Here is a 261,187-nt window from a genome sequence, read left to right as displayed (position 1 = left end):
TTTTCCAAAGCATTTGAAATGTTTTTGACTTTGTAATTACATTTCCATTTAATTTTGAAATATTTTAACTTTCCTCTATATATGACTAATCCAGTCTCAAATAAATCAAAGTAATAATTCATTATTTCAAAGAGTAGAAAATATTAATAATTGCTCCACATCGTCCGTGACCGGATGGCCACGTTATCAGTAAACAGTTATCAAAAAGGTGAACCATCAAAATTTAATCGTGTTGAACACCCTACTGATGTCTGATATTGTACTAATTTAATTAGCAATTCTTCCAGTGAAGTTTTCAAATCTTTATAACGTGGCTTCAGAATTTCTGGCTGTATCAACTCGTATTGTTATTTATATAATTAACTCTGCAGGATGTATTAGTCAAAGTCGCTTTTATTATGCATGTACAATGTCCTTCTCGTTGCTTTTGCAAAGTATGGTGTATTTTCCCAAGCAAGAATGTTCTGTGAGCTCATAAGCACGTTATGGAATCCCACTTCAAGGCGTATTAGGATAACACGTTATAAAGACAGATATTAGAAGAATCATATGGTAGAGCTTCAGGCCTGGACGTTCAGCTTACTTTTGTAAACATGTTTCTGTACTTTGTGGTATACCATTGTGCAATTCGCTTAAATATTTGATGATTTAAAATCAAAACAAGATAAGCAATGCAAATATATTCTTTATTTTGGCTACAACGAACAGTGCAAAATTTCTAAGTGTCCGTTCTTTAAAAAAATGTAGCCTGCTGGCTATCATCAATATTCCTTGAGGTTTAGGAGCTATTTGCTCTAATCATCGTGGTTGAATTCCTCGTATGTTCGGATTTGTACCAGCAGAGGGTGCAGAAACCGCGGGCTGACAGAAAGGCTGGCTCTGATCCGAGCTCTTCCAGTAAACGGGAACTTAGAGAAAAACCTGGCTCCGGAGCTGCTGGAGCCTCGCAGGTTAGCTGACGCATTCGATGCAAAGTATTTTACTGTCTTCTGTGTACTTAAAAGAGTAAAGTCTGTAAGAATAGAACTTGGTTCTTAAATTTGAAGTGCGTGGTTAAACTTGTTAGAAAGTAATGGGGCACTTTGCAATATGACGCTGAGCTGAATCCCAGCACCCGGAGAAGCTGGCGTAAACAATCTTCAATGTTCGTTTTATTGATTTTTAAATGATAGAAATATAGCGTACACCCCTATATTTCAAAAGTCGGCAATCCTGTGTGTTAAATGAAATTTTAGACATGCAGTTTCTGTTTTTATTTCATTTCTGTTTTCTAGCATTCGGTTTTAATGTTAACCCAAACAGTTTGTCTCTTACGGGTTACCAGACTCATACAGCAGAGAAATAGGCCCATCGGCCCACCCTGCCCGTACCGACCATGAAGTGCTGATCTGTACTATCCCGTTTACCAGCACTTGGTCCAAATGTTTGCCTCCACCATCCTCAGGCTCAGCGTTCCAGATTCCAACCGCCCTCCGGGTGAAAAAAAATCCTTCATTATATCCCCTCTACACCTCTTATTCCACACGTTAAACCAATGCCCTCTGGTTGTAGATGCCCCAGTTGAGGGGAAAACGTTTACTTCTGCCTGCTCTATCGATGCCCCCTCATCACTTTTAAACACTTTATCAGCTCCTCCCTCAGTCTTCTCCTCCAAGAGAGATATACCCAACTTGAGGCACTCCATCCCTTGGTGAATCCCCTCTGCACCCTCTCCAGAACAATCATGTTCTTTCTAAAGCAGGGTGACCAAAATTGCACAAATGTATTCCAGACGTGGTCCCACCAAGTGTTTTATAAAACTGTACCATAACTACCTTGCTCTTATATTCTATGCCCTTGCTAATGAAAGCGAGCATTCTGTTTGCCTTCTTTACTACCCTATCTGCCTGTGCTGCCACTTTCAGGGATCTTTAGACATACACCAAAGTTCCATTGTTCCTCTATAATCTCCAGGATCCTACCTTCAATTGTGTATGCCCTACCCTTGTTTGACCTCTCAAAATGCCTCACTTTGCACTTATCAAGATTAAGTCCCATCTGCCATTGCTCTGTGCAATTTACCAGCTGATCAATATCTTTCTGTAGCCTGAGACTATACCTCTCACTACTCACTGCCAATTTTCGTGTCATCTGCAAACTTGTTAAGCATACCTCCTACATTAATATCTAAGTCCCAGTACCAATCACTGTGGTGCACCACTTACAATCAGGGCATCCAATCACAATATCAACACTCCACTATCTCAGCCTCCTGTTACCTAGCTTCAAACTTTTTATCTGGTAGTTACTTTGGACTTTTTCTTAGGTTCTGTTTTTGGTCTGAGTCTCTAGTTTAAACATTAAAATGTGCAAAGCTTTTTATAAAAATATTTTAAAAAACAGCTTGCTTGAGCAAATCAAAATAAGTACTTTGAGTTGTCATTAAAATACTTAGGGAAAATAGTAAGAGATATAAATACAGTAAATGTTGTTATCCAGTCCCTCAAAATATTTATCTTTTCTTAGCTTTGCAAGCTCCAAAAATGAAAGCATCCTGAGCATTCCCAAATAGTTTCTACTATTTATACTTTGATATAGTACAGCATATCCTATTTGTCATATTGGATTTAGAAACTCACTAAAAGCAGAGGTAAATAATGAAAATATGGAATCATATATCACAAACTTACTCCATAGGCAGGTATCACTCAGTCCATTGTGATTGTCCTGACTCTTTATGAAGAGCAGCCAGGCATTATACTACTTTGCTTTGATTGTAATTCATCTGGGAAGGGAGACGGATGGATAATTGAGGGGAGGGTTACAGAGTCAGTGCCCACTATCTTTTCTAGGAGAATCTAGTAATCCTCAGAGTGAAAGAAATTCTTGTTACCTCCCCTCAACGATCTTTGCTAACTGGCTCATACACCAGAGGGAATTGCTTTTCACTATCAAGACTGCATGTATGAATTCTTATTTTCATTGCAAACAGTGCCAGGAATATAATGAATCACCAAGAGTCACAGAGAACTGTTAACATTCATGCTTCTTGTTTAATCCATTCACTCCAACTACCCTGTGCATATGTCAAGTGTATGTCACACTACACTGCTTTTCCCTTTTTGAAAAAGAATGATTCATACAGTCACATTGTTAATAGATTTAACCTGTTTGTAGGTTTCCCGAGTCTCTGAGAAATTCTCACCTGAGATACTGGTTTTGTCATCACTCCTCGATTCTATGCAGTAGAATCTTGCATCGTTGCATTCACAGTCTCCACTAGATCAACTTATGGAATGCACTCTTAATCATTCTTCAATATTCTGTTGTATATCTCTTGCAAGATTTAGTGATTTGCATGCACACATTTAATTTTATCTCATATTTTCACAACATATCTCTTTATACTGCTTTACCTTTCACTCCATTTCCAAAGGTTAGGTTTGTTAGGTGACGTTAACACACAAACTCTATCATGTTATTTAACATGTCTCTTTCCTTGGCTTGAATCATAATTTAATTTCTGCCTCATCTGCTTCTCTTCCACACATCCCACAAGATTTGGCTGAACTAAGCTCAGTCGTGTTCTGAATCTTCTACGTGTTAGTAACTTACCTGCTGTGGAATGTGCTGCTGTTCTACAGTTCAGCAAGAAGTCTGCTAATTAATGTCTCATTATTAAACCTGAGTACCCTCCGAAACCTGTTCCTTCCGTGTACCTTTGATAATTCTCACTAATCACTGCACTATTTGACATTAGATGAGATTATGAAATAAGCATGTGCTTAATTTTATCTCATTATTGTTTTCTAAGTGCAGTGTTACCACTTAATAACAGATTCCAGCATCACTTTCATCAGGCTAACTGATCTGAATTTACTCATTGTTTTTTCCCTCTCTTTCTCTTAAAGATTAGTGGTCGAGTCATTTTGAGAGATTATCCATGATTGTGAAGAGTTATTGACCCCTTTCTCACCATAATCAGTGTGTTCTCTTTGGAAGAGACTTTGTAACCAGTTCCAACTCTGTAAAAGGTCTTGCTGGCTGCGCTCGACAATCCTGATGGCTGAGTTCACTTATCTACAATTTTTCAGGATCATTATCCAGCCCAGGCCAATAAATAAAATGTCATGGCAATTGCCTTCATGCTCACAAGACCAGAATCTCTTCTAAAATCTGATTTCTCAACACACTTGGTGTGATTACTTTGTGTCCCCATTTAATGTAACCTTGTTTGATCAACAACCCATATTGTCAGCTATATTACTGTCTCAAGTCTTGATCCAGACATTCACCTGAATCTGTCCATTCCTTTGGGGTTTTCTCATATGCCCACCCTTGAGTGATGTATTTTTGTGTCATTCCAGCTATCTTCATTGTTCTAACTGGAACATTATCTCCCAATCTTTTCAGTGTGAAGATCATACCCTTTCTCTGTATTCTCAAATACTAAGCTTGACAACACATTTACATGTTGTTCCAATATTTGACCGTGCAATCACACAGAGATAAGAGAACATTCTCAGTGTCGCCATTATTGTTTGGTATTGATGACATAAGACCAAGAATTGCTAACAAAGGCATGTGGTCTATGACCAAAGTGAAAGGTCAGTCCAATACAAAATGATGAATCTTTTTCAATTCAAAGACAATTCCTATTGCCTCTTTCTCAACTTCAGCGTACTTTTTCTCACTCTTTATCAATGTGCTTTTTGTGACTACTGTTACGGACTAGGTTACTATTGGTGAATGTCCCTTTAAGATAGGGCATAGTGTGTGTGGGGCGTGCTTACATCAACAGAAGATAAAGGACGTAATGACGTTGTTGAAGAAGTCAGTCGGAGTCAGTCAGAGAAGAGAGAGAGAGAAAAGAGAGAGAGAGAGACACCAGCCTGCTAGGTTCTCTATCGATTGATGAGAAACAATAACTGTGTCTTTCACTACAATCCACGTATGGATTATTTGGAGTAATCCAGTGGAGTTCACTTTGTCGTTAACCTGAGGAGGGAAACAGGTATTTGTGTGTGGACGGCCACGGTTCGGATGCTTTTCGGGGTGAGGAAGTCACTACCGAGTAAACACTGAGGTGTTGTTTGGGTTCCATCGTGGAACATTTGGATTTCGTAATTACTCTCTATTTTCTCTCTACATCTACATCTTATCTTCAGACAACGGTGGTTGTTGAAGAAGCCTTTGCTCATGTTTCACCTTATGGCTTGTTGAACTGAACTTTAAGAACCATTCCTGGACTTGGAGTTTGGGACTCTGCCACACACACACACGAAGAGTTTAGTTTTGGGGTTAATGTTCAAGGTTTAACATTTTTACTTATAACATTCTAACATTCTAACATTTTTACTTTTATTTTTCTTATTATCATAAGTAGTTATTAATAAAGTAGTTTTTAACACTGAATCATGACTAAGTGTGTTTCTTTTGTTGCTGGTTTGTAACACTACCATTCATTCTATGACTAATGACAGCTCCTATTTTGTAATTCGAAGCATCACGTACAAATTTCAATGTATGTGTTTTGTCATATTGAACTTCGAAAGGTTCAGTTCAAAGACTTCTTGCATAAACCGTATGTGCTTTGCTGTTCTTTGCTCCAGTGCTGTTGTAATCTGACAAAAATCTGCACCCTGCCTAGGAAAGCTGAGTTTTGCAATACTTTCAGGGCTTCTTCCGTTCTTATTTATTTCCCCATTTTCTTTAATTGGTCGAAATCCATTCACTTCTGCCTTCGACTTTCTGTATGAATGCATAATTGCTTCTGTTGAGCTTTTGTGTCGCTATAGCCGTCTGAAAACATCTAAGACTAGAATATTTTCTCCTTTGGTGCTTATGGCTATTAATAAAGCATCTCAGTGGATAGACAATTACCTATACCCTCTAGTATCTTGTCTGTGGTAGCTTGAAAATCTTTGATTTCTAATCATTAGGTTGCTTCGTGTACAAATAAAGATCCAATATCCAATTGTATATATCCAATATTAAATATTGCTGAATCTTTTTGCATATACAACTAAACAGATGTATATGACAGGTCTGATGAAAATTTTGGCTGCTGCCATCTCTGCATATAGATCCTGTGATATACTGTCAAGTGCAATCTCACATTGTAATCACCACATAGTCAAACCATTTTGCTTTGCTTTGAGGCATTGCTTCATTGTGTTGTCCTGTCACATTGTAATCACCACATAGGATCCCATTTAGTTGTAATTTAACTAAGTCTATCTAATTTATCTAAGTTCGTCCTCCATCTGGTTCTTCAATGGAAAAGTGATAGGTGGAACCTCGCAGTTGTCTGGTATTACATTTGGCTTGATATGGATATTGGCTTTATAATCCTCTAATATTCTTGTAAGTATCCTGGAATATGACTGAATGCTTTCCCAATAGTATGTGCAAGTCTGATTTTGAACAATCCATCCTGTCAACCTTTCTCCAGGCCAACTTCAATCCCCTGAGCCAATCCTTGCCCGTCAATGTTGGTCAATAATTATAATCAGCTGTAACTATTGCTTGTTCTATTTGCTGACATTTGTGGCACACAAAACATTTCAGCTGAGTCTAAAGTCTTCACTGTTTCATCTGAGTATGTTTTTGGGTTCGTCTGTGGTACTTGGCTGAACTTTTTAAGATATTTGGCCTTGCTCATGATTGAGAAATCTGCTGTCACGTTGATTCACGTCAATAGGCAGATCATTTAACTACTTCATCAGCCCAGTCCTGATGAACCAGCAATTATTGTTTTTATTAATTATACTTTTGTCTTGGAAGTCTTCCTACCTTCTATCATTGCAACTGGTGGCACAAATACTATACAAGCCTGATTTCCATGGTTCTCACTAGCTTCAATATCCTCTCTCTGGCCTTTTTATAATGAAAACTTCTGCAAAGCAACACGTTACTAGAGTTGCTTTGGCTAATGATCTTGGCTTTAGACTTGCACTGAGGATATGTGCCCATTTCCCGTTGTGAAGTGACATACATGTGGTAGATAGCTTCCATTAATCTTTAACAGCAAATCACGCCAGTCCGACCCAAGTACTTATGTTCTGCTTTGGAACTCCAGCCTTCCCCTACTGCTCTGTGATGGTAAGCGGTCATTGTATTGCACCTTAAATTGCGTGAAATTCTTCAGTACTTTTTATGTTATTTTCATGGATGCTCTGATTTTGTATGCAAGATCAAATGTGAGATTATGTGTTTAATAATATCAGTTAAATTAATTCATTGATCAATCTGCAAAAAAACATGTCCTGCAGTGCATGGTTTACGAAAGTGCCAAAGTTGGATTTGCTTTCAGGAAGACAAAATATGAACCTTCTGATTTCTCGCACCAAATTTGTAGATCTCTATAGCTTCTGAGGATTTCTGATTAAAGTGATTGTTTGCTTTCTATGGCTTTACAATATTTTCTAACATGATATATATTTCTGAAGTCATTTCAGTAACAGAACAGCTTTCTTGTACTGGTAGACAGCAATTTTTTGTGCTTGTGCATTCTCATCAATATCATCAAGTTCCAAAGTGTAAGTTGCTCTGAAACAAATTTTCAGATATTCTGTGTATGAGCTAAAAGGTTCTTGCAGGCAATGATATACATTAAGACAGCCAGTGTAACCAGATTCACTCTCAGTAGCCTTTCTGTCCTCTTTTTCTTATGCTGCTTTTCCCACCAGCACTGATGACGTCCTGCCATTTCAGTGACCACTTAGTTGAATGGATGTACCCTTTGGCTCATTAAGTTACCGCAATGCCTTTCTCAGTTGAACCCATGATAACCCAGGTTGTGCTCTCTCTCTCTCTCTCTCTCTCTCTCGCTCTCTCTCGCTCTCTCGCTCTCTCTCTCTCGCTCTCTCTCTCTCTGTCTCTCCCCCCCCCCCCCTCCCCCTCTCTCCCTGCCCTGGTTGCAACAATTCTGTATAATATTACTTTTCTCCATTATAATTGTCCCCACCTAAAATTCTTGTACAGAAGCTTATCAAGCTGCCCCATTCCCAGTTATTGTGCAGGCGCTTGGGCTGACAACCTCTCCAATGCACACACTTTCAACAGTGTCTACAGCAATGCTGACAGTGCCTCAAAGTACCAATGCTGTTGGCTCGAGGGAAAGTCTTCCTTCTTAGCTTAAAATCTGCTTTTTTTATCTGTTTATGAAAGGTCCATTTTATTTTCTGTACTCAATTCATTCTTTAGTTCTTCATTGTCACCTTGTGTTACCTGTGGGGAGGGGGGGGGGTGGTTCTTATTCCAGCTACATGTATGACCAGGAATATATTAAGTCACCAAGAGACCTGGAGAACTGCTAACTGGTCACACCTTAAACTTTCTCTGCTCAAAGGAGAACAGTCCCAACTATTCCCAGTCTCTGCTCTCCCTCCTGTCCACCTGCAACATGGATAGGATTCCTCTTGTCCTCATTTTGGCCCCTCTTTTCAATCCCACTCTGACTCACCACCATTGGCCTCTTGCAAGCTCAACGTAAGCTCAAGAAACAGCACCTCACCTTCTAACTTGCTACATGAGAAGCTCAGGAATCAATGTTCAATTCAACTCTTCCAGATAATCAACCACTCCGGTCTAGTGACTCACATTTCCAGTAGTCAGTATTTTTATCTCTAGGTAGATACTAGGAGAAGGTAGACGAAAGAAGAGGGATTGGCCAGGGTGGCAGGTATCCTTGATGATACTGTTAGCCTTCCTGATGCAATGCATCGTGAAGCTGCACTGGACGGAATAGAACATAGAACATTACAGCACAGTACAAGCCCTTCAGCCCACAATGTTGTGCCGACATTTTATCCTGCTCTAAGATCTACCTAACCCTTCCCTCCAACTTAGCCCTCCATTTCTCTATCATTCATGTGGCTATCTAAGAGTCTCTTAAATGTCCTTGATGTATGTGCCTCCACAATGTCTGCCGGCAGTGTGTTCCATGCACAGAGAGAGAGATGAGCAAGAGAGTGATTACCAAAAAAAAACACCTTTTATACCTGAGATAAGAGGTACTCCTTAGCTAACAATAGTCTAATCAGAAAACCTATTAGATACCTGTGGCAAAACCAACCAGTGAGAAAACACATATTCACCTGATGGACGAACCAATAAACTAGGAAGCGGCCATTCCCTGTGCAGCCACTTGAGGTGTATTAAACACTATACATGTTTTAAACTTTCTTGTACAGCGTGGGGTCATCCCTCCTGAAAGCCTCGGATGTGCTAAGTATTTTCAGCACTTTCTGTTATTATTTTCAGATTTCCAGCATCTGCAGTTTTCTTTTGTTTGTGAGGGGTAGAATCTGTGGGGAGTCGATGGGAATGTCGGGAGGATAAAATAGGATTAGGAGAATAAAGTGGGATTAGGGCAGGTGCTTGATGGCTGGCATGGAATTAGTGGGCTGAAGGGCCTGTTTCCATGCTGTGTGATTATATTCCATCTTTGCATTATATAACTGATGTCCTTCATCCTTGGTAATATTCGTATAAATTTGTTTCCTTATATATTTTCTGTGGTGCCTAATATAATCGTGTAGAAACACACTCGGTGATTGCAAAGTTTAAACATAGTCCTGTTGCTATTTTATTCTATTCCCTTATTCATAATCCCAAGAAACTTGTATATATTTTTATCAGCCTGCTGTGACACCATTAATGATTTCTGTATGTGAACACCACCCACCAGTACTTGACAACGTTTTGCTGCTTGTTCAGTAGGTGTGTTTTGGAAAGATCAGGGAACTGAAGGTCATGGAGAACTGGCACAGAAGAGGAGATGAGGCCTGGAACATGTTGTATGGCAGGGCTTGTGGGGCCATAACCTACTCCTATTCCTATGTTCTTCTGCTCTCCATATGTTCTTTCCATATTAATTCTTCCAAAATGCACCACTTCATAATTTTCTGCTTGAAACGCCATCTCATTGTTCTGACAATGTCACCGTCCCATGTTATCATGTTCTTACCCACAGAGCCTCTGTGTTGGCTGCACCAAGCTTCAGTACATCCCTCAACATATCTCTTGCACCTTGGAATGTGCCAGCATTTGTTTGCGGACATCTTACGCTTACCCCAGCAAGTTTCAGGCAAATTTGAAAGTGGCCGCACAGGTTGATAGGGTGGTAAGGAAGGCGTACGGCAAGCTTGCCTTTATTAGTTGAGGTATTGAGTTCAAGAGTCAGGAAGTTATATTGCAGTATTATAAAACTCTAGTTAGGCCATCTGAAGTATTGCATTCAATTCTGGTTGCACCATTATAGGAAGGATGTCGAGGCTTTGAAGAGGGTGTAGAAGAGGTTCACCAGGATGCTGCCTGGATTAGAGAGCATGGCTATAAGGAGAGGTTGGACAAACTTGGCTTGTTTTCTCTGGAGCTGTGGAGGCTGAGGGGAGACCTGATAGAAGTTAATAAGATTATGAGAGGCATAGGTAGAGTAGACAACCAGTATCTTTTTTCCCAGAGCCGAAATGTCTAATACTAGACAGCATGCATTTAAGGTGAAAGGGGGTAGGTTCAAAGGAGATGTGCGGGGCAAGTTTTCTGCACAGAGAAAAAACTGTGCTGCCTGGAATGTGCTGCCAGGGGTGGTAGTGGAGGCAAATATGATAGAGGCATTTAAGAGGCTCTTGGATAGGCACATGAATGTGCGGAGAATAGAGGGATATGGACATTGTGTAGGCAAAAGGGACTAGTTTAGTTAGGCATTTAATTAGTTCAGCACAACATCGTGGGCCGAAGGGCTTGATTCTGTACTGCTCTATGTTCTGGACCAGAGTGCGTCTTTCACCAAGTCGATGATATGCCAGCAGCGCTTCATGTTTGTCGCAGTGTGTGTCCCCCTGGATGGGCTGCTGGTTTCAACGTGATGGCTGGCATGGTGCCAGTCCTCACAACTTTCATTCTGTCATATCCAATCACATTGCTGATCATGCTTGTTGTCATCCATTGGTCCCAGCACCTGTGCCTAGGTGATATAAAAATTGGAAATTAGTCTACAACTAATCCTTTCAACAGATTGCTGATCCCCAAGAGGGCTACACACCCCAAGAGTGCAGTTAAAGCAAGAACAGTTTGCAAAATAATGCTCTTCAAGGAGATTGCAATGAAATTAAATGTCAAACACCAGAGAACATGCTTTTAGCATTACATGGGGGAAGTTTAAAGATGATGTGAGGGTCAAATTTCTTATGCAGAGAGTGGTAGGTGCCTGGAATGGGTTACCAGGGGTAGTAACATTGATAGAATGCAGACCTGGCAGATGGAGTTCAACCCAGAGGAGTGTGAAGTGATACACTTCGGGAGATCGAATTTGAAGGCAGAATACAAGGTTAATGGCAGGACTCTTAGCAGTGTAGAGGAACAGAGGGATCTTAGGGTCCACATCCATAGATCCCTCAAGGTTGCCACGCAGGTCAATAGGGTTGTTAAGAAGGCATATGGTGTGTTGGCCTTCATTAGTCAGAGTATTGAGCTCAAGAGCCGTGAGGTGATGTTGCAGCTCTATAGAACTCTGGTCAGACCACACTTGGAGTATTGTATTCAGTTCTGGTCACCTCATTATAGAAAGGATGTGGAAGCTTTAGAGAGGGTGCAGAGGAGATTTACCAGGATGCTGCCTGGATTGGAGAGCATGTCTTATGAGGATAGGTTGAGCGAGCTAGGGCTTTTCTCTTTAGAGCGAAGGAGGATGAGAGGGGACTTGATAGAGGTGAACAAGATGATAAGAGGCATAGATCGAGTGGATAGTCAGAGACTTTTTCTCAGGGTGACAATGGGGATATGGAGGGGACATAATTTTAAGGTGACTGGAGGAAGGCATAAGGGGGATGTCGGGGGCAAGTTTTTTACACAGAGTGGTGGGTGCATGGAACACACTGCCTGCAGAAGTTGTGGGAGCAGATACATTAGGGACATTTAAGAAACTCATGAATGATGGAAAAATAGAGGGCTATGTGGGAGGGAAGGGTTAGATAGATCTTAGAGCCAGATAAAATGTTGGCACAACATTGTGGGCCGAAGGGCCTGTACAGTGCTGTAGTGTTCTATGTAGTGGAAGCAGGCAGTTTGGTGGAGATTAAGAGGCTTTCAGATGGACACATGAATATGAAGGGACTGGAGGGATATGGATGATACACAGGAGGAGGACATTTAGTATAAAATGGCATCAAGATCGGCACAACATCGTGGGCCGAATGGCCTGTCCAGTGCTGTGCTGTTCCATGAAATTATTGGGTGAGAGAGAAACTGTCTATAAATTACTTAGAACTGTAATATTCTTACAGCCTTGGTCACTATCTATGATTGTGCATTGACTCCATGGGCTTGGTACCAGATTACAACCGAAACCTGACCTGGGCTGGGATTTTTTTTGTTTTAGATGGTTCACGGTAGTGTAGCGGTTAGCATAACGCTATTACAGCACCAGCAACCCGAGTTCAGTTCCGGCTGCTGTCTGTAAGGAGTTTGTACGTTCTCCCTGTGTCTGCGTGGGTTTCCTTCGGGTACTCTGGTTTCCTCCCACATTCCAAAGACGTACGGGTTAGGAAGTTGTGGGCATGCTATGTCGGCGCTGGAATTGTGGCGACACTTGCGGGCTGCCCCCGGAACACTCTACGCAAAAGATGCATTTCACTGTTTGTTTCGATGTACATGTGACTAATAAAGATATCTTAATAATTTAAATACCTAGAATGGGAGTAATTCAAAAGTTACTCAAAATCATAGAATTCACTCCAGTTATTTGGGCATTTAGACAAGGATACCAGTGAACTATGTATGGATACAATGAATTTGATTTATGTTGTGTGGAATTTTCAGAATCTTGTAATGTTCTGGGAGCATCATTTCCATTTCCATCCATTTTTCCAGGAAAAAATGTTAACATGTGTCCTTGAATCATTTTGCAGAAGAAACCAGCAAACAACAGCTAGTAGCACTGATGTAACATCATTGGAAATATAGCTGGGACACTTGTTCTTTCATTTCAGGACCTTGTAAGTAAGTGTTCTGCTCACTAAGATTATTGAGTTTGGAAAAACTTCCTTGCCAAACCAAACTTTGGTAGTTCTGTTACACAGTAACTTCAGGTTTTGATCTGAAGGGTTTACGTTAACCTCTCCACTGAACTGTTGATGATAATGACGAAGCATTTGAAGGTTGGGACGTGGCCGGCATGTCACCTGTTGGAGATGATCATTGACTTTATGAGTATGATTGTTACCCCATCACTTATTGTCCTCCTATGGGCTGCCATGGCAAGAGTGCAAATGGAGCTGAGAGTTGGAATGATTTGAAGGCACCATTTTGATGAGAGGAAGGTCATCAATGCAGCAGCTTAAAAGTGTTACCCTGAGAATGTAGCTATGTTCTGTGGAAGTGATTATAGGCTTCCACCAGTCAGAGCCACATACCTATGTGTTTCCATATGTTACTGATGTCAGGGCAGCTTCTTTCATCTTATCTCTGGGATTCAACTATTGCTTTTGTGTCTTGATCGTAGACCTAACTGACCAGTGGTAAATTGGTGACTGTTCTGTAAGCCACTGATTGATGGATTGTGAAGCACTTGATGAAGTAGTAATTGGCCATGTTAGATTTGTCCTTTTTTGTGGATTGGAACTATTTCGCCAGTGCTGTTTAGGGCTCTGATTTCAGGTCAATTGCTCCTCTTGTGTTTGCTTTGCGTCTCCTGAGTCTCCTTGCTTCACTGGGAGCTGCTACTTTTATTTGGCTTGCAATTTTCATTGCTCTTTGTCCAGTTTTACTTGCCATTATCCCTTCCTGACAGGGCTTCAAGGCAAGTGTCCAGCTTCCAAAAGGAAGGAGGTTTGGTTGTGGGAGCAATAACGCTTAGGAACTTGATGATAATGCCAAGGGTTGGCTCAAGGATCAGGCTAGGGGTTGCTCAGGGATACTTAGGATTGAGGCTTTAGACGGTGCTAGAGCAGTTGGCCAAGATGGACAGCTATTTGTTTTAATTTTGTAAATAAGCTTTACTAACGCAATTGGTACATGTCTTTCTCTACATTTATTATACCATCTAATCAACATGTTCTTTTGCAATGTGTCAACTTCTTTAATGCGCCCATTCAGTATTTGAGAGGCTGTTACAATGGGCCCAGTCCCACAGTGTCCAGACCTTACACTGTGGTGCTTCCCCTTCTGGTGGCTGCACCAACCTTCAGTGGGTCCCTAACATTTGGATGATCATAGAACAGTACAGCACAGGAACGGGCCCTTGACTTGGGCAGTAGCTCCCAAGTGAGAAGGGTTAGAGAGATATGGGCCAGACGTGGGCAAATGGGCCATGGGCATCTTGGTCAGCATGGATGAGTTGGGCCGAAGGGCCTGTTTCTGTGCTGTATTACTCTGACCCTGCAGAGCTGGGAATGGCAGGATCTTGCCTTGCCTTGGTACTTGGGCTGGCTGCCTGATCTGTCCCTTATTTCCGAGATGCTTTGTTCAGCTAGTTTTACAGATTGCTAGGCCATTTCAGGTTGCATTAAGAACCAATCATTTGTCATTACAGTGTGCAAAAGGACCCTGTCTTCCTATTAAGTAATATAAGGGCATGTAATGGCTCTGTTAAGAAAAGAAATAAGTAACTTGAGACTCTTTGATAAATCTACCCACCATACCCATTAATCTTTTCCTATCTTTAGGTTTGTATCAAACTCACATGGACAGCTAACATGTTGAAAGTTAGCAGAAAGATTGATTTCCAAATTCAGTTCGCCAAGGAACTCTCACTGTTATATTAAGTCCAAAGTGATTTCCCTGGGTGTTCACAAACTGCAAACATGACACATAGTAATGGGAGAAGCCTAGACCCATGTCCACAGTTGTGACTTCTTATTAGGCATCATATCAGGCATCGTAATGTGTACGTTTGTTTAATTTACGAACCTCTCAGTTGCTGTAAGAGTGCTTGCAGTTTATGAAACCACTTGAATTCTTAAAAATCATTATAATCCTATGTAAGTCTTCAACTTGTTTATTATTCTAAGTGGCACGTACAGACAGGCATCTTTACTTCCAGAGGCCCTCATAAAGAGTAAATGATCCACATAAGGGTATCGCCACAGATACCAGGATTGTATAAATAAGCACTGCTGGCATGCTGACACTTCTGGGTCGTATTTTTGTCCAGGAAATGCTCACAATCTATATTCACATTGCATCACTTCCCAGGAATATGTTGTTTAATCTTAACTCAGCAGCTTCCAATAATATCAGGAGTTGACGTTAACCCTTAGCTGCTCAACTGAGTGACAAACACTCCAGTACAATAACAGTTGAAATTAGATCTTTACTAAAATGCTGCTTGTCAGTTGATAATTAATTACCTGCATCGCAAAGTTATAAGCCACTCGAGGGGTCAAATGATGTCATGAATCATGAGAGCAAACTTGGACTCGTGTATACAGTCACTTGAAAGCTAAGGGATGAAATTACACGGTTTGGATATGTTGCATGTACTACAGACAAATTTTGAAAGCTTTAAATAAGCTTGCGTTGAAGAACTCATTTCAACGCACTACATACTAGGCACATGATTTGGGATCATGTGGTCCTTCGTTCTGAGAAGGTGACTCTTGGCATCATTAATGCAGCTCCACAGAGTGAATCTGGGCAGTGGCAAGTTACTGTGTAGGAGGAGATTAAAAATTTCACGTCCAGTGAGTGTTAGAAGGATGGGTACAGGGTCCACGACTGAGACAGTGTAAAGATCGTGGGGAAAAGATGCAGTTCTGGGTATGGCAAACAGGCTTTTTGTTTACTCTAAGCAGTCCTAGGTTAATTCCAGGAAAGGCCAAGCTAAAATATTCAGCTACCAAATCACTGTCCCAGCCAAGGACAAGAATAGCCACATGTTGGGCTGACATTCTTCCTCTGCCTGGACTGACATAAGCTCCGGTCATGCTGACGAGAAGGATTTGAATCTGCCATGGACATTAACAAATGTACTTGCAACCTTGTCTTCCATTCCCGGTGCTCCCCCCCCCCCCCGCCCCCTCCCAACCCATCCCCACTCCATCAGTACCCTACTGCCACAACCTGGGAGAAGCCAGGCGTGATCTACACCCAAGTGACAGGGCTTGGACAGCCCACTTTGTGACACTTCTTCTCAGTTGTAAAAGCTTGCATTTTTATAGCACCTTTAATGTGGCAAAATATCCCAAGGCATTTCCACAGGACTGTTATTGAAAACAAAGATGCAGAGTCAGAGGGAGATATGAGGGCAGATGACCAAAACCTTGGTCAAGGAGTAGTTAAGAAAGGAGGAGAAGTAGAATGGTGGGAAGGATTTTGGGAGGGAATTCTCAACCTGAAACCTTGGCAGCCAAAGGCTCAGCTGCCATTAGTGAAGGAGGTTAAATCTGTAGATGATCAAGTGAAGGGAACTGGAAGGGTGTCAATATCTTGGAAGAAACTCAAGTGGAAAGTTGCTCTAATCTACATCAGTATTTTGGTTTAAGTTATTTCTTTGAATTAGAACTCACCAAAGAGAGATGGGAATGGTGAATAGATTGACATGGGTATAATGTTGATGCAAAAAATGTGTAAAGGACCATATGGGACAATGGATGAGTGCACCGCTCTTTCACATCAGTTCAGCCTCAGCTGAACTCAATGGGCTTTATGCAGCCAGAATGAGAAGAGACACGTGAGGCATCTTCCTCACAATTATGCATGAAGGCAGTCTCATTCAATGAAATGGAAAGTATATCTCTAGGAACCTGGAATCAGAATCAGATTTAGTATCACTGACTTATATGACATGAAATTTGTTGTTTTGTGGCAGTAGTACAGTGCAAAAGTGCTATAACTTACAAAAATAAATAAATAGCGCAAAATCAAAGTAATAACTAGGTAGAATTCATGGCTTCATGGACCGTTCAGAAATCTGATGACAGAGGGGAAGAAACTGTTCCTGAAGCATTGAGTGTGGCTCTTCAGACTCACACGTGGGGAGTAACTAGTGAACTGAACGAACAAAGTACTTTATTAAACCAAGAAACTTACAAGAGATCAAAATGAAAATGAAAAACACAGTGATGCTGGAGGAACTCAGCAGGCCAGGCAGCATCCGTGGAGAAAAGCAGGCGGTCAATATTTCGGGTCAGGACCCGAAACGTTGACCGCCTGCTTTTCTCCACGGATGCTGCCTGGCCTGCTGAGTTCCTCCAGCATCATCATGTTTTTCATCTAGATTCCAGCATCTGCGGTCCTTTGTTTCTCAAGAGAATGAGATCAGTTTATTTAAAAGCAAAAAAAAACTGCAGATGCAAGAAATCTAAACTAAAATACTCAACAATTTGGGCAGCATCTATGAAGGGAGAAACAGATGTAATGTTTCAGGTTCAGGACCTTTCATCAGAACTGCGAAGAGTGAGAAACATACAAATGTATGTGTTTTAAGTGGCAGAGAATGTAGGGGGAGTGCAAGTGAAGGGACTGTCTGTGATATAGGGTAGAGACCGAGAGAATTGGATGAAACAGGTGCCGTCTGAGGGAGGGTGGTGAAGGTTTTATAGTTTTAACTGCTGTGTCTAGAGGAGGTGTGAATAATGGGAGATGAATGAGAAGAGGGGAGTAACAGAAAACAATGCTGGAAGTGCGAGATGCAGAACACCGTGAAATAGAAGAGAACGCTGGACATAGCTTTATCAGTTTCATCTGCCAGATTACATTACTTCCATAGTGGCTGTGACAACTTTCCGGTTTACTGCAACCCTGATTTTTATTTTGGCGTTCACCAGCTTCAGAAGTCATCTCTCAGCCTGCTTCGGTGTAGTCCTGCTGTACATTGACTCATTGGTTTTGATTGCATGACCTAAGATTGCTTCGGGAGAACCTTACCTATCGCTCCCGAGCCAAGGTGAAATATCACGAGTTACCTAGCACCAACATGTTAGTATAGATACAACTAGTGGGTGTTCCTCCCACAGAATTGACCACTTCGGCATATTATGTTCAAACAGAGCCTGAATCTGAGCCTGTCTCTGTTCAGGCACAGCTCATGTCTTTTAGTCCATGGACGTTCAACGTCTTCCTCACTCTGCAGTCTTTGCAGAAGTGATTTCCCATTGCACTACACAAAGAGTTTTTTCAAATGTAGGGCGTTTCCTTTTCAGCTCCCTCCTTGCTCTGCATGATGCTTGCAACATTTAGGCCACCTTGACTGTACTTTCCCTGTTCTGCCAGTTGTGTTGTATCTCACCGCATGTACTTGCTTCTGTTGAGCAAGCAATTTCTGGCCTGACTCTGGTTAATTTCCATGGCTTTTTGTGTCTGTAAGCACTTCTCTGGAGTTGATTCTGTCTCACGTGGTAGCCATTGCTCTTACATACCGTAGACAATTCAGTGTCTGATGAATGAGACCTTCAAAGAAGGAGCCAAGGGATCCTCTCTTCTAACATGCACGAGAAGAATCAATATTGGTCCACTGTTTCATTTCTAGGCAGGTCTCATATTAATACATCAAATGCATTCTCCAAGGTCTCATCTGAGGCCTTTATGGTATGAGACAATTCTTTGCCCTTGAGGCCAGTAGCATATTAGCAGCTTTACTTTCTTCTATTCTGCTTTAACCTACCTAGCCCAGGTGGTATATAGTGTGGAGTTTTCTCTCCACTGTCTCCATTCTTGACACCTTTCTTTGTTCAACGATGTGGTATCTCACTTCAATCATGTCGCTTGCTGTCTCTCAGCACATGGCCACATATTAACTTCATTGAGATGGCGGTGGGGAGGGGGGAGTGAGTGTGTGTGTGTGTGTGTGTGTGTGTGTGTGTGTGTGTGTGTGTGAGGAGTCCCATCAGGTGTTTGAGATTCAGCATCCTAATTTTGTAGTTTTACCAAACAGCACTTCTGATACCATGTTTCAGTATCACTAACTAAGAGCGTAGCTAATAAGTTAAACTAAGACAGGTAAATGGATAGAAAAGGGATATGGGCCAAACACAGGAAAATGGGACTAGCTCGGACAGACATCTTGGTTGCCATGGGTGAGCTGGGCTGAAGGGCCTGTCTCCATGCTGTATGACTCTATGACTGTAACTTGCGGAGGGAGAGGCCTTTTTTTCCTGTGTGCCTACTACCAGCTCATTCAGTATAACAGTATGTATGGAGAAAGCAGTTATCACGTGGTACAATCCTTGAAGGGGCATATACCCATCATTACATAAACTACGTATATAGAGGAGAGTGATACTTGCCTCACCTGTGATAATCTTGTGGAGAGGCACAGCATGAAAGGTGGAACATAGAACAGTGCAGCACAGAACAGGCCCTTCAGCCCACAATGTTGTGCTGAAATAGCTATTCCCTCCTGCCTACAGAATGCCCATATCCCTCTATTTTCCTCTCATTCATGTGCCCATTCCAAGCCCTTCTTGAAAGCCCCCAGTGAGTTTGCCTCCACCACCCTATCAGGCAACGTATTCCAGGCATCCACCACTCTCTCAGTAAAAAACATACCCCTCACTTCGGTTCTGAACCTACACCCTCTCACCTTAAATGCATGTCCTCTGGTATTGGATCAATAATGGGAAAAAGATATTGCTTGTCCACCCTATCTATGCCCCCGGAGTTGGTATGTTCATACTTCAGTAGGTACACCAGCCCTTGCACCATGACAAACTCTGATGCATTCGTAACAACAGTTCAGACCTTGATCTTTGTGGTAGTACAGCTCAAGTGATCGTGATGTGGTAACCTGTTTTATAATCTCTCTGGATTTATTTCTCCACTGAGGTCAGTTTTCTTTCACTCTATCCTGGCACACAAATACTGTCCAGGTGAAGAAAAATAAAGCTTCTGAAATTTGCATTTTTTTTCCCCAAATGTACTGAGGTAAAGCAGAAAGTGCTGCAGCAAAGTGGTTCCATGAGTAGAATTAACTGGTGAGAATGGACTGTGGAAAGTCAGGAACACTGTTCATGTTCAGAGTCAAACCAAACACATGGAAACACAGCTCCGTGAGGTGGAGTCCCTCTTGTTCAATATGCCTGTGATTATATTGTGCATTTGCTTCTGGGAATACTTGTCTTCAAAATCCCCATATCAGCACTATGTTATACCCTCAGGATGCCAAAATAAACCAACACATTCCTCATTTAGCATTATTCTTTCTAAAGAATCCAATAGATAATGAGAGAAGGACATGCCTTCCTCTGAAACTGTCAAAGTATGTGTTGAGGGGGCCACATGACTGACAGAACTGTCTCATTCCTAGAAAAGGCAGTACTCATTTCCTGAAGATGGAAATAAAATATAATATCCTTGAGCATCAGTGCTACATTTTGCTTGAAAAATGCACCATCTGTGGGGAAAAAAGACATTTTTGTTAAAATACATAGTTGTCAAAAGCTTTCGTTTCTGAACCATAGATTTATTTTAAATAGATCTAATTTTATTTTCTGCATGTAACGGTTGGGTGAAGTATGCGAGTGTCCGTAACTGTGAGTGTTCGTATGGGCTGGTGTGAAAAGCAAATTGTATCTGAGGTCCACTTCAATGTGGCAAAACCTCATAAGGCAATTGGTATAAGATTGTCACTGAGACAGTGAAGGAGTTATGAGGACCTGTGAAATGGGAGAAATCCACCTTCCTTTCTGATGGGCGTCAGTTTGCAAATTGGACATTAACCAGTTATGCTTGTTAGAGAAATCTTCTTATTTGATTATATGTTTTATTTTGGAAGTGGAATGCAGGGGAAGGATTATCACTTAGGATTACATTGGTCATTTGGCACACAAAAAAATAGGGCACTTGGCTCAACCAGTCAATGTTGGCATTGTGCTCCACTTAAGTCTTCTCCATTGCCTTCTCGCCATCTCACTCTTGTCCAACCTGGTTTCAATGGATCTTTACTCTTTGTTCATGCATCCACTGTGGCAGTGAGCTCCACATTCCCACCACTCAAGTTTCCTCTGAATTCCCCGTTGGATTTATTATATTGATGGTCTCTGGTTATGTCCCTTCCAATGTGTGGAAGCATTCTTTCTGCATCCATTCTGTCAACACCATTTATCATTTTAATGATTACTAGGTCACCCCTCAGCCTTCTTTTCTCAAGAGGAAAGAGACCCTGTCAGTTCAATCCTTCCTGATATGTGCAACCTCCTGATATTGTCCTCGTAAATCTTCTCTGCATTCTCTCTAATGTTTCTGCATCCTTTTTTATAATGCAACAAACAAGACAGTACACAATGCTCTAAGTGGGTTCTAACCAAGGTTTAATTTAGGTTCAGTATAACTTCCCTCTATTTCAAACCTATCCCTCTAGATATAAACCCTTGGTATGTTTCAAAAGAAAACAGACTGCTCGTGGAACTCAGCAGGTCAGGCAGCGTCTGTGGAGGGAAATGGACAGTCGACATTTCAGGTCGAGACCTTTCATCTTGACCGGGCATACTTGGTATGTTTGTTTTTATGAGCTTCCTAACCTGGGTCACAATTCCTAATGGCTTTCAAAGTCAAAGTCGAGTTTACTGTCATGTGAACAGGTACATGCGTGCACAGGTGCAATGAAAATCTTACTTGCAGCAGCATCACAGGCACAGAGCATCAGATAAGCAGCATTCACAAGAAAAACATAAACACAATTTTTACAAGAAAGAAAAGAATTAGAACAAAAAAAGCAAAGTCTGTTTTAGTGCAAAGTGATCAAAGTGGTCATAGTGTTGCTATATTGTTGTGATTAGGGTTGTGCCAGGTGGTTCAAGAACTGAATGGTTGAAGGGAAGCAGCTCGAACCTGGTGGTGTGGGATTTCAGGCTTCTGTACCTCCTGCCTGATGGTAGCTGCAAGAAGATGGCATGGCCCACATGGTGGGGATCTTTGATGATGGAATTTGCCTCCTTGAGGCAGCGCCTCCTGTAGATACTACCGGTGGTGGGGTGGGATGTGTCCGTGATGTATTGAGCTGAGTCTACTACTCTCTGCAGCTTCTTATATTCCTGCGCATTTGAATTTCCATACCAGACCACGATATAACCAGTCAGGACACTTTCAACGGTACAGCTGTAGTAGTTTGTTAGAATGTTTGGAGACAAGCCAAACCTCCTTAACCTCCCAAGAAAGTAAAGACGCTGGCGCACTTTCCTTATGATTGCCTCTATGTGCTGGGCCCAGGAAAGGTCATCCGATATGTTAATGCCCAGGAATTTAAAACTGCTGACTCTCTCCACCATCGATCCCCCAATGTAGACGGGCGCATGTTCACCCTCCTTCACCTTCCTGAAGTTAACAATCAGCTCTTTAGTTTTACTAACATTGAGAAAAAGGTTGTTTTTGCGGCACCACTCAACCAGTTGTCCTACTTTTGTATTTGTTCTTCATGTTCTCCTTAGTTTCTCCAGCACAGCCAGATTCACACCTTCCAAATGATACATTCATATTCTTCCTACCAGAAGGTATTACCTCACATTTATCTGCATTGAACATATATTGCCAATTATTTTCCCATTCTGCAGGTTTATTGACATCCTCCTGTAATATTTTGACGCCCTCAATATTGACAGTCCCTCTGTCCTCCCTAGTTTAGAAATGATGCCTTTGATTCCAAAGTCTAAATGTAAATTGGGAATGACAGTGATTCCAGCAGGTGCCTTGTAGAACAATGACCCAGCGTCTTCACTGACAACATTTACACTTTATTCCCACTCTCTGCACTCAATTTGATTGAAGTTTTTTGATCCTCATTTGCTGCTGAACTCATTTCCACTTCCCTTCCAGGAATGCCAAACCTGAAGAACTTCTCCTCCACTGTCCGGAGGGAATCCCTCTCTCTTTTCCCTCGTTTACCCTCAGTGTTTTCTGCTTCCCTCCTTTTCTTCAATACGGTGTTGACCAAGTCTTTCTTCCATAGCCTCATCTCTTATCAACTGTCCACCCCCAGCGCATCCCATGTGGATACCGACTGTAATTCCATCCTACAGAATTCAGATCCACCCAGGATCACAAGTATCTTCATGTTATTCATTGTCTCTCAAGGAACTGTTCTCATTGTATGCTGAGATACACGCTTAAAGCTGTGGTAAACAGAACTGTACAGCACAGGACAGGCCATTCGGCCCACGCCGAACTTGATCCCAATTTACACTAAATATCCCCTTCCTGTGTATCATCCATATCCCTCCATTCCCTTCATATTCATGTGTCCATCTGAAAGCCTCTTAAACTCCACCAAACTGCCTGCTTCCACTACTACCGCTGGTAACGCATTCCAGGCACCTACCACTCTCTGTGTAAAAATGCTTGCCCCTCACATCACCTTTAAACTTCCCCCAGCTCTAACCTTAAAAGCATCTCCTCTGGTGTTTGACATTTCTACCCTGGGGAAAAGATTCTGACTGTCTACCCTATCTATGCCTCTCATAATTTTAAAAACCTCTATCAGGTCTCTCCTCAGCCTCTGAAGCTCCAGGGAGAACAACCCCAGTTTGTCCATCCTTATAGGTCATGCCCTCTAAACCAGGCAGCATCCTGGTAAACCTCTTCTGTACCCTCTCCACAGTCTCCTTAAGATGAATCACCTTCTCTCCAACTTAAAACTGTTTTCTCTCTTTACCAGTTCTGACATTCATTAGTCTATCAAAGACTATTTGATGATCTGGATAACTTACATCTATTACATTACCATTGTTGACTCTCTCCGTTACTTCCTGGAAAAAATTCAAGACGTGGGAATGAATATTCTGTGCAACATTCCATGATAGACACAATACAGCATAAGTCAAAGAAGATAAAGCTGACTTCCTCTTGCCCTAGTGACTGACTACACCCAGAATTAAGGCAGAACACTTCACTCCATCAGAATGAAGTGTGACTACCCTTGTCCATCCGTCATTGGTATTCCAAGTGAGATGGCCAAGAACTGGTAATTAACAGGGAATGCCAGATATTTTTGTAATGTACATCCACAACCACAGACAGCTGCTTAGGCTCCCTTCTCTCTCATTTCTCAGTGGAAACCTTTTCTGACTTTTCCCCTTTCTGATGAAGGATCTTGGCTTGAAGCTTTAACATGTCCACCCTCCATAGTTGTTGCTTGACTTGCTGTTCAATGAACCATAGAGTTACACAGCACAGAAATGGGACCTTCGCCCCAACTCATCCCAGTTATTGCTTTAATATTACAGAGGAGCACTGTATGAGTCCACAATACAAAACAACACCAACAGCAATAAAAACAGGGAATGTTGGAAACACCGTGGAGGGAGAGATGGAGTTAACACCTTAGGTTGAGAATCTTTAGAATTGAGAAAAGTTAAAAATCGAACAATTGTGACATTGCAGAGAGATCATGGGGAGAGGTGAAGAGAACAAAAGGGATGTCTGTGCCAGGACAGAGCCTAAGAGAGACTCAATGACACAAATGGGACTCACTTAGATGGGAACCTTGGTCGGCATGGACCAGCTGGGCCAAAGGGCCTGTTTCTGTGCTCTGTGACTCTATGACTATTAAGTGGTGATGATGTTGACAGAGGGAGCATGGTGGAGGCTTGCTCATGGCTGTGGAAGTGAATTTTTGTCAGCAACACATCAAAAACAAGAAAGGAAACAGAAACCAAAGAGGGTGGTTGAGGAATGAGTGTCAAATGGAAATTCCTTCGGAGACCACATAAAAAATAGAAGCAGGAGTAGGCCATTCAACTCCTATGCCTGCTCTGTCACTCATAAGATCATGGCTGACCTTTTATCTCAGGAAGAACATGCAAACTCTGCAAAGATCACCAGAGGACAGGATTGAACCTGTGCTCCTGGAGTTGTGAGCTGTGCCATTGTGTTGCCCATCCCAGTCCTGAGTGACTAACCCCTTATTCTGAGGCAGTGGCCCCTGGCTCTAGACAGCCCAGCCAGGGAAACATCATCCCTGCATCTATCCTGTTAAGCCCCATAAGAAGTTTGCATACTTCAATGAAATCACCTCTTATTCTCCTAATCTCCAAAGAGTATAGGCCCAGTCTGCTGAATCTTTACTCCTGGACTGAAATTTACTTGCAATAAAACCAGCTTACAATTTGCCTTCCTAATTGCTTGCTGTATCTGCATGTTTACTTTCATTGATTCACAGTAGTGTAGTGGTTAGTGTAGCGGTTAGCGTAATGCTTTACAGTGCCAGCGACCCAGGTTCAATTCCGGCTGCTGTCTATAAGGAGTTTGTACGATCTCCCCGTGACTGCGTGGGTTTCCTCCGGGTGCTCCGGTTTCCTCCCACATTCCAAAGACGTATGGGTTAGGAAGTCGTGGGCATGCTATGTTGGAGCCGGAAGCATAGCGACACTTGGAGGCTGCCCCCAGAACACTATGCAAAAAGATGCATTTCACTGTGTGTTTTGATATACATGTGACTAATAAAGAAATCTTATCTTACAATGAAGCAGAGATTCCTCTGAATGTCAATATCTTCCAATCCCTCACCACATTAAATAATACTCTGCAGTTCTATTTTTCATATCCAGCTGGATGACCACACATTTTACCACATCATATTCCATCTGCAGTGCCCCTGCCGACAAGGTAGAAGGAGCAGAACACAGGGGGCATTCCTGGAAGTGAAGTGATCGTGAATCAGAGGCTAATTCAAGAGAAAAACAAAACACTGTGGAAAACGTGGTGGTCATTTGGCTCAGTGTGTCCAGGCCAGCCAAGGATGGTCTTTAGGCTCAATCTCCTATCCATCTCTTGGTCGGTAGCCCTAAGGATCACAGCTCTTCGATAAAAGAAGGTGGTCTTCAGTGTATCCTTGCGTGATGTCATGGCGACATGAGTGGCCTGAGGATGTTATGCCTACAGGGCTTCCAGCAGTTTTCACAGCGAACCTTCAGCACTGCTACCCGCAGAGGGATGGAGAGTAGGGTTCCTGAGGAGCAGAAGATTTTCCAGGCAGACAATTGGATCCCAGTTCACTTGAAAGGAGGGGTTGGAGATGCCGTGCTCTACAGGCTAACCGTGGTACTCACTGCTGGGGGTAGAGTTCATGTTCTCTACCAACTGTTGGATGCTGCCCTGCCTCATGAGAAGTAACATTTGTTCACAACCATGTCTGTAACTCTGTTTTATTGCACAATCCTGTCTAACTAAATTGTAACTCTTCAGGGATCTGATCTTGTGAATGGCTGTTCATGGTTTGTGGGAACAGTAGCGTATTTGACAAGGCTAATGTAACTAAGAAATAAAGTGATTAATCACAAAAAAAAGGGCTCATCCAAGCACTTTTTGAATACAGTGAGAGTTTCCACACTCCTTAAGTGAAGTTGAATTTTTTTTGCTGCAGCTGCCCTCTAATCCTTCTACAAGTGGACTTTGATCTGTGCCTCTTTCACATTCCAGAGAGAGGACTGAACCTATCTTCTCATGGAGTCTTACAGCACAGAAACTTGCCCACTGGCACACCACGTCCATGCCAACCATCAAGCACCCGTCAACACTAATCTCATTCTTGCCTATAATCTGGAAACACTTGTTACGCAAGGTGTTGTCTTCCAGGAAGGACATCAAAGTATGATCTCTTCCAACAGCTGGATTGTAAAAGTACACAATTCCCTGGTAGTTTTTATATAACCAATCCCTGACAAAAATGTATTGTTGGTAATTTTGTTAAATGTTGTATGTGAGCGGATAATAGTTCCTGCATTCATTCTCCACCTAATAATATTGACCATACACTAAAGATACTTCCTGAGATCATAAAATGTGAAATGTAAATGCTAGTCGTCGAAGTTTGAATTTTGAAAACTCAGTTGTGGCCCTGACTTATTGCCATCAAAGAAAATCAGTTCTGATGAAGGGTCTTTCGTGTGAAACATTAAAACTGTTTCTCTTCCCAATGCAGCCGGAATTGCTGAGTATTTCCAGCACTTCCAGTTTTTAATTTGAAAAAGATAGCCCACTGTTTCGGATATTATTATTTTACACCTTAAACGTGAACCAGTTTTTTAAAATTTTCTCTTGTTCTGCAAATTCCTTCCATGCAGTCCATCTTCACGGTGCATTGCATCTGGAAGGCAAACAGTATCGTCGAGGATACCTGCCACCCCGGCCATTCCCTTTCCTCTCTTCTACCTTCTGGAAGGAGATACAGGAGCTTGAAAGCCCAGATGACCAGACTTAAGGACAGCTTCTTCCCCACTGCTATCAGACTTCTGAACCAATCACCTCTTTCGCATCTCCTTCTCGGACTCTTAATTCTACCTCTCTTGGTTATTCCGTTATTGTCACTTTAGGGAGACACAAGAGAGACTGCAGATGCTGGAAATCTGGAGCAACACACAGAGGAACTCAGTGGGTCAGGCAGCATCCATGGAGGGAAATGGACAGTTGACGTTTTTGGTCGGGACCCTTCATCAGGACTTGTCACTTTAGAATTTCTTTTTGCACTACTTAGGATTTGCACAGCAATCCCTGCACCATTCTGCTGTTTTGTGCTCATTGCTGTATTTATTATTACCATGTATACTGTTTACTCTGTGAGCTTCAGGTGAGCAAGGAATTTCATTGCACCCTGGTGTATGTGACAATAAACTGATCTGAATCTGACAGTTTATATGTGTTTATAATATTCATTTTCTTTCAGACTTCTAAATCTGCCTTATTATTTTAGCAATCTGCGAATGGGTGATGGATGCAGAATCAGTATCAGCTTTAGATTTATTTAGGCAGTAGTACAGTGCAAAGATATAAAATTACTATAAATTACAGAAACAAATAGTGCACCAAAAAGGAATAATGTTCATGGGTTCATGGACTGTTCAGAACTCTGATGGTGGAGGGGAAGAAGCTGTTCCTGAATCATTGAGTGTAAGTCTTTATGCCCCTGTACCTCCTCCCTGATGGTAGTAACAAGAAGAGGGCATGCCCTGAAATGGGGGGGGGGTCCTTAGTGATGGATGCCGCCTTCTTGAGTCACCGGTTCTTGATGATGGCGGGGAGGGTTGTGTCTGTGATGGAGCTGGCTGAGTCTACAACCCTCTGCAGCCTCTTGCGATCCGGTGCATTGGAGCCTCCATACCAGGTGGTGATGCAACTAGTCAGAATGCCCTCCACCGTACATCTGTAGAAATTTGCAAGAGACTTTGGTGATATACCAAATCTCCTCAAACTCCTAACGAAGTAGAGCCACTGGTGTGCCTTCTTCAAGATTGCATCAATGTGTTGGGCCCAGGATAGATCCTCTGAGATGTTGACACCCAGGAACTTGAAGCTGCTCACCCTTTCCACCGCTGACCCCTCAATGAGGACTGGTGTGTGTTCTCCCGACTTCCCCTTCCTGAAGTCCACAATCAGTTCCTTGGTCTTGCTGACATTGAGTGCGGGATGGTTGTTGCGACACCACTCAACCAGCCGATCTATCTCACTCCTGCAAGCCTCCTCGTCGCCGTCTGAGATTCTGCCAACAACAGTGGTGTCATCGGCGAATTTAGACATAATATTAGATACAATTTAAATTTCATTTAGTTTCTGACTTCGAAGTCTGCCTTTTCTTTTTAGCAATCTGTGAATTTGCTGATGGATACACTAATTATCTGGAGTTAATTGTTTTTTCTTAGAAGAAAGGGAGTTTAGCTGCACAATTGATGATTTGGGCTGTGTGTGTGTGTGTCTGGGAGGGAGCCTGTTGTGGAACTGAGGACCCGACTGACCTGCAGAGGGCCTCCGCAGTTGGAAAGTGTGCGGCCAGCTTCTGCCACTGTCTGACGTCTCCTAATTTCTAGGAATGCCCCTTCCGCGTTACTATATTTGGAGGTGATTTCTAGAAAAAAAAACACCATTCTAATACGACCCGGACTTTAAGGCACCTCCGTGTACTTTGCAAAATGACCATTTTTGCGACAATAATGACTAAGCCTTAACGCATGTGAGCCTCGGGAGAGGAAATGAGCAGGAGGAGTAGAGGATTGCAAAGCAGGAGCTGTTCAGATCTTGGGGAATGTAATTCCAGCAGGGCTTGAAGTTTTTGTGTTTTAATCTCCACACCCCCCCTCCCTTCCTCCTCCTCCTCCTCCTCCTCCCTCCCCCCCCCCCCCCCCCCCCAGTGTTTGGCCTCGGTCATTAAAAAGAGCTGGCGCGACCACGAAGAAATAACCAGAGTCCTTTAAGCAGCGTGGTCCTATGACTCAGGATCCGTCAAGCGGGAGAGTCACATTCGTGTGTGCCTGCGGTGCCATAGAGTCTGACGGCGCAGGCTCGCAAACTTCTCAAGTGAGTATCCAGCTTTATTTTTTTAAAAAAATTATTTTGCTAATTCTGCCTTTCGTGATCACAAAACAAACCCCAAGGGCGCAAGGAGGTACATTTCAGACATCTGCACCTTCAGCGACTCGGGCAGGTGTGGTGTTGTCGAGAGACAGGAGCGTGTGTTCAACTAGACAGGCGAAAGTGGTTTCATCACGGTGAGGAGGAGGCTGGGGGAGCACAGACGTGACCGTAATGCAAATCCTGTGACAATTCGGGCCGCCACGGACCATCTTTCTCGAGGTCCTTTTGTCTGTGGGTCAAGGCTTCTACAGGTAGCGTTTCATCGTCTCGGTATAGTCATGGTGTGTGTGCGTGTCTGCTTTAAATCGGCGCATTGAACAGGCAGACACACTATTCCGGCGCGTTGCTCAATGCCTACCTTCTGGAAGTTACGAAAACAGATCTGTGGTAGAGCACCATTCTCAACAGTCGCCACAAGCATGCCGATAAATATGATCCCATTGCCAACGTTGCTAATTATTAAATAATATTAATACAGCCCTTAATCGCTGGTCCAAGAATCAACAGGAATAAAATTCCGCCTGCCAAATTAACATAGGAATTAACACGTGAAGTTAACATGTGCGAATCAACATGTGACATTTACATGTGAAATTACTTCGCAGCCGCGCTTCCCTGTTAACCGATCTGAATCCCGTGATAATTCCAGAATGGAGACTCGACCAGATCCGCTGGATTTTTATTTTTTTTATTGTTGGGAAGGAAGGGGTTGAAATTAGCGGTCGGCCGATTTAAATATTTCAGAGAGATCAACGATACTTCAACAGATTCAGTAGTAACCATTAGCAAATAATCGGGGCGAGTTGGCGATATTTGCAATCCAAATCCAATCGAAGCCTCTGGTCGGTTGGTTATTATTTCTGCTGCCTACGTGGGATTATGCAGTTGGATAGCCAGGAAAAAGAAATCCAAATTAATCATTAATTGTGTTGATAATTGCCGTAGGCCGATACTTTGGAGAAATAAACTGGGGCTTAGAGGTTTGGGGTGTACACTTGGCGGGCGTGCGTGCGTGCGAGATTGTTTTAAAATGATGCCGGGCTCGAAGTTGTGAAGGTTATGCCACAAACTAGAATCGCTGGAGAGGAAGATACCAGGAGACTAAAGGAAAAGATTGGTAGTGGGTCCAGGAACGGGGTTTTGTGGGCGAGATGAGATTGTTGAACGTTGCCAACTGGCCCGCAAAGTCCCGCTCTGAGACCCCACGCACTCGACCACCAGTTTAAACAGCAGTTAAAGTTCTCAGTCCTGTACCGAGCGTGCGAGCAAACTGGTGTGATCTCCAGATGACACAGAGTTAAAAAAGGGGGATTCGGGGTCGTAAACCCTGAGTGTAGGGTTCCAAAACACCGAGAGGAACAAATTGCAATGTTAAGCCTTTTAAAATGGGGCTTTCTGACGGTTGTGTGGCGTTGTCCCATTTTAGAGATGGCCATGCTGTTAAACGTCAATCAGATAGAATTTGCGTCGCTCCGTTGTGCTGTAGACCCCGTTCTCCAATTATGTTGATTAATTAGGCTGGAAAATGGAAAATTCACCTAGTTAGCTTACTTGAGCTATCTGCCAAATTTGTATCAGTTTTTTTTAATGTGTTGCTGGAACCTTTTAAACCCCAAAGGAAGTGGACTGTGCCTGTCCCCAATCTGTGACCAACACAGTGTCATCGCGAACCAGTGAAACTACAGAAATGCAGCGTTAACGCACAGTGTCAGCGGCCGTCCCTCTGTATCCTTAGTAACAGTTGCCAGATCAATAAATCAGATTCGGGTGGTTATTAAGAAGCCCAATTCCGCAGGGAAAGTCAGGGACTTTTGGGGGCAGTTGTGTTTTCAGCTGCACAATCATAATGCCCCTAAAAATCCTTATTGTTCCTGCAGTAATCAGCTGTGTGTGGAAAGTGGGCACTGACGACGCGAACTTCTCGCTTGCTCTGCAGTTTGATCAGCACCTATGTTCTACGCTTCGGCAGCTGAGAGATTATTGTATATATACTTTAAATGACACGTTTAAACCAGATTCACAGTGGTCGGAAATAGCCGGGATATATATTTCATTTGGTTATTTCTACTAAAGAATTTTAAGATGATAATTAACACTGGTGAAATGTAGAAATGTGGTCGGTTCAATAATTTAGGGTAAAATGGGGGAAAAAACTAGTACAGTACTCCTCATCAATGCTAAGAGACTGTGATCAAATAGATAAGTAATTTCTGGAACTAGTTCAGTATATGAGGAATAAAAAAAAGGATCTGTAAAACAGATAAATGTATTTAAAAATCCCGATTAATAAAAGTATTGTTGAGTGTTAATAAAAGTATTGTTGAGTGTTATAGAAAATAAATAGAATATTTTTGTTTTGAAAAGGCTCCTGATTGTTAAAAAGATTTATTTTAGTCACTGGATTTAGTTCTTTATTTGATGACCTCTGTGTAATGCAGATTTGAAGGGGAAATAGGGATGGAGTTGGGTGGTTGTGCTATGTAGGATTGTTTGTGTGTGGCTGCTGAAAGGGTTGGGTCACAGTGTACCGCCACCACCCAGATAGTTTATCAGTGGCTGTCAGAGAAGGGCTATCACTAACCAGAAACAAAATTAAACGTTGCCAGTAAATTCCATGGAAAATATGTTAGTACTGATAGCAATTACTGATGACTTGTTCATATTTATGAAATATAATGACCCAAACATAATAATTTACAACACTTAAGATTGCATCCCATTTAAAATTTAAGCAGCATCCATTAGGGATCAGGCATTTTACTATTTCTTAATTTGACGGCTTGTTCTTAACTTTCAGCTGACATCCCTGCCACTTTGCACAAAACTTTGTAAATAGTACTCTCAGTTTGAGATACGTATCATACTGTGGTTATTTTTTTGCATTTGAGACTGCATATATTACTTGAAACATAAGTTACCAGAGAACGTGAATAAACTTGAATCAAGAAGCCAATGTTTAATTCAGTTTTTTTTGATGCTCTGCCTATTAAATTAGTTAGAATATTTTTTCAAATGACCCTTTGTACAAAATATGCTGCTACTCTGTTGCCCTTGATATCACAATGTAATTAAAATGGGTTATGTACTGGGGAGAGACTGCAGTTTGAAAATATATTACATGCAGAGCCTCATTGTGATCAGTCAGACACAAGCTAAAAATGTTCAGCTCTGGAGTGAATGCTTAGTTGTAGAAAAGCAAACAGAACTATCAGCAAATCCATTGTGGGGTCAATTTATAAAAAAAAGTGCAACAAAATAGTTCACAAAATGATACTTTTTGGTAACTCTGGCAGGGATGAAACATTGTTGTATTTACCAAAATAATAATTGGACTTTTGTCTCTTTTTTAACATCCATAAGCAGAAATGAAAGCATAATTTCCAGGCAAAGGTTCACAGACACTCTGCAAATGATGCTAGTTTAGTTTGCAGTGAGTGACCTTTGCACTTGGGAATCGATTAAATTGTCAGTGAAGAGGATTGATAGATGCTGCAAACTGATACTGGTTTCAGCTGCCATTCTGTACTCTGACTGGCTCTGAGCACATTATAGTTGGCCTCTATCTCTTTTTTAAACTGAACAATTGATTTTAAAATTCCTTCTCAGTTCAGTTGCATTAAATATGTGATAGGCAGCTGTATGGCAGACGTAAATTTGTATTGATACAATGGGAGGGAGAATGAACTACCACAAACTGCAAATGGTTAATGTATTTAAATCATGCCCAAGCGAAGACATCCGAATGGCCACGTGCTGCTGTCATTTCATTTACTTAATTGCATCTGTCTTTGGATTATTGAGAGTAACTGTTTCTTAACTCACTTCTATCAGAAGCCGGTAACCAGTTTTGTAGTCAACCTAATTAGACTCCTGCTTGAAAATGTCAAAAATTAAAACTGATCCAGGCAATGTTCCTTAAATCTTCTTCCCCCTAGTCCAGTCTCAGTGTAATTAAGTACTTGTTTTAACAGTCTCTTAAATAAAGACAACAGTTGATCAGAGGACTCTGCAAACAAGGTCTCTGGGTTCTGCCCTGTAGATTGTGTTCAGCTTCCATCATTTTAATTAGAAGGGATCAATTTAGTCTTTACTTGGGTTTCCCTTTGAGGGCATGTGGATGCTGTTTGCTTGGGTGTCCTGGTCATACCTTCACCGCTGTTCATTCATGCTGTATTTGCTATTGAGTGATGATATTTGCAGCTACATCATTGTAAATACTCTGACTTTTCAAATAAAAAAAACGGATTCCCAAGCTATGAACTTACCCTTAGTCTTAATGGGAGGATTTCTGTTCTGTTTCTCTGACCCTTCAAAGTTTGAATGACTGAGGATTTCTGAGAACATTGGAGAATCCAGAGGAATGGAGGACATGAGAAATTGAGTAGACGACGTGACCTAGAATCTCTTCCCGGATTGACACTCTGGCTAATGGTGTGCCTCAGGAATACTTTCCCACCTGGTCCCTGTATGCTTCGAGAGGGAGAGGAAAATGCATCTCAGTGAAATGAGAAAGGCAATGCAAATGCTGCAGTGTGGTACAGGAGCAGATAGAAAGCAGATAGAATACAGTAGAGGCATAATCATATAAAGGAATATCCTGTTAATGAGAGGTGCAGTATATGCAAACAAAATAATCAGGAGTGGGAAATTCATGCAGAAAGTGCTGATAACACGACAACTCATTATTTATAAGTTGCATAGCAGAGGCACAGTGCAAATATGGGAGTTAAAAATTTCCAAATTAGAAGTATTAAGGTGCTTTCATGGAACTAAATGTTTGAAGCATTACCACATAGTAATTAAATTCAAAATCACCATAACAATTCCCAATGCTAAAGAACGAGACTAACAGAGTGTCTCTCTGAATCAAGGTAACCAAAGCGCTCTCACATTTCTGGAAGTGTATGTAACCACAGGAAAAATATTATTCTGCATGTAGCAATAAACTCCTTGTGGAAGTTGGTGAGATAATGCTGCATGGTAGAAGGTCCATGTATATTTTTGCTGGTACTCCATATTCATATGTGTTGCTTGTGGCAGCTTGGATTCTTTTATGCTCTGTAACCCACAGCATTAATCTGCTGTTGAAACAAGTGTATAAACAAATTGATCCTATTAGTGCTGTAAGTTTCAATTGATAAAAGTAGATTCATACTGAGGATTGTTAGGTTGTTCTTGACGTCAAAAGCTAGGCCACACTGGAGTGTTGTGTGTGTTTCTGGTCACCACATTACAGGAAGGATGTAATTGTGCAGGGGAGATTAACCAGAAGGACGCCTGGATTGGAGGATGTTAGTTAAGACCAAATGCAATGCTCAGGTGAGACCTTTAGGATGACTTAACCATGCTGGGCAAACTTGGTTTATGCTGTATGCTCGCTTGTTGGACTGCTTGTAGTGATGATGATTGACCAGGTAATTACCCAATCAAGCCTGGAGACTGTTGTAAATGGCTGAAATTTTCTATACATAATTTTGTGTGGACTATGCTCCACTTACTGTATTTCCCCGGGAAAAATATGCTCTGCTTTTATCAGAAGAAGTTGCTCTACTTTCTGTCATTACTCCTATTCCCCCTGCTGTTAAAATAGATTTCCCTAGAAATTGATCTTGGGTCAGTAGTTTCAAAAACACAACACTATGTAGTTGTTGCACCATTTTGTACTCTGACCCTGAAATTCATTCCATTGACTTCAAGGCAATGAATGGTAACACGTGAACCAACAGCAGAAAATGCTGGAAACACTCAGCACACCAGGCAGCATCTGCGGACAGAGAAACGGGTTTAATGTTCCAGGTTGGGCCCACTTCAGATTTCCAGCATCTGCAGTGTTTTTTGATTTTTTTTATATACATATAGTGGGTTTAGTGCTTTGACCAGGCTAGCGTTTTCTGATTAAATTGACCTTGGTGTACAATAGACTACTGTTAGCCTGGACTTGTCTCCAACTACTTGGCTGATTCACTGTTGTCAATAGACACTGATCACAGTTTAGGAGGCTGAGGTACAGCTGCATGAAGAAAGAGTCGCAGAGCAAGGAGCTGGGAATCGCAACTCTGGGGTGTTGCGGTACCACCACTGCGGAAAGGTAGGATTGCAGTGTGGGAAGTTTACATAGGCAGATGCCATTGGAATTTCTAATGGGAGTGATGCATAAAGTTTTCAAAGTAAGGCAGATTATTTTTGTACACAGGAAATGCAGAGCAGCTGACTAGTTTAAAGAAAAATATGCTTGCGCTTCTGTACAATGCACCTCAGTGCTACAAAAATATAAAATATACTGTCCCTCGTGTTTCCCTCAAGTTTATTGATGGTACTGTTTCCATTATTGTTAATGTCGATCTTTAATTCCCTGTGGTGCCTTTGTTATGTACACATGTTCTGATTAATTAAGGTAGTTTTATTTGTTTTTTCTTTGTGGATTTTTTTTCCATTATCCATTTGCATTGACGTTGGTTGGTACGTTTTTGCGGTGTGGGTGAATGTGAGGCTGTCTTAGGTGTGAAGATTTTCCTGAATGAATAGTCATCTGATACTCATTTTTCTGAAACTTCCATAGACCATGGGACTTACTACCTGCAGGGAAAGAAGCATCACTATTTTACAACAACAATATTAGAAGGTGCAATGCAAATGCAGTTTTTTGACCTGTGAAGTGCAGCCGGCAGAACTGCTGCCTCACAGCCCCAGAGACCCAGGTTCAATCTCGGGTGCTGTCTGTGTGGAGTTTGCACATTTCTTCCAGGTGCCCCAGTTAACGTCCACATCTCAAAGACATGTGGGTTGGTAGGTAAATTGCCTCTGCTGTGTTGGTGAGAGGTAGAATTTGGGAGGTGTTGGGGAGAATGTGAGGAAAATTTAAAAATGAGTTTAATGTAGGACTAGTGTAAATGGATGGTTGAGGTCAGTGCGAACCAGTGGGCCTGTTTCTGTGCTGTATCTCTCTCTATATGAGAATGTCCCAAAATATTTCACTGCCAATGAAAAATATTTGAAGTGTAATCTCTTGTAACGTAGGTAAATGCTGCAGTCTGTTTGTGCCGTGCCAGCTTCCACAAAAAGCAGTGAGATAAAGATAACATGTTTCATTGGTAATGGTTGAAGGACAAATGCCCACAGGATACCAGGGGAACTTCCCTCTAATGTTCTGAGATAGCAGTGTGACCTTTTGTAGCACCTGAGAGGAAAGGCAGGATCTAAACTTAACATCTCATCCATGTACCTCAGACAAGGCAGCGTTCCCTCTAGTTCTGCGCTTAGATTGTGTGCTTAGGAGTTCGGAGTGAAGGTTGAAGTCACTGCTGTCTCAACCCATGAAGTAACCACCATCAGGTCTGTGTTAGTGGATCCAGTTGGTGGATTTCTTGGGGTACTGTTCCAATCCATGCAAACTAGTTGCACTGCCAAGTACTCTCTTCTCAGTTATATGTGGCTCGCACCTCGAGTGACCTGGGTTCAATCCCAATTGTGTGGAATTTGCACGTTCTCCCTGTGACCATGGTGCTCTGGTTTCCTCCCACATCTCAAAGATGTGCGGATTGGGAGGTTAATTGGCCGCTCTAAATTGCCTCAAGTGTAAGTGAGGGGTAGAATCTGAGGGTGAGAGGGAAGTTGATGATAATACAAGGTTAATGATAAGTAAGTGTGTGCTTGATCAATGGCACGGACTCGCTGGCCCGAAGAAATAGTTCTGGTGAAGATATTGCCTCAACCTGTGGTGAATGGTTCTGTGATAATTCAGGTGATCATCAAATCCTGTCTCGTACAACTAGTTCCACATCATAACCATGGTTTGTCCTTCATTTATGTGGAACTATTTTTAAACTTCAGACACTTTCCATAAAGCCCCAACTTGGGGAAGGCATCACTCTGATAGCACAGAGGGTTTTAACAAGACACACTGTGTCTGGGAATCAGAATCAGGTTTATTATCATTGACGTATGTCATGAAAGTTGTTGTTTTACAGCAGCAGTACAGTGCAAGATGTAAAAATTACTGTAAGTTACAAAATAAATAAATAGTGCAAAAGAGGAATAACGAGGTAGGGTTCATGGACCGTTCAGAAATCTGATGGCGGAGGGGGAGAAGCTGTTCCTAAAATGTTGTGTGTGGGTCTTCAGGCTCCTGTACCTTCTCCCCGATGGTAGTAATGCGAATAGGGCATGTCCCGGATGGTGAGGGTCCTTAATGATGGATGCTGCTTTCTTCAGGCACCGCCTCTTTAAGATGTCCTTGATGGCGGGGAGGATTGTGTCCGTGATGGAGCTGGCTGAGTCTACAACCCTCTGTAGCCTTGGAGGCCCCATATCTGTGTCATATACACCTTGGGCATCTAATTGTGCTGCAGTTCTGTGAGTTGTAACTAAAAAAATTAAAAATGTAACAAATTTAAACTTAAATCCCCAAATTTGAAAGGTTCACTTTGTACCATTTGGAATTATACCGGAGCAGGTTCCAAAAGTGAAGGAATGTTTTTCCTTTATATTGAGCATTAATGGGATGTTGGAGACTCTGGCAAGGCCTGTACTTATTGCCCTTCTCCAATTGAGGAGGTAGTGGTGAGCTGCCATCTTAAATCATTGCAGTTGTTATGGTTCTGTTGGTTATTGTTCTGCACGGATGCAATGGGGAAGAAAAGTGATATTGGACTGATACTGGATCTGTAGCATAAGTAGCTCTCTGGGCATAGAGCAGTCACATAATAAAAATCCATTTGAGCATTGTTTCCCATCATCACTAATTGGACAGAGGTACCTCATTCTCTTTAAATGTGTTGGATGGACAATGGGATGGGGCAGAATAATCTATAATTTTAAAAAAACACATATTTATATGACAAAGTACTTTTCAGCATAATCCTCTAATTTGTTTGGATTATATCCTTGTCAAGCAGTAAAATATATAAATGTAAATATTTCCACAGCAAATGATTGTACAAGTTAGCTAATGATTGTTAGTAGATCAAAGCCCAACAGTATTGATTGCATGTAGCTTTCACTGTTCTACTCCTTGCCCTCGTGTGTGTGTGTGTGTGTGTGTGTATGTAAACATCATTTATTAAATAAACAGTTAGCTTTTGTAGAAAGAACTTGCATTTCTATAGCACCTTCTGTAAAAGTTATGTGCTCTACAGTACGTGCACAGTTGAGCACTTTCTGAAGAGTAACACTTGTATTTGTGGGAAACAAATGTGCTGCTGTCACTTTCAGCTCCTAGAGTGAAACAAACTTTATAGAAGTACTAGAAAGTAAGAGTCAAACATACTCTGCATTGATTAGAATAATACACACCTGAATGTGACGTAACGATTGCATTGTTATTTTAGGTGAAGAATATAAAAGAATTAACTTGTCCATTCAGTGACAGATTGATTACAATCAGCAGTGGAATTGCTGAACTGAAATCCTGATTAGAGGCAAAATTAAAATAATTTTCAACAGGGTCAATAATTGTGATGTGAACAGACTTGAAAGTCTGTTCCACCCAGTGTTGTTATGGAGTGAGGACATGATTTCTAGACATGTTTCTGTAAGGAGTTTGTACGTTCTCCCCATGTCTGCGTGGGTTTCCTCCGGGTGCTCCGGTTTCCTCCCACATTCCAAAGACGTACGGGTTAGGAAGTTGCGGGCATGCTATGTTGGCGCTGGAGCGTGGCGACACTTGCGGGCTGCCCCCAGAACATTCTACGCAAAAGATGCATTTCTCTGTGTCTTTCGATGTAAGTGTGACTAATAAAGATATCTTATCCTTTGAATTTTGTTCTTGCTTGCTAGCCTTAAACCTGTGAGGGAATATTGGCTGCTAGAAGTACTGGCCTCAGTATATTACTCTGCTATTCTTGCTCAGCTTTTTAATTCGTGAGCAAAAGGCAAATTTCTTGCTCAGATGTCAATAGGGATAGGATTCACCAGGCTTTTTCCATAGGGAGTGAATACCGGAATATCATTCAGTGGAGAGGGAGGCAAAATATTGAGAAGGTTCTGGCCAACAAATCCTGGTGGTTTAGTTCATTGCTGGAGCTTGCATATTGGCTGTTGAATTTCTTAAAGTGGGGATCCCTCTTTAAAAGAGCATCTGATCTTGTATAATTGTTGTTGGGTGATTAATGGAAGAAGTAAGGAATATTAAACCAGACACAATGTAAAAAGATCGATGGGATCGCTTCACAATGTAACACAACAGGTTAAATTATTTTGTTTTGTTGGACATTTCTAATTTTAAATAATGATTTCTGAACATGAAGAAATTGTCATTTCTGTTACAAAACAAAATTGGCATCTACGATAAATCAAGGGTGAAGTGAATTGGACTGAAATCCAGAGAGAACTTGTAGTCTTTCTTGCCATCACACTGGGAGGCTCATCCAGGTATCTGTGGTGAAAATCTCAGTACGTTGTCAGCTATTGCACATTGTGTGATTAAAATTTGATCGATATGTCTTGTTTGCATGAAAGATTGATTTGGTGATGGGTTCCACATTGGTTGTTGCCGGTTCCAATTAGAATCTTGTTACTTTATCAATGTGTGGAATTGTAGCCACATTATGGTTCAACACATTGTTTCCTGGTTTTATTGTAACTTTCCCTCACTGGGGTTGTAAACTGCTTTGACTCTTCCCCCCAGGGGAAGGATGCATCTGAATCATCTGCAGCTGACTCAGTTGCTTTGATTGTTGACTGTTCTCCTGTGTTAGTTTGAGGTATAAGGTTATGGGTTCAGGGCCCATTCCATCGACATGAGTGTTATCCAGGCTGATGTTCCAGGGTGTAATAGTTGGCGATCAACCAGCTACATTTAACAAAAATCATCTGCACCTCGTGGGCCAAATTTGGGGAAATGGGATTAACGCAAGCAAACAAACAATCTGCTGGAAGAACTCAGCGGGTCAAGCAGCATCTGTGGGAGGAAAGGAATTGACATTTTGGGTCGAAACCCTGCATCAGTCGCCACTTTCTTTTCCTCCCACAGATACTGCTGAGTCCTTCCAGCTGATTGTTTGTGGCTTCAGATTCCAGCATCTGTAGTCTCTTGTCTCCATAACTCAAGTTGACAGTTTTGGTCGGCACTGACAAGTTGGGCTGAAGGGCCTGTTTCCATGCTGTATGAATTCTAGTACACTTTACCACCAGCCCTGCACACTCTTCAGTGGTGGCCGGCCACACTCAACGGGTGGCGCGGTTGTTCAGTAGGTGGAGCTGCTGCTTTGTAGCTCCAATGACCAGGGTTCAATCCTGACCTCCAGTGCTGTCTGTGTGGAGTTTGCACATTCTCCCTGTGACTGTGTGGGTTTCCTCCCACATCTCAAAGATGCGTGTGTTGGTGGGTTAATTGGCTCCATTAACTTACCGCTGGAGAAGGAGAATTGGAGGAAATACATGGAGAATAGAACCGATGAGATTGCTCTGAGAGCTGGCATTGACCTAATGGGCTGAAAGTCCTCCTGCATTGTAAGAGAATATGAGAAGGTTCACTTAAGACTGAGGCTCCAGCTGTGAATCACACATTACCAGCCGTTGTACATCTTTGCATTTGAAGATTAGCTGCCCCATCCTCTCTTGAGACCAGACCCAGGAGATTGATTACTGGCTCAGTTAGAGCAGGAGTGGTCAGGAGCAGAGCCTTGGATGCACTTACCAGCAGCGCGGCCTCCTGTTGGCCCCAGGAGGGATCATGCTGGTGGAGATTTGGTGTACAGGGAGGGCTGCCGGGTCATGGGGAAGGGGCAGTGACGTCAAGAGAGCAGGGAATCAGGGTGGGCAGTTGTCTAGGGAATTATATCATCATTCCGATATGGAAATTACTTTGAGACTGCAAGGGTTACTTGCAATAGGAAGTGCCTAATTGAGGTTCTTCTGTGTGATTCACCCCAGAATTGGTTGCCAAAGCAACATACTGTGAGCTGTCACTTTTTGATCAAGCAGTCAACATAATTAAAGACCCCTCCCACCCTGGACATTCTCTCTTCTCCCCTCTCCCATGCGACGGAAGATACAAATGCCTGAAAGCACGTACCCCCAGGCTCAAGGACAGCTTCCATCCCCCGTTATAAGTCTATTGAACGGTCCCCTAGTACGATAAGATGGACTCTTGACCTCGCAATCTACCTTGTCATGACATTGAACCTTATTGTCTGCCTGCACTGCACTTTCTCTGTAACTGTAACACTTTATTCTGCATGCTGTTATTGCTTTTCCCTTGTACTACCTCAATGTACTGATGTGATGAAATGATCTGTATGGATGGCACGCAAAACAAAGTTTTTTTTTTCACTGTACCTTGGTACATGTGACAATAATAAAGCAATTTACCAAGCTGTGCTGATCACCCCCACACACCCCACACTCCCGTTTCTAGGCACTAGTTATTTATCTCATTGCTGTGTGTGTGTGTGGACTCTTTCTGTGCAAAAGTTGCCTGTTTCCCACATTGCTATCGGGACTCTGTTTTAATTGACCGTAAAAGGACGTGGGATGTTCTGGGTGCAGTGGAAATGCTGTGGTCAGGTTATTGCTTTTATTTCCCAACCTCCATGAGGAGTTTGTGATTTCAGAAGTTGATGAAACTCCCTCACAAACCAGAGCAGTGGGACTGATAACACAGGATATCACCCAGCACTGTCCGAATTGCCCAGCACTGATTTCCTAGCTTAACCCAAGTTACGACTGGGATTGGTCTATAAACGCCATGAATGAGCATGTGTATATAGTCCATCCAGTTCCGCATACAACACAAAACCCCTCAGACCAGCCACTCCATGTTGCTTTCCAACCAACAAATACCTTTCATCTAACTATTAGCATGGCCTTCCATCTCCATCTCCCTCAATGCCAGTCCAACCTCTCTTTAATATTATTCACCCAAATCACTCCCAGCACATGTGACTTCCACAGAACATAGCACTTCTTATTAACCCCCTCTTGGATGTTTTGGTGACTGTCTTGTATTGATAACCTCTTGTTACAGTTTTTACAGCCTGTTTCCTCCATTCAAACCCTTTATAATTTTAAAGACTCGGCCTGTTCATTCTTTCCTGATGTGCACCCTCACATTCTTGGTATCATCCTTGTGAACCTTCTCTGCACCGTCTTTGGTGCCTTTTTATAATTGTCAGCATGGATGAGTTGGGCCGAAGGGCCTGTTTCTGTGTTGTGTGACTCTAATTCTTGATTAGTAAGGACGTCAAAGGTTACGGGGAGAAGGCAGGAGAATGGGGTTGAGAGGGAAAAATAAATCGGCCATGATCGGATGGCGGAGCAGACTCGATGGGCAGAATGGCCTAATTCTGCTCCTATGTCTTAGGCCTTAATCCAACAAACAGGTGTGCCCAGTGCTTTTAAGTGTGGTGTAACCAAGGTCTGATACAGGTTCAGCATAATTTCCCTCCTCTTCAATTCTATCCCTCAAGATAGAAACCTAATTCTTGGTGTATTTGTTTTTACAGGTTTACTAACCTGTGGCACAACTTCTAGTGACTGGCGTGTTTGTACTCTGAGATCTTTGTTCCTCTACTGTACCTAGGCTTGTGCCTTCCAAGTGACCTCCCTGTTCTTCAGGTCGAACAAGTCACCCTGCATTTACTGTATGTGTGTTGAATTTGATTTGCCAATATATTCCAAGCCATCCAATTTTTTTTTTGCCCTCTCCTCAATATTAACTGTTTTTCGTCCTTGCCTTCACCCCCCCCCCCCAAAAAAAAAATTGGTATCAGTTTCAATTTAGGAGTTGTCTCTTTTAATTCCAAAGTCTACATTGTTGATGTAAATTGTGAACGGGAGTGTTCCAGCAGGCATCCTTGTGGAACACCAGTATCCACCACCTTCACTGTCAACAGCTGCCCTTTAGTCTACTTTGTCTTGAAGTAAATGGCAATGAACTTTGCTACCTGCTTGTGACTGTGCATTCTTTGACCTTGTGCATTGGTCTATCATGGGGCCTTATCAAAGGTATTTGGAAAAACTAGATAGACTACAGCTTCACACTAACATTGTCTACTCTCTGTTGGCTCTTCAACATATTCAATGAGGTTGATCAAGCAAGGTTTTCCCATTTGAAATCCAAATGTACTTTTTGTTTCTATGTATTATTCCCTGATTTAGTAAAGTTCACTATTTCTCCTACCATTAATATTCAGCTGAAAAACACGATGTTGGAGGAACTCGGCAGGCCAGGCAGCATCCGTGGAGAAAAGCAGGCGGTCAACGTTTTGGTCAGGAGTTTGGGATACACTTCGGGAGATGGAGTTCGAAGGCAGAGTACAAGGTTAATGGCAGGACTCTTAGCAGTGTGGAGGAACAGAGGGATTTTGGGGTCCACGTCCATTGATCCCTCAAGGTTGCCACGCAGGTCGATAGGGTTGTTAAAAAGGCATATGATATGTTGGCCTTCATTAGTCGGGGTATTGATTTCAAGAGCCGCGAGGTGATGTTGCAGCTCTATAGAATTCTGGTTAGACCACACTTGGAGTATTGTGTTCAGTTCTGGTTGCCTCATTGTAGGAAGGATGTGGAAGCTTTAGAGAGGGTGCAGAGGAGATTTTACCAGGATGTTGCCTGGATTGGGGAGCATGTCTTATGAGGATAGGTTGAGTGCGCTGGGCTTTTCTCTTTGGAGAGAAGGAGGATGAGAGGTGACTTGATAGAGGGTACAAGATGATAAGAGGCACAGATCGAGTGGGCAGTCAGACTTTTTCCCAGGTGACAATGGCTAACATGAGGGGACATAATTTTAAGGTGATTGGAGGAAGATATAAGGGGGATGTTAGATAGGCTTTTTACATAGAGAGTGGTGGGTGTGTGGAACGTACTGCTGACAGAGGTTGTGGGGGCAGATACATTAGGGACATTTAGAAACTCTTAGATAGCCCTCTATTTCTCTATCATTCATGTGTCTATGTGGGAGGGAAGGGTTAGATAGATCTTAGAGCAGGATAAAATGTCGGCACAACATTGTGGGCCGAAGGGCCTGTACTGTACTGTAATGTTCTATGTTCAGGACTGAAGATAGGAAAAGGGGAAGCCCAATATATAGGAGGGAAAAGCAGAGCAGTGATAGGTGGACAAAAGAGGAGAGGTGGGGTGGGCACAGGGTGGTGATAGATGCAAGTAAGAGATAGCGATAGGCAGGTGCGGGGGAGGAGGGGAGAGCAGATCCACCGGGGGATGGGTCAAAGGTAAGAAGGGGGGGGGTGAAATCTATAGTCCAGCATCTGCAGTCCTTTGTATCTCTATTAATATTTAGCTGACTGGTCCATAATTCCCTGTACATGTGTTATTTCTCTTAAATACATCCTATGTGTTAGCAGTCTGCCATTGAAATTATAAAAGTGTGCATGGGCTGCAGGAGATAAAATTGTAGCAGAACGTGCAGTCACTCCTGGTCTGATGCTGGTGCAGGAAGTGTAGAAGATACCCCATATGATAGGGTACTGCTCTGTGTCCTCCAGGCTTTGGTTGTCATGGATTGGTGATCCAGACAGTTGAAGATTAGACAGCAGCACCCTCCCTGTTGCCATCCTGCATGGTAACAGTAGGAATCGGCCAGGGAAAGAGATTGGGAGTTGCAAGTGTTCCACACAGTATAACTCACTGAATTTGGCATGTATGTCCATTGCCACGTATAGTGACTCCCACTACTGATTGAATAGCATCTGTGACTCATTGCATGTCTTCTGTGGTAAAACAGTAGTTGGCTTACTGGACTAGCAGCCAGGGGTTTGGACCACTGATCCAAAGGAGTTCAAATCCCGTCATGGATACTGGGGAATTTAAAATCAATAATCAAGTCAAGCCAGAATTTAAAAAAAAGTTGCCAAAACAGTAACCTTGAAACCACTGGATTTTCGTAAAAGCCCATTTGGTTCATTGATGTTGCCATGAAAGGAAGTCTGTGGTCTTTGCCCTGTTTAAACTGAATACAAGTCCAGGGTGTCACAGTGGCATAGCTGCCGCTGCATATCACTGGCGATCCAGCTTCACTCCTGACCTCCAGTGCTGTCTCTAAAGAGTTTGCAAGTTCTCCTTGCAAGTGCATAGGTTTCCTCCCTGTACTCCAGCTTCCTTCCAAAGCCGTGCATGTTGGTAGGATAATTGCCCACTGTAAAATGCACCTAGTGTGTGGGTGGGTGGTCTGAGGGGAGTTGATGGGAACGTGGGGAAAATGGGATTAGTATAAATGGATACTTTGTGGTTGGCATGGGCTGAAGGGCCTGTCAGACTATTGCAGATCCAGCAGTTGATCCTTAATTGCCCAGTTTGGGGGCAAACTAGGGATGGACAGTCAGGTTCCAGTGCTTGTCTCTGGCCAGATCTGTTAATGGTTTGGAGGGGCTGGGTTGGGAGCCCTCTGCTTTGATCCTCTGTTTCGCTGGCTCAGAGTGACCCAGCACCTCATTCTGAGCAGTGTCCCTGTTGACTTTTATTTTCCTCAACTTGGTTTGGTGCCTCCCTGTTTTCACCCCTCAAACAAAAAACCCACCTACTCCTCTGGACCCTTTGTGGAATTTGGGGAGCGGGGCCAAGTTTGTGGAGGGAGTGGGTGTGAGTGTCTGTGCAAAGCCACGTGAGTACAGACGTGAATATCTAAGAAACGTCAATATTTTAAATGGTTACCTTTCAGCAAAGTGTTTGTGGAGAGGGGACGTGACTTGAGCCAACTCCTCGCAGATGCCTCCCTGTTAATTAGTTCAGCACAACATCGTGGCCAAAGGGCCTGTGCTGTTCCACGAATGTTATCTCTAGAGTTCTGCCTCTGTTACAACCCACTGGTTTCATAGAATCATAGAAACGGGCCCTTCGGCACACCTTGTCCATGCTGACTCTGATGCCTATCTACACTACTCCCATTTGCCTGCCTTAGGCCTATTTTCCCTCTACAACTTTCCTACACAAGTAGCTATCCAAATGCCCTTTGAACGTTGTAATTGTACCTGCCTCTATTCAGCACTCTGTGGGGGTGGGGGGGGGGGTGGAATCCACCCCTCAGATCTCCTTTAAATTTCTCCCCTTTCACCTTAACCCTGTGCCTTCTGTTTCTAGACTCCCCTGCCTTTAGGCTGCCCTCTGAGATGGTTATATATTTCTCCCCCCCTTTCCACCGTGGTGGCAGCCATGGGGTAATCGTCACGCAACATGCAGTGTGGTACACCCGTGGCTTGGCAGGCCGAGGTTCATTGGAAGGTTAAAATTGAGCCCGGTTACAGCTGCCTTTGGCTGTTCCACTGGTAGATTTTCCTTCTCGCCATCCTTGGGGAATTGTCCAACGTTCTAATCCAGTTCCAAGGATGGATGAAAAGCCACTCCTTTTGCAAAGGGACCTCTGCAGTCCCCAAAACTGTTCTTTGAGTCTCGTTACAGACCTCTCATATGTCTATAAATGAACTTTCGATCTCCCAATCTACCTCGTCGTGGCCCTTGCACTTTGTTGTCTACCTGCACTGCACGTTCTCTGTAACTGTAACACTATATTCTGCATTCTGTTTTCTGGGAAAAAAAATTCCACTTAACCTGAGATGAGGGTTGATACTTTGGAAATCTGCTCTCATTCACATCTCCACCATCAGGCTAGCAACTTTATAGTAAGCTGTACTGGGATGTGCAAGTTATTTGGGTGTGTATTTTAGAATATATAAGGTAATTTGATAGTGGTTAAACTACTCTTAAATAGGCCAAGAATAATGAGTTGTCTGTCTATGTCCTCTGATTATCTATAATTAATTAAGCATACAAAATGTTGGTCAGTCATTTCCTGTGTTGGTTGTTTGATCATTTTTAAACATCATAAGAATTAAATGTTCCAGAGTTATGGCCAGTTCCATGCACACACACTGCCTCCATCATCCCCAGTAACTCAGACTACTTTTTGTTCCTCCAGCATTTATAGTTTTCCCCTATACCAGTTTTTCTATTGATCCAAGGAAATAATGCACTCTCAGTTGCTACTCTGCCCCACTCACGAATCTTGGATGGGTCACCTTCTTCTGTTTCACGGTAGTTTAAAGACCGTGAGAACAAGTGCACTCAAACTGGAGTGTTGGAGGAGGGTTTGGGTGGGGTGGGGGGTTGGTGGGATGTCATTGTTGTGGGGAGCTCAGTGTGCAGTGACGATGTATAACAAGAGGCTGTGGGATTTGGGTGGGAACAAAATCTCCTGGAGACGCAAGAGACTGCAGATGCTGGAATCTGGAGGAACTCAGTGGGTCAGGCAGCATCTGTGGAGGGAAATGGATGGTCGACATTTTGGGTCGAGACCCTTCATCTGGACTGGAAGAGTAGGGGGAGAGCAAGTGATGGGTGGATCCAGGCGAGGGTGATTGACGGATGAAGTCAGGTGGTGGGGGAAAGGTAGAAATGGCAACGGAGGTGGGAGGTGAGAGGCGGAGGCAACAAAGGGTCGCAGATGGTGGATCTGATAGGAGAGGAAGGTGGAGCATGGAACCAAATAAAGGAGGTGGGGAGGGCAGATGGGAACAGTGGAGAGGGGACCCAGTGAGAGGAGTGTGTGGGTGATTCCAGCAATTATGTTGTTGAAGGGAAGGTTTGCATTTCTATAGTGCCTTGTACAACATTTAGGGTATGGCAAAGCACCTAACAGCTTGTGGCAACCCATTTGCTCACAGCAAGCTCTCATAAACAGCAATGCAATAATGTTCAGGTTGTTCTTTTTCTTAAACGTGGTGATGAGTGTGGGTTAAATACTGTCCATAAGGGCAGAGAGCCGTGTTTGAAGTAGATTCTTGTTTTACGTAGAGGCCCTTTCACATTCACCCTGAGGGAGGATTTCGCACCTCATCAAATCAGGACATCGAGAGGTCCAGAGAACGATGGTCACCAGGAGTAGTTGGTCTTTGGCAGTGGTGTGAAATTATTTCCTAATAAATTGACAATGGATACTAATCAAATGGGGAAGACAGATTCACGCCAAGTCTGTTTCACAAGGCTTCTAAATTTCACCTCCTCTGTCTCTGAGCCAAGCTGTTTCATCAGTCCGGGCAAGCAATCTCTGAATCTTGTTCACCTGAGGCAGTAATGGGCTGTCACAGATACCTGTGAGTGCTTAGGATTGGCAATGACCTCGTCCACCCTGGCCCTTGTAAGATCAGCAGGTCCTTGCGGTCGTTAGCCTTCCCAACCACCGCCTTGTCACTCATTTAAAACAAAATATGGATTATCAGGATTCCTCATACACTCAGATTTCCAAGAAACAACAAGTAAATTGGAAGGGAAGAAGTCATTTGGAAACAGATTTGTTAAACAGAAGCTTGGGCCTTGCTGTAAGTTCAGGCTGTCCTTTGGGATCAAGGATGACTTGCTACTGGGCAGGCACAGTAGTGTAGCGGCTAGTGTAACGCTGTTACAGCGCCAGCAACCCGGGTTCAATTCCGGCCGCTGTCTGTAAGGAGTTTGTACGTACTCCCCGTGTCTGCGTGGGTTTCCTCTGGGTGCTCAGGTTTCCTCCCACGTTCCAAAGACATACGGGTTAGGAAGTTGTGGGTGCTGGAAGCATGGCGACAATTGTGGGCTACTCCCAGAACACTCTGCACTAAGGATGCATTTCACTGTGTGTTTTGATGTACATGTGACTAATTAAGAAATCTTATGGGATCTGAGGTGGCTGTTGAGGAACTGCAGAGCCTTCCTCAGACAGGACAGTCGGTGGCCCTCCTTCCACCATTTACCCAGGGTCTGTGTGTGCTCCTGGTGCATTGCCTCAAGGTTCTCAATAGCATTGCATCTACAAATCCGATCATAGCAAACATTTCAGTCCATCTCTTTTGTTTCAAATTGGCCCTTAATATGTTTTTATTAGTTAACTTTAACAATTGTACCAACACTTATTCGGCACTATAGGAGCAAGTTTTTGATCAACACTAAACCAGTGGCAATGCTTTATGCAAAATCTCCACTCACTAGAGAAATTGCCCACCTTTTAGTGGGAATTGTAGTTTGTTTTCTCCACCCCTGTAGGTTCTTTGTACAGCAAACACAGTCAATCTACTGAGAAATCAGACAGTTTACGGTGAGCGGTGAGCCCTGCACCCTGTTCTACCTTCCGCCCATTGGTTAATGCAATATTGGCAGTAAGTGCACTATTTATCTTACTTTTTTTTTCTCTCTCTTCTCCTCCACCCACTCCACACCCAATGCATCTCCAGTGCTGGCAATGACTGGGATACATTGCTGCTAGCAACAACCGCACTCTGGTATCCTGCCCCAGTGGCTCTACAATCCATCGTCCTGGCAAGCAAACTGCAGACCAGCTCATTCCTGCCCTGTGCACTGACCCAGGAATTTCTGTGTTTATCAGCCTCTGAGACCTTCAGTAGAGCACAGGATGGCAACAACAGCCTCTTTTTTTATGCAGCACCTTTTTTAATGAGTCCCGTCGACTGTTCTTGGATGTGGTGATGCACATTTTCCATGCAGCAACTGCTGTTTCCCTCCCAAGCCTTGGGCTGGTAGAATCAGTAGCTGATCTCACCCAACCCTGCAGGTCTCCGAGCCCTCTGCCAAAACTGAAATTTACCCTGGCCTAGTGCAAAAGCACCCAGATAGATCCGTTCGTGTGGACAACCACCTCCGTATGCGCTGCGGAGCGGGCTGCTACCACTCGCTGGGTGTGCCTCCATTTAGCTCTGACTTCCTGAGGTGGTGTCTCATTGGGTTACAGTCATAGAGCAGTGCATCTGTGCCAACCATCAATCGCCCACTTACATTAAGCAAAAAACAAACTGCTGGAGGAACTCAGCAGATCAGGCAGCATCTGTGGAGGGAAGTGGACAAGTTGATGTTTTGGATTGAGACCCTTCATATGTCTCCATTTATATTAACCCTGTACAAATTCCATTTTATTCTTTCCACTTTTCCATCAACTGCCCCCAAGTTACCGCTCTTCTACCACTCACCTACACCTTAGGGACGATTTACAGTGGCTGATTAACCTACCAGAGCACCCGGAGGAAACACACACAGTCACAGGGAGAACATACAAACTCCACACAGACAGCACCCAAAGGGAGGATTGAACCTGGGTAATTGGTGTTCAGAGGCAGCAGCTCTACTAGCTGTGCCACTGCGCTGCCCTGTTTTACAGACGCCTCCTTGGGTGCTCTGGTTTCTGCCTATGGGCCATTTACACAAGTGACAACACTTCAGAAGTTCCACATCACCCCATTGTTCCACTTTGCAATATTCAGACAAAATTGCAAGTGCTACGTAAAAGCAAGTCCTTTTCAGTTGTATGTCGTCCTGCCAGGTGACGTGTGTTGCCTGGAAAGCAGCAGATTTTCACCTGGCCTCTGTGCACGGGTAGTCAATGCTGCCATTAAGTTAAGGAACAGACGTATCTTGTGCAATGCATTTTTCTGGATAGATAACAAAATCGGATAATTGAAGATTAGATAACGCGAGTAGAGAGAAGCTGTTCCCAGTAACAGATGGTTCAAGAACCACAAGGCCCAGCTTTAATGTGAAGGGCAGAAAAATACAAAGGGGAATGTGAAGATTTTTTGTTTGAAGTGCAGGGAGTGGCCGTGATCTGGAGTGCCCCGGCTGCAAGGCTAGTGGGAGCAGAGTCGATATGGACTTTCAGAAGGGAATTGGATGGGCACGGGGAAAATAATTTGCAGGACCGTGGGGGAGTTAAGAAGTGGAATGGGACGGACTGGATTGCTCTATAGAGCACTGGCATGGACTCGGAAGGGACCACTTGAGCAATAGCGATATGCAGGTGGCGGCTAGCGGAGCGGCTCCCTCGCGGCGCCGGAGATCCAGAGTTCAATCCTGACATTAGAACACTACAGCACAGTACAGGCCCTTCAGCCCACAGTGTTGTGCCTGACCTCGGGTGCCGTCTGCGTGGAGCTTCCACTTTCTTCCTGTGACTGTGTGGGTTTCCTCTGGATGCTCCGGTTCCCTCCCACGTCCCAAAGATTTTCAGGTTGGTAGGTTGCCTCTGGTGTGTAGGTGAGTGGTGGAACCTGGGAGGCACTGGTGAGAATAGTTAATGGGGGAGGGGGGAATTGATGTAGGATTAATGTTCCAAAAAAAAAAGTGGTATTGGTTTAATATTGTCACATGTACTGAGGTACAGTGAAAAGCTTGTCTTGCTTTCTGTTCATACAGATCAATTCATTACTACAGTGCATTGAGGTAGTACAGGGTAAAACAGTAACAGTATGTAGAATATAGTGTCACAGCTACAGAGAAAGTGCAGGTAGACAATAAGGTGCAAGGTCATAACGAGGTAGATTGTGAGGTCAAGAGTCCAATTTATCATACTAGGGAACTGTTCAATAGTCTTATTACAACAGGGTAGAAGCTGTCCTCGAGCCTGGTGGTACGTGCTTTCAGGCTTTTCTATCTTCTGTCCAATGGGAGAAGAGAGAATGTCCAGGGTGGGTGGGGTCTTTGATTATGTTGGCTGCTTTACTGAGGCAGCAAGTAGAAAAGAGAGTCCATAGAGGGGAGGCTGGTTTCCATGATGTGCTGGGCTGTGTCCATAACTCTCTGCAGTTTCTTGTGGTCACAGGCAGAGCAGTTGCCATACCAAGCTGTGATGCATCCCGATCAGATGCTTTCTGTTGTGCATTGATTAAAAATTGGTAAGGGTCAAAGGGGACATGCCAAATTTCTTTAGCCTCCTGAGGAAGTAGAGGCGCTGGTGAGCTTTCTTGGCCGTGGCATCTACGTGGTTGGACCAGGACAGGCTATTGGTGATGTTCACTCCTAGGAATTTGAAGCTGTTAACCCTCTTGACCTCAGCACCATTGATATAGACAGGAGCATGTGCACCGCCTCCCTTCCTGAATTCAATAACCAGCTAATTTGTTTTGCTGACCTTGAGGGAAAGGTCATGACACCATGTCACCAGGCTATCTCCTTCCTGTACTCCGAATCATCGTTATTTGAGATACGGCCCACTACGGTGGTATCATCTGCAAACTTGCAGATGGAGTTAGAGCAGAATCTGGCCACGCGGTCATGAGTGTATAGGGAGTAGAGTAGGGAGCTGAGGACGCAGCCTTGTGGGGCACCAGTGTTGGGAATAGTCACGTCGGAGGTATTGCTGCCAATCCTCACTGATTGCAGTCTGTTGGTCAGGGACATTTAAGAGACTCTTAGACACATGAATGATAGAAAAAATAGGGGGCTATGTGGGAGGGAAGGGTGAGATAGATCTGAGAGCAGGATAAAATGTCAGCACATTGTGGGCCGAAGGGCCTGTACTGTGCTGTAGTGCTCTGTTCTAAGTCAAGGATCCAGTTGCAGAGGGAGGTGTTGAGTCCCGTGATGGGTCGAGGAGCCTGTTTTTCTGCTGTACCCCCTGTGAGTCTATGATTTTTAGGTGGTAGAGTCGAGCGAAAAGTGGTACTCATGGAAACTAGAGCTATTAATTAGAATTGGATTTATTATCACTGACATATGATCATCCAGTGCAGTTAAAGCTGAATGACTCCTCGCCCTGCAGCTGTGAGTAGGAAGCTGTCAGCCTAGCACCAGTGGCAGTCTATGTTTCTGTTAAAGTGTATGGTCTAGCAGTTGGCGTTTAGAAATGGGGAAGTTTTGTTACAATTGCACAGTGTCCTGGAGAGGCTGCACCTGGGGTGTTGTGCACACTTTTGGTCCCCCTTCCTGAGGAAGGATTGGAGGCAGTCCAAGGGAGAATTCACCAGGCTAATCCCTGGGGTGAGAGGGTTGTCCTGTCAGGAGAGGCTGGGCAGATTATGTCTGTTTGTTTTGTTGGAGGTTAGAAAAATGAGGGGTGATCTTATTGAAACAGAAAGTGACATTATGGGGTAGATGTTGTTGGATTCAACTGTTTTAATTAGTTTAACATGAGTAGTGTTTAATACACCTCAAGTGGCTGCACAGGGAATGGCTGCTTCCTAGCTTATTGGTTTGTCCATCAGGTGAATGTGTTTTTTCATTTGGTTGGTTTGGCCACAAGTATCTAACAGGTTTCCTGATTGGACTGTTGTTGGCTAAGGAGTACCTCTTATCTCAGGTATAAAATATATCATTTTTTTGTTAACCTCTCTTGCTCACTCCTCCCCCCCGCCCCCCCCCCCCCCCCACCCCACCTCACCTTTAGTTCCTTTTGTCTTGGCTCATCTCCTAGTAGTAAATCTGGTGCCTTGCGCTCTGTGACTGTTTCTTTGTTTTAAACTTTTCCAATAAAACTTTGTGAAGCACGAAGTTGTTTTCAACTCATTCCTGGACTCCTGAAAGAACCTGCGGATTCGAAAATAGCCGGATCTGACAATGTTGAGATGTTTTTACTAGTGGGGGAGTCTCAAATGAGGGAGATGCAGTCTCAAGATAAGGGGCTGGTTACTTACAGCCGAGGTGTATAGAAATTTCTTCTCACAGAGGGTAGAAAATCTCTGGAATTCTCTGCCTCCGAGTTGTGGATACTGGATCATTAGAAGTATTTAAAGTGGAGTTAATATCTTTTTGAAATATTGGGGGATTGAGGGCTATGGGGATCTGGTACAGATGAAAAGATGAGCCATGATATTGAATGGTTGGGCAGGTTCAAGGGGCCGAGTGGTCTACTCCTGCTGTTATTTTCTTGTGTTCCTAAGCCCAGGCACTGTTAAATTCACTCATGCACAGCTTGTACATATGCAAATCAGTTGCAGTTGTCAGCAGGCTTTCCTCGAGACCAATGTGATAAGACAGCTTGCATGCAAGTAGTTTTAGCGATTCTTTGTAGAATTCTTCTTTAGATTTGCAATCCCCTTCTGAGCTGATGCCCATGTGAGGGAGACAAATATTTAAGGTGAATTGTTCACCTATCACAAAACTGATAGCTTGAACCAATAAAGAAGTATCTCTATTTTTGTATTGCAGCCTTGATTTTAATCTTCAATAGGCTACAGCCCGGTTACTACACATGCAATGCAACTTGGACTCTCGAGTTAGATATCGTCATAGCAGAATCAACAATCCGCATTCATGTGACTGATACCCATTTAGTTCCTATCTGGTATAGTTTGAACCCAGTTACCACACAAGGATATCTTGTCTCTTGGTCAATACTACAACTCAGTGAGATGAATAGCAGAGTTTTTCTTTAAAACAGTGCAATCTTCCCTAATGAGATGCACAACCAAGGTTAAACAGAATAAAATCACATAAGAACTAGCTGGAGGATTTATGGTAGCAGGAGTAAAGCATGTAAGTCCTCCAGCTAGTTCTGCTGTTCAGTAAGATAACTGGGTTCAGCTCTCTTGCATGTCCCAATAGCCCTAAATTTCGTCTAAAATCTAAGACTCTGCATCCACTGAGAGAAATTCTTCCTCCTCACAAGTGAGCCATTCCTTTTACCGAATCTGGGGCCCTCTAGTTTGACACTTCCCACAAAGGATCCATCTTCTCAGCAATCAGCCTGTCATGCCTACACAGAAAATAAGGCATAGAAACAAGCCATCCGGCATGTCCAGACAGCTACGTGGATAGGAAAAGTTTAGAGGGATATGAACTAAATGCAGGCTATGGGGACTAGCTCAGGTAGGCATCTTGGTCAGCATGGACAAGCTGGGCTGAAGGACCTGTTTCTGTGCTGTAGAAATCTATGACTCTGACCCTGCAACTACTCCCCCTGCCCCCTTCCCCCCCAAATCCCACCCTATCAACTTAATCCTCTGTTCCTTCCTTTCTCAAGTTTAAATGCTTCAGTGCATTACCCAGGGTAGCGCACACAAAATGCTGCAGGAACTCAACAGGTCAGGCAGCATCTATGGAGGGAAATAAACAGTTGACGTTTCAGGTCGAGACCCTCTATCAGGACTGGCCTATTATTCCTTTTTTTTGCACTATTTTTGTAATTTATAGATTTTTTTTATGTCTTTACACTGTACTGCTGCCACAAAAACAACAAATTTCACGCCATATGTCAGTGATAATAAACCTGATTCTGGTAATGGGTCTGCACATCTGATAGAATCCTACTGTATACCTGAAAATGGTTACAGACTTCATTGCATTCAAAACTATTATCAAAACTAACTTCCTCACATTAGCTGTTACAAGGAGAGAACTAATATAATTCGAAACTAAACTCTGCAATTTGCAAGCAAGGTGACCATTATCACCTTGTACAAATGTAATCGGGTTGTTTGTACATTAGTGCCTTTTGGCAAGTTAAAGTTGGATACAGGCAGGTTTGACTTTACTACGTTTAAAAGCCAAAATGTATTCAGTGTTGTAATCCTTCTTAATTTTTGCAAATGTATGTGTTGGCATTTAAGTAATTTCTAAAAGCGATATAATCCTGGGAAAAGTTGCAGAATGTACCAACTGTGTTTTGATTTGAATCTCAATATGTTGATGCTCACATTACCTCCTGAAGTAACAAATAATTACTGAAGCTATTACTTAGAACTCTGAAGACAGCCTTAATACTTTCAGTTTTCTCTGCAGCAAAAGCTGCAATCAGACATTTAAATTTGCAACACAGCATTGTTCACTGCACTTGGATATGAATCTGCTAATTAAAAGTATTGGAAGGCAGGCTTGGCTTGTGGTTGGAGAAAGCTGTTGTCCTTGACTCCAATGTAAATAGATACCTTTTTCTTTTTTTATATATATATTTAAAAAAGACTCCATCTTCTTCAGTGGAACAGTGATCCATGACAGGTACTGCACCCCTGGTACTGGTGTCTCTCTGCTATCTTGTAAATTGAGTAGAAATAAACCTCAGGAGATTAATTGATCTTGTGACTCTCCTATCAGCTGGTATGACCCAAATCAAATTCAACCTTAACTGTGCTGGAATTGTTCGGTGGGTTCTAAAAACCTTTCACTAACGCCAGCAAGCGTCCCCTCCACACACTGGGAAATGATGAAAACTGTTGTAAATTGTTTCCCCCTTCCTCTTTTGTAGGGGGAGAGGGGTAGGTGTTAAGACAATAAAATAAAAGCAGAATTAGGCCATTCGGCCCATCAAGTCCGCTCTGCCATTCAATCGGCTGATTTTTTTTTAACCCCCATTCTCCCACCTTGTCCCCATAACCCTTAACCCCCATACCAGTCAAGAACCTACCAATCTCTGCTTTAAATACACCTAATGACTTGACCTCCACAGCCCTCTGTGGCAATGAATTCCACAGATTCAATGCCCTCTGAAGAAATTCCTCCTCATCTCAGTTCTAAAAGGATGTCCCTTTTATTCTGAGGCTGTGCCCTCTGATCCTAGACTCTCCTACTGATGGAAATGTACTCTCCGCATCCACGGCCTCTCGGTATCCGGTGGGTTTCAATGAGATTTTCCTCCCCCCACCCCCCACCCTCCTGAACTCCATCGAGTACAGGCCCAGAGACATCAAATGCTCCTCATATGTTAAGCCTTTCATTCCTGGGATCATCCTTGTGAACCTCCTCTGGATCCTCTCCAGGGCCAGCACATCCTTCCATAGATACAGGGGCCCAAAATTGCTCTCAATATTCCAAATACAGTCTGATCAACGCCTTATAAAGCTGTTGATCAATAACTAGTTGCTCACAAATGAAGGGTATGGAATTTCAGCAAGGGAGCAGAAGGCCTTAATCCATCAGGGTGCAACATGGAGAGAGAAGCAGACCATAATTTAAAACATGTTGTGGGAAACAAGGCACATTATTGTACTGCTGAAGCAAAGCTCACTGACTGTTAGTAATCTTAGAAAAATCATTTTGCAAAAGCTTGTGCCATTTTCTTTTTTTAAAAAAAAGATTGAAACATTTGGCAAGAATGCATGAACCACAGCAACAGTTTTTTGGATGGGGTTTCTGTCACACTTTGCAACTTCATGTCTAATGGTTGCCTAAGTTACCAATCCACACGCACACACTTGAGCACTGTGTAGTATGTAGCAGCCGAGGTTTTCAGGCATCTGCCAAGAATATAAAACCAGAGAACTTTTTTTGACTGCTCTTCTGATGTGTAATGATAGACACTATTAGCCACTGACTCACTCTGTCCGACTCTCAGCCAACATGCCCATGTTCCCTTTCGAGTGGGTGAATTCAGGTCACAACAAAGTAAATAAAATAGTTGCAGAATGTCTCGGGGAGCAGTGGAATGGATCTGCTTTCACTAAGTAAGAATGCTCGACTTGTGGCTCCTGCCTCTCTGAAATGATCTAACGCTAAGTTTTTATAGAATGTTGCAATTCACTGCCACCTCCTTTCATACTTTTTCCTGCATGTGCCATTTTTGGAACAGATGATTTTCAAATAGTTTAATATTTTAAGCTGGTGCCAGGGAGGAGAGGCAGGGGAAGAATTTGTCCTGGTCCTACACTGAGTTTAAATTTGGTGGAGGCACTTTCGATGAGGAGGTGGATAGGGTGCGAGTGAACTGGATCAGCATCCTGAACCAGTCACATTGAGGAAATTGCTAAATTAACAACTTGCAAGTGAGAGTGAGTGAATTCAGTGCCAGCCCCTGTACAGAAAAAGCAAGTGTCGGCAGAGCCTATCTCCCCAACTTGGAGCCCAGTGGGACCAGATGAGATGTGTTGGGTTTAGTCTATTATTTTGTAAATAATACCCTCCATACTTCCCCCGAGAGGGGTGGGTGGGGGAAGAGGACAGTCATCTACCCTCCCCAATTGTCTCCTCCTCCTAGGGCAATCCATTAGGATTGAGGATGATTTGCTTCTGTTTGGGTTCTGAAGCAAGTGTGAAAACCACATGGGGCAAGAGATACCTGATGGGGCAGGAGGCAAGTGAGTAATTGGAGAGGTGGTGCATTCCTTCTGTTTACAGGGGGCTTCTGTGTGGTCCCAAAGCATGGACTTGGGGGTTCTCAGTACCACCCAGGATGCTCCTTCTCCACATTGAGTGGTCGTGGGCCAGGGATTCCAGGAATCCAGAGGGGTGTTGCACTTTTTCAGGGAAGCTTGGAGCACATCCATGAATGTTTTCCTTTGTCTACCTGGTCATCTCTACCCTGACGGAACTTGGAATAAATTCCCTCCCCAATACTTGTATTACAAATAGGTGTTGAAAGGAAATGAAAGAACAAGCTATGTCCCTGTATATAGCCTATTTGCAATCATATTTATGGCGATGGGTCTGTCAGGTGTGAAAACATTTACAAGTCTGGGTTTGCTTGGTTGTGGTCAGATGTTAGTGTTGTACCTGAGAAGACCAATAAATGGATGGGTAGAGAAAAGGCAAAAGAAATGATTTTTGCATTTTGATGTTTTTAAACTCTTTAACAGCAATTAAAACCTGAAGAATTAAGACTCCACATTTGTATTAATAAATCATCAAAGCCAGGAAATTTGAGTGATTGAAAACTGAGCATATTGTTTAGAGATTACTAAGGCACTAATGAACAAGATGTAACTTTCTGTGATGAGCTTACTTTGTGTCTGTGTGGAAATGCACCAGAGTTAGGCTGTTTAGTACATTGCAGAGGTGAGAAAGACAATGAGATCTTTTCCATGAAGCAAATGGCACAGCAATACATCTTGACCACAATCTGCATTAATCGTGCTGCAGTCCCATACCTGACTTGGCCTTGTGGCCATAACTAATGTTGACCATCAGTAGCTTCAGCAGTATTGTAGAACATGGCACAGGAACAGGCCCTTCGGCCCATGTTGTCGTTCCAAACTAATTAAGCTAGTGATTAAATGCCCATCTAAACGAATCCCTTCTGCCTACACAATGTCCATATCCCTCCATTCTCTGCACATTCATGTGCCTATCTAAGAGCCTCTCACACACCTCTATCATATTTGCTTCCACTGCCACCCCTGGCAGTGCATTCCAGGCACCCAACACTGTTTGTGTGTGTGTGTATTTTTAAAAAAAAACCTCTCTCCTTAAATGCATGCCATCTAGTATTACACAGTTTGACCCCAGGATAAAGATACTGGCTAGAGAAACAAAGGACTGCATATGCTGGAATCCAGATGAAAAACACGATGACGCTGGAGGAACTCAGTTGCCTGGCCTGCTGAGTTCCTAAAGATACTGGCTGTCTACTCTATGCATGCCTCTCATAATCTTAAACTTCTATCAGGTCTCCCGTCAGCCTCCACTGCTCCAGAGAAAACAGCCCATGTTTGCCCAACCTCTCCTTATAGCCCATGCCCTCTAATCCAGGCAGCACCCTGGTAAACCTCTTCTGCACTCCCTCCATAGCGGGCTGCCCCCAGAACACACTATGCAAAAAGGATGCATTTCACTGTGTGTTTCAATGTACATGTGACTAAAAGATATGTTATCTTATCCTTCCTATAATAGGGTGACCAGCATTGAATGTGGCCTAACTAGAGTTTTACATAGCTGCAACATAACTTCCCAACTCTTGAGCTCAATGCCTCGACTAATAAAAGCAAGCATGCCATTTGCTGTCTTCACCACCCCATCAACCGGTGCAGCCAGTTTTTTGACAGTAAAATCAGCAACATTAAGCCAGGAACGTAAATGCTAGGTCATGACTTTGCATGAATGTATCTGCAAATAGTGATTTAATCTAGAATATTTGACTTCCAGTTGTATTTTCAAGTAAGGTTTTAAAAAAAACCTCAAACAAATAAGACACAGGAGCACAGTGCATAATACTGGTGTATGACTGGGATGAGTGTGGATTGTGAAATTCTCTGGCAAAGTGTAGATCTTCACTGGAGCTTGTATACTAATCCATGAGACAATCTAGTCTCCAAAGGTCCGGGTAATGATTGCACCGTCACTCCTCAAGCCTTTTAAATAGAAAGCATAAGATGACTTCTGCAAATTAAGAACTTCTCAGGAATCTTTAGATTTTATACTTGCAGATTTTGGGGGATTTAGAAGGTGAAAGCATGAGGAACATGGTTTCCACAATCTCTGCATCAATCTGGACTTCCCACCAGTGAAGTTACTATCTTTATCCGCAGGGAGAGAAATGTTGAATTTGGAGGTTAACTCGCTGAGAACATGGGAAGACCTGTGGGCCTGTTGTACCTAATTCCACCTAGGTGCAGATGTCCAGGGCAGGGACAAGAAATTTTGCACTACACAGTGCAGCAGTTCTGTTTGAATTTATTTGTTAAAAGAGCACAAATTAAGTATATTCAGTGTTTTGGCAGCCTTTAATTATTCTGCAGTGGCAGCCAACAGTGCTAATTTCTTGCATTGAAATCAATTATCCATATAAATTCATACAGTTTTGATGCTACGAGCAGATTGCTAAAACCATAGTGGTGAAATACACCTCCGGGAAGAATGCAACTGGACTGATTGGCCTTTATTTCCATAAAAATGGTTGCACTGTCTTCATATGGGAGCAGTTTAATAACATGTGGCTTTATTGTTGGAGGCCTATTTATATTCCTTCAGCTTCATAGTTCAGCATCAATAACCTGTTGTCAAGTGCTCTAGGATGCACCACATAGCCATCAGGCTGAAAGGTACCTGTGCTTCACACCAGAATATAAGAATCAGATTTATTATCACTGACTTAGATGACATGAAATTTGTTGTTTTGGGACAGCAATACAGTGCAAAATTACTATAAATTACAAAAATAAATAATGCAAAAAGTGTTCACGGACCATTCAGAAATCTGATGGCGGAAGGGAAGAAGCTGTTTCTAAGTTGTTAAGAGTGGGTCTTCAGGCTCCTGTACCACCTCCCCGTTGGTAGTAACGAGAAGAGGGCATGTCCTGGATGGTGAAGATCCTGAGTGATGGATGCTGCCTTCTTGAGGCACAGCCTCTTGAAGATCAGATATTTTTATTAGTCATATGTACATTGAAACACACAGCGAAATGCATCCTTTGTGTAGAAAGTTCTGGGGGGGGCAGCCCGCAAGCGTCACCACACTTCCGGTGCCAACATAGCATGCCCACAACTTCCTAACCTGTACGTCTTTGGAATGTGGGAGGAAACCGGAGCACCCGGATGAATCCCACGCAGACATGGAGAGCACATATAAGCTCCTTACAGACAGTGGCCAGAATTGAACCTGGGTCGCTGGTGCTGTAATAGCGTTGCCCTAACCTCTACACTACCATGATGTCCTCTGGTGGGGAGGGTTGTGCCTGTGATGGTGCTGAACTTTCGTTCAAATTGTTTTAATTATAAAATCTATGTTTGGACACAGCAAATAATCCACGACAAAAGGAATTCAGGAGCAAGAATACTGAAGGTTACATAAAAATAATAGATGCATTGGCATCATTTAGTAATGTGAATGTCAGGACTTGAAGAATAGCTCATGCACATTGCATCCATTCTGGCCTGAGATTAAATTGACAGGGGTACATTTAATACTCTCTCATGTAACATACACTCTCATTTAGTATGAACAATGTTTAATAAGGACAAGTGTTATAACATGTATTGTTTTACTGCTAATGTAAATCTGCATCTCTTTAAGGCTGCAAACTATAAACATAGTTAAGTAAACACTGGATGAGGTCGAAGGTTAATTGCACCCCAGGCTCCTGTTCAAAAGCCTGGCTTTTGTTTCCTTAATAATGAGAGATTGGAGAAGCCTTTCAGACGCTGGGGTGCCTGTTCTAGTTAAGGCAGTTTCAATTTGAGGAATTTTACACGCATTCTAATTGACAGCTTTTATCATTTGGCTAGTTTTGAAATGCAGTAGGTAAGAATCCTGCATTGGCTAATACAGCAAGTAATTGCCAGATACAGAAAGTCTAGGCTTCAGTTTTCACAATTAAACAATGAATTTATGTTTGCATATTTGAAAACATATTGGACATAAATCATTTTCCATTGTGTTATTGGTTTTCAATGGTCTTGATTACTTTTCTAGTATGTAGACATCGAACATTTAGTTTGTGTTGCACTTTTTCTGATGCAATGTCACAAATTTCTCTCTGAGCAGGAATGAAAATAGGATGTATTTTATTCAGGAACCATACTGCCAAATTATATCCCATCAATTATCAGTTGACTAGATAAAGTCTGAAATTCATCACTGGCTGTAGGTGCACCAGTTTAATTCTGGATGAGTTTCCACAGGGCCCAAGCTAGGTGAGGACCAGACTGTACTTTTCAAATGTTTGAGGGGACATAGTTATAAGACGAGGGGGTGGTCACTTAAAACAGAACTGCTTCTGGTATTCATTACCCCAGAGGTTGAGGCTAGATTAATGGGGGTATTTAATAAATTTTTGAAAGCTTAGGGACTTGGCAGCTATGAACTGGCACAGGAGGAGGAGTTGATGCCTGGGGCAGATCAGCCATGATTATATTGAATGGCAGGGCAGGTCTTGAGGGGCTGAGTGGCCTATTTCTCTTCTTTGACTCAATATTCCACTTGCAGACCTCCACTCACAATTATGTTGCATCTAAATCAACAGCTTCATTTGGGAAAATAAAACTGGTGTTTAGTTCCAATCTTTTCAGATTTTGAGTCACAAACACTTACATTTACATGGTGCCGTTCACATCCTCGGGACACCTCAAAGCTCTTTACAGGCAATGAAGTACTTCTGCAGTGTTGTCACAACTGCCATGCAGGAAACACTGCGGCAATTTATAGAGCGAGGCTCCATAAATGACACTTGTTAAAGTGATGTTGCTTGAAGGATAACCATTAGTCAGGATGCTGGAGAAGAACTTCAAAATTAGTGCCATGGGCTCTCTTGCTTTATCATCCCATCTGAAAAACATGCATTTTCTGAAAACTTGTTAAATAACTGTCACTTAAGGCAGTGTGTGAATGTTTCAATTCAAAATTCAGTGATCTAGTTTGTGCCATACATTCTTATCAGTGATTGGAAACAACCAGCTGTAAATTCAGTCTTAACCCTGAGCCAGTTCTGATGTTATCACAGCACCACCCACAACAAGGAATGCAATAACCAACACTAGTTCTCTAATAACTGGCTTGCACTGTGTAACATGTCATTTTTAATTGGCCTACTTAAGTCTGTCAGTCAGAAATGAGCCCCAAAATCTGTACCTTCTGAGGAAACACAGAAACATTCAGACCAAGTTAGCATCTCTTGTCTTGGGGTCATCAGCCATTCAAAACCATGCACCTGAACAAGGGTCAGTTCTCAGCTGTATTGGTTAGAAGTATGCCTCCAGCCAGGCAACCAGGGCAGTACTGATAGGGGCTGGAGACATGTTTTACTTATCAGAGCCTTGAAGTCCTAGTTCTGGGAGAAGACAAATGAGGTAGAATACAGACCACTAAAGAATAGCTGCCAAAATGACAGCTCTCTATAAACACTACAACATAGGCAATGGTACAATTCCCCTTCATCTAAGATCTCTGACCACAGTTGAGATTACAGATCTTGGGTTGTCAACTCTAAACGTTAAGGACTCATCCTACACTTCTAAGTGTTTGCCCTCATCTCCACTTGATCAGTAACCTGTTATCTCGACCCTGAACTTCCTGTCTTACAAATGCTCACTGCTTAATTGTAACAAATTGTCAACCTTCATCCCCATAGTTTCAATAACAGATGAACAGTTTTGTTTTCCATGAATATAGTTTGTTAATGCTCCTATTAGTCTCTGTGTACTTATTACAGTGACCTAGAAAGTAATTTTCACTTTCTGGAGGTTCTGGGATAATCCAAGAGTTTTAGAAATCCCAGAAAGGACTGGATTTTTGGTTATGTTCCAGACAAGCTTCCTTTTGGGATCATTGGAATACACGCAGAGATGTCTATCAGTAGATGTTTGTGTGCACTGGGGAGCAGGAAGGAAGGGATAAAAGCAAAAGTGCTTTAAGACCAACACATTTGTATTGTGTGATTGCTTAACAGGAAAGCTGAATTAGCAGCTGAGAACAAAGTTGTGAGGAATGTCAAGTGAATGGATAAAGATCTGGCTAATAGAGTATAATGTGGGAAAATGTGAAGTTGTCCATTCAGGCAGAGGGAAATATGTATCTAAATAGTGAGAAGGTGTAGAGGTTTGAGATGCAGAGGGTTCTGGGTGACCTAGTGCGTGAGTCACAGAAGGGTAATACAGCAAGTAACTGGGGAAATTAAATAGTGTTGTTGCAATGGGAATAGAGCAAATGGGGGACTTTATGCTTCAGTCACAGGCATTGGTGAGATAAAAACTGGAGAACTGCATTTAGTATCAGCTTCCTTATGCTTTGGAAGTAGTTCAAAGTGAATGGATTGTCTTATAGGGAAAAGCAGCTAGGTTTGTAGCTGCTGGTGCTTGGCAGGGTGGGAGGAGACGATTGAAGTACATGATCTTGAGGTCTCGATAGGGTGGATGCTTAAAAATAAGAGGCAGCGATTTTTTTTTCCTCTCTCTCAAGGTTGTGTGTATTTGGAATACTTCCTCAGAATGGTGGAAGCAGAGTTTTTGAATATTTTTAAAGGCAGAGGGAGATAAATACTTGATAAGCAAGAGAGTGAAAGGTTAATGCAGGTAGTTTGGAATGCAGAGGTGAGGTTAGTCAGACCAGCCATGACTCATTGAATAAGATCATTGACTCCTCCTCATTTTTATGTAAGGATTGTTATCATGCAATACGTGCACTCCAGCAGGATCATCAACTAATCCCAAATAAAACTAAAAGCCATCTGATTACCAACTTTTTAATACAATTGTTTTAGTGCACAAGAGTTGGACCAAGATAATACAAAAGTTAAAAATACATGAATAAATGGTCTAAAAGCAGAATACTGGAATTTTGAAATAAAAAACAGCAAATACTGGAAATACTCAGCAGGCCAGACAGTATCTATAGAGAGAAAAACAGCTTACCTTTTGGGACCATGGCCTTTCAAAAAGGCAAGTAAATGGTGCAGGTCTAGAAGGGGAGATTAACTAGCCAGTTAAACAGATAACTGTGACTGTTTCTTCTAAACTATGGGAGATTTAAGAGGATCAGGGTGCCAGAAAACTGTCAGAGGTAGGTGAAGAACCATAGTGCACAAAGAGTGGGAATGTGCAGAAGGAACAGAGTTAAAATGGGCAAGCCACATCACTAGATGACTTCATCTATAGCTTACCCCACAGCACCCCATGCTTTACCCAATCCGAGAAGTGCCCTTTGTCCAAACCATCCCTCCCCAACTTGTTTTCTCTCTCTCCCAATTCTGACAGTCTTTGGCTTGAAACATTAACTGTTTCCTTTACCACAGATGCTACCTGACCCAAGTGTTTACAACATTTCCTGTTTTTATTTCAGATTTCCATCACCTGCAGTTCTTTTATCCCAATGGGTTTCAAGAGCGTCAAGGATGAGGATTTTGAGTTGAATGCCTAAAGCCAATTAGCAAATGGGCCTTGTGGTAATAGAGACTCAGCGCAGATATGAGCGAGTTGTATGTTGGAGGGGAAATGAGTAGCAAGACAAAAAGTCATCCTTGTTGCTGCCACAGAACGTGTAGTGCAGCAACGGATGGGCATTGTATTCAGTTTCTAGAAGTCAATCCCATTGAAGTCAATTTCAGGAACGTTGCCACTAGCAGCCACTGGTGTTAACCCAATTTGTGAAGAGACCAAGGGCAAATCTCTAACCTACTGAATCTGGAGATGAGCACCATATTCCAGCAGTGGACGTGTATGGTCTTAAAACTCCACATTCTATCCATTTACTTCGCTCTGCAACTGGATCCTTGACTGCCTTATCAGGAAACCACAGTCAGTGTGGATCGGTCGTAATGTCTCCTCCTTGCTGACAATCAACACAGGCGCACCTCAAGGATGCATGCTTAGCCCACTGCTCTCTCACTCTGCACCCATGACTGTGTGGCTAAGCACAGCTCAAACGCCATGAATAAATTTGCTGATGGCACCACTTGTTGGCAGAATCTCAGACAGCGATGAGGCAGCATACAGGGGTGAGATAGATGTACTATTTATTTAGTTTTACAATTCATAGTAATTTATGTCTTGCACTGTACTGCTGCTGCAAAACAAATTTCATGACACGTCAGTGATAATAAACCTGATTCTGATTCAAGTTGCTCATGGGCAAGAGAGATGGTAGTTGTTGTTGTATGTGCTTTGAGTGCCTGATTTATGTTGTCAGGAAAATGGTATAAAGGGGTTGAAAAGGTTGGCTTTATAGCATTGGAATACCCAGCCTCTGATCCTGCTCTTGTAGTCATGATATTTATGTGGCTGGTCCGGTTGAGTTTTTGGTCAGTGGTGACCTCTGGGATGTTAATGTCACTGGAAGTTGAGAGTAATTGGCTAGACACAGTTGTCGGAGATGGTCACTGACATTCATGCCAAAGATACCACCCATCAGCCATGCCTGATTGTTGTCTAGGTCTTGCTGCACGCAGGCATGGGCTGCTGCTTTTGCTGAGGAGTTGCAAATGGAACAGCAGCAGACAGCCCACTTCTGGTTAGAAGTTTTCCCACCAATGGGTGGCATAAATTTAAGGAATAAAAGAAAAATTGGTGAGGGCATGAAGCTTAGCTAACTTTTGAGGTGATGGTTCAATGGAGGTAAAGGAAGCCAGTAATGGAGGTACCTTGGATCCCATTAAGTATGAATGATGACATTGTAAGGGCAGAGTGATAAGGATAGCACAGTAATTTAGATCATAAGTTGTGCCAACTCAGAGCAGTAAGGGGGATAAAGTAAAATGATGCAGCATGTGAGATTTTGACCAGGATCATTGTGCTTGTGAGAATGGTGGAAGGCAGATTAGACAGACGGTAGAAAGCTCAAGATGGATATGATGCAGGATAGGAAAAGAGGAGCAGAAGCAAATGTAGTGAAGGACTGGAGCTCTGATTAAATGAAGGTAACACACAATATTGAAATGCAGGATAAAAGGGCAGCAGGAGCAGGTCAGAGATTAAATTCTTGAAATTTATGCAGCCCGAGATCAGGTGGCATTTTTAGACAGTGGAGATGCAGATGTGAAAATGGCAAGTTGCAGCAAGTGAAAATGCTTTGTGTGGATTACAGGGAAAATAGTAACTCAGCTGCATTCTGGCAGAGGACTTAACTTTTGCAACATTCAGCAATTCTCATTCCTTTCCGTGACTTAACATCTTCATTAACCTGTTCTTCCCCAGGACTGTCATTTGTTAAGACCTAATGATAAACAGTTAAATGAGCACAGAACAAAGTACAGATTTAAAACATTAGACAATGTCAGTCTCAAAACCGTACCTTCTGCATGGCAGGTAAAACCAGAACTTTTTTTAAAGTCTACTACCAATTCTATTTGAGGCTGCATCTTTCCTAGATCACTAATTCTGCAAGCAACTTCTAGCCAATTTTGAGAGATCAGTCTGGATGTGACAACTGGACAACTATGTAGGAATTTCAGAATAATAAATCACAAAATGCAAGATTGCCAACTGAAAAACTTAAAATAAATTCCAAGTAGAAATAATAAAGTCAGAAAACAATTTAAATGAAGGCCTGATGAGCAGGAAGTGGGAAGCTGGAGTTTTATCGGTTTCGATCCAAAAAGCCTTGTGCCCAGTCATGTGGTTCATTAATGATTTCCTGCCGCATGTTACTGTTAGCCACACATCAGCTGTGAGTGGTTCCCAACAGCCAAATTCAGAGCCTTCAGTTTGACAAATGCTCACATAGCCTGTGGTACCCAGGCACACACATCTCAGGAGGCGAAAGGAATCTATTTTGAGGTGAGAAAACATCAAGTGTCAGAAAGCTGCTAATACTTACCAAACACTGCCTGAAAAGCACATTAAGAAATGATTCTGAAGCAGCTTTGGCCACAAGCAACAAAAAAAAGGTATTAATTCCCCTCCCATTCATCAAGACAAACAGTTCAGGTGTTTAAAAGTTAATTGGGAGCATTTGATGGAATGCAAAAAAAAATTACATCTCAGCAACTTTGATCACTCCAAAGTATTTTCCTCATCTAAACTTCCAATTGTTTAAAAGACATCTCTGCAAAGACATAGTTAAAAATTTAGAGAAATACAGTCTAAAATATGCCTTGGATAATTTACCCAGATGAAATCCCAATAGTGAAGATGGACTGTCCCCAGCATTTGGGGAAAACTTACAAACCCATGATAAATGACGATTAAATGGGTCTGGTAAAATATCATGAGACCATGTTTCAACAGCGTAGCTTGTGGAATATCAGCCATAAGGAGGATTAAACATTTGCTCAAAGCAAAACACTCTTAACTACCATAAATATTTCCACTTCATGGGAATACTTACTTATACTCACAGGAATACTCCCCTACTCACACTTTGAAGGTCTGTATCTTCATCAGATTCTGATTTTTGTAATTCAGTTTTGCATTTAGAATGTTTCTTTCTACAGATGTATGAGGAAAGAAAACAGATTCACACGCAATGTGTCAATGGAATTCAGTATAGATCACAACTGTTAATTGGACTGATTTCCAACATGGGCTTCTAATTAACTATTTACATTAATCATATTCTTTCTGCATTGCATCCAGTGCCTCAGGTACAGTTGCTTCCTAGTATCTGAAATAAGGAGAATGCCTCCTTAATCTCACTTAACATTTGAAGAATTATTTTGACCTTTAACATTTTCTACTGAACAGAGGGACCTCCCTGCATACAGGGGAAGCTGAATATCAAATTGTACCTCATGCTTTGTTGACTTACAGGTGCAGCTTAAAAGACTGTACAAGTGCAACTTTAAGTTTGTCTCTTTGTATTCCGACAGTACAACAGGACAGCATGTTGCTCCTTTCCTAGGCTTTCCTTTGACTAATCTCGTCAGGGATAATGCTTTCCTTCTCTGCTGCACGACTGACTGTGCTGGAGGCTGAATTAGCAAGGATTGACAACCTGTGCAACAGTGAGCTGCAAATGCTTCAACCAGGCTGAAATGCAACACAAGTCAGATGGGGCTGAGTGACCTTGAAGATTGGATGAAGAAAGCAACATCAACACATTTTCTCAAACAAGACACATCGCAACAGTAAATTTTAAGGTAATTTTCCCTATCTGTACAAATTTACAGCACAAAAACAGGTCACTCCACCTACTAGTCACTTCTATATCCAACTTCTCTTAAATGCAGCCATTTCCACGTTTCAATCATTCAATGAATAAAAAGGCTTTTCCTGAATTCCCTTTTGTATTATGTACAGTCTTATTTATGGCTCCGAATTCAGGTTGTGGCTGGAGGCAGAATCATCTGTACATAGAGATATTATACTTTGGTTTGAAAGCCAGATTGACAAGAAATAATTGCTTTTGACTATTTAAGAGAACATTACACAAATAAGGAGCATGTGATTTGTAGTAAGAAAATTGTCTTTAATCTTCCTTCATGAAATTTTAATTTTCTTCATGATACAAAAAACTTTAAATATGATACAAAACTCACAGCTGGCCCCAAGAAAGAAAACAAGTCTCTCTTGCACATACATACACACACACACACACCACACACACAAAATTCTGGTGTACAATGCAATTTCTGACATACAGTGCAGTCCACACCAGTTAACACAAACAAAAGGATCGACATAACACAGTCACCATCCTTAATGCAAGGATGACGACAATATTTTGAGCATCCTTTTTTAAAAAAAAAACAAAAACCCGAATATGGTAGTCAGGCCACATTATTGATAAGTCATTGGATTCACTGACAATACAACTGATGTACACATGTATAAAAAAAAATTACAGCACTGAACAGTGATTACATTGTTTTTGAAACAAACATCCCAAGTGGCTGGCACAAGGCAACTTCCAATGTTGGTTGCTGTTCTAATTTATCAGAAGTACATGACTGGCTTGAAATGCAGGTTAAGCAATGATACTAGTAGAATATTCAAAATGCAATCAAACCCCATCTGTTTCTCAAAAAAAAGCAAACAAAACCTAAAATATTTAATGCAATGTTGGGTCATATTCATACAGTTAAAAATTCTTTTTACATAAAGATTTTTTAAAGTTGTCTTGTACCACATGAAGATTGGAGCTCACGGTTCAATATGGCTTGCAAATCGGATGTCACTGCATTCTTGGAAGATACCACTCTGTAAATCCATGTGCTTCATGTCACCACGTGTCTGGGACTTCAAATAACTCTGTATGGGCATTTATACTGCTGCCTATTTAACAGGGAAAGAAAACAAAGTTTGCATGCAGTCCACAATTTACATTAGGAAATCTTGCCAGTTGCTAAAATGGCATACTAATCATCAGTTGACAGACACTACCACTGTATAACAGAATAAAACTGTACAAGGCCACATCACCTCTACACTGTACTTCAGAGACTTTTTTTTGATTAGTTTTTGAGGAATAAATTTTCCAGATAATAGGAATTTGACTGACTGCAAACAGATTTTTGCTCTGCATTTCAGTCTGTTGCAAGAGCTGCATTACTAGTAAAGGCTCATTTTAACAGTTCACCTTCATGTTAGTCTTGCTAAGTATCAAACTGTTTTCATGCAAGCCAGACGGAAAGAGTTTACTCTTGGTGGGGAATTAGGCATAGGTGAAAATGTAACCGAATCCCTCCTTTAATCTCCAAACCTAATGCACATGATTGATTGTATCCTTCCACAAAACAACATCAGCTCTCTAACCCCTGCCAAAATGGCTATTTTGCAAACATAGGTCTATAGGCAATGTTGGTGTGCTTTAAACCCCTTCCTAGTGAATTGTCAAACTACACAATTACAGCAGGGATCTTTGGATACTAATTAGAAGATTTTCCCTTCTGACTGAACAACAGTCATCAACCCCCTCTGCTTTGCTAGTTGAGATTTGTTGGCAGCAAAGCTACACAACTGAATCAATGCGTGACAGTGTTAGCTGTGGCCCAGGTTGTAGTACTCTCACCTATGGAGAGAGAAATCCCAGGTTCATGCCAGAGACTGGGCTAATCTCCAGGGCAGTATCAAAGGAGTGTCACACCTGGAAACATTCTTTTGGTAGGGGCATCCGTCTTCAAGAGGGTGTATAATAAAAAAAATGGGAGGTATACATCACATGGCATTATTTTGAAGAGCAAGGAAACTCTCCAAGACATCCCGATCAGTGACCATCCTTCAACCAAAACCACAAAAAGTCTGATATTAATTTGCTGCCATTGAGATGTGATAGAACTTGTTGGCACATTTTCTAATTACAACAGTGACTACACATATCAAGAGTACTTCATTACTTAAACTTATGACGGGTGGATAAATGCACATCTTTTCCAGCTAGATGACTCAGCAGCATTAAACAAAATACACTTGGTCACTGAATCATCAGGCAATGTTTTCTGAAAAGTTCTAAACTATTCAATTTGTCAACAACATTAAAAAAAACTAGGGAAAACTGAGTATTTTTAAAAAATAAAACCACAGCAGCACTGCTCATAATAGAAGAAATGTGAAAAGAGCATATTAATTTCACTGATATAATTATGGAAATGTATCCATGAAGAATAAAAAATGGCCACTGTGGAACACTGAATGAGCTATTTAAGATTAATTCAGGACTCATTTAAAAACTTAAAGCAAATGATTTTTATCACAATAGACTGATGCTTTTCTTATTTTTTCCAAAAGCATCAAGCCTATTGACACACCCAATATGAGGTCACTAGACATTCATTTGTGATGACCAACTTTAAAGCTACTACTACAATGGCAAAATAAACAATGTCAACTCAAGTTTCGTCAATTTGATTATTTCATCCCATATAGTAAAATGACATCTTCTATAGATGGATATCTTTTGCACATATCTGAAATACACAGACATGCAAAGGTGGGGCAATGCAGCTATTTAGTTTACAATAAATGTACAATTTACAAATGTGATGATCTGCATGCAGTGCACGTGTAAAGCACAGCACTGATGTGCATGTTTACATGCTGAATTTTAGGTAAGCACCTACAAAGCTTTGCAAAGCATCCAGGATAAGTTGAACCATAGAGAATTTACACCTTTATCCAAAGTACAATCTTTTTGCATTTTTGTAGTATCCCAGGGTGTATAGTGACATTAGTTACTAATGACACAGCAACTCCAATGCTGGGCTATTTAGTTTTGCTCTTTTAACAACAGAATTTGAATATTGCAAAATCAGTTTCATCAGCAAAGCCTAGACTGTTCTTTTTAATGAGATGATTACTATACCACGACTACAAAAGATAGCAGGCAGACCCTTAACAGGAGCAGAGCCCGGAGTTGTAGCCTAGCTTTGGGAAAGGAATCTGCCATGTGGTATATTCCTGCTAAGAAAGAAAATAATTCCATTTGGTCTCATTGAGGCAAACAATTTGGGATTCTGGTGGAAGGGGGGATGGGAACCAGTAATTCTCAACAGCACTGTAGCAATGGATCAGTGGTTAAGTAAACTGTTCAAAGTCTTGTCAAAAGATATTCCCTCTCCAGCAGATTATCTCATCAGCTATAATCCTACCAGGGGCTAAATGGCCTATCCTATATTTATTTATAATAGTCATAACAAAATATCATATTGAACACAATACCGTGAAGGGCCTTTTCAAAGCATATCTTTTTCCAAAATAAAATCAAGATGGACTAGAAACCAAAAATCAATTCCCGAGACAATAGGTTTGTCATATTTTGTGAATACAGGCCCAGTCTGCTTATTCTTCCTTGAGCTTACAGGAATGAGAAGTGACCTCATTGAAACATACTAAATTCTAACAGTACTTAACAGGTAGATTTAAGAATGAAGTTTTCTCTTGGCTATGGCGCCTAGAGCTGGAGTTACTCAAAATAAAGCATCAGCTATTCAGGACAGAGGTACTAAGAAGTTTCTTCACTCTGTGAGTAATTATTCTTTGGAATTTTTAACCCAGGAAGACTGTGGAGACTCATTTGAGTATTTTCACTGAGAGGTGATCTATCGAGTTTTATATAATAGGAAACAAGGTACATGGGGTTAATGAGTAAAAGATCAGTCATAATCTTATTGAATTGAAAAATAGACAAGAGTCCAAATGACCTACTCTGGCTTCTATTTCTTATGGTCTCTCCATCAGATAACCTGGCAACTGATTAACATGCAGCCTGGCATTCACTGCTTCACTAAAAAACAAATCTGTGCAGAGGATTTCTTGTCAACATTTTATTTTGTAGTTTTGCATTTCCAGTGAGTTAGACATCAAAGGCATTTATTAGAAGTGTTAAATAAATTTAATTTCTTTAAAGTGCACTCAAGAAGAACCATAGCAGTTAATTCTCAATTTCTTAGAAGCAGTAAATGCACTGTTATAAACTTAACAGTTGCAGTTACCAAACAATACAGTTTTCAAACTGTATTCTGGTGTTAAGATGGTCTATTGAAATAAAGAGGATCTTCATTTGCAAATTTCAGGCATAAAGAGTCCTTTATAAACTAACATTACACTTAACCTGATAACGAGAGTACACATTAAATAAAGTCATTAGCTCTTTTAAACTGATAACCTATGATCTACGAGTTCAAAGCATTAGACTATACCAAGGTAATTTACGGGTAAGGGTTACGATTGCATTGGCAAGTGATGTAGTTAACTTTCAACAAGTTCCCATTTGGGGGTTGGGAGGGGCGAGTTGGTAGTACATGGATTTACCACCACCTCCACTGGCATATTAGGGTCAGTCAAATAACTAACCTGCTTGAATGGTTAAAAAAATATCAGGGTGCAACAAATGAACTGAGATGTGCTTTTCCCCCCACAGCATTCACTGTAAAAAGCACGCACCAAATCAGTGCCATTAATAAGGACAGGCAGCCACTAATATTTTTAAAATAGGGATCAAAAAATTATTTCAGATCATTCTGAGATGTTGGCATCTTAATGAAACTGGAGCATAGGACTAAAGGGCACTTAGAGAAAAGGTAGAGTGTGAAATCTCAGGAGGATAAGCGAGTGTAGTGGATCCTTGTTAGAATAATCTCAAATACAGCAGAATGTATAATGCAAGTTATTTCATCTTTCCATTACTAACCAAGTCTCTTCTGTTAGTAAAGCCCAAACAAAGCAATGTAAATGGATAGGTAATATAGAAGCACTGAACTAAAAAAAGTTTCTTTCATACATAAAAATGCAAAGTTTATTAAAGAATACCATCCACTGAGAAAAAGATCCTACCAAAGGTAGGCAATATTTCACTGTCAGATTTCTTGACATACAAGTGGGGCTTTTTGATTTGCTCAGAATATCTGCATCTAGGACCAACCTGCCAAAATTCAATACCTTAGCTGAAGTATACGCCAACAGCAACACTTGTCAAAAGGAGGGACACTGCTGCAAGTGACAGTCTTAAAAAGACTGCCATGGCTCTCGTCAAATTGGCAATGTCAGGAGATCCCTTACCTACAAGATAGTAACAGTGCAAGAGAAATTTAAAAGTAGTTCAGTACGGAGTACGCTCCATATCCTGGCATGGTGGTAGTTTTCACTTATCTTGCTGAAACAAAACTACATGTGCAGTTTCCAATGTAGTGAATGCCACTGGATAAACTCAAAAGGTAATACATTCTTGAAAGTCAAACCAAGAAAGAACCTCTGGTGGTGGTGGTGGTTGGTGGGTGGGGATGGAAAGAGGAGGAAGAGGCCATGTGGGATAGGGAAGACTACTTCCTGAATGTGGGATGCCTTGCATTTCATCAGTGCAAACATAATGAGGGTGGACATGGAATCTCTCTCTTTGGAATCTCAATGCATCAGACAACAGTGGGCAATTTGGACATCCAACATCATTTCAGGCCACTTTCAGACTTTCCAGCAGCCCCCTAAAACAGGGATTTGGATCCTTAAGCGAGAGTGGTGTCTGTCACCTAGTTTAAGCCTTCCTTGGAAAACTAGGTATCATTGGCAGTCACAGGACAAGGTCAGAACTTTACTAAAATTAGGAAAAAAGTGCTCTTGTGCAGCCCAGATGCAGAACACCACCTACCCTAACTTACCCCCACCCTCACCAAAAACCCATACCCTCACCCCACAGTATGCCCACTGGGACAGTTTGATTTATATTTGCAGTCCAGAGTTCAGGGTAATCCAAAATAAGGAATTGCTATGGTCATTGACCTATTGCAGCAATTCAATGCATCCCTCAATCCTTTCTGGGGAATCATGGTCCTATCGAGTCACTAAATTAATAAAAGTAATATTTCAAAGTATTTTCAGAGTTCAATTTAGACTCGCTTGGTGAATCCCCTACGATTCCAAAGTTATTACAAGTTATGCCAAGACACCAGCAATTGAGGACATGGCTGTCCAATTATTCACACACCCACTCACATACTCCAATTATGCTCTCCCTAGCAGCTACAAAGACATGCAAGCCTGACAGAAGACTTCTCACAACTTAAAAACAAGAAAATTAAACACAATTATCACAAATAAAATTGTTACAATGGTTACATTACTGGACTCCATTTATTCTTCCCATAGTCATATCAACTTCTCTGGATTCTATCACTCAGCCACACACTGGGGGCCATTTACAGAAGCCAATTTAACAACCTGCACGTCTTTGGGATGTGGGAAGCAACTGGAACACCTGGAGGAAACACACGAGGTAACAAGGAGGAAGTGCACACTCCATGTAAACAGCACCGGAGGTCAGGATTGAACCCAGGCTGCTGGAGCTGCGAAGCAGGTCTGTCTCCTGTATGATTGGAAACAGACCTCATTTGCTTTTTTTTAAAAAAAAATGAAAAATCATCCTCCACTGTCACAATGTATAATATGTCATTATTCTTTGAATTTAAACTAGTCATGAGAGACTATTCTCACTACAAAAGTTCATTTTCAGATGGTCACTTTTACCATCAAGACAAGAGACTTCTCTTCACTAGCCCCTTATATGATTCTCAAATTTAGCAGCCCACCCAAGTTCTGGAGATGGACGGGTCCTGTAATTCAAGTCCCAAAAGGTGGCAACTATTTCCCAGTGGGAGGTCCCCCATTGTTTGAGTGCACGCAATCTGTCCATTCCTCCTTAAGCCTTTATAATACTCAAAATAAGCTGCCCCTACTCAGCAAGGTTCACTTCCGTGACAAATGGTGTGGTTTGCAGTAAAATTTTGCTCTTTGAGTTGCTGCCATCAATGATACCGGACTTAATAACAACTTTTCTAAAAATCAGACCATTAACCCTCGGAGTCACATTCAGCACAACTTGTCAGAGCCTAAGTAAAGTCTGGCGAAGGGTCTTCAGTCAGAAACATTAACTGTTTCTCTTTTCACAGGTATTACCTGACCTGCCAAACATTTCCATCACTTTCTGATTTTATTTCAGTTTGTAGCATCCGCAAGTTTTATTTTTGATAGCCATAATGTTTTTTCTGCTTTTCCAGCCAATCTCACAAGATCATATATTTATACAGTCTTCAGTATTTCTAGGGTCCTCAGCAGCACCCATCACATCCACTGTAAAAGAACTCAAATACCTAGACCAATGATTTGGAGATGGGAATTTGGATCTTACCAGAGAATTAGGGGAAAAATAAATTCAATTAATTAATTTCATATTATTTAATTAAGATTAACCTCAGCAACAATGACCAACAAGGACCACCAGATTGTCCTAAAAACCATTCAAGTTCCTTAATGTTCTACAAGAAACAAAATCTGCCATCTTACATGCAACTCCAGACTCAGAAAGCAATGTAGTCAACTCTGAAGTGTCCTCTGAAATTGCCCATTGTGCCACTCAGTGTATCAAAACTGCCACATTAAAACATAATATTGAATATCATTGCTCCTCTTCCAGTGGCAATGATATTCATGGCAATTTTGCTATATCCAAATTAACGGCCACAGGATCCGGAGACTAGTGTTTAAATTGTGAGGGCTGTGCCACTGATTAGCTGGATAGGGATATGGTCACAGAATAATACCTTGCCAACACCTGACTTCCCCATTACGTTGGGTACATTCTGACCAGCAAAGGGGGCTGGGGGGAACAATCAGAAATTAAGTGTTGAACAGTGCCTAGAGGAAGCACAGAGTCGTCAAGTGCCAACCTGTCAAAAACTGCAACACAAGACTACATGCTTGCTAAACAGTAAAAGCAGCTTGCAATAGACAGAGCTAAGGAATCCTACAAACAACAGATCAAATCAAAGCTCAGTTATCTTATCACATTCAGTTGTGAACGATGATCGAAAATTAAACTAAATGGGAGAAGGCTCCAAGGAAATTCTCATCTTCAGAGTGGTGAAACAGTACACAAGTGCTAAAGCCTGAAGTATTTGCAACCACATCCAGCCGGATGCACCAGTTGTATGGGCCATATTGGCTGGCTCAAGATCTCTGCCAATAGGGTTGTACTAAAGATGCACTCCAGAACCACAGCTGCCTCAAGCCATGCTCTTCCAGTACACTTATAACAATGGCATCTACCTGACAATGTGAAAAATTGTCCAGGTTACGTCTGTCCACAAATTGTAAGACAAATCCAGAGAAAGGACTGCAAATGCTGGAATCCAGATGAAAAACACAATGATGCTGGAGGAACTCAGCAGGTCAGGCAGCATCCGTGGAGAAAAGCAGGTGGTCAACGTTTCGGGTCAGGACCCTTCTTCAGGACTGAAGATAGGAAAAGGGGAAGCCCAATATATTAAGAGGTAAAAGCAGAACAATGATAGGTGGACAAAAGAGGGGAGGCAGGGTGGGCACAAGGTGGTGACTTGTGGAGGGAATGGAGAGCAGAGTGTTCAGAAGGGGCAAGGATGGAGTAGGTGGGGGGGGGCAGAAAAGCCAAGGTGGCTGCTGTCACACCGACAGTTGGCTATGAATGGGTCCAGGGAAGGTGACAGGCCCAATGGGAGAGTCCAGGTGGAAGGTTAACCTATCACCACCTTGTGCCCACCCTGCCTCCCCTCTTTTGTCCACCTGTCACTGCTCTGCTTTTCCCTCCTACATACTGGGCTTCCCCTTTTCCTATCTTCAGTCCTGAAGAAGGGTCCTGACACAAAACATTGACTGTTTTTCTCCAAGGATGCCGCCTGGCCTGTTCTGTAAGACAAATCTATCTGGCTAATCACCACCCCAATTTATTCTCTATCAAAGTGATGGAGTATGCTGTTAACAGTGTTATCATGCAGTACTTATCAAAACCTGCTCTCCAATGTTCAGTTTGGGTTTTGGATGACCATTCTGCGCCAAATGACATTGTAGCCCTTGGTCTAAACGTAGAGAAAACATTTCAAAGTTGAGAGTGCCTAAGATTGATGTCAAGGCAACATTAGATAGAGAGAGTGTGGCATCCAGGAGGCCTAGTAAAACCATGGTTACAAAGGGGAAAACCAACCAATGGGTGGAGTAATACCTCCCATAAAAGAGGAAGATGGTGTGATTGTTGGAGGTCAAACATTACAGCCCCAGGACATCACTGCAGGAGCTCGAGGGCAGTGTTCTAGGCCTAACCATTTTCAACGACTTCATCAATGATCTTTCTTTCATCAATTGGACAGAAAAGGGATGTTCATTTACAACTGCACAGTATTCAATATGATTCAACAGAAAATAAAGCAGCCCAACCTGATTATACAAGTCCTAGACAACACTCAGGCACGGACAGATAAATGGCAAGTAACATTTTTCCACACAAGTATCAAGGAATGACATCTCCATAGATTAGAATTCATCCAAATATCAAGAACCTGTAAACCACTGATCTTTTCATTAACATGCTAATCCTGGGAGTAGCATGTCTATAAGCCAAGTTACTGTCTTAATTAGAATGGCTTCATAATTTCTACACCCTACGTAACAATTAATTTAGTAATCCATTCAGCGGACAGCTTTTTTTCTTAAGAAAAGTGACAGGCTAAGGATGATGTCAACCTGCCCATTTATTTAAAATTTCCAGCAGAATATTTTTTTAAGTTCGTGCGAGGATTAACAGTGTGAATGTGCCATGCTACATTTCACCATTCTTTTATGATTAACAGATAATAAACCCATGAGTAGAACTTACCTTACTTTCATAACAGTAACTTGAAAACCACAAAATCTTAAATACAATAGCCAAATTAACACTTCCACTGATATATTTGCCTACAGACACTATTACTGAGAGTTTCCCCCCACCCCCCTACTATTTTTCCACACTTCCAGGATGCAAATCAATTTACCAGTCTCTCCTTGCTGCTGCTCCTTTCTCTGCCGTTGTTTCTTGATGTTTCTGGTTTCTGTTATTGAAGAATCTATCCAGGCACTACCTGAATTATCACTCTCATCATCTTTGTTTGTGATTGCATTCTCCTCTATCTCTTCGGATACCGTCTCTTCCTCAATAGGACTCATACTTCGTTTGCTCACCACAGGATTTGCTCTGAAATGGAAAGGGGGGCAAGAAAGGTTATATACAAAATAACAAGAGATCAACCATGCAAAACAACGCAATTCAGCACATCACAGAAACCAGCTTCCCCTCCATGGACTGTCTACATTTCACTGCCTCGGTAAAGCAGCCAGCATAATCAAAGATCCCACGCACTTCTCTGGACATTTCCTGGACATTCTCTCTTCCCCTCTCCCATCGGACAGAGGATACAAAAGCCTGAAAGTACGTACCACCGGGCTCAAGGACAACTTTTATCCCGTTGTTATAAGACTGTTGAACGGTTCCCTAGTACAAGATGGACCCCTGACCTCACAATCTACCTTGCTATAAACTTGAACCTTATTGTCTACCTGCACTGCACTTTCTCTGTAGCTGTAAAACTTTATTCTGCATTCTGTTATTGTTTTACCTTGTACTACCCTCAATGCACTATGCAATGAATTGATCTGTATAAACAGTACCCAAGACAAGTCTTTCACTGTACCTTGGTACATGTAACAACAATAAACCAATTTACCAATTTACCAAGTGTGTTGGTAAAAGCTAGCCCCATGTGCCTTTGTTTGATCTATATCCCTCTAAACCTTTCCTCTCCACATACTTGTCCAAATGTCTTTTACATGTTGTTATTGTACCTGCCTCAACTACCTCCTCTGGCAACCCAGTCCATATAATGTACCACCGTGTCAAAACGTTGCTCCTGAAGTTCCTATTGAATCTTTCCCCTCTCACTTTAAACCCATGCTCTCCAGTTCTGGATACCCCAACCCTGGGAAAAAGGCTGAGAGCATTCACCCCATCTATGCCCCTCATGATTTCATACACCTCCATAAGATCACCTTTCAGTTTTCTACACTGGAAGGAATATAGTTCTGGGAATATAGTTCTGGCCTGCCTACCCTCTCCCTATAACCCAGTCACTGAAATCCTGGCAACATCCTCGTAACTCTTTTCTGCACTCTTTCCAGTTCAAGTAATGGTTTCCAGCCAGTTCTTGCAAGAACAATATCTGCAATGTGATTTTCTCTGAAATCAAGTGTGGTTTATTGGAGAAAGTGTACATAACTACAGTGATCCAACAAGGCAGCCCACCTCCACCTTTTGAAGGGCAACTGAGGATGGGCAATAAACACTAAACTTGCCAGCGATGCTATCATCTCAAAGAACAATGTGGATTAATCTATCTAGCTATTAACTTTTTTTTAAATTTAAATTTTTAAAAAAATTTTAAATGTTTGCTTACAGCGTGGTGACAGGCCATTTTGGCCCAACGAGTCCATTTTAAACCCACATTAACCTACCCGTACGTTTTTGCAATGTGGGAGGAAACCAGAGCACCCGGAGGAAACCCACACAGACACCAATTCACAAGAAACACCAACTCCCCACAGGCTTAAGCAGAAACAAGGGTAACAGTGAAGGTCATCACAAATCAGACTCAAAATGGACAACTGATAAGATTTTTTTTGGCACAATATTCAAATCTTGGGTCAATGTTCTGTGCTAAATAAAGATTTGACTTTGCAAGTACCTTTCGTCCAATTAAATTTTAGACTGCTGCCACGTGAGATCTGAATGAGCTGTGCAAGTGATTGGTTCCAAGAGGAATGCAGTGGTTAAGTTAGCTAGAAAGTTACACCTGAAGAAGCTGTCATGGCTTTGCAACAAAATACAAATCTCTGTTTTACTTTATTTGGAAAAGGTAGGTGCACATCTCGGGATGATAGGGCATTGAAAGGTTTAAATCTTGTACAATTAAATAGTATTCTCATTAACCAGTTAGATGCAGATTCCACACAAAATCATAGACATAAATTGGCCTTCATCTGGAACAAACCGTTAACTCGTGATCTGAAAAAGCTGTCTAACACTCAACGATACAAAAACCAAGAATCAAGCCTTCTGTGACCAGAAAAAATGCATCAACATGGTCACTTTCTCTCCAACAATTCTTGATGGCAGAATTAAAAGGGAACATGTGCACAACTTCTTGATCTAAATATCTTAGGGAAAGTTTAAAGGCTTCTCTCAATTACCTTGCACAGCACAATTTTCCTGACATAGGGAATCTTAATTATATTCTCCAATCCTGTGAAACATGTGCTAACACTTGAAGGCAGGGAAATCAGTTTCCTGAACAGTTTGGCAGTACGCTTCGTTTCCAAACAGCTTGAAAACTGTATGCCTTTAAAATGGACAAGTGAAGTAATCTTGTGAGTATGGCATGTAGATCAGGGAATGTCTCAGGCAATGGAAAAGCATGACGAATGTGTTTCAGCACTCAATACGTTTGTCTAGGAGCTGCCATTTTAAGTTCTGTTCACCTCCTGGCTGCTCTGGATATCCTAAAATGATGATTGCTTATTGTGTAATGGTGCTGGAATGGTCTCACCAACATTCTTGTATCTGATGCCACAAAAACATGTTCTAAGATCAATCACACGATTCACAAGCTGCACCAGTTGGCAGGCAAAGCTTCTGGCTCCAGATCAGCAGAGTCAGTACAAAGCACCATATCCTGCATTATTCCTTAGCACTGCTGGACTCGCACTTAAACTGGATGGAGAATTGACATCATTACATCGGTGTTTGATTTGGGCAACAGGCGAAATGGCAAGTTTCCACAATGTAGAAATCAATAAACTGAAAATATACCGTGAAACTTTCTCCTCTTAGGATTCAAAAGATGGTATGTGTGCCCAGTTCCATGCTTAAAATACCCCGCTAGTCCCCAGTCAGTACAGAGCAGCAAATTGAAAAACTCCAATGCCTTCAATATGATTGAACTTTTATTCTTCAGTTCGAGATTCATTTAGCAACTGATCAATTCCAACTGGAATGCAAGAAAGAAAATTTAGTAAAAGCGTGCAAGCATTTGAATTCTGCACAAGAGCATATAGGTTAGCCTTGCATGCATCTGCAGTCTCTTGTATCTCAGCCTTGTGGACCTCCAACTTGGAGGAGCTGTTTTACCTATAAAGTGAATTGCTTTCATGTAAAACAATTAGACACCAGCGGCATTTTGCTCAACGGGTGTCTTAGGATGCCATTCCAATGGCCATTTATGGAATTTATTGCAGTTAGTTGTGTGTGCCATTTTAAGATCAAATTATGTCTTTTCATTAAAACTTCAATGGTTGCATTCAGTAATTAAATTATTAACTGGCTTCTTGTGACCAATTTTGTTTTATTGCCTCAGTAAATTAGAAACTAATTTGTCCAGGCACATAAAGGATTTTTTTTGAGCACTGTACATGCAATAATATCAAATACACTTGTGAAATCTGTCCATTGCCATAACTTATTCAATCATCTATATGCTGTTAAGATCAGTAAGGCTCCACAAAGCAGCAAGGAGATGAATAACAAATCATTCTGTTTTTAGATGATGTTCCTTGAAGGAGGAATGTTGGCTAGAGCACCAGGACATCTCCTTCCTCTTCTCAAATAGTGCCACGGGGTCAACAGCAGCAATCTGAACCAAACAGCAGATGAGAATATGTCTTAATATCTTACCAACAAGGGCTGCATTCTATGCAAGTGCAATACTTCCTCCCTTGCGGGTTAGTCTGCTCAAGCTGGGTTGGAGGGCTAACAGCTATATTCTTGAAGAGCTAACAGACGTATCTATCCAATGCTTAGGAGGTTAAATTTAAGGCGGAAATAAGGCTCTGAAATCCTACGATTTTCTTGCTGCTTACAGGAGACAATGTGTTAAAATATGCTGCAGTAATGTAGCAAGTCTCAACCAACAGAATGTGTTAAGCCAGACACCAGGACCACTTGTTTTTAGAAAAATACAGAACTCAACAAGTCTTGCAGAAATGCTTAACCCATTATTGTCTCATTTAATTGCATCTGTTGTTGTATATTTTTCTTCTCAGAATATCACACAAGAATTTTTTCTCTTTTGTCAGATGACAGCTGTGGCTCATACAAACATGCAAATTAGGAGGAGCAAGCCTCTTGGACCTTTGAGCCTGCTCTGCCATTCAGAAGTTCATGGCTGATCTGATTACAGCCTCATCACCACATTCCTGCAAATCCCTGATAACCTTTATCAAGAATTGCCTGTTTTAACAATATTGAAAGACACTGCTTCCAATGCCTTATGCGGAGAGTTAAATGAACAACTCTTAACCAATGACCCTGTCAAATTCACAGGAAAAAACATCCTTTCCACATCCATTTTTTCACAACCTCTCAGGATTTCGTGCTTCAATCAAGTTACCTCAGACTCTGCCAACATCCAACAGATACAAGTCTAACATGTCTGACCTTTCCACACAAGACAACTGCCCACTTCAGATATCAGCCCAGTGAACATTTTCTAAACTGCTACTGGTGTATTCACACCCTTCCTTAAATGACGGCAATTTGAATGTGCAGCAACACAAGAAGCTGCGGAGAGTAGTGGACTCTGCCTAATACATCATATGCACATCCCTCCCCACCATTAGTAGTATAAGAGGCGATGCCTCAAGGTGGTAACATCTCTTCATCAAAGATCCCCACCATGCAGGCCATGCCATCTTCTCACAGCTACCACTGAGGTACAAAAGCCTGAAGTCCCACACCATCAGGTTCAAGAACAACTACTTCCCTTCAACCATACGGTCAAAATCTCAGAGGACCTATCCTGGGCCCAACACATTGATGCAATCATGAAGGCACACCAGTGGTGCTTTGTGAAGAGATTTGGTATATCAAAGACTCTTAGTTGCATCACAGCCTGGTATAGAGCCTCCAATGCACAGGATCGCAAGAGGTTGCAGAGGATCATAGACTCAGCTAGCTCCATCACAGGCACAACCCTCCGCACCATCGAGGACACATTCAAATGGCAGTGCTTCAAGGCGGCAGCATCAACATTAAGGACCCTCACCATCTGGTACATGCCCTTTTCTTGTTACTACCATTAGGGAAGTGGTACAGGAGCCTGAAGATCCAAACTCAATGATTCAGGAACAGCTGCTTTCCCTCTGCCATTAGATTTCTGAACAATCCATGAACACTACCTCAATATTCCTTTTTTTTTGCACTTTTTTAAAAATAATTTATAGATTTATGTCTTGCACTGTACTGCTGCTGCAAAACATCAAATTTCACATCATGTCAGTGATAATAAATCTGATTCCAATTCTTGAACCAACTAGCAAAACCCTAATTATTACAGTTTAGCAACACTATGACCACTTTGTACTAAAATGGATTTCGTTTTTTGTTCTAATAGTGTCCTTTCTTGTAAAAATAGTGTAAAATTTATGTTTGTTTTACTTGTGACTGCTGCGTGTATGTTATGTACCTGTGATGCTGCTGCAAGTAAGTTTTTCACTGCATCTGTGTATACATGTACTTGTGCATATGACAATAAACTTGACCGACTTTAATAGTATATGCAGTACTCCAGATGTGGTCTCATTAGTGCTCAGTATAACTGAATCATGACATGATTCAGTTTAGTATTCACTTCCCCTCACAATAAATAATAGCATTGTTCACTTTCCTAATTACTTTTTGTACTTCTGTAGTGAGATGCGTGCAATGAGAAAGCATGGTGAACAATAAGTTGATTGCAATTCCTGAACAAAATATTGAGGGGGATTCCACCATAATTGCTGAACTCTTCAAACAGGCTGTTAGCTGGAAGGGAAATTCTTAAGTATTTGTTTATGCAAACACAAACTTTTCTTCTGGACTCCAGCTATGTGACAACGTCACCAAAGTAACAAATCATCACATAGATAAAATGGCTCTGGTGTGTCGAGCTCTGTCCTCTGTAGGAGTAAACATCAGAGGTAGTATTTGTTAATGGATTTTAGATTGCTAACAAATGCAAACTTTCCTCTTTCAAAGCATCTTTGGCATGTAAGTGGTCAGATATCAAATATTCCTACACCGAACAGGATGGAGAAGGAACAATCAAACATAGAAGATTGCGTCAATCAAAACGTCACAGCCAGATTATAAAAGAACTCAGAAAAAGGGCAACTTGCAAGAAGTCATAGACCGAACATCCTGATTAGTCACTTTAACTCTATTTTAGCCAGAACTCGCAAAAAATGAAGTAATCTGCAAAGGGGATTCAATTCAACGAGAGTGAGAGAGCAAAGTTATGGAGTAAAGCTGTCCAAAGGCTACACCACAAAACTGTACAGAATGCAGAGGTCCTACTTGAGCACAACCATTTTTAATATGTTATGCAATACCTTTTGGTTATTTCATGAAACATTATCATATTATTTATATTGTTTGAATTTATATTATTGTACTCGTGGCAGGCACGGAAGCATAGTAGTTAGCATAATGCTTTACAGCACCAGTGACCTGGGTTCAAATCCAGCCACTGTCTTAAGGAGTTTGTACGTTCTCCCCGTGTCTGTGTGGGTTTCCTCCCGGTGCTCCAGTTTCCTCCCACATTCCAAAGACGTACGGGTTAGGAAGTTATGGGCAAGCTATGTTGGCGCCGGAAGCGTGGCGACACTTGCGGGCTACCCCCCCCCCAAATCACTACGCAAAAGATGTATTTCACGGTGTGTTTCGATGTACATGTGACTAATAAAGATATCTTATCTTGTGTTATGTTGGTATTTAATAAATTTTTTAAAAAACAAAAGAATTCAGAATTGTGCTGCTCTGCAGACCTCAGACCGATTTTTCCCCAGCTGGACTGGTTAAGGCTGAACGTAGGAGAGACTCACATTCTGTGAATTAGGAGATCCAGATTCCCTTGCATCTCAGAACTCAGTTTCCCTTTTAGTTTTCCTACCAGATTATTCTGAATCCCCCTCACCCCCCCAAGTGCCCTGCATAAGAATAAATTCTAATATTTTCTCAATGTTAAGCTAGCTGGCCTGTCGTTCCCTGCTTTCTGCCTTCCTCTCTTTTTGAATGAATAAGTTACATTTGCTATTTTCCAATCTAATGGAAACTAATTCTCTAATCTAGAGAATTTTGGATAATTAAACCAAAACATCAATTATGTCTTACTAGTTGCTCTTTTTGCAACACTATAATTGGAGTCAGAAGGTTGTGGGTTAAAGTTCTAAACATAAAAATTCAGGTATCCCTACATGGGGGTGGAAAAAGCACCAACACAGGCACCAATTTTCACTTAGAACGTTAAAATGAGGCTTTGCCTACCTTCACTGGTGGTTGTACGGCAACACTGAAAAGCAGGGGAGTTATTCCTAGTATCCTGGCCAATATACATCCCTCAACAATCACGAAACCAAAACACCTGGTCAACATCACAATGCTCTGTGGGAGCTTACCAAGTAGAAGTAGGCTACGCTTCAAAAAAATACTTATTTATTGTAAAGTGCTTTGGCACAATCTGTTAGGAACATGAAAGGTGACAAAAGAAATACATGTCTCCCTTATTTGAAAATTTGCGAGTGACCACCTGTCACGTAGGAGACTTTGTTAAATCTAACAAGATTTGAAAGGGGTACAGGTGTATGCACTTTATACCTGCCTGCTCAAAACTCATTGGGATTTAAAAAAGAGATGACGATCTTTCCTTTTAGATACTTCACTGATATGGATGAAAGATAGAAGGGAGATGGCCAGTATAAAGAGGTGGGGGGGAATGGAGTGGAGCAAGAGCTGGCAAGGCCAGATGAAGGGCCTTGACCCAATATGTCGATTACCTATTTCCCTAAAGAGATGCTGCCTGACCCGAGCTCCTCCAGCAGTTTATTTTTGCTCCAGAGTCCAGTTTCTGTGGTCTCACGTCTACATTTTGCTACTCCACTATGAAGTCTCAAGGTCCACCCACTTTGAAGTTTTCCTCTGACAGGAGTTCTGAGAGACCCACTCTCACTCCTCCTCCTGTGATTTCTACTGTTCTCCTGCTCTTTGACCATACCACTCTTCCCTCCTCCATCTGCCTATTACCCCTCTTCACCTGGATCCACCTATTGCTTGCCAGCTCTTGCTCCACCCCTTCTCCTCACTTTTTATACTGGCCACATCCCCTGTCTTTCAGTCCAGATGAAGCGTCTCGACCCAAAACATCAACTCTCCATTTCCCTCCATGGATGCTGCCTCACCCCCTGAGTTCCTGTCTCGCAGTTTGCTTTTTGCTCCAGATTCCAGCATCTGCAATCTCTTATGTCACACAACTCCAATTTGCTTATCTATAATACCAAGAAGGGCAGAGGTGGCTTTGGAGTGTCCTTCCATTGCAAAGTTGGACAACTAGCCAAGCTGACAATCTGGACCAGTTGCAAGATCAAAACAAGAACAACACTACCTTTTATAAGCTGTTCTCATGTCAGCAGCTGAGAGTTCAACACTCCTAAGACACTAGAAAAGTGAGCAGATCTTTGATGCCATGTTTTTACCCAAAACTGCAAGAAAAAGAATGAACCAGCAAACAGAACTCCCAGATCCCCTATCAATACCACCCTGTATGGTGCTGTGAACCGAATGAAAGGAGGAAGAGATTGAACAAGCTAGATCACCTACATCAATGATGGGATGGGATTAAAACTGATACAAGGATGGCAAAAGACCAAAACGAATGAAGGAAGGCGATTGTAGCCAAAAAAAGTGTCCAGGGTTCTGTGCAGCCTCGGACTGATTTGACTTGTTGCAGGGTACCCGTCATGAGGTCAATACAAATCTGAGGGGACACAAGTTCAGAGGTGGGAGACATAACTGCTTGGGAAATAAGGAACAAAAGAACAGGTCATTTAGGTGAAGGGTGATCTGCATCTTTTTTTAATCTATCTGCTTTGATTTTGGAATAAAAGTATATTGTTTTGAAATTTTATATGATCCTAGCCTCAGATTGTGAGGGATCAGGGGATTGTTACAATTCTCTGCAGTGTTTTGCGTAAAGATGTGCTTCTCAGCATTACCTCAAGATAAAATGACACCGTATACTCAGAACAGGCAGCAACTGTGTAAAGTGAAACTGTTGATTTCAGGTCGATGACTTCACTTTAACTTTTCATCTCTCCACAGATGCTGTCTGACCTGCTGAGGATTTCCAGCATCTACATTGTTTTGCTCTTAGATTCTGACTAGCTCCAACTCCAAGATTGTGTCACACACACTCCTTATTTTGGTCCTTCTCAGGAGAAAATTGTTTATCTCCATTCCCTCCAAGTCCTTTAATCATATGAAACACTTCTATTAGATTACCCATTTTGTACTCAAGGGACTGCATAATCTGCCCTCATTACTTCATGAACATGGAAAAGAGTCATGATTAGTTCAGTTACTTAGGAAATCAGGGTCAGAAGCATGATGGTGGTTGGGTTACTTCAAGTTAATAACAGACAACAAATAAAATAGATTTTAGTGCTAACCAGATGAGTAGAAGAAAGGATGTTCTGGAGTTCCAATGAAGTGTCTTTGACCTGAAGTGTAAACATTAACAGAGTTACATCCGGGTTCCAAAGACAAGTCACAGACCCAAAATGCAACTTTCTACCTCCTCCACAGATGTGGCCCAACTTGCTGAGTGCTTTAGGATTTTTATTGGTTTTAAATGAGAAGGATTATTCTGTTAGTAAATTAAGAGTTTGCAGAGAGTGGGAATTTCAGAGGATAAACTTCAAATGGTAACTCTAACTTGTTTGAAAGTTAAAGAATGGTAGAAAGGGCAAAGAAACTTGCTGATGCAAGAGGTTTTTTTTAAAGCAGTGGGGGAAAAGTAACAAAGATGCAGGAGTGAAAGTGTGTACAGCATCTATGGATTGGAAGAACAAGGTTTAAGTGGGAACCAGAAAAATGACAAAACACAAAACTAGGGAGAGATTCAAGGACCAAAGTTTTAGATTCAAATTGTGGTAAAGTATATCATACAAGCCAAAGTGTACCTCTTCAGTTCACTCAATGTTGAAATAACTTGCTTTCTGTAGCAGGTTAGAATGTTGCTTTTCTTTGGTTTACATGTTTAGATATAAAGAGTGGGCAAACCCTCCAATTTTGTCATGGTTATAAAATGGTCTGTATAAGATTGGCTGCTTGAGAATCACTTCAATAATTGGATAGTATGAGAGGGGCGGGTATCCAATGGACAGCCTCTAATAGTGCACACTTCACACCAGGCAAGGTGAAATCACTGGTAAATGATAGGATCATTTGAAATAGGGAGTATGGAATATGACCCTTCAAACCTGCTCCACCATTTCAGAAGATCATCACCGATTCTATACCTCAAGTCCTCTCCTTTGATGCTACATCTCAGCAACTTTGGACAACCCACTGAATTTGCACTCAATGCTGCATTAAGCCTTTATAAAAGGAAAGAATCTTTGCTGTGCAAAACAAATGTTCATTCAATTCTGAATTCTGGTGGCTGCAATGTAGCCAACATGTCAATTCCCAGTACACAAAAAGCACAGCCCAGTGGCTTGAATGGATTGCCATAGACACAAATTTGATACCTCACCGCTGCCTGTAGTCATTGCATCACGCTGGGGTCATTCAGAAGAGAATAAAAACCAACATGCTAATTTGTTTTTTTTTTAAATTGCCAATTGAAAGAATGCTGGAGCTTAATCGATTTAAGAAACGGAGGTTCCCACATGGAGCAACAGCAAGTGGACACTGAATCCTGCAGGCAACTACGAACCGTTCAATTGTCAATTACTATCCCACACTAGGTAATGCAGATTATTACATAAATGTTGTGGCTTGAGAATCAAAGAATCATTGAAATATTGAAAACATGCATTGATAGGCTGAACCAACATTAAAAAGCATAGCTTGTACTTACAAGCAAAAGCCCCGCATTACACATTGCAAATATGCTAATTTTCTACACCCAACCTTTTAAATTCATACTGACAACTTTTAAGGATTGTCCATAAAAGAATTGATTTGATAAAATGAGACATAACATTTTGTCATCTTTGCAAACTGCTATTTCAAATTATAGCATTGTGGTTAATTTAGGGCATTATTTTCCAAAATCAGAAGCTATTTAATCATATTCAGCCCCTGGCCATTTCAGTGAAGTCCCAAGTTCTCCAAATACAATGTTAATGGCTCAAACTGCTGACAAGTTAACATTTTCCAGACTAAACGTTTAATTAAAAAGCAAGAATGTGTCAGAGGATCCATGTTAATTTACTTCAGTTTTCCCTTTGCTCTTTTCCCTTAATGGTTTTTCATTCTATAATTTAGAAATACCATGACTACAATACAACTATTAATCTATGAGAATATTCACAGAACACAATTTTGAAATGTGGTTTGAGTCAAATGGTTCAAATTGAAAAATTAAAACCTTTGAAGTTGCAATTTTATTAATTTACAAATGCAAGAGCTGCAACAGAATGCTTTCATCTCAATTTACAGAAATAGAAATCCTATTACCCACGACTCCAGATAATTCATTCACAAGATGAGGGTGTTGCGGGTGCATGACACAATTACACACAACAAAAAGGTGTATAGCTACTTTCTTAAACTGCTCCAGTTTGTGTACTGAAGGCTTGGAAGAATAAGAGGTAATCTCATTGAAATCCATGAAACTCTAAAGGGGATTGGGTAGATGCAAAGGGGACATTTCCCAAGGCTGGGGTGTCTAAAACCAAGGGTCGCTGTCTCAAAATAAGGGGCCAGTGACTCTGAACCAAGACAAGAAGGAACTTCTCCAACCAGAGGGTGGTGAATCTTTGGAATTCTCCAAATAAGCCCCCACAGTGCTCTTGGTTACTGAGTATATTCAGAGATTGCAGAGACTGAGGGATTTTGAGTTTATTAAAGGAATCAAGGGGTTATGTGGTTAGTACAGGAAAGTGGTTATGAGGTAAAAGATCAGCCATGGTCTTATTGAATGGTGGAGAAAGCTTCTATTTATGTTCTTATTTCCTCCCAAGATGCTGTTATGTATTATATTAATATTCCATTGCAAAAAAGATAGAAAGAATATATTGTTTATGATGTTGTGGATTTGCTTTCAAATATAGCCAGTGGTTCAATCCATTAACACTCACCTGTTGAAATCAAACATCTGGCTAAGGTAAGGTTGTGGAGCGTACTGGGTTTTTAGTCTCTTCCTTTCCACTTCCCGCCAGCTCTCCTCAGTCCACTTCCTCTTGGTGTGCTTCTCCTCTTGCTTCTTTTCAATGTACTCTGCATATGTCTGGATCCGGTAACTCTCTGCATACCTGCTGGTGTTTACAGCTGCAATGAAGCATAGGTGGGAGAATTTGAAGAGTCAGGCACAGAAAGACCACCAGAAAAGTGTCAAGGCAAGAGAATGTGTGCAATATATCTATTGGCTTTGACCACTCAATTCATGATGGGATGTTAGAATAATTCACAGCACCTGGTATTTCTATTTAAACGTTCTGCACACTGTTTTTGCCAGTATGAAAATGAGACCTGGTGGCAACATAACAGACCTCCTTGATTTCTTGTCATTATATTACTGCATCCAATTTTGCATGCATTTTGCATTTGTACCCAACAATACAATTTCTGTCCTATTTCTACTGTTGGGTCTTTCTCTGCTCCTCTCCCCCATACTTCACCGCCTGAAGTTTCTACACTAACTGTTCTCCAGCCACCACCCCAGTTTCTAATGCTTTGAGTGAACTCATTGGTTCCCTGTTGGCCCCTCATCTTTTTCCTCCCAGAGGGCTCAGAGACAATTCACCTCAACAACAGAAAATCAATGGTCTCATTCTCCATTCTTGTAGCTTCCCAGCTCGGCACACCTGCCAGAGATGACCTCAGCAAGCCGTTGCTGGCAATGTCACTTCTCCCACTGCTGATGGCATGGACTCTCGCAGTGGATCAATAGTCACCCCCTTTGCATCTTCTTCCAGAATGTCCACAAAATTGACCTGAAGCATCAACTCCATTTCCCTCTCCACAGACGCTGCCTGACCTTCTGAGCATCTCGATTATTTTCCACATTTACTACCTTGCTGTAAATCATTGCAGACTCACCGTAACTTTGGCTTAGTGTCTCGGGGACGATCCCATATCTTCCTGAAGACTTGCTGCCCACATTTTCCACTGCCCATCCCACTCAAACTGCTCAAGTGGACACTGCCCCATTTCAATTCTGACTCTGTCCGTCCTCCCCCACTTTTTTTTTAATCCATTCAGAACACTGGACCACCCTACCCTACTGTTTCCCTCCCCACCTTGCCTCGAATTTCAAAATCTCATTCTTTCCGAAAGACTCACATCTCACCAATTTATCCGCTCTCCCTTCCCTCCACACCATCTGCAACAGCGCATTCCCAGTGCTTAGGAAGGACTTTGCCGAGGTATTGCACCATCGTGGCGATTTCAGCAATCAGCTTGACGCAGCTTAGCCTTTCAAGTGTTTTACCCCCAATTCGTTTCCTCAGGGGCAGCCAGAAAAAGAACTCCCTCCCGAGTCGCAGGCTACAGCTCTGTACGTCCTGCCAAACTAAACAATTATAGCTGCAAAGACAACCATTGCAAGGAAGAACAAATTCCCAGATGTTTCTTTCCTCCAAGCACTTTAACAGCAAGATACAAGATCAGGAAATCAGCACCTCTGCATTAGCACATCTTCGTCATCCTAGACAAGAAAATTCCAAGCATTGGTTCTTTGAACAGATGCCATAAGAATTAGAAATAATGCTCATATTAGTGAGGAGAAAAATCAAGGATGGACATTGCTGTAGAGTCAGAGTTATACACCACAAAAACAGGCCCTGCAGCCCAACTCGTCCATGCCAACCAAATTGTCTACCTGAGCTAGAGCCAACCCTATTTGGAGATTTGATTTCTCTAATTTAAAAAAAAGCTGCAGCAGGGTGATAAAAGACCCCTCTCTTAAAGATATTATACAGCCTTCAAAGATGGGATCACATTTCGAAGTTCAGATTTCCAAAAGCACAAATTTTATCGATGTGCTTTGCCAAACTTGCAGGATTTCAAGAGGCCAACAGCTGTCAAATCACCAAGGTAGATGTTAAAGTGAGATGTTAAAGGGTGATGAATATATAAAATAAGCTCCCACTGGGTCCCGGAGACACAGAGGTGGCAAGCTGTTAATTGAAATGGCTTTAGCTATGCTCTGCCACCCTATTATAATGTCACTACATGAAACAGTTGTTCATATCAGTCATCTTGACAAAATCAGCTGTATGCTGGACAAATTTCAGGATATACATAATTTCTACTGGTTAAGACTAACTCAAATCAGTACTATACAAATGTAGACTTGTTGAAAATTCCTTTTAATGAATGTAGATCAATAGAACAATCTACCAGCATTACTTCATGCCAAAGCTAGTTTTCAGCACACTGCCTTTGATATACATGCCAAGATATGGTACAATGCCAACACTTCAGTAGATGAATCAGCACATTAAACTGGCTCATTAGTATACTATGTCCCATTGTGAGTCAAATGGTTGAGAATATTCCAGTTTGCTAAATACAATGCAAAATGCAAGAAACATTTCTCCCTTTGCATGACAAAGCTGCTGAATTTTGACAAATAAGGAATTTTATCAAGACACAAACTTATCCAACTTAGAAGTCACAAAAATGGACAATAGTGAATTGTAAACCAAAAAAAACTCAGCTATTTCTTAATTTTGGAGTTAACAATCCATTTGAAACTACTGCCCTTCTAAGGAGAGAAAAAAAGTGAAGCTGGATATAGTAGGTAGAAACGGAAGTTTGTAACAACAGGTATGTGTACCACTTGTGAATAGATTCCATATTTTATATTAGGTCTGTACAACACTGGACTATTATAAGTTTTAAATTTAAAGTAAGGAATTACTGATTGAGGCATTAATTCTAGTACAAGTTAACACTGTATCTTACAAGTTTTGGTATTAGTAGCACATCTGTTGATAACCGCAATAGGTAGTGTAGAAAATGTGACACTGCTGCCTCTGGAATAGACTGAAATCCAACAAGCAGTTAACAGCAGATCATTTGAGTCAATAGTAACTTTACCAAAGCATCACGTTTCTACCTGAACGGAGCAGCAAAGTAATTTTACACTTGATTAACACAAACTTTTACCTGACCAACTACTTTAACCAAAATAAAATACTTATTGCATTACCACAGAACTACTGAAAAAATATAGAATAGATCAATAACAACTTCAGGGTGGCATTGACAATTCTATTTGGATTTGCTCCTACAGAATCGTTACTACATGTCATCCAGTCTCCAACTATGATTTCCCCCATGCTCCCGTTACTGGTCAATGACTTGTGCACTCATGCTGTACCAATTAGAAATTAAGCAGACCAACTAAACTGTCAAACAGCTCCCAATTTATTTTTGTAACAAATATTCAAAAAGAAAACACAAGAGCACCAATTTCTTTTACATATTTCCCCATTCTTGCAGCAGTAAATCAGAGAAATTGAGAAGAATTTTGAAAACAGTGAAAGACTGTTTATATTGGAGAATCAAAGAATGATCATCAATCCAAGAGCCACACTGCGAGAAAGCGAGGAGAAAGGCTAGAGGAAGTTTTAAGGTGGCCACTGGAGATATTGCTTTTATATATTTTATAAGAAAATATAGGCAAAGCAATGGAAGATTAGAAAGCAATGCAAGAGGAAGCAGAACAGCTGGATTGCTCACACAAAATGCCAGCACACACAACGAGATGAATCGTCTCCTGCCGAGTTATAAAATGGTTTTAAACTGTATTTTCAAATAATAGACGACAGACACCACATAGAATGGGAGACCAATATTTTTTTTTAAAAAGAGACCTTGTGAGCTGCTCTGCTTTCAAGTTTATACTTAAAAATGCTGCACCTTATCTTTTCATTTATTACCGTATACATATGAAGTGCAGAACAGTGCAAAATTGTGGTGGGCTGCAGAATCTCATTCTCTTGAGACTTTTCTACAAATGTTAAAGATAGCTAAAAAATCTCAAATAGCAATGCTGGACAGGTGCATGGAGATTTTCCATTATTGTGGAATCCACCCCGCAACACAGAAGTTAGGGTCTCATCACAGAATGCCAGTAGTTACAAAGTACAAAACGATGAGGTAACTTTATGTTGTTAATCATTACCATTACAATTTTAAAAAGCTTAAACAAATCAAAGTGCGGAAACCAAGGGTGGGCATGAAAGATTAGGGTGGGGGGGGGGGTGGTGGTAGAAGGGGAAGGCAGGCACAAAAGGGTGGAGGAGCAAGAGCAACAGTAAAATCAGGTCCCACAACCCAGTAATGACTGAAAGCTGTATTTGAACTGCAGGTTACTTCCAGACACTCAAGGCCTAAATCAATGATCACTTGAGGCGTGGAATAATGGGTGCCAGTAAAACAATACCTAGCAATCATCTCTGCAGAAAGGGGGCAAGATAACTGGTAAAAATCTTATAAGTAATTACATTTAAAAGCATGACTCAGTGGCATGTACATGGCTCCACCAAGCCTCAAGAACATCTTTTCAACACACCACACACCAGAATTCCTGCGAACCAAAAAAAAAACACCCCTTTCCCCCACTGTTACAGTTTATGAGTTAGTGGAAAGGAATGTATGGAGGACTGTTCAGTATCTGACTCATAACTGCTCTTTAAAATACAAATTCAAACTCCTGAAGGAGACTTTTCCATGTTCCTGTCTGAAACATGTCATGATAATTTCCAAAGTCTAAGCTGAGTAGTGAATGGATGCATATTAACAATAAGTGTGTTTCTGATCTGCATTGCATTCTCCTGAAGCATAATTCAAACTTCTTCACTCAGTTATGACTATCCATTTAAGAAGTCTCCTGCCAAACATTTCCCAGCACATTTAGGGAAAATAATTCCATTCAACCTCACCACTTCCCAACGAAAAATTCAAAACTCAGCTCAGAACCAACATGCCAATAAATTTGTCTTAATATTATGAAACTGAGTGATGAACAAACTTGAGTTTTTAAAGATGATCTGTTTTCAACCTATAAACACATACACAACTTATACCACATGCACAATGATTAAAAAAAAGTTTTAAATAAGCCATAGTTTTCTTATTAACAGGCTATTCACTTTGTGCCCAGTACAACAGTGTATACAGATCAAAATAGAACTACAATGCAGCAAAGTTTCACAAATGCAACACGGACTTGAGCTATTTCACAACTTGCACTATTTTCCTTGAATTTATAATCCTAATATTAAACTTAAGCTTCCATTTGAATTTTGTAAATAAAGCAATATCAAAAAAAATCCTGTTTTTACAACTTACAATGTAAAGCTTTTTTAAAAATACTTTGAGCAAAATTATATTTAAAATCAAAAAAAATAATCCACTCAGTGATTCTGCTGTCAACACACTGACCGACTGCAGAGATGAAAATATGGCAATCTACCATTAGGGATACAAAAAAAATCAGTGATTATCTAATAGTCATTCTGCACTTGAATAGAACACTGTTAGGAGGAGGACAGATGCATGCTGTGTGGCAGATGATGACTCAGCTCTTATGCGGCAGTAAGTCTCAGAACAATGTCAGCAGCCCAAGGCAGACTCCCCGATAGCTACATTATCACACCTGTCCAGCCATCTGTTTAGGCCAGAGTGATTCATTAATCCCTGTGGTGTGTTCTAGTCAGTACTGCTGCCACTCCTTGCTGATTAATCCTAGCAATTGCATACACTCACTGAGCTTTGGTAGCTCTCTGGCAACTCATTTATAGGGTCCAGCTGCTTTTGAAACTGGTTCTGCATATTTGCAGTTTAACTACCAGTGAAACCACTGTTGATACTGAATTATTTCAGGATGAAGGAAAGTGGTGGACAAAAATATGGCCGCCAACCCATCTTCTCATAGCATTAAGTTCCAGAATGCTAATTCCAGAAGGCTCATTTCCCCCACGCCCCCCCCAATAGAAGTTGAAATATACAACAATGGCCCATTCACACAGGAACCCCCAACACCATTTAACTCTGCCAATTTAAAATAAACCATGATGCCACAACACAAATGTCCACTTACTGACTCCAGTACACCAGTCCAGCAGCAGGTTTTCTTGGTTGCCTTTTACTTTGAGGTGGCTTTTCTACAACTGCACACTGTAGCAGAATAAATGCAATGTTTCTTGCAGTAAAGTGCTGGGTTTCTATTTGCAAAATTGGATTTGGAAATCCCAAGAAAGGACCAAAATTGCACATGGCTTTTTTTTTGAAATACTAATTATAAATATGTTAATAGAAAAGAGTCAGCAGATTCCACAGGCATTTTAAAAAAGTAACAGGTTAAATGAGTTGGAAATTTATACTTCTCTACAATACTCTATCCCAGTAGTTTCACAAACTCAACAGGAGCCAAATTTCATCATGAATATACCCTACAGATATTGGACAATTTTTGAAGATGTGCAGCGGCTGTTGTAGGAAATGCAATAGCCGATTTGTACCCAGCAGACTCTTGCTACAGCACCATAACAACGAACAGATAATATTTTTAGTGATGATGGTCGAGGAGTAAATGTCAGCCAGCTCAAATAATGTTAAGGTATCTACACAGGAACACCAGCCATTGGAGTGGAACTTGAACCCACAACCTTCTGATTCAGGGAGCCAGAGGAGATGACAAGGGAGGGATTTGAATAAACAGTCCAACTAACTGAGCAACATCTGACATTTAATAATTCCAGAGTCTCAAGCAAGAACTCAAGTACAGACTGGAACTTAAGAGTAATTTACAAAACCCTAGGTACCACCATGGGACAATGTTTAGAATCTGATCCCGAAAGTAATATATCACAAGCTGATCTTCCAGAGACCCGGTCATCAGCAGAAAATGGGTTCCACCGGCCACCTAGCCAGACTTTGCTTTGATTTATTTAATGGATAGTCTCATTGGAGAACACTTGTCTCGACATTCTGGTGCCTTTGGTGTAGTTCATGAAACAATACAAAGCTCTAATATCCAAACAATGGAATACAAGTTCCAACTCAAAGGCATGCAAGATTAAACAGAGGAGACTCTAATGTGCTGTGACAAACTGTAATGTTTAGTAATTTCACAACCAAAGAAGAGGATGCACTATAATAAGCCTCCATTGTACCATGGCTTGGATCAGAACCTCACTGAATTGCCACGGAAATATATAGTGCACTAGTAAATCTAATGGTGCAGAGTTGCTTTAAGGTTCAAGGCAGAATTTAGTGGTCAATGCAGGAATGCTCATTATTGACAGAAGTGCAGAAATGGTTAAGAAGAAAAATATCTACTGGGGGATATGTTGTATCAGAGTCCACGAATGATAAAAATGCTATTGAAAAATGAGTGATTGGCAAATGCGGACGTGAAACAGGAGTGGGCTCAGGAACTGAATAGCCATCTCCAAGATTACATTTAAAAAAGATAGCCTTGTGTCTTCAATATAATAGCTTCCTGATAGCTATGCAGCAGCCCTACGATTTATTGCACCTGCAATTTTAGTTGTATGCTAAATATTACTGTAACCCTTCAAATGACATTCAAAGTGACATTTGTGCAAGTTAGAGTCAGCATCATACAGCACAGAAACAGGCCCCTCAGCCACCACATCACTACCAACCATCAAGTACACTTTCACACTTGGGTCGTAGCCTTCTATCCCTTGATGATTCTAGTGCTTGTCCAGATACTTTAAATATTCAGAGAGGGTTCAGAGAAGATTTACGAGGATGATTCCCAGAATGCAAGGGCTTACGTACGAGGAGCATCTGTCTGCTCTTGGACTGTAGTCATTGGAGTATAGAAGAATGAGAAAGGACCTCAGACATTTCGAACGTTGAAAGGACTGGACAGAGTAGATGCGGCTAAGTTGTTTCCCTTGGTGGGTGAGTCCAGGACAAGAGGGCACAGTCTTAGAATTAAAGGGTACCCATTTAAAACAGATGAGGAGAAATTTCTTTAGCCAGAGGGTCGTGGATTTATGGAATTTGTTGCCACATACAGCTGTGGCACCTGATCATTTGGGGTGTTTAAGGAGGAGATTGATAGGTATCTAATTAGTCAGGGTATCAAGGGATATGGGGAAAAGGCCAGGAATTGGGGCTAGATGGGAGAGCAGTTTAGCTCATGGTGAAGTGGCATAGCAGATTCAATGGGCCGAATGGCCTACTTCTGCTCCTTTGTCTTGTGATTCTGAGAATACCTGCCTCCGCCACCTTCTCAGGCAGTGTATTCTAGATCACAACCACCCTGAGTGGGGAAAAAATTCTCAGATCTCCTCACCTTAAAATTCTGGTTTGGAAATTTCTGTTATGAGAAAAATTTCTTACTATTCACCTCAATTTATAACTTTGTCAGTTCCCCCTCAACTTCTCCACTCCAAGAAAAATATACCCAGCTTATCCAGTCTCTCCTCGTATACTAAACACTTCATCCTAGGCAACATCCTTGCAAATCTCCTCTGCACTGGAGACAGTGCAAAGCACGATATTGTAGCTGTGACCTAACTAAGGTTTTATAAAGTTGTACAATAACCTTCCTGATTTGATAATCCATGCCCGGGCTAAAGATCAGCATCACCTACACAGTCTTCATCACATTATCTACCTGTGCTGCCATCTTTAGGGATCTATAGACTTGTACACCAAGACCCTCCCTCTGTTGCTCAATACTCCTTTAAGCCCTACTATTCATGGTGTACATCCTACCCTTACCAACCTTCCCAAAATGCATCACCTTGCACTTATCGGATGAAATTCTATCTGCCATTGTTCTGCCCATTTTAGCAGATAATCAATATCATTCTGTAACCTCAGACTATTCACCTAACTATCAACAATACCACCAACTTTCCTGTCATCTGCCACTTATTTTTGCATCCCAGACATTAAAGTCTAAAACATATAGTAAGGGTCACTGCACTAATCCCTGCGATACACCACTGTGCATAGGCTTCCAATCACAAAAGCGACCCTCTTCCATCACCCTTCATCTCCTATTACCAAGCAATCTTTGTTCTTTAGCTCTATCTCCAGGTGCTGTTACCACCAATAGAAATGTATATACCAGAGGTTTTCTATTTGGGCTTCTAAATGCATGATGATTCTTCCTGTGAAATTACTCATCTTTCTGGAAAAACTAGAGGGAGTATAACTTGGAGTGTGCTCATTCCAATTTGATTTTTTTTTAAAAGAAAAATTCTGAGCTTGAAGTTTTGTGTCTGGCAGCTTTGGCTCATTTGGTAACTCTGTCATCCAGGTTGCAAGGACACGGGTTTAAAATCTATTCTAGGAACTTGAACACAATAATCTCGGCTGACACTCCACTGGTAGAATGTTACTAATGGAGATTAAAGCAAGGCCCCATCAGTTTTCATGTGGAGATCAAGAGATTCCATGGGATGATTAACAGCAGGGAAAGTCCCAAACCTTCAATGAAAACTTTAAGAAAATCTACCTTACCAAAATAAGTATCATCTGACCTCTATCAGATGACAACTTTGGAGCTTTGTGTACACAAGTTCCCACTACATATTCTACAATAGCAGCTACTCTTTTTGAAGGAGCACTTCGAAAGATTCTGAAGGGGAACCTTATAAATTCAAATCCTTCCGTCTTCCTTTAATGCCCATCTCTTACGGTGCAAAAACAGTGAACATAATCTTTTGCAGCTCAACCTTAATATCGCAATTATAGATCAAATGTTCTCAGATACAAGCTAAGTGTTCATTTCAGGGCAACTCTTTTTTTTCCTCTCCCCTTTTACTCACCTGCAGATAATTCAGTTAAAACACTACCATCCCAAAACCAGTCTGGCAACCATTAAAAGACCCAAAGCAGGATGTATTCAACTGCTTGATGTCACCTGGGACACAGCTTTGTATTCTCTTGAGCCCGAGCTGGAGAGATGCATCCATGAAGAACAGGATTATATAGTATTATTAAGTGAATCTTAACAGTGCCTCTCGGCTTTCTACAGATAAGGAAGATTTATGTACTGCACTGTTCTTCTCTAGGATTTCTTGGCACATGAATCACTCCATTTGTTCCCCAACCTCAACTTCTGCAGAATAAGCAAACTCTATACAATTGCATTTCATCGCCAATACTATGCAAACATTTTTACTGCAAAACTAACTGCATTCTTTGCTTGGTCAAAGTAAAAGGAAAATGGTTAATCTCTTAAAGTTTAAAAAAAAATGCAGCACCCCCCCCTTACTCTTATGACGGTCAGTTATAATTAAGAAAAGAAGGCCACCAAAGAATGCTAGCTGGATCTGCTGTTACCACAAGCTTTCGCTGATTCAGCACAGAGCTGAATCATTGGTCTTTCAGTCTGTTGTTTTTTTTAAAAAAGTCTATAGTTTCTGGTTAGGGCAAGTGAACTGTCACGCAAAATAAGGCAGAATGCTGGCGGCAAATATATTTGAAATAAAAAGTGCTAGATTTTAGAACATGTCCATTATCATTCAGTGTGTACAAACCAAAAGGCCATTCAGCCCATCTGGTCCTTGCCAGCATTTATGCTGCACCTGAACCTATCACACCCTCCTTCCCCAAAACCTATTGCATCCTTCAATAGTTTTGAAGTCAGTGAAAATTGCTCTCACTCTAATCAACCTAATCATGCAACTGAGTCTGAAGTGACCTTGAAAATAAATCACAAAGTAAATGTGGGCACACTATTGCCTCATCCCTGCTTTTGTGCAATAATCTGGCCTAGGACACGAGTGCATCATTCCTGTTTATTATGTGCATGGCAGGGCAATAAAACATTAGAATGCAAGTGTTGCTCCAGGCAGGATATTGAAATTGCACATACTGGTCACACACAAATAAACGTTCATACTACTTCAGACAACTGAATATTACAGACGTACCCCCCCCCTCCCCCAATAGTTAGCAGGATTTAGAGGAACAAATCTGGAGAGATAGCAGACAGCTACAAGTAAAATAAGGTTGTGATAATAGGTGATTTTAACTTTCCACATATTGATGGGGACTCCCATACTGTAAAGGGATTGGATGGGATAGAGTGTCAAATGTACTCAGGACAGTTGTTTCCTTAATCAATATGTAGAAGTCCCAACTAGAGATAGCACAATACTGGATCTCCTCTTAGAGAATGAGACAGGGCAGGTGACAGAAGTGTGTGTAGAGGAACACTTTGGATCTAGTGATCATAATTCCATTAGTTTCAAGATAACTGTGGAGAAGGATAGGACTGGTCCTTGAGTTGAAATACTAATTTGGAGTAAGGCCAACTTTGATGGCATCAGAAGGGATCTGGTAGGCATGAACTGGGATAGGCTGTTTTCTGGCAAAGAGATGCTTGGTAAGTGGGAGGCTTTCAAAAGTGAAATATTGTGGGTACAGAATCTGTATGTTCCTGTTAGAATAAAAGGCAAGGCTAACAGGTTTAGGGAACCTTGATTATCGAGGCCCTGGTAAAGAAAAAGTGGTGCATATCAGCTGTAGGCAGTTAGGATCAAATAAGGTTCTGAGAAGTACAAGAAATGCAAGAGAACACAGAGTAATCAGGAGGGCAAAAAGACGACATGAGGTTGCTCTGGCAGACAGGGTGAAAGAGAATCCCAAGGGTTTCCATAGCTATATTAAGAGCAAAAGGGTAGCAAGGGACAAAACTGGTCCTCTTGAAGATCAGTATGGTCCTCTAATGCATGGAGCCGAAAGAGATGGGGGAGATCTTAAGTGAATTTTTGGCATCCATATTTACTCTGGAGACACAGAGATTATAGAACTGAGGCAAAAGAATAGTGCGGTCGTGGACCATATCCAGATTACAGAAGAGGAGGTGCTGGCTGTCTTGAGGCGAATGAAGGTGGATAAACCCCCAGGGCCTGACAAGATGTCCCCTCAGACCTTGTGGGAGGCTAGTGCAGGGGCCCCTGGCAGAGATACTTAAAACATCCTTAGCCATGGGTGAGGTGCCGGAGGGCTGGAGGATGGCTAATGTTGTTCTGTTGTTCAAGACAGACTAGGAATAAGCCAGGAAATTATAGGCCAGTGAGCCCGACAGCAGTCATGGGTAAATTATTGGAAGGTATTCTAAGGGATGAGATATACAAGTATTTGAATAGACAGGGCCTGATTAGGGATAGTCAACGTGGCTTTGTGTGTGGTAGGTCATGTCTAACCAATCTTATAGAACATTTTGAGGAGGATACCAAGAAGGTGGATGAGGGAAAGGCAGTGGACATTGTCCACATGGACTTTAGCAAGACCTTTGACAAAGTCCCGCTTGGGAGGCTGGTCCAGAAGGTTAAGTCGCTTGGCATTCAGGATGAGGTAGCCAATTGGATTCAACATTGGCTTAGCGGCAGAAGCCAGAGAGTGGTAATAGATAGTTGTCCCTCTGACTGGAGACCTGTGACTAATGGTGTGCTGCAGGGATCGGTGCTGGGTCCGTTGTTGTTTATCATCTACATTAATGATTTAGACAATAATATGGTAAACTGGATCAGCAAATTTGCGGAATACACCAAGATTGGGGCCATAGTGAACAGCGAGGAAGGCTATCAAAGCTTGCAGTGGGATCTTGACCAGCTAGGTAAATGAGCTGATAAATGGCTGATAGAATTTAAAGCAGATAAGTGTGAGGTGCTGCACTTTGGGAGGACAAACCAGGGTAAGACTTGCACAGTGAATGATAGGGCTCTGAGGTGTGTGGTAGAATGAAAGGGACCTGGGAATACAGATCCATAATTCCTTGAAAGTGGCATCACAGGTAGATAGGGTTGTAAAGAGAGCTTTTGGCACTTTGGCCTTCCTAAATCAGGGCATTGAGTTGGGATGTTTTAGTGAAGTTGTACAAGATGTTGGTGAGGCTGAATTTATTGTGTGCAGTTCTGGTCTTGAAAGAGAGCAGAGAAAATTTACAAGGATGTTGCCGGGACTTGAAGACCCAAGTTATAGGGAAAGGTTGAATAAATTAGAACTTTATTCCCTGGAGTGGAGGAGAATGAAGGGAGTTCTTATAGAGGTATAAAAGATTATTAGGGGTATAGATTGGGTGAATGCATGCAGGCTTTTTCCCCTCAGGTTGGGCAAGACTAGACCTAGACAACATAGGTTTAGGGTGAAAGGTGAAACATACAAGGGAAATCTGAGGGGGAACTTCACGGTGCGAGTGTGGAATGAGCTGCCAGCAGAAGTGATAGATGCAGGTTCAATTGTAACATTTAAGAGAAGTTTGGATAGGTACATGGATGGGAGGGGTTGGGGGGGGAATACAGTTTGGGTGCAGGTAGATGGGACTAGACAGAAGATCAGGCTAGCATGGACTGGATGGGCAGAAGGGCCTGCTTCTGTGCTGTAGTACTCTATGACAGCAACCTATATTCACTCAGAAATGCCTTACGTTTGTACCAGTGCAGTTAAAATGTTACAAAGCAACTGAAGGCAATTCACAAAATTGTCTGCTGACTCAATGTAGCACTGAGCCTCGCAAGTAACCAAAGGCTTGATCATGGTGGGGGGGTCGCGGGCAGGCACCTTAACAGAGGAGTGTTACGGGAGCAGAGTAATTCTCAGAATGATTAAGAGCTCAAGGCCTCAAGAGTGGATTCCAATACCAACAATTGGTAGAGGAAAGAAAACTTGGAAGTAGTAGTGGGGAAAAAGATTTTAAGAGGGCAGAATTGGAGATTGCAGGGTTTACATACAAGGTTTTTTTTACATACAAGGTTTTAAACACATGATTCCGCTGCTTATTCCTAATCCAAATTACTAATCACCACAATTGATCACAGGAGCAGAATGGGATTAAGGTCAACATGAAAACCATTAGAACCCCAGACTAAGCACAGAACAAGAACAAAACAAAAAAGAAAAATGGGATTATTTTTATCCTATATAGTAGGAAAATTAGATTCTGGAGGATATGGTGCATAGAACTAAAGTCAATAATAAGTAGCCTGCAAATCATTTCACTGCTGGTTTTGCCTTTCCTACCTACTTCACTTTGAATGTTAACCCTATTCAACAATATTTAATGAATCATTTTCCAATTGAAGCAACTCAAAGATATAATACTTTGCTCTCTGCCAACCATATTGATATTTCCCCCAAGGCCATTGAATTTCAGCAGCAAAAGGCATATTCCTGAATACAACAAATATTACACAGGTGTTAATTTTAGATTAAATGGCATACTATGCCTCAAATAGTTCAAATTATCCAATTTCAGAATATAATTTGATCTAGTCAACCAAAAAGGAGGTACAGGGGAAAAATAAAGCACACGCATTATACAATACCCTCATTCCTATATTGTGCATCATCTCTGGTCCATTCACCTCCCCTTCAATGACTTCTATCTGCTTACAAATTCATTAGTCCATTGCTTAAACCTCATGGTGACTCATTCACCAATAAGGAAACAGACATTTTAGACATGAGAAAATTCAAAACACATCCCCAAATATACTTCAAAAAGATGATCAAAGTGCAATGAGAAAATTATGTCAGGCTCAGAGGAAGCCAATGGTAAATATATCCATTGGCATTTGTTCCTTTCACTGTAATTTGCTGACCAAACTTGAAATTTTCCAAATAATAAAAGCGTTTTGTGTTTTTTTTAAAATGGGGAGGGGGGTGGGTGCAGGAAGAGAAAGAAAACAGAAGGATAACTTAGTGGAATACGATGCTAGTATACATTGATCTGAAATGCACGAGGAAGTGAAATATCAATGCTGAGAAGTGATGTACATTGATTCAAATTATTCACTTTATTAAGCACAAAGCTCGCAAAAGATGAAGGCTCTTCTATTTCACTTTCTTAAAAAAAGTAGCTCAAAATGAATCACGATGCTCTATTTCAACAGCAGAAATTAAATACTGGAAATGGCTAGTAATGGGAAAATGTAGATTAGAACAGTAAGGGATCCTCATTACTAATGAAAACCAGCAGTTCGAATTACAGATCTGGTTGAAAAAAATGCAGTTTCAATTCCTTCATTCTTTGTTGATTAATTTTCAGCAAGCTGTATTATCATAAAGGTTTAAAGCAGAGAATAGTCAGATAAGTAAAGGAAATCAAGTATAAGAAACAAAGTAAATGTTGGCTAAATCAGGATGAAAGAAAGCACACGATTTGGACTGAGCAATTACCCCAGTCGGAGCACACTGCATGATGGTGCATTGAGCTGCAGGTAAGCACTAACGCAAGAGGATCAGCAACAAGAAAAGAAAATAGGATCTCCAAGGTTAAGTGAGAAACTATGTTTGTCACATATTTAAAAACACCTTTTATTTGCTTAATTCATTGGTCCACTGGATCAACCTAGCTGTAACTTGCTCACAAAATTTAGATAAAAACTACAACACTTGGGAATGGAGGCAAGGAGTGGGGAAAAATGGTAAAAGTATTAAGGGAAATTCTGAAGTACCTCTAAAAGGTGGATCTCAACCATTAAGGGCGCTCAAACTTTCCATCACCTGACCCCACCCTCTAACATCCTCAATGAATTACCTCCCTTCCAACTCTCATCTAACATGGTTCAGCAGCTAGCTCTAATCCTAAAATAGAAACACAGGAAAAACTTCCATCTATATACCTTTCAGAAACTCAGCACTTCTTAACAGCACCACAGCATTTCTGAAGTATGGTAAAAGTGGTACCAGCTAAGAACAAATGCTGCTGCTGCAAAAAAAATCCCAAAATGCAAGTATTGCACTATTCAGCATAACTGAACTATATAGTCTAATGGAAATGCAGTCAATGGTTCTTCTCCCCCCCACCCCTCCCCACTACCTCTCTCCGCCCCACCCCCCCCCCCCCGCCATTCTATTTATCCTGCACAAAGTTTAACCAATAATTAATAATTGGGAATCCCAAGTTGAACTGCATTATAACCAACACTACTGTCTAAGAGCAGAAAAAAATTCACATCCTGTGACATTTCCTCTGCAGTGAGAAATCGATGTTTTGATTTTTTTGAGTTTTAATGTATTGCAAAGTTCCAAAAACACTGCTTACACGTTATAGAGGGACAGAACCTCCTTTGGAATACAGCATAGAAACAGGACTTGGTGTTGCTCATGCTTTTTCTAAAGCTTCAGTGTGTTTCAACATGTTTTTAAAATTCTGCCCAGAAGTCCATCTGCAAGGTGCTTTTATTAAAAACTATCATCAAGCCAAATAATTAATTAGGAAGTTTGCACCTCAATTGCCTCAAGGAAAGACCACACACAAAAAAATCCTGAGAAGCCCAAACTGTCTACTCTGCAAAGTATTAATGCAAAAATCCAGGAGGAAGAGCTGCAGCAACTTGAAAAGGAGCGATGGGGTCATTCACCTTTCATTTTGGCATAAATGTTTAAAGCAATTCTGGCATGATAAATGCATGGCAAATTGCTTGAGCAAAACATGAAAGTAAAGTTTCTAATGTAAAGCTGTAGATTGAAGAATGAACATACAAGAATACTAGACAAAGGACATTTTGTACATGACTGCAGTGAATAAGCCAGCACTGATGATCAATCCTTCAAGCATTTAATTCAAAATGCACTTTGATTTTTTATATATACCCATGGGACTACTGAGCAACATTTCCACTCATCATGCAAAAGGATGATTCAAAACTCAGCAGCAAGTTTCTTTCATCCAGAATCCACAACATACTACTAATTTGTGTATTTTTTTTTAAAAGTGCCTGAATTATCAGCAACTGTGCTGGCAATGTGGTTTCAGACATTTCCAGTAAGCGTCTCTGATCTCCTGCCTGGATTGAAAGCAAGCTCACAAAAGACTCCCTTGTCCATGGGACCACTTTCATTAGGAACACCTACACGGTGGAAAGTGATCTCAGTGAGAACCCCAGGACACACAACAAATGGCCACCAACAAGATGGCGGGGGAGGCGTGGGGGTGGAAAAGAGAGCAAAAAGAAAAAAGCCGACATACCTTTAGCTGATTCAGTTAACAATGATCTTCTTGCTCAGTTAAAAGATTGAGAGCTGAAGACCACTGTGGGACTGTTGTATTACCAGAAGAGGAGATTCCTCCCACTCCACTGTTAAAATAAAGGGCATAACTACTTTTGTAAGAGCTGAAGATCTCCAGGCACTAACCTAAACAACAAGCCATTCTCCTGGCTTTATGTACATCTTTACCAATGAGCATCCACATCATTACTGTTTGAGTCTGTACAGAAAACATGGTTCATGCAACTGTCACCACCTGGACTCTCAAAGAACAGCCACCAGGGTTACAAGATGACAAACTATTGCTCGTAAAATGGAACCGTAGCTGTGAAAACACTCGTGAAAAAACAGAATTTGCCAATGTGCCCCCATACCCTTCATCTTTTATTAGTGGTTTACGCAGATTTCAAAATGTTATTTTGACTTTAGATAGTTAGAGTCTTTTCGCCCCAGGGTGTAAATATTAAAAGGACATAGCTTTAAGGTGAGAGGGGTAAGTTTAAAAAGGAGATTTACAAGGCACATTTTTTTTTCTTTACATAGGGAACGGTAGGTGCCTGGAATGCACTGCCAGGGGAAGTGGCGGAAGCAGATATGATGGCAACATTTAAGAATCATTTACACAGGCACAAGAGCAGGCAGGAATGGGAGGAATATAGACCACATGCAGGCAGATGGGATTAGTTTGGATTGGCATCATTGTTGGCATCAATATTACGGGCTGAAGGGCTTATTCCTGTGCTGTACTGTTCTATGACTTGGTGTGGATCTTAAACAAACAACTATTTCCATCCATTTATAATGCATTGCCCTGCCATAGCCTGACTTTTTAAACAAGAAAGGTGACAAGAACAGAGGGCAATAAATATCATCTTGCCCACAAACCATGCCCACCCCTCAGAAAACAGCAGACAAAATGCCAACTTCTTTTGGAGGTAAGGAAGTACTATGCTCAAGGAAAATTTTTCACAGAAATTACACGAATCTAAGAGTATCAAAGGTTACGGGGAGAAGGCAGGGCAATGGGATTGAAAGGGAAAAATAAATCAGCTATGATTGAATGGCAGAGCAGACTCGATGGGCCGAATGGCCTAATTCCCCTATACCTTATGGAATCTGAAAACCACTGGCACAGCACATTAATGCACAGTAGCAGCGGGCCACAACAGATGGATATCAGCAACAGGCTGCAATTTATGGTAAGAAAAACAGTCAAAGACACTATTAAGAGAACATAAATGTTCCAAATAGTTTTTGCAAGACTGGAGACACTAACCTACCACACAGGAGGCAGCTATTTGAGTCACAATGCTCATTCTGGTTGTTTGTTTGAGCAGTCACACTCAGGTCAAGAAGATACAGGAGCTTGAAAGCCCAGACAACCAGACTTAAGAACAGCTTCTTCCCCACTGCTATCAGACTTCTGAAACAATCACTTCTTTCACATCCCTTTCTTGGTGGTGCTGCCACGTTCTTGAACCCTTCATCCTACCTCTTCTGTTATTGTCACTTTAGCATTTCTTTTTGCACTAACTCAGTTTGCACTGCTATACTTTGCACCATTCTGTTGTTCTTGTGCTCGCTGTATTTATTGTTATACTTATTACTACCACATATACAGTTTACTCTGTGGGCTTCATGCGAGCAAGGAATTTGATTGCACCCTGGTGTATATGACAATAAACTAAACTTATTGTTAGTAACCCTACAAGTTTGAGCACATATCAAAGCAGAGTATTCTACATCCAAGGAACGGAATGAAAAAAGCACCTCATTCCTCCCATCCTAACTTTTGTAATGATTTTATACATAATCTTAGAACACTGACATACTTTGATGGAGAGAAGTGCATTTCTTCTATCCAACCTCCATGAAATTTACCTTTGAAAAAAATTTATTACATCAACTCTTAACCTCTTCTGTTCTAAGGAGAATATTTCCAACTTCTCCACAGTTTCTGCACAACTAAACGCCCTCACACCTGGTAGTTTTTCTGGCAAACTACTCCAGCAATCTGTACCTATTGTGAGATTTAATTTCAAGTACAAATCAATTCAAACTTCCTAATCACACACCATTTATTAAAAGCAGACAGTTGATCGAAAAGTTTGTGAAAAGCAAGTTTATTTTTTTTTAAAAAAGGAAACCTGAGACATGTTAAAATAAAGTGACTGGATTGAAATTCTCACTTGTCACAATTATAGAACAGTACAGCACAGGAACAGGCCCTTCAGCCCACAATTTCTGTGTCTACCATGGCACCAATCCAAACCAATTCCATCTGCCTGCAAATGGTCTATTTCCCTCTATTTCCTGTCTGCTCATGTGTCCATCTAAATAGCTTTTAAACATAGCTATTTTATCTGCTTCCAGTATTTCCCCTGGCAGCACATTCCAGGAACCCATTACTCAGTAAAACAAAATACTTGTATCATAAACCTCCTTTAAACTTCTCCCCCCTCATCTTAAAGGTATGCCTTCTAGTACCTAACATTTCCACCCTGGAAAAGACAGTGACTATCTACCCTGCCTATGCCACTCAGAATTTTTATTTACTTTTATCAAGTTAACCCTTAGTCTCCAATGCTTCAGAGAAACCAGTCTAAGTTTGTCCATCCTCTCCTTATAGCTAATACTCTCTAATCCAGGCAGCATCCTGGCAAACCTGTTCTACACCCTCTCCAAAACCTCCACATCCTTCCTCTAGTGCAGCGACCAGAACTGCACACAGTACAGATCATCCCCAGGTTATGGCAGGGTTCCGTTCCCGTCAACTGTTCACAACCCCCAACAGGTTGCAAGTCGGAAGTGCGGCTGTGGACTTAATTCCTAGGTGGCAGAAGATGCCTGCAGCCACCGGCAAATTCATATCACTGGTCTCCCAACTACCTGATCGGATCTGCAGTCTGTACACAATTTGGGCATTTACAAGCTGGGGAGGACCTGATAAATGTAGCCTAACCAAGGTTTTATACAGCTGCAAATGACTTCCTGAACATTTACACAACACTCCAACTGATGAAGGCAAGTACGCCTTATGCATTCTTCACCACCCCATCTACTTGTGTTGCTATTTTCAGGGAGCTATGGACTTGCACCCCAAGATCCCTCTGTATGTCAATACTTCCAAGGGTCCTGTCAATTACTGTATACTTTCCTCTGCATTTGACCTCCCAAAGTGCAACACCTCACACTTGCCAGGATTAAACTCCATCCGCCATTTCTCTGCCTACATTTCCAATTGGTCTATGTCTTGCTGTATCCTTTGACAACCTTCCTCACCATCCACAACTCTGCCAATTTTTGTGTCGTCTGCAAACTTAATCAGCCCACCTACATTTTCATCAAAATTACCTAAATATATCCAGAGGTCCCAGCACTGGTCATAGACCTCCAGTCAGAATAACACCCCTCCACCACTGCCCATCTTCTATGACCAAGCCGATTTTGAACCCAATCTACCAAGTCTCCATGGTCCCATGTGCCTTAATCTGGATCATCCTACCATGAGGGACCTTGTCAAAAGCTTTACTGAAGTCCATGTAATACAATATTCACTGCCCTGCCCTCATCAAGTATCTACATCACCTCCTCAAAAATTCAATCAAGTTTGTAAGACATGACCTCCCCCGCACAAAGCCACGGTGACTATCCCTAATAAATGTAGGCTTTTCCATATGCGAGTAGATCCTATTCATCTTCAATAATTTCCCTACCACTGATGCGAGGCTCATTGGCCCATAATTTCCCCATTTGTCTCTATTGTCCTTCATAAAAGCAACAACATTGGCTGTTCTCCAGTCCTCTCCCGTGACAGAGGATATAAAAATCTGTCAAGGTCCCAGCAATCTCCTGACTTGCCTCTCATAATAACCTGAGAAAGATCCCATCAGGCTCTGGGAACTTATCCACCTTAATGTTCAAGAGTCCCAATACCTTGTTATCCATGTCCTTCTCCTTGGTGAATAACAATGGAGAGTACTCATGTAGTACCCTACCTACTTCCTCTGGCTCCAGACATAAATTTCCCTCCTTTATCCTTGAGTGGTCCTACCCTCTCCCTAGTTACTCTCTCGTTTTTAATGCATGTAAAAAAAATGCCTTGGGATTCTCTTTAATCCTACTTGTCTAAGACATTTCATGGCCCCTTTTAGCCCTCCTGACTCCTTGTTTAAGTTTTCTCCTGCTTCCTTTATATTACTCTCAGGCCCAGTCCAATCTCAGCTTTCTAAACCTTACATACGCTTCCTTTTCCTTAAAAGCATTTTAATACAAGGTTTGTGTAAATTGGGATACAAAATATGAACCACAGTACATGGATTAGACAAATTTTAAAATCTGATCAAAGAAGATGACCTTCTCCCAATAACATGATTAATTTTCACTGATTAAGTATGACAATTGTTCCAAAAATAAAAGTTCCATTTCAACATCCTTTATCATTCATATTCCATTTCTTCTGTTCTAAACTTTGGAGTGAATATTGTTGATGAGATCAGTTATATATAAATCATCAAATTCATGAATTAAGGATGTTCAGGAAAAGGCTTAATCAAAAAAGTGTGGGGGAAAAAGTTATTGCCAGGGACATTCTGGATACAAAGAAACAACTGATAGATCAAAATTTAGGAACTAGATCTAAAACAAAGATGCATAAGATAAATGCTTAAAGTTAGTTCATTGGAGTAACAAGTATCTGTCAAATATCGTTAAACAACTAGGTTAGGGTTCAAGATTTTTGGGCAAGTTGCTTTGCTTGAATTACAATAGTTCATGCCAGTACTATTAACGTGATGTTGTTTTCTAAAATGCAATTGACTACATACATACCATTTTCATTTACAGACTACATACAGTGTATATACCATTTTCATTTCACTAACTGTGTCCTTTAGCCATGGTTTGAAACAGTCAACTAAAGAAATTACAAGCAGCACTTGACCCTGCAAGGATTCTCTCAGGAATTAGGCAACTTCCCAGTCCATAACCTTCACTGCGTCCCATATAGTCACTTGCTTCACTTCTCAAATGTGATCAGACAACTGAAGGATGAGCAAGGACACCAATTTATTGGAGTTAAGCAAAAGGAAGTAGGACATTGGCTGTTTAACAGCTTTGAGAATTCACACAAGATGAAAGGTAACTTTAGCAAAACCACCAAGACTTTTAGGTTCTGACCCAGAAGGAAAAAAAAAGTTATAATTACACTGGGGAGTCATTTTGTCCACAAGCTTTTCATTTGTAAACAATGTTCTCAAATTGGTGAGTTTTTAGACACTACTACGTAAAAAGTGAACTTTAAAATAAAAATTAAATTCATCTCAAAGTATTAAACATCGGAACCATTTATTGGAAGGGTCTACCAGACATTGTTCAACCTCAGCAGCAACTGAAATCATACTGACAGAGAAACTACATGCAAAAGGTCAACACATTTTCTCCCCAGTTGCTTTAGAGCGAAATTCAACATTTACATCACCTGGGAGTAGAGAGAGAATAATCCAAGCATAAAAATAGAATCTAGGATCAAACGTTCCCTTTGTTCATGCCACACTCTTCCTTTGCAACTTACAACATGGTTGTTTTCTAATTTTTCCTTAGTTCTGCTGAAAGATCAACCCAAAATGTTAGTATTTTCTGTCTCTACAGATGCTGCCTGACCTGCTGAACATTTCCAACATTTTCTGGTTTTATCACCACTGACATAGAACTGCTCAATCAAATAACCAACGTGTACTGCGTAGATTGAGAGAGAGAGAGAGAGAGAGCTCAGTTCCAGAGTTTCCTAGCAATAGCACGTTAATATTGTAGGAAAGCTTGTGTGTTCTCATGACCCTGCAGGATATGCTGCTGGGAGTATAAAGTCTGGTAAAGCTATCCAAATCAAAATACAGGAGTCAGACTAAAAGCAGTTTGGTGCTATTCCTGCAAATGGCTTGCCCCAAGGATCTTTTTTTTCACAGAAGCCACAGAGCCAAGTCTTCTACTTACTTGCAAACTTAAATATATCAATTACATAAAAATCAAAATGTCAGGCACAAGGCAAGATAGCATTCTTCGAAAGCAAAAACCTGCATATTCTGGAAACAACAAAACATTGAAAATGTTGGGGATACTAGCTGAACAAGTCGCACCCAAGGAAATGAAGAATAAACAGATCAAACTTTTATTGGAAGGAAATACTTTCTTCTGTACAGAGACATACCACCAGACATTGGAGACCATATCTGTCAGTGTTAATTCTATTAGTTAAATCAGCATATTGCTGTGTGTGTATGCATGTGTACATGAAAATTTAAACTGTCCTCTTCCTTGGTTTCAACATTCATGAAGCTTTGTGCATGCACGCTCATAGATTTAATGTAATTGGGAGGATAGTAGGGGAGTTTGGGAAACAAATTTTCATCCAAAGAGTGTTGGAGGTCTGAAACTCGCTGCCTGAAGGGGGTGGAGGCAGAAATCCTCATTGCAATTAAAAAGGTACCTGGATGAGTACGTGACATGCTCTGTTCTACGAGAGATGAAAAGCTGGAACCCTCTGAAAGGGCTGAATAGCACTGACAACTGCCAGACAACCCAACAGGGAACTGTTGTCGTAATGCTGGGAATCAGCTTTTACAATTCAACAGCAGCCAGACATCGTACAAGAGTATAGACACCATTCATTCGGTGAGGATGCCCAACCTGGACTTACGGGGGGAAAATAAGTAGATTATTTATTTTTTGGGGTTAGTTTATGCAAGTACATCATAAGAAATAGCAGTATGGTAGTGTAGCAGTTAGCGTAACGCTTTACAGCGCCAGCGACCCGGGTTCAAATCCAGCCACTTTCTGTAAGGAGCTTGAACGTTCTCCCCGTGTCTACGTGGGCTTCCTCCGGTTTCCTCCCGCATTCCAAAGACGTACAGGTTAGGAAGTTGTGGGCATGCTATGTTGGCACCGGAAGCGTGGTGACACTTGCGGGCTGCTACCAGAACACTCGACGCAAAAGATGCATTTCACTGTGTGTTTTGGTGTACATGTGACTAAAAGATATCTGTATAAGATTCAGTTCCTCATGCCTGCTTTGCCACTGAATGAGATCACAGCCTAATCTTTTACCCCAGTGCCACTTTAGAACATAGAACAGTACAGCACATTATGGGCCCTTCAGCCCACGATGTCATGCCGACCTATATAAACATACTCCATGATCAATCTAACCTTTCCCTCCTACACAGCCTATAATCCTCCATTTTTCTTACATCCATGTGCCTAACTAAGAGTCTTTTAAATGTCCCTATTGTACTAGACTACCACCACCCCCGGCAGTGTGTTCCAGGTACCCACCACTGTGTAAAAAACCTACCTCTGACATCTCCCCTAAACTTTCCTCCTCTGACCTTAAACTGATGTCCTCTGGTATTGGCTATTGCCACCCTAGGGAAAAAGGTGCTGGCTGTCCACTCTATGCATGCCCCTCAATCTTATACACTTCTATCAAGTCACCTCTCATCCTCTGCCGCTCCAAAAAGAAAAGCCCTAGCTTGCTCAACCTTTCCTAATAAGTCAAGTTCGCTAATCCAGGCAGCATCCTGGTTTCTGGCACTAACTCCATAAATTTCCTTCAAATTAAAAATTGATCCACCTCCACCTTGAATATACTCAGTAACTGATCATTCCCAACCCTCACAGGTAAAGAGTTTTAAAGATTCACCACTTTTCACCAAAATTTCTTCTAATCTCTGGCCCAAATGGCTGACCCCTTATTTTGACACTGTAACCCTGGGTCTAGACACCAGCATGCGAGAAACATCAACTCTACATCTGCCATAATGCACCATAAGAATTTGCTATGTTTCAGTGAGATCACCTTTCATTCTTCTGAACTGAAGAGATTAAAAAGGTCCAGTGCTTAAACTAGTCTCACGTGCCAAACCTACCATCCCAGGATTCTGATGAACCTTCATTGCACATCTCCTATTGCAAGTATATTGTTCCTTGGGTAGGGAGACCAGACTTATATACAAAATTCCAGATGCAGTCTCACCAGGACTCTATACGTCAAGAAAGAATTCTCTCCTTGTATACAAACTCTGTAGCAGTTAAGCTTAACACATTGGTTGCCTTCTTGTTGTACTTGTATTTTTAAACTTTTAGTGAGTTGTATGCAAGGACCCCGATCCTTGTGAAAACCAACACCTTTCAGTCTTTCACCATTTACAAAATATATTCTGCCTTCCTATTTCTCCTGCCAAAGCGCACTAACTTGCATTTTTCACATTGTATTTCATCTGCCATATCATTGCCCATTCATTTAAGCTATCTATATCCCCTGCAGATATCTCCATCCTCCTCATAGCTCACAGTCATCCAGCTTTGTACCATAAGCAAAACCTGGATATATAACCACATGACTCCCTCATCCAAGTCATTAGTAAGGATTGTAAATAGCTGAGGTACCCAGCACTGATCCTTGTGGTACCCTATTAATCACAGGCTCCCAATGCAAAAATTACATCTTAATTCCTACTGTCTGATAACCAATCCTCAATCTACATCTATAGCTATACTGGATAAGAGTATAAATCAAAAAAAAAGGAAGCTTTTATGAAAGGTTTTCATATTTTAATTATTATTAAATTGGTAAGAAGTCAAGTTGGCATGGTAGCCTTGAAGAACAGTTCATGGAATATATTTTGAATGGTTCCTTGGAGGAATACATTGAGGAACCAACCATGGAGTAGACAATTTTAGATATGGTATTGTGTAATGCAATATTTACTAATGAATAATCTGAGTACAGAATCCCTTAGGAACGAGTGATTGCAGCATGATAGAATTTCTAATTCAGCTCGAGATTGAGAAACTTAGGTCTGAAATTAGAGTCCAAAAATTAACTAAAAGAGGGATTTAGAATATGGTGGTAAACTAGCAAATTAAAAAAATATTTGGCAGGAGCTTCTAAAGGAGATAAAAAGAGGGATATCAACTAAAGTAAATATTGGTCCCTTAGAGGACAAGACTGAGGAAAAATAAAGAGAGAAGTGGCAGAGATATATAGCATAATGCTTTACAGCGCCAGCGACCTGGGTTCAATTCCAGCCACTGTCTGTAAGGAGTTTGTACGTTCTCCCCATGTCTGCATGGGTTTCCTCCGGGTGCTCCAGTTTCCTCCCACCTTCCAAAGACGTCCAGGTTAGGAAGTCGTGGGCATGCTATGTTGGCGATGCTTGCGGGCTGCCCCCAGAACACTATGCAAAAGATGCATTTCACTGTGTGCTTTGATGTACATGCGATTAACGAAGATATCTTAATTATGTTAGATCAGTCTTCATGGGGGAAAGACACTAAAAACATCCCTATAATATTCAAAAACTAAGGGTCTAGAAAGAGCGAGGAACTTTAAACATTCTTCATTGCTAGAGAAAAGTTAGCAGGCAAGCTAACAGGGCAAAAGGACAGAAAGTGCCTGGGCCAGATGGCCAGCATCCAAGGGTCTTAAAGGAAGTGGCTACAGACAGTGGATGAGCTGGTTGCAATCTACCGAAATTCCCTGCATTCTGGGAAGGTCCCAGAGGATCAGAAAACCACAAATGTAATGCCAGCATACAAGGAGTAGAAAGAAGCAAGCAGGAAAGCACTGGCCAGATAACATTTGTCATTAGGAAAGTGCTGGAACCCATTATTGAGGCAGCAATGGAAGGACATTGATTATCTTACAATTTTTTCCCCCAATTAGAGTGAACGACTTCATGAAAGGGAAGTAGTGTTTGATAAGTTTTCTGGAGTTCTTTTGGATTTCCACAAGGCATTCAGAAGGTGCCATGTAAATACCACTCTTTCCACAGATGCTGTCTGACCTGCTGAGTGTTCCAGCATTCTGTTTATTTTTCCCTCAGATTTTCAGCATCTGCAGTTTTTTTTATATAAATATTTCACTTCCTGATTTTCTGAGCTGGTATTGGTTTATTATTGTCACATGTACCTAGATACAGTGAAAAGCTTTTTTCTTCATGCCATTCAGACAGATCATTCCATACACAAGTACATAGAGGTAGGAAAAAAATGGAAACAGAATATAGTGCTGCAGTTACAGAGAAAGTGTCGTGCTCTCTCTACTGCCTTTATTCTATTCTTTAATATCAGGGTTTTCCCACCTCCTTTTTCATTTTATCTACCCCTTTTACAAGTTAAATATATTTTAAAAATTCAAACAATTCCTTAAACACCAAAAAAAAAATGATCATTCAAATTATTTAATGAATAATTATCTTAGTTAATTTTAAGTGTATGCTTAAAATATCTCTAATATTCAGGGAAACAAAGTCTCCCAACTTTGACAGGAGCTAAAACTCAAGTCACTAGCCTTGTTTCCTGTCAAAGGGCACCAGGATGCACTGGGAGCTGGCAGAGGCCTTCCTGCCAATGAGGCCTTCCTAAAGCTTGCCAGCCTATTCCTAGGGGCGAAGAGTCAGTTTGGAGCTCAGCATCTAATCCAGGTAACAGAGCAACGAGCACCATGTGTAGCTCTAACGACCCAATAGTTTGGCCAGCATGGAGTCCATGACTCTGAGCAAATTGGGTGTGTTGCTTTATACTGCAGATAATGATGAGATCAGATGTTTTCCTCTGAAAATTTGCATTTCATGGAGCCATGCAAAATGCCACTGACTCACTACCCATTTAATGCAAATCAAGAGCTTAAGGAATCCATTAACTTGGAGAATGAATAACAGCTAGTTGTGTTATAACTCTCTGCCATTCAAATCAATAAGTTACACAGGAAATGGTCAATTTAACCAGCAACCACCTAGAATGAAAACAATTTAAGAAAATCTTTGGAGGCAGGGCAAAGGCAGCAATGCAGAAAAAAATGTGTAGATCACAAAACTATATATTCAAATGGATCAATTCAGGAGGGAATAAAACAGATGAAAAACTTTGTTCATTGCAATGGTTCCTTGAAACACCAAAATTAACTTAAGATATCTTTATTGGTCACATGTACATAAAACACAGCGAAATGCATCTTTTTGCATAGTGTTCTGGGGGCAGCCTGCAAGTGTCACCACACTTCCAGTACAACATAGCATGCCCACAACTTCCTTACCGGTACATCTTTGGAATGTGGGAGGAAACTGGAGCACCCGGAAGAAACCCACGCAGACACTGGGAGAATGTACAGACTCCTTACAGAGTGGCTGGAACTGAACCCAGGTCGCTGGCACTGTAATAGCATTACGCGACCATGCTACCTAGATATGACACTAAAGGAACAGTCTAAACATGAAAAAAAGATTTCCTATTTGAGAAGTTTATTAAGACATTCCAGACTGCAGGAGTATGTGCTGAGGGATGCACTGAAGCTGGGTGCAGCCAACGCAAGGGCTCAGTGAGGAAGGACTAGAGTTTAGGGTTCTTCTGCCACTGGAGAGGGAGGGGCAGGGTTGTGTATTGTAAATACGGGATTGGGGTAGCACCCCAGGGAGCCACACGAGTGGCATCAGTACTGTGTTTTATATATAGACACACACACACAGTAACACTAATGATTGATCTGAACATGAATGTAAAGGTTTGCACTGTTTTATTTTTGTATATAGTTTTTTTATGATGAATAAAGTTTATTTTGGAATAATAAAAAAATTAAGAGTTTTGACTGACAAGAGCCCTGTGGCCATATCTGACCATCCATTTCTATTAATACAAATCTTGTCTATAAAAGAATGAATTACTGCACTTCAAGATTTGGGAATTTTTCTTCCTTTCAGAATATCCCAAAGCCCTTCACAATTAACAACATACTTAAAAGGGTAGGTACTGTTGTAATATATAAAACAATAAAACAGTGCAAACCTTTACATTCATGTTCAGATCAATCATTAGTGCAGTCAATTATTTGCAAATCAAGCTCCCATCTCTGCAACAATGCTAGGTAATCTGCATGATAAAGATAGATCTCTCAATCTATCTCGCCATGGCCCTTGCACCTTTGTTGTCTACCTGCTCTGCACTTTCTGTAACCGCAACATTACATTCTGCATTGTTATTGCTTTTCCTTGTGCTAGTTCATACTTATGTTTGGAATGATCAGCCTGGATGCCATGCAAAACTAAGTTTTCCCACTATCTTGGTACATGTAACAATAATAAATCAATTACCAAAAGGTTGACTGAGGGACATGTACTGTATATGTCAAGAGACCAGGGAAAATATTTGAAAGGTGCCATGAAATTTTTGCATCCACATGAGAAGGGCCCTAGATTTAATTCATCTTAAATACAGCACCTCCCTCAGGACTTTACTGGAGGGTCAACCAAGATTTTAGTTCTCATTCCTCTGGAACTCAATGAGAGTACAAGCAACTGAACCACAGTTAATACTCACGGCATGCAAGTTGTCCACAGGACAACAGTAGCTTTAAACAAAGTCCTCAAAATGAGGAAGGTGGAAGGAAACATTCAACTGGAGCAGATATCAATAGATCTTGGAGATCAATCACTTGGGTCCTACTGTTCTACAAAGGAGACTGCAGACGCTGAAATCTGGAGCAAAAAACAAACTGGACAGATGAAGGGCCTCGAGCCAAAACCTCAAATGTCCATTTCCCTGTGGATGCTGCCTGACCAGCTGAATTCCTCCAGCAGTGTTTTTTGCTACAGTCCTACAAAGCTGGTCAAGTCTCAGAAGTGTGCTTTGGGAGATCCCATCTGACAAGAGAGGTGTACGTGGATGACCTAGCAGCTCCTTTCACCTTGCCTACAGCAAGGGGTTCTAGACAACCCTAGAATATTGGAATGGGAAAGATGGAGGCTTAAAAACTCAAATAAACTATGTTTTGTTGTTCAACACTTGCTGTAGTCTAGAAGCCAGTCTGTTCTCCAAAGAACAAGCCTTATTTTTTAAAACAACAACCTGCTTCCCTGTGAATTTGGGAGTTACATCCAAATGCCTCTAATTAAACCTTTAAAAAGGCAACCATGTCAACAGATTTAAGGAATGCATGGATGGCAATAAAGCTCAGTTTATACAAATTTAAATACATTTCAGCACTTTTTTTTGACTGTTAATGTACAGTTTTAATGGATCATAACCTTTCATTAGTTAACTTCTATGCGAAAAATGATGAAATGATTATACTTGATATCCAAAGCATTTAATCTCAGCACCATATAATCAGAGTTGAAAAGCACTTTATCCCATCATTTCCATGCCTACCCTTTTGCCTGCTCTCTTACACGCATTGTCTCATGTATAATGAAATTTCATTGCTGATGCAGTGATGCTTTAATGTGCCTTTCCCGTCCTCAAGATCCCATTTGCCCACGCTAAATCTGTATCCTTCTATGCCTTGCCTATTTAAGTAGCTATCTAAATGTCTCTTAAACTTAGTGACTGTTTGACTCCACCACCATCTCTGGTGGTGAATTCCAGATATTAATCACTTCCTGTGTAAAAAAAAAACTCAGCTCAAATCCCTTTTTAAAACACCACCTTCCTGCCAGAACTACACACACACTATCCCAAGTGCAGTCTAACCAGTTTTGTCCAAACCTATGAAGGAAAGAACGCAATATTCCTTCTTCACCCTCCTTCATTCTCCTGTTGCCTCTTTCAGGGACTGATAGACATTCCTTACTGCCTTACCATTCAGTGTATATGCCCTTGCCCTACTTGACTTCCTAATATGCATCACTTCACACTTGTTGGGATTAAATTCCATCTGCCAATGCTCAGCCCAACTTTCCATCTGATCTATATCCTGCTGTAGCCTCAGACAACTTTCCTCCTCCACCAAATGTTTGGGTTATGGACATACTTACTGATCATATCTCCTATACACACACACACACACACAAAGTTGTTAATGTACAGCACAAACAAAAAGGGCCCCAGCACCGATCTTTGTGGTACACCGCTGGTCACAGATATCCCATCAGAAAAGCATCTTTCTACCACTACCCTTTGCTACCTATCACCATGTCAATTTTGGATCCAATTAGCCATCTTACCCCTTGAATCTGAACTTCTTTCAACACTGACTGCAGCAGTGGCAAAAGTTGTGCTGCGACTTTGTGTTAGGTTATTCTTCCCACTTTCACACTGGATTTGGCCCCAGATGATTAGGATGAAAGATTGTGGATAGTGAGAAATATCTTCCCCACCTTCAGGTTCTTAGTTTATTTAGCAATAGCTCTGGTGATGCACACACATTGGGATACATCATTTTCTGATGATGAAATTGCTGAATTGCTGTCATTGATATGACAAGTGACATTAATAAAGCAATTTTAAAACATTAGTCAAGTCTTGAAACCTGCCGAGGGAGATGGAAAAACATTACCCTTGTGTTTGTACTTTGTATTTATTCTGAGTTGGGATGGCTGAATGACTGTCACAAGTGCAAGTTGCCTGTGAATCAAAAGAACTGCGTGACTATCACATGTGCTATATGGGCATCCTTCCAAATTTCTGAACAGCAAAACATTCTACTTCCAGAGATTTTGCTTTTATTTTGTCACCCCAAGTTAAACTATATAGATGATTGACCAATATAGTCTTCAGTCACTGAGTCACACATCCCAAGAAGGTGTCAAGTTCAGTTCATGGTTTTTGCTGTAATAACAGCAGAAAATGCTGGAAATATTCAACAGGTCAGGCCACATCTGTGGGAAGAGAAACAGACTTAGCGTTTTAGGTCGAAGGTCCTTCAACAGAACCTGAAACATTAACCACTTGTTCCCACATATGCAGCCTGACCCGCTGAGTACTTCCATCATTTTCTCTGTTTTTTATTTTAGATTTCCAGCATCTGCAGTTTATTCCCCCCCGCCCCCATTTTTGTTTCCTGGTTTCTGTTGTTCAGTTGACCATGACCAACATGGCAATATGGGGAGGAACAGCTAAAACAAACAAGAAAAATCGACCATGTTACCCATTCCTATCACATCCTACCACCTGGGAGGTTTTGTTGAAGTCAGTGAGGATCACACCCACTTGCGATTCTCCTGCAAACAAAGGAGCCTGCCAAAAATTAGTCAAGATAGGAATGAATAATAATTGGAGGATGAAAAGTACATATGGATCTTTATACTGGGAAAAAATTCACAACAGGGGCGGGGGAGAAAACTGGTGAAAGAAGTTACATAGGCCTTTGTGCAGAAACACTCGACACTGCAAAAATTTGCAACTTTCACTCACCGATTTGTACCTGCTCTCTTTGGCTCAATGCTACAAATGCTGAAGTATCATCTATCCAAGACACCTGGATGTTACCTAGTATAAGAATAAAATCACAGTTACATACAAATATTTGATAAACTTATACTTCAATTGCCTACAAAATATCACTTGATATGAATAGCATGATTTTAAGCCTTAGTTAAATCAAAATGAATAGTTTGTTCAAGCTTATTACTAAACAAATATATTTTTGATATCACATTACATTGCATACCATGCAGTCATACATACCTCGATCAAAAGCACATTGTTATTTTCAAACAGGAAATAGAAAATCTTTAAAACTGTTGTTTCGTGTGTTCTTAATTTGGTGCAGCAATAAGTGTGGTTTATTGTACTTAGAGAGTACAGACAGAGATCAAACAGTGTTGATGTACTGAGGGATCTTGGGGTCCCAAATCCATAGCTCCCTGAAAGTGGCTGCACAGGTTGATAGGGTGGTAAAGGCAGCGGATGGCAATGCTTGCCTTTATTAGTTGAGGCACTGAGTTCAAGAGTCAGGAAATTATGTTGCAGCTTTACAAAACTCTGGTAAGGTGAGAGGAGGTACGTTCAAAGATGTGCGGGGTACACACAGACACACACAGTGGTGGGTGCCTGGAAAAAGCTGCCAGGGGTGGTAGTGGAGGAGGATATGATAGAGATGTTTAAGAGGCTTTTAGATAGGCACAAGGATGTGTGGAGAATGGAGGGATATGGACATTGTGTAGGCAGAAGTTTAGTTAGGCATTTAATTAGTCTGGCACTACATAGTGGGCCGAAGAGCCTGTTCCTGTGCTGTACTGCTCTAATGTTTGGGAAGGTCCACTATTCATTCTTTCAATGCATGAACCCAAGTTTTAGTTCAGTCAAATTAATTAGAACTTGACCTTTTCCCAAATGTAGTCTTACAATATTGATTAGAGACTTCCTATAAGCTGGTCCCTACTATCATGTCACTTGAATTATTCCTAAATTATTATGGCACAGCATTAAACTACTGAGGCAGAGTAGCACATGTACAAATAAGTTATAACCCTCAACAGGAATGCATCTTGGCAATTAACTTCGAAGTTTGATGACCCAGGGTATTTTCAAATTATGCTGTAAAACAACTTCTGGCACCATGTCAAGTTGGCAAGAGTCAATGATATTCCTTAATTTAGCTGCAATTTTTGGACAAGAAAGTTGTGAAAGAGTAATTTATTTCATCCACAGATTAAATTAGTGATTGAAGTCAGCAGGCACCTCTCATTTATATTGAATTGACAAAGCTAACTTTGTATTGTTATCAGATATAGATGGCTTCTACTCTATTTAAGCAAACGACAGTTTCTGTACTGATATTGGAAGGATAATTAGCTCGGTGTTTTCTTCCTGCCCTGTGAACACAGAGTTAACTATATATCAATTATATTTACATTCCTTAAAACTTTACCAAAGCAAAATATTGTAGCTGCTGGTAATCTGAAATACAAACAGTAAATATTGAAAATACTCAATGGACCAAACCATCCAGTTTTCATTTCAGCTCCATTAACTTTCATCAGAAGGGTTTCAACAGTCCCACTAAATGGTCAGCTGCCCGATATGTCAACGCTGTTTTTTGCTATCTACAGATGTTGGCTGACCCATTGAACATTATCAAATAATAAAAAAATGACCTTGGAACACTCAAGTTCTTATTGTTGGTCCATCACCCTGTTCTTGACAAGGCAGTTCAAAAAAATGACAGTTTACACAGAAGTACTCAAACCCAACAAAAGAACAAGATAAGCATCTTTATTGACAATATAAAAATACAGAAATGGAAAGAGAGAGAAAACAGGGATGGCATACTGGATTTTGTTTGATTAGAAATGATCCTGATGGTGAAGCAGGGTTGAGGGGCCAAATGGCCTACTATGATCTTCTTAGCCAGAGATACATATTAGAATTCCTTGAATATATTTAAAGATTTGGCCTCAATGGCCTTTGGTGATAGAGAATTCAATAGGTTCACCACTCTGAGTGAAGAACTCTTTCCTCATCTTCTTAAATGCCTTATCCCACATCCTTAGGCCGTGACTCCCTGGTTCTGGATTTCCCCCCACCATCAGGATCACATTCTTCCTGTGTCTAGTCTGCCCAGTCCTGTCAGGATTTTAATCAGTTAGGTCCCCTCTCATTCCGCTGAACTCTAGCGAATACAAGCTCAATTGCCCCAATCTCTTTTCATACACCAGTCCTTCCATCCCAGGAATCATTCCTGTGAATTTACACTGCATTTCCTCCATATCAAGAGCTTTTAACGGCACACACTTTAAGGTATGGTCTTACCAAGGTCCTGTACAAATGCAGTAAGGCATCCCTGTTCCTGTACTCAATTACTCTTGCTGTGAAGGCCAACATACCATTTGCTGCATTTAACACCTGCTGCACGACCATGCTCACTTCTATTGACTGATATACAGGGACACCAGGTCTCATTGGATGCACCTGCACCTTTCCTAATTTCTCACTGTTCATAATAGTCTCCCTTTCCGTTTTTGACATTGAAATGGATAATCTCACATTTATCCACATTATACTGTATCAGACATGTAACTGCCCACTTCCACAACCTTATCACTGAAATAGGTAGGAAATTATCCAAGACACAGCTGTTCACATTTACTATTGGTGCAAATGCACATGGGCTCACTACTTTTTGCCAGGGGAGATAGATTGATGGCATTGATTTCATTACTTAGCACTAAATGCCAATTCCATTTTTAAAGTCCACATAGAACATAACGGCACAGAACATTACGATGTTGTGCCGACATTTTATCCTGCTCTAATACCTATCTAACCCTTCCCTCCCACATAGCCACATGAATGATAGAGAAATGGAGGGCTATCTAAGAGTCTCTTAAATGTCCCTCATGTATCTGCCCCCACCTCTGCTGGCAGTGAGTTCCACACACCCACCACTCAGTCTGCGTAAATAAATTGCATCTGACATCCCCCTTATACCTTCCTCCAATCACCTTAAAATTATGTCCCCTCGTGTTAGACATTTTCACTCTGGGAAAAAGTCTGACAGTCCACTTGATTAAGTCCCCTCTCATCCTCCTGTCCGAAGAGAAGCTCTAGCTCACTCAACCTATCCTCATAAGACAAGCTCTTCAGTCCAGGCAGCATCCTGGTAAATCTCCTCTGCACCCTCTCTAAAGCTTCCACATCCTTCCTATAATGAGGTGACCAGAACTGAACACAATACTCCAAGTGTGGTCTGACCAGAGTTCTAGAGCTGCAACATTACCTGGCGGCTCTTGAATTCAATACCCCGACTAATGAAGGCCAACACACCATACGCCTTCTTAGCAACCCTATCGACCTGCGGAGCAGCCATGAGGGACCTATGGACATGGACCCCAAGAACCCTCTGTTCCTCCATACTGCTGAGAGTCCTGTCATTAACCTTGTATTCTGCCTTCAAATCAAAGTTAAGAACAGGTTTGCCCTCAGTTAAGTTGTTTCACAATGATTAAGGAGAAAATAAGAAATCAAATTTTTTTTTTAAAAAAAAGACTGGTTTTAGAACACGTAGCCAAGTTTTAATGTAAAATAAGTCAACATTAGAAAAAAATCCTTCAGTTAGAACATAGCAACTTACCCAAGTTTGGGCGATTTTTGCAAGTAGTGTGTTCTTGCATTTCTTTGGCAAGTTATTGTATAATAAATTTTTATTCAAATTTTCCATGTCACACTCTACTGGGATCTTTATTGCAATGACAAAACAAAATAATAACTGTGGTCCTTAAATTTGAAAAGCACATATTCCTAGTACTAACTGGATGCACATCAATAATATACGTGTGACTAATGATTTTACAAAGGTGTGATAGCAATATGACAGAAACACTGGTGACGCAAATAAGACAATTTTCATCCACTGGGAAATTCTAATTATAATCATGCGTCTCATCAGGGGAAATTCTATCATGTATACTTCATTTACAAAGTTAGCTCAGAGTGGTAATGGGCACAGACATCATTAATACTAAATTGTGATCTGCAGGGGTGCAAAATAAAAAGTTCCATAAAATTATTTATTTTTTTTGAAGTAGATATATCAGTAAGCTTATTTTGAAGAATCCTTGGAAGGCTGAGGTGCAACATTAAATTCATCGTTTAAATGGAAACAGTGCTAACAATATTGCTCAATTGTTATCAAATGAAACTAGTCAGTGCTGGAAGTAATTTGCAAGACAAGTAGATGGATCCTACCAAAGGCACTGAAAAGTTGGTAGAGGTCGCTGGTCTTCCACTCCTTGGGAAAACGAACATGAAGAACATGGTCCCTCTTAGGCTGCACTGAAAGAGAAAAGTAAATGCTCTTGAGCTTGATCATAAAGCTTTAGTGCTTCAGGGATTCAAAACTTGGCGGACGGAAAAGAAATAAGTACAATTTGTTCTCTCAACACATGAATCAGTTAAAAATAGATGCATATGCAAGTAAGTGCCTGCCAATAACCAGTCATGGTTTAATCCTTGAACAACTGATGGCCTTCATTATTACAAAAAGCTTTTCATTACTTCCAGTGAGCTGTTGTATAGATTCTTCCTTTTCCCTTGAGCTTGTCTAACATTCCTTTCCAAAAAGTATCCAAAGGAAATGCTACACACTTTAGAGAAAAAGAAACACATGATCACCATGAATACAGAGTTTGATTTTTCTCTTTACCAGAATTCTCTGTAATTGTGACAGGGCCCATTTCCCATCACAGTAAATTCTTGGAGAACAGGTTTTCCTTCAAAAAGTACAGGCTATAGATACGTCTGCACTTGCTTCTGTGGGCCTTAAAAACTTCATTTCACCTTCCCGGGTAAACAATTTTGTAGCAGTTTCAGCAAAGCCTTAACCCTTTCTCCTCCATTTCTTCAGCATAATTATTCAGCATCATAAACCTTTGAACAAAATTGTTTACCCAGGAAGGAGAAATGAAATATTTTTAAGGCCCACAGAAGCAAGTGCAGACGTATCTATAGCCTGTACTTTTTGAAGGAAAACCTTTGATAACTAGATTGTTCAGTTTATGAAATAACCATACATTTCAGTCCAATCACATAGTAATGCTGTCTTAAAAGTGGAAATAAAGCACAAGTTGAAATACACTGATGATAAAGTGCAAACTTATTTGAATTAGACTCTGGATATGGCTGAATACCCTTAAGGAATTCAGCAAGAAATACAAAGTTGCTCTATGGGACATGAAAATTGATGTATATTTATGTACATTTCAGTTAAAAATAATGTACTTACAATCTGGTCCACTGAGGTTTAGGTAGGGAATGTCAATAACTCTCATTAAAAACAGTCTGCAAAAAAAAAAACAAAAACAAGTCTATGAAGATCATTAATGAGATGTGAAACACAAAAATAGTTGTCTGGACAGCATCACCTGTTGTCACGCTGGGAGAGCTGAAATGGCTGAAGTATGCAGTGGTCATAATCCCATTCATCTCAGTTTGGTGTATTTTGCATAGAAATGAACCCACAATGCAAATTATTTTCAAAATCCCTCAGAGAGGGATAGTTCTAAAAACAGTGAGCTAACGAAAAGGAATTAAGTGGACATATCACTGTACTTCAATAAAGTGCAATCAGCTGCTTAAACTGCCTCAAGTAGACAATGTGCCTAATATACTTTGGATTGTTATCAGTATCCATGTTCAGAGTTTGGGAAGTGCTATTTGCCTGGGAAAAAAGCAGAAGGGTGAAAGTAGGGGAGACTGCATTAAAGTTGTTTGTTGCTACTTACTCTTACCAGCTGAATGACTGGCATCAATGTATATAGAATATGGCATTAGCAAAAAAGACAAAGAAAGTTATAAAAATCTATATCATTTAAGAACTGCATCTCCTAATCTTCGACGTATGTTATTTATTCCCCTCCATTAGGATGAAAATAAAATGAATAGTCAAATTCTAGATTGCAAATCGGACCTTCAAAGTTACGAAGCAACTTTGTAAAATCACTACAATACAAAGTCACTTGGATACTTCATTTCTGCTACAAAGATAGCACAACAGTACAGCACAGGAACTGGCCCTTTGGCCAATGATGTCTGTCGGGGCCATGATACCAAATTAAACCAAACCTATCTGCCAGCACATGTTCCATATCCCTCCACTCCTTGCATGTTCATTTGCCTGTCTAAATGTCTTTTAAACATTCCTATCATATCTGCTTCCATCACCTCCCCTGGCAATGAGTTCCAGGCACCTACCACCTTCTGTGTAAAAACAAAACTTACCCTACACATCTTTAAACTAATGCCCCTCTCACCTGTCCTCTGATATTTGACAATTCTACCCCGGGAAAGGTCCTCTGGTATTTGACACTAAAAGCTCCTCTCACCTTAAAGTCATGTCCGCTAGTATTTGACACTTCTACCCTGGGAAAAAGACACTGGCCCTTTACCTTATCTATGCCTCTCAATCTTATAAACCTCTATCAGATCACCCCTCAGCCTCCGACACTCGAAACAATCCAAGTTTGTCCAACCTCTCCTTAGAACTAATGCTCTAGTCCAGGCAGCATCTTGGTGAACCTCTTCTGCACTCTCTCCAAACTCTCCACATCCTTCCTGTAATAGGACTACCAGAACTGCACATAATTAGTTTCTTTACCTCTGAAGAATAATTTCTCCCCCTTTTGGTTAAAAAATTTCAAGTGTATCAAACTCATTACATGGACCTCTAAATGGACCAGTGTTCTATAGCCAACGAAGTATAGTCACTATCATTAGGAGGGAAAAAGTTTCAATATAGAGCCTCCACCCATGTACCTCCTATGAATTGAAAGCTAGGGTAATAGCACAAGTAGCCAATTACATACACCCTAACCTTGCCAAGAAAGTGGTGTCTGACCAAAATCATGGAAAATAAATCTGATGAGATTAAGAGGAAAATGGGGGAATTAAAGCAGCAGGCAAGAGGGAACACTAAGTCACTGCCACGAACTGAATGCAGATGTGCTACAAAACACCTAATCTGTGTTTGATTGCTCCATATATAAAGGAGACCACTTTGTGAACACAGCTAAAAAGGAAAGGTGTGGCACCCCCTGCAATCGCATGGGAAAGTGACCCAAGGGGAGTGGTCAATAGGGATGGAAGAGTGGAGATGTGAAGGAAATGGCGCCCCAAAATACTGAAAGTGGAGTGGTGGACTCTTGAAGCTGGAGGAAATTTAAGGATGATCTGTTGAATGTGGAGTCTGCTGGGGTGAAAGGCAAGGACCAGGAAACTATGTTTGCTCTGCCCATGAGATGGGGCAAGATCAGGAGGTGCTGGAAACAGAGATCTGGTCAAGTGCTCTAATCACTATGGTAGGGTAAGCTGCATCTTCCTTAAACATCTGAGTGATTAAGATGGGCAATCAAAAGCAAAGCTTCTTGAAGAATTGAGAAGTTTAGGGAGAGAATTCCACAAAATGGGTCAAGACAGCTGAAGACTCGGCTGCCAATGGCAGAGAAATGAAGAATAAATATGGAGCTACCAACTGGTTAAAGATCTCAAAAGGCCTGCTGGGCTGCAGAGAGTAATTTAGAGAAATGGAAAACAATGCTTTTACTGCTGCATGGCAAAATACTGCAGACTCTGAAGTGAAAAACAGAAAATTCTGAAAATACTGAGCGAATCAGCCAGTGCTTTCTTTTCCTCTCCACAGAACCTGCCTACTTGCACCATTTTCTTCTTACATGTCCAAACACCTGCATATGGTCTGAGGAGCTCTCGACTCTTCAAATCACAATAATCCGAGCCCATTTCAAACTTGTTCATTGAATTAATTATCTGATAAGCATTAGTTTGGATTTTAAACAAAGATCTTTCTTACCATGGGTGTTAAATTGTGAAACATGTTTTCTTTCTAACAAGATAACTACACAAACCCAGTTAGAAGTTGCAGGTAACGCTTCAATTCAGCCCTGTGTTGTTTGAGGTTTCAGGGAGACAATTTGGATTTGGATCACTCTAATCCAAGGGATTATCTGAAAACAGGGATATCCTCCAACTTGATTTAAAAGGTTCACAACCTTACAGTTAAATTTTCAAATGAATAGATAAATTTCATGAGAGAAAAGGACTGCAGATGCTGGAATATAAATGGAAAAAAAACCCAAGATGCTGGAGGAACTTAGCAGGCCAACAGCATCTGTGGAGAAAAGCAGGTAGTCAACCTTTCGGTCAGGACCCTTCTTCAGGACTGAAGATAGGAAAAGAGAAAGTCCAATATAGAGGGAAAAGCAGAGCAGTGATAGGTGGACAAAAGAGGGGAGGCGGGGTGTGCACAAGGTGGCGATAGATAAATGCAGGTGAGATAGTGATAGGCAGATGCAGGGGACGAGGAGAGAGCAGATCCACCAGGGGATGGGTCAAAGGTATGAAGGCAGCCACTCCATGATGCCCGCCTCTATACCTTTGGGAGGGGAGACAAAAATAAAATAGGCAAGGAGAAAAACAACAGACTAGGAAAGGGAAGAAAAGAAGAATTCGATGTTCATTCCGTTAGGCTGTAGGGTCCCAAGATGGAAAATAAGGTGCTGTTCCTCCAGTTTATGTTTGGACTTCTCCTGGCAGTGGAGGAGTCAAAGGACTGACATCTTGAAGTGACTAGCAACGGGGAGATACAGGTCGCGGTTGTGGACAGAGTGCAGGTGTTCTGCGAAACAGTCACCTATAGGAGGCCACACTTGGAACAATGAATGCAGTAGATGATTAGGGGAGGTGCAGGTAAAATCTCTGCCTCACCTGAAAGGACTGTTTGGGTCCCTGGATGGAGGTGGTGTAGGGGCAGGTATTTCACCTATGGCGGGTGCAGTGGTAAGTCCTTAGGACAAGAGCAGATGGGTGGGGAGGGAGAACTAGGGAGTTGTGGAAGGAGCGGTCCCTGTGAAAGGCAGAAAGGGGTGGGGAGGGGAAGATATGCTTGGTGGTGGGATCCCATTGGAGATGGCGGAAGTGGCAGAGAATGATGCGTTGGATACATAGGCTGGTGGGATGAAATGAGAGGACAAGGGGGACCCTGTCCCTGTTGGGTCTGAGGGGTGGGGGTGAGAGCAGAGGTGCAGGAAATGGCAAAGATGTGGGTGCAAGCTCTCTTGACCACAGTGGGGGGGGGGGGGGGGGGGGGGTGGGAAAGAAGAGAGCCATTGTTAGTAAAGAAGTTGGACATCTCAGATATCCTGGAGTGGAAAGCCTCGTCATAGGAGCAGATATGGCAGAGAAATTGAGAGAAAGAGATAAGAGTCCTTGCAAGAGATGGGGCGAGAGGAGCTGTAATCAAGGTAGAGGTGGGCATCAGTGGGTTTGTAGAAGATGTCAGTGGATAAAGAATCTCCTGAGATAGAGAGCAAGAGTGTCAATTGAATTGGAGAGCTGGGTGAAAATTTGTGGTGAAATTTATGAAACTGTCAAGTTCTGCACGGGTGCAAGAGATGGCACCAATGCAGTCATCGATATAGTGGAGAAAGAATTGCAGAATGAGGCCGGAGTAGGCTTGGAACAGAAGCTGTTCAACATAGCCAACGAAAAGGTCTTCAGAAATAGCTGGGCTACACCCCTTGTTTGTAGAAAGTGAGAGGGATCAAAAGAGAAGTTGTCTTTAGTGAGGCCAAGTTCAGCCAGGTGGAGGAGAGTATTAGAGGAAGGGGACTGGTTCTGTCTCTGTTTGAGAAAGAAGTGGAGGGCAGTGAGGCTGTCATGATGGGGAATGAAGGTATATAGGGACTGGATGTCCATGGTGAAGATGAGGTTGTGTGCCAGAGAACTTAAGTTATGGAAAAGTTAGAGAGCATGTGAGGTGTCAGATGTAGGTGGGGATGGACCCCTAATGATAATAACATCAGAGGCCATCACTATATCATGCATCTCTTAAACTCCACTAGTTGAAATAAAATTAAAGATCAAGCACTGAAATAAACTATTAAAAAAAAAATCAATCAGCTATTGATTCAAACAATATTAAGTTCACATGCTCTGGGGTGGCCCAGCTCTGTACGGCCTTGGGTGATTGTTATCAACTGGCAGAATCTGATTTGAGAATTAATCAATCTCTGCAGAGTTGAATGTAAGTTAGCTGCTATCTCTTGGATCCTTTGAAAACAACAGCAAGAAAACCTCCCCCAACACACACACCCCCTTCATTAATTCCAGCAACAAGGACGTGGGTTTGAACAGGAAAATACTTCCTGACACACCACCACTATAACACTTTGGATAACTTATCCATTAAGCAACACAATATAATGCTAGTCAGCACCTCCCAGAGAATTCCAGATATCCTTTGATATGTGCAACAGATCCCAAGACATTAGTCAGAGAGAAAGCATTACAGTTTTGTTGTTGGGTTTCTGTGATGTAATCCAAACTCAATTTCTAACTCAGTGAACATCCTTGTAACAACTAGATTTAGTCAACCTTGACCCACAAGGCACAGACTCTCACAAGCTTGCATATTAAAATATCTTACAATGGACAAGGCAGCCAGTCAAAGGAATCTGGCTCCAACCCTTTGGAGGCATTGCAGACATAGTCTCTCTGCCTTGCTTTTCCCCACTCCATTCCTCTCCTCTTTTTCCCACCCCCTCCCTCCTCCCCAGAGGCTTGCTGTTCAGCCAAACAGATTGGTAGGCCTCAACTCGAAATCTCTTCCCCTCCTCCTTCTCCTCCTCCTCCTCTTCTCGGTTGCTGCCGTAGTGGTCACAAGGAAGCAAACGTGGAAGTGATTGCTATTACATGCAATCTCTAGATATCAGCATAGTAGCTATTACGCCTACATTTCTGTGCCTCATCATCCACAAGGTACCAAGACGATAGTGGGGAGAAGAGGGGCAGACTTGCAGTACACAATGGTTTGGTTGCAATCCATAATTTGGGAACCTCCACTCTAGGAATTAGATTTCTTTTCTGAAGAAAACTTAAGGTATATGAGTTTGTCTAAAAGAATTTATCCAATTGTTCAAATGAAGAATGAATATGCACTGTTAATTGCAAGTGGAAAGAGAAGAGCTCTACTGATACTAAAGCCACACTTGATATTTTGAACTCATCCTTCACCTTCAGATGCACCAAGGTAATATTGTTTTGTGTGCGCACTTGTGTGCATGTGATGAATAATAGGTGCTCCATTAGCAGTTTCTTCAGTGCACTTTAGGGTTTCAGCATCAGTAGGAACAACACTTGTAGGGAGCATGGAGAAGGGGAAGATGATCTGCAGAAAATATTAAAATTTAAGCTACCTTAGTCTTTTTGAAATTGCATTTTTAAGTAAAGGCTTCTATTTCCTGGCTTAAAATAAATGCACTTTTCTTCTTCCAGATGCTAGAGGAATTTATAGACTGCACTTTCATTTCCTAGGGCTTTTTGCCTTTTTTTTTAAAAAAAAGCACATTTCTGAATCACATTTTAGGAAGTAGCAGCAGGAATTGGAAGTATTAATTTACATCTCCAGAAGCACATTAATATTGACACCATGTCCTGATGAAATTTTGTATATTCGAAGCCACCAGTTAACAATCCTGGTACTCAGGAAGAAATAGTTTTGGCCAATACTAAGTTGAAGTTCTACATCACAAACTTTCAACAGCTTGTTCAATTACTGGGAATCTTTAGTACAATAGAAGATAATTTTGGGCTTGCAAATGAAGAGTTTCAGCTAGTTAACAAATACCAAGATTAGATGCAAAGGGAGGGAAATCCCAAACATACAACTAACTTGTTTCACAATTTTAGTTCCAATCATAATCACAAAAAAGTTCTATACAAAAGAAAACCAAACAATTCTTTGTCGACAGAAGTGTTTCACATCAAAATAATTTGGCAGATTTATCTTTCTAAAAAATCTTTCTTCAGGGAATGTTGGTGTTGCTGCCCAGGCTGACATTAATTGTCCATTCCTCTGCCTTTGAGCTGAACCAACTTACTAGACCATTTCAGAAGCCAGTCAAGAGTCAGCCACATGGCTGTGACACTGGAGATGCACATAAAGCAGACTGAAGAGTACTTTTCCCTTCTCAAAACACACCAGTGAACCAGTTGAATTTTTGAAGAGCATCAACTAGTTTTGTGGCCACCACTACAGACACGATTTTTAACTCTATATTTAACCACTCAAATTTAAACTATTGTACTTGGATTAAACTACATTGATAAAATTTCCAAAATGATCCAATGTTTTATGGGGAAGATTGTGGATAATTTTTTAAAAAATTGGTGTACATTTACTGCAGATGACCGTAAGATTGTAATCCAGCCCACTGCTACCACTTGCAGCTTTATGTTGCCTCTGGGCGAAGTTTGGTTGTTTAAAATAATTTACTTTATTAGAGGAACTCCTGTGAGTGCATGTAAGTATTCAGGCAGGAGGACAAGTAAACAATACTGTGATTCATTGAATGAAATCAACATATTACACAGATCCTTTTTTTGAAAAGCTACTTATATTTTATCTTTAAGGACAGGTTATCTTTTATCTGATCATAAGTGATATTTTCTCCTATGTGGTGATTCTGAACAATCAGAATATATTTCCTACTGATGAACATGTATACCTTTTTCTTAAAAAGTACTTAAAAAGGTACTTTTGGGTAACTCTTCATAGCATGCATTTGTCACACCGATAACCATTTTCAAAAAAAAAGTCACAATAAGTGAATTAGTACAATAGAGCAGCAGAGTAGGTTTTCCTTAAAAACCCCTTTATCACCATCTTCACTTTAATTGTGTGCAGTGAATTTGGTGCAGTCACTATTTTGCTTTGCAGACAGTAGCCTGTTTGGGAGTTCAATCCTGATGATGAGGATTAAGCCATGATTGAAATCTTTGCATTTTTGATTGTTCTCTGCTTACTGTATTTTAAGGAAAAATATTTCTAAATCACACTGGACATGCATTTCAGCTGATTTTCCCTCTAAAGTAATCAGTGACCAAACTTGCTGTACTGATAAGAAATGGTTGAATTTGGAAAAATGCATCATCTGGTATTGAATCACAGGGCATGATATCTGTTCAGCTTTAAAAGTATGCTTCCCTCGTGCAGGCCTCTACACAAATGGGTACAAGTGATAGCAAGAGTCCACACAATTCAGCCCCTAATGAAGATCTATAATGACAGTAAGTGGCCAGATAGGGATTTGGCAATGCCAAACTGAGCTGTAATTAATATTCCCCTTCTGTTTCATTTTGGAAATGGAGCAGCATTTGCAATAATTTACAACTTCAATTTGCTTGATTTAGGAAAAGGTTCAAAGATAACTTACAAATTGTAACAGATATGCCAAATATTCTGATACATTGTGTGTGAATGGATCAAAAGGTGAATTCCAGTGCAAGATATGCAAACTGAACCTACTCATACTGGATGCTGGTACCTTTTTCTTGCTGGTTATTTATGCTGCTGTAGAGATAGCTCATTGCAAAATCAAGAGAGTGCACCATTCTTTAATATATAAACACCCGCTCTTAAGTAAAAGCCCTGCAACACCAATTGACCAGGTTTCCAAGTTAATTTTTTTAAAAAAATTATTCCTTCATGTGATGTGGCAAGGGTGGCATTTACTGTTTTTGAACCAAATACCCCCACTGAACCAAATGTTTTTTTTTAATGACAATCTGATAGTTCCACAGTCGCTGATACCAACTTCTGTTGCAGGTTTATTTATTTGCTTGAATTTAATACATTTCCCAGCTGCCATGTTGCAATCTGAATTTATGTCACTTGTTTAATGGTCAAAGCCCTGTATGCTAGCCCAAAAAGCAAACATTTTATGACTGTACCTCATTACAATTTCATTTTCCATTTGCAAAGTTCCCTTTAATTACATTGAAGTAAAACTTTTACTATGTATAGATTTCCCAGAGTGTTGTTATTCAATATCATTATAAATTGTTGGTAAACTTTACATTTCTGCAAGTAGTCTCTACTCAAGTGCAGTTCAGTTATAGCCAACTGGCAGTTGAGACAAAATTAGTAGTCGAGGGATGGAAGGGGAGGAACAGGGAATTTAGGAGTGAATAATTTAATGAGAGCAGTAGTGTTAACTGTGCAGTCTTCACATTTGTACACCAGCTTGTGGTCCTGGCTTTCCATTCCTGTTGTTCTTGCATTTTGCTTGATTTTCAAAATGAATTATTGCAGGTAATAATTTTAAAAATGTACTTAAAAGGTGAAAATATTGCCCCATTTCACTCTCTTCTATCAATGCCAGCTTTTAATTTGTATCTGACAATGTCTACAGTTTCCACTTGCCCTAGAAATCAGCATTTAACTCCTGCCACATTGTTTTCAAATGGAGGACCACCCTGAGTGTTCCTTGAGCATTGACAGTGGTTTAACATGCATACAGGATTCAGATCTTAAAAAAAAATTGCCTTATCAAGTGCAAGATGACTTATTTCAAACTTCCCCTCCTATTCCAATGTTTCTAACTTTCATATTACTGCTGAAGGTAGTGGCATATTTGGGGTGCTATATAGCTCGTTCTTGGAGATCACCTACTAAGCACTTTCTATGTAGGTTGTCTCAAGACAGTAACTGCACACTATTTAAACATTGGTTCATTTTTGTCAACACAAATCATGTCCATACAAGCCTTTTACAGTGGGAATTGCTGAATAACTACTTGGAGCAGAACTAGAGTTAAAGAGCTTTTTTTTATCCACCTCTTGACCTTGTTCTAAAATTTCCAGGGGTACAGAGACCAGTTATAACTTAGATTTAAAGTTGACACCTCTGGTTTGAGTGTTTCGGTCAATAAACCATGCACTTTCCAATTTTGAGACTTTTTATTTTCATACCCCTGGTGACTTCTGCCCATCAAATTATCTGCTGTAGGTGCTTTGATCATATAAACACTAAGTTTGGCCAACTGTTTGAGACTGCCTTCTTACAACTTGGCCTGCAAGTTGCTTGTTTACTGCATAGTCATAGAGTACAGATAGGGAATGCAGTGTTATCATATTAAAGCACACTGTGGGCATGACACTGTGCTGTAAACATATTAAAAGGTTCTTTTGTAACTTGCCAAATGAAGATAAAACTTTTGCCTGATCCTAACCTAGAATTCTCTCTCAATGAATACCCAGTTGACAATTCCTCCTTCAGTGGAACTGCAGAGCATGCATTTTAATAACTTCTGGAGTCCTGTGACTGCAATAGTATTAGTGTCATTTCACCTTTTCGTGCTATCCGGTACTATGTTAAACTATCAGTGTCCCTTACTGCTGGCCTTTTTTTGGTATGATGCACACACTTTTGTAAACTGAAGGAACACTGATTTTGTTCATTCCTGTCTATCACTCCTTAGTTTAGCCACTTTTAACCTTGGTTCTTGGCATGCAACCTATTGCTAAAATAGGCTTTCAAAACCCACAGTCCCTGTGGGTTGCCCCCAAAATCCAGTCTCCTATTCAACTTCTGTCATCCTGCTTACACACCTAACTCGTCTACTTTAGATCCATTGGGACTGTCTTTATGCTGTTTGAAAAAGAGCAGTACCTTTTATGGCCTCGTCACCCTAAAACACCATCAGAACAATTAATTATTTTACCGGTTACCATGTAGGAAAAGCATGGCAAGTAACTTCCACATAACAGGACCCCACAAACTGCAGTGAAATAAGTGATAACTCAAACAGTTCAGTTTGAAGGATGGATGTCGGCCCTAGGGAGGACTCCTATTCTCGTGAGTGGACCCATTATTCAACTCAAGAGGGCCGATAGGAACTGTGTCACGCGGACAGTAGCGATCTGCATGCGTCAACAACCCCAAAGTGACTGAGGAGCAGACAGAATAGTATTAGAGATTTAATACCACAAGGAGATCCAGTTATTGTCTTTTCAGTAGCGTTTCCCTATTTTGTTTTTAACCACACTTTGGATTATTCCTGGACATGACTAGCATTTTTGTGCCTCAGGATCTGGAATGCACTGCCCTAGAGAGTGGTGGAAGCAAAGTCACCGACAACATTTAGGAAGTGTCTAGAAGAGTACTTAAATCACCTAGATATAGAAGACAACAGGCCAAATACCGGAAAATGGAATACATAATGATGGATGCTCACTGGTCAGCATGGATCTAGTGGGAAAAGTGGTTTATTTCCATGCTATTCATCTCTATGATATGTGCTTCAAGGGGAAAAATCTCTAACCCCTAATACCTTGCTGTTACCAAGGAGTATGCTGCTTAGAGACGATGGCTTCAAAAGCACCACAGAAAGGAACCCTTCTTTCATCCCAGGTTCTGAAAAGTTATGAACTGTGACAATCAGGGTCAAAATCCACAGGCAGCAGTTATCAACTTCACCCTACCCTTGCAACAGTTTCACCATCTGACATTACAGAGCCACGGGTAACCGACCCCATGAATAGCTACTGAACAAAGAAAGTTAAACTATGCTGTGAAACCCTAGAAAATCTCTTGAGAGCTCTCTTGCAATTTCAATCGTTATTCCAGTAGAGCTGAAGGACAGCTCTTTGTTCTACTTTGTACCTGATTACTTTGCACCCATCATACATTATTCCCCTAACCATGCCCTCCATGTAAATGCCAAGTTCTAATTCCACAAAAATATTTCCAACAATCTATTTCATAATTGATTACATGTCATAAAATGGAAGACTTGCATTTACAAAGCATCTTGTATGACTCTTTCAGGGCATCCGACAATGCTTTACAAGAAATGCAGTACCTAAAGTGAAGCCACTGCTGTATCACTGTGCAATTTGAACCAAATCATGGCTCATACTAATTAAAAAAAATTCCTGCCTCTTGTTGCCTGCAATTATCCACCCTCATTCACTCAGATAAACTAAGAATCTGTTGCATGCCCTCAATTTAAGTTTACACTACACTGGCAACTCAGATGCATGCCTGAATGATGACTGATGAAAGAGGCATCCACTATCAACAGCCAGTGTGCTTCTTCTGATAAGCACCACAGACTAGGGAGTCCCAAGCTATTAAGTATCTGCTCATTTTAGGCCAGATTTTCCACAGCAATTGATCCACAAATGGGTCTTGAAACTAGAACTGATCAATCAACAGCTTCCTAAATATTTGCAAATGAGTTCTAAAAGTAACAATTGACTATATAAAAAAAAGGGAAAAAAGGGAGAGAACAGGCATACAATTCCATCGTGAAAGTGATGAAAGATCTTGCAAATCAAGCCATGACTTCAGATCAACTCAAGTCAAAGCATCCTCTGTATCAGGCCAAGTTATTGTGTATTGAATAGATTAAATGTTACGCAAGTTCCAAGGGAAACAGTTCAATGGATGTCAAATAAATGATTTCCAAATGAAACACAAATTACACAATTTTTGGATAGGCAAACGAGGACAACTTTGCTCAGGTTTTTAAAAAATACACTTATTAAAAATATTTGGACTGATTATTTGAAAGTTCCTCCTTCAAAGATCTGCAGAGTACTCAAATGAATGGGATGGGAAAGGTTCAGGTTTTATCAACAGGATGTTGCTTCTCATTGAGCATCCGAGTTAAGTGTCTGAACTTGTGGAATTGCGGACTGCAGCATCTCAACCACTGGTGGTCACTATCACACGATAAGCTGATACTTATCATTCACCATTTACACCAAGGTGAGAAAATTTACACAAAACAAATGCAAAAGGACCCGTATCAATGCTCTTTTTTTAGCCTACTTTTAGCCCTAGTTCCCATGGACAGTAATTCATTCATGTCTCTTGCTCCACAATCAATTTTTCCTACTCCAAGCTCATCTAAAGTAAGCCCAGTAATATTAGATGGCTTTCCAAATACATTCTACCATAGATACATCAATAACACAGCAGGATTCACATTGCAAAAGATCTACCAGCATCCTGAAATGAAGTAGCAACAATGTCCCAAAGAAATTGTTGTTTGCCCCACAGCTACTGTTTACCAAATACGAAGTGCTGAAACAGCCACAGACTGACAAGGGCACTTACTTGTTAATAAAAGGTTCAACCAGTTTAGATTTTGCAGGAACAAAAACTTTAGGAGGGCTGAGAAACGAACCTACAAAAAGGGAATAAAAATGTCTTTAAAAAAAGTACAACCATTGAATTGTGCCACCACACTGATCCATTTTAAACATATTAAATGTACAAGTTAACAGAACTAAAACTGCCAATGTAAATAAATGGATTACTGAGTCTGAGTCAGTTTCATGACTAATAAACATTCATTTCCTCTGTAGTGGCTGCTGCAATGAAACCATTTAAAATAAAATTGAAAAATTCACAATGACAAATCTGGTAATGGGTGGATTCTTGTAATATGGTAACACTTCTTTCCAAAATGCACTTCCTTTTTAAGTTTGGTGAAGCTGCAGAGATTGGGAGTTGCAGGAAATTAACTCAACTAATAAATTCAACTGTTTAGGGTTCTAATACTCCCAGAAATATTTGCATTTACATTCTAAGCTATGAATTACATCAGAATCCAATGCTTAAATGTACATTCTCTCCACACTCTTGTTTTTTTTGTTATTATTTACAACTTAATTTACTTTCTATGGTTTTGTCATTTTCGAACAGAGCATAACAAGGATTAAAGAACGTTATTTTATAACAAAAATGCTTATCGGATGAAGAATTTAAATATATTAATCACAATTAGTCAAGGAGATTAATTGCTCAACAACGTTCACGTAAAATGAATGTTTAAATTGGCAAATTAACCACAGATATCCAAAACATGAACACTCAGAACAATAGGATTCAACTGCATGATTTGTGATGGAGGGGTCGTGCACATCTGGCTACCATGTTGCCTTAATTAAGTAACTTAATCTAAAGGCAATCTTTTGGACTGGGGTTTCAAGGAAGACACAAAAGAGACTTCATGCAGACTTAGACAAGGAAATATACAGCGGGCAAAGAAATGATGGGCCAAAGGGCCTGTTCCTCTACTGTACTCTTCTACAACATGGATAAAAGTGAAATCATTCACTTTGAAGGATTGGGAAATGTTGACATATAAGAAGGGACCATGGTTTTATTCTATACCAGTCACTCAGCAAATTTACAGGTGCAGCAAGAGTTAAATGGCCTTCATTGCGAGAGGCTTTGAGCACAGGAGCAAGGATGCCCAACTAGAATTACATAGGGCCTCGGTGAGACAAAAGGGTAGACTTGCCATAGAGGGAATACAGCAAAAGATCCACAAGACTGATTCCTGGGATGGTAGGAGGAGGGATTGGGTTGACCATGCCTATATTTCCCCACAATATTTGGAGTTCTGACAGTGCCAGACAGAGTTGATGAGGGGAGTATCTTTCCTCTGGAAAGGGGTGGAGAGATCACAGTCAAGGCATTTCTCCTAAACTTAATTCCCAAGTATCTTCACTCAGAAGGTGTGGAACCTGCAACATTTTCTACCATAGAAATCAGAGCATACAACCCTTTAATCCACCAAGTCTAGAGAATCCATTAAACGTAGAATAAATCCCATTCTATTCTCACTCTTCCATCAATTCCCCCAGATTTTAACACTCACCCACATCACTAGTGGGAAACTTATAGTGGCCAATTAATCTACCAACCACCAGGTCTTTGGGGATGAGGAAAGAAACTATAGCACCTGGAGAAAACAGTGACAAGGAGAGCGTGCAAACTCTTTGCAGACAGCACTGTAGATCAGGATTGAACCCAGGTCACTGGATCTACGAGGCTATGCCACTTGCGCTGTACTATGAAATCCAAGAATAGTTGATTTTTGGAACCACTTTCACTTAATGAACCAAAAACTTGTACAAAGAAAAAATAATCAGCGGGAAAAGCCCAAGAACCTTCATTTCTGGAACTGAAATTTTCAATAATCTTATGTTGAACAATTAGTCTAAGTTTATCCACAATGTAATCTCTTTAAAAAAGATAAAACATCCATACCCAAATGATTGGCCATGGAGATGAAGCATAAGCCAGTTATATATGCATCATAACCTGCTTCATGCAGTTGTTCTGAGGCAGTGTTATAGCTTGGAAATCCCTCCACACTTTCTGCAAAGAGAAGCAAAACTTGGATCTCATGGTCAATATGATCTGCAAAACAGTTTCTGAAAATAATGCTTCCCACATGAAATGTTAATTTATCTTGTCCTGCATAGATTTATTTTAAATTATAAACTTTTAATCTATGTTGTCTGTGCAGACTGAACCAACCTTCACTTTCTGAATGATTTTTTTATTCATTCACAGAATGTGGGCATCACTGGTTGGGCCAGTATTTACTGCTCATCCTTAATTTCTCCAGAACAGAGTGACTTGCCACTTCAGGAGACAAATTTAGAGTTAGATTATTGTAGTCAGGAACTGAATAAAGTCAAAATGGGCAAGGATGGCACATTTCCATTGCCGAAGGGCATAAGTCAAGCTTTGTTTTTTTTTTTAACAGCAGTGTCACGATTGCACTGTCACCTTTACTGGTGCTAGCTTTTCAATTCATCAAATTTAATTTCCTCACCTGCCATGGTAGGACTTGAACTAATGATCTACTAATTAGGTCCAGGTTTCTGGATTATTAGTCCAGTAAAATGGGTCAGATTAAGTCAGCCTGCTTTTTGACAAATAAATACTCAGAATTTACTGAAGACGCATGTCAGCAGGGGCCCTGCCATCCCAAATCAAGTGGGCATGCATCACTTGGCCAGGATGGGATACTGTAAAGCAATGGTTGGAGATTTGAAACAAAAATTACAGATCTACAGGTGCGTGTTCAATTTTACAAAGCATTCCTGAATTATAGTAGCACAATGATTTGCATAGGTGCAAGCAACTCACATGATGATTCTGTATTCTGCATTGGCGAGGTTAGGGGATTAAAGTACATGACTATCCATTAAAAGCAAGAGTGGAAGGATTCATTTTACCATTTCTCTCCTACTCCACTCTCTAATTACCACTTTATTCTACAGAATTTATTTATAAAAGGGGCAGAAACAGCAAGCTATCAAACTTTTTTGTTTTAAAAACAAAGACTATACTCTAATTCCTTAAATGTATTAAGATTTGTTGTTTAAAAAAACTAGTCCAGAATCAAACAAGCAACTTTATGAATACCAAAGGGAGTGTACTCTTACCAACTTTGGGAGGTCTAAAAGGTGCATCTTTTAATCGCTTTTCCAATTCTGCAAGAGGCGTATTCATTATCAGTTCCTATAAGAAGCAAAAAGCACCTTAGTAACAAATAAAATAGGAGAAATACGAAATCAGAAAATAATTGAAATATTCAGCCAGGCACCATATGCAAGAGGAGAAAAAGTTAACATTTAAAGTTGATGATCTTTCATTGTTCTGGCGAAAAGTCATCAACTTGAAACATTTTCTCTCTCCACAGATCCTGCTTAATTTGCTGAGCATTACAATAATTTTATGCTTTTATTCAGAAAAATTACCTTAAACTTGAAAATAAAACTTGCAATTCTCTCAAATTATAACCAGTTTCTTGAGTTTCTTTGCCTGGTCTTAATCACTACAGGATTAGATTCCTAATCTCTATAGTACTACTCCCTTGCAAATGGAGAGCATGCATTAAGATTAACCCATACTACTTATACACCAGGTTGTGGCCTCAACATCAGCAATATTGGTGGTATTCTAACGGTAGAATGGGATGCCTAGAAAGAGGGATGCCTATAGATAGTGGACCCTTCCACTGCACCCATTTGGTCAAAAGGTTTATCTGACAAATGACAAAGCCACGTGGCAAAAAGCAAGTGAGTTCAATCCTGGGTTCTAAGTTAAAAGATTTCTGGAACAACAGGAATTCAATTGCATTACATAAAAGCTGTGCCATGCGCACACAATTAGGTTCAGCTGCTCAAAAGATGCTCCAAATCGCATGCCCAAGAACACAAACCAGTTGAACAGAGTATTGAAGAGCAGAAAGCATTCATGGGAGCTGAGCTGGTTAACTACTGAACCCCACTCAAAACTAGGGAAATTACTCCCTAGTTAACTATACAAAGCTGAACAATTTAGCATAGACCTCTAAACCAACAGTTCTGGAGGAAATATCAGTGTCCAACCTTAAAGCAATGCGTACTTAAGGTGAAGGCTGGGAACTCCTGGTATATTGGATAAATGGAATATGCTCCAGTGATTGGCTTTGGAACCTTGTGTTTCTAATTTAAGTTAAATTTGTAACAAAACTGCATTTAGAAACTCAAAGCAGTGGTCACATTCTTAAGATGATATACGATTCCTCTACCCCCAAATAGGAAATCTGTACTGCTCACTACGTACAAGGCAAGATAGTGCAAAATGTTATTTCTTTTCCCAATGTCAAAACTCCATCTAGTGACTAAACTGAGAAATAAAGTTGTTAAGTTGATGGCAAATGCAAGTGGGTGTTTAGCAATACCATTCAACTACACAAGCATAGAACACTGAAACATTGGCTTGATAAACTATTTTCAGAAACAAATTTCAATCTTGGTAAAACTGCAAAATGCTGAAGCAAACTTGATAATTGAGGAGATAATTTACATGGCTTTGAGTTTACAAAATAATTTCATGCCTAATATCAAAGTAAGCTTCTTCCAAATGAAAATTTAAAAAAAAAATCAAGACCATTTCGAAGAATGAAAGCAAAGTGTAGTTTAGAAAATCTCTGACAGTCTCAACTAAGGACAACAACCAGGACGTGATGTGACAGCAAGTTTATTACATCGATTTACTTGCTCACTTCTACACGATCCTGGAAACACAGCCCGACAGCATATCTGGCTTGGCAAATTTCCAGGCTGGAACAGGCACAAGTGTAATTTAATAGCACCGACCATGTGGGTTTACGTTAGTGGTAGGATGACTAATGCCAATAAAAATGGTCTCAGAAGTACTCCACCTTCGTAGTTTAAAAGAATGGTAAGTATGCTTAATAAAACATAACCAATTTACCTTAAAAGGATGTGTGCTTGCCATGAGTTTTGTATCTAGAAGCCTTGGTGCAAAAAGGTAAAGGTAGTAAACACATTACAATGTGGAGAATCAAAGTAGGAAACATCTTACAGTCAACAATTACAATGATTATTTTATTCTCAAAACTACCATTAACTTTTCAGTTCTGGATAATTCCAGTTTTCTCCAACCACCCTATTGCCCCAATATCAGAATGCCTTCTATGCATAAATACCAATAAACACACCTGGGAAATACACTTGTTGTTACTTCTTTAAATTCATTTAGCTCCTATGTTAGGAAAAAGAAAGAACAATAAATTCAGGAAAAAGCTTTAGATGTTTCTTATTTATATTCTGAGAAGTTCATTGACGTGCGTGGCACAGTGTGTGCTGGATATACATCTGCACAGATAAGCTTTTGCTCTGTCCCTCCCTGCTGCGAAGAGCTGCCATAATCCAGAGAAGGTCCCTTGATGGGGAAGTGGGACAGGCAGGGATTGAGAGATTACCAAAACCAGTGTTATCCAGCGAGGTTTTCTCATTAGCAAGTCTTCAGCAACAAAGGTCACCTTCCTCAAGAGAGCAAGCAGCTACGCCCAGACATCGAAGAGAAAGGATTCATAGCACTGAACTAATTATGAATATTTTTATGACAACCACACTCAAAATATTACACAATTATGACCAAGAGCCATTACAAAATCAAAAGTTACTTTAAAATGGATTGATACTTACATCAGGCAGGGGGCAGAAGAACTGATGAATTGTATGCATGACATCCAGTAGCATGTTGTGTCCCACAACCAATTTACCCTAGGAAAAGAAATTATTAATTTAAAAAGAAAAAACATTTTCTTATCTGTTATACTCCAAGAGCAATCAATATAACTGCATCCCATACAATACCTCTTACCCGCTAGGCTTCCCCACAGCATATTGAGCGTTTGCTGGGTGGGAGAAAGGTTTATTTTCCCCCTGCCTGCTAAAGGATATAACACTTATTAAAGAAGAGTTTGCAAAAGGTACTAAAAACACTGCAGAGGACTCAGGGTTCACCACTTCTACAGCTTTGATAGAAATACAGTCTGCACAGTGGACAGTACAGCTCTGCTGATGCTTGGAATCAAGAAACTTCTACTTTTGCCAATGCTTTCGCACTCTAAAAGTTTATTGACACAAGACTTCATGAGGTAGGGGAGAAGTCCTGCAAATGGACTTTCTGGGAACAATTGTCAACTAACCCAAAAACTACTGAACAAGTCTAATGAGGAAAAAAAAACAATTAAGTGTTTTAAGGTTGAAGATCAGTGAATTAGCTTCCCTCCCACATCCACCACCACACCATCCATCCATCCCCTCAAAAATGCCCAGAATAAAAATCATTCATCCCATTGTCCTTCAAAGCTTTTCCATTTTAAAATGGTAAATTGGTTCATTATTGCCACGTGTACCAAGGTACAGTAAAAAACTTGTCTTGTATATAGTTCATACAGATCAATTTATTATAACAGTGCATTGAGGTAGTACATAAAACAACAACAGAATGCAGAAGTGTTACAGTTACAGAGAAAATACAGTGCAGGCAGACAATAAGGCACAAGGTCAGAATGAGGTAGATTGTGAGGTCAAGAGTCCATCTTATTGTACTAGGGCACTGTTCAGTAGTCTTATGGCCACAGGATAGAAGCTGTCCTGAGCCTGGTAGTACATGCTTTCGTATCTTCTGCCCAATGGGAGGGCAGAGAAGAGAGAATGTCTGGCATGGGTGGGATCATTGATTACATTGGCTGCTTTACCAAGGCAGTGAGAAGTATAGACTGAATCCATGGAGGGCAGGCTGCTTTCACAACCATGAACAAATCAGTTAGCATTAGACATGTTCATTTATTCCACTCACTCTTAGAATAGCAAACAGAAGGCCAACAACTGAAATCAACTGATTAGCCCCTAATCCCTGCCCATAGGAGAACTCTGAGATAATTAAGAGACATTTTGAGACTGTGCAACTCCAAGCTACATTCGGTTATCCTTGAGAGTGCTCCATGCTGGTTTCCATATTATGGAAGAGGGAATTTTAAAAAGTTTTGAAGGAAATACAAAAAGGTTTTTAATTATAACTTCTGAATTCTACTGTCAGGACTAACTCATTACAGGCTCAGGCACTTTCCTCTACTAAACAGAATGCAAAGTGCTAGCTTGATTGGTATATTATTGTCACTTGTACCGAGATACAGTGAAAAACTTGTCTTGCATACTGATTGTACAGGTCAATTCATTACACAGTGCAGTTACATTGAGTTAGTACAGAGTGCATTGATGTAGTACAGGTAAAAACAATAACAGTACAGAGTAAAGTGTCACAGCTACAGAGTAAGTGCAGTGCAATAAGGTGCAAGGTCACAACAAGGTAGATCGTGAGGTCAGAGTCCATCTCATCGTATAACGGATCGTATCAGTGGTGTAGAAGCTGTCCTTCAGTCTGGCGGTACATGCCCTAAGGCTCCTGTATCTTCTACCCAATGGAAGAGAAGAGAGAATAACCCCGGTGGGTGGGGTCTTTGATTATGCTGGCTGCTTTGCCAAAACAGGGAGAGGTAAAGACAGAGTCCAAGGAGGGGAGGCTGGTGTCCATGACGCGCTGGGCTGTGTCCACAACTCTGCAGTTTCTTGCGGTCCTGGGCAGAGCAATTGCCGTACCAAGCCGTGATACATACAGATAGGATACTTTCTATGGTGCATCGATAAAAGTTGGAGAGAGTCAAAGGGGACAAACCAAATTTCTTTAGCCTCCTGAGGAACTAGAGGCACTGGTGAGCTTTCTCGGCCGTGGCATCTACATGATTTGACCAGGACAGCTGTTGATGTTCACTCCCAGGAACTCGAAGCTCTCAACCTTCTTGACCTCAGCACCATTGATGTAGACAAATGCATGTACACCACCCCCTTTCCTAAAGTCAATGACCAGCTCTTTTGTTTTGTTGACATTGAGGGAAAGGTTGTTGTCATGACACCATTCCACAAAGCTCTCCATCTCCTTCCTGTACTCCAACTCATCGTTATTTGAGATACGGCCTACAACAGTGGTATCATCTGCAAACTTGTAGATGGAGTTAGAGCAGAATCTGGCCACACAGTCATGAGCTTTTAAGATAATGAAAGGAACTGGGGCACAGCTTTTAAAACCACATGTGCAAAGATGGGTTACTGGGGGTAAATAGTAAAAGTGCCCAAGCTTCAGAACAAAGAAAAATGGGAAGCTTTTCAATTCCAGACTCCAGTGGATGGCACAAAACATGAGAGACAGAGACAAAATAAACTCATGACAGAGATCAAGTGCTTAACACAGCCTGCAGTATAGAAGTAGAAATGAAATTGAAAATAGGATCAAATAACTGCAGACCAGTCAGTTTGATATCAGCAGCATGCAAATTGTTGGAAAAAAATTGAGGGATAGTGCAAATCAGGACTGAGGGAGACAGGTTATTAAAGTGTTTAAAGCTATTAAGATTAAAAAATGACCAAGTTACTCAAATGATTTAAGGTGTAGCATCTGATGTAGTGCATGTGAATTTTAGTAAGCCATTTGCAAGTCCTGCATGGCAGATTGACCAAGGAAAAGCAGCAATTTTATTAAACATCGGCTCCAATGGCAAAAGTAACCAAGTCACTCAAAAGGCTCATGGTAGATGAACATTTGAGTGTCCTAAGGTTGAATGCAGTGGAGTCAATTTTGTGGAATAGTCAAACAAAATAACCCTTAGAGTAACTTATGTTCCTTATATGGTGGGCCAGAGCAGGCACTGCAGAGGGAAGTTGAATGCTTTCCAAAGGATGCAGAGGTTGCAGTTTACAAGGAGAGCATTAAAGGGTTGAGTTGCCTTGTGGGATTGAAGCAGAGGTTTCTTTCCTCAGACCAGAGCACATAGGAGAAGACCAGAGGTAAATCAAAATTATGAAGGCTTTTGAAAGCTATTTCAGTAACTAAAAGTTTTAGATTTAAAGTAAATAGTTAAAGCACGAGAGAGAAAAATTAGAAATTCAAGCACGAGGATCTAAAACACACTAACGGAATAAGTGCAAAAGTCAGATTGCATAGGAACTTTTATAAAGGTAACCAAGCAAGCTTTTGGTGAGGACTAATTAGCAGGATTAAAAGGCTGAATGCTCACTCCATGCTCAAGAACATTTTGGATAATATTCTCAGGTAACATGCAAGGCTGAGGGAAAACAAAGGGTATTTATCAACTTTGCCTGCACCCAAGATGGAGGAGAAACATTAGAAAAGCAAAGGAAAAGAACTGCAAAAACAGGCTGAACTTTTCCAACAATCTGATAATCCAACCATAGAATCTGAAATCCGAAATATTAGATGCTCACTGTAAATTAAACTGACAGCAAAACTGCATCACAGTGTGCAGATAGTAAATTGATATTGTACAACAGCTGGCAGCTCAAGGGACCAACAAACTACCATTGTGGGAGATTTCACTGCCAGCAGTTGGACAGGATTTGGGTTGGGGCCACTGATGTTAAAACTAAGCTCAATGCTGCTGAACAGCTAATCTCAGTCCTGCACCAAATGTCTACTGGAACAAGACATTAATTAAGAACATTTTGAATCAGAAATGTGCACTCTGTGGTCATTTCTAACAGAATTTAGCTTTACATGTCAAATACGGGTCATTGTACCACTTATTTTCCCCTCCCACAATAACCACTTCAACACAAGAACTATGCAGAAGAAAAAAATCTCAGTCATCTTCCATTCTGTCACCATTCATTATAGCAATGAGACTACGAACAGGAATCTATAAATCTTAGGCAGCAGTATTTCTTTGAGAAGCTCAAATTCAAGATGCTGCTGTTTTACCATCTGTTTCATAGATATCTGTGCTCAGACTATGCTGAAAACTTGGCAAGAAATGTTGCAATGCCACTTACATGTACTGCAAACAGAACTCCCAAGTACTAATAATTGTGCAATCTGATTTTCCATCCGCTGTGGCAATATCATCTGTCCAAAACCAATGAAGTCCAGAAGAAAGTTTTGTACATGATGAAATAAGAGATTAAGCAAGATGACATCTTGCTTAATCTCTCTCAAAACTGAAGAACTTGGTAAAAGTAATTCCAATAATGTACTAAGAGTGGAAAACCAGGGCATGTGTAACAAACGCAGCATCAAGTCAAATATTACAATGCTGTTCACAAGAAAGCACATGCAAATATAGAAAACTCAAAATGGAACACAAGTTTTCTTCCCTAAAAATGCTGAGAAGGGCATAAGAATACAAGTAGAAACAGCTGGATCTCAAACCTGGTCTACTATTCAGATACATATTGTGGATTCTTTCTCAAGTCCACTTCAGTGAGATCATCTCTTTCCTCAACTTTACTGAATAAAAGCCCACCCTTCTCCCTGTCTCCCCATTGGATGAACTCATCCCAAGAGTTAATCTAATGAATCCAAATTGCACAACCTCCAAGATGAGGAAATCCTTCCCAAGTTTCATCAAAACCCTGTACAACTCCAGCAAGACAACCTTACTTACTTACATACTCCAAAGCACTCACAAAAGGTGCCTTCTAAACACATCTTGAATTTAAGATGGTTACTGTGATCTGGAATCATCACACAGTCAATGAATTAAAAAGGTCCAGTAGACAAAGGAAAATGTTACAGTTTTAAAAGAAACGAAGCATCTTGCATGGGGAAGATTCAAAACAAGATTGATCATAAAATATCCAGGAAATTCTCTCATTTTATTTTAAAAGACTCACCGATTTTGAAATGGCGTATATTACTTTGGAAAACCCCACAGCATCATTCATTTCTTCCTGCAAATAAGACAGCTGGTTACTCTACAGCTATACCAGTTGTCAAAATATTTGCACCATTACATCCATTGAGTTTCAATCCCAAATTTTTAATTCTTTCTGGAGAGTTCTCTCAATTAGACATTTTCTGATTTTTTTTTAAAAAAAGGTGCAAATCGAGCATCATAAAAATAGATTGACTAAATAGGAAATGAAAAGAGAAATGTTGATGTGAAACACATCAAATCTGATTTACTTATCACATGGATGCAGACCAGCACATTCTATGAAATAAACATATACAATATAGAAGTAACTATTGTTTTAATTGCTTTTTCCTCAGTTTTCTCTATTCAACATTAGACTCCTTGATGGGATACCTCTCCACTAGCACTAGTCAGTAACAAAATTCAGTACCTTGTGTAGTCATTAATCCTGCTTGAGACTTGGCACCGAATGCCTTTAGAAAGGGTTGATAATTAAGAATCAAGATAGGGAAACTAAGATGATTTTCCTCTTTCTAATACAAGAGACCAATGGAAGCATTATTTTTTAATCATATTAGAGATGACCTAATTTTTGTAATATCACATGGAGCCATTCACAGGGATTTATTGTATGCAAATACAGATTACTGTGGAAAGGTTGGACTTCCAGCTGACACCAGTTTCTCCACAGAGACAGGAAACCTTTGCTGACATGAATAGCATGCTATCTGCTCCAGATTCCAGAATCTGCAGTTTCTCTTCTCTCCAGCATGTTATATACACTGGAGGTAAGGTGACTGGCCTCCAATAGTCATAATCATCCTTTGTGCTAGTTACAGCTCTAGCCAGCAGAGATCTTCCCCTGCCTCCCACTGTAACTGACACCCATTTTCATATCTTGGTCAAGTGCTACTTTGAAGTTGAGGAATGTCACTCTCACCTGGAATGTCAGCATTGTCAATGACCTCTTCCACTCCTTTGGTAAAAGGTCATTATGATCACCCAGATTGGATATTATACCTGGATAATTTTTTCACATTGCTGGTTTGCTAGCTGTATTGAAACATCTTGACGAAAGAAAAGGCTGGTTTTGGAACACACTTTCAGCTCAAGCAGATGCTGTGGGTCCATATACTTAGTGCACTCTTTGTTATTACATGAGGTGAATCAAATTGGCTAAAACTGACTTCTGTGGTAAGTTATCCTCAGAAGGCAAGGCTGGATCCATTTTTGTGGACCCAGCTAATGATGGTGGCAAATGCTCCAGCTTATCCCCATCCATCAGACACATCCCCCTCCCTGCAGCTTTACAAGCTTCTTTTGTCTCCTTTTCAGTTCTGATGAAGGGTTTCCTGTCCTGAAACAACTCTTTCCCTTCCCTCCCCACAAATGCTGCCCGACTTGTTGGGCATCTCTCATTTTCTGCTTTGGTTATACTTCACAAGATATTGCATTACAGTAGTGTTATAAATGTTCCCTGGTATTCTTAGTAATGTTTAAAAAGTCAAATTAATTGTCAAGCTTCTGAACTATGAGAGATCCTTCAAATGCAAATTTACTACCTCAGTTTACTAGATTTTAAACAATAAACTGATTTCAGTATTTAAAGTATTGTAGATTTAACAGGATAAAGCTAATTTTGATAGCTGCAGAAATGGGATTTGAAATTCAATAGCTGAAACACTCAGCACGACTCCTATCCCCGAAGGATTTTTTGGAAACAGATTCCGATTTACCCTTTTATTACTTCTTTTAATTAAAAGGTGGCTTGAATTGCATTTTCTCCCAAAGCACCCAAGACGTGGAAAAGATCTCCCAATAACTGCATTACATAAAGCCAGAGCTCTTTGAATAAATGCAGCTTTTTTTAAAAATATTATAAACTGTGCAATGTGCCAAGTTTGGCATCAAAGTATTTTAGAGGAAACATACCAAAGCATTAAAAAGTGCTGAACATACACACACCTGTTCTTTTGCTCGTTTTTGTTCTTCTCTTCTTCTCCGTTCCTCATCATCCAGCTTACTGACCACAATGTATCTCTCCTTCTGCAAGGTGGAATTTGAAACATTAACTTTAATTGCTTATTAATACACATTTCTCCTTAAAATTAAAACACATTTGCATTCAGAGAGCATCTGACGAGATGGTTGAAACAAAAAGGTATATGGCACAAGAACAAAAGTCACTGCAAGGAAAATATAAAGGAAATTTGATTGAAGATATTGCTGGAAAGGGTGGTAGAGGCAGATTAAACCATGGCTTTTAAATGGAATTGAATTGAATAAGAACATGATGAGAAAAGAATTTGAAACGTTTACAAAGAAAAGAGCAAGGGAAAGGACAAACTGGATTGCTCTCAACATTAAGACACATGATCAATTTGTTCGCTTCTACACTATGTTAATTTGCAATTCTGTAGTTCTCTGTGAATATCATAATCAATCATCTGGCATAAAAGGGAAGCTAATCCACATCAGTAATGCCCTGTAAACTCTGAAAACTTTTCTCCCCCCAGTGCTGTTGGTTCAGAAAACTACTGGGAGGAGAACTCATTGAATAGTATTGCAAGATATGATAATGTCCATCTGAACTGGACAACAGGACTTCAGTCTAATACATCCAGACTGGGAAAACAAAATTAGCACTGATAAATACAAAAGATGGTTTTCTCAACCAGTATGCCAAGGAATCAGCAGGATAACAAGCTATTTTAGATCTAGTGTAATCAAGGTTTAATTACTACCTGGTAATTAAGAGGACTTAAGGGAAGAGTAATCATAAAAACATGGAATTTTATATAAAGATCGAAAGTGATTTAGTTCACTCCAAAACAATGGTCTTAAATTTGAATAAAGCAAACTACATCATGAGCCATGTGTTGGCAATGGCAGATTGAGAAACTACATGAAAGGGTATGATAGTGAATAATCACTGAAAAAAAATACATATAAAAGGGCTATACAGAATTTGTAGATTAAGGTAAACGTAGTTAACAAGGAAAGCGACTTCACCACACCCATCAAGAGAAGTTGAAGATTGTAAGCCTTTTCATTCGATCTAATACTACTTCCCAAAAAAAACTGAAGGACCAGGAAGATTTCGGTACTCAACAATAAAACTAAAGTACTGATAAGGGAAAGAAGAATACAAGAACAGCAAACAAAAAAAGAATAAATCACAGAAACAGATGTTAATAGCTTTTAGATACATAAAATAGAAATGGCTAGCCAAAGTTACTGCAGTTCCCTTATGGACACATTAGGATAAGGAAATGGCACAAAAATTAAATAATCTGCATCTGTCCTCATATAACATGAAGGATCCCTGCAAATACCAGGGAACTACTGGTATAGGGAGAATTGGGAGCTCAAAGAAATTAGTATGCAAAAAAATTGCAGTAATTAACAGGATTGAATGTGGATTCACCCCCAGGACCTGATGACCCACAGTTTAAGGTTTTCAGGAGATGGCTGCAGGTCCAATATATTCTAGTATAGATCCCACAGACCCGAAGGTAGCAATGTAACCCCACAATTTAACATTTATAAAAAAACAAGGAACTATAGATCAGTTAACCTGACATTAGTACAGAGAATGCTCAAAATTTAATAATAAGGAAGTGTTAACTTGGGAAAAACAACAATAGGATTGAGTGAAAGTCTTCCACTTGAAAGGTCAACTGGTTTCTCTTTCTACAGATGCTGCATAACTGGCTGAGATCTTGCAGCAATTCAGTTTTTGTAACAGGACTGGGCACACAGTCTACATGGATTTATAAAAAGGGACATCATTTTTGACAAATATTCAGTTGTTTTTGAGGTGATCTATTTTGTGGAGACAAGGGTGAAGCAGTTTGTGGTGTATTTTGGACTTTCAGAAGGTCTTTGATAAGGTTCTGTATGAGATTATCAAACAAAATTAAAATGCAGTATTGTAGGGAGGGTTCAGATTAGTTTGGTGGGTGGGGTGGGAATTCGAGTGATAGGTCAGAGGTTGGTACATTTTGTGTACAAGGAGACGCAGTGTGCAGAAAGACTGAGGAAGCATAGGCAGTTGAATGGCCAAAATTGCAGTTAGTTGTATGGGCTAAAGTCTGTCTACTCTAATGCGAGAAGCATCAGGAACAAGGCTGATGAACTTAGAGCATGGGTAAATACGTGGAACCATGATGTGGTGGCCGTTACAGCGACATAGCTGTCATAAGGGCAGGAATGGCTGCTGGATATTCTGGGGTTTAGATGTTTCAAAAGGGACAGTGACAGAGGTAAAAGAGGTGGGGGAATAGCTTTGCTGATCTGGGACATTATCACAGCTGTAGAAAGGGAGGATGTCCTGGAGGGATCGTCCACTGAGTTAGTGTGGGTGGAAGTCAGAAACAGGAAGGGAGCGATCACTCTATCGGGAGCATTCTACAGACCCTCCCCCCACAAATAACAGCAGAGACACCGAGGAGCAGATCAGGAGGCAGATTTTGGAAAGTTGTAAAAAAAAATTAATAGGGTTGTTGTCATGGGTGATTTCAACTTCCCTAATATTGATTGGCACCTCCTTAATGTAAAGGAGATAGATGGGGCAGAGTTTGTTGGTTGTGTCCAGGAAGGATTCCTGACACAGTATGTAGTCAGGCTGACAAGAAGAGAAGCCATACTGGACCTGGTACTAAGCAGTGAGCCTGATCAGGTTTCAAATCTCTCCAGTGGGAAAGCATTTTGGAGATAGTGACCATAACTCAACCTTTACCATAGCCTTGGAGAGGGACAGGAGTAGACGATATGGTAAAGTATTTAAGTGACGGAGGGGCAATTATGAAGCTATTAGACAGGAACTTGGGAGTGTAAATTGCGAACAGATGTTCTTGGGGAAGTGCACAACAGAAATGTGGAGGTTGTTTAGTACTTGCATGGGGTTCCGGATAGGTTTGTCACATTAAGGCAGGGTAAGGAACCATGGTTGACAAAAGACAGAATCTTGTCAAGAGGAAGAAAGAAGCTTACCCATGGTTTAGAAAGCAAGGATCAGACAGGGCTCTGCAAACTTACAAGATAGCCAGGAGGGAGCTTAAGAATGGATTTAGAAGAGCTAGAAGGGGGTATGGGAAAGCCTTGGCAAATAGGATTAAGGAAAACCTCAAGGTGTTCTACACATGTGAAGAATAGGAGGATGACTAGAGTGAGGGTAGGACCAACCAGGGATAAAAGAGGAAACATGTGCCTGGAGTCAGAAGAGGTATGGGAGGTCCTTAATGAATACTCTGCTTCAGTATTCACCAGCGAGAGACCTTGACATTTGCGAGGATGACGTATGACAGGATGATATGCTAGGGCATGTCAACATTAGGAAAGAGGATATGCTGGAACTTTTGAAAAACGTTAGGATAGATAAGTCACCAGGGCAGGACAGGATCTATCCAAGGTTATTATAGGAAGGGAAGAGAGCGCTGTGCCCTTGGTGATGATCTTTGTGTCCGCACTGGCCATAGGAGTAGTGCCAGATGATTGGAGGGTGGCAAATGTTGTTCCTTTGTTCAAGCAAGGGAGTAGGGATAACTGTGGGAATGACAGGCAATGAGTCTTACTTCATTGGTGGGCAAATTACTGGAGAAGATTCTTAGAGACAGGATTTATGGGTATTTTGAGAAGCGTAGGCTGATTAGGGACAGTTTGCATGGCTTTGTGAAGGGCAGGTTGTGCCTCACAAGCCTGATTGAATTCTCTGAGGATGTGACAAAGCACATTGATGAAGGTAGAGCAGTGGATGTGGTGTACATGGATTTTAGTAAGGCATTGATAAGGTTCCTCATGGAAGGCTTATTCAGAAAGTCAGGAGGCATGGGATCCAGGGAAACTTGGCTGTGTGGATTCAGAATTGGCTCGCTCATAGAAAACAGAGGGTGGTTGTAATTGGAGCGTATTCTGCCCAGAGGTCGATGACCAGTGGTGTTCTGCAGGGATCTGTCCTGGGACCCCTGCTCTGTGTGATTTTTATAAATGACTTAGATAAGGATGTGGAAGGGTGGGTTAGTAAGTTTACAGATGATACAAAGGTTGGTGGTGTTGTGGATTGTGTAGAAAGTTGCTGTAGATTACAACAAGACATTGATAGAACGCAGAGCTGGGCCGAAAAGCAGCAGATGGAGTTTAACATGGAAAAGGGTGAAGTGATCCACTTTGGAAGATCAAATCTGAAGGCAGAATATAGGGTTAATGGCAGAACTCTTAACAGTGCGGAGGAACAGAGGGATCTTGGGGTCCACGTCCATAGATCCCATAAGAGTGCCACGCAGGTTGATAGGGTTGTTAAGAAGGCGCATGGTGTGTTGGGCTTCATTAGTCAGGGTATTGCATTCAAGAGCCGCGACGTGATGTTGCAGCTCTACAGAACTCTGGTTAGACCACATTTGGAGTATTGCGTTCAGTTCTGGTCACCTCATTACAAGGAGGATGTGGAAGCTTTAGAGAGGGTGCAGAGGAGATTTACCAGGATGCTGTCTGGATTGGAGAGCATGTCTTTTGAGGATGGGTTGAGTGAGCTTAAGGCTTTTCTCTTTGGAGAGGAGGAGGACACGAGGTGACTTGATAGAGATGTACAAGATAAGAGGCATAGATCGAGTGGACAGTCAGAGATTTTATCCCCAAGGCAAAAATGGCTAAAATGAGGGGGCATAATTTTTTTTTAAAGAAAGGTGATTGGAGGAAGGTATAGGGAGGATGTCAGAGCTAAGTTTTCCAACAACCCCACACCACCCCCCACCCCCAGAGGTGGTGGAGGTAGATACATTAGGGACATTTAAGAGACTCTTAGATAGGCACATGAATGATAGAAAAATGGAGGGCTTGCGGGACGGAAGGGTTAGATAGAGCAGGATAGTGTCAGCACAACATTGTGGGCCGATGGGCCTGTACTTTGCTGTGATGTGCTATATTCTGTACAGGCACAGACCTGTAGATTGGTTAACAGACAGAACCATGTGGGACTTAGGGGACCATTTTCAGATTGGGAGGCTTAGACTAGTGGGGTGTTGAAGGGATCAGTGTTGGGACCCCAGCAAATTACAATGTATATCAATGATTTGTGGGTCAAATACAACATATCCCAGTTTTCAGACAACACAAAGCTGGTTAGCAGTGTGGGCTGTGGGAAGAATGCAGACAAGCTTCACAAAGGTATAGATGAGTGAACTAAGTAGGCAAGGGCATGGCTGATGGAATACAAGCATCGTGCACGTTTGAAAAATAATGGTGTTTGAGGGATCTGTGTATGAAAATTAACATGCAGGTACAGGAAGCAATTGGGAAGGCAAATAGTATGTTGGCCCTTACACAAAGGATTTGAGCAGGAGTACAATGGGTCTCCACCTACTGTTCTAATTACACAGGGCTCTGGTGAACCAGCATCTGGAACATTGTGTGCAGATTTGCTCTCCATACCCAAGGAAGAATATACTTGGCCCAGAGGGAGTGCAGCAAAAGATCACCAGATTGATTCCTGGGATGGCAGATTTATCTTATCTTACGAGAGGAAAGTAAGAAGTGATCTCAATGAAACATGCAAATTTCATGCAAGGCTTGACCAATGTGAGATTTAAGTGTAAATACTAAATATACAGTAGTGTCTAAAAGCATGGAGAAACTGGCAAGATGGTAACTTTGGTGACAAGGCACAAGATGGACTCAGGCACAATATATTTGTGCAACAACCATCTCACCTTTCTTTCACTGCCAGAAATTTACAGAAATTGGCAGACACTTCAATAGACGGCACTCAAAGTTACTACTGTAGTGAGCCTTATATTGGAAACTATAAAGGCAAAGCTCATGGGTGACTTGATCATGCCGAGAGTCTCAACCAAACAAGGAAATAAATGAATCCGACCCTAAAGGAAACAACCAAAAGGGTTCAAACCAAAATATTAAAATCAAATTTAAGGCATGAGTGGGAGCTTATTTGAAAAGTTGTTGGATGTGGGCACCTTGGCAAAGTGATCTGAGAAGGTGGTGGGGAGTTACCTTCTTGAACTAGTGCTGTCAGTCTTATGAAGTTAGTACATGACAACATTATAGGAGTAAGTTCCAGGATCTGGAGCTGAAGAAGAAATAGTGATACATCTCTAAGTCATGAAAGTGTGTTCCTTTGAAGGGAGACCCAAAGTGCTGTGCCCACGCAACCACCAAACTCTGACTTGTGCGCTCCTCCCTACCATCCCACTTCTGTGCTCCTCCCAGTAATACACCAAAACACTTAATTCATGTTTTTGTTTTAGGATGTTATTTGGTAGTGAAATAAATTATCCAGCGAAGCAGGTGAGTTTAAATGGAGAACAGGCACATGACTCCAGTGAGTTTAAAAGGATTGTGCGTTTCAAGTAGGTGCAGGAAACTAGACCCCGATGAGCCAGATGCCAATTCATCAGGATTTGAGTAATAGGATAGTATTACTGTACTTAAATCAGTTTACTGTATTTAAACTAAACCCATTTTGCAACTCGCAGTCAACCCTGAGCACTACATTTTGCACCACACCAAGTGCGATTTAAATGAGATTAGAGTTTACCTCTACCACCCTTTCAGGAAACAGGTTCCACTCTTCAGATGAATACAAAAAACATTCCTCGCCACCACTCTAACTCTTTTACAAAATACCTTAAATCCATGTCCCCTAGCTCTTGACCCACTGTCAAGGAAAACAAGCCGCTTGTAATTTTATTTGCCTCAGACAACTGTCCTCTTAACTTCCTTCTCCAACCAAAAAAATTCAGTTCAGTTAATTCCCAACTAAAATACTTTGCTCCTAATCAAAATACCTGGCAACATCCTCAGATCCCCTCTGCAGCTTTTTTAGTGCTACCGCATCCTTCCTGGCAACCATTTGTGAGCTAACTAGCCTTTTCATTCATGCACGCATGTAGATATACAAATAAAAGGACTCTAATATGGACTCAACTCTGGTACTTCATGCTTCACAAATAAAGGCACGCATCCCGAATGCTTTATTAATCACCTCATCTTGTACCTTCAGATTCATGTACACAGTCCACGATGTGTGTTTCTTAGTATTGTATCACTTGTATATTCTCCTACCTTATACTCTCCACAAAAGTATCTTGCACTTCTCCACGTCAAGTTATATTTGCCACTATTGTTCACTACCTGACCAGTCCATTCACATCTTCTTTCAGTCCTCACTATCAATCACAGCCAAATTTGGTGTCATTTTCAAACTTTCTTAAACTTCATTTAAACCCCGATACATACCAAGAAAAGGAAGGAATCCAATGGAATCCCACAAGTAGCCTTCTATTCATTAAAGCACCCAAACATTACTCATTTCCTGGCAATGATTTTTGATCCAACCTGCCACATTTTCTGCTGGAGTTGTGAGCTTTTATTTTTCCGATTTCCCAATGAGACTGTGAAACATCTTGCCAAATACACTCTTATCAACACTCCATGTTAAGTCCTCAGAAAAACTTCAATCACGTTGGTCAGAGATGAAGTGCCTTTAACAAAGACTTGTTGACTGTCCTTTATTTATCCAAGCCTTTCTAAATTCAACCAGATAATTTTTTTAAACCCTGGAATCATTAAGACACAAGTTCCCACTCACAATTGCCCTCCAATGATTCCTGGTAAATGCGCAAAGGACAAGAACAGCTTTCACCAAAATGTTCCCATAAATAAATTAATTAACCAACTTCCCAATGCTCACATTAGCCTGCTGAGCTTTTCAGCATTATCTATTACCATCAAAGCACAAGAGTAGATGCCCAAGGAGAATCTGACAAAGGCTGGAATATTTGGTCAGCTCGATCAGTGAGAAGACCAAAATCCCAGAACAGCAGCAAGGTCAAGAAATCCATCACTGTAACTGACAGAACCCCATCTATAAATGCTCAGTCTGGAAAAACCAGGTCAAGGTTGGTGCAGTCATTCTAGAGAACCACAGACCCCAGACCAAGGTTTACAGCCAAGTCAGCAACCACATGCTCCAATCTCTGCTTGGTGTGAGGTCCTGTAGCCAATCTGGGAAGGCTGGCCACTCATGCATTGGGCAGAGCACTGCCTGAATGACTGACACATCTTTCAGCTGACAAAATGTTGGATGGCCACATATATAGGAGACCAGCAGCTTCTGAAATGATAACTTAATAAAGAGTTGTTCAAGGAGAACAAAGTATGGCACTGTTGATAAATTTATCTCAGTAATTTAGAATGCAACTCCAAACAAGGTGAAGTGATTATTAGAATATTTACAGTTGGTGAGACTTCTCCTACAGCTTACATGTATGAACCTACATTTACTATCCATCAACAAGCTGACAAAATTCAGTTACTTTGCCTCAGGCAACAAGATTAGCATTCCAGCTGCTTTTATTTGATATTTAAGTTATTACCTTTTCATTCTCCAAAGTTTCAACATGAGCCCCTTTTGGAAACCTAAAGCAAGAACAGAAAAGTAAAAATAATTTAGTATTTGAGGGGTTTCCAACAAAGTGCTGCAATGTTCACATTGTTGGTGCTCTAAAGTGTTCTGCAAAGTTTCCAAAAGTCAAACCTAAATAAACCTCTTATTATCTTCCAACTGATTGAAGATATTTCTGAACATTTTACAAGTTCTGCTCAGTTATTGCAACTTCAAGCTCATCATTTTGAAAGCAAAATTCAAGAATAATATTTATTCAGTGAAATGACTATAAACCAAATGTAGTTTTCTTTTATTTCAATTATGGAATAGGAATGTCATAACATTTATTTTCATCCACCTCAACCTGCCCTCAGGAAAATGCTGGTGTTCCAGCCTTAAATGAATGCAAGATCATTCAAAAACTTTAACCTGATGAAAAGATGAAATTTTCGGTTCAGGACAGTGTGAACCTTGGGAGTGCAACTTGCAGGGAATGGTGTTCCTTTATAGCTGTTGCCCTTGATTTTGAGGTGGTAGAGGTTGCAAGTTCTGGAGGAGTTCTGGAGAACCCTCAGTGAATTACTACAGTGCAACTTGGACATAGCTCACATTGCAACCACAATAGAATGGTGGCTGAGGAACAGAACATTAAAGCTGGGTTGAAAAAAGGATGCAATTTTATCTTGGGCTTCATTGAGCTTCTTGCATAACGCTGGAGAAGGAAGTATCTATCCTGAAGAATTCCTGCAGCAAATCCTTTGGGGTTTGAGATAATTGGTCTCTAGTAACCACAATCTTCTTGCAACTCCAGTCAATGGAGACTTCTCCAGTTTCCATCGATTGCAGTTTTTTTTAAAAAAAGCAGAATACTTGGTTATGATAGCATATTGGAAACACTACAATTGAGAGGTAGGAAATCTTTATCTAGCTGGATATAGCAAAGATTATGAAGCTTGGGAAATGAAGGACTGCAGATACTGGAATCTAGATGAAAAACATGATGATGCTGTAGGAACTCAGCATACCTGGCCTGCCAAGGTTATGAGGGTTATAACCTTTGCTGTATCCAGAACAGACAATTCATGTTTTTGGAGGACATTAAATTGGCAGAAGACTGGGGTCCTTAGATACAGGAAGGGAACAATCATCCACTTGATTCCTTTAACTCAAGATAATCACACACCCTTCACTATGTTTTCCCTCCATGCTCATGTGCTGGACACCTTCCTAAAGGATGTTGTTGTTCATGGGGCTCCCACTTTCCATGAGCTGTTCAACTGTCCACCACAATTCATGGCTTTGAAGCAGCAATGCAAAGTTTCGTTCTGATCCATTGGAATGGGACAACTCATCTGATCAAGAATGTGCTGCTTCTGTTTTAGTACGCATCGACTCCTGTGGTGTGGCTTCACCTGATTTTTCTCTTTGGTACATCTAGCAATGTTTCTCACTAGTTCTTTTATACTCATCATTAAACCAGCTTTAGTCTCCACCTTGCTAACAATATTAGAGTGAGGGTTATGCCAAGACAAGAAGTTTAAATCAGTGTATACACGAGATCCTGTGGACTATCAGAAGCAGAACTGTATTCCACTGCAATCTGTGACCTCAAGTCCTCACAGTATACCTCTATGGGATGTTTCCTATTAATATGGCAAGATGCATTGAAGGATGGTGACAAATGCAATTGGGAAGTTGGCCGAAAGGTATTATTTTCTGACTGTGACAGGCAGCTCCTGGACTAAACAATGGAGCACATCTTCCAAATTTCACCTCATCTGACGTTATGAGGGAGAGGATTTTGCGAGGTCAGCTGGGCTATACAAGTCTTTGTAACATCTCAATCAGGTGTCTAGGTTGGCTATGTAATCCATTACAACCAATAATAATGTAAAAGTGATTTAATACATCCAAGGGCCATGCTAGGCAATTTCAGAGGGCAATTGAGAGTTAGCCAGATTGTATAGATCAGGTTTCATGCACGCGCAGAGCTGGATAAGGACATCAGATTTCCTTCCATAAAGGACATCAGTGAACCAGATGGGCTTCACAACAAAATAATAATTGTACGGTTATCATTTTTACACTTTTCATTTCTGATATAGTTAAGTAAATTTAAATTTTCAGCTGTCATTGTTACCTTAGATTACATTACTGTAACTGCAAAACTCTTAGTACAGCCATAATAGGATAAATTATTCAGCAAGTTGAATATTCACTAGAGACTCAAATGCGAGGTTTCTATTCAATGAATGCTTTCAGCAACTTTTAGTAGTTCTGAATAAAAGTTGGCTAAACCACTGATTTCACCATGACCCAAGATAATGGGAAAGTAGATCAGATTTCATTCCTTTCACATTCCAACATTACATTCACATCCAGAAAAGATTCCATATGTTTTACTTAAAAAATGAACAAAATTCAGACACAGCACTACTGTACCCTCTACCTTGATACCATGACTTACTTCCAGTTCAAAGTCTGATAAATGAGCTTTCGCTGGAACCTTTGAACAGAAAACAAACTTTTAAAATCTAACAATAAACTGAATGCCTTCTATTTACAATACATTCTTATCTCAAAAGATAGCAAAACCAGCTTAAAATAATTTAGGTATATTTGACATTATTTACCCATTTGATTTTTATGCTCAACATGTTCAACAGTGAAGTACTGTTTATTTGTGGATTGGAGTGGGTGGTCAGGAGGGGCAGAAAGAAATACTGAAGGGAAGAAAGGAAAAGTGTACTAACCAATCATAAAATTTTTGACCCAAGCAGTTATTCAGTCTGTGCCTCAGCCAGTTCTTTGACAGCATAATCCAATTAGTTCCACTCCCATACTTTTCCCCACCCATTATCCAATTTGTTTTTCCTTTTATATTTTAATCAATTCTCCTTTGAAATTCACCATTGAAAATCCTTGCTTTCACTACCCTTTGTATTCTAGATCATAACAACAGGCTTGTGATTGGCAAAGAAAAATTATGGGCTACCACGATAGTTGTCAGTTAACAAAAACAAAAAACCACACACTATGTGACGTGAAGTCAAGACCAGATTTCAGTCCAGATCTGACTAGATGTACAAAATATGGCCTCTGTCATTTCAGCCAAAGGTGGGAGAAGGAAAGTTTTCCCTACAAACATCTAGTAACCCATTTGAACATGTATATTGAATGCATAGGTGAGACTTGGCTGTCACAAATACAGGCTTATAGATGACCACATTTCGGTAAATGTCATGAAACCATGGTGAAGAACACCAATTGTTTACATTAAATCAAATGTTTTCTAAAGCATTCTGCAGCTTCATACTAGACACCAAAAGCCCTTAAAGTAATCTGGTTTGGTAAAAAAGATTAACATATTTCTACTTACCCAGTGCACGGATCCAGTTCTATACTACCTTTGTCATCTTTCAATAGATCTTCAACTTTCTCCCTGAAAACAATGATATTGCTCAGCTATAAATTTAGATTCATCAGAACAACGCATTTGACTAAACATCTAAAAGTCAAATAAATGTACCATGCCGTTGCTTAGAAATGTTTTCCTACAAAACTGATGATCAAGAAAGAAATTATGTTCCATGATTGGCAGTTTGGGTGGGAGACAATTTAATATCCTACACAGATGTTCCTTGAACATTTAGTATTTTTGTTTTCTTATTTTAAATTTGCATCATCACCACTATTTCACTAACCTTCCCCTCCCCCCAAGAACCTGGAAGTTGGGTTCCAAACTTTCACACAATTTCACCAAAACTTCCCTAAACTAGAATTCCAATCTAATAGATTGGCAGTACAATCATTTTTCAGAGCCTCTTTCACATCTGGGATTTGCACTCTTTATTCTGTTAGCCTGAGGTGGTTAAAGATTGCTCATAAAATGTAACTGGTACACATCAAGTAGGACCACAGAATACAAAATGGATTGATTAATGATTCACCAAAATGTTTGTTAGAACTATGGGACAGAATTTTACCCAATCTTTATTCTAAACTAAACCTAATCTGGGACTGCTTAGTGAAGAAAATATCATCGTTTTACCTTGACAGCACTCTTAACCCCCATCACAAATACTAAAAGGTCAGAGAATTACAGTGAACTAAAATAGAAACACAAATTAATTCTTATAATTAGGATAAATTTACATTTTGTACCTCTGACATCCTCTTTCAAGAAACATTCACTTCTTCCAGAGAACTTGGAAACAAAAACTATTGATCATTAATTGATCAATGAACTAAACCTGGATTCTCACCTAGAATTTTAACACTGAATAATCTTCAATTCAAAAGACAAACTTTAACAAAGACACAGACACAAGAGACTATAGATGCTGGAAATCTGGATCAATGCACACAAAATGTTGGAGGAACTCAACAGGTAAGGCAGCATCTATGGTGGGAATTGAACAGTTGATGTTTCAGGCAGATACCCTTCAAACTTTAACACAGGCCAGATCTTGGCTTCAGTGTGAGGAACACATTGCTCATTCTTTGCTCTTGTCCATAAACTTAATAAAAACAGTGAATCCTCTCATAGGAGACTCAAATATACAAACTCAAAAGTTATCATTAGGAATTTTTTTAAAACATGTCTTCAATAAAAATACACCATTTTTTAAAATTACAACTGGGTCCTTGTTTGAGATTAGATCCTACCACCAAATCCATGCAAAAATCATCTTTCTCAATTCAAATTTTGTTGGAAATGTTCAGACCACCGATATCATGTCATTGTTGAAGAAACCCAAGACACGATGGAATTTTCCCTCATATTAAATCATATTAGACCTGTGCTATATTACAACTCTGGTCTCCCCAGAGAAGAAAGTGACTATTTGGAGGGGGTGCCTGCATTGGCAGATCGGGCTCAGTGGCATTACTTTATGCCAGTGACCAGGCTTCAGGCCTCCATTATTACAAAGCCAATGAATAAATGATAGAGATATACACCTGACCCTAACAAGGAGTTAAAATCCTCAGAAAAGAATGGGAGGGGATGAAAACCAGTGGTAGATTTAATAACTGAAAGAGCAGTGTATAGTTATTTAATGCTTCCTCGAAGGCTTAGAAGTTCTGATTAAAATTCAATTGCTCGTATATTTCTTTTTGCTGTCTGGCCTACATTTAAAAGCTGTCAAAAAACCATCTCCTACACGCAAAAATATTCTGCACACCCACCTTCAATAGATTTATTTGAAACCTCCTGGCAAAGCTTTGAGGCTGGAAGGTACCTTCAATATTGATATCTCAAAAAGGATTTAAACATGAACATCCCCTATCAGCATCTCCCACGTCACTCCACAGAAATTCAACACCCTACATTTGACATTATCTAGAATGGTAAATGGCAGGTGCCAGGTTCTGACTTTTTGTTTTTAAGACAACAAATCAGAGATAAAGCCAATCTGATCAATTGAACAGGGTACAGTTTAGTCAAGTGGAGAATCTCAATCATTTCAACTTACACAATTTTCTCAATAAAACTTCGATGTTCTTCTGGAATGACAATTGGCCCTTTGGTGGAGTTTGGCGAGATGAAAGATGGCGTTCCTGTGCCATTAGATTGATGGTGCTTTTCTTCTAACTGCTCTCGAAGCTGCCTTTCCTCTTCCCGGTTTAAGTATGGGATCCCTGCAAATTTGAATTCCAGTGGACAACCGCTAAGAAAGATCAAAATTTCACTACAACCTCCACTAATTCTCCAGATAATTTACAAATATACAGTAATATACTTAAACTCAATTTTTGAGCTCTCAAAGTCATACATGGAAATATGCTGGACAAAAGGGAACAGGATAATAGACTCATATTTTAAACATAAACGTGCAACTTAAAATAAGAACACCTATCTTATTAACTATAGCAACCTGGATCATTGGGATCTCTTCTCGGGAAGGTGGGACCTGTACAGAGAGGACGGGTTACACCCGAACCAGAAGGGGGCCAATATCCTTGTGGCGAGATTTGCTAGGGTGGTTCGGGAGGGTTTAAACTAGTTTGTGAGGGGGAAGGAAACCGGAGGAGTAGGTCAGAGGAAGAAGGGAATGGGGAAAAGTTAGATCAAACAGGTAGAGAGGCTTTGGGGAAGGAGAAGCAGAATACAGGCTATAAAAGTAGTAAGGTAGATGGACTAAAGTGTGTTTACTTAAATGCAAGAAGTGTCAGGAATAAGGGGGATGAACTGAGGGCTTGGATAAGTATGGGGGACTATGATATCATGGCTATTACTGAGACGTGGCTGACGTCAGGAGAGGAGTGGACATTGAATATTCCTGGTTTTCGGTGTTTTAAGAGGGATAGGGAAGGGGGGGAGAAGAGGAGGAGGGGTGGCGATACTGGTCAGGGACACTGTTACGGCTGTGGAAAAGATGGATGTTGTAGAAGGATCATCTCTAGAGTCCGTATGGGTGGAATTAAGGAACAAGAAAGGAGCAGTTACTCTACTGGGAGTATTCTATAGGCCCCCCCAGTAGCAGTAGAGATATAGAGGAGCAGATTGGCAGGCAGTGTTTGGAGAGAAGCAAAAATAATAGGGTTATTATAATGGGAGACTTCAACTTCCCAAATATAGACTGGAACCTGCTTAGTGCCAAAGGTTTAGATGGGACGGAATTTGTTAAATGTGTCCAGGAGGGATTCCTGACGCAGTATGTCGGCAGGCCGACTAGAGGGAATGCCATGTTAGATTTAGTTTTAGGAAATGAACCGGGACAGGTGAAGGATCTATTGGTGGGTGAGCATTTGGGGGACAGTGACCATTGCTCCATAACCTTTAAAATTGTCATGGACAGGGACAGGTGCAGAGAAGACAAGAGGATTTTTAATTGGGGAAGGGCGAACTAAGAGGCTATAAGGAGAGAACTTGGGAGTGTAAATTGGGATGTCCTTTTTGAAGGAAAATGTACCATGGAGATGTGGTCGATGTTCAGGGATCTTATGCAGGATGTTAGGCATAAATATGTCCCGGTGAGGCAGAGAAGGAATGGCAGGGTGAAGGAACCGTGGTTGACGAGAGAGGTGGAACGACTTGTTAGGGAGAAGAAGGTAGCATACGTGAGGTATAAGCAGCAAGGTTCAGACAGGGCCCGTGAGGAACATAGGGTAGCGAGGAAGGAACTTAAGAAAGGGCTGAGGAGAGCTAGAAGGGGACATGAAAAGGCTTTGGCTAGTAGGGTTAAGGAAAATCCCAAGGCCTTTTTCAAGTACGTGAAGGGTAGGAGGATGGCTAGGGTAAAGGTAGGTCCGATTAAGGACAAAGGTGGGAGAATTTGCCTGGAGGCGGCGGAAGTGGGAGAAGTTCTCAATGAGTACTTCTCTTCGGTATTCACCAGGGAGAGGGGTCTTGATGTTGCGGAAGGGAGCGCTGGTAGGGGTAATGTTCTCGAGGTTGTAGATATCAAGAGAGAGGATGTGTTGAAGTTGTTAAATAATATTAAGACAGATAAATCTCCGGGGCCTGACGGGATTTTCCCCAGGCTGCTTCGAGAGGCGAGGGAGGAGATTGTTGAACCGCTGGTAAGGATCTTTGAGTCCTCGTTGTCCACGGGCATGGTGCCGGAGGATTGGAGGGTTGCGAATGTTGTCCCCTTGTTCAAAAAAGGGGATAGGGATAGGCCAGGGAATTATAGACCGGTGAGTCTCACGTCTGTGGTGGGTAAGCTGTTAGAAAGGATTCTAAGGGATAGGATTTATGAACACCTTGAGAATAATGGACTGATTAGGGACAGCCAGCATGGCTTTGTGAAGGGAAGATCTTGCCTCACAAGCCTGATAAGAGTTCTTTGAGGAGGTGACGAGGAAGATTGATGAGGGCAGTGCGGTGGATGTGGTTTACATGGATTTTAGTAAGGCGTTTGATAAGGTTCCTCATGGTAGGCTTCTTCAGAAGGTCAGAGGCCAAGGGATCCAAGGAAGCTTGGCTGTGTGGATTAGGAATTGGCTTGCATGTAGAAAGCAGAGGGTTGTGGTGGAAGGAGTGCCCTCGGATTGGAAGGCAGTGACTAGTGGTGTCCCGCAGGGATCGGTTCTGGGACCTCTACTTTTTGTGATATTTATAGATGACTTAGATGAGGGGGTGGAGGGCTGGGTTAGTAAGTTTGCGGACGACACTAAGATAGGTGGTGTTGTGGATAGTGTGGAGGGCTGTCGGAGCTTACAGAGGGATATTGATAGGATGCAGAGCTGGGCTGACAAGTGGCAGATGGAGTTCAATCCGGAGAAGTGTGAGATGGTACACTTTGGAAGGACAAACTCCAGGGCAGAGTACTGGGTGAATGGCAAGGTACTTGGCAGTGTGGAGGAGCAGAGGGATCTGGGGGTTCATATTCACAGTTCATTGAAAGTTGCCTCACAGGTGGAAAGAGCAGTTAAGGCGGCCAATGGGATGTTGGCTTTCATAAGTCGCGGGATTGAGTTTAAGAGCCGCGAGGTGATGATGCAGCTTTACAAAACTCTAGTTAGGCCACACTTAGAGTACTGTGTTCAGTTCTGGTCACCTCATTATAGGAAGGATGTGGAGGCGTTGGAGAGGGTGCAGAGGAGATTTACCAGGATGCTACCTGGATTAGAGAGTATTGAATATGAGGAGAGGCTTAAGGTGCTAGGGCTTTATTCACTGGAAAGGAGGAGGATGAGAGGAGACATGATAGAGGTATATAAAATACTGAGAGGAATAGATAGAGTAGACAGTCAGTGCCTCCTTCCCAGGGCACCAATGCTCAAGATGATAGGTCATGGCTTTAAGGTTATGGGTGGGAGGTTCAGGGGAGATGTCAGGGGGAGGTTTTTCACCCAGAGAGTGGTTGGTGCATGGAATGCACTGCTTGGGGTGGTGGTGGAGACTGATACATTGAACAGGTTCAAGAGCTTGTTGGATAGGCATATGGAGGAGTGTGGGATGGGGGGATATGCGGGAGGAAGGGGTTAGGTAGTGTGAGGGTGGTTTGATGGACGGCACAACATGGTGGGCCGAAGGGCCTGTTTTGTGCTGTATTGTTAAGTATCACCACAAACATCTCAACTGGTAGAAAAATCCCTGCTTCTCTAATCTTCCACATGAAGCAAGTCCCTCCATTGTTTGTAACAAAATGCATGCATCTATTTTCTTCAGAAGTGATCACTCACCATCTCGGAAGACCTTATTGAAGTCAAATCCTTGATTTGCTAGAAAATCAATACTCGAACTCTAAAAAAATTTAAAAAAAAAGAGCACAAGGGATGTGATTTGCTAACACAAAGCTATCGACCAAAGATCTGATAAAAGTGTTAAAGACATTTTGTTTTGAACAGCAACTACCCCACAACCAATGTCTTTAAAACGTTCATTAACACATTGCTTTTTGAGAACTGTGCACACAATTTGACTTCCACACTTCCTACACTACAATGCTGACTACACTTTCTGAAGTTCCTCATGGGTTTTAAAGCACTTTGGAACATTTGGAGGTGTCTAAAAGCATTAAGAGTTCAAGTACTTTTTTTTTTAAAAACTATTCTACAATGATGACAAAATAATAAAACCAGATCATCATGTCTCCCTCTCCCCCCCCCCCCCCCCCCACCCACCATTCCCAAATAGTTAGAAAATTTCTGGGACCATGCAAATCCATATGGAATGAAAGAGGAAACATGAAGTAGAATGGGACATGAAGATGAGGCAGCTTTCATTGAAACAAAAAAATTCTTAAAATGGCTTGACAAGATAAAATGCTGTTAGGGGCATTGAATGCTCTACTCCAGAGGATTGGTTTACTCAGTTGATAACCACACATTAGGAAGGACAAACTGAACTTGAAGGGAGTGCAGTTTAGATTTACCAAAATGATACCCAATTCCCAACAGTTCAATGTTGGAGGGAGTACACATGCTCATAGTGTCCCCTGGAATTTAGAAGGTTTGACCAAAGTTTCCAAAATAGCAAAGGAATATAACAGGACAGAGAGAAAGAGATGATTTTCACTGACTGGGAGTCTAAGACTTAGAAGCCACATCCACCAATTAACGGCAAACCTTTTTGGAAGTTAAGTTTGGAAATATCAACAGGCAAATGGAGTTGAAAATTTGAAACTATTCCTGAAACTGCAATTAATACTTGGTCAATTATTAATTTTTGTTGACAAAAAAGCATTAAAGCATATGGAGCTGAATTATAGTTCAGGCATGATTTTCCAGAACTTTCTATATTAATCACTAAGATTGTTAGATATTGTGGGCATTGAAGGCCAACATCAGTAGTGGGGGGGGGGGGGGGGGGGGGGGGGGGGGGGGGGGGGGGGGGGGGGGGGGGGGAGGAGGGGCGAAGAGCTGGAATCAATGAAGGAAGTGGTAAGCGGGTACTTGGAAAATGTAGGACTGGGAAGAGTCAACATGGATTTAGTAAAGGAAAATTTTTAAAAAAATCAAATTTCTCCAACGTGAAGTTGCAATGAAACAAACAGTTGACATGATCAGAAGGGCTTTAACATGCTACCACATTAAAGATTGTGGAATATTAAAGAACATAGGACTGGGGAAAATATACTGACCTGGATTGAGGGTTGGTTAACAGTCAGAAAACAAACAGGTAATTTTCAGGTTGGCAGGCTGTCACTAGCAGGGTGCTTCAGGGATCAGTGCTGGAGCCACATATATTCACAATCTATAACAATGACGTTGGGTGAAGTGTAATAAACCCAAGCTTTGATACAAAGCAAGATGGCAGTGTGGTCTGCAAGAAGGGTGCAGAGGGGCAGTGGGAGATAGAGACAGGCAAAGTGATTGGGTAAGGATGCGGTGAATGGAATATATTGTGGAAAAGTGAGAGGTCAACATTCCAATTGATAAAATAGAAAGGTAGAATAGTTCTTAAAAATGGTGAGAAATTGAAAAGTACTGGTGTTCAGATGGGCCTGGGTGTCCTTGTTCACAAATTAGTAACACCCAGCTTCAGAATGCAATGAGGAAGATGTCTGCCATTGAAATAAAACAGACTTCACCTGGAACACAAGGTGAGTACATCCAGATTCAACCAGCAGAAAGTAGCTGCATAGAGCTGTTTGGGAATTGGGGTTGGGAAAAGTGTAGGATGGTAAATAAATGCAAAAGTACAATTTGTTTTCTTTAGAATGAGGAGGTTGACTGAAGGGAAGGGCACAATATAACAAAATAGGCTAAAGGTTTAGCAGAGAGTCGAGGGAAAACAGTTATTCCACCCAGAGTGGTAGGCTGCCAGAATTCAGTGCCTGAATGGGTGGTTGAAGCAGAAATCCTTATAACATTTGAAAAAGTACTGGGAAGAGCACTTGATGGGCCTCGATCTACACCACTATGAACTGAGAACTCGAACATGTAATTAATTGAAAATTCTTTTCAGTTGCCTTGGATGCAATGCGCTGAGCAGCTTCAAATAATGTGAAACTTCTATAATGCCATTGTATAAGAAAAGTGCGGGAAGTGGAAGCAGTACCTTGAAATTAATAAACATGATTGCGGGAAACTGGAACTTAAATACCAAACCTGTAATAAAACCATTTGTTTTGATTTCAAGACTACTGATATTCAATAGATTATATTCATTATTCCACTTCAGGTTGGTTTTAGAAGTTGTGTATCCTAGATTCAATAACTTAATTAAATCCACCCAAACACCCATCCTACAAAATCCAGTCAATCAAGTTCTCTATGCATTGCTATTACTGGCATGCTACTTTATCCTATGTCAACTTAACAGCAACTACCCTTCAAAATGATTAATTGCATTTTTAGTTCTTTAGAATATTCTCAGATTTCTATTTAAAAGGATTTTATAATGAGTTTTTTTTAAATTTTAGTTTCATTTGTTTCTTGGAGAGATGTAGGCCAGAACTGCTGGTGAATAAATAAGAACACCAAGACCTGTCATCATTCATAGCTTGATATATACACAAGTTAGTGGATAATTTGGTCCACAGTGATCCAAGCTTTGGCAGGTAAACCACTGTCAATGAACACTCAAATACAACAATATTTGCAGAATTTTCACCCAGCACCACGAACATTTCATCAAATGATCTTCTTACCTGGCAAACAAACTTAACATCAGGAGAATTTCTAGAAAGTGGCTTTGGAAACACGTAGAAATTAAATGTCTTCATTATGTGTCTGTCAATCAAAAAGAAAAAACTTTGTTTAGAATTTCAACAATTCACCTTGTAGGGAAAAGGTACTGGGACTATTGACCTTATTATAGCCCTGTAGCAGGTAGGTAAATGCAAGAGAATAAAAGCAAGCCTGATACAACTGGTCCTCATAATTCAACCTCTTGAGTCTTTAGCGATCTTCCAATGTACCTGCATTGCACCCATTCTTCCTTTTAGTGAGAGGCCCACAAGTGAATGCTGAACTCCACACATTACCTGATCAAGTGCACAAATCTCAGTCTCACACTCATTCCCCCCCGCCATTACAATTTGCAGAGCAATTTTGTAACCCTTCAAATTGCACCTACATTACAACATTTAAAGAAATCTTTTCTGTAATTGAAGGTGATTTTATCTTTTATAATACAAGAGCGAGATAGCCCCCACTTGAACATTTACGAGTTAAGATTTAAAAATATTAAATCCTGTCTCAAACGACTCCCAGTAATGTCCTTGCTCAGTCAGCATACATATCTGCTTGTTGAACCTGAGAGCTGGTTAGTAAATGGGATTTCTCAAGATAAGCAAAAACCATTTCACCACCAAATCTGGGCCGGTTCATTTGCCCCTTGTAAATGCCAATACAGAGATCCGTGCTGAAGCAAAGCCTGCCCGTCCATCTTTAAAATGTCATTTAGTCAGAAATGAAACCCATTAATTAAAGAGCAAAGAAACTTCCAGCTTTGTTTAACCTGGATTGCGATAACACTTTCCAGGCCAGTGCTTCCAAGAGGTCATCCCCTCCACCATAGTTGAAAGGGCTTTCAACCATCTCCATTCTATTTCCCACATTTCTGCTCTCTCCTCCAAGCCAAATCATGGACACACAGTTCCCCTTATTCTCACCTTCTACCCAACCAGCCTACATACATATTCAAGATACTTTTCACCACCCTCAACAATATTCTAGCATCTAACACATCATTCCCTCCCCTACCCTTTCAGCAGTCCAGAAAGACTATTCCTTCAAGATTCCTTGGTCCACCTCAATCAAGCCTCATTCCTCTTCTCTCAGCACCCACCAAATCAAACAGAAGATGCAACAACTGCCCTTTTACCACTTCCTTTCCCACCATCCAGGGATGGAAACACTCCAGGTTCACTCATACTTCCAATTTACTATGCTGCATTTGGTGCTCACAAACGGGTCTCCAAGGCAACAGAGAAACCCCATGGATAGTGGGTGATCACTCTGCGGACCACCTCCATTTAATCCACTGAGCTTCTCGCCCATTGTGGCAATTCTCCATCTCATTGCCCATTCTAACCCTTCTGTGTCTTTGGCCTTCGACATTGTTCCAATGAAACCCAACACAAGCTGAAGGAATGACATCTTCGAACTAGGCACAATGCCAAGTCCCAAAAGCTGCAACAATTTCAGCTACCTCACCTTTCCGGTTTCTATCAGACTACTCATTTCTGATGAAAGGTCATCAACTTAGAACCATAGAACAATACAGCACAATACAGGCCCTTCAGCCTACCATGTTGTGCCGACCTTCAAACCACTCCTAAGACTATCTAACCCCTTCCTCCCACACATCCCTCTATCTTAAATTCCTCCATTTGCTTACCTAATAATCTCTTGAACTTGACCAACGTATCAGCCTCCACCACCACCCCAGGCAGCGCATTCCATGCACCAACCACTCTCTGGGTGAAAAACCTCCCTCTGACGTCTCCCTTGAACTTCCCCCCCATTACCTTAAAGCCATGCCCTCTTGTATTGAGCATTGGTGCCCTGGGGAAGAGGCGCTGGCTGTATCTATTCCTCTTAATATTTTGTATACCTCTATCATGTCTCCCCTTATCCTCCTCCTCTCCAATGAGTAAAGCCCTAGCTCCTTTAGTCTCTCCTCATAATCCATACTCTCTAATCCAGGCAGCATCCTGGTAAATCTCCTCTGCGCCCTTTCCAACGCCTCCACATCCTTCCTATAATGAGGCAACCAGAACTGGACACAGTACTGCAAGTGTGGTCTAACCAGAATTTTATAAAGCTGCATTATTACTTCACAGCTCTTAAATTCGATCCCACGACTTATGAAAGCTAACATCCCATAAGCTTTCTTAACTACCCTATCCACCTGTGTGGCAACTTTCAGTGATCTGTGGATACAGACCCCCCAGATCCCTCTACTCCTCCACACTGCCCAGAGTCCTGCCATTTACCTTGTATTCCACCTTGGAGTTTGTCCTTCCAAAGTGTACCACCTCACACTTCTCTGGATTGAACTCCATCTGCCACTTCTCAGCCCAGCTCTGCATCCTATCAATATCCCTCTATAAGCTTCGACAGCCCTCCACACTATCCACAACACCACCGATCTATGTGTCATCTGCAAACTTGCTAACCCACCCTTCTACCCCCTCATCTAAGTCATTAATAAATATCACAAAAAGTAGAGGTCCCAGAACCGATCCCTGTGGGACATCACAGCCCTCCAATCCGAATGCACTCCCTCCACCACAACCGTCTGCTTTCTACAGGCAAGCCAATTCTGAATCCACACGACCAAGCCTCCCTGGATCCCTTGGCCTCTGACCTTCTAAAGAAGCCTACCATGTGGAACCTTGTCAAATGTCTTACTAAAATCCATGCAGACCACATCCACTGCACTGCACTCATCAATCTTCCTGGTCACCTCCTCAAAGGACCCTATCAGGCTAGTGAGGCAAGATCTTCCCTTCACAAAGCCATGCTGGCTGTCCCTAATCAGTCCATGATTCTCTAAATGATCATAGATCCTATCTCTTAGAATCCTTTCTAGAATCCTCTTCAAATATTTATTCAATTCTCTGCAGAATTTTAGGTTAAAGAAATTTGATACATAAAAAGAGCAACAAACAATCTGCTGGAGGAACTCAGTGGGTCGGGCAGCATCTGTGAGGGGAAAGGAATTGTCGACATTCTGGGGCAAGGCCATGCATCAGGACCAGTTCTCAGCCATTTACCTGTGGCAGGTGCATCTGTTCATGATAGCAATGGAAGAAATGGCCACCACACTCCTTATGGAAACAAGATCCCACCTACTGACTGTTATGTTTGTTCTTCATCAAGAGACAAACTTCGCGTGGGTTTAACACCTGAACATTTTATTAACCAACACCACACTGGTTTGCTTTCCCTCTCTTTTTACAGCCACTTCCTGTTCCCTCATGTGACCCCTTGCATTGCCGACTGGGAACTGTAGTTCTTTATTATAACTACATAATAACACACTGACTTTCTCCTCTGTAAAGTTGCACCACAATTGTGACAGAACAGGCTTGGCAGCTGAAAACGGGGTGTCCATGAGGAATTGTGGATGATCAGTGGCAACGGAAACGTACAGGTCCTCACGGCCCGGCAAATCGCTCGCTCCACCAGTACGGTCAAGTGAGGGATTCAACCTGGCTCAAGAAGAAATGCAGAAGGGCATGCTGGCAGTAGCGCCAGGCACAGTGAAAGCACGGTGTCAAACCGGTGAGGCTGCGACACAGGACTCCCTGCGCACTGAACAGCAGGAACAGCTGCATTAGATAGTTACCTGAAGTCGTAGCACTGAGGGCTGTGACGTGCCCAGTCAGTAGATGAGGTGCTGTTCCTCAAGTCTGCATTGGGCCTCAGTGTTACAGTGCAGGAGGTCGCAGACAGATAGATCAGAGTGGGACTGCGATGGAGAATTAAACTGACAGGCAACAGGGAGTTCTGAGTGGTCCCTGCAGACCTCAGCAAAGAGGTCGCCCAATCTGTGTTTGGTTTCTCCCGTGTAGAGGACACCACATTATTGCAACACAAGCTCACCTTTCCTCTCTCAACACATGCTACCTGACCTGCTGGGAATTTCCAGCAGTCGCAGTGTTCTACATCTCATTGTTCCAGCATTGTTCTTTTCCTCCCCTCTCTCCTTGATCATCTCCTCTTTACATCTCCTCCAGACAGTTTTTTTTGTAATTAAGTTTTCAGCACCCTCTTTCAGCCAGTAGCACTACCATTTGCATCATAGTCTTTGATTGTTTCATTATCAAAGACAGTTCCTTTGTTCTCTCCACCTCTCCCTTCTCTGCAATTTAATGACTTTTCCGACTTTTTCTAGTTCTGAGGATACGGCAAAAATATTAATTCTCTTTCTCCTTTCAGAGATGCTGCTTTACCTGCTGAGCATTTCCAGCATTTTCTGATTTTATATCAGTCCCTTTAACTCGTGTTTTGTACACTAATCACTAAAACCCAGATCACAAGGAGCCCATTCATTCCTTTAAGATGGTAATGGGTTATTCAAAAGCCCAGAAGTGGAAGGTAACATCAACATGAACTACAACCACTCTTGGCAGAGAACATAATTTATGAACCTTCAGTATACTGCACAGAAAAATCCAATGGCAAACCACACAAACCTTTGAAAAGATCAGTCAATTTGCAGTGTAAGAAGATATAAAAACATGGCTCACAAAAGAGAAAGAATTACAGAAGGGCCAAGCGATCTGGAGATCGACTGGCATAGAAATCAGTCCTGTTCAAAGACAACAGTGGAGAATACTTAGGAATAGTTACTCGGCCCAGAGTATCATGCAAGGTACCTTGTGCAAGATGAGAGGTCAATTTTTGTGTCTGACTTGAATAAGAAGTGCAGTTACTATCACCAAATACTGGTGAACACCGATTCAGTTGGGTAATTAGAGATTAATTGGCCACAACACCCAGAAGGCAGCTCAACACAAACTAGAGATGCCTTTCTGACTTGTACTCGAACCCCCTTCAATTGTCAGTTCATTAGTGCTTATTAATTAACTTTTATGATACACCAGCAAAGATGGACACTCAAGTTCACCAAGCTTCTCCCCATAATTTAATCTCTGGTTTACTTGTAATGCTGGCATCTTTTTGCCCTTAATTATTCAGTACCTGCCTATTATAATCTCACTTGTGCCTTAAATGGACCCACATTCCCCTCTGCTGCTCTCTCTAGACTTGTATAGTTTTCTGTGAACTTCAACAGTCCTTATTTTTCTCTCCCCCACCCCAGACAGCCGTCTTGAGTCTAATATTTTGTATCCCTTGGCCTCCTGTGGCTCTCCTTATCCAAGAACTTCCATTTCCTTTTAGCCTGACAGTTACTCATCCTGATTTCTGACAATGGCTGCTTAGTACAAGCAAGCATTGGCATGGTAAGTGTTTATGTTGTTATTGTGATTATTAGGTGTAAAGAGAATGAATTCACGAGCTGTACTCTCCATGCCAAAATAGCTCATTGTTTACTCACGTGAAAAATGTTCAAATGAATAATTATCCTTGTTAGGCATCTTGAGAGCTAATGATCCCCATAAAGCTGTATGCCAACATTACAACATTATTTCAGAAAGGCAAGATAATTGACAGAAACTTAATAGTCATTAGAAATGAAGACCTGTGCAAAATAAACAAACCTGTTCTCTGCAGAGTCGTACTTAAATGTGCAAAGTCCAAACTGGAAGAGAAGGAAGTCCATGGAATGCTGTAGAAAAATAAGAAGGGAAAAGTAGCAGTGTGTTATAGTACCAAGTTCAAGGACACCAAGTTGAATTTTACCATCCGAGTCTGTACCCCCACCATCTCTTCCCCATAGCCCCCCCACCGACCCCCATGTCTTATCCCCTCTAATCTTCCCCTCTCAGATCCCACATGATCTGTCTTAAGCGGGGGCCTCAGTTTCATTCCCCTATGTCCCCACCTCAATAAACTCCACACCCAACATGACTCAGAGCTCTTCTTCTGCTGCATTTGGTTCTAAGCCCATTTCTTTGGCCAGGAGTCTTCACCCCAGACTGTGGAACCTCTCTCACCTTCAGAATTCTTGCTTCACCTGGAACTCTTGTTCTGGCCTCTTACCTTCTCTAGATCTATTCATCACCAGTGTGACAATGACCATCTCAATTTTTCCTCTGTAGTTGTACAGACCCACTCCCCTCAAAACCTGCAGCACTCCACTCACTGACCATCCCCAACACTGTCACCAAATCTGCTGATGAGGGAAAGGTTGCTGTTTTTGGCAAAATGGTCCCTACCTAGCAGAGGCTGAACATCAGCTCTCAGACAATTCCTCACATCTCCCTCTAGCCCCTGAAGCCACTAGTGAACCTCCACCCAATTTCCCAGACAGTCACCAACCTCATTTCCTTTGGAGATCAGACTCCAGCTTCAGTCTTCCAAGCACCCATATCCCACCTCCACCTGAGCCACAAACAGCCACGTCACAGTATACCCATGGTCTCCGCCTGTTCTTTTTCCACAGAACACATTGTTTCCTACCTTGACTTTATTGACCATCAACTCCAATCACTCTATACCTCCATCTTACAACAGGATGGCCTGAGGAGCCTTCCCTTTTTCCTTGAACAGGAGGGTCAACTAGTCCCACAGTACATCTTCTCCTCTACTTGGCTAAACTATTTCCCAATGGATGACTTCTCCTCCAACTTCATTCAGTTCCTTCAAACTAACAGTGCAGCTGTGGGAACTCAGCATTGAATTCCACAATTTCAGAAAGCCAGCCATTCTAGTTTCCATCAGACTGGTCAACACCATCTCCGTTCCTCTATCTCTCTGCCTCTGCTGCCCGAGCTGCTGAGCATTTCCAGCACTTAAATGTTTTGATTTATTAGTTTGAGACTTCATTGTATACAATCAACTTACCACATTAAGTCACTCACATCTATAATAGTGTACAGCTCAATAATGCACATTGATTCAAAAAGTATAACATACTAGGCATGGGATTATTACACAAATATATGGTGGTGAACTAAAGTCTGTCCTCATACTACCTTGTACATTTAAAAAGGACTTGAGTATGCATTTAAGAACCATAATCTGTACATGTACAGAAGGGAAATTAGGCTGGGTAGACATGAATGAGTGTCAAATAGCCTCCTTCTGTCTAATAATTTATTGATGATAATACTTACCCCAGTGTTCTGGCCAATATTTAATACCTTAACTAACATTACCAGAAATAGCTTAGCACATCATTATCCCATTGCTGAATGTGGGAAGTTTTTGTATGCAAATTGACCACCACATTTCCTACACTGACTATGCTTTAGAAGCCAATGATGTACTTCTAAAGTTATGTACCAAGATTAGGCAAGGCACTGGATAAACCTTAATATAAAGTTTGTTTCTCAGACAGCTTCAAATAAGTGGAGTCAGAATGGCAGTGGGGGGGGGGGGGGGGGGCGGCGTGTAGGCAAACAGGAGGGAAGATGGTTCTCTACTCACCTTTTTCAGCTTTTGATATCTTTCTTCTGGTGTATCCAAGCCATTTGTTAGTGTGCTTACTGAAGGTCCATCACTTATCCCTAAATACAAAAAAGACAGCACAGTTTTCAAACAACTACTGTAATAGCCATCATTGTAAAGGCATGGATAAGTGTTAAAATCCCACAATCTCCCCACTTCATGAAGTGATATGCTACACTGAATTCTACATGCTAAAATTCAACAATGATTTATAGAAGAATCCAGCAGCATGTTCCCTAGCTCACAGGGCTGAAGGCTCAGTGATAGTTCACAACCCAGTTTACTAATCCTCGGTTGCAGATATTACCGAGGAGTCCAGAGCTTGTTCTTGGCATTTACACTTAGAACACTACAGCACAGTACAGGCCCTTTGGCCCACAACGTTGTGCCATCATTTTATCCTGCTCTAAGATCTATCTAACCCTTCCCTCCCACATAGCTACCTATTTTCCTGTCATTCATGTGGCTATCTAAGTCTCTTAAATGTCCCTAAGGTATCTGCCCCGACAAACTCTGCCAGCAGTGCGTTCCATACACCCACCACTGTGGAAAAAAAAAACTTACCCAACATCCCCCTTATACCTTCCTCCAGTGACCTTAAAATTATGTCCCCTCGTGTTAGCCATTGTCGCCCTGGGAAAAAGTCTCTGACTGTCCACTTGACCTATGCCTCTCATCTTGTCCACCTCTATCAAGTCACCTCTCATCCTCCTCCTCTCCAAAGAGAAAAACCCTAGCTCGCTCAACCTATCCTCATAGGACATGCTCTCCAATCCAGGCAACATCCTGGTAAATCTCCTCTGCACCCTGTCTAAAGCTTCCACATCCTTTCTAAAATGAGGTGACCAGAACGGAACACAATATTCCAAGTGTGGTCTGACCAGAGTTCTATAGAGCTGCAACATCACCTCGCGGCTCTTGAACTCAATACCCCGACTAACGAAGGCCAACACTTCATACACCTTCTTAACAACCCTATCGACCTGCGTGGCAACCTTGAGGGATCTATGGATGTGGACCCCAAGAACCCTCTATTCCTCCACACTGCTAAGAGTCCTGCTATTAACCTTGTATTCTGCCTTTGAATTTGATCTCCTGAAGTGTATCACTTTACACTTATCCAGGTTGAATGCCATCTGCCACTTCTCAGCCCAGCTCTGCATTCTATCAATGTCCTGTTGTAATCTACAGCAAACTTCTTCCCTATCCACAACACCACCAACTTAACACATTTCCACACCTATCCCATCCTTCTGATCCCTGACCCAGATGAATCCCAGAAACCAACCAAATTGCTTAATTCTCCAAGCCTAATCGAGTAACAGCAGTGTATTCTGTAGCCAATACACACTGTAATCATGGAGTACCGGTGGTGGAACTAATGAATGGTTAATAAGTTAGATTTAGTGCTAAATCAGAGACAGGGAGAAGAAAGCCCATGGAGAGATCTGGAAACAAAGCAAAAGCTTTACAAAAATAGTCTTACTTCGCCAACTGACAGAGTAACTCAGCAAATGTATGGATGCTGAGTTAGGTGGTCTTCAAAGGAGTCAAGACAAGGGCAGAGTTTTAGATGACATCAAGTTTCTCAAGAATACAGTGGGAAGTAGGCCACACACATCTTAGAACAGTCAAATCCAAGAGTTAAGATAAGTATGGGTGAATGTATCTGGAGCAGATGAACTGAGGCAGGGTAGCAACAGGCAATGATTCAGAGGTGAAAAAAAAGCAGGTGTCAATATATGGGCAGATGCACTTCTGAGGCAGACGTCACAGCATAGTTGTGAACAGGCTGGAGCAGCTGAGAAAAGAGTTGGTGTCAGGGATCCAAGACATTGGTTTTGGTCTTCCAGTTTTAGCTGAAGATTTCTGCTCATCCAGTACTGGTTGTCAGACAAGCAGTTTAACAGTCCAAGGATGGTGGAAGGAAAGAGATGATGGGGAGGTAGAGTTGGATGTCACCAGGGTACATTTGAAAACTGATGTTGCATTTTCAAATGATGTTGACAACAGACATGACAGAGGAAATGGGACTCAGCCAAGGTTAAACTTTGGGGAACACCAAAGGAATAGTGCAGGAGTGGGAAGAAATGCCACTGCAAATGATTCTCCAACTACACATAGAGGATGCTAGATCATTCTCCTCCAATCCCTCTCCTGGTCAGACACCATAGTCTGCAAGTATGTTGAGAAGAATGAGACTTCTTTACCCTTGCTGCAGTCATATTAATGCTTTTGGTAACAGTTGTCTCAGCACAATGGTAAAGCAGAAACCCAATTGGAGGTGATGAAACACAGAGGCCTGGGAATAATAGACAGGGTTTTTGGCGATTACAGCACATTCAAGAACTCTGGGGAGGAAGGAGAATGGAGATAGCAGGACAGTTTGCAAGGATATAGCGATCAAGGGGTGTTTGAGAAGATTGGTGATGATTTGATGGACAGTATCAGAAGAGTGAGTACCTAGCAATGAGGTAATATGGGTCCAGGAAGAAAAGTTGAGTGGTCAGTTTAGTGCAAATCAGTCCATAAAAACAGGGTGTACATCTTATGGACATTCCGAGGGGGAATAGGGAAAGATAGGAGAGAAACTGGGGGGAAAGAAAGCAAATCCAAGGCTTGGGAAACATAAGAAAGTTTAGTTCAGGAGATAAAGGATGGAAAAAGCAAATCTGCACAACAGTGCTCAGTGTAGAGAAGTAGACAGGAGTTATATTTACATTAGAGGACAATCCTGTAATAATGAGCACTTTAAGCAGACAAGGGCAGCTCAGTGGTCCAGCCAGATTGGCAAAACTAACCAATACTAATTAAAGACGCTGCAAAAACCTGGTCACTGTGATTTCAAACCTAACCCAAATTCTGCAAACAGGTCATTTCTTGTGGGTCCAAATTATTTTCTCTTCTATTTACCAGCACTCAGCTCCAGGCAAGTAAGGTGAAAATATCACCAGTATAAATCAGCAATAAAATTCATGGTAAATCCAGTAGCTATATGGTAGCATCAACTCATACAACCACAGTACAATACCTGGAAAAAAATAACTTTCCCAAGAGACTGACATTTTTGAATACAAATTGCTCTAAAGGTTAGTGGAAAAGTGTTTACACCATATTGTAGTCACCACACCAGTTCTTCTCAGCAAATTAAAACCTGGAACTATTAATTTACATCACAAATTTCAAATTATTCAATCCATTTATGCTAATACAGCATTTGAATGCCATGTCAGAATTAAAGAATCACATAACCATACAGCACAGAAACCAGCCTTTTTGGTCCATCTTATCCATGCCAACCACAACGCCCATCTACACTAACACTATTTGCCCACGAGGCCAAACAAGCAATTCAGAGTCTTCGCTGTGAAACATTTGGACACGTGGTGCACATTGTGATGGAGACATCAGGTAGCAGAGACCAATAGTAGCGCCACCTTAATGGCTTTAGCTAGCGTTTAATCAAAACGTCCCTCTTGCTCATTGACCGTATCTCTCAATGCCTTTCCTGTCCAAACGCCTTGAAGGATCCAATTTGACAGAGTGAAAAAAAATCTGTACCAGTACCTGAAAATTCCCCATCAATTGCCAGAAAATCCGCTTCTTCGATTGCTTCATATATTAGGCTTAGGCGCTCTTTAAAATCTAACACAAAAGGACAATTGCATAGAATTACATTGTGTTTACAGCACAGAAGCCAGATAACATCATCTACCTATTCAAACACATTTTCATTATCAACAAGTTCAGTGACAACTTATCCCCAATTTCTTTTCTAGATGGAATGTACTATTCTTTTGCAATCAGGATAACAATCCCCAAGAAAAGTTTTTATGAATTCTACGCAATACTTCTACTCGAATATTTCATCATAAATAAATGACAGCAACAATGGAAACTAGTCAACAGGAAGCCTATCAGTTATTAAAGATATTATTTTATTCTTCGGAGTACAATTAACAACCCTGTCAGTATTAAGACATCTTTATTAGTCACACGTATATCAAAACACACAGTGAATCTTTTACATAGAATGTTCTGGGGGCAGCCCGCACGTGTCGCCACACTTCCAGCACCAACATAGCATGCCCACAACTTCCTAACCTGTATGTCTTTGGAACGTGGGGGGAAACCGGAGCACCCGGAGGAAACCCACACAGACCCAGGGAGAACATACAAACTCCATTTCCCAAAAGTCATCAGTATTGTTTATTACATCAGCTGAAAAAAATATCTTAACAGCACAATTATAATTTAAAATTAGAAAGAACAAGAAAGATTACTACTGGTTCTATTCACTGCAGGGCAGAAAGAAGCTGTTGTACTTGCAGGACCACTGATGATGATAAATGAATGGCAAATCAATGTTTTGTCAGCCTGGCATTAACAGAATAGTTCAAATAAAGCAGAGCCCCGAGAATCAAACCAATTTTTTTTGGGGGGGGGGGAAGGTAGGAGTTGTGGACGTTTCGGGTCGAAACCCTGCATCAGGACTCTTGCTGTAAGGGGTGGGTGCCCCATATTACGGGGAAGCTTCAGTGCAACGTGGGGGGAGCCGTGGTGACTCGCCAGCAGCTGCTGCGGAGACATTTAATGCGGAGGGGGGGGGGGGGTTTCCTGCTCTCCTCTCCGGGCACGATGCGGTGCGGGGGCGGTTTCGCCGGTGCCCCCCCCCCCCCAGGACTGTTTCGCCGGTGCCCCCCCCCCCCAGGACTGTTTCGCCGGTGCCCCCCCCCCAGGACTGTTTCGCCGGTGCCCCCCAGGACTGTTTCGCCGGTGCCCCCGGCCCCCCAGAACTGTTTCGCCGGTGCCCCCCAGGGACTGTTTTCGCTGGTGCCCAGTGGCCGCGGTGCCGCAGGTTTATCAGCTCCCCTGCGCGCCGAGGCCTGCGGATAGGTTCCGTGGACCTTCTCTTCCTCCTTCCCCTTCCCCCGCCGACCACCTCCGGCCTCCCCGTCACCCCGGGGCCGCTCGGCCCCTCCCTGCCCGCACCTCACTCTGCCTGGTGATCTCCATGGCCGCGGGAGAAAATTAAAAAAAGCGCCCCCCGAAAACCCAGGCACAGGAACAGCGCCGGCCGCCTTCAGCCTCTGCCCTTTAAACCTTCCCTCCTTCCGTCACTTCCGGCGAACACAAAGCCCACGTGGTCCGCTGCTGTCACTCAAGTGGAGCTGAGTGACCGCCAAGCCCCGGGTGTTTCCTCCCACTGCAGGCGCTGCCCGACCTGCTGAAACATTTGCAGCATTTGTAAACCCATAACCTTCTGACTCAGAGCCGATAATACCAAACAACTGGATCAGAATTTGCTGCGGACTATCAACCAACTACCGTTGGATTCGTCCCCAAGTAACAAAGTCCTTATATTTATTGGTATTGGTTTATTATTGTCACTTGTACCGAGGTACAGTGAAGAACTTGTCTTGCATACCGATCGTACAGGTCAATTCATTACACAGTGCCGTTACATTGAGTTAGTACAGAGTGCATTAACGTAGTACAGGTAAAACAGTAACTACAGTGTCACAGCTACAGAGAAAGTGCAGAGCAATAAGGTGCAAGGTCACAACAAGGCAGATCGTGAGGTCAGAGTCCATCTCATTGTATAAGGGGACTGTTCAATAGTCTTAACAGGTTAGAAATTATTCCAGTATTGTATTTGCTTTCCGACATTTCCAGTAACAAGTTAAATTGTGAGGCTTCTGCAGAAGCCCAGCATCAATTTTAAATGATTATAATACTGGCTGTATGGCTTCAATCATAGGCGACCAGCTAACTTTTTAAACCCATAGCCTTTTGACTCAGAGCCAATAATGCCAACAACTGGATTACAAGCTGGGGCTGTGGAATATCACCAACTATTTTAGATTCTTACCCAAGTAACAATGTCCTTATATTTAAGAACATGGGGCTAGAAATTATTAGAGTCATAGAGTAATACAGCAAGGAAAACAGGCCCTACGGTCCTAACTGGTCATGGCTGACCAAGATTCCCATCAAAGCTAGACTCATCTGCCCATATTTAGCCCATATCCCTCTGAATCTTTCCCACCCATGTGCCAGGATCGTATTTGCTTTCTGATATTTCTAGAGAAAAGGTGAAACTGTAAGGCTTCCTCTGAAGCCCAGTATCAATTTCAAATGATTATAATATTGGTTGTATGGCTTCAATCATAGGTGACCAGCTAACATTTTAAACCCATAACCTTTTGACTCAAAGCCGATAATACCACCAACTGGATCACAGTTGGCTGTGGAATATCAACCAACTATTTTTAGATTCTTGCCCAAGTAACATTGTAAGCAACCAGCTAACTTTTTTTGCAATATTGTTTCTGGATTATTGTCCCGTTATATCATAATTAAGAGGCTGAGAATTATAAGTGATTCTTTCATTCCCTTTCAAATCCACCCTCAGCATTCACCTTGACCAATAAATTCTTATGTCCATATAAATATTGAAATTCTGCAAACCAATAACAGTGTAATTACTCCACTCTAGTGCCATTGGATTCTATTGCTGGTTATAATGGGGTTTTTCAACTACTAGATTCTCAGTCTGTATAACAGAGTAGTTCTATGCAGCAACCAACTACGTCCTTCAACTTCTCAGGCAACTGTAGGGTGCCTTACAACTCTAGGAACCTGGGTTTGATCTGTATCTTTTATGTTGCTTACTTTCAATACTGATATTTCTTAAGTGGAGTCAATAGGTTGAAAATAAATACTGTGAGTAATATTTCCTCTTTATAAGCAAAGTTGAGATTTGTTAAGAATATAAATAAACTTTTATTTAAAATTGCTGTATGAAACACAGAAAATCACCTGGACAGTGCTCTTCTTTTTCATCTGATAAAGCTCCTCATAGTGAAACAGAGCACCTTTCATTTTGTGGCCAAATCGAATGCTGTGCTCCATGCTGGAATTATTGTCTTTGAAGATGGCTTTTGCTTCTGAAAGCCTTGAAAGCCTTTACATAGTGAGCCGTTTTGATGGTGACAGCAGTACACTGGTAGCTTCTTCTCCTTCTTATGACCTCTGTTGTTCAAGCTCTAACAGATCCTTTTGTGTGAATTCTTCACCACACAATTCCAGTAACTCTTCCACATCATCTTGGTTTACTTCGTCAAACCCAGCCTCAGTTGCCAACTTGGAGATTTTCAGACTTGTAAACACACTCATGCAGATACTCTGGTCATAGTTTCTTCCACACCTGGTTCATTGTTGAATGGTGTACATCATCTTAAGAGGCACTGCTGTATCCTATCTTGAAATTGTAGTTATCTTGCAATGTTACCTTTTCCAAATTTTGAACGCTGAGTTTGTTATCGCTGCTCGACTCTGAAATGATGTGCCTCATTACACGCTGCAAGTAGTAAGCCTTGAATATAGTGACCACACCCTCATCCATGTGAACTGTTTAGTGGGCAAAAATCCTACCTAGATGTTGTCAATGTAATATAATCTTGGAAGGACAGGGCTGGAATAATTTCTAAATATTTGTGGATTTAAGTATTTTAGAAAGGTAGAGAAGGGAAGACAAGAGGTTGGGAAAGGGTAGCAATGACGAGTGAGGAGAATATTGGAGTGCTGGAGAAAAGGAATGTCCTGGAACAGTTGGGGACAGAATCCAGGCATTTACAATTAAGAAACGATAGTGTAATTACATTACTGGAATTATTCTATAGGCTGCCAACAAGTGGAAAAGACATTGAGCAGCAAACTTACTGGGAAACTAAAGAGATGTTGCAAAAGAAAAGTAGTGATAATGGGGGTTTATCCAAAATAGACTGGAATGGATTGGAGAAGCGGAGGTTGTACTCCTTGGAAAAAAGGTGGCATCAAGGTCTGATGGAGGTACTTATAATCATGAAGGACATAGACAGAGAAGCCATTCCTACTGGGTAGAAGAATCAGGAACCAGGGACACAGAATAAAGGTGATTGGCTCTTAAGAACCAAATGTGACATGAGGAAACATTTTTTTTACATAGCAAAGTGGTAAGGGTATTGGATGCACTGCTAGGTATAGCACTGAAGTCAAATTCAACAGTAGCTTTCAAAAGGGAGCTGGATAAGTATCTGAAAGGAGAAATTTTCAGGCTATGTGATGGAGTGGCTTGAATTGGATTGCTCTTTGAAGTCAGCATGGATGGTGGGCTAAATGACTTCCTTCTATACTGTGACCATTCTGTAATTTTACTTTTTGTATCACATGACGATCAAAGTTGCTGACAAATGTGAGAAATGCTGTCTGATTTGTAATTCAGAATCGATTTATGTTATTACAAAGTTGGATTCTGATAATTGGTGAGTGAGGTATATTGTCCCCATGCATTGTAAAATGTGAAGGAGAACTATAAAACTGCAAATGTTAAACATTTTAGATAGAACATGCTGAAAGTATTTTGGAGAGCTCTCAACATCTTGACACTGCTAAAGTAGGACTATATCTTGTTGTATGTGATCTTGATTCCATTCCACAATAGCATTTTAGTCCAGCCTTGCTGTCTCTCCTGACTGACGAGTGTTTTTTTACTGTGTGTCAATTTCAAGAGCAATGCAGACCACTATACATATTTTTTTTCATCTTCACTAAAGCCTTTGACTCCACTAACTGGAACAGTGGCACACTCTCCTCAAAATTCAGCCGTCTGCAGAAATTCACGTCCATTTTAGGGTTCTTCATGATGGCATGCAAGTCATGATCCTAACCACCAGGTCTACAACAGAGTCAATCCCAGTGCAGGTGAGGGTGCGACATTGCCCTGACACTTTTTCAGTCCATTTCCCTCACAATGCTGCACCTCACCTCCAACTCCCTCAGAATGGATTTTAGTACTTAGGTCTTTGGACTGGGACTTGCACCTTCTGACTCAAATGCAACCAACTGTGGCACAACCTCTCCATAAAAATAAATGCCATTCTTCAATGCCATCAAAAGTTAGTGTCTCATGCCACAGATCAATTGGAAAGCCCTGACCAGATTCAAAGCTTTGGTTTAAGTGCCAGAATCCAGGAGAGTGAGATACCCCACCCTATTTGGGATTACGTCATCGCGTTGAGCAAGAAACCAATCTGCGGCTTCTCGCCTCTTGGTGGCGGGCAGCTGCTCGCATTTGATTGACGTGAGCCCAAGGCGGGCCCTGACGCCGCCGCGGGCCGTAATTGGCTGCCCTGTAAGACAACCCACCAATGGGATGAGAGGACGGCCTGGGAGTGACGCGGCAGTTTGTTGTCAGGGGAGGGTTTTTTTTGGATGAAGTGGTAATGGCGGCCGAGCTCTCGTATTTGGGACCGTGAAGTGGGACGAGGTGTGAGGTGAAGAAGAGAATTTATCTGGAAAGGTACCTGTGCTTTAATATCTAAGAGACTCTCGGTGGCTGGGGAAAGCCTGGGCCAACCTTCGCCCACATTACCTGAGGACTATACTCTTTAATTCTTATGCAGACAGTGGTTCTGGCCTGATATTCAAAGGAAAAATGGTTCACGCTTTTCTAAACTCTTTAAATCTGCTTCGTGTACTTAATAACATGAATCTGTTAATGTGTTACTGGATGTGGTGGCTTTCTATGATTATAATCAGATTGTGCATGGAAGGAAAGCAAGCATACATCTAGCCCAGAGGGAATCACTGAAAATTTATGATTTGGGTTTAGGTATAAAGACTTCTTGCTGCCATTATGTGGGGCACTGGGGAGACAGGACCTGTGTAAAGGTTCAATGAAAGAATGGATACGCTTAGAGTCATAGAGCATGGAAAGGGGACCTTTAGCCCAACTAGTCCATGCCGACCAAGATTTCATTCTAAGATGGTCCCATTTGCCCTCGTTTGGCCCATATCACTCTAAACTTTTCCTTTCCATGTACCGGTCCAAGTATCTTTTAAATGTTATTAATTTACCTGCCTCAACCACTCCTGGCAGCTCAGTCCATATACTTAATGTCTATGACAGAGAAGTGCTACAAAGGTTCACCAGCTTGATTCCTGGGATAGGGTGGTTGCCCAGTTATGGGAGATTAAGCAGATTGTGCCTATTAGAAGGGATGGGAGGTGATCTCATCGAAACAAAATTCGTGTGGGCTTGATAGAGTATTGTGGATGTTCTCTCTGGCTGCAGCAGTTTGGATGTGCTGGAATATAAGAAACTGCAGAGAGTAGTGGACTGAGCTCAATACATCTTGGGCATATTCCCTCCCCCCCCCCCCCAAAGAAAAATTGAGAGTATCTACATGAGGCGCTGTCTCAAAAAGCCAGCATCTATCGTCAAAGATTCCCACCAGGAGGTAAATAAACCTGAAGTCCCATATCAACAAGTTCAAGAACAGCTACTTCCCTTTAACTATTCAGTTCTTGAACCAATCTGCACAACCAATTTGTTCTAATGGTGTTCTTTCTCATGTAATTTTGTATAATTTTTTTCCTTGTGAATGTATTGTCTCCAATGTTATGTGGCTGTGATGCTGCTGCAAGTAAGTTTTTCATTGCACCTGTGCATACATGTACTTGTGCATATGACAATAAACTTGACGTGATCTGGAACCAAGGGTCATGGTCTCAAAAAAGGATCAACCATTCTGAGATGAGGTGAAATTTCTTCACACAGTGGATAGTGATACTTTGTAATTCTCTGTCTAAGAGACGGTAGAGGCTCAAACACTGCATATATTTGATAGAGAGACTGATGGCTTTTTAGATATTAAGGGAATCAAGGGATATGGGTTTACTGCAGGAAGGTGGCACTGAAGTAAAAGATCTGCCATGATTTTACTGAATGGCAAAGCAGGCATGGTGGGATAGGGATGGGGGTCAATTGGCTTCTGTTTCTATTTGTACTCTTGTGAGCCAAAAAAGAGCTACCCGGCGTAATCCCACCTGTAATACACTTGTAGGTCTGTAGCTCTTCAGGTTAAGGTACCCCAACTACACAACTGGGAATTTTTTTAAATGTGGTGAGAGTCTGTGCTGCTCCCATTCTCTTGGGCAGTAAGTTCCAGTTCTCTGCCACCCTTTGGCTGTAAAAAAATGTTTCTCATTTTTTTCTTCCTCTCCCTTTTAATGACTTTGTAGTGGTAATGATGTGTAACTTGCTGTCTGTGAGACAGAAGGAAGCAGTCAGTCAGAGATTTCAGCCATTTGAAGGAAAATAACTTGCAGGGTTATTGGGGAAAGTGCATGAAAGGACTGAATACTAAAAACTAACATTGTCTCTGGGTTGAATGTGATGCATACTATGATCATGATTTTAGTGCCAAGGGGGTCTATATTTTATAATGCATTGTAAACAAAAAATCCTACAGTACCAGTGTACTTCGTAGTCAAACTAAAATATGCAATGTTAATGTTTTGAGTGGAGATTGTAGAATAATTCATCCATTAAAAAAGGCCACTTTTTTAGGTGGTTATTTAAAAGTGATATGGATTTGTGCTGCTACCTATATCATTTAATGGCATACCTTTTGAATTTAGTTGGGATGTTTACTACCAATTTTTTACATGTATCATTTTTGTAGGAGTTTTTCTTGTGAAAAACTGAGATTTTTTGGGATGAGTTGCATGGTGTTATCATGTGAAGTTGACTGAAGGAAACATGGACGTAAATGATTGTTTAACAAAAGGTTAATTCATGGAATATCGGTCTTACTGACACTTCAGGTATTTACTGCTCATTTACAATTGGCCTTGAAGGTAGTGGTGATGTAAAATTTGTATTTAATTTAACCTAACTCAAATGGCTTGTCTACAAACTATGGGTACAATTTTATTAATTACAAGCACAGTGGATTTATTAAATAAGTTGCATGTAGTACAAAGAAACAATACTTAACAAAGATGAAAGTCTTGGTATGTTCTTTAAAATCTCAGAGACCTGCTTTCTGAGCAACTCTGGTGCAGAGCTCTTACTGTGTCTTGTTGACTGAAGGTTCTTTTTCTAGTTGTACTTGCGCTCGCTCGCTCTCTCTCTCTCCCTCCCTCTCTCTCTCTCTCTCTCTCTCTCATTTAATCTACCCATTCCTTTCAAAAATTCATTTCTTTCATTTATTACTAGCGCCATCTCTTGCAGATGGAGCCATTCCTTATCATCATTCTTTACTCTCTCGAAGACTGGGCCAATTGTCTAGAATTTTGTCGCAAATGTTGCTTGCTTTGGTAACGTCTCTTTTGAATGTTTCAACTCATCTTTTGTTCTTTCAATGTCTTAATCATTGTCCTGACCCAATTTGTTTCAAGTACCATACTTCAGTTGTGCCTTCTTGGCAGACTTCATTTACTTACTCTGTCCCAGGCTATTTGTCTGCTTCCAACGTAACATCACAGGCCATGAGTCTAAGTAAGTAACGTGACTTTCATGTTCTCAAGTTTTAAACACATTGCTCTTTCAGCTCACTCTTTGCATTTACCATTATTTTTGACTTGTATGACTATCATGCTTTTCATTCTCAACCTTGCATCATTTTAATAGTTATGTTATATTTATTTCATAGCATTTTTCTTGGTTTCCATTGCAGCAATGATAAGACACATCACAAGCACTTTAAAATTGGTGTATACATCAAAAACACTTCACTAGCTGTTTAAGCTACTTCTTGTATTGAACTGTTGTAGTCCATGAAGGTACTTTCAACAGCACTGTTAGGTAGAGAATTCCAGGATTTTGACCTAATATCAATGAAGTAATAGCAATACATTTCTAAATGGGGATGAAGTGTGATTTGGAGGGAGTATAAGAATTACTCCTGTGTGCCATTGATCCTTGTTCTTCTCGGCAGTAAAGCTTTGGCATTGTGTGTTTCTGTGGAGAAGTCTTAGTGAGTGGCTACGGTGCATTTTGTAAAGTTCACAATGCAATTATGGTGCACCGGTGCCAGGGAATATTTGTTCAAGTTGACAGATGAGCAGGCAACCTTATCCTAGATGGTGTCAAGCTTCTCAAGTATTATTGGAGCAGTATTCGCCAGCTTTTGGATAGTATGCCCTGATGCTCCTGACTTGTGCCTTTGAAGATAGTGGAAATGCTTTGTGTAAGTAAATCACCTGCCACAGGATTTGTGCTTTTAAGTATTTGTGTTGACAGTCCAGTAAATTTTCTGGTCATCTGTGATTACTAGAATTTTGGAGGCAATGGTAATGCTGCTGATTGTCAAGAAAAGATGTTTAGACTCTTTCTTGTTGGAGATGCTCATTGCCCTGCACTTTTGTGGTATAAATGTTTGTCATCTGCCCAGCCTGAATGCTGATCAGGCACTGAATGATGGCATGATCTGCATGATCATCTGAGGTGTTGCAAGTGGGACAGTGTACAGTGTAATTGTTAGCAAATAGTTTGTCATCTTACTTCCAACCAAAGTCATCATGAGCTCTGAACCCAAAAGGTTCTGATGGACTAAAACAGGGCATAGTTAAGTAGGTTGTTGAAGTGTGAGTGCTATCCAGTAGTACATTTCTTCTTTGAATTCTGTCTATGAACAAGCTTTTGGTCGTCTGCCATAATAATTTATTTGATTCAGTTTTGTTTGATAACCCTCCTGTGACGTTCCTTTGGACATTTTGGCACATTAAACGTGCAATATAAATCTCAAAACCTTTGACTCCTCAAAGGAGTTATTTGAGCAATTCTGTTTCCACAGCAACTTCTTCAAGAGCATAAAGTCATCTCTGCAATGTGGAATGGTCACAAACATCAGTTTAGGCTGGTAAATTGCCTTCCCTGTAGAACATCACGAGATGATCTGTGTTTTCATGGTAATCCAGTAGTATTTATATTTGCTCGTGATAGCCCAGATATTATCAGATTCATTGAACCTTTCATAGAGCACTTGAATTTGCATGCTTTTGTATTCACTGTACAATTATCCAGAAGGGATAGCATGGGAATTGGAAGCATCAACTCGCGCTATTAACCAGCACAATTTTGCCAGTCGGGATAGCCTGGGTGCTATTAACCAGCCTCAATCATGATCTGGAAGTACATAATTGTTTCAGAAAGAGTTTTTTTTAAAAATAAGTAATTTCTATTTCTCTAGTCTAGGGGCTGGTTGTACCCATGAGTCATCAGGCAGTGACTCTTGGCTTCATTCATTTGGGGGAGTTCTTTATCCGGATGTTGTAATGTTTATGAAAGCTTGGGCACAAAGTGCTTGAAAGTGAATCTTCAAAGATACAAACTGTCACAACTCTTTGAATGAAGCACTTTATCTTAGTTGATAATGCAGTTAATATATATTCTAATACACTTTTCATTACAGGCTAATGCTGAAAGAAGAAAATCAGGTTTGCGAAGTCTCAGTTGTAATCGAATGGAGGGTGATGTAGGATTACGTAATGAGCAAAAATGCAAGGAACAGTATGAGGAGTTGGACGTCAGCATGTTACCAGAACCATCCTGTCAGCTGTCTGCCAGTGAATTTTCCTGTCACTGTTGCTATGAAATATTGGTAAATCCAACTACTTTGAACTGTGGACACAGTTTCTGCCGACATTGCTTAGCACTGTGGTGGGACGCTTCCAAGAAAATGGAATGCCCAGAATGCAGAGAAAAATGGGAGGGATTTCCTAAAGTCAACATTGTCTTAAGGTATAGTTATATTTTACATGGAGCTAGCCTACACATAAACAATGTCTTTCAGAAGCTGAAATTAAGATAAATGAATCAAAGTTAAAGGCAACAAAGCAATGCATTTTTGGAAATGTCTTTCTCTTGTCATTTTTTTGCTTGTTGTATGGTGCAATGGAATTGGCGATGTTCAATACTTTTCCATTAGCTGGCTTTTGCTTGGTTTGGTTTATGATTGTGCTTTATTATTATTGTCACATGTACCAAGGTACAGTGAAAAACTTGTCTTGCATGCCATTCATACAGATCAATGCAGTTCTGGTTGCCTCATTATAGGAAGGATGTGGAAGTGTTGGAAAGGGTGCAGAAGAGATTTACCAGGATGCTGCCTGGTTTGGAGAGTATGGATTATGAGGAGAGACTAAGGGAGCTAGGGCTTTACTCTTTGGAGAGAAAGAGGATGAGGGAAGACATGATAGAGGTGTACAAAATATTAAGAGGAATAGATAGATTAGACAGCCAGTGCCTCTTTCCCAGGGCACCAATGCTCAATACAAAAAGGCATGGCTTTAAAGTAATGGGTGGGAAGTTCAAGGGAGACATCAGAGGGAGGCTTTTCCACCCAGAGAGTGGTTGGTGCATGGAATGCACTGCCTGGGGTGGTGGTGGAGGCTGATACGTTGGTCAAGTTCAAGAGATTGTTAGATAAGCATATGGAGGAATTTAAAATAGGGGGATATGTGGGAGGAAGAGGTTAGATAGTCTTAAGTGAGGTTAAAAGGTCAGCACAACATGGTGGGCCAAAGGGCCTGTATTGTGCTGTATTGTTCTATGGTTCTTGCATTGAGGTAGTACAAGATATAAAATAATACAGAATTGCAGAATAAAGTGTTACAGTTACAGAGAAAGTTCAGTGCAGATGGACAATAAGGTGCAAGGTCATAATGGGGTAGATTGTGAGGTCAAGAGTCCATCTTATCTTGCAAATTTGATACTGTTCAACAGAGTTAACTTGGGTTTGTGTGTCTGAAGTCATCATTGTTTTAGGTTTAACCATCCCATAACAATATTAACAGTAATTGTATTTCATGTTTTGTTTCTTTATAATGTTGTACCGCTGTCCAATTTTTAAAGCATTTTTTTTGCTGGAAACAAGCTGAAGCTATATCTCAATGCAGCTATTTTTATATGTGTCATAGTAACACATGGCAAATGAGCAAATTTTATCAAAAATGATGGACACAATTTAGTGCCACTGTTCTATGGAAAAGTACACTGCTCAAACCATTATGTCTAGTACCAATCATCAGTGTGTCAGTTCTAATGGTTCTTACTTTGATAAATTTTATTACCTACCCGTGAATCTGGACATGTTTGTCTGGAAGGGATTCATTTTAATCAGAAAATATTGAAAATCTTATGAGATTTCATGGTTGGAAGATTTGGCAGTTGCTGAAAACTAACTTACCAATGTTCTAATATTTGAGTATAAGGATATTTACACTTCATGCATGGCACTAAATAAGCAATTTTATTCTGGGTAATGGAACTGAAAGTCTCACTAACCTCCTTTATTGTCATTAGTACATTATAGTCCATTGTATCTTTATTCTAAGATGTCAGCATTCTCAATCTTATAATGTGAGACTTCTCTAAACTAGTTTGTCTAATTTCATTGTTAGTCAATTGGTCGTTTAAGTTATTGATATAGTCAATGAGTATTGAGGCTTTCAGCAGCTGGAGGACTGTAGCATAAAAATGCTTTCCTTTCAAAGTTTGGATTTGTAACTTTGCCTTTCAACCTTCATTATAAGGTTTACCAAGGAAGAGTGGAGAGTAAATGCTCCCATGGGCTAGTTAGATTAAATGTCTGTTTTTGGAACAAGTACCTGTTTTTATTTTGCTGAGTTTTAATCTGGTTTTTAAATATCAATTGTGGTTCAGTTGACACAGTTTGCTCTGAGTCAAAAGATTGTCGATTCAAGTCAGATATTGGAGACTTTAACGTGCAATTTAGACCAATAATTCAAAGTTTGACTGAAGGAATACTACAATCTAGGAGATGCCGTCTTTAGAATGAACCACTTAACAGAAACTTTGTTTGCCTTTTGAGGTAGAAATATTTTGAAGAACAAGAAACTTGTCTCCCATTTGTGAATTTATTCAGCTGGAAGTGTCAGATTGATCTATTTAGCTTCTTCCTGAAATCCTTGCCATCAAAAAAAAATTCCAGCTAATTTGACTTGCTTCATTCAAGGCCTTGATGACATTTTGACTGTAGTGCTGAAGTCTCCAGAAGGAGCCAATTTTCTCAGTACAGCTGCAACACTGGCATCTACCCAATAAAGTGGAAAATTGCCTAGGTACGTTCACTCCGTAAAGGAGACGGTCTGGCTTATTTAGTGTCCCATGAGTCTTATGGATTGACCATGTTGTTAACATGAATAGTAAGTCTTCAGATGACACCAAAATTGGTGGTGGTGTGGATAGTGAAAAAGCTTACCTAGGATTAGACCAGGATCTAGTGAATTGGGGAAGTGGGCCAATGAGTGGCAGATGGAATTTAACTTGGACAAGTGTGGGGTGTTGCATTTTGGTCAAGTTAAATGAGGGCAGGACTTGCACAGTAAATGGTAGGGTCCTGCAGAAAGATGTAGAACAGAGAGACCTAGGGGTACAGGTACATAGTTCCCTGAAAGTAGTGACACAGGTAGACAGGGTGGTGAAGAAGGCATTTGGCACAATTGCCTTCATTGGTCAGGGCATTGAGTACGGGAATTGGGACATCATGTTGCAGCTGCACAAATTGTTGGTGAGACCACACTTGGATTATTGTGTGCAGTTCTAGTCACCCGGCTATAGGAAGGATGCCATTAAGCTGGAAAGGGTGCAGAAAAGATTTACAAGTATGTTACTGGGACTGGAGTGCTTGAGTTATAAGGAGGGGCTGGTATATTTTTTCCCTGGAGCATAGGAGGCTGAGGTACATAAAATCATGAGGGGCATAGATAAGGTGGATGGCCATAGTCTTTTTCCCAGGGTAACTGGATTAAGGTGAGAAGGGAAACATTTAAAGGGGACCTGAGGGGTGACTTTTTCATGGAGTGTGTTGGGTATATGGAATGAGCTGCCAAAGGAAGCTGTAGAGGTGGGTACAATTACAATGTTTAAAACCTATTTAGACAGGTATGTGGATAGTAAAGGTTCAGAGGGATATGGGCCAAACATGGGTAAATGGGGCAACTCAGACAGACATCTTGGTCGGCGTGGACAAGTTGGGCCGAAAGCCCTGTTTCCATGCTGCATAACTCTATGATTCTCACTTGTCAACAAAGTAGTGGAATGTGTCAACAACAGTAATATGTGGTGATAATCTCGCTGATAACTCATTTTGGATATCACCATCTGCTCCAGACCTTTGATCCAAACAGGAACAAAATAACAGAATTCCAGAGGCAAGGTGAGAGTGACAACCCCTGATATCAAGGTACCTTTAGCTTGAGTGAGGTATCGAAGATTCAAGATAAAACTAAAGTTGGTGGAATTCAAGGGGAAAATTCTCTACTGAATAGTCTTACACAAAGGAAGATGGTTGGAGGTCAATCATCTCAGCAGTTGTTCCTGACAGTGACCTAGGCCCAGCCGGCATCAGCTGTATCCTCGATGATTTCTCTGTCAGGAGGCCAAAAGTAATGATGTTCACTGATGATTGGAAAATAATTAATCCTATTTGCAATTCCTCAGAAAATGAAGCAGCCCATCCATGCATGCACCCGTGCAGCATGACCTTGACAAACACACAAATGCCAGGCAATGACCATTTTCAGCTAGACAGTATATTCATCTGCACTTGAGATTCAATGGGATTACCATTGTTGGGTCTCCCATTATCGACATCCTAAGGATCACCACTCATCAGAAAATGAGCTAGACCAGCTGCAAAACATACTGTGGTTACAAGAATGGGTCAGAACCTGGATATCCTGTAGCAAATGCCTTGCAGAAAGGCTTTGGGAAGTGAATCACCGGGAGTATGATGAAATACTCTCCACCTGCTAGGATGGGTGCCGATCTAAGAACATTCAGGAGCTCAACGCCAGCCAAAAGAAAGCAGCCCTCTTGATTGGCATTCTATTTCCCTCCCTAATCGTTCACTCCTTTTACCAAGCTCTATGTAGTAGCGGCACCATCTAAATGTATTGCAGCCATTCACCAAGGATACTTCGATACACCCTCCCAAGCTTGCCACCCAAAAAAGTGTTTGCCAAACAGTTGCAGTTTTATAAATATTAGACTGTTTCTTAATTAATCTCTTTGTCGCCTCATCACCTGTCCTTTAGATACATTAAAATAAAACAGCCAACTGTTTCCAGATACTTGAGTTATCATTTTGGCTCTACTTTCTTCTGTATCTTTCTAGAGATGCTGTTGAAAAGCTGTTCCCTGATGATGTCAAGAGACGACGGAAGGAGACGCAGAACAACATAAAAATCTCAAATAGCATTTTGGGTTTCGAGAAATTTGGCAGTGAGCAGTCAAGAGTTGTCAACCAATCAGCGCAATGGCGACGAGGAGGTGGCTTTTTCTCAGGAGTACTAACTTCTCTAACCTGTGTGGCAGTGAGTGTGTGTTTTGGAATTCATTTATAAGAACACAAGAAAATAGCAGGAGTAGGTCATCTGGCCCCTCAACTTCAGTAAAGTTTTAAATTCCAGATAAGTGGATAGATAATCATTGACCTGGGCCCAGATTTTTGAAATTAATGACATAGATTCTTATTTCTTTTGCAAGCTATTTATCTGATTATAAATTTATTGATGCATGAGAGAGAGGTCAATACCCTATTTTGACCAGAAAGTATGCACTTATAAACAGAATTTTCTGCAATATTTTGCCAATCCTTTTATCTGTTTACTATTTACTGCTTGATAATTCTTTTATCTGTTTTTACTATTGCATCAACCTTGTTTAGAAACTCAAAGTGGATTACAACTTTAAGTGCTATAAAATTGGTCATAATCGTATATATATTTTTTGGATTAAAACGTTTTTTTAATATTGGTCATACATACTGGCAAATGTTCTCGATCCCAGCATCTGAAGAAGTGAAAAGGACTCAATAACTTCATTGAATTTGTTTAGCAGGCCATTTCACACTTGGATAAAGGCTCTTACTAAAAGAACTTAACATGTGAATTGGCAAATAAAAGATGTAAGACATTGGCCTTTGTGCAACTTTGAGTTCCAGTGAAGTGTTTTTCTCTCTCCCTGAGTTGCTGTCATTTTTATATTTCTGATTTCCAGCATCCAAGCTATTTTGCTTTTAAAGTTAATTGTTTATTCACTTAATAGCCTCTGGCAAAAGATGAATAACGGATTGGTGCATGGAGATTCTATTCCCTTAGTTGTTTAATAGCTGTCAAGCTTTCACTTGAGTAGTGTTGACTGTAATTATCTTCAGTCCTAATCTTTTAGAGTATAGTTTGTTTTATGTTTCACTGATTCTAATAAACTGATTTGAAAATGCCTACATATTCTTTTATCAGAATCGATATGCCACATTTTATCACTTTTATATCTAGGAGGAGATGAAAACGGGATTGTGTATGCTCAAGCAAAAACCGTGGCCTAACGATAGATTTAGTTGTTTATCTTTAAATTCATTGGATGATATAAGATTTCTTTATTAATCACATGTACATTGAAACACAGCGAAATGCATCTTTTGTGTCGAGTGTTCTGGGGGCAGCCTGTAAGTGTCACCACACTTCCGGCGCCAACATAGCATGCCCACGATTTCCTAACCCGTACGTCTTTGGAATGTGGGAGGAAACCTACGCAGACCCGGGGAGAACATACAAACTCCTTGCAGACAGTGGCTGGAATTGAACCCGGGTCTAATCACAAGTTTAGTATTTGTCTCGTCCATGCAGAGAGTGACTGTTATCATTTATCTAAAACACCCTTTTTTGATTTCTAGCATGTGTGCAGTTTTTTTTGCTTTTGTACTGTGACTGATTTCCCTTGTACTGATTATTTGTTGTGCAGGTAGTATTTCTAGTTTATCTCTGGAGCAGAGAATCTGAACAAGATCTTCTCGTACACAAACCTGTGACTAAATGGACTGCAAAAGAAGTGACTCTCTGGTTAGAGCAATTGGGTCAATGGGCTACTGTTTACAAAGACAGGTTTCTAGAGGAGGAAGTTAATGGAAGGTAAGGTTTACTTAAATTTAGCTGTGGGAGGTCATTTTCTTTAGTGTAATTGAGGACTTGGACCCTGGGTACTTCTGAAAACTAACATTTAGAGCAATTTCTAGAGAATGCTTCTGACCTATTGTTCCCACCATATCATACTGTTTCTCTTCACTTCACTTCATAGAATTTGAAATGCAGTTTCTTGCCCAATGCAAATAGCAAACTCTTCTAATACTAGATAGCGGTCTCTTCATCCCGTGCTCTTGCTTGGTGGGGCTCACAGGAGAAAGTTCCCATACTAAAGATATTTCCTGTTATGTAACAGTTTATGTTGGCAAGGCTGTGATCAGAAGAACTTGTATAAAGCTTTATTCATCAAAATCCTGGTTGCTTGGTTTTCTGTTTATTTCCACTGTTGCCAGTTTTTGGAAGACCCTTTGTCACCCAAAAGTTTGGGACTTGAATACAATTCATTCGTTGAAGGAAATCAAAATTAGACAAATTTGAATGATTATTAATTGGATTTGATCTTATTCTAAGGGAAATTAATAATAACTGACCCTATTAAGTTTTAAATCAAACTATTAGACTACTGCAATATAATGGGTGGTAGCTTTAAATACCAGTGTGAGATTGATTTGGCTGAAGACTTATTCTTATCATGGTTATAAAGCATCTTGGATCTAAAAGGGATGTTAAAGTCATTAGTGCAAGTTTTTCTTTTAATTTACATTAGAGTGAAATCTCTGGTCTAGATCTTTTATTTAAAAGCTTTTTTTTCCATTATATGTATCTTTAGGTTATTGCTTACTCTAGGTGAAGAAGAGTTCTCAAAGCCTCCTTTCAACATTGAGAGAGAACTTCATAGGAAAGCTATTCTAATGGAACTGGACAATGTAAAGCACTTGGAGTCAAACCTCCCCAGAATCTGTGGGAATACAAGGTAAGTGCTTTTTGAAGTGAAACAGTCTGCATATTGTCATCTTTTCTGCTATTGGTGCAATGAATTGTTTGTGCCTTAATGATGAAGGATTCAATTTTGTTAGTCTAAAACTGTGTCACATGAAGTTTTTCTGAGATGCGTAACTGTGCTTCTGTATTCTGTTCAATTGATATTCTTAAGATGCATATTGTAACTGATTACATATAATAGTTCTAACTGTTTAAAATTAAGTCAGTAATTTTTTTCTTCTCTGCTTGCTTGGAATACAAATATTTTTTTCAGGCAATGCATGTAGGCAAATCACTGTTTCTGCTGTATGCACTGAAGAGCTCCCCACGGCTGACCATGCTGTATCTCTACCTGTTTGATTACTCAGAAATATTTCTGCCTCTCATCCACACCATTTCTCCTAAGAAGACTGAGATGACAGAGGATGCAGATATTTTTCGCAAGTATTGGGTAAACATTTTGTTACTTCAGTGAAATAATTAGTTAAAACTTACTTATTTAGTGATTTAATGCTAGATTAATGTTCTCAGTTGATCACTGCACATAAACTAATACTGATCCAGAAGTGTGAAAAGTAATTCCTTTTGTGATTATTGCCTGAATCTTGCAAGTTCTTTCCTTTTGCATCTCTACGTGGCACCAGGATTGCATTTATGATACACATTCAGAAGACAAACTGAGTAAATTAACTCATCAGGTTTGTAGGACGAGAACTGCATGGTACTCCTATCTGCAGCTTTAGCATCAATTGGCAACTCCAAGGTTTTAACTTTGAACTAGTCATCTTTGCCATAGAGAAATGGTATTTTTGCCATAGAGAAATGGTAGTTGAATCCCCTATAAATTCCTACGTTGTTTCAAATCATTACTTTAAGAAAAATTAGCCCTATATCCACTCTGGAATGATCTACTGATTTTTTTCACTACCTCAGTCATACTTTCAATCTCCAATTAATGTTGGCTGCATCCTGATTGGTAGCATTCTTGTTTCTGGGACAGAGGACTATGGGTTTAAGTTGCACTGCAGAGACCTGGACACAGGAGTACAGGCTGATGCTCCGAGTCCTGAGGGAGTGCTGCATGTTCGGGTGTGTTGCCTTTCAGATGAGATGTTAAACAGTGGCTCCATCTAACCCCTCTAAGCCATATAAAAGATCTCCTGGCAGTACAGAGAAGGGAATGATTCTCAGTCTTCTTGGCCAATATTTATCCTTGATCAATATTTTGAGAACATTTTGATTTTTGCATCTAATTGCTGCTTTTGAGAACTTGCTGCATCCAGTTTGGCTGCTCATTTAAAATGTAGCTGAAATAATGTTGGAAAAGTTGTCATTTGCTGCAGTGTTTTAGGATGTTCCAAAAGGAATAAATGTCTGTCTTAGCTTTTAAGTATTGTCTTCAACTTCAAAAAAATATTTTTGAATAGACTCCCATTACTGTTAATAAAATCTTTTTTCCTGGCTCGGCATCTGCTTGCTTGTTTGTATTGTGAAGTACATTAGGCCTTTCATTTGAATAAGAGCACATCCATTCTTCTATATTCTCCCTGCTGTTGAGGCAGTGGAAGCATGCCATGTCACCTATCATTTGATGGCTGCATTTATAGCCGCGTGCTTTGTCCCAACATTGAGCTATTAATGCTGAGGGCAGCCTATAGAAAAGCTCTGCACTGTACACTACCCATCATCAAAAAAGGAATTTAAACTTTAAACTCGTGCAATTCCCTAGCAGGAGATTGGGAGCCTGTCACCTGTGCACAAGACTGGAAATCTCACTCCCAAATATGATGCAGCCCAAACACTGAGCTCAAGGTTTTTAAAACCTAGATTATTTTTTTACCTTTTTTTGAGATGCCATTAACTGCTTTGAAAGACTGAACAGCTCCTTGATAACTGCTGCTCTTTTTCCACTCTTGCTCAGTTCTACCCTTGAACTTTTGTGTTTTGCCTGTAGTGTATCCTTCCCCATCTGAGCTCAAAATTGAGAAACAAAGGACTGCAGATGCTGGAATCTAGAGCCTTGAGCTCAAAGTTGGATGATCTGGATTAAGTTAAGTGCATTTTCAAGAGAATGCATCCCTTGTTTGTGATACAATAAACTTGGATTTGATCAAAACACCCTCTAATCTTTTTGCATCTATAAAAATGATTCTTGTCCCTTTTGAATAATCGTCCTAGTTAATTCTGTGATGCTGAGATAGATATCACCAACAAGAATCTAATCTGGAATTTGGCCACCATGAATGCTTTTTGCATCCTTGTCAGCATAAGAGTTGTGATAGGTTATATGATAACCACATCTTCATTTGTATCAATAAAAAGAACATTGAAATAATTAAACTCACTTTTAAATTGATCACCCAGTGGTGTCTTGCATCTTCCCCCTTGCAGATTGACTTTAAACCATCCCCTTTATAAGTTTGAGGACTGTAATATTTCTCTCCATATTTAACCTCTGCTTCTTTCAACACCCTAATGATCTCCTGGCCTGGTAATCCCCAACCAACAACAACAAGCCACAAAGAGCCTAAATCTTCCATCTACTCATTCCCTCAATTGTTGCAGCCCCATATCCCTGCCTTTTGTCTCTTTGGCTTCCAACAGAAGTACTGTCTGCCCTCAGCCTAAGGTAACTAATGAGATTGACAGTGGAGGAGATGTAACTACATTTTTTTTAATTATGATTTGACTGTTAAACAAGAAAATAATTGATGAGCTCCTTGTTCTCCTGTCATTTTGTTTAAAAGTATAAGTGGTTGCCAATGCAGAATTAATCTCTGAGCTGCTGAATTAATCTCTTGTGAAATGGATTTTGAATTATATGAACTCTTTTTCCTGAATATGTGCAGTTACTTTGACAAACTTTCTCTTCAAAGTCTGATGACATCAGCTTGAAGCAGTGGGCTGAATTCCTTGTGAAATACTTCCTGATACCGTATCAGTTAATTGCCGAATTTGCATGGGATTGGTTGGACATGCACTACTGGACATCGCGTTTTATAATTGTCAATGCAATGCTTCTGTCTGTCCTGGAAGGTTTTGCGTTCTGGAGACTTTGGTCAAGAGGAGGACTCAGGTAACTAAAAGGTTGACCTTGTTATTGAGAACTCTTCTTGTGTACCTTGAATATGTAACCAAACTTTGTATGGAATTTCTAGTCTAAAATACCTTTTAGTCCTATCTCTTTGGATGTCAAATAAGAAATTAATGGAGTTCTGCAAATAATTTATTGAGGTCTGATTTACTTCGTCTTCTGTTATCTTTGTTTTGGGGGAGGGGTGTAGAATCACAACTTTTCAACAACAAGTGACTGGAGCTATTTAGAATTTCCTTTTTTAATACTTCATAATTTTCTGATGTTGGTCTAAATATTTGCCATGATAAAGAATCTTTCCACCTTCTGTTCCTAAATATTATCTTAACTATTCTGCTCAAATAAGCTGTAAAACTACACCTTTGCCAAAATCAGCCTGGCCATCATCATGAATGTAAACTTATGTGAGTTTTGTTCTATAAAATTTTTGGATGTTGAGGGAATAAAGAAATGTGGTGTTACTACAGAAAAGTGAGATCTATGTAAGAGATCAGTGGTGAATGGCAGAGCAGGAACAAGGGGCCAGTTGGCCTACAACTATTTCTTATGTGATACATATCTACCTTTATCCTTGAATAACTTGCATTTGACACTTAAGTTTATCATTTTCCAATGTCCAAGCTTCCCTTCCTACTATCCAAGTACAATAAGCCTCCAGTAGCTAATCTTCCTCCTCCCACGTGAATGTCTTGTGACAAGTCTTCAACTCATCCATGCCCCTTCTGTAGCCCAGGTGTGGCTTTCATTATTTATGTAAATAATCTCTTTTGACCCCTTGATTATTTGTGATGTAGACAGGATCACTCACATCAAGATTTAAATGATTCATAGTTTCAAAAGTTATCAGCTACAAACTGATTCTGTTCCCCTCTGCACCTTGGACTGAACCAGGTAATAAGTAGCTTTTGCAGTCCTGTTTAACCTTTGAGCTGGGCTCAACTTCCTATCCTTCATTTGCAATACATTTTAAACCTTAAGGATGCCAACATTTTTTTTACCCATAAAATATGAGAATAATTTGAAATGTTCTCTTTTAGGACCATCCCTCAGAAAATGTGGAGCCATTTCTGGAAAGTGTCAAGCCAAGGAATCCTTGTTGCTATTTTGTGGCCGATAATTCCTCAGTTTGTTTGTGACTGTTTATTTTACTGGGCTCTGTACTTCAATCCCATCATAAATATCGACCTGGTGGTCAAGGAAGTGCGCCGTTTGGAAACTGAACATTTGTGACTGAAAAGGTGCTATCACATAACATGCTGAATGCAACCAATTAAAATTCTAGTATTAATAGTGTTCATATTTGTAAAAACACTTTTTCACAGCTTGCAGCTAGATACTGCAGCAAAAGGTTCAGAAAGGACTATAATTGAAGTTTGAAGAATTAATGGTACAGAGACAACCATTTCCTCCATTTAACTGTGGTCAGATTAATATTCAGTAAATGTATTTTTCAGTCCTCATTACTGCAATTAGCACATTGGCTTTAAGTACCAATTTGCATAAATTCTTAACCTACATTTCTCAAACTTTTCCTTGCAAACTTCACTCAGAGAAGTAATTGCTTTATCATTTGTAATTCAGTAATACTCGTGATTCTACAAAACCACATGCCAGGTCACATGAATTTTCTTGTCTCTCAAGGGCTAAGTACATCATGTATCGCAATCCAAAGTGTGGATAAAGGGGAAAGTGTTAGTGATATTTTAGCACCTGTCTTCATAATTTATTTACAGTTGATTTGAACTTTTGAAGTTAAATAAGAAATGTGAATTTTTGTAATCGTTTTTGCCGAATAAACTCTATTTTTGCATTTCTTTTATTGTTAATCATACTGGAATAGCATACTGTTGAAGTGAAATAACTGGTTGAAATGTGAATGGTGATCTAATCTTGTTTCTTCCACTGGTGAATCCATCAGCTTCCAAAAAGAGATTAAATTGAGTTTTTTTTTATATCTGCAAGTTTGTGTTTTATGAAGTCCAAGTGATCAAAATTCATGTTCATATCCATCTCTTCAGATGTGATATAAAATGGGAGTTTCCAGCTCAACTGAAAGAAAAGTGTGTTTGATGTTTCAAGGTTGGGTCAGAGAGGAAGTTCACTTTATTTTTCATGATTTTACAGATTTAAATAGAAAACAAACTTATTGATGAGCAGGCCATCGTTTAGAGTTGGTGTTGATTAATGAAAACTTTAAAATCTCCACAAAGCATTGCAAGATGTTAATGGTGTGGGGATGAGTTGTTGTCATGTCATGCTCACAATAATCCTCTGAAGCAGACCCTTCATCCCGTCAGGCCCAAAAATTACTTTTTTTTAAAAAATATACTCTTTTTGTAGAGGTACAGTATATCTTAAGGTTAACAGTTAACCTAATTTGCAGCAGACTACTTAATGAGTTTAATAATGCTGCATGATGCAACTAAAATTCCTTCTACATTGGCAGATATTGCCATGCAGACCATTTAAGGATACTACAGATGTATTCTTCATGTTTCCCAGAAAAATCTTAGCTAAATATTCAGCAAGTGAGTACAGGCTATCCATGGGTTACGGACACCCATACACGTGAGCAAGCTCCCATGTATTAAATTCAGAGGTATGACATATGGACATAAGGTCATTCCTATGAAAGGCAGAACCAGTTTCCTCTTTCTCCACTTTTAGTAGTTGGTTGTTCTTTATCAGTCTTAATGTACTTTAGATGCCATTCATTACAAAACTGGAGATATGGTTACTATATCAAGTCATTTTTGTGTATTTTCTGACTTGCAGACAATATTGACTTACGGACATCTGTAAAAATGGAAGCTGGGAATGGGCTGTATTTTGATACAGTGATTAAGCACTATTTAGCCGCCATTTAAAAATGAACTGGAAAATGAGACAGTTCTGCTTTGCAATAAATTAGCAGTACATCAATTTCAGATACAAGTGTTAGTAAAATTTAATTCCATGACTTGCATCTGAAAGGAAGGAATTGCAAGGTGAGGGCACAGGAGTTGGATTGGCTGCATTGTTTTTACCTAGAGCTGCTATGGATGGAGTGGGCGAAATGGCCCCATTTTGTGCCATAACTATTCCATGATCCTGTTGTAGCATTTTGCTTTTTCCCTTACTCTTGATTTTTTTTATATATACGTAAAGGGCATTGGCACTAATTAAGGAAAGTTGGAAGAAACAGTTATTTAGATAGGTGTCAATGAATGCTGGTCCAGGTACAATGTGGAAAGAAATGGAAGTGAGCTATACCTGAGTAAATGTATGCACTAATATGCAATTTATTAATACTGGATTACTGTAAACATGCTATAAGCTAATATTTTAGTTTTAAGTGCTTGGGGATATATCTTGCGAACCTTTTAATTTTTTTGAACTTGAAAGAATAGTCAAAGGGCACAATTGCTGCATGTTATGCAATTAATTTCCAATGTGCCAGTCAAGTGTAAAAAGGTATACTCTGAACCCATGTAGTCACTAGACTGCACACATGCAGCATTGGTTTGCATTTGTATAAGGACCAGATGTCAAGTGGTGGCAGAGATGATTGGATGCTTTGACCTAAATACCTAGTGCATGTTCCCTGGGAATTCACTGCTAACAAACCTGGATAACCATCAAGGACATCCTCGAGGCGGTGCCTCAGGAAGGCGGCATCCATCACTGAGGCCCCTCACCATCAGGGACATGCCCTCTTCTTGTTACTACCATCAGAGAGGAGGTACAGGAGCCTGAAGACCCACACTCAACGATTCAGGAACAGCTTCTTCCCCTCTGCCGTCAGATTTCTGAATGGTCCTTGAACCCATGAACACTATTATTCCTTTTTTGCATTATTCATTTTTATAATTTATACTCCTTTTATCTTTGCACTCTACTGCTGCACAAAACAAATGATGATAATTCTGATTCTAACCATGGATCCATTAAAGCTCACAGCAATTGACTTGGCTTACTTGAGTTGGGTTCCACCAGGAACTAAGATGGTTTCCCCAATATCTTTGGAGTGATAAAGGATTTTAGTAGTTAGATTGTGAAACTGGAGTTACTTTTCATAAGCTTGAGAGGAGATATGATAGAGGTGTAGAAGCTCATGACTGTTTTATTTTTGTTGGCTGATGATCCAAGAACTGTGACGTGTTTTCAAAGTGATAAGCAAATTTTATGGCAGCACAAAGAGGAAAATCTTTTCTGCAGTGTTTGATTATGGTTTGGAGAATGCTGCATGTTTGTGTGGTGGAAACAGTCCATCTGGGTCTTCAAAAGGGAATTCAATGAGTGCTTGAGGGTAGAATAACTTGCAGGGCTACAAAGAAACCATGGAGAACAGGTCCACAGATTTGATGGGCCAACTGCCTTCCGTGGTGTAATAATTCTTTGAGATGTTAAATCAACATCCTGTCTATTCTTGGGTAACTATCAAAGATGATTATGACACAATTTCAAAAAAGAACCAATGTGTGCTGGCCAATCTATTTCTCTACTAAGAACACTAATTTACATGAATTGGTCATTTTCACATTGTGAGTGGAACTTTGGTAATTGTTGCCAAATTTGCTGTTCCATTATCATTCACTGCATCTGTGACTACCAAAAAGTACTTAATTAAATGTACAGCACTTGGGGTGGAAGGAAAAGCTATTTGAAAGCATCTTTTATCTTGATTCATTATTGCAGAGGCAGGCATGCCATATTGCGTGTTGGGATCTTAGTTTTGTAACGGGACATAGCACGCAGAACATGGCAACTTTTTACCTTTCTGAGAGGTGGTAAAGCCATTTTGTGAGTCAGGAAAATGGGTTTACAACGTACTATCTTATGCACTTCATCTGCCACCAATATGAATTCAAATCCTCGCAGATATTTATTCAATGAAATTAAACTGGGAAGCAGACAGTAGTGTCCTGGACTTTACAAGTATTATAAAGTTGATACTATAAATGTTTATTGTTATGCTAACAGTTTCACAGAGAAACTCTATCATGAAAATCAGTTGCTGTCTGACTTGATGCTCCTCTACAGACTACATTAGTGAATTAAGGGCAAATCAATGAATTGAAGACTATTTGAAGTATTTTTAAGTTAGTTCTTTAACAAAATAATGGAAAGTATTATGTTTGTAGGGTTTGGTGCAAATGAATTCTTAATGGCATATTAAGCCCTGTTTACTCTTTGGCAAATCCTGTCAAACTAAAAAAGTAATTTTACTTGTGTGGTTTGTAATTCCCCGTATTTCCTTAAAAACAGGAGGGCATTTGGCATATTAAGGTTTTGATGGCTCACAGAGGAATCCCATTCCCCACTTCGTTTTCCCTTTTCAACCTACTCATCCCACAATATTTATTGATGATTTTTAAAAATGATGGAATTTAAAAATATATCTTTCCATAAAGTTAATATTCCAGCTTCCATCTTAATGTGGATATTCTGATCTTTGTGTGAAATGTTTTCTTGCTGGGCTCATGTCTGAGAATTCTTAAATGTGATCTGCTGCTCAGCTATTCATATTTTTTTTGTATGTCAAAGTGACAGCAGCTACTGCAGTCAGAAAATAGAAGGTCAGTGCCATGTGGATCACAAGATCTTTGAGTAGTTTTCTGGAGATCAGGACAAGTGCAATCACTTCAGTGATTTCAAACTCCTGGCTAATGAGAAAGTAGGTCAGCGAGTGAGTGTGACTTGGAGTGATGAGTCGTTACCACTTTTTTTCTGAATTTATTAAGTCCTTTGATGGCTGGGAGAGCTCACTTAGTAAACAATAAATAAAACTATTACATAATAGATATTAAAGGAAACAGGGATGGGAAAGTGCATGAAAATGGCACTGATCAGTCATGATCTTGAATGGCAGTGCATGCTAAAAGATGTGGAATAAAAACCTACTATTGGACCATGAAATGACTAGATTTTTGTAAAAAAGCCATGTAATTTGCTTATGCCCTTTACCGAAGGAAATCTTTCCTGGTTTATCATATTTGTGACTCCTGGTCCACTAAAATGTTGACATTTGATGCAATTTACCACCAACTAAAAATAATAAATCACAGAAAAAGAGCCATTCAACTCGCCTGGTCTATTAGCTATATGCAAGAGCAATCTAGCTATTTTTTTACATTATTCAGCCTATTAGGTCAAGGCTGCTTTCAATCGAACTCCTGTAGTCTGCTTTCACTTTTCATGCCAATCTTTTCTCGTATTCTATCTTGCCTTTATCAATTTCTTGCTCCTTCTTTGCTGAATCCTATTATGCTCCCAATCATTAAGCCTACTAAATTTATGGCACTTTAATGAGCCTCTTCCTTACATTTAACAATTTTTAATATCTTTTATGAGTACTTTTTCTGTTTGATTTCTTTTTACCTTTTTTTTGCAACTTTGCATTATTTCTTTAAATATTAAACATTGTCTTTTCACCGATATACCTTTCAAAGTATTCTCCAAATCAACCACAGCCAATTCTCTCTCGTATCTTTATAGTTTTATATTTAAAAAAACACAACATAATCCAAAGTCACTATGAAATATCTCAACAAGCTTTTCTAAGTATGTGTATTCAGATGGGAAAACTAATAGCTGCTTAGGATACAAGTGTTAGAGAAACATACTCAAAACTGAAGATGCATCATTGAATGAGCTGCAATATTTAGCTGATGTGTAATAGTATTGGCTGCCAGTTGCTCAATCAGATGACATGAAAAAACAATCCACATTAACCAGCTCAACAGGTACAACATCCCAAACTTTGTTATCATTAACCCTTCCCCCAAGTCCAATCTCTCAGGGCTTTTTCACTGTAGTGATAATTATCCTAATAACAAGTAATAACTTAATGTTTAAATTGACTGCCAGCAATTAAAATTAAAACCAGCAAGACTGTTGTCCAGATGTACACTGTTTACTTTTCATTGGTACTAAAGTCCTCATATGATTGTTAATAATAATCCCCTTTAATGTCTACTGGGACTAACATGAGAATCAGACAGTTTTGCTTCTTGATAATGTCCTCAATGTATGACAGTATTTAGTCTGTATGGAATGCACATGGAATACACTTGTAGCTGACTAAATCCTTGATTAGTACAGATTATGTTTTTTTTAAGCAAACCTTTTTGGAACCTTACATAAAATGTTATATCCTAAATATACCCTCAGTAGGTTAATATATTCTACATCTAATTTCTTTGTTTTGATGTCATGCCATAGGGTAGACAAAGCAATGCTTCCACTTGTGGCAGAATCCAGAACCAGGGCTGATAAATATAAGATAATCATGAAGAAATCCAGTAAGGAATTCAGGAGAAACTTCTTTACTTGGAGAAATGGAAAGGCTGAGACAAACTGCACATATCCTTTTAAGGAGAAGCTAGCAAAGAAGAATAAAGGAGAAAGGAATAGAAGGATTGGTTTAAATGGAGCAGGAAGGGAGGAGGCTCCCTGGTATTATGAACACAGGCTGCTGGATTAAATGGTCTGTTACTGAGCTGTAGAATACCAGGGATATATGGGTTGTTATGGAAAGCTTATGAAGATGGGCAGGGCATCGTTCTTAATATGCTCGAGTGCACAGTTTGTTCTACAATATTAATGCAACCTTCCCTTTTGACTTAAAAAATTGGAAAATCTGTTGATATTGTGGGCAATGGCACATCCCCTAAACTTTCAAAGACAATTGTAGTTAAAAGGTTTAAAGTTGCAAAATCAGGACCAATCTTAATTATAGTCATAACCACTTAGTATTTAATATAGCAATTTGCATTCCTATTTTTGCAACCATCACTGTAAACCTTGTGGCTTATATATTTGGATCTTTACTAACGTTTTACTAACTGCTAAGCCAGCAGTTTAAATACTCATGGTGAGACAAGGAAAGCACCAGAATCAGATGGAGTTTAATGTCATGAGTACCGCTTACATTATCCCAAACACCTGCATTATCCATTGTAGAAGAACATCGGAATAATGACAATCTGCTTTTATGACAATCACGTGAGTTACAATGCCACTGTTAGAGTGCAATATAAAACAAAATATTTAAAATACATAAAATTTTAAACAACCTAGTTGTAGATTTAAATATACTTGCATTTTAGCTGCCATGTTAGCTAAATATTTCAGGCCAAAAATGGTTTCTATTTTCTTTGCACACCCATTGCTAATGTCTGTTAAGCCCAAAGGAAATATGAGCTGACAAATCAAATAGTGAACTCTGCCAGCTTTAAAAGTAAACATTTATCTTTCAATTCTTTTGAGTCTGCAAAGTCTCTGGGCACTTAGAACAGTCAGTTGCAGAAGTAGTGAGAAGGGCCACCTGTTTCACAGAAATTTCATTGAAGGAGTCTTTTAAGAAGTTAAGGGTACTTTACATTTAAAATTTAGGTTAAAATCAGGTTAACCCAAAAGCAGTATAAAGTCTTGTTCTGGATGCAAATATTGCCTTGGGCCATTGAATCAGGAATTTTAGTTACCACAGTTTATACTGCAAGGGATTAAAATTTAGCATGTAGCACCACCATCATCTATGGTAAATGTAATCCCTGATAAAAGTGCCATTGTACTACCAGACACAGCCAGTCCAGAAACAATGGTCCATGACTTCTATTTTTCTCCAATGACTAATGGTGTCAGTTCTCACTGTGAAATATAGCAGTGAAACAAAAACTAATTTTATCTAACACTGAAATGCAGCAGGTGGGGAAACCAAAACCAACATTTGTGCGTTGCCAAATCTGCAGGATCATTATTCATTATCTGTAAAGATTTACTGGATCTGGTTTAATTTCTCATCTGAAATATATATCACAGATCAGGAGCTGATGATTATATTAGCTCCCCTTTCCTGCAACAATGAGAAGAACAATATAGTGTGTAAAGTTTGTTGGGAGACAACGGAAGCAATTTCTAGTATGTCATTAGGTCCCAACCAAATCCACATTATCTCCCGTTTAACATTTCCTTTACTGAAAAGTACCCCAAAAATATCTGAAAACCACAGAAACTAGAACCTCATGTATTTGCAGTCCAAATTGTTAACTGATCATCGCATGCTATGTGCATTGTTTGAATTCTGCATCAGACAATCGGGATTCGTTGTTCCATAGCAACTGAAACGTCCAAGGCCACATGCAGGTTATCACTGCCGCTTGCTGTCCAGAATTAGTTTCCAATCATCAGCCCAAGAGTGTAGCCGCCTTCTAGGCGGTCTCAGTTGCACATGCATATTATGACAGGCAGAGAAAAGTATGTGCTCCCACTTAGGATAGGGCTCCACACCTACAAAACACAATGAGCAATGTAATTGACAGATAGGACTTGGAAGTCATTGTGGAAACAGTAAATAGTACAAGGGCCATGTTCCAGCAGGCCAGTTACCTCAGAAACTGAGCCAGAGGTAATGGGAGAAGCACAAGTGGGCTGGAATTTTTTTTGTGGTACCAGATAGAAGTTTCATGACCCCTGAAATTCTGCCATTATGATCCAATATTTGCAGAACACAAATTAAATATTCAACTAGGGCTTCCAGACAGTCATAGAGAGATAACAGTACAGAAGCCCTTCAGCTCACCGAGTCCGTACCAACCACCTATCTACATTAATTCTACTTTAATCCCATTTTTTAGCCTTCCCACATTCTCATCAGCTCCCCCCCCCCAGATTCTACCATTCACCTACACACTAAGGGTAGTTTACAGTGGCCAATTAACCTACCAACCCACTCACTTTTGGGATGTGGAAGGAAACTCATGTGGTCACAGGGAGAACATACAAACATCACACATGAGTCAAGATTGAACCTGGGACTCTAGCGTTGCAGGGCTGTGGCTCCTCTAGCCTTACCACTGTATCGTCCCACAACCTTTCCGTACATATCAGCTTCCAGTTAACTTGAATGGACACACTGGCTACACATTTCAAATCCTGCAGCTATTGGATAGGCTGTAAAATTTCTATGTTTTGGTTCCCAACTTATCAGCGAAAAGCCTTCGTCTGCACCTCCCCTCGTCCTCCTCAGCACCCCACCAACAAGCCGTTCTCCCACCACCCCTCACATGGGATGGCACTCTCTGCATCTCAAGGCCATTTCTTCCACTAATACCAACAAGTCTGAGTTTGAAGCTTCCGAGACTGGGCAGCAGGAACTCTTCCTGACCTGCACACCACTTGCTTTAAGATGTGGAAGTGCTCTGGCCCATTTGGTTCCCCTGTATGCACCAATTTCTAGTTAAATGGCTCAACATTTTACCTCCTCTGCTTTTGTCAGAAGTCATTTGGGAATGAACCACATGGACATGATGGGCTGAATATTTTAAGATTCTAAGAAACTACTGGAACCAAACCCAAACTGTAACTCTGATTATGCCACATGACTGTCAGGAATTGCTGTAAGGCTTTCACCTTAAGAACTTGTAATAACATTGCCTAGTTCCACTGAAACTCCACTGGAATTTCTGTGTACACGGACCTTGTAACCGAGAATGTTACCTGATATATCCGGTTTGTCGTCTATCAGCAAACTGCCTGATATCAATGTTTTATCCCGTGTTAGGACCATCAGTTCCAGAAACTCCTTCCCAAGATGTTTCTCTACCCAGGCATACTGTGAAAACAGAGTCAACATACTGCTTAATTCTTATCACACCATTAAGAGGTCATCAGAAAGATGCAAGAAGCCATGAATTTTAATACTTTTTGTCAGTGGTATCATTTGATTTTTTACCCTCACATGTTGTATTGTCAGCACAGAAACATACCACGCAGCCTGTTGGAACTATAGCAGTGTTTACGCCCCAGCAAATCCTTTCCCTCTCCCCTCCATTAAATTCCTTCAGTGCCTCCTCTTATTTCCTTCTCTCTCACGTGTTTCTCTAGCATTCCCTTAAATGCATCTATGCTCTGAGACGTGACTACTCTCTGTGGTAGCAAGTTTCACATTCTAATAATTCCCTGGATAAAGAAATTTCTTCCTTTTTGAGTTTATTTTTTGATATTTTCCCAATGAAGACATTTTCTCTATGCCTCTCCCTCTTTTTAGGCACTCTTTCATGGTCGAGGATGACTTGCCTTGACTCCAGTTCTGCGGATTCTGAGTAAGCTGAAGTCTTATGCAGAAACTGGAGACCTTGCCACAGGTGGGACAGACATTGCTTATTGGGGGTGGGTGGGCAGGTTGTTTAGGAGGTCTTGCAGGCCTTCTGCTCTTTGTACAAAGCCTCTGCTTGTTCCACTTGTAGAGGCTCAGGTGCACAGTGTTCTCCTGGATGTTCCTTCTCTACTTTGATCAGACACTTGCCAGGAACACTCACGAGTTGGTGAGGTTGGTCCATGTCTATCCTTTCAATCAGTTTCATGACTTTAAAGCCCCTGCTCAGTCTCCTCTTTTGTCTTATCCAGAGAAAATATCCCATCTTTACTAATGGACATCAGTTGTCTAATTATTACCATTCCATCAATTTTTGTACTTTCTCCAGTGTCTCTTTAATCTCCATACAAGATGGAGACAAGAACTGTGAACAGCACTACATGTGGTCCAACCAATATTCTAAATGTTTTACATCTCCGCTCTGCATTCACCTCTCTAGAGATGAACCCAGTACTTTGTTTTTTCAATGGCCTTGTTAAACTGTGCTGATACACTTAGCGGTGTGTGTCCCCAGAAAACTCGGTTCCTCTGCCCAATTTTGACACTTGCTTGCCAATGAATAACTGGCTTACTTATTCTTCTTACCAAAATTAATCACCTCATATTTACCCATAGTGAAGTTTACTTCCCATAAATAAAATAAACTATGGCAAAAAAAGGACCTTTTGAGTCTACTTTCATTGGATTATTTATCTCTTTAGCACATGGTTATTTGTTGAGTTCCTTTGCACTGATCATTACAAGATTACTTACTCAAGCTCCAAATGGTTATCAGGGCAAACGTATCCACAGTGCATCTAGCAAATGAGCAATTCTGTTCTTTATGAATATGCTTGGGATTTAGGTACTGTTCTTTCCATCACAATTCAGTTTCTCTTTGCAAACAGCATTTTCTTTCAAGTGGCCTAATGTGCTTAGTGCTGCATTCTATTTTTCCTGCTAGATGCATGTGTGGGATTCAGTTCATATTTCAGTATATATCTTGGTAATCATTTAATCTGTTTTCTTGGTTGATGTTTTTGCATAACTCACTTTTTCAAAAGGACAGTGATCGTACTTCTTTATAGGGCTGGTGCAAATGAACACATCAGTGCTGTGGAAAAGAAGCAGACATAACATCACTGCGGAAATCCGGTGGAGTTCAGCGAGAATTGAAACAGTGTTGGAGACCTGACTTACTTTTTCATGTTGGCCATCTCTTTCACTGCCTCCACAGCACCGGGAAGGGGATCAAGTTCAATGAAGAAGTTCTTTGACTCCCATATACTTATTGCTTTCTCCTGTGTATTTTTATTTAAAAATGCAAGCATATTATTATTAGAAGAAGTCACGTCCAATAGGCACCACTTATATGAATTAATGTCAGGTAATTTGCCCTTACATTGTCATCAAATGAATTAATTCATTGTGGAGTACTGTACTATCAAAGGTAGTGGAGGTGACCTACAAATTAAGCACAACTATCTCCATTCTTATCACTGCCCCTTATCACAAATATATTTAAAACTAAATGCAAACTAAAAGACTGCAGATGCTGGAAGCACTCAGCAGGTCAGGCAGTATCAGCAGAAAGAAAAGCAGAGTTAACATTTCAGGTTGAAGACCCTTCATCAGAACTGTTCTCTCAAAGGGTTGTTGACCCTAAACATTAACCCGGTTGCTCCTTCCACAGATACTACCTGACCTGCTGAGTGCTTCCAAAATTTTTTAAAAAAAAACAATGTTTGACTCCTGCTGATCTAGCATACAAATATATTGTAATGAACACAGTTGAAGTTTTTTGAGATATAGGTTGAATTATGTAAGTAAATAGGCAAAATTCAACAGGAAATATGTTTACTTTTGCTTGTCAACACTTGCTAGGGTTCAGGATATGAAGCAATCGGTATCTGCTTGACTTAGTTGGTTGCTTTGTTTGTAGTGAGCCAGTAGGTTGTGGGTTCATCCCCCTCCAACATAGGAATGCATCATTTAGTCTTGCATTCCAACATGTGCCAGCTGTGGATGGACAGAAGTGACTGGAATTTACTAAACCACCAAACAAATGCTGAATATTCCACGACGTTGTCAAGAGAGATTCCAAGCGTCTTGGCCAACAATACTTCCTCAAATAACATTACCTAATATGTTAAGAATCGCATTTACATGACATCTTCCACATCTATTTCAGAACGTCTTGGGAGATCTAATAAGGGTAGAACATACACCATGAATGATAGGGCCCTAAGGAGTATTGAGGAACAGAGGGACCTTGGTGAATAAGTCCGTCAATCCCCGAAGACGACAGCACAGTTCGTTAAGGTAGCAAAGAAGACATGCGGGATACTGGCCCTCGTTAGCCAGGGGGAGAATATAAGAGCATGGAGGTCATGATACAACTTTATAAAACTTTGGTTAAGCCATAGCTGGAGAATTGTGTGTAGTTCTGGTTGTCACACTAATAGGATGGAGGTGAATGCACAAGAGAGGGTGCAGGGGAGATTTACCAAGATGTTGCTTGGGATGGAATGTTTCAGTGATGAAGAGAGACAGGATAGGTTGGGTTTCTTTTTCCTTGGAGTGAAGGAGGGATCCGATAGAGGCATAAAATATATGGGCACAGGTAAGGTGGTCACCCTCTGGGTGAAAAATATTTTTCCACATCTCCACCCTAATCCTTCTACCAATTACTTTGTAACTCTTGGTTTTTTAACCACCCCCCCTCCCCCACCCCCCACCAAACCCTTTCAGGAAAAATGAATCCTTCCTATTTACTTTATCTAAGGTAGGGATATGTTCAGCACAGCTTTGTGGGCCGAAGGGCCTGAATTGTGCTGTAGATTTTCTATGTTTCTATCTAACCCTCTCATAACTTTATACACCTCAACAAAGTCTCCTCTCAGCCTCCTCTGTTCCAAAGCAAGCAGCCAGAAGTTATCCAACTTTTACTCATTGCTTTGATTTTCCAGTCCTGTCAACATTGTCAATTTCCCCTGCACTCTACAGTGCAATGATATTTTTCCAGTAATATGGTGTCCAGAACTGTACACCATACTTAAGGTGTGGCCTAACTGGTGTTGTAATATCGTCCTAGCATAACTCTTTTTATATTCTATGCACCAATTATTATAAGAAAGCATCCCATATGCCTTTTAACTTCTTTACTGATCCACCTTGCTACCTTTAAAGGTCTGTGGATGTACACTCTGCAGTCCTTGTGTTCTTCCACACCACTATCCTCCCAGTTATTGTATATTCCCAGCCTCGTTGCACTGCCTCAAGTGAGCTGAAGTATTCGACATCAGAGATCACCCTGACACTACCGATTAGCACAAGTTTGAAGAAATGGAACAGTCTTGATGTCAGATTAATTTTTATTTCCTTTGTCCCATGCAAGGCCTACAGTACCATAGTGGGGTCAACTTCCGTGGCCGCAGTGTGGGAGAAGGGCAAACAGGAACTTTAAAGCAAGGCAGAGATCTTGTTTTCAAATTCCTTTGAGCTCGCTCCTCCTCATCTATGTTATCTAGTCCCACCTTGTAACTAAGGCATTTTATTCCAAGCTCTTGGTTATCCCCAAAGTCAATACTGCACCGTTGATGACCATGCCTTCAGCTACCAAACCCCTAAACCTAGAATTCACTCTCTCCACCTCTCTGCCCTGACCTAGTATCTCCTTGTGTGGGTCAACATCAATTTTCATTGGATAATGCTCTCACAAAGCATACTAAAGATGACATATAAATGCAATTTGATGTTAAAGTAAATGAGCAGAGCAGGGTTTACTGCCATTAACTTACAAGGTAAATTGCGGGGTATAAATGGATAATTTTCTGATCTGTGGTCTAGGCAGGAGAAACTTAGCCACACAAGCAAACAAAACCTTTACCCTCAAAGTTCCAGATTAGTTATAAACTACAACTGCTCACCTTTAAAAGACCAAAGAAAAACAACACCTCTCCTCGCTTTGTTCACATTTCATCCTCAGAAAGAAGACTTGCTCAAAATAAACCAAATTCTGCTGATCTCCCTCAAGGGTAGTTTTCTTTTCAGTTTTGAGGTAACATCTTTGTTTGCAGCTTCAGGAAGTCCCACTGCCGCTGGTTACAAAAGTTGCAGCCAGACAACTTGGTGAGTCAGTGATCTAGACTTCCGTTCCTACTGCCTGTTATCAATCAGAAGTATTTATCTTCTTATCAATCATAAAATATCAAGAATTAAATACTTACCTTTACATTGAACTTTTGTATAATTTATATTTTTCTTGTGAATGTTGTGCATCAGATGCTGTGTGCCTGTGATGCTGCTGCAAGTAAGTTTTTCATTGCACCTGTGCACACATGTACTTGTGTACATGACAATAAACTAGACTTACGACTTACACAACTTTCAAAATATCTTACAGCCAACAAAGTACATTTGAGGCGTGGTCACTTTGGCCACATAGGAAATGTGGCCATGAGGAGCTATGGAATAAACAACCAGATAGTGATGCAGGTTGAAGGATAAAAATAGGCCAGGGCACCAAGAAAATACCACCAAATAATGAGGTGCAATCTTTTATATCTGCCCAAGAGGGCAGATTGGAGCTTCAGGTCTTAAACAAAAGAAAGCACATCTCTTGAAATTGTCACCAAGATTCTGTGGCTAGATCTCCAGAGTGGAGCTTGAACTTCCAAACCTCTGACTCAGCGGCTGAACGTACTAGCAGTGGACAAAGGGTGATACTCAAAAACTCACAATGGCATCTCATGGTTGACTTCCCAGTCTCCATCTTCTTCAGATGTTGACTCCTTCTGAATGTCTGCATCCTGAAGTCTGAACATTCCTTCAACCATTCTCTCCACAGCTCTGCTCATTCCCTATAACATCAATTTACATTCATGTATCATCTTTAATATAGCAAAATGCCCCGAGGTGCTTTACAGGAGCATTATCCAATGAAAATTGATGTTGACCCACACAATACATTAAGTCAGAGCAACACAGGAGCAGAGGGGTGGAGAGAGTGAATTCTAGAGTTTAGGGTTTTGGTAGCTGAAGGCTGGGTTGTCAATGGTGCAGTATTTACTTTGGGGTAACCAAGAGGTTGGAATTAGATGTCATACTTACAAGGTGGGATTAGATAACAGAGATAAGGAGTGAGTGAGCTCAAAGAAAGTTGAAAACAAGATCCCTGTCTTGCTTTAGAATTCCTGTTTGTGCTTCTCCCACACTAGCTCAGCTAGGAACACCTGCACGCTCTCCACTCCTGACCCATGCCCATACCTCCTGTGCTCTAACAATGGTGGCTGCTCCTCCAACTGCTACACAATTTAGGAGAAATTCCCCGAATATCCTCCTCTTGCCACCTCGCCCTTTGCTTTTAAAAACCTTCTCCTGCACATGATCTTCAGTTGCTCTTGACTTTCCATTATTCTCCATCTAGTCTGCTCTTTTTTGCTCCACTTCAAATGCTCCCAGATATACACAAGGAGCCCTGCATATGCAAGACAGCACACTTACAATTAAAAAGAAAATACAGGCAAGACAAAAAGGTGAAAAAGTTCATGAAATTGATTCATTTAAAAGAGACACTTGCATTTCTAAGCAAATGAAAATCAAAACAGCAGATTCTGAAAATCTGAAATAAAATAGGAAATGGTGGGAACATCCAACAGGACAGACAGCATCTGTGCAAAGAAAAACAGAGTGAGCACTTCGGGTCAAAGATCCTTCATCATTCCCAGTTGTGATGGAGGGTCTTCAACCTGAAATGTTAACCCTGTTTCTCTTTCCACAGATGCTGCCTGACCGGATGAGTGTTTCCAATATTTTCTGCTTTCTACCTCTTGTATTTATCAAGCCCCTTTTTGGACTTGTTTTGCAGTGAAGTATCTTTTAGAACTGTGGTCACTATTGTAACAAAATTACCTTGTAAAAATGACCAGATAATCTATTTTTCCTACCAAAAGTGATGGTTGGGAGATTAAGAATGGCTGGGTGATCTAGATTAATTTAGCCCTTCTTCAAGATAACATTGTGGAATCTTTTACAATCATCTAGTCAGTTTAACGTGTTATTCAAAAATGGTACCTGTGACAGTTTAGCTCTCTCTCACTACTGCACAAAACTCATGTTACATATTACAGTAACACATTGATCTGTTAAAAATCCAGACCTAAATATGGAGCAAATTATCCCCCCCCAAAAAAAATTAAAGAAGATCTACTTAAAGAAATATAAGGCATGGCATGATAGCGGTTAGCGTAATGCTTTACAGCGCCAGCGGCCCGGGTTCAATTCCCGCCACTGTCTGAAAGGAGTTTGTACGTTCTCCCTGTGTCTGCGTGGGTTTCCTCCGGGTGCTCCGGTTTGCTCCCGTATTCCAAAGACGTACGAGTTGGGAAGTTGTGGGCATGCTGTGTTGGCGTCGGAAGCGTGGCGACACTTGTGGGCTGTCCCCAGAACACTCTACGCAAGAAGATGTATTTCACTGTGTGTTTTGATGTACATGTGACTAATAAAGATATCTTATCTTATAAGGAAAAACATGCTTGCGAAAATCTGCAGGCCAACAAGGAGAAAAGGGTGATGACTTTTCAGTGTCTCTTTCTCCAGATGCTGCCTGATCTGCTGATATATATTTTATTTCAGATTGCCAGCATCTGCCAAGCTTTATCAATGACATTATTGTTTATTAGATCGCTACCGGCCAATAAGTAATTTGAACAAAGATATTGCAGATGTAAGATCTGGATCCCCCTCCGTTCAATTTGCAAATTGGCTAGCTTGTTGCAAATGCTCCGTAATTTCGTGCATTTCGTTCACTTACACAGAGTTCAGGCTGAAGCTGTCCATACTGTGCAGAAACCCAGAAACCTCTGCGATCCGCCAGCTCAACGAACGGTTCATCGGGATACGTGTCCTTGTACTTCTGCAGGAATCCGCCCTCAAAATCAGCCAGCACTCCGTCCATGTCCACCAGAACCCGCAGCCTTTTGCTCTCTCCGCCAGACTGCGGCACTGCGCAAAACGACTTGGCCACGGCACAGAACAGTTTGCTCCCCGAACTCCGGAGAGTTGCAAACCTACTCCCGAAGATCATACTGATCGTGCAAAGGAAAACGTGCCTAAAATAGCCTCCTGCATAAAGTCATGCGGGAAAAGAGGGGGAAAATAAATATATTATTTAGCCACGTGCAATTAATGGAAACAGCCAGAGGAATATTTCCATGCTTGTGTGCCCTTTCGCCAGTGGGCTCAATGGTTACTTGCGAGGAATGTCCTCGCTTTGCAGTAGGCGCAATGGTAGGAGCTCACTTCTCCATTATGTGATGTGAATAAAACCAGGACTGTCCCACCCCTCTGCACGACTGAAGGACCCCGACTGGTATTGAGAAAACTAGCTCGTTGCACTGTCCCCTGCTCTCCGGAAATTACGCCCGAGTGCCACCTTAAAACAGGGTACTCAGCGTTCGCTGTACGACCAATGAAGGCAGCTCTGTCGGTAGGCGGGATCATGTTGTTGTTCTTTCTCCCTTTGTGGAACAAAAGTTCCCAAGTGAGGATGTTGGAAACAATATCAAAGCATGGGGTAAAATATTGGATTTGCTTTTACACTTAACCGCTAACGGGAAAAAAAACATTAAAAATCCTTCTCCAGAAATGTATTGTCAAGTGATGACAGACAACTAGTAAAAGAATAACGTTACAAAAATTTCATGTGACAAACTGTATTTAATCATACAGTGTAGGTTGCATTGTTTAACGCAATTCCCCGCATCACACACACACACACACACACACATGGCTATGATCCTATTCCAGCAGAATAATTAATAATTGTCTTCCGAGACATTTGTCATTCTTGCCCTTTACTGTAATGCATTCTCCTATTTGATCACAGAAACATAGAAGCAGGAGTAGGCTATTTGGCCCTTCGAACCTACTCTACCATTCAACGTGGATTATGGATGATCCTGTATCTTAATACCACATTCCCAATCTCTCCCCATGTTCCTTAATTTATATCTAGACTTCTATCTACCTTCTCCTAAAGTATATTCAGAGACTTGGTCTCTCGGGGTTTCTGTGCAGAATACCATGGGTTTATCCCCCACTGGGTGAAGATTTTTTTTCTGGTCTCACTTCTAACTATCTCAACTCATAGATGCTTCTACAAAGGTACACGTCGTCCTGGCATCTAGCCTATCATACCATCAGAATGTTGTATGCTTCTAATCATCACAATTGTCCTTCCTTCTTCATCTCAAGGTAACATCTTGAATGTCATGAAAGCAAAATAATTTATTGGCAAACATTGCCCAAGACCTTGGGAATACCTCCCATGCTTTTCTTCAAAACAATGTGGAGGGAAATTTTACATCCACCTGGGAATTGGTAGGGTTTAAATATGTCATCCAAAAGGCAGCACTTCTGCCAGTACAGCAAGCATCAGCCCAAAAGGCTGTGCTCGATTCTCTGGCTTAGGATGGGGTTTCAGAACTTCCTGACTCAGGAGTTGAACATAAAGAATCAGTAACTATATTACTGCACTGCTGGTCATTAATCTCAAACTTTCTCTGTCCCCAGAAGCTGCCTAATTTGCTATTTCCAACATTAGAACATAGAACAGTACTGCACAAGAACAGGCCCTTCGGCCCACGATGTCTGCACCCAACACGATGTCGAATTAGACCAATTCTCTTCTGCCTGCACACAATCCATATCCCTCCATTCCTTGCATATTCATGTGTCTAACAGCCTCTTAAATGCCACTATCATATCTGCTTCCAACACTCCCCCTGGCAGACCATTCCAGGCACACACTACCCTTTGCATAAAAAAAAGTACCCCAACATCCCCTTTAAACATTCCCCCTCCAGCTCTCACCTTAAATGCATGTCCTCTAGTACTTGACATTTCTACCCTGGGAAACATGTGACTAATAAAGATATCTTATCTTATAAAGATTCTGATTACCTTCCCTATCTCTGCCCCTCATAATCTTATAAACTTCTATCAGGTCTCCCCTCGGCCTCTGACACTCCAGAGAAAATAACCTAAATTTGTCCAATCTCTCCTTGTAGCTCATACCCTCTAATCCAGCCAGCATTCTGGTAAACCTCTTCTGCACCCTTTCCAAAGCCTCCACATCCTTCCTGTAAAGGGGCGACCAGAATTGTAGACACAAAAGATTCTGCAGATGTTGGAATCTGGAGCAACACACAAAAAGTGCTGGAGGAACTCAGCAGGTCAGGCAGCATCTATGGAGGGAAATAAACAGTCGACATTTCCGGTCAAGACCCTTCATCAGGACTCAATCAGGAATTGTACTCAATTGTAATAGGGCAACCAGAATTGCAGACAGCAGACACAAGAAATTCTGCAGATGCTGGAATCTGGAGCAATACACAAAAAGTTCTGGAGGAACTCAGCAGGTCTGGCAGCATCCATGGAGGGAAATAAATAGTCGATGTTTCGGGCCGAGACCCTTCGTCAGGACTGGAAAGGAAGAGGGCAGAAGCCAGAGTAAGGTGGTGGGGGGAGGGTGAGGACTACACGCAGGCAGGGGATAGGTGACAATTGTAATGGGACGGACCAGAATTGCACACAGTTGTTTATTTTGAAATTTCTACTGTCTGCTGCACTTTTATATGAAAGTTCTACATTCATGTCATATACATGCTATTAAATGCAGATCCATCGGGTAGAAGATACAGAAGCCTGAGGACATGTACCACCAGACTTAAGGACAGCTTCTACCCCACTGTGATAAGACTATTGAACGGTTCCCTTAAACAATGAGATAGACTATGACCTCACGATCTACCTTGTTGTGACCTTGCACCTTATTGCACTGCACTTTCTCTGTAGCTGTGACACTTTGTACTGTTATTGTTTTTACCTGTACTACATCAATGCACTCTGTACTAAGTCAATGTAACTGCACTGTGTAATGAATTGACCTGTACAATCGGTGTGCAAGACAAGTTTTTCACTGTACCTCGGTACAAGTGACAATAATAAACCAATACCAATACCAAAAGAAGTGCTGCCTTTTGGATGACATTTAAACCCTACCAGTTCCCAGGTGGATGTAAAATTAAGTATGTTGGCAAAACCATAATTGCAAAATCCTCCTTGCAAAAACACAGTTCTTTCAGGATTGGTATGGAGGTGCATAAGGTACCTATTTTTTCACCAAAATAAACTTTATTCATAATAAAAGACAAACTATATACAATGATAAAACAATAATAAAACAGTGCAAACCTTCACATTCATGTACAGATCAATTATTAGTGTTACAATTTATACAAGCCACAGCACTGATGCCACTCATGTAGCTCCCTGGGGCGATACTCCAATCCCATATTTACAATCTTTAAGGGGCTTCCTCACCTGACCCTGCCCCTCCCTCTCCTACGGCAGAAGAACCCTAAACTGTCGTCCTTCCCCCCCAAGCCCTTGCGTTGGCTGCACCCAGCTTCAGTGCGTCCCTCAGCACGTACTCCTGCAGCCTGGAATGTGCCAGTCAGCAGCATTCCCCTACGGACATCTCGCAGTGCTGGAAGCCCAACAAGTTCCGGGCAGACCAAAGGGCGTCTTTCACCGAGTTGATGACCTTCCAGCAGCAGTTGATGTCCGTCTGTGTGTGTGTCCCCGGGAACAGCCCGTAGGTCAGAGAATCCTCTGTTACGCTGCTGCTGGGGATGAAACGTGACAAGGACCCCTTGCGCCTTTCGCCACAACCTCCTCGCAAACCCACAGCCCGCAAAGAGGCGGGCGACCGTCTGGCCCCCAGCGCAGTCGTCCCGGGGGCAGCGCGCGCTGGGGGTGATGCCCCAACCGTGCAGGAAGGATCTGACTGGGAGGGCCCCTCTCACCGCCAGCCAAGCGAGGTCTTGGTACTTGTTGGCGAGTTCTGGCGATGAGGCGTTCCCAGTACCTATGGGACAGAGTGCAGGCATGGTGGGGGATGAGGGTCCCCACTGGCTCCAGGAGGCCTTGGCTCCCACTCCTCCCCGTGACGTCAGCCCGCGGCCAGATCTCGCGAGAGCTGGTCGGCGAGCCACCCCCCCCCCCCCCCCCACCGACGGCGTTTGAATGAGGCGTCGGGGAGGCGCTTTCACAAAATGGCGTCCGCCTTGGAGCAGTTTGTCAACAGCGTGAGGCAGCTCTCCTCCCAGGGTAAGAGACGGCGCCCGGGCCCCTCCTGTGCCTCTCCCTCCTCACTCCGATCGCGGCGAGGGGCGCAGCGGGCCCCTTTCCTCGCCCGCCCGCCGCCGCCTTCCACAGGGGCCGTCAGTCGACCGGCGGCGCTAGGCCGCCTGTTTGAACCTCTGCTTCCCCCTCACTGACGGGGGGGGGGGGGGGGTGGAGGGGGTTTGGGGAACAAGAACGGCGGCGAGGGACCCTACACCGACCGCTTCGCCTCCGCTTCTCCGCCTGGGGATTGGGGGGTGGGGGGTTTCGCGGCCTGTTTACCTCAGAGCCCAACACTGGCAGTGCCCACCTCTGCTCTCGGCTGATTGGCTCTTCTGGAGTGATTGACGGTGGCGATCTGCCGGCGGAGATCGGCCCATTGGTTCTGGCGGCTGTCACTCAGCATTGCCCCCCACTTCCGATTCATGATGCCCCTAATGTACTGATGTTGGTCCGAGGCAAGTACCAGTTCTGTCAGGAGGCAGCAGATGCCCTCCAGGTATTTTTGGAAAGCATAGTTCAATCAGATATGTGAGTGATGCTGCATTCTACAATAGCAATATAGTTCCTCACGGAAGTAAATATTACATTGCCAGTTTCCTGCCGCAAAAAGTTTGCTTACCTATCCTAGAACCCCAAGGATGCCACCAAGTCACAATGATGGGTTTACACGAACAGATGTGTCATGTTCTCTTGAACTGTAAGAAAAATACCTGGTTGTACACCTGCGCAGTTCTGCTTCAATTAGGAGCAGCGCACAAAGCGCTGAAGGAACTCGGTGGGTCAGGCAGCAGCTATGGAGAGTTGACGATTCGGGTTGAGACCCTTCATCTGAACATCATGGAGTCTAAATGAAGGGTCTTGACCCGAAATGTTGATTCTCCATTTCTCTCTATAGATGGTGTCTGTCCCGCTGAGTTCCTCCAGTGCTTTGTGTGTTGCTCCAGATTCCAGCACCTGCTATCTCTTGTGTCTCTGTTTCAATGAGGATGGCTGGACAATATGAAGTAGCGTAATCGGAAAGGAATAAGAATTCATTAAAGAGAGGGAGATAAATCTTGTATTGGTATAGAACTTCTCATGTCCAATTCAGAACATTTTAAGTACATAACACTTTTTGTAGTCACTATTATAATGTAATGAACATTATATGTAACAACATTGCACGGCATATACTGCAAACATCATCTGTGGTGATAAATCATAAGGGAATGATAGAGCAGATGCTGATAGGTCATTTCATCAGGTTGGGTAATGTGAAGCAAGGGCTTGAGTTTCAGGAAAAGGGAGTCGGCCTTTAGGACTGAGGTGTGAAGAATCTTTGGAATTTCCTATGCAAGAGCGTTATGGAAATTCAGGCACTGAGTATGTTCAAGACTACTTTCTTGCAGTCGCTCTATATTTCCTCAATTCCCTTAATTTCCAAAATGCTTGTCAGAGGTGCTGTCTCTCAGATGAGAGGTTAAACTGAGTGGATATACATTTTGAAGAAGAGCAGAGGATTTATTCCCAGTGTCCGAGCCAATTTTATTTATTCAGCTAGTCTGGTCATTATTGTGTTGCTGGTTATGGATTTTTGTTGTGTGCAAATTGGCTGCATCATTTCCTACATTATGACAGTGAGTGCACTTCAAAATTACATTGTCTGTAAGGCAATTTGGAATGCAAAATATTGTGAAAGATACCATGTTAGTGCAAGTCTCTCTATATATATTTGTTTTTAATATATCATCATGAAACCTGCCAACAAGGGTGACGCTGTTGTGGTCTGGTGGATGGACCTTGATCCCGCAAAGGCCAAATGTCAGTTTCAGGTACTTCCTCTGACCTTCCTCTGGACCATGACCCCACTACCAAATATCAGACTGTTGTCTCCCAGAAAGTCATGCACGTCAGAAGATCTTCCCTCCAGAGTTTCCGACTTCATAGTGCCTCAGCCCTGCACAGACCATTTCTATCTTCTTCCCAAGATAAACCAGGACTGCCTGGGCAGGCCCATTGTTTCGGCCTGCTCTTGCTCTACTGAACTTATTTCTTACTACCTTGACTCCATCCTTTCTCGCCTTGTCCTGTCTTCCTGCTTGCATCTGTGACACTTTGAATGTCCTCCTCCACTTAGACAGTTTCAAGTTCCCTGGTACTACTGGTCTTACTGTGTGCATCCAATCTTTCTACAACTCCACCCCATTATCAGGAGGGTTGGAGGGCCCTCTGCATTTCCCTTGAACAGTTGCCCAACCAGTTGCTCTCCACTAACACATCATTTGCCTTGCTGAACTTGTCCTCACATTGAACAATTTCTTCTTTTCCACTCATTTTCTCCAGATCAAAGGTTGAGGGTATGGGAACTGGCATGGTGTCAAGCTATGCCTGTCTTTTTGTGGGATATATGGAACAGTGTTTGTTGCATTCCTACTCTGGCTTCCTCCCTCAATTCCTTTCTGATGCATCTATGACTGGTTTCTGCATTTGTATAGAGAACTCAAACTCATTATCTTTACTGCCAATTTGCACCCTGTTCTCATCTTTACATGATCCATCTTTGACTTTTCCCTTTCTGTATCTCTCCCTTTCCATTTTGGGAGGTAGGCTAATCTCACACATCCATTACAAACCTGCAAGGCTGACCACAGTGGCAGCAACAATTTCCACTTGTCCTTTACTACCACCCTCTTCCCAACCCCAATTGATTGCAGAGCACCCCTCGCCTTACCCCAGAAAATGATGGCTGCCATGATCCCTGGTTTCATTTGTACCTCTTGACGCTAACTCTCTCTCCTTCCTGATTCCCAGACTTGATCTCCGTTCCATGTGGCAGATTTTGCATCACAAAAAAGGTTCAATACCTGGGACGTTAAGGTGCTACTGAATTTTGTAGTGCAGGCCTGTGACTGAATAATTGGTGCATCACTGCTACAATCATCTGGCACACACATTTGGGTACATTGGAATTTCTAAGCTACTGGATCTAGTTCTCAGAAATGAAATGGACCTGTTTGGAAATGCAAGAGAAGTGGATTAATTTGGATGAGCAATTTTAGAAACACAGTAAACAAAAGATGAGGGCAACTGACTAATAAGGTTTTTGAACAGATAAAACCAAAAGGTACTAGCTTGGATAAATCTGTTTAAAAGTTGATCAGAAAAAAAAGTGGGTAAAATACTGCGAAGGCCATGGAAAGATTCAAATAAGAGACAAGTGCACTATAGATTGATATTATTGCACAGGAATTGAAGCACGGAAGTTTAAAAGAGCATAGAAATGATAATTAAAGAGACGTTAAAGAGGGTATTTGAACATCCATAAAGAAAATCAAAATTACACAGACTGAAGAGATAGGAGGAAAGAGTGATGGTATACACAAAAATTGTTAAGCTTTTATTGCTATATGTCGAGAATGAGTAAGTTAGATTTTATAACACAATATCTTTATTAGTCACATGTACATCGAAACACACAGTGAAGTGCATTTTTGGCGGAGAGTGTTCTGGGGGCAGTCCGCAAGTGTTGCCACACTTCCGGCGCCAACATAGCATGCTCACACTTCCTAACCCATACATGTTTGGAATGTGGGAGGAAACCAGAGCACCCAGAGGAAACCCACTCAGTCACGGGGAGAACATTCAAACTCATTACAGACAGTGCCAGAATTGAACCCAGGTCACTGGCGCTGTAATAGCGTTATGCTTGAATATAATTTTTTTGGAGGGGTGGCAGACACTTTGCCTTGGTCATCTGAAGTGAGCGAATAAGGGAGAGGAGGCATAGTCCTATAGCAACTGATAACTGTCGATGGGCAAGTAACTAGGAGTTAACCTCTCAAACCCATTCTGGACTTCATTGTTTCAACTGTGTAATTGCATTTACCCACCTTTGTTCCTTTTCCTTTCATTTGGTTAACAAAATTCCATCAATCTCGCATTTTAAATTAATAATTACTGGAAGAGGTGTCATTGGCAAATTTAGGTGATTGGATAGAAAAAAATACTTATCTAAGTTGTTTATTAATACAAGCAATAGTTGCATCCTAACAGTAGTCGCGGGAGGAAAGAGTTAGTTGCAGCCTGCCAATTTGAATACATGCCCACTTACCTTTGCTGTCTGTTTCCTGCTGTTCTGCTGGCCCTTTGCTGTAAATACTAATGCAATATTTAGCATGTGTGTCATTTCCATATTTTCAGTTTCACTTATAAGTTTTCTCTGGACTTGCTTTGCTCCTGAATGATCCTCTATTTCCAAAGAGTTGTCAAACTTTTTGTTGTTTTGATCCCATCTTTAATTTTCCCCTCATCTCCATGCTAGTTCATGGCTCTTTCTTGGTGTCTGTCTTGCCATTCAGATTCTGTATTTGTTTAATTAATTTTCTAAATTCTTTCAACTGATCTTCTGTTACTTGAGCGTTAATAGTTTTGCCCAGTTTACTGTCGATAGGCTGTGTTTCATTGCATGGAAGTTAACCTTCCATAAATTAAGAATTTTAGATTATTTTGTTTATCTTTCTTTTGAACATTGCATTGAACTTTTACTGCGATTGCTGTTAAATGAATATTCCCACAATTCCCTTCTAGTTAAATCTAGGTCAAATTGGAGGAAGGATAGCCTTTTCAAAATGCTGATTATCAGTTGGAAAGAGAATAGTGGCAGCTCTTGTATTAATCTTTAAAAGCTCTCATGGACGTGGAAGTTGGACTTTTGGACTGGAGGCATAGCAATGTAACAGCCTGTTCTAAATTAAGCTATAGACAGCCTAATGTTAAAGTGGATAAACTTATTAAGGCCTTCAGTTCGGTTTCAAAAAAAGTAATTAAGGAATAACATAGTGCATAGATAGAAGCAATGAAATGGATAGGTCCTACAGGCTCTTTAATAACTATGAATTGAGGGTATTGTGATAGGATGATTAGGAAATTAATTGCTTTCTGTTGAAACCATTTCTCTTAATATAACAATGTTCATAGTTATCATAGCTTTAGTGTAAAATAAAGATTGTTTGATTGTAACAAGGCAGAATACCAGTTTTTCTGTTTTCTTTTGAAACCTGAAGGCTTGAAAGTTGTGATGGTAAGGATGGGGATGTATTTAAGATTTGACCTATTAGATGTAATGTGTGAATAATTTTGTTTTCTTATAGGACAAATGACTCAGCTGTGTGACCTCATTAACAAGAGTGGAGAGCTGCTGGCTAAAAACCTCTCTCACTTGGATACAGTGCTAGGTGCGTTGGATGTACAGGAACATTCTCTGGGAGTCTTGGCAGTATTGTAAGTTCCAAATGATTGCCTTTGTATAAATTGGACATAATTGATTGATTTTATGTAATACAATTTGGATCTTTGTTCCTGTTCTCATAAAGTACCAAAGTGAATAGTTAAGTGTCTTGGGGGATTTCACTACATAAAGATTGCTATTTAGACGTAGTCATGCGGGTTGCTCATTCAAGTCAGTAATATCTTCATAGTGGCTTCTTAGCTAAGTGGTAGGGAATTAGCACAGGAGGACAGTGGCATAGCAGATGGTTCTGCTGTTGCACAGCTCCAGCAGTTCAGGACCCAGGTTCAATTCTGACCTCGGGTCCTGCCTGTGTTGAGTTTGCATGTTCTTCCAATGACCATGGGGGTTTCCCATAAGAGCTCAGATTTCCTCCATATCCCAAATACTTGCTGATGTGTTAATTGGTTACCATAAATTGCCTTTAGTGTAGGTGGGTGGCAGAATGATCTGTTGAAGTAGGTGGATTAGATGAAGTGTTCACATTCACATCATTCTTGATTTTGGTAGGAAAGGAATGTGCTTACATTTCACAATTCTTAGTAAGTTTGGATTGTTTTGATATACCACCAATGAAAATCAAATGATGCTGGTACATTACTATTTTTAATTTTTGTTCTCTAGGTATGTGAAATTTTCTATGCCCAGTATCCCTGATTTTGAGACATTATTCTCCCAAGTTCAGCTTTTCATTAGCACTTGTAATGGTGAACATATCAGATATGCAACAGATACCTGTAAGTATCCCTATATCCACATCAACAGTGAGCTTTTGCAAAGTAATCAGATGCAACTTTAGATCAACTCGTGCATTTTATTTTCTTTTTTCTAGTTGCAGGTCTTTGTCATCAGTTGACAAATGCTTTAGTAGAAAGAAAACAGGTAAAGATTTTTCTAATATTTCATGTTTTCAAGCTTGTTTCTGTCCTCAAATCAAATTACTTAGACATGCTAGAAACATTATCCTTATATACTTAGTCTGCTTCCTATTTGACTTTTATCTCTCTAAGTTTGGAGATTTGCAAACATTTTTTGCATCTTAGCAGCAAAGAGCATTGGTAGAGACATGGTGTAAGCTAACTAAGTTTAATAATGAAGCGTGGTGGCGATGAGGAGAATTAAGGATTGGCAGTGAAAGTTAAAGATAAATTTTGGCGAAATCAGGTTTGAGGCCAAACTATTTTAAATAAATACTGAAAAGATGTGCAGGGCTCTGAAGAAAGAGTCGAGACATGGAACTTATTAGACTAGATCCCTCTTTCAGAGTCTGCAGCAAAAGATAAACTGCTGGGAAAACTCTGCAGGCCGAGTGGTGTCTGTGGAGGCAAAAGGATAGTCTATTTTCAGAATCTGCAGTCAAGGTGGTTTGATTGGCTGATTTCTCTGCTCTATGATTCTATTATATAAAACTTAAGTTTATTTCCCAAGATTTGGTAGGTACCCATTTTAACTGTAGTGGGTGTTTTATCTCGGTACCAGAATCTTGTTGGATTTCAGTAATTTGAGCCATGGGGAAAGACTTCTGCCATGTCCTTAAATCATATTGTATTATCTCCATGCACAATAATGTGGCCTCCCAAAGGAATATCATGTAAATAAACTATTTGTATAGAATCTTTCCAAGAGAGATTTTCCATGAGAAAATTCCATAGTTGTATGAAATTATTGGATTTTTCCACTTGGGTGCCAAGATTACAGGTGAAATCCTGATATACATTTGTACTGTTTAAAAACACATAATTTTGATGTACAGAATGATTAAATATAGCTCATTTGGCTGAACCCCAATTACCCAGGCAATCAAATGTGATGGAAAGGGCTTATTGTTTTAGATTGTAAGCTAGGTTATCAAGTCTTCTCGTAACATTGATTTTGTTTTTTTTAAATGGTTTACATGTTGGATAAACTGGATCGTTCATAAAAAATGTCACACTATTGAGTAATATGAAATTTAAATTTGTACTGTATAGTATGTAGTAGCTAAAATAACATTTTGTAGGCTTAAAATATTTTGTTTCTTGCCAGTTCTTCACTATCTTACAGTCTGAATCCAGTTTGGCTCTGTGTGTCAGTGGGCTCTTTGTTCTTGGAGTATTTTTGACAAGACAATCACATCAACACAGATGTTCACGTATGCATTCTGTTGTGGTATCAGGAATGGGAACCATGGTGTGATTTAAGTTGCATAACTGATGGTATTAGGGTGAATGTGTCTACTTAAGGATAAATGGATTTTTTTTTTTTAAAAGCCATTGCGGGGCATTAGCATTCTGAAACAGGCCATAGACAAGATGCAGATGAATACAAACCAACTTACCTCAGTTCATGCTGATCTCTGCCAGGTAAGATGACCTCTTCTGTTCATTTTCTTGTGTACAAATCGTCTATGTTTTAGGTACAAAAATTCTTGTGCCTAGAAATTCAATCACATGGCATTTAATTTTAGTGTTACGCAATTGAAAGTTGATTTTTCTGTGAATGAAGATTCCTTAGACAGCACCTTCCAAACCCACTACCAGCTAGAAGGACAAGGGCAGCAGTAACATGGGAAGACCACCACCTGGAGGTTGCCCTCCAAACTCACACCATTGTGATTTGGAAGTATATCACCTTTCCTTCACTGTTGCTGGGTCAAGATCCTGAAACTCCCTCCTTAACAACATTATGGGTATACCCACACCTCAAGGACTGTAGTGGTTCAAGAAGGCAGCTCACCACCACCTTCTCAAGGGCAATTAAATACTTGCTCAGCCTCTAAAGACCACATCCCTTGAATGAATTTTTTTAAAAAAGGCATGATAATGACAACTTAGGAGTTATTTTGCATCACACAAAAATTAAACTGAGCACTTTCTGTTGTGAGTCACCCTTGTGACCCCAATGAGATTCCTACACTGGGTCTGCATGAGGTGATGTCACCAGTATTTGATTGACCTTAATCGACCATTTATTCATCAACACTTTCCTTCCAATTGCAATTAATGTAATGCAACCAAACCAAGTCAACATGGTTTTACGAAAGGTTTTATGTAGAGTTCTTCGAGGGTGTAACGAGTATAGAGATAGACGGGAATCTGTAGATATAGTGTACTTGGATTTACAGAAAGCATTTAGCAAGGTACTGCATAGAACATCATAAGGTAAAAGTTCACAGTGTTGGGGGATGTGTGATAACATAGATTGAAGTCTGGTTATCGCATAGAAAATGGAATTGAAATAAATGGGTCTTTTTCAGACTGGAAGGATGTAACTAGTGAAATGACCAGGGAACAATTCTTGACCCTCAATTATTTACAATCTATATTACTGATTTGGGGGAGGATGCAGAGTGTAAGGTATCCAAGTTTGCTGATGACACAAAAATGATTGGGAGGGCATGCTGCAATGATGATGTTTGCAGCAAGATGTAGATGGGTTGAATGAATGGGAGAAAATTCGGTAAGAGGCAGACTATTAGTTAAGCTGCGAGAGATTGCAAATGAGTGAGGTACAGAGGGATCTAGTTGTTCTTGTGCATGAATCATGACAAGTTAGCAGGCAAATGCAGTGAGTAGTTGGGAAAGCAAATGGCTTATTGACCTTCACTGGAGTTTAGAAATAGAGGAGTATTATTACAGTTCTACTAGGTGTTGGTGAGGCCGCATCTGCAGTACGGTGTACAGTTTTGATAGCCTTAGTTAAGAAAACATATACCAGCATTGGTAGCAGTCCCGAAGATATTCACTTGCCTAATTCCTGGGTTGAGAGGATTTTCCTTTATGAACCGCTGAAGAATTTGGATCTCTTCTTAAGAGTTTAGAAGAATGAGAGGGTGATCTTGTAACATCCTGAGGTGACATGACAAGGTAAATGTTGAGATGTTTTCACTAGTGGGATGGTCTCAATCCAGGGGACATAGTTAAAAGATCAACACATCATTTAAAACTGATGTTTGCAGGAAATGCTACTTGTGCAGAATGTAGTAAATCTCTGGAGTTCTCTACCCTGGGGTTGTGGAGGTGTTTTTTTTGTTTAGATGAAGGTAGATACATTTTTGAAAGATCAGCAAATTGAGGGCAATGTGAAACTAGCTTTGCAGAAGAGTAGAGGCCTGGACAGATCAGCCTTGATTATATTGAATGGCGATGCAGGCTTGAGGCACCAGGTAGCTTGCCCCTGCTCCTATTTTCATATGTCCTTCTGTTCATTAAATGTTTATATTGTTGAATATGTGCTTTTTAAAAATGATGAACTATCTGAAATGAATCCAATTCACTTTTTAAGAATTGCTCTTTCTGGAACTTGCTCTGTTGTAAGATCCTCAACACATTTGGAACTGAATTCATTGAGCAACCTTTAGAATCATAGAGTTGGCCAGCATAGAAGCAGCCCCGTCAGCCCACCAGTTCTATACAGACCATTGTGTCTATCTATACTAATCCCACTTGCCTGCATTAATTCCATTATCACTCTATGCCTTACTCATTCATGTACCTGCCTAGGTGCCTCTTAAATGTTGTTACTGATCCTGACTCCACCACCTCTTCTGGCAGCTCACTCCAAACACCAACTACTCTTTGTGTGAAAAATTTACCCTTCAGGTCCCCTTTAAATCTCCTCCCTCTCACCTTAAGCCTATGCCCTCTAATTTTAGCATCCCTTTATTTCAGTAAACATCAATTCCTGTAAGCTGTCATATATTTTGCTGTGGTTAAAGATTTAGTTTAGTTTCACAGGATTCTTCTTCCACATAAATACTAAACATAGGTGCACTTCATCAACATAACGACAGGATACTTGATCAGCAGCAGAATTTCATACAATCTTACTACTTTTTTCCATCTAAACAACCTTAATTTGTCATCAGTGGAAAAGTCTACATTTCAGACTAATGTTTCATGCTGTCAAGTTTAATTAATTTATATAGCCTTTCAGTTTGACAAACAAAATATGCTATGTAACTTGTACCTGTAATTTAAACATCAGACATGGCTTTTGCATTGATGTTGCTTACATAAATTAGATTTTCAATTCTAAAGTTGAAGAGTGATAGTGAAAGGAATTTTTTTTTTACTTAAGATGCCTTTCTCTTCCCATTTATAGCTTTGCCTCCTAGCGAAATGCTTTAACCCTGCTATTCCCTACCTGGAAGTGGATATGACTGATATTTGTAAAGAAAATGGAGCTTATGACGCCAAGCACTTTTTATGTTATTACTATTATGGTGGTATGATCTATACAGGCCTCAAGAACTTTGAGCGGGCACTATATTTCTACGAACAGGTAAAAATTGACTGTATAAACTTGTCTGATTACTTCAAAGAAGTTATCTAAAGAAACCAATGCTGAGTAATTGTTTACTGAATAGGATGTATCATATTACAGTTATTGTAAAACTGCTCTGCAACATTTCTATGTTATAATAGCCGTGACTTGCTTGTATCTCCAACTTACGCTTTTGGATGAACTATGCACTAAGGATGTAACTCTGGGCTGAGTGCCAATTCATTCTTGATAAATTAATGAAGATTTCACATTGTAGCAGCCAGGAAGGGGGGCCTTTTATCACTTTTATTGCCACACATCATTTTCTTAGACAGTTCCTTGAGACTGACTTGGTTCCACACCAGTTTGGTGGATTTTGAGGCAGCTAATGTGGAACCCATAGACTCTGCCACAATGGGGTAGTGTTTGTGTGATGAAGTTGGTGAGTGGGTGGGTAGTGCTCTTCCGCTGGTTGAGGAGAGCTTCTTTATGCTCCAAACAAATGGACTTGAGGTTCTCAATGCCACTCCAAATGTTGCTGCTCCATTTGGAGAGGGCATGGGCCAGGATTTCCAAGAGTTGGTGGGAATGTTATACATTTTTTTTAACAAAGGAGGTTTGAGAATATCCTTAAAATGCTATTTTTGTCCTCCTGGAGATTGCTTGAAGAGGCAAAGTACTTAGTAGAGGACTCGTTTTGAGAATCTGACACCAGAAATGTGGACAATGTATGGCTTGCCCAGTGGAGGTTGTTGAATGTGATATGTTGTTCAGTGTTGGGGATGTTGGCCTGAGTGAGTGTTTTGACATTGATTTGCTATTTTTTTCAGTGGTAGAATTGGTGGTATTTCTGCAGTACTTTGAGGTGCTTGCTCTATGTTGTCCATCTTGCTGAAACATGGAGGGTAGGGATCACTGTTGCTTGGTAGACCATGAGCTTGGTGTTGGGGTTGAAGTCGTGGAGCACTCTATTCCCCAGCTAACTAAATATTATGCTAGAGGTGATGATGGGTTTTATCAGTGGTCTGCCCTCACTGTTAGAAGGCTTCTGACAAATGGGCACTACTCCAGATTTTCCAATGTTTCACCATAGATCTTGGTTGACAGGAGATTGCTATATAGCGTGTGTGGATTCTGTGAAGGATGTTTGTCTTTCAGAGGTTTAATGTGCCTATTCTCTCATACGCTTTGGTGGAGATAGCAATGATTGCTGCTCAGCCTCTGAGTATGTGCATTCACAAGCATTGTCTGTTTACTGTAATTTAATGTCTGAGGTTGGGCTGATCTTAGTTCTGGAGTGGCACCGTGGTAGTCGAACAATTTTCCATCCGTCCTGTAGATAAGCTCTACCCCAGCTAGGAGCAGCTTGAGTGTGAGGTGAAGCACTATGGCAAGGAAGATTGAAAAGAGGGCTGCTGTGGTGGCTCATCCTTGACTTAAAGACTTGGGACATTTCACTGAAGACAGCAGGGGAAAGCTGTCTTTGGTTATATTAATGTGATTCATTGTTAATTCCAATGTATAGCTTGACCTCCATGTGTAAGTGCTGAAATTAGATTGTTGAAGTACTCTTTAACAAATGGAAGCTTTTTGTTGCCCTTAGGCTATAACAACTCCAGCCATGGCGGTCAGTCATATTATGTTGGAATCTTATAAAAAGTACATTCTTGTCTCCTTGATTCTGCATGGAAAGGTTCAGCAGCTGCCCAAGTACACCTCACAGATAGTGGGAAGATTCATTAAGGTGAGATTGCATATTTTGGAGGAAATAACATTTTACACCTAACTTTGACTAACAATTACTTTGAGAAAATATTTATTTTAGTAAATGAATGAAAAGGTATTTTGGGTAACAGTACCTTTTGAATTGTACAATTGACAATACATTGCATATCTTTTAGATATTACCTCCTAACTTTCATCCTGGGTGTTTGTAGGTAATAAAAACTAATATTCAATTTAATAGTTTATTTATAAATGAAAAATGAAGATTTGTTTAATGTATGCTGTTTATTTTTTAAGTTTAGTTTCAGTTTAGTTTTGAAATCCAGCAAAATATCCAATTCATGCTCTCAATCATAACCTTTTAAATATGAAGGTTTAGGGTTAGGAAGTTCAGAATCTTATTTAGGGATGACGATTTAGATGTAGAGCTACATTGTGCTTGGAAGCTAAATCACACGCTGCATTTCTTTGATGCAGTTAACTGTCTTTACTATTCCTCTGCCCTCTTAACCATTCTGTAAGACAGGCTTGACTTTTTGGTTAAGTCCACAGCTGCCTACTCTCTTTTCATTGGTATGCTTTGAAGAGCCCATTGAGGCACTCATCACTACCATCTGAATAGGGATTAACCAAGCTGTCCCATTTCTCTGCCTCATCAACCTTTCTACTCAGGTTAATTCCAACAACAGTACTTGGGTTTCTTTTGTGTTTTTCTGCTCCTAACACCTGTCTTTCAAGCCAGGTGCCAGGCATTACAGATGCAGCATTTAATCTACTTTTTATTAGTCAGCAAATTAGGAATTCATCCTTAATCACCTATGCCAAAGGCAAGAAATTGTAAAGTATGGGTGTTGAACTGTGCTTCCAAAATTGCTTTGAAGCCAATTTAACTGAAATTTTGCAGTAACATACAAAATGTACAGGCACATATGTTGCACATTAAATACATGTGGCCAAGGAAGTATTTTAAAAGCTTCCCCAAAACATGTCTCCAATCAATTACCTTTGTTAATTCACCCAAAACAGCCTGCTGCCTGGTTATTTACTGTAGAGTACTTAAAGAATTAGTTTACTGGATTAGGAAACCAGAGACATACAAATGATATGGAGATGAAGTTCAGATCTCACTACAGAAACAGAATTTAAATTCAATTCAGTAAATAATTGGAATACAAAGTTAGCCACAACATTGGTGACCATGAAACTCCTGGATTGTCGTAAGAATCCACCTAGTCTGCTGGTACCTATAATGAAGGTAATCTGCCACCATTTCCTGGTTTGCGTGTCACCCAGTGCTCTGCCATTGTAGTTGATTTAAATGCACTTGAATTAGTCTGGCTAGCCACTTGATTCCAGGCCATTTAGAGATGGGGGTTAAATGCTGGTTATGCCAAAAATGCCCACATCCTGTGAATAGATTTAATTTAAATATAAGACATTTATCCTAATTAATTTTAAAATAATGATTAAAAATAGAACATGCTGGAAACACTCATTAGGTCGGGCAGCATCTGTGGATGGAGAAACAGAGTTCAGATTCTGGGTTGAAGATCCTTTATTGCATTTGAAGTACAAAATCTTTGAATTGAAGCATTAACTCTGTTTCCCTTTCCACAGATGCTGCCTGACCTGCAGAGCATTTGTTTTTGTTTCAGATTTCCAGCATCCGAACAGATTTTTTTGATTTTTATTTAAAATAGTGCAAATTGTTTATGCTTCATTCTCTTTTATTTAAAAAAAAATGGCTGAGAGAAATATATACGTCAAAGTAACTAAGCGTGTCCATTACTTGGTTAATTTTGACTATTTATTTTAATATTTGTGCTCTTTCCCCTGCTGCCCTTTGGCTTGATTTAATTCAGATGTGGACTGGCATATGATGTAAACTGTTGAACACCTTGTGAGCAGCACGACTGACATGATGATAGTAGTGCTGAGGAAAAAGTGACTGGGAGATGGTGCCTACAATGGTAAAGTCTAAAAGTTACCATTTGAAAATTCTACGAATGTGTTGCTGCTTAAAGGTTACTTTCCTTTCTGGTTGCCCTATATAACATCTTAGTATCACCCCTATTCATTTCCATGTTTATATTAATAAACTGTAGGAAGCTATCACTGTCCATTCTATGTACACTAATACAAACTGGGCCTGTTCTGCGTGTAATATACAACACAGAATATACTAGACAAGCTAATCTGTGTAGTTTTACAGACTTCCTTTGTCATATTAAGGAATGCTTTTATTTTGGACATTGTAATTATAATTCAACTTTGGTTTGATTTGATGAAGGACATTAATTTATTCCAAATACAAAATTAATAGAAAAGGTATTCAAAAGGGAAAAAGCATTTTCAAAAAAAATAAAAGTACTTAATAAGCTGGCTAGTTAATACAGTGAAACTTCCATGCCAGTTTTGTCCCTTTTCTTTGTCCTGTCCTTAAGGTGCAAATTCCTCTTGGGGAACTGTCCAAAGGGGATAGAGAAGAGTTTATTTTTAAAGTCACTGAGTTGGAGTCACAGCATTGTGCGAGGGAAGGGAATTTGGCTACTTTTCTCCTTGCATTTAAACATTGAAACTGGTAGTTCAATCCCTAATTATTGCAGATTTAAAAATGTGGTTTGATTCAAATTGAGACTTATTTAAATTAGAAATGCAGGAAGCATGACAATTGGAAGCACCCTTCCCAGAAGCTGGTAATTGATTGTGGGATGTGCTGAGGGCAGAGATAGTAGTTTTGAGGAAAAATAATTGGGAGCTGTTATATACAACGGAGCAATTTGAAAGTTGCTCTTTGCAAATTTGTCAAACTCTTTTCAGTTTGATAATTTCTGTTGTTCTTCTGCCCTTTAACATCTTGACCATTCACTTTCTATTTTTATATTTGAACTGTGGAGAGAGGAGAAATTGAGGTTTAGGAATGCTGGGATGGTTTGCTAGCATTAGAATTGGGAGATGGGGTTGGTTTTTGTAGCCCCAAGAGGATCTGTTACGGTTCTTATAAAGCTTTGAATTCACCCACAGTGTGAATGAGACATGTCCTTTGTTAGTAATGAGGAGGGGCAATTTGTTTTTGAGGTTTGTGTTGTGAACTAGCTAATTGGTGTGGTTCTGCAGAAATAATTGAAATCTAATATAAATGAAAACACTTATTAAATCTAAGTGTGTCCCACAGCATGAGAAAGTGTACACACTTTCAATTGTATTGAAAGAATAATCATTCATAGGGAAATCTAATGTTTAGATTTCACTATTCTATGAATTGCTCAAAGTTTGTCAGAGATTATAATCAGTGCAATAAAACTTGATGGGAAATGCTGAGGTAGCAATTCTCAATTGCTAAAACTGACATGGGAAGTAAGATGTATGAATTGGAAACTGTTTCCCCGAGTTAGGGAACATAGGAACAGGAGGAGGCAGAGCTATGATCTTAATTCTACATTAACGTTAATAAGTTCCAGTCTTTGATTGTTCTGTCACAGGATACTTGCTCGACAAGAAACTGTACATTGATGCTCAATTTGGGCACCACCAGACCACTTGACCTCAGACATTATTGCTTTGGTCCAAATGTGAACAGAAGTTTGAACTGAATTCCAAATGTACAGCCTCTTTCATGTAGCTGTTGGTAAATTATGATTGGAAAATGCTGAACTAGAACGTGTATAGACACGTAATGTGTGAAAACCTAGGTTCAGCGAAAAGGTGTTCCTTTTCGTCCTCTGAATTGACAAGGTTATTATGACTTCATCAAATTGTCTTTTAGAACAATGATTTCTATATTCTATTGACCATTGCATTACATAAGTTACTGATGTCGCCATTGACAGTGCTCCTTTTTAATGTGTTTCGAGATTGTGCAACTCCGGAGCGTTTTTATCATTAGTCTTATTCTCCAGAATTTGATGCTCATAAGATTCATGCTGTGATTTAGGTGGTGGGTGATTATTGTTAGCTGTGCTGCTCACAAAAGCATCTTCAACTGGTGCCCTTGTAATGGACAAGTTCAAATGACAGCAGAGGAAATATAGAAATGTTAAAATATGTATGATTAATAAGGGAACCATCTTAGCTTGCATGTAAGATGAATAATTGAAGTCTATAATGCACCATGAATGTTTTTTGTTAAAATATTCATGTTTACAATATATAGTTTTATGTTTCTGCATCAATGAGGTAAACTGAATCTTGTGTTGTCTATCCTTCAACAGCCTCTTAGTAATGCCTATCATGAATTAGCACAAGTGTATGCAACAAATAACCCTGCAGAACTTCGAAATGTTGTGAACAAACACAATGAAACATTCACAAGAGATAATAACATGGGACTGGTCAAACAATGCTTATCTTCTCTTTATAAAAAGAACATTCAAAGATTAACAAAGGTAAGACATATATATGCATAAATTGCACTATACATCAAGACATAGAGAGAACTAAATGAATCAGTATAAAGGTCTCTTTCAGTGTGCTTAGAGGTGCAAGTTCTTGCAGTGACAATATAATTCTGCATTTCTTCTAAAATAGTCCCTCACCCACCCCAAAGTCTTAATCTTTCTTTCTTTTTCAATTTTTTTTATTAGTTTCCAAATTAATCCAGATTAATATATAACCTCGATGATTGTACATGTAATACAAAGAGATCAAGAGAACAATCATGGCATGGATAATCATAAAGAATAATAAAATATAAAAAAAATCTTTAGATCTCACGATCCCTTAGTAGATGAATATAATATAAAAGAAAGAATCTTCTGCTCCTGTTTTTGCATTCAGAGGATAAGGAATATTCCTTTTTCTCTCATGTTCACCATACATATTCCAGGATTGATTACTTTTCTTTATTGATAACCAAATGATTTCATCAGTTCGATCCTGTGACTATAAAGAGATTGCTCTTTCAGATCATGCTCCTGTACTTGTTTCTTTATATTTCCCTGGGCTCCCTCAGACAAATAGATTCTGGCGTTTTAACCTAATCTTGTTATCTGATAAAAATGTTTTCCAATTTATGGAGAAACAAATTACTCTTTTTTTTTAAAGAGAATTCGTTGGAAGAGATTTCTAGTCTTATCGTTTGGGATACTTTCAAAGCCTTTATTAGAGGTCAAATTATTTCTTATATGGCAAGCATTAGGAAAAAAGCTGACAGAGAAAGAGCTGATCTAGTTGATCAATTGAAACTATTAGATCAAAAATATGCTTTGGATCCAGATCCGGTTTTATATAAAAGGCGAGTTGAAATTAAAACTAAATATGATCTTCTTTTAACTTATCCAATTGAAAGTCAACTTTTAAAAGATAAAAGTCAATTTTATATACATGGAGATAAAACAGGTAAATTACTGGCTAACCAATTAAAAATTTCCAGAGCTAGATGGCAAATTAAAGAAATTTTGAAAGCCAATGGCGAGAGGACAACTGACCTTTTAGAAATAAGTGATACTTTTAGAGAATTCTATTCTAAACTTTACAGTTCTAATTCTCCCAAAGATAATACTGTAATGGATAATTTCTTTGACCAATTAAATGTTCCTACACTATCCACTGAAAATCGAGAACAGTTGGATCAATCTATTATATACGAGGAAATCGCTGAGGCTGTGCGATCGTTACATTCTGGAAAGACTCCAGGTCTGGATGGATTTCCCGGAGAATTTTATAAGGCCTTTTCCTCTTTGCTTATACCTCATTTATGTGCTGTCTTTTCGGATTCGTTTAAATTGGGTAGACTACCACAATCTTTTTATGAAGCTTCTATTTCATTTATTCTTAAGAAAAATAAACCCAACAGAATGTGCTTCGTACAGACCAATTTCGCTACTTAATGTGGATGTTAAAATTTTATCTAAAGTTCTAGTTCGTAGATTGGAAAATATCTTACCTTCAATTATATCCGATGATCAGACTGCTTTTATTAAAAATCGATATTCTCATTTTAATATTCGTCATTTATTGAATATTATTTATTCTCCCTCTAAGGAAATATCGGAATGTGTGATATCTTTAGATGCTGAGAAGGCCTTTGATCGGATTGAATGGAATTACTTATTTAAAACCTTAGAGAAACTTAATTTTGGGCCTGATTTTATCCAATGGATTAAATTACATTATTTATCCCCTTCTGCTCGAGTTCTTACTAATTTTCAAAACTCTAAACCTTTCAAGCTTCAACGTGGAACCAGACAAGGATGTCCTTTGAGCCCTTCGCTCTTTGATTTGGCCTTAGAACCTTTAGCTAGTTCTTTCCAAAAATCTAGAGATATCTTTGGTATCTCCAGAAGAGGTATTAACCACAAAGTTTCCTTATACGCTGATGATTTATTACTTTTTTATATCTAATGTTGAAGCCTGATTACCTCCTATGCTTTCCTTACTTTCTCGCTTTAGTCATTTTTCAGGCTACAAATTGAACTTATACAAGAGTGAACTTTTTCCTTTGAATAACTTGGTACCATTTGATATTAACGTTCCCTTTAAAATTGTAAGAAATCATTTTACCTATCTGGGAGTGTCAATTACTAAAATTTATAAGCATTTATTTAAAGAGAATTTTTTCACCTTGCTACACTATGTGAAAAGGGTTTTATCAAGTTGGTCTCCCCTTTCTATATCATTGATTGGCTGAATTAATGTTATTAAAATGAGTATTTTACCTAAATTTATATATTTATTTCAGGCTTTACCTGTTTTTATTCCTAAATACTTCTTTGATTCTCTTGAGTCAATTATATCTTCTTACATATGGAATAATAAACATCCTAGATTAAATAAAGTTCACCTTCAGAAGGTTAAAAAGAATGGAGGTTTAGCTTTACCTAATTTTAGATTTTATTACTGGGCAGTCAATATACAAAATCTTACGTTTTGGTTACATGACATTAATCAAGAGGCTTGTCCAGTATGCGTCTCTTTGGAAATTAACACTGTTAAAGAATTTTCTATTATCTCTTTGCTTGGTTCTTCACTTCCAATATCATTAAATAAACTAACAGATAATTTAGTAGTTAAACATGCCTTGAGGATTTGGGTACAATTTAGAAAATATTTTGGTTTATTGAGTTTTTCTTTGTCTAGTCCCATTTTCTCTAATCGCTTTTTTAAACCTTCTATGACTGATGTAGTTTTTAAAGAGTGGGACAAATTAGGTATTACTTGTTTTCAAGATCTGTTTGTTGGGGGAAACCTTTCTTTGTTTGAACAATTGTCTACCAAGTATAGTTTACCAAAAACTCATTTTTTAGATATTTACAAATTAGAGATTTTCTTCGATCTCAATTACATCCTTTTCCTTTGTGTCCTGATAAGAATTTATTAGACATAATTTTTAATTTGGAACCCTTTCAGGATGGCTCAATATCTAATATTTATGACATTATTAGGAATGAGTAAGGTGCCACTAGATAAAATTAAAAATGCTTGGGAACAAGATTTGCAGATGTCAATTTCTGAGGAAACTTGGAATGAAATTTTCAAGTTGGTTACTATTTCATCATTATGTGCTCGTCATTCTCTCCAATTCAAAGTGGTCCATAGAGCTCACTTGTCTAAAGATAAACTATCCCATTTTTATTCTGATATATCTCCTTACTGTGATAAATGCAATAACGGAGTGGCTTCCTTAATTCACCTGTTTTGGACGTGTCAGAGTCTTAAAAAATATTGGACAGAGGTCTTTCATACTTTTTCTGTACTTTTTAAAATAAATTTTAAACTTAATCCTTTGACTGCACTATTTGGGATTGTTGCAGAAAAAGATATAGCTTTGAAGGCTTCTGATTTACATATTCTGGCTTTTATTTCTCTTATAGCCAGGAGAGCAGTATTGCTTAAATGGAAGGAAGCTACTCCGCCTACGCATGTTCAATGGTTACGGGATGTTATGTCACATTTGAATCTAGAGAGGATTCGCTGTTCAGTTTTTGAATCTAACCTAGACTTTCAAACCCTGTGGGGACCCTTTTTGAATTATTTTCAAAATCTCTGACTTGGGGACTAAAATGCAGATATTGGCTGACACTGTTTTTTAAGGTTTTTCCTTGCCATTTCTTCTATCTAACAGCTTCGGGTTTTGGTAGTGGGGGTAGATTTTTTTTTGGGTAATAAAATATTTCAATTTTTTTTTCTTCCTTTATTAACTAACTACTATATGTGATTATTGAATTAGAGTATTGTAATCCTAAGTATGCTTTAACACAATGTATTCAGTAGTATTTTTACTTTCTTGATGCACGTACTCTTTTTTCATGGATTTAATAAAAATATTGTAAAGAAGGAAAAAAAAGGAAAGAAAACGATTTATTGTGTATATAAAAGAAAAAAAATCCCCAAATCAATAAAAAAAATTGTAAATAATATATCAAACCAAACTAAAAAGAAAATTTTAAAAAAAGACAAAAAAAAAGAAAAAAAATGGAGTGAAATTTCTCAATAGAAACAGCAATATTATGTTGTCAACTCCGTTCCTCTAAATTGAAAAGTTATTGAAAAGGGATCTATATCATATGAAAGTATTGAATAAATGGACTCCAAATATCTTCAAATTTAAGCGAAGGATCGACAGTACCACTCCTAATTTTTTCCAAGTTTGAACATGATCTAGTTTGAGAGAACCATTGAAAAGTAGTAGGGGGTATTGGATCCTTCCAGTTAAGCAAAATGGATCATTCGGCCAGTCTTAATCTTGAAATATTTTACCTTGATAATGGTTGGCTTTATAATTTGTTCTCAATTACTTCAGTCACTAGACTGAGAAATGCAACTTTTTTAACCGGTGTAAGAGATCTCTAAAAGTTGTGCTTACCTGGTTATGCCTTAAAGGCTAAGAGAAGCTTCATTTCAATGAGAAAGGCGTTGTGGAAAATACTGCAAAATTATCAATGAGCGAACAGTCAGGAAAAAGCTGGGGGGCTTGTAATCTATGGAATGTTTGCAATGTTTCCTTTCACTTATGAAGTGTGTATCCTTGCAACTTCATCTACATTGTAGCACTAAAATCGGTAGGTGTTCTCTCCTGATTCTTAATTGGAACAAGGGCATAATATATATGCTATTTGCATTGAAGTTCAAGTAGTAAACTCCATTATTAGGGCTGTTACCTGCGAGGAAACGTGCAGACGAGGAGTGACTTTAAGGAAGAGAGATGAGTAACTTTAAGGGAGAAGATAGAAACATTAAAAATGTGTTTGCATGGCTGGCAAACGAGAGAAGGTGATATTAGTAACAACCTTTCTGTAATTTGTAAATACTGTCAAACCTAGTAAAGTAAGAGTTCTACATTAAAGCAGAAGGGGTTTCATCTATACTGGACTGCTAATTGTCAGTTGCAGCTGTTGTCAATGCTGATACACTTGTTTCTTTCTCTCTTTATGGAAAAACTCAAATGTTTGAGATCTCCTCCTGATGTTCAAATGCCTATCCAATAAGTGGTCTTTTCAATGCAACAAGGTTCTGCATTTCATCATTAGGAGCAGCACAGTGGTGCAGCAGTTAGTGCTGCTGACTCATATAGTTTTTGGGACCCAGGTTCAATCCTGACCTTGATGCTGTCTGCGAGGAGCTTGCATGTTTCTCCTGTGACCATGTGACTATTCAACATGATGACACATGAAATGCAAATATGCAGGGCATATCCATGTGAAGCTGTGCTTACTCACATATTTAATGGATACATCCACTCTAATAAATGGACAGAAGAAGAGAAAACTACTGCCGAAAGATGCAGAGGACAGGGAAATTAAGACTATTTTTAGCATCTATTGTCTAATCCAATACAAGGAATTTAACTGAAACCAAGACCTTCCTGATTTGTGTTTCTCACTGATTAACCACATGCTGTATATGTTGGTGGACAGATTCATCGAAAGCTCAAAAGCATTTTACAAGAATTAATTTGGTTGTCAGACTTCTAGATCTGGTATCTGAATAGCTCCTGAAAATATTGGTTAATTCCTAAAAGGGTTTTGTTTTTTTACAGGATGTAGTAATCTTGATCAAGTATCTGGTGTTATTATGTCTTAATTTTTTTTAACAGGAAGGCAGTTCTTGTGCTGTAGATTATATTGATTTTGGTAGAGAGTGTACACCTATAGCATTAACTGTACAGACAATGGGCCTACCGTGCATTACTAACATTTTCTGTTATTACGTTAAGAAGTATCTTGTTTTTAATTGCAGACGTTCTTGACGTTGTCCTTGCAAGACATGGCTAGTAGAGTACAATTATCAGGTGCTCAGGAAGCGGAGAAGTATGTACTTCACATGGTAAGGCTTTTTGTGTAGAAAATGGTTTAAAAGATTATAGGTTAACAGACTTGAGGAATCAACTGTATAATTTGTTGAAAAAGGGGAGGTAGAGTCGTAAAGGCCAACAACATTTTGCATTTTGTAAACTAGAGTAAATTCAAAAACGGAAAATAAATCCATGTGAAATGTTGGCTAGACACGTGCAGTTTTGACTATTCCATTGGACTTTGTCATAGGAAATGTGCCATGTACATTCAACTTGGTTCTTCTAAAGCTGGAAATTACAGTGGGGAGGGATTTGAACTGTTGGGACTATATGATTCTAAGAAGATTAATGGAATAATTTTCTGAAATTTGAAAGGGTTTGGAAATGTTGTCCCGATTTTAAGTTCCCACTCCTGTCTCCTGCAAAGTAACACAGTACCACAGATTAATTCTGTTAAAACGCATTTATTAGCAGTATACTGCGGGAGAATTCTCCTCAAACTCTCATGTAGAGTCTTTATCGGAGGTCTCCACAGTCCAAAGGAACAAGACAGAAATTTATACTGATATTGTCACGCACACTTAATGAATTCGGCTCCACGAGTTTCAGTCAGGCCTCAGAGATCCAGAGACAGACATCACACCTATTGTCCAACATAATTGAGTTATAATCAAGAGATTCAAAGACAGGTCTCACCCTCATTGTTTAGGACAAGCTTCCCACTCATTGTTTATTGTACCCAGCACCCTTATTGTCTAGCATAACTGGTCCGCAACCAAGGTTGCAGACACAGTAATTAACACTTATCCATGAGTCAGCAGCTTGCGTGCTCTTGCTTGCGAGGTATTTTTTCATCAGCTATATGTATAGTTACAGTCAGTCACAGTTTTTTAACCCTTTACTTCCTTATAAAGAGAGATGATTATATCTAGATAAGTAAGTCGGTATGAGGAAGTTATTTTAAAATTGTTACCAAGAAAATTGAAATTTCCTTGCTCATTGACATTAGGATGCATTGAGAAAATTGGTTGTTGAAGTAGATTATTTCATCTTTTAATGGAATACTAAATTGGTCCTTAGAGGGTAGGGAAATGCATGATTATTGGAAGAAGGCAGTACAAGGGAAATAGATGAGAATTCCTGCATTAGAGACCCAGCCATGAAATGATGGCCCCAATGAATACCTCTAGTGGTTCCTAATAGATTCCATGAATGTTAAAATAGCAGTTAACAGGCTCTCCAGATAATGTTTGTTTACCTCAAAACTCAGAAGGTGTTGTCTGACATTAATGATGAGGCTGGATTGTCTCCTGTTTCATCTGATCTTTGGTATATCAAGGTGGGAGGTGACAGAAAACTGAATCTGCAGCAATCCTGCCAGCTCATGGCCATTGCTAGGATTTTCTGCTGACATTGAAGTCTGAACACATCTACTCAAATAGGGGGGGACATAATCAGAGTGGGCAGTGGTGATAACTATTCCAGCTCTAGCAATCTGCAACATTAGCAATACAAACAACTACAGCTAATCAACCATTGAAGTAGTGCATAGGAAACACCCGTGGTTTCCTTCCTTTCAGCAATAATTTAAATTATTTTGATACAGTTGATCCTACTCTTGAACTATCCTACAGACAGCTGTTGCCTGGCCACTACTGGAGGGGTTTGAGGCCTTCAGCATCCATTTTCTCCCAATCTCCTCTTCCTGATGTTGTGGAATCCCCAGTTCAGTTTTCTGGGGTTGTCAGTGGGTTCATTGGGAAATGCAACACCTGCTTTATCAAAAAGTGGTGTATCTACTAAACTGGATAACCCTTGCTGGTAATGCAATTAGTATCATACTAAATGGGTATATATACACTAACATCAGATATCCTGTTCATTTATGGGTTGTAAGTACATGCTAATAGAAGAAGCAAAATCCTTTGGATTATTTTTCAGGATCGACTTGAGGATAATTTATGACATGGGCAGTAATTAGTTGGGATATGGAGATGCAGGGTCATGGCAAATTTTGTTCACCGGGGAATAATACTGAGGATTTAGCTTTTCACAAAATAGAATGCTACCGATTTATATAACGTGATTTGTCTCCACTTCAGAGATAATTATTTGGTCTTCTAATCTACCTAATCTAATCTAGTAAAATGATATTACATTTGCTGATGAGACTAATTGGTCTTTGATTTCATGAAATTAACTTTCTTTCAGATAGATGATGGGGAAATTTACGCTAGTATTAATCAGAAGGATGGTATGGTTAGTTTCCATGACAACCCAGAGAAATACAATAACCCAGCTATGCTTCTCAACATTGACCACGAGGTAACAAATAATTTATTGTAGTTAATCCATTTGATGTTAAAATTTTGTTTCAATCATTTATGGGATATGGATAATTCTGGCAAGGCTAGTATTTATTTCTTTGCTGAAAGGATGGTGAGCTCTCTTCTTGAGTCCTTCTGGTGAAATACTCCCTCAGTGGTATTGGTAGAATTTACATACAATGATGATAAATGAAAGGTGATGTATATCCAAGTTGGGACATGTGACTTGGAGGGGAATTTGCCTTTTCATGTGACTGCTGCCTTTGCTTTTCTGGCCGTGTGGCGAAGTTTCAGTTTAATGGGCCTGATCGTCCATGGGAGCTTCCATCATCTCTTGATTGACCCCACACTTCCCCAAAGCTGCATGGGTGCGCACCATTCAATGCACTGTTTGTAAAAACAAAAGACTGGCCGTCTGCTACGCTCAGTTAACAAGATGCAACAACATGCTGCTAAGTGGTACATAGAGACAAAAGAGTTTTAATACTGTCTGGATAGATTTATTTATCAGAAAACATAATCCTGAGAATAACAATTGCAATGTAGTTGTCATATTGATATTTAACTGATTATGTTGTCATTTTTTAATTTCCAGATGCAAAAATGTATAGAATTAGATGAAAAGCTGAAAGCAATGGATCAGGAAATTACTGTTAATCCACAGTTTGTACAGAAGGTAAGAAAGGGTAGAGAGATTGGGCAACTTGGTAGCAATGTTGCTCCTATTGCCTATCCCCAAATATTCTTGGAATGTGGAGGTGGGTCACTTTCTCGAACCATTGTAGTTCATGTGGCCACAGTACATCCATGTTGACATTTGGTAGAAAAATACAGGATTTTGATCTTACAACTATGGAATAGTGAAGATCATGTATTCAAGTCAGTCTAATTCAGAATTATCCATGCTGGATATTGTTTTCATGAGCCCTTAATTCTTGCGTTCTCCCCGTGTCTGCGTGGGTTTCCTCCGGATACTCCGGTTTCCTCTCAGATTCCAAAGACGTATGAGTTAGGAAGTTGTGGGCCATGCTACGTTGGCGCCGGAAGCGTGGTGACACTTGCGGGCTGCCCCCAGAACACACAACGCAAAAGATGTATTTCACTGTGTGTTTTGATGTCCATGTGACTAATAAAATATATCTTATCTATCTTTCAATGGAAGAAAACCTATGTAGCATTTAACGACATCCACTCAGTATAACTTTTTTTTTGCTAAAATGAGAATGCCCAATGTGATAAAGTACCTTGAAGTGCCATACTGTAGCAGCACCATGGACCAAAGTAGAAAACCCTGTGACGTGTTTTTAAACTTTTTCTTGCAGAGCATGGGAACACAGGAGGATGATGTAGGAAGCAAGGCATCAAGTTATTCGTAAAAGAAATTGTGAAGACAGTGGGCAAGAGCAACAGCAACAAAAAGATACAAATGAAGAAGGTGGATCAGCAGGATGGAAACCGAGGGAATGGATTTAGTTGCATGAACATCAGGAGAGCTGTTTTGATGAGAGATTCCCTCTGTTAATGCTTTCAGAACTGTTTTTCTTGGCAAAAGAATCTATGGGTAGGAATAAATCTATCGCTGTTTTATATATCATTGTTTCATGGTTAACGCCAGAGCTGTGTTAAATAAAATTGATCTCTGTTTCTCCATTTTGTTTCTTTGACTGCTTTTCTTTTGAACTCCACTGGAAAGTACTTTTTCTTTAAAAAAAAGTTAACTCAATTCATAAAGTGAGATTCTGTAGACGTTAAGACGAGCAGATTTTCTGGATCATTGGATGTTATTTCTGTTAATTCCCCAATACATTTTTAATTCACCTTTTAAGATGTTACACAATATAACAATGAATTTTCCAGAGAACCCGGCAAGTGGAAAGGGAGTGCAAGCACCTGGTGAGTCAGATGCCGAACCATCTGTGTTTCCAAATGCTGGGGTAGCAGATTATTGCAGTTTTGCTGTACTACTCCATTTAATGGTGACAAAAACAAAAATGGACAACTACAAAATGGATTCTGCCATCTTGGGTTTCTGTCGGAATACAGTTGCTTGTTTTGGGATGATTCCTTGAGGAATACTCTTAAAAACGTAGAACACGGCCCTTCAGCCCTCGTTGTCTGTGCCGATCATGATCCCAAATTAAACTAATCCCATCTGCCTGCACGTGATCCATATCCCTCCATTCCCTGCATGTTCATGTGCCTGCCTTTTAAATGCTACTATTGTGTCTGCTTCCCCACCACCCCTGGCACTGCATTTCCAGGCACCTACCACTCTGTGTTTTAAAAACCTTTTAAACTTCCTCCCTTTCACCTTAAATGCATGTCCTCCAATCATGTCCTTGGAAAAAGACTCCAACTATTGACCCTATCTGTGCCCCTCATAATTTTATAAACCTCTATCAAGTCTCCCCTCTGCCTCTGATGCTCCAGAGAAAATGATCCAAGTTTGTCCAACCTCTCCTTATGGTTAATACTCTCTAATGCAGGTGGCATCCTGTTGAACCTCTTCTGAAAATCTGATGGGCATAGCCCATTTACAAGAACATAACTCTGCCCAAATGCACCATGAAATTCAATAACTGAGCCATCAGCTTTTATTATAGTCTTACAAGACTGTGGCTCAACTGTATTTTGTGTTTGCAGATGTGCTGCAACAGTGGTGCACAACTTGTTAGGATGGAGGACCAGACCGAAAATCCTAAGTACTTCCCAGAGCCATTCATGTGAACTTAATTTATTTTAACAATATTTAACCAGATACAGATTAGTTTTAGTCACGTTTGTGAAGGGACAAATACTAGAATTTATTTGCAAGCTAGTTTCTGCTTGGATTGCTGCCAAAATCAGCAACCCCATAATGTTTCCCTATTTTAAAATGCATGGAATTATGACTAATGGTTTGTGTTACTGGAAGCCAATTTAAGAGTTTAACATGCATAAGGTCCAATAGTAGTTTGGATCTATACTAAAACAACGTCCCATCATCAATTTTTAAAACATTACATTCATTCATTATTAAAACTAATTTTCCAGTTTTCCTCCTTGATTTTGATTGCATGGCTTTGATTCTCATCACGTGAAAAGCACCCATCTTTTCCGAAGTTACCGAAATGTTCAGAGTTTGTGTTTGCTGAATGTGCAGCGTACTGTTCGTGTTTTCCAACCACTCTCTCCCCCTCTGCCTGACTCCTATTAATAACAGGCTTCCAGGTTGATGTTTAAGCATAGTCCCATCAAGTTTACAGATCAGGTGTCAGAAGAGTTGTGGACCACTGACTGTGTACAGAGCTGCTACTGGTATGTGGCAAACTAAAATCAAACATCTGACCTCAGCAAAGCAGTTGCAAACTTGTAGGACCATTTACTTGAGAAATTGAAGGAGCTTCTTTTCATAAAAGAAACAAATCATGAATGTCCCAGGACTCCCTGGATACACCAAGTACCAAGACTTTGGTAGGGGTAGGGGAGGAGGATTGATATCAGAGGAACAGAAATTTTGGAAGGTCAGATGTTTCAGGGGCTTGTTTTGGAAACTTGAAGACAGTGATTTTTTTTCTCTCTGTGGCTACAGTCACCAACAAAGCAGTGAATGGAAGAGCCATCCTCACCTGTTGTAATCCCTCTTCCTACCTCAGGAAAACTCCCACCAACAGCATGAGTAATGCCCAGAACAGACAGGGCCTTCTCAAGCTACCCAGTAACCAAGTGTCATGTTCCAAATTAGAGAGCGTGGTACTAAGGTTAGAGAGATTTTTAATCTTTTTTTTCCAATGCTCCCTTACATATATGCTGTTATCCAAGCAGACTGTCTATGAGATTCCAGCCAGTGGCACTGATTCATTAACAGAATCCGTCGGTTCTTTATTGTATGGATTTGTGATAACTTCCTAACATCCACCTCTGCCAGTTTGGAAATGGGTCAGACAATGCATGAGATGTCCAACCCTACCACGTTGCACTTTTTTGCTGGGATGATATGCTGGACGTGTGCTTGAGAGCAAATGGAGTTTATCACTATTGCTAATACACAAGAAAATAGGAGCAGTAGACCACTCAGTCCATCAAGCCTACCCCACCATTCAATATGATCATGGGTGATCTAAACTGGCCTCAACTCCTGTTGCCAGTTTCCCATAACCTTCAATTCCTTGATCTTTCACCACCACCCTCGGGCTGAGAATTCCTGAGATCCACTACCCTCTGAGAGAAGAAATTTCTATGCACTTCACTTTTAAATGACTGCCTCTTATTTTGTAGCTATGCCCCTTTGTTCACGACTGGCCCTCTAATGAAAACATTTCAATGTCTACCCTGTCAAGCCCCTCAGTCTTTTAAACTCCAAGGCATACAAATCCAAACCCTCTGGCCTTTCTTGATAGGACAACCCTCTCATCCCAGGAACTGGGCTGGTGAATAACTGCTTGGAGATGGTGAACAATGCTACAGATTTCACAAAGTCTCTGGATCATTGCATGATGCAAAACCAAATGGTCTGTGATGGCCTTAATGCTGCCATCTAGTACTGACTATGTCATTGCAAGGTGGTTGTTGAGTAGTGAATTGTAACATGTGTCTTTTTTTTAAAAAGAGGTTGTCAAATCTCATAAAAGTGCAGTTGTGTTTTAGGTAGCTTGGACTTTTAGAAGTTTAGAGCCCACACCTAAGGAGGCTGTGCCAAACTATTGCAACTCCAATCTACCTGGAGCTTTCTGCAGGGTCAGAGGCTCTGGGATGGTTCGGAAAGAAAGATCCAGCCTGCAGGCAGTTTGTTGTGCACTGATCTTGTTCAAGATGATAAAGATTTATTTGCATTTTGGGATCAACATCATATAGTTACGGCAAGAGCTGGAGCTACTTAACGATAAATTCTGTACTAAGCAGAGTTCCTGCAGCAACACCCATGTGATAGGTTTTATTTTCTGAGGGCACACCCTTAAGAAGTCATGTAGATTGTCTACTTATAAATTCCCTTGTATGTAAATAACTATCCAAATACTTGAAGCATGCTTCCTTTTGTGCCTTAATTAACTTAACATTTTAGCATAATGTTGTAGATAAAATAAGACTGTTTATATCCCTAAAACTGTGTGCCTGTTGTCAGAACATAGCAGTTTTCACATTGCTAAATTTGATTTTTTTTTTGCTGAGTAGATTCCAATGATCCTTTAGTTGTTCTGGAAGCACAATTATTTAGATGAAGAGTCTCACAGCATGGAAACAGACCAACTGCTTCCACACTGACCTTCAAGTAAGCATCTACAATACATCAATCTTATTTTTCATCTTGTATTCCCATCAACTCTACACCCCCCACCGATTCTTCTGCCATCTTACAGCAGGGTTAATTTGCAATAGCCAATTAACCTACTAGCCAGCACCAGAACCTACCAGAAATGTAGGAGAAAACTGGAGCACCAGGAGAAATCCACACAATCACAGGGAGAACATGCAAACTCCACACAGGCAGCACCCAAGGTCAGGGTTGAACCTGGGTCTCTGGAACTGTGAGGCAGCATTGCTAACTGCTGCAGTATTTATTGGTGAGACTGAATCAGTTATTGAATTGGAGGTGGGGCAGGACATATGACTGACTAAGCAGGCAGATGTATGGGAAATGAAGTCAGTTTATTCAGAAAACAAAAAAGAGCAGAAGAAATGGAATCTACAGCAACCTGGAGAGAGGGTAATCTCACCAGAAAGGTGCAGTGAGTGGCAAGTAGTAACGCATAAATTGTGTGTATGTGCATTGAATCAATCTCTGTCACTTTTTATTCACTAGAATCGCCCAATCACCTCTAATTGGGCTGGCTACTGTGTTGTCACAATAAGCAACCTAAAATTAAATGTGAGTGGTAGCTAGTTAAGACTTCTGCTGTCTGTTTAAGGTCAGAGGAAGAATGTTCAGGGGAGACGTCAGAGGTAGGTTCTTTACACAGAGAGTGGTGGGTGCCTGGAATGCACTGCAGGGGGTAGTTATAGAGGCTAATACAATAGGGACATTTAAAAGGCTCTTAGGTAGGCACATGGAAGTAGGAAAAATGGAGGGTTATGGGCTGTGCAGGAGGTAAGGGTTAGATTGATCATGGAGGAGATGTTCATATAGTTTGGCACAACTTTGCAGGCTGAAGGGCCTGCACTGTGCTGTACTGTTCTATGTTGATGAAGACAAGCATTTCAGTCTGGAAATATTCATGCTTGATGTTGTGATGAAGGGAATAGAAAGTTTCCATATTTTCTAAAAAATATATCTGAGTAGCCTGAATTTATACTTTGGGAGCTTTGAAGATCTCGGAACAATTTTCCAAAGTTCCTATCCAAGCCACTAGGTGGAGCCTTCCTTGAAAGAGAGTTTGACCAAGTAAGTTTGACAGCGCTGAAACGAAACAGACTTCAATAACTCTGCTGCAGGCAGCTGGCTAAAGCCAGAACAATCTTGTCAAAATATAATGACCTAGGCAGAAGCAATTAATGGCTGTTTTGATTGGTCTGCTGAATTAATATGTTTGCAATCTATAATTTTGGGAGATTAATTCTTCAGCAAGTTTATATCTCCAGTCTAAGGGTGGCAAGTACTTCTGGTTACAAGATAAGATTTCTTTATTAGTTACATGTACATCGAAACACACAGTGAAATGCATCTATTTGTGTAGTGTTCTGAGGGCAGCCCGCAAGTGTCGCCATGCTTCCGGCGCCAATGTAGCATGCCCACAGCTTCCTAACCTGTAGGTCTTTGGAATACGGGAGGAAACCGGAGCACCCGGAGGAAACCCACTCAGACACAGGGAGAACGTACAAACTCCTTACAGACAGCAGCTGGATTTGAACCTGGGCCGCTGGCGCTGTAAAGCATTACACTAACCGCTACACTACCGTGCCAGCCTTTCAAAGGAGTCAATTCAACCAACTCTTTAATCAGCCAAGATCTTCTAAAATATTTTAAGTTGGTTGTTAGGAATATAATTTGCATTTCAATTGATTTAGTAACTGTTTTAGGCAATAACATTTATTTACCATACCTTAGACAAGTTAGTTTTATTGGTGCTTTCCAATAACTTTGAATACCATTTGTGGCCAATAACCAGTTTGGTTCCTTTGAAAGCATTTATGAAGTTTTCATTCATCACCTGTACTGCTAATCTGTTCCTCATATTTGACTAATAATTGCTCCTATGAATGAATGAATGAAAGAAATTAATAATTCATTCCTTTCTGAAATCATCTATGAGGCTCTTCTCTGTA

General features: G+C 40.6%; 4 protein-coding genes and 1 long non-coding RNA gene across 13 annotated transcripts; 3 read left to right on the top strand and 2 right to left on the bottom strand.

Annotated features, from left to right (window-relative positions):
* The first annotated feature begins 28,753 nt into the window (after positions 1–28,753).
* LOC127573869 (uncharacterized) lies at positions 28,754–84,826 on the top strand. Of its 7 annotated transcripts, none has more exons than XR_007956826.1 (4): positions 28,754–29,199; positions 68,838–69,107; positions 79,428–79,669; positions 83,365–84,826. It is a non-coding gene; the product is annotated as an uncharacterized LOC127573869 (long non-coding RNA). The 7 variants fall into 7 exon arrangements; XR_007956828.1 differs by lacking the exon at positions 79,428–79,669 and adding an exon at positions 75,576–75,670; XR_007956827.1 differs by lacking the exon at positions 79,428–79,669 and adding an exon at positions 75,544–75,670.
* On the bottom strand, positions 69,419–187,151 carry parn (poly(A)-specific ribonuclease (deadenylation nuclease)). Of its 2 annotated transcripts, XM_052022417.1 has the most exons (25): positions 187,051–187,151; positions 185,621–185,698; positions 182,033–182,112; positions 180,202–180,269; positions 174,673–174,754; positions 171,761–171,821; positions 168,103–168,268; positions 166,005–166,067; positions 165,093–165,131; positions 162,615–162,657; positions 154,189–154,269; positions 152,201–152,257; positions 147,155–147,232; positions 146,665–146,708; positions 146,418–146,460; positions 144,599–144,674; positions 143,409–143,519; positions 141,465–141,534; positions 128,772–128,827; positions 127,736–127,822; positions 123,461–123,535; positions 91,408–91,597; positions 79,236–79,435; positions 74,344–74,463; positions 69,430–70,242 (listed from the first exon to the last, which is right to left on the bottom strand). In XM_052022417.1, the coding sequence occupies exons 1-24, from the start codon at positions 187,067–187,069 to the stop codon at positions 74,345–74,347; spliced, it is 1,986 nt and encodes a 661-aa protein (XP_051878377.1). In that variant the 5' UTR covers positions 187,070–187,151; the 3' UTR covers positions 69,430–70,242; position 74,344. The 2 variants fall into 2 exon arrangements, with proteins under 2 accessions (XP_051878378.1, XP_051878377.1); XM_052022418.1 differs by lacking the exon at positions 74,344–74,463 and having other exon boundaries at positions 69,419–70,242; positions 187,051–187,148.
* Positions 187,152–191,360: 4,209 nt separating this feature from the next.
* On the top strand, positions 191,361–208,660 carry LOC127573284 (bifunctional apoptosis regulator-like). The gene is given in 10 exon segments (XM_052021336.1): positions 191,361–191,396; positions 195,679–195,793; positions 196,297–196,625; positions 201,025–201,223; positions 202,653–202,819; positions 203,601–203,695; positions 203,698–203,744; positions 204,027–204,203; positions 206,629–206,828; positions 207,884–208,660. Coding segments are annotated over 9 exon segments (1,425 nt in total). The 5' UTR covers positions 191,361–191,396; positions 195,679–195,775; the 3' UTR covers positions 208,077–208,660.
* A 6,059-nt stretch (positions 208,661–214,719) lies between these two features.
* Positions 214,720–229,473, bottom strand: LOC127573663 (5'(3')-deoxyribonucleotidase, mitochondrial-like). 2 transcript variants are annotated; one of them, XM_052022076.1, is made up of 6 exons: positions 229,435–229,473; positions 224,777–225,087; positions 219,163–219,263; positions 219,016–219,076; positions 217,326–217,440; positions 214,720–216,116 (listed from the first exon to the last, which is right to left on the bottom strand). In XM_052022076.1, the coding sequence occupies exons 2-6, from the start codon at positions 225,047–225,049 to the stop codon at positions 215,977–215,979; spliced, it is 690 nt and encodes a 229-aa protein (XP_051878036.1). In that variant the 5' UTR covers positions 225,050–225,087; positions 229,435–229,473; the 3' UTR covers positions 214,720–215,976. The 2 variants fall into 2 exon arrangements, with proteins under 2 accessions (XP_051878036.1, XP_051878035.1); XM_052022075.1 differs by lacking the exon at positions 229,435–229,473 and adding an exon at positions 228,834–228,943.
* On the top strand, positions 229,032–255,598 carry cops3 (COP9 signalosome subunit 3). Its single transcript, XM_052022074.1, has 12 exons — positions 229,032–229,137; positions 234,285–234,414; positions 235,046–235,158; positions 235,254–235,303; positions 236,671–236,763; positions 239,504–239,683; positions 241,269–241,409; positions 245,602–245,775; positions 251,567–251,653; positions 253,833–253,946; positions 254,544–254,624; positions 255,271–255,598. Exons 1-12 carry the CDS (start codon positions 229,083–229,085, stop codon positions 255,322–255,324), a joined length of 1,272 nt encoding a protein of 423 aa, XP_051878034.1. The 5' UTR covers positions 229,032–229,082; the 3' UTR covers positions 255,325–255,598.
* Positions 255,599–261,187: the final 5,589 nt, after the last annotated feature.

The sequence above is a fragment of the Pristis pectinata genome, chromosome 8 (genome assembly GCF_009764475.1).
Source record: "Pristis pectinata isolate sPriPec2 chromosome 8, sPriPec2.1.pri, whole genome shotgun sequence".
In the NCBI taxonomy this organism is placed as follows: domain Eukaryota; kingdom Metazoa; phylum Chordata; class Chondrichthyes; order Rhinopristiformes; family Pristidae; genus Pristis; species Pristis pectinata.
This window is presented reverse-complemented; position numbering and strand designations above follow the sequence as displayed.

What these genes read in the sequence shown, in the direction of transcription:
- LOC127573663 (XM_052022076.1), bottom strand. Translation starts at nt 225,049, where the DNA reads ATGATCTTCGGGAGTAGGTTTGCAACTCTCCGGAGTTCGGGGAGCAAA. An exon ending in GAGATGGCCAACATGAAAAA is followed by an intron (nt 219,077 to 219,162) that starts GTAAGTCAGGTC and finishes TCTTTTCCACAG; the next exon opens with CACTGATGTGTTCATTTGCA. An exon ending in CGACAAACCGGATATATCAG is followed by an intron (nt 216,117 to 217,325) that starts GTAACATTCTCG and finishes TGTGTTTTGTAG; the next exon opens with GTGTGGAGCCCTATCCTAAG.
- cops3 (XM_052022074.1), top strand. Translation starts at nt 229,083, where the DNA reads ATGGCGTCCGCCTTGGAGCAGTTTGTCAACAGCGTGAGGCAGCTCTCC. An exon ending in CACTATATTTCTACGAACAG is followed by an intron (nt 239,684 to 241,268) that starts GTAAAAATTGAC and finishes TGTTGCCCTTAG; the next exon opens with GCTATAACAACTCCAGCCAT. An exon ending in TAGTGGGAAGATTCATTAAG is followed by an intron (nt 241,410 to 245,601) that starts GTGAGATTGCAT and finishes ATCCTTCAACAG; the next exon opens with CCTCTTAGTAATGCCTATCA.
- parn (XM_052022417.1), bottom strand. An exon ending in TATACGCCATTTCAAAATCG is followed by an intron (nt 147,233 to 152,200) that starts GTGAGTCTTTTA and finishes TTCTTTTCCTAG; the next exon opens with GGTAAATTGGTTGTGGGACA. An exon ending in CCAACTTTTCAGTGCCTTTG is followed by an intron (nt 123,536 to 127,735) that starts GTAGGATCCATC and finishes TTCTTATACTAG; the next exon opens with GTAACATCCAGGTGTCTTGG.